The 250,448-nt window shown below is 42.0% G+C and overlaps 8 protein-coding genes across 26 annotated transcripts; 4 read left to right on the top strand and 4 right to left on the bottom strand.

Moving 5' to 3' along the window:
* Positions 1 to 11,345: 11,345 nt before the first annotated feature.
* Positions 11,346 to 100,492, top strand: STAB2 (stabilin 2). 2 transcript variants are annotated; one of them, XM_075075020.1, is made up of 69 exons: positions 11,346 to 11,853; positions 15,438 to 15,571; positions 16,389 to 16,504; positions 20,479 to 20,564; positions 21,421 to 21,490; positions 23,862 to 23,957; positions 24,250 to 24,375; positions 26,350 to 26,546; positions 27,517 to 27,650; positions 32,130 to 32,263; positions 34,095 to 34,177; positions 34,829 to 34,978; positions 36,274 to 36,417; positions 37,773 to 37,835; positions 37,928 to 38,047; positions 38,551 to 38,604; positions 39,770 to 39,850; positions 40,815 to 40,967; positions 43,941 to 44,003; positions 44,797 to 44,880; positions 46,042 to 46,128; positions 46,661 to 46,772; positions 49,583 to 49,763; positions 50,786 to 50,879; positions 51,103 to 51,261; positions 51,654 to 51,749; positions 53,095 to 53,190; positions 54,183 to 54,230; positions 56,627 to 56,763; positions 57,108 to 57,222; positions 58,167 to 58,244; positions 58,420 to 58,512; positions 58,624 to 58,731; positions 61,507 to 61,638; positions 62,726 to 62,851; positions 64,254 to 64,310; positions 65,491 to 65,586; positions 65,944 to 66,139; positions 66,683 to 66,778; positions 67,766 to 67,811; positions 69,305 to 69,381; positions 70,543 to 70,668; positions 71,212 to 71,285; positions 73,058 to 73,129; positions 75,862 to 75,981; positions 76,422 to 76,469; positions 77,621 to 77,704; positions 77,804 to 77,950; positions 78,348 to 78,473; positions 78,813 to 78,872; positions 79,413 to 79,589; positions 79,671 to 79,760; positions 80,509 to 80,655; positions 81,887 to 81,943; positions 82,407 to 82,530; positions 83,570 to 83,719; positions 85,577 to 85,681; positions 86,067 to 86,174; positions 86,838 to 87,031; positions 88,024 to 88,165; positions 88,515 to 88,648; positions 89,772 to 89,937; positions 90,176 to 90,282; positions 90,895 to 91,014; positions 91,771 to 91,929; positions 94,120 to 94,227; positions 96,922 to 97,050; positions 98,156 to 98,275; positions 98,942 to 100,492. In XM_075075020.1, the coding sequence occupies exons 1-69, from the start codon at positions 11,770 to 11,772 to the stop codon at positions 98,990 to 98,992; spliced, it is 7,647 nt and encodes a 2,548-aa protein (XP_074931121.1). In that variant the 5' UTR covers positions 11,346 to 11,769; the 3' UTR covers positions 98,993 to 100,492. The 2 variants fall into 2 exon arrangements, with proteins under 2 accessions (XP_074931121.1, XP_074931130.1); XM_075075029.1 differs by lacking the exon at positions 24,250 to 24,375.
* NT5DC3 (5'-nucleotidase domain containing 3) lies at positions 100,391 to 146,544 on the bottom strand. Of its 6 annotated transcripts, XM_075075090.1 has the most exons (19): positions 146,341 to 146,544; positions 140,254 to 140,494; positions 135,729 to 135,802; positions 133,352 to 133,483; positions 130,921 to 131,006; positions 127,349 to 127,465; positions 120,015 to 120,199; positions 116,375 to 116,449; positions 115,778 to 115,833; positions 112,017 to 112,107; positions 110,181 to 110,318; positions 108,599 to 108,659; positions 108,260 to 108,362; positions 108,017 to 108,118; positions 107,005 to 107,086; positions 106,568 to 106,654; positions 105,238 to 105,378; positions 104,807 to 104,871; positions 100,391 to 103,572 (listed from the first exon to the last, which is right to left on the bottom strand). In XM_075075090.1, the coding sequence occupies exons 7-19, from the start codon at positions 120,180 to 120,182 to the stop codon at positions 103,311 to 103,313; spliced, it is 1,431 nt and encodes a 476-aa protein (XP_074931191.1). In that variant the 5' UTR covers positions 120,183 to 120,199; positions 127,349 to 127,465; positions 130,921 to 131,006; positions 133,352 to 133,483; positions 135,729 to 135,802; positions 140,254 to 140,494; positions 146,341 to 146,544; the 3' UTR covers positions 100,391 to 103,310. The 6 variants fall into 6 exon arrangements, with proteins under 6 accessions (XP_074931191.1, XP_074931201.1, XP_074931184.1 ...); XM_075075100.1 differs by lacking the exon at positions 135,729 to 135,802 and having other exon boundaries at positions 130,941 to 131,006; positions 133,352 to 133,486; XM_075075083.1 differs by lacking the exon at positions 135,729 to 135,802 and having other exon boundaries at positions 133,352 to 133,486.
* A 288-nt stretch (positions 146,545 to 146,832) lies between these two features.
* On the top strand, positions 146,833 to 156,834 carry HSP90B1 (heat shock protein 90 beta family member 1). Its single transcript, XM_075075060.1, has 18 exons — positions 146,833 to 146,995; positions 147,524 to 147,623; positions 148,272 to 148,413; positions 148,493 to 148,609; positions 148,981 to 149,312; positions 149,977 to 150,088; positions 150,773 to 150,892; positions 151,471 to 151,587; positions 152,304 to 152,441; positions 152,541 to 152,618; positions 152,704 to 152,769; positions 153,027 to 153,296; positions 153,516 to 153,761; positions 154,045 to 154,181; positions 154,559 to 154,637; positions 154,737 to 154,892; positions 155,257 to 155,355; positions 156,574 to 156,834. The coding sequence occupies exons 1-18, from the start codon at positions 146,947 to 146,949 to the stop codon at positions 156,601 to 156,603; spliced, it is 2,388 nt and encodes a 795-aa protein (XP_074931161.1). The 5' UTR covers positions 146,833 to 146,946; the 3' UTR covers positions 156,604 to 156,834.
* Positions 156,835 to 160,075: 3,241 nt separating this feature from the next.
* On the bottom strand, positions 160,076 to 161,674 carry UQCC6 (ubiquinol-cytochrome c reductase complex assembly factor 6). The gene is made up of 2 exons (XM_075075185.1): positions 161,540 to 161,674; positions 160,076 to 160,421 (listed from the first exon to the last, which is right to left on the bottom strand). The coding sequence occupies exons 1-2, from the start codon at positions 161,645 to 161,647 to the stop codon at positions 160,326 to 160,328; spliced, it is 204 nt and encodes a 67-aa protein (XP_074931286.1). The 5' UTR covers positions 161,648 to 161,674; the 3' UTR covers positions 160,076 to 160,325.
* A 247-nt stretch (positions 161,675 to 161,921) lies between these two features.
* TDG (thymine DNA glycosylase) lies at positions 161,922 to 175,984 on the top strand. 4 transcript variants are annotated; one of them, XM_075075148.1, is made up of 10 exons: positions 161,922 to 162,088; positions 164,570 to 164,718; positions 167,336 to 167,565; positions 168,082 to 168,151; positions 169,501 to 169,636; positions 169,718 to 169,800; positions 169,883 to 169,977; positions 171,573 to 171,744; positions 172,030 to 172,158; positions 173,753 to 175,984. In XM_075075148.1, the coding sequence occupies exons 1-10, from the start codon at positions 161,922 to 161,924 to the stop codon at positions 173,890 to 173,892; spliced, it is 1,371 nt and encodes a 456-aa protein (XP_074931249.1). In that variant the 3' UTR covers positions 173,893 to 175,984. The 4 variants fall into 4 exon arrangements, with proteins under 4 accessions (XP_074931249.1, XP_074931229.1, XP_074931234.1 ...); XM_075075128.1 differs by having other exon boundaries at positions 173,756 to 175,984; XM_075075133.1 differs by lacking the exon at positions 161,922 to 162,088 and adding an exon at positions 162,095 to 162,204.
* Positions 175,985 to 176,409: 425 nt separating this feature from the next.
* On the bottom strand, positions 176,410 to 194,179 carry GLT8D2 (glycosyltransferase 8 domain containing 2). 2 transcript variants are annotated; one of them, XM_075075163.1, is made up of 10 exons: positions 192,307 to 194,179; positions 190,311 to 190,354; positions 188,768 to 188,863; positions 187,388 to 187,556; positions 185,698 to 185,815; positions 183,555 to 183,639; positions 180,035 to 180,147; positions 179,210 to 179,376; positions 177,519 to 177,631; positions 176,410 to 176,706 (listed from the first exon to the last, which is right to left on the bottom strand). In XM_075075163.1, the coding sequence occupies exons 2-10, from the start codon at positions 190,327 to 190,329 to the stop codon at positions 176,534 to 176,536; spliced, it is 1,053 nt and encodes a 350-aa protein (XP_074931264.1). In that variant the 5' UTR covers positions 190,330 to 190,354; positions 192,307 to 194,179; the 3' UTR covers positions 176,410 to 176,533. The 2 variants fall into 2 exon arrangements, with proteins under 2 accessions (XP_074931264.1, XP_074931273.1); XM_075075172.1 differs by lacking the exons at positions 188,768 to 188,863; positions 190,311 to 190,354; positions 192,307 to 194,179 and adding an exon at positions 187,685 to 187,861.
* Positions 194,180 to 194,317: 138 nt separating this feature from the next.
* HCFC2 (host cell factor C2) lies at positions 194,318 to 214,796 on the top strand. 2 transcript variants are annotated; one of them, XM_075075049.1, is made up of 16 exons: positions 194,318 to 194,512; positions 196,977 to 197,125; positions 197,494 to 197,654; positions 198,716 to 198,924; positions 199,423 to 199,507; positions 200,589 to 200,692; positions 201,270 to 201,458; positions 202,671 to 202,856; positions 203,219 to 203,322; positions 204,298 to 204,457; positions 205,459 to 205,659; positions 206,902 to 206,972; positions 208,297 to 208,434; positions 209,773 to 209,958; positions 210,442 to 210,727; positions 211,822 to 214,796. In XM_075075049.1, the coding sequence occupies exons 1-16, from the start codon at positions 194,347 to 194,349 to the stop codon at positions 211,845 to 211,847; spliced, it is 2,421 nt and encodes an 806-aa protein (XP_074931150.1). In that variant the 5' UTR covers positions 194,318 to 194,346; the 3' UTR covers positions 211,848 to 214,796. The 2 variants fall into 2 exon arrangements, with proteins under 2 accessions (XP_074931150.1, XP_074931142.1); XM_075075041.1 differs by having other exon boundaries at positions 194,326 to 194,512; positions 210,442 to 214,796.
* An 8,115-nt stretch (positions 214,797 to 222,911) lies between these two features.
* NFYB (nuclear transcription factor Y subunit beta) lies at positions 222,912 to 240,828 on the bottom strand. Of its 8 annotated transcripts, none has more exons than XM_075075286.1 (7): positions 240,654 to 240,828; positions 231,059 to 231,152; positions 230,441 to 230,571; positions 228,398 to 228,595; positions 226,150 to 226,231; positions 223,563 to 223,642; positions 222,912 to 223,351 (listed from the first exon to the last, which is right to left on the bottom strand). In XM_075075286.1, exons 2-7 carry the CDS (start codon positions 231,150 to 231,152, stop codon positions 223,319 to 223,321), a joined length of 618 nt encoding a protein of 205 aa, XP_074931387.1. In that variant the 5' UTR covers positions 240,654 to 240,828; the 3' UTR covers positions 222,912 to 223,318. The 8 variants fall into 8 exon arrangements, with proteins under 8 accessions (XP_074931387.1, XP_074931411.1, XP_074931394.1 ...); XM_075075310.1 differs by having other exon boundaries at positions 240,682 to 240,822; XM_075075293.1 differs by having other exon boundaries at positions 240,622 to 240,710.
* Between the last annotated feature and the right edge of the window lie 9,620 nt (positions 240,829 to 250,448).

The following is a 250,448-nucleotide window of genomic DNA, read 5'->3' on the forward strand; positions in this document are numbered from 1 at the left end:
TGGTGTTGCTATGCTCTTGTATTTTCATATACATTAAGGGTTAAATTCAGAATAATGTCTTCACTCAGGAGTTATGCCAAGAATACAAATTTGGGCATTTTGCCTCTTAAGCGCTGTGACAGGAATTAGTTAAATCCAACTTTGTAACAGGCACAGTCCGTAAAACCTTCATTGCTGTCCTCATTGCTGCTGTCCTTGGGTGCAAGGCTGTCATCAGCACAGTCTCTTTTCCCGTTAGTCTTTGGTCTTGAGGTATTACACTAACTGAAGTATTCTCCCTCACTCTCCTACCATATTCCTCTTGTTACTTTTCAGCAATCTGGAAACTTTGCTCAATAATAGTATTCAAGTTTTAACATGATAGATCCACCAATGGGAAAAGACTGCATTGCATTGGTCCTAAATTAACAACAGTACACCCAAGTGCAACCTCTAGGTGTTCTGCTGTTCTATTTTTGTGGAAACTGTATTTAAAACAGCTCAAATGCTGAGAACTTGTAAAGGCAAACCATATACAGGGAACACGAAAATTTAAGGTTGATAATATACATCACTTTGTGGTAAGAATTTCCAGACTCAGCTTTTACAACCAGATTCAGATGTTATTTACTCACCTAAATAATTATTAGGAGGTTTTCAAAGGAGCTCAGCCCTCAGTGTGCTGAAATCTTTTGAAAACCTGGTCATAATAGTCACAATGGGAACTGAGCTCTTTTGAAAAGCTAGTCACAGCTGAGAGTGCCAAGCCAGCAAGAGCTGGATCTCAGACAGAAAACTTGCATCATAACATCTCTTGAAATACTCAGCAGTGGTTGATGGGAACAGATGAGTATCTACTATACCCTCTGACTGCAGCCTGCACCAGATGAACACACAGTTGTGATTTTTCCACTATATTGATTTCCCAACAGGAAACCTGGGTTCCAAAAAACTTTTCTGAGAGAAGATACTGATTTTGAGGCATCAGTTTGATTTTCCCTCAGAACATCACTTCCATGCTCTGCAGGTTCCAGGACCTCCAGGAAGCCTATGCTTCCCAGCTTGCGGATACACAGAAGCCAGACTAATGAGGAAGAAGGAAATCTGTGTCTTTAAAATTGTAATTCTGGAGAATTTCGCATAATGGGAACTTGGAAAGAAGAGAGCCCTGGTGGTTGTCCTAGGGCCAGCCCTCAGCATTCCCATAAACTCTGCAGGTCTCATGCTTTCAGATTTCTAGTTCCTTGGAGTCCTTATGCCCATAGGGTGTGCTTCAGTCACCTGGGACTGTTTCAGATGCCTCATGGTATGCCACATGGCTGCCCAGTGCTACTCCAGAAGATCACAGCACTCACTAGTCCTGAACATCCAAAGGCATCTAAGAGGCACTAGATGCCTATGTTTAGGCACCTGAATTGCTCTGAGCCTTTCTGCACCTCAGCAGAGTTTGAGACAAGCTACTACATCTCTGAGGAGCCCAGTGTGCCAGGCAGCTGATTTACCCAGCGAGCAAGGTAGAAAAAGGTGAACATTTTCATTTTTTTCTGCAGTAAAATTTCTTCAACTCAGCCAGTGAAGACTTACATTCTGAGTTGGAACAAAACAAAGTTATTTAAAATCAAAATATTTTCACAAGAAATAAAAGTTTGCGTCTTACAGGTTCTAGCTAAATGCTGCATAGGAAGTCTGTGAAACAGTTTTCTGCCTGGTTCCTCTCAACCACAAACTTCTACAAGATATGAAGGCTTACCTACCTACACTTACACAATAGGAAAATAAGATGTTTTGCTAGCAGAAATGACTAAAAATTTTTTAACATAATTTACGAAGAAATAACTTTCTTTTGTTCTTTTTAAAGGTAATTATTTCAAACATTCTCTTATTGTAGAATTGCAATAACGGTAAACTTAAGAATTTCCCATTTACCCTGTCTACATACTGCATAATACCTCTATTCATTTTATATCTTTTTAGTCTTCTATCTACTCCACACAGGTGTTTATCACTACCTATTTTTCTAATCATTGCCATTTTCATTCTCCAGATCCTTCCAAATCCTTCTATATCCTTCGTGGGATGGGAAGATCAGAACTGGACACCACAGTCAGAAGAAGGCCAAAGAGAATTTCTGTCACTAAAATATTCAGGCCACGTCTTTAATTATTGAATCCATCTTCTCCTAGGAAGCAGAGGCCTTGCCCCCCAGGAGGTCAAACCAGAAGCTAACATTTAGTTCACCTTAACATATTAATGCTACTGAACAAGGTGAGGTTCATGAGGTTATGCCACAGTATTCTTCTTCAATAATGTTATTTCCCCTACTGATACCTAATTTCACATCTCCAGGTCAAAATTTAAAAACAAACAAAAAATGTTGAACTTTGAATTCCATTGTCCTACGCTGCTATTCCTTGTCCCCAGATAACTACACATAGCCCGTCAGCATTTGTTATGTAGGTACACTCACACGGTACAATTCATTGGGGCTGCAGAGACTTTTGGATTCTGGCTGGTCTAACATCATTGATGATGCACAAGTAAAAGATGCTAAAGAGGAGGTCGATGTGGATGAATCTGTCTTCACACTGATAGAACATTGCTTATGCTAAATGATATTAAAATACATTCTGCAATCACAGTGACAAAGATGTAGTGCTGGGTGAGAGTCTTGGAGGACTCTCTGGCAGGGCCAGGGAAAGGCAAGTGACATTACTCGGGCCAAAGAATTAACATTATTTCTGCTTAGAGTTTCACACCATCAGGCCTTGTTTCTGTTGCTTATAACCTCAGTGCATTTGAAATAACTACATTAAAGCTCCATTGACAGATGGGTTTGTCTTTTTTTTTAACGTAAAGTAGTTGATTACATCTCCAAAACTTAAGACATAAAAAACCCAACACAACAACCAACATTTCAATTTTTAAAATTTTGAAATAAGTCAAGCACTCAAAATCTAGAAAGCTTCTAATTTATAACTCCTATGTAACGCAGTTTTTCCTCTCTTCAAGTGAATACTTCATGTTACTGCTTCTAATTGCTAAACTGAATAATCTTCTTGGAGAGGGCAATTAATTTGGGTCTCTTCATACTTCTGAAAACTTGACTTCACCATCAAAACTTTCAAAATGGTAGCACTTTTTTTTTATTGGACATATCCGAAACTTATCTACATTTGTAGATGTGGACTTTGCACAATTCATCACAAGTGCCTTCTGTACAGAGCCTTGCTACACATATGTGAGCCCTTGAAGAGGTTTTTCCGCATTGGCGTGCTCAGCCTAGTCTCATTGCTAGTTACACTAACTTCATATTTTTATGCTTATTTAGACTTTCCAGTGTCTTTAACACAAAGTATAGTCTTTTCACTGTACCTTTAGTATAATTGGAAAGAATCCTTGTACATTTATCTCATCACAGTAAGAAAACAGTAAGCTTTCTAACGAAGTTTAGCCTTCAAAGTACAAGGTACAAAGCAGACTCTTTTAGATGGAACTTCAGTAGGTGCTCCTGTGTATTTGAAAACACTAAAATTTTTCATTCACAGAGTATATACAACTCAGCAGGAGTCAGGGGAAAGGGAATAGTTCCCTGGGTGCTCAGTTTTTGAGGTGCAGTATATGTTTGTGCACGTCTCTGGATGTATTCTCCCCCCTCTACCTCCTGTCACAGAATCACAGAATGGCAGGGGTTGGAAGGGACCTCTGGAGATCATCTCGTCCAACCCCCCTGCTTGACCAGGCACACCTAGAGCAGGGGGCACAGGAATGCATCCAGGCGGGTTATGAATGTCTCCAGAGAAGGAGACTCCACAACCTCCCTGGGCAGCCTCTTCCACTGCTCTGTCACCCTCACAGGAAAGAAGTTTCTTCTCATATTGAGGTGGAACTTCATGTGTTCCAGCTTGTGCCCATTACCCTTTGTCTTGGCACTGGGCACCACTGAAAAGAGTCTGATCCCATCGTCCTGACACCCACCCTTTAGATATTTATAGGTATTTATTAGATCTCCCCTCAGTCTTCTCTTCCCCAGGCTGAACAAACCCAGGTCTCTCAGCCTTTCCTCATAAGGGAGATGCTCCAGTCCCCTGATCATGTTGGTAGCTCTCCGCTGGGCTTGCTCAAGCAGTTCCCTGTCCTACTTGAACTGGGGTGGCCAAAACTGGACACAGTCCAGTGTACTCTCACAGTCCTATGTACTTCTGCAACTCAATGAATGCTTCCAAACTTCTCTATCCTACAAAAACCACACATCACTTTAATATTGACATAATCACATTGTATATGGATCTTATATAAATTTTATATTTTTATAACTTTATTTTACTATATATTTTATATATTTATTTACAACCACATGCTTTCAGACTATTTTTAGGAAATTGGTACACCTCAGCCACGTAAGCATGTTCACACTTTCCCAGCCCGGCGCGTCTCCTCTGGGTTGCAGTGGGGTTACCCACGCAGGGAGCCGCCTCCCACACGGCTCTCGCAGGGGGTCGGTGGGGATCGAGGAGCCCCTTCTAGGTGCTGCTGCCTGCGGGGTTGGGGGCGGGTTGAAGCCGTGGCTTGGGCTCTGCTGCCCCCCGGTGGTCCCGCGAGGAGGGTCCGGGGCTCGGAGGCGGGGGGTCCCCGCTCCCTCCCGGGACACCCGCCGGCCCCTTCCTCCGAGCCCGCTGCAAAACCGCCCCCGAACAGGGCAAGCCCGACCCCGGAGATGCCAGGTAGTAAGCCGACCCTTGGATGTCCCCTCGCCAGGAGGTTGCGGCAGGAAAGATTGAAGGAAAAAAAAAATGCATGCACTGGACGGAAGAGGGATGGAGGATGCAGCTGGAGAAACTGCGTTTTATTCTTGTACTTGAGCCAGACTCGCCCCGGCTGTCACTTTTGGAGGGGCTGACACACAGCCATAGTGGAAGGCAGGCTATAGAAAGGCAGAAAGGTGAGAAGATGTAGCCAAGACAGAAGGGAGAGCGGCTTGTCCGCATCTTTAAGCAACGGAGCCAAAAACACAGCCTGAGCTTCCTTACCCGAAGTCCAGCTCTATTTCTTAGGGCAGCGGTTTGCCACCTTTGCTGGCCTGCAGCCAGCTAACACACGCCCAGCAGCACCGCACTTAGCTCTTCCCAGCAATATCAGGTGTCTGCATGAGCAACTTGTTGCCCTTGGGTCATGGTTTAGGGATTACCATGCGGCATACCCACACTGTGTTGCCCATCTATCACAGCACGTAACAGGTCCCTGTAGCCTGATGCAAACCACAGCAAGTTTATATATCATAATAAAGACAATGAAAGATAACATTGTGCTATCCTATTTGTGGAAATTACGCCAGCTTGTCTTCTACATGATTTTCTTTCTCAAACAAATTTTGAGATGGCTGTTCCTAGACGAGATAATTGGTTGAAATCAATTCGCTACAGCTATAAACACGCACATTTGGATAATGTTATAAAGGTTGCATTTAAAAGAAAGAAAAAAAAAAAACTGAGCAAAGGTTGATTGCCCCACATCATTATCTGCAACTCAGTTCTATTACTAGTAAATTATTAACTATATTAAGCTAACTTTGTTTAAGTCTGACTAGTCAAAACAAAAGCATTACTGTGAAAACATACAAGCTCTACATAGATGAAAATTACAGCAAACTCTCTACATTGTATAGCGCAAGGAAGGAAATCAGCAGGTAATAGCACTGCAGCACAGCCTTTGCTGCTTTCCCCAACTCCACAAGCTCCCTTACCTTACAGTGCCTGGGATTTCCAGATGTCCCCAGATCTACCACGGCCAACTGCTAAGATCTGAAATGTGTGTGCTTCTCTCTGTCCTGCTTCTCTACCATGGGATTGGAGAAACCAATGTAACATTTACAGCACCAGCAATCCATGCTCCACATCCCTCTGTCCATCCCAAATACTGGAATCTCAGGATTTTCTTGGTATTTTGGCCTTACATTCTGCAACCTTAGCAGAACTGCAGAAGTACAAGACACACATACAAACAACCCCAGTCTCCTTCCTGCTGGATGTTTATAAACTGCAAAATAGGTTTGCTTGAGAATTGCCATCAAGATCCATTTCAGCCACCTTCTCATCTTGTGGAAGCCCATTATTCATCCCTAGTTTCTGATATCCTTTGATTGCATCTTAAAACTGAAGCTTCTTACATATTGATGTTACACAAACAGGAAGATGTTAATTCAAACTACAAATTTATTTTGGTGTATTTATCCAGCAGCTCATAACCATGATTCATTTTATTCCAAATCTGTGCAAGGAATATATGTTACATTTGTACTCCATTAAATATGAGATTTAATGATTCTGAAGAGTGCTATATTGCCAGGAAGAGCCACAGTGTTCAAAAAAGGTCAAGATTTTGTACCAGGGCAGTACCTTCTGCACTTACCGTGCCATTAGCTGGCAGCAACATTGCATAGACTCTGATCTATCAAGAACTGCAATGCAGGAGATGCAGAGAAGACAGAGGGACACAAAGATGGCTTTAATATTGTTCTACACCACCAGCACTTCCAGGCCTGAGTTACTAACTCCTTCCCTTCACCCCCACGGCATTGCTATCCTGTAGCTTTATCCCCCTGTACATCTTGGCCTGAATGTCACACAGCTGAACATGGGGAATGCTTCCCACAAGTCAGAGACTTTTAAGTAAGTCCTGTATCCTGCTGGACCTACAAGGCATGGGGCCTTACCTATGGCTAGAGCATGATTTTCATTTTTTTAAGCAACATTTTATTACAGCATGAAAGTATAGCAGAGGTACCCATGAGCAGACCCTAGTTTTGTGGTCACTCCCTTTTGAGCACGGTGCTGATTATAAGCTTAGCCTTACAGCTCACCCACCTAACGCCTCCTTAAAATTCGTAGTAAATAACATTGTCCAAGTTAGCACTGCGTACGCTACTTTCCTCATGTCTCCTTCGCAAAGCCCTCTCCGCCACGGCCTCAGCTAGAATGCCTTTTGTTTACAATTTCACCAGCTGAAAGACTCTTTTGAGAACAAAAAAAAAGAGGGGAAAGAAAGAAAGCTGAAGAGGCCACTATGAGGATCTAATCTATGGCTAAGACCACCCCTTGACTGGCAGTCTGCATTGCCATCAGCTGTATGCATCATGAACACATTCTGGTTTAGATCAGCTGTCTGTGCCTTCTCCCTCATTAACATTGATAAAAGCGATGGCCGCTGCCGGGCACGCGGCATTCCTCAGCATACCAGCTGCAGCTCTATCTTAAATGCATCCTATGGGCTTGGAGAATTAATTAGTTCTGATAGTCACCGTGTTTCAAAATGATGGCTGTCATAACCCCACAGATAAAATTATACACCCCTAAAATTTTCCACATTGCCCATTCAGACTCTCCGTAGGCCACCGTTGGCTTCCTCAGATGTATGGCACTGGAAAGATTTAACTTGCCAAACCTTTTTTTTAATCTCTTTGTTATGTTCCAATTAAGTCTGTGTTAATCAAAGGCAGTATTTCCCAAATATTCCCCCTCCCTTTCCCCAAGCCTCCTCCTAGGCAACTTGATGGTTTGTGCCCCCCTTTCTCCCACCTACAATTAGCATTCAGACGTTTCTCTTGGCAGAGCCAAAGCCTCCCTCCCCCTAGGAAGCTTTCTTCTTCTGAGCACATTTTATCTTTTCCTACCCTCTGCAAGGTGCTTTAGCCAGTTTCTAAACAAAGAGCAAAGTGACTTTTCTCAGACATGTGGAGCCTCAAACTGTATTCAAACAACCCTGGGACAGTTTTCCTGCTGTGACCGGCTCTAAAACAGAAGCCGCATACAGTAAGAAACAGTAATTCATTGATTTTCTGCTGCTTACTTTCAAACTACTAAGTAAAAATATTAAATGTAGCTCAAGACTGCCCTCACCCTTGACACTCTCTAAGATCTCACTAACAAGGCTGCTCCCCTGGGAGAAGAGCTGAGCAGAAAGTAGGGTGGGACGTACCAGAAAAGCAGTACCAGCTTTTATTATACAGAGCTCCTGAACATTCAGGCTGCAATGACTGCTCTGCTTCAGAATGGCCATATTTCTTTTTTATTTCTTTGTCTAAAATGGTGCTTTTGTCATATGATTGTTTGTGAAATGGCTGAGCTTTGTATGAGTCTCTGAGAGCTCATCATACGCTGTTCAGCCACCTCTGGTTGAGAGAGTTTCACTTTCAGAAAGCTCAGGGGAACAATATACAATGCGAGTCAATAATCAATTACAAATTTTTAAAAATGCAGGAAAATCATGTGGTTATCAAAACTGTGTAGGGGAAGGTGAGTGCTGCAACCATCATGCCCGTATCTCCACTGGTTTTTATTCACTTTCAAACTGACCTCACACCCAGATCCCTGGCTCTGAGAAAGAACAACCAGCTCATTTGAACACTGAAATAAGTTGCAGCACAAAACATTGTTTTCAAAAACACCTACATAAATGAACCATCGCATTTTCTCTGGTTGGTTGACATTTTCAGCACAGAAATAGAAGGAGCAACTTGGAGAGAGGCAGTAGGTGGATGAAGAAAGTAAAAAGGCAAGCAGCTCACATCTACTTAAAGTAGGAGCATCCAGTCCAGGAGTGCAACAGCAGAGCGGAGGAAGGCTGTGACATACACGAGTGTATGCCACAGCACATGGTATTTGCAATATTACAGCACACACAATGACTTTTACAGCGGGCTGCTTGCAACCTGAAAGCTTTCAGCAGCTGAGACAGGGCGTATCTGTATGGTTGAGATATCCCCAGGGAGGTTTGGCTAGGCTTCTCCATGTCAGATTCATCCCAGCTTTCAGATGCATCTGTGCCCATTGTCACTGTCACTCCCACATTCCTTGCTCTCACTTCCCTCACGTTTATCAACATTATTTAAAAAAAAAAATAAATCCAAGGTGACTAACTCTACAGACACATTTGTATTTTGATATTTGTTGTCTAAGGCTTCCAAAATTTTCATCTTCTTGTAGGAACCAAAAATATCCAAGACCTCTCCACCGCTCTGGCTGGACACAGAAAGATGGACAGCACAAAGCTAAAATAAAATATGCTGCCAAAGGCAGGAAAAAGTACGGGTAGGAAATGGAAGAGCATGAAAGCCTCAGCTGAGCTGTATGAGCAGTGAGATAATGAGGATGTGATAGCTTGCCACCACAACTCTGGAGGACAATAGCCCCAGAAACACAGGGGCTGGACGGTCAGGACAGGATACGAACACATCAAGGGCAGGAGCCGGAGGAGGGCCAAGACAAAAGGTCATGCAGACACAGCGATGTGCAAGGTAACACACTGATGGGTGAAACCCCCACTGGGGATCCCAGAGGTGTGCAGACCCCTTGGCAGTCTCTGGCCCTGGCACCAGCAGGGGAAAGGGCGGAAGGATGCAGGTGCCAGCCTGCAGAGACCATCACCACCACCATGTTTCTAAAAGCATAGGGTGAAACCCAGCAGACAGAGCTTCCCACCCACGCTGACAGCATGCCAGCACCCAACACCAGCATGGACAGCAGCGCTGCAGCTGGCAGCTACCCAGTACCTCAGGCACTGGCCAGCCACCAAGGCAGCCTCCTCCCATGCAAGGCAGTACGCCGTCTCCCCAGCCTGCTGGGAGGTACGCTGCCTTCAGCAGTGGTGCCACATTGCACAGGCTGTTTTGAGTGTCAGAATGCTGCCGTCCCCCTGCCTCCAAGTACCCTGGGAGCCCCATCCTGTGTGCCAGGTGATGTATTAGCCTGTATTTCTGCTCAGAGCAGGGCAGGAGCTGGCAAGGCAGAGTTACAGTCAGAGCCCAGCACAGTCTGTATTTAACCCTACAAACAAGGAAAATCCCCATCGCCAACACGAGGAAAGGGTGGCCAGTCCCTCTGGAGCAGGGAAAGCGGTCATCACGGGGGTTAGCAGGGAGACTACACTCTGACATGAAGGGAGAGGAAGGAAAGGGGAAAAAGGTTTACTTTACACAAATGCCTATACGGGAGGTAAGAGCAGATAACAAGAGAGCTGATGTGTGTTGCTTTTTATCTCAATCTACAGGACAGGAAAGGGACGTGCTTGATTTACAGCTCCTTTCACCACTGCTCTGTCTGAAGTGGCAACAGGCAAGAAAGCCTGCTGACCTCAGGCTGCTGCAGACACTGTCAGCTCCTGCCATGACACATGCAGGGACCAGGCAAACGTGTTTTGCCCAGGTAGTGCAGACCCTGTCCAGACAGCCACCCTGCCCACGCTCCAACAGCTGCAGAAGGAAGGTAAGTTTTACTCCCAAACATCCCACAGAGGATGGGATGCAGCTGTGGGCTATCATCACAGGGGAGAGAAGATCCTTCACTATTCTGCTTTTTTGGAGAAAAACCTAAACCATTCTTTCTGCCTGGCCAGATTGTACATTTTATGCAAAACCAAAGTAACATGAAATGCCTTGACCTCAGAAAAGAGAAACAGCACTTCTCAGGGCCATACACACTGTCAGCATGTACATCATGACCCCTGGCTGCTATCTTGTCTGCATAAACAAGAAATGATTTACTTTCCTCATTGTATATCAGAAAGGAACAGGATCTGATGAGCACACAGGAAACATCTTGCCCTACCATCTTCTACTGCAATTTTTCAGTATTTACTTAGAGCATATAACAAAAGTAGATGAATTTGTACATTATATATGTATCACCACACTGAGTTCTTTAGGAAAACAATACGGAGTTCAAGATAATAGGTTACAACTGCATCAGGTATTACATTTGTGGTCTAAAGGTGAATGTGGCATCTAGGCATGACTGCAAAGAGGAATTTGGAAGAAAGCACTATGTTTACAGCACTGTACTTCTGTGGATTCTTCGGTCAAATGTGTCTAACAGTTTTAAAATACAATTTTGTATTAGGTGTGCTTACGGATTGCCTTCAAATGATTGAAAAATTATGTCAGGGGCCCAAAGCAAAGCTGGCAGACTGGAGGCAGCCAAATTATTAGCTATTTAAGAAATGGGGGAGGCTGCCCTTACAAGACTGACCAGAGCAGCAGCAACTAGCAGCACTGGAAAAGAGCTGAAGAACTTCAAGAAGAAAGAGAAACAATTCTGATTTGAGCGACTCAAAATGTCTGTCTGTCTACTCATCCCTCCTAACCATATGCATGTTACAAGGCTGAGTTCCAGGAAATCATTTAAAATTATTTAACAACAACAAAAAAAAATCCCCTTTTTTATCTAGCTAACCAAAGCTGGAAGGTGTTCTTTTGGCCTCCTGAGATAAAGTTGGCAGTATTTCTCCCAGAACCACATTCAGGGGACCCACCCTTACATTACTAGGTGTGATAAGCCAACTTCCAGAGATCCTTTGCTCTGCCTTAGATCAGTTGAACAAAAGTAACGATAACAGCCCCAGCAGTTACTCCAGCCCCCTGTCCATGCCCACCTAAAAGAAGAAAACATCTTCTATCATAACAGTTCAGTGTCCTTGGTTTTGTGCTGTCTACAGCTTCAGAGAGAGGGATAAATGAACAGAGCCCCATCAGGATATCCTGTCATTCAGTTAGGAAGGGTTTATTCAGCTTTGCAGTGAAAACTTTCAGCAAATACCCTGAGTTTTGGAATTTTTCCTGCCTGCAGGCAAGCTTCGCATGCCATGTCCTTCACTCATTTTCCTTCAGGAAGACAAGAGTCCTGTTAAACTATTTGCCTAGAATGCAGAAGGAATAGCACCTCTAACAAGTGATCACTTTATGTCAGAATTCTAATTCTCATGACTGGAGGGCTCTGAAGGAAAAAAGTCAAACTCTTCACAATGAAAAAAAATCCAGTTATTTTATTCATTTTGGCTTTTTTGGCTGCCGTGAATCTGTGTTTGACATCACAAGTCCCAGATGAGGTAAGAAGCAGCTTTTTATTTAAATAATGAACTATTATATGTCTGGATTACACTATAGGGGTGGGGGTTGTTTCACTGTTATAGAGAGAATAGTTATCACTGTGTCTTATACAAGAAAACCCCACTTTAGCAGTCGCTGATGCCTATGACACTGAATTATAAACTAAGAGTTCTGTAATTCAGTCCTCTGAAATAAGAGAAATGTATCTGTTTATTTCACATGAGAATTTGGCTGAAACGATATGTCATGAGTAAACTGAAAAGTGTCTAAGAAATGGCAAATGTGGCAAAAGTCTGTAGCTGACACATTCATCAAAAACAACAGAAGAAAACGTTTCGAATTTCTGGTAAGTGAGAAGATGAAAGTGGAAATTTTTCCAAAGTGCTAGTTATCCACTCTACTAACCACAGGGAGGAAAAGCTGTTTCAGATAAGTGGAGAAAAAATTCTAAGGAATTGAGCTATTAGAATTCATTGTACAAAGTTATACATTTAAGTAAAAGATCTGTAGACTTTTGGGGAAGTGGGGCATTTGTTATTACAAATCCTATGGATCTGTGGAATTTCACAAAAATCTCTTTTCACCACCCTCATAAAGAGGCAGAAAGTGTTGGGTTACAAATCTGAACCAGGAGTTCAACAGAGAGACATTCACTCATTTAAACTACTTCTCAACATGAGGCTTTAAATGACTGTGTTCTGGAATAAAAACACTTATAGAAGAGGAAACAAAAGGACAGGGAGAAATTGGGGGGGGGGAATCCACTCAGGTTGGGTGTTTTGTTGTTTGTTTGGGTTTTTTAAATGGAAATATACTTTGTAAAATACAAAGAAGTACTGGGAAATGTGTTAAACTTATTCCGTCTCTAAAAACCTAGCTACTAACAAATCACCTTTCTTCCATTTTCCCTAATAGCAAAAAGGGAAAATTAGTAAATGGGAGAAAGTAGAAATAGCCCCACCATTCTAAAATAAAGAGTTTTTTATAAGTGGTGGTAGGGAAAAGATATAACCTATTTTTATTTAGATTTTACCTTTTCAAAATCTCTTTGAATTTTCTCATTCCAAAAATGAAATTTTGTGAGGTGCCTTTTTGATTACTTCTGCAGTGACATCATTTCAGCTACTCTTACCAACAGCTTTTTCACTTCTGAACCTTAATATCCTACAAGCCCAGCAATTTATCCAGGCTCATAATGGCTTACCCCAAGCACCTGCAAGGAGCAGGGCTTAAGTAGCATACTTGGTTAAAGACTCAAAAATCAGCCAACACTCTGAGTTTATGATTCTTCAGCATTAACAGTATTGATGTGACTCAATGGAAATGCTCATAGGAGTTAAGTTGACCAGCCTGCACGTTTGTGCTGTGTTGGGTCCTGCTCTGGTGCATGCAGAGTCTCTCGTTAAGGATGGGCTGTTAAGGTGGCTGCACCAGTGCTGAGCATCAGGATTTTGAAAGGCTTGAAGCATTCAAGCTCCCTCATGTTGGTGCCTCATGAGGTGATTTTTGGATAGGGGGCAAGGTGCAGAGATGATCTGGATTGAGTTTGTGGGAGCCAGCTTAGACCTGAAGCCCAAAGATATGGGTCAGTCCAGTGCCCCACAGCACCAGGCTCTGCCGAGAGGGCAGGGAGGTTGCTCCGTCCTCCTAGCACGGCACTGCTCACCGCTGCTTTGCCAAGTGTCTGACTGAGCATATCCATATTATACCCACACCTGGAAGGTCTCATTTTTATTTCAAAGGCACTGAAATGCATCTAGACAACAGTAAGAGGTTTCACCACCCAGATACTTGAATGTTACCCAAATCAGATTTCAACAGTACATTTATAAAGACTAAACTTTGACAACTAAATAGATGTTGAAATGTACTTATAACTGGGTGGTGACTATCAAGTGGAGTCACTCAAAGCTCATGCAACTTAATCTCCTTATCAGTGTCTGTGATACAACCTCACAATATTCACTACTGAAACATGCTGCTATCACAAACATTGAAGGAAGGATAACTAACAAGGAGGGAAACCACTGGGGCGAGGGCTTCATCCAGGACTACCGGGCTGTGACACGTGTAGAAATCCTGCCCAAGGTGCCAGTGTACCTGCCCAGACCAACCATCAGCTTCTGCAAAGAGGCTGCAGCTTCCCATGTGTGTCCAGAAATACTGGAGGATATCCACTGAGCAACACATAACAGCACTGTGATAGGCTCCATCCTTGGAAGTGGTGGCTTGGAATATATCCTGCATAGCAAATGACCTGAAGCTCCTGCTGTGATGCTGCTGCACAAAGGGTTAATTTGTGAATTTGCAAAGGCAGGGGACAGAGAAGATGTTGCAGGTGGAGTGTGCAGGTCCCATTCATGCACACAGGAATTGTCCAGACGGGTGGGTCTGACTCTCCCTACCCAGGAGGGCTACTGGCAAACTAGGCAGGAGAGAGAGAGCATGGCCCAAGAATTAGGAAACAGGAGTCATAGCAGGGAATTCATGAAATGTTATTTATTTAGGTGCACAAAGACAATGTACTTTGATCTCAGACTGTAAGTATTTGTAGGAAGGGAATAGTAAACTCTCTCACGGAACAGATTCCTACATGTCATGCAAGCTACTGAAGAGCAATGGCTGGAGACTGAAGCAAAATCATGCCAGACAAATTATGACAAAAGCAACATACCGTTGTTTGTTTCTCCACAACTGACCATTTTCAGATCAAATTAATGCTTTCTGAAAGATCTTCTTGTTCAAACTAATTTTCATGGAAGAAGCTCCATTACTTTTTATTATGATCCTCTGGTATGATTGTTCTTCTAGCTTTATAAACAACTTAAAACATCCACAGACAACTATTAACATATATAAATATTTTCAAATGGATGATGCTACTAGAACAGTCCCTTACATACATACACACATGTACGCATGCACACACACAGTGGGCAGGTACAGTTTTTCAAGATATACATTAAGCATTGCCTCACATTGGCCTGGCAATGGTTCAGACGTTGCCTTAATTGACTACTCGACTGCTTAATTGAAATCCCATTCAGAGAACTCATTTCAATTCTATTGTGTCAGATGGGAAGTCTCTCATGGTCAATATTGCTTGAGTGAGTTAAGACCACCTAAATGAGTCCATACGTAGACAACAGCAGATATTTGTCATATGCAGCTCCACACCTTGTTTAGCTTCTTTCTTTCTCCATCCTGCTTTGGGTTTGCGAGGGAAATTCAGAACTAACGCTCTGTAGGCTGATGCTGTCTTGGTAACCTGGCTTTTAAGTCTGCTGAACTTAGCATTTGTTGATAAAGCATTCTTAGGGGAAATATGACACTTAGAAGGATTTATCCCGCAGTGGTTGGACATATTTTGTGCAGTCGAGACTGCTGTAAAGACCCAATATGCGGTCTATTCCCTAGTTCAGCTCCAGAGCAGGGAGCTCCTGCTGAACAGGACAGATCTTGTGTCTGTGAGTGAGAACAAAGCTGAGTTAAATTTGTCATTTTTCAGCAATGCCACTGGGGGCAGAGTTAAACCAACTCAGAGGAGTTTTCCTTCTTTTTAATTAATTTTCTTCTGTTACAGATGAGGAAGCAATGTGATCAAAAGCTGCTCATTCGAATGAAAACCGAATGTGTACCTTGTTCTTTAAACCTTGAAACACAGTGCCCTGCTGGTTACACCAAGATTACCAATGGGACTGGGATACCAGATTGCAGGTATCTCTTCTGTCAGAGCTTTTCACCATGAATATTGTTCTGCATGAATTAGGAAATGTTAATTCATATTACAAATGCTCTATTCTATGCAGGTTTTATGCTTTGCCAACACCAGAATTCAAGTTTCACTCAAAGCACTTTAAGCCTAAAGTTAATTAACAAATTATATAAGAGGAAAATAAATATTGCTCTTGATGGCCTACCAGATTTTCTTTTGAGTGATATCATAAAATCACTTCCTTGTTTATTCTGCATAACTGAAATTAATGATATATGAATACCATATGACAAATATATGTTATCATATAAGTGTTATCTATTTATCATTCATATTATATGTTATCCTATAAATAACAGATTTTTCAAACTGCCAGACTGGGGAGGTGTGGGGATGAAGGGCAGGAAATGTGAAACAAATCTGAAGTCTTGCCTTTCAGATTAGAAGACAAGAAAAGCACTATTTTAGGGAAAATGTAACTATTTTGAGCTTACTTAGCAGTTAAAGAAGCTTGATATAAAATAATTCTTAAAATTGTATTTCAAATCAAAACTTAGAGAAAACTGCTGTGTTTGGGTTGCAGAAATTAACAAAAAAAAAAAAAGATAAATATACTATGCAAAAGAAACAGCTCCAAGGACCTTTTTAGACCTTGATGTGCAATGTATGTTTTAATGAAGAAAAAAAGCTGGATCAATACAACTAAGCTTGAAAGTGCTCTTGTCTGACACTGAAAGGAGAAGAAGAGGCTAAGAATTTCATTTTTCCCCAGAGGAGGCTTTTAAGTACTTTAAAGTATCTCCAACTTCTTTTCCTCAGATATTATCTAGAATTTAAGACACACACACTTTCTCTTCTGGGATGTCAGCATCATTGTACGAAAGAATTTGAACAGCCTGAGTGCTGCCAGGGACGCTGGGGCCCAGACTGCCTGGGTAAGTGTTTTGTTGTGTTTTCTTTTTTAAATAGAATTTGAGTATCAGAAAAAGAGTGATTTTTCTTCTTTTCAGGAACTATTGCCATGAGAAGATTGCTCCTCAGAGCTTAATATAAGAATATAAATAAACTGTAGTTTTTAGCCAAAACTTGAGGATTTGGAGAAAAACACATATTCAAAGCTTCATTTATAAAGAAAAATTCATAGAAAAAGTAAAAATTCTCAGGGAACCCCCTTGGTTTTGAGATTTTCAAAACAAATCATCTCAGTCAATACTTGCAAAATGACTTTTTCATTTGGGACAATCCCCACAACAGATTTTAAAAAATTTCAAATCCCAAGTTTAAATGTTCATCTTAGGTCAAAAATACCCTCACCTGAGTCTTTCCAAATCTCTTTAATTCTTTACTTTATGATGCAAGGAGGGTCTTTTTTTTCAGCTCAACTTGAAACAGTTTTTCCCTCCAAGTTTTTTGAACCTCCAGCAAATGCTAAAGGTCATTATTGAAGCAGCAGTAATCAAAAGTGCCCCTCCTGCTGCTGCCCCTTCCTCAGGAAAAGCCTTTCAGCATCTCCACAAGTGCATCAAACCTCAGGCTACTGAGGTGGGCATCAAGACATGCAGAGGAAGTTTCCCTGCCCAGGCAGAGCATTTCCTCCTTTAGTTAGTGGTTTAGATAATGGAGTAAATGTCTGGTTCAACATCTGTGAAGTCCTTTTGTCCACAAAATAGATTAAAAAATTATTTTTTCATGGCCCAAGCTGTGATTTAAATACCAGTCATTTATCTCCTAAAGTAAAATAGTCAAACCCCAATTTGCAGCGACTTCTGTAGAAGACAGCCAAACAGCTGAGTACGTAGTGTGGTCCCGCCTTCTAAAGACATCACTTGTGTGGTGATTTACCATTTTTCTACCAAATGCAGCCTAAGCGCCTGGTAGGAGGAAGGCAATGCTACACATGATTGTCATCTCATACTTCAGGGTGCTCTGGGAGGCCACACAAGGGGCATGGGTGAGGGGCAGAGAGGGACAGAGAAGGGCAGAGGTTGCTGCCCCGAGCTGGAGCCCTGCCTGCACTGCTGCGGGCAGGAGGCTGCAGAGGCAAGGAAGCCCTCTCTTCCTTCGGACAAACTTCCTGGCCCCACAAAGCAAAGAATCAAGGTCTCAGCATTGTTTCTGCTGTCATTTGGAGGAAGAAAATAGCTCTTTGCATTATCGCAATCTCTCTAAGAACACACGGCATGCCTTGAAATGTTTGGAGGAAAGCCTGTCCTTCCTGAGGCCAGAGAAAAATCCCTGATTAGTGGTTTACTTTGCATTTAGCATCTAATGGCAATGACAAAAATAAGTCTTAAATAGCATTCTGACTTCCTTAAATGATAGCACGTGCTGAAACACACGGTGTGAATGAAAGACGTTTTGTCCCCTTCCCTCCCCACAAAGCACCCTGAGCCAACAAGCCACATGCCCATCCCTCTGTAAAAAGGCATCAAGGAAAAGGGAAAAGTACAGGGTGGAAAAGGTCCAGGGGAGAAGAGCACAGCCTTTTAGCAGTGCCAGTATCATCCAACCACAGACGCCAAAGCCAGTGGAGCTCAGATGTCCCACACATGTAACTGGTGGGCTTCAGTGGGAGCTACTCCCTGCACCAGCTCAGGTTCCCACTCTGAGCAAATATTTGAATGGCTCCAAAGAAGAGCCTGGGTACCAAATGAAAGGTGTGTGGCATGAGCAACTGAATAGAAAGCACTGTAAGAATAAAGAAAAAAAAAAGTGAAAGGAAATAAAAAGGCCAAAGGAAAAGATATTAAAACATAATTCTATCAAATTATATGTCCAAAGCACGCCTTCTTTCCAAGTTCTACCCACTGCTTCAGCCTGCGGGGTCATCCAAGAAGAGGCTGCATTTGAAAACACTTGGGAAGTGCTGAATTAAACTCTATGAGGCAAAAAACCTGATTGATTTAAGGTCTTTGGGCCTAGGTGTAAAAATTAGGCCTTCAGTCTGACAGCTGTAAGAGCTAAGCAGAAACATCTCTTTCTTACTACTTTTCAAAAAACATCCTCAACAGAAGCGAAGGTCTCGCTCCTCCCTGGTACCAGGGTGGCAGCAGGTGACCGTGCCAGCATCACTCCAGTGTCCTGGCACTGCCTCCTGCGGCCCCACCAGCTGGGGGAAGCCCTGTGTCTGCCCAACCAAACTCATACAAGAATATGGTAATTTACTAAACTTCTGATATAGCTGTCCTTTGGTGGTGGTATCAAAACAAGAGACAAGAGGTAGTGAAGACAACGGGAAGTGTAATGAATATCAGCTGAAAAAACCTGTTTTGTCAGCAATTTTAAAGTATGCTGTCCTAGAATTTATACCATAAACTGAGTTTTCTTGTGTTTTCTCTATGCACATTCAATAAAAGCATCAGCGCAGTTAAAATTGTTTCCATTCAGAGCAAATAGTAAAGTGTTTGCGCCTGAGTCAGGCCTAAACATGAGATTTAGCTATCACACAGTAGCCAGAAAACAAGACTCACTAAAAGCCACTTTAAAGATTAAAGTATATGTATTTATTACTTTACCTCATTTCTGGTTATTTCATCTCAACTCTTAATAAATCTTTTTCTTTCAGCACATATTAAATAAACTGCACATAAATTTTCATCTTTAAATTTCTCAGTTTTTTCACGAGAAGCTTACTTAGATCAACAGATGTCACAGACTCATCATTAAGGAATAAATGGATAAATATTGACAAATTTATATAAAGCCAAAGGCTCCACTAAAATTAGGTGTATACATATACACATCCACTTATTTGTTCATCAGTCTGCCCAAATCAAATTCATTTTCATGAAAATTTCCCTATCACTTAAACACTCTAAAACAGGATTAAGTTACTCAGTGGGAGCATAAATCCCGTGCTGCCAGTCTCAACCCACAGAGAACAGAGACTCTGTAAGCAATAAATCTATCAGTAAGGGACAGCAGAGAACCTGTGAAGGCAGTTTGAGTTTGCTACATTTAAATACCACCTGCATCAGGATTACAGTTCCTAATGGCAATTCTAATTACAGGAAGAAAGGGCTTATGGAAGGGAGTTAATAAATCATTTCCATGGAGGGGCTGCACAACTATAAAAAATAAGGGTATCTCTACAGTGGGGAAAAACGACAGAACAATCTGACTAAAAATATGCATTTCCTATAGGCAGCCTTTCAGAAAAATTTGAATATTAAAAATTTCAGCCCATTTTGATTTGGAAATGCAGTTACTGTTTCTGGGGTTTTAGGTCAGGCTCTGCCTCACCTGGTGTACCACTGCCTGTAATCATGGTTTTAGCACCAGAGGATCTGAAGAGCATAACACATCATTAGCACACAAGTTTTACTAGTGACCACAGTCCACTGGACAGAACTGGGTTATGAGATACCCAAATTTCAATTTCTAAGATCATTTGAATCAAATGTCACAGACATATGGGAGGGAGTGGGGAAAATGAAAAACTTTGCACATAAAGCAAATGCAATTTGTGGGGAAAATAAAAAGACATTTAAACTCTAATTTAGCATCAAATATAATTCTGAAAGCAAATTTTCAGTCAGAGTTACATCAGCCAACATTGGTCAGGCAAACTCCGCTCGTATCAAAAAAGTTAACAGTTTAGAGTGTCTGCAGATAGAGGTGGATCAGCAGGCACCAAATCAATATGGTACTTCAGAATACAAAAACTATTTTTTGTGCAATCTATTGGTTACGGTCACTGGCTTAAGTTCCCATACTAGAGAGTGTGATGATCTCTACTGAAGCCAATATTCTAGGGAAGAAATTTGGGCAACTGCAAAATAGCAGCAGTCACTCGAGGTCCCTGCCTGTCCCAAAACCCTGCAGCCTCTGAGGTCGTCACCTCTAACGTGCAAGGGAGGCATAAGGGTCAGAGCGAGCTGACTGATGGCTTTAACGTTGTCATTTCTAGCCTGTCCGGGAGGAGCTGCGTCACCATGCAACAGGAGAGGACGCTGTTCCCAGGGTATGAATGGGGATGGAACATGCACTTGCCAGGTACGTCCCTTCTTTTAAATGAAAAAATACAACAATAAAAAAATAACAGAAGAAAAAAAAGAAAACAAAAAAAGTAATGCATATTGTGTGGCATAAATACAATAAAGGGAAGTATTTCAGAAATAGCGGAGATGATCTGCTTGGAGTTCATTTTTTGCTTGGTTAGCACTAATCTTCACACTATTATTTCTATGGACTTGAGCATGTTTGGGTGATATTATTAAAGAGGTGTTCCATCTTGCCTTCCTGAAACAGGTGGTTTGAGGTCCTCTGTTTTTAAGAGAGTGCTACTACTTGTGACTTTTTGCGCTAATTAGAAAGGACCTATACTTGGGACTAATATTCTCAACGTAATGTTCCTTTGCTGAGAGTGCAATGTGAAGTGGTTAATAACTCCAGCCAAAGAGATTTTTTTTAAAAAAACAACTCGAATCTTTTCTATCTCCCCCGCTACTGGTTAATCTTTCCATTACATCACAAGGCATCTTCTGGGGACATGTGAAAAAGAGGCAGAGTGAGAAGTAGTCAGAAAATACAACCTAACAATTGTAACAACGATTTGAGCATTAGGCTTGATCACTGTTCTTTATTGTTAACTTGATATTCAGAACATCTCATTTGATTTGAAGTGTAAGAGCTAAAAATTTAAAATTAAAAAAAAGGATAGAGAAAAAAATGTTTGAAAGACAATGTTTTCTAGATTGCACTAGTCACCTCTGATTTTCTGAATGAACCTTTCATGCTATTTTCTTCTGGCAGCTAAAAGTCCATTTTCAGGCTGCTAAGCGTATAACTGTCTATAAAGAGAGAGAGAGATGAGAAACTTAAGTTTTGATTTCCATTCTGTAATTCTCAGAAAGGCTTTGGTGGAACAGCCTGTGAAAAATGTGCTGAAGATAATTTATTTGGTCCTGACTGCACATCAGGTAGGTTTGAGATTTCTTTACTGAAGTGGGGAAAAGAAGGTGAGTGAAAGCTGTATTCAGACACTATGAGATCCCAGTGAAATGGGTAGGGGGTCTAAGGGTTTCCCATCAAAAGCTGATGCCTGCTTCTGGGAACACAACAGGGAAAGAAAATAGGCAGCTACTCCATTCCTCATTCACAGTGGGGTGGATATAGCTCAGGACTGTACAGACAACACACTGAGTACAGCACTACCAAAAAAAAAATCTTATCTTTAATATCTTTGTTATAGCCAACAGTCAAATAAATTAGGGATTAGAATCATCTGTGTGCTCCTGCAGGTATGCCTCCCTGTCAGCCAGTCATCATGTTATCCATTTTCAACCCTAAATTATGGGTTTGCGTTTATTTAATCTAAATACAGGAGGTTGTTATCGTACTTAAAATGTTGGGTGGGAGCATACCAAATGCATAATTTATAGTGGCTTACAGTGTTTTGGCATGTTTTTGAAATACATCTAGAGACTGGAGCATCTGTATTAAGGCACGTGGTATTGAAACCAGTATATCTTACTCAAAAAAGGCCATTTTGAATCCATCCAAAAGTCATTCTAGCCTAGCATCCCATATTGGAGGCCAATAGTTGATATCTAGGGAAAGAGTACAAGCAGCCAGAGATTGCATTCAAATTGTAGTGCTTAAAGGTTCCTGCTGGATCTATCCTCCATAAATTATCTCCCTTGCCTCTGAGTCCAATTCTGCTTTTGCTTTCCACAATATTCTGTGCCAAGGAGCTCCATAATTTAGTCCAAAGTGTGACAAAGGATGAATTTTATTTAGTTTTGGATTTTGGCCGGTAGATCATTCCATTGCTTGGCCATACTTCTATTAGAAGTGAGACACTGAGGGAGGGATCAGAGCTATGTGCACTATTTAAAATGTATATGTATCACAAGTGTATATATTTGTATAATATTTTCCAGTTTTGCCTGTTAATGATTTCTAGTCTCTTATTTACCTTCTTGACCCCTGCTGAGCATCAAACAGACACATCAGGAAACTGCCTGAGAGAAAATATTAAGAAACATCTCTTTCTTAAGTGGTAATAGTTGTTTTTCTCTAAGTAAAACTCTTTTTGTTCCCTCAAGATCTACATAAAGTTACTTCTAAAAAAAGTCACGAACAGCCTCACTTTAAACAATCTGTGTTGGCTACACTCATTTTACACCACTGCTGACCCAAAGGCCCTTTTTCTACCAGCTGTCCACTGGATGCCAGTGTTGGTACACAGAAATGTAACTGAGCCAACATTTTCATGCAGATAGGGTACTTGAATGAATTCAATATCATAAATGTAATTATTTTCCAAGAAGCTAGTGGAGGACTCAACTGCATATTAATCTAAGCAACATTTTAGACTTCAGCTTTCAGATATTTGAGCTCCTCCAGATTTTCTAAGCACCCATAAATACTGTGCATTTGTGACTAACTGATTTTCAGCAATACCTTAGATATTCCTGGGTTTTATATTAGGACTACTGGCAGAGGTAGAATGTTACTAACTAATTAGTCTAGGTGATTTGCATGAACACAGGATATGGTTGCAAAGGGAAGAGGCTACGCTACGTCATTGCAGCTTGAACACGAAGTCACCAATACAACTCTGTACCTCTTAGAGGCTTTGCAAGTGTAACTGTAAAGGGCCTTTTTAAAAAGCATTACCATAATCGAAACAGTTATAACTATAAAGCTTCTTCAGTATATTTAAGGCTTCAAAAACCACTTATAAAAGGGTCTCGTAGTTGCCTGGACTCTGAATCTTGTGTGCATATTGTCATAGGGTTTATAACCAGAAATGACAGAATATGGGAACATGACCAGAAAAAAAACCTGAGACCTACGCATTGATTCGTTATCCTTTCAACTAAACAAATTCTGTTTAGAGGAAAGAACCAGCCACAAAAGTAATCTTTTCAGGAGTGTTTGAGAAAGGCAAACAGAATTGAAGCAAAAACGAGCAATTTGTTAACAGTTATAAAAAATGGTCTCTGTTACAAGTTATATTCCATTTTGGCTCAAGACTGTATGTTACATTTTACAAGTTTTATGGTATTAGCATCTAGTCATCTTTGGTGTTCCTAGCATGTGTCCTGAAGATTTTCAGGCCCCGTGTTATTAAGAGTCTGCAAAAGTCAGGATGTTATTTACTGATGTATGCAACTATGAGTATTGATCTTCTCATTAATGGAAGCCTATAAATTCAGGAACTCAGGTCAAGGCTTGGTTTAGCCAAAGCTATTGGCCAGGACACTGTTTACTATGGGTAAACGCTAATGATGTCTTTCAGAACACCATTATTATTCAGTAAAGCAAATCCATCTCTCCGTATAGTTTGCAACTGCATTCATGGAGTATGTAACAGTGGAATTACAGGGGATGGAAGATGCACTTGCTTGTCTGGATACAAGGGGCCCAGCTGTGATCAGCGTAAGTAGATTCTTTTCTATATAAGATACATTCAACAGCTCTGATACAGTTAGAATAGGCAAAGGTGAACGTAAAATTAGTCTCAGGTTAGTCACTCTAGAGCAACCAAACACACCCTGAATCTCAAATCCTGTGTGTGAGCTGCCATAACCATCATTGCCAGAAAAATGATGACAGCAATGGGATCAGTGGTCCCTAGACGAGGCATACTTTGAACTAGCATACTGCAGAATGTAATGTCTCCTGGCACAGTGTGCAGACACAGCTTAACCTGTCGCACTCTGTCCCTCAGCAATAGCCGAATGCGAGGCCTTGCGGTGCCCTGCAAACTCCAGATGCACTGCCTCAGGCAGGGATGGAAGACAACTGCAATGCACATGTCTGCCCAACTACCATGGGGATGGTACACAATGCGAACGTGAGTAATTTTCATGTCCACCAAGTTCTTTGTATACAACATCATTGGTATTATAGTTCAGATATCAAGTGCGCTTTTGAACCAAATCTCACCATCTAATAGTTCTTGGCTTCATATCCCAAAGCAGTCTCACTTGCACAAACTAGGTTCCTTCAGGATTAAAAGAAACCCTAAATTGTGCTTCAGAAGCATATCAGTCCAATTGCTAACAAGCTTTGGTCCATGCAACCAGACTAAAGCTAGTAAATCCCTTTGAAACACGTAGTGTGGATACTGGGTCATCAGTGCTTACATATCCATTCCTATCAAATCCCTCTACTTGTTAAAGTTCAACCTTATAGTTTGCTCCCATAAAAATCAACAACAGCAACCAAGGGCTTAAATTTATTGAATAGCCATCATGTGGCTTCATCACTAAGCATAAACTCTACAGACAAGTAAAATTCATTTTAGCTTTCCTGTTTTTCATGAAAAAAAGCTAATAGTATCTCAGCTAGAGGTAAAAGTCTACCTTAAAGTTGTCTTTATAGGCTTCTCAACTTGTCTCTGAATGCTCATATAAAATTACAAGAGTCCAGATTTTCTTTCTTCTACTTACATTATGTCTTATAGCACTAGCTTTTCCTTCTAGACCAATTGCAATGAAGAAAATGGTTGTATCAGATGCTGGAAGCACTATTTAGTAAATGTTGGCTTGTATCAGGCCACAAATAATATACTTCTTATCCTGTCTGGGAATATTTACATTCAGTCCTCTTGGTCCTAACCATGGTGTCATCCTCTCTGAATAGGCTTGAGCCAAGAGCAAGCCATCACAAAGTCACTGCTCGGGGAATATGACGTTCTTCTAGTAGACAGCACTGACAAGTGAGAGACAAAGAAATTGCAGCAACCAGCAGAAAAGGATGCTAGCACCCTTACCTCTCTTGGGTTTGGGGTATTGATGCAGTCTGTGTGGACGTTGCTTCTCTGTCCCAATGCCTTTAGCTACTGTGGTCATCTCTGGCTTAAGCCAGTGTCTTTTACATTTGTCTGGCTGGGAAGCAGAGGACAGGCAGCTCCAGCACAGCTAAGTGAGCATAGCAGTGTGTGCCTGAGACTCTGCTTGGAGGTGGCATTGCTTATGGTCATTTGAGCATGCGAATATGTGTGTACATGCATGATTTCTCACCAGAACAGAAGATAAGGCTTGAAAGAGTGAAGCTGAGCATTGCCAACTCTCTCAGTCCCAGCTGAGGGAGAAGAAAGGGAGGAGGAGAGTGGAAGACAGTGAGCTGCTTTTAGGTGAATCTAGAGCCTGCCACCTTCCAGCTACTATGTGTGCTTGACTGTGTCTTAAACTGGACACAAAGGTGTGAGAAGGTGTTCTCCAAGCACTGCTGGACAATGAACAAGGACAAACAATGCCATTTCCTTGAAAAAAAGTCTCATGGAAATAACTAGTGGGATTCCAGTCCAGTTCTGAAACTACAGCAGTGTGGAAGACTTGACTAAAGCACTTGCTGGCCAGTTTTCCATATAGCTGAACGGATGACATTATGGTGTTTAATTACCGGAAAGAAAACAGCGAAGGCCTATTGTATTGAGAAATATTTTCCAACGGATCCAGCACGCGCTTAAAGCTTGTACAGACCTCATATCACCTACCTGACCTTCTCTGGTTAAAATCCACCAGAGAACAGGGAAATAGTTGTGATATTTTAATGAGCACATTACATATTTTAATCTGTTTATAACTCAATTTGCCAAGTTAAGAGATCATTTCAGTTCAAAAGCAAACAGTTGGTTGCTACGTTAGTATAAACACATTCCTCCCTTCTGTCTTCGTGCCACCACAATACTTTGGACTTGGCTGTTATGAGAAGTTTAGTCTACCCAGGCTTTGTTTGGCATGGAAGTCCTCTGGCAAATCCTCATCTTTAATTTCAGAACTGTGGACAATAATTCATTTACTTCACTGTTTTTTTCCACAAGCTATCAACCCATGCTCCAAAAAGGTCTGTGATCCTAATGCTGACTGCATTTATCTTGGACCAAATCAGCACAAATGTACCTGTCGAGAAGGTTACAGAGGGGATGGACAAGTCTGCTTACCCATAGATCCCTGCCAAGCAACATATGGGAATTGCCCGGCACAGTCTACCATTTGCATATATGATGGTCCAGGAAAGGTTAGTGTTAACAGGTACCCCAGACTTTTCCTAAGTGAACTGCCTAGGAAGGAGTAAGGCTTTTTCTCCAAAAAGAAGCCATGAGGGTACAGGAACAGGCTTCAGGGAGGCTAGCTTTGGCATAACCCCTGCTGGTGACCAGGAGTGAGTCCCTTTTCCCTCTCTGTGTATCTCTGTGGTGCTTTCCCCTCTGAAAATGGGAATGGGAATAGTGTTCTTCTTCCTATAATATTTTGGTTCAGATTTGTCTCCCCAAAACGAAAGCACTGAAATTAAGTTTCTCCCAGTTAAATCTCTCCTGGACCACAGCGGGCTTGTAGGACCAGTAGGCTCCTTACACAGGTACTGCAGATAAATGCCTACAGTGAATGTATTTAGGAAAGAAGTAATCTGGCTTTTTGAGGACTACCAATGAAAGGCACCATATAAAGGCTGCATATTATTCATGCTGTCAGGAACTGGCTCACGTTTCTGTGTGTAAAACCCCTGCTATCAAGAAAGTGAGACTTCAGAAGACCATGCCTGTTTTGCATGGACACCCTGAAGAGCCAAAAGGGAGTCAGTCATCCAGGGTCATCCTATAGTTCACTTTCATATAAGTGCTGATACACCTCATTCATTAATAATATGCATTGGCACTCATTTTGGAGGCAGAGGGCTGTGGGAACAGAGGTAAAAAATCTGACCTACCCACGCTGATTTTAAAAGTTCTCTGGTCACAGAAATGAATCTAAAGGGCTTTATCTGCAGGACATTTATCTGAGAGTCAGTTGTTTTCTGAAGCAGATAAAACCTAGAAGGGATATGTATAAATATGGATAAGCTTTACAATTGCATCTGAACGCACCAGGTGATTAACTAAGGCTTTGCAAGTTCACTGTCTTTAGACCCTGGTTCCAGCTAGTATGCTGAAATCCACAACTTGTGAATGTCTAATTTTCTTCTCCCCTCTCCCACCCTTCTGATTTAGTCCCACTGTGAATGCAAGGAACATTACACAAACTTTCTACCTGGGAAAGGATGCAGCATGACAGACATCTGTGAAACAAACAACACCTGCCATAAAAAAGCTAAATGCTCAATGGTTACACCAGGACAGATTACGTAAGTCTTGATTACTAAAGCTTTCACCCAGTTTCTCCCTCCTTCCCCTAGTAAACAGGCTGCTAAAACAAATCCAGTGGATGAACACCTCCTGAAGTTACCATTAATGTTTCTTTATCAAGGAAAAATTACAAGATTTAATGGCGTTAGGGTCAACCAATTAGTTTAGTGTTCAGTCTCATCAGTCCAGTTGCTAATACCTATTAAATTTTATTTTTATAGCACTCAGAGGTCATTTCTATGCTAGTAAATAAAAAGGACCAAGACCTCTTTTTTGTTCCTCAGGGCAAGAAGCATGGCCTGGCTCACAGCTGAAGTCTCTTCTTCCTCCAAAACAGAGTAACTGCCCCTTGGCAGAGGTCCCTGGCACACGCTATCCCTTCAACCGTGCTTGGGCACTCCCTGGGAAAATGTTACTTGGTGTGGGCCAGAAACATGTCAGGGAGCATGCTAAAAATTAATCAGCATTAATTATCATGGGACAGTGCTGGAACCCTGGCTCTTTTTAGTATGCTAACACTAGGGAACCTGACCCCCATGCTGTGAAAGAAACACCAACCTCAGTAGCTTCCTCAAAGCTTTGAGACAAGCAAGTGGGAAACTGCAAAACCTCTGGCAGAGTTTGTTATCCTGTACAGAAATTTGCTACACAGATGTTAGGAGGAAAGTCAGTTTTAACACTAAACCTAACAAAGCTATCTTAAACCAAAGCTTTTGGATTACCTGTTTCCATAGCCCAGTGATGGCTAGTACTGGGTTTAAAGAGGTGTCCCTGACAGTTTTCAGGAGCTGAGAGTTTGAATGTGAAAGACAAGACAGGCATTAATTATAAGTTGGGAACAAATTATTTATCCTATAGATCTCTATAGACAGAAAGCAAAAATTTGAAACTATACTGAATAGCTTCCAACTAAGGAAAAACCATTTATGAGAGAAGAATTTTGCAAAGAAAAACATTGATTGGTAAATGTGGGCAGAGTAAATTGTTTCTGATAAGTGACAGACACTGTATTTCAGCTGCATCCTATATTTTAAATGTATTTGGGAGAGCTGTTTTGTTAGGGTTTTTTACTTCTTTGAAAACGCAAAGCAGTAACAGAGGCCACAAACCTGAGTGGCTTCCTTGCTTTTGCTTTTGGTTTTGTTTTTATTAAAGACAGCTGTGTTGTTAGCTTCCCCCATATAGCATCACGTCTACTTTCTCCAGAATCAAATGATTTGTACAGGAATAAATCTATTATACAGACAAAGACGTAGAAAAGACAAACATTTAGTTTGTGAACATAACAACCTCCAGGAAAATCAAGATTGTCTCTTTTTCCATTCCCATATAGATCTTTCTTGAGTGATTGCTGACACTTTCTATGGCATTGCTTCAGCACAGTAATTATATTCAGCCTTGCCTAGAAGCTATGAAGCTTCAGTTGGTGCAGAATTACATTGCATATTAGACCATAACCTCTTGGGTTTATGAGCAGAACTAGCTCTCCCTCAGCTAAACTAAAGTATTTTCTTTTTAAATCTCACTCTTATTTTTATTCTATGTCTCCAGTGTAGAAATTAGTGGCTTCATAAACCAAAACTCTATTATACAAGTTTCAGGTAAAATGGAGACAGCAAGCTGAGCCCTCCTTTTCTAGAGAGAAACAATTCTCTTCCTCCTCCTGGGTAAGCTGAAATAGTGACAATTCCCATCTTTTTCAGTCCTGCCTATATTGTCCATACAGCATATCATGAAAACATTAAACAAGTAAGTTTAAATAGTCCAGCAGGGTTTGTTGTAAAGTTTTGTAAAGAGTGTTTCTCTTTAGAGGCACCCAGCCCGTACAGGGCACAGTCTATTCAAAGCAAAATCTATAAAGCCATATGCAGTTGAGTTGCAAACCAGATCCTTCAGACAAAGCTAAAACAAATCTAATCTAGTCAGTTACCCAGCCGATCCTTCCTCAGCCAGGCCACACAGAGTAAATTACTCCATCAGAAGGGGTGAGGGACAGACAGTCTGAGATTCAAACCCATGCAATAGGTGCTAATCCTTAATTGCTAAATGCTTTCCTTTGACAGTCAAATCCAAATCATGTTACTAGATACCCACTTAGTTATAAGCAATATTTTCCTCAGAAAAAAAATCTCAAACTAGGTAGGTATTTCTGCAGTTCACTGTGCTCCTGGAAACAATAACCAAACAAATTACTATGTTTAAGCACCTGCTTTTTTATGACCATTTGCTGAAAAAGAGAGATTTATTCTGAAACCTGGATCTGATTTGTGCAATATTTCACAGGTAGTTTCTTTTTTTCTACTAAACTATTCCCTAGCTCCTTTGAAGCCTCAGTGTTTTTCTTCTTTGTTGAGAAGTGAAGGGGGCTATGTACATCAACAAAACAATATTTACACCATCAGAGGGAAGGGGTCAGTTCCCAAGGAGGAGCTGTTTCTCTCTCCCAGCCCTAAATCCTTCATCCAGGCTCCACAGTCATACCCTCTGCCCAAGAGATCCCACTAAAAAGAAGAGGGCTCACCATCAGAATCATATCCTAAAAATTTAAGATGCTTTTAGACTGCTATTTAACCCAGAACGAGTCAAAGCTTAAGCCTCTTGGCACCACTCTGAGTCTATACGCAGCCCCCCAGACTGCAGAAACTGTGGGGATTTTCAAATATTGTTATCACCAGAGAAACAGTAGAGACTGTACGTGGGAAACAGGAGATGATTTGGCATCAGGTTGATGCTACTGTGGGGTGTGAGTGACAGACGTATGTTTGTAACAACCAGCACATGCAAATGATTAGGTCATTTGTTACATAAACTAATGACCTCTAGACCATATAAACTAAAAGATCTCTTTTGCTTGCGTGGAGTAATGTTCCTTCTCTAATTATGCCTTCAGAAAAAAATATGCAGAGAAATGAATCATTATGGATAGGGCTTATATGAATACTGAACATGCTGGAGACTTAATTAGAAACAGCACTATTAAAAGCCAACGTTTGGCAACAAATACCATATAGTTGTTTAGCCTCCTAAATATAGTTAGGGTTTCTTTCTGTACGCACTACATGTTGACGAGCACCTGTTTTAATTTTAGCACTAAAGATGACTAAATGACTGAGCTGACACCATCAGTCTCCCAGGAGCAGCCAAGCAGGGGCTGATTTTCCAAAGACTGCGAAAGAAAGAGCTGAGATTGGCAAAGCCAGTGGGCATCAAAGGCCCCTCACATTCAGGAGGGCTTAAGGAATCCAAATTTTTTAGGAAGTACTAACCACCTCTCCCAGTGAATAGTCAGGCCAAGGCACACAGCAAGTCCTAGTTGCTCTTTGAAACTCACAACCGTTTGTACTTGTCAGCACCTAATAGCAAGCACATGTCAATCATGTTGACAACCAACAATTTCTTCCCCACCTCTCTTGCAATGCTGAGGTCTTTCATGGCCATAAGATTCATTTTTCATGAGGCGTGTTCCCTCCCTCACAGGACAGAAAATGTTAGACTGGCACTTGGGGTTATTCTTCTATAAATTTCCTTTAGATTTTGCCTTGGCTGCAACATGCTACTTCAAATGCAGCCCATCCCAAGGCACTGAGGACATTAAGCCCATCCTGAGGCACTGACCATCACTTTCATGGGCACCATGATCTGAGCCTACTTTGGACATACATAGGACTGGGTCAGCTGTATATCACTGACACCTCTCACAGGCTGGTGTCCCCAAGGGACAGCCAGGGTGTTACAGACAAGATGCTATTTCCAGCGCAGAGGCAGCAGCAGCATAAAGAATACATCCGAAAAAGCATGAGATTTCATGCTTCAGCGGCTTCAGAAAAAAAAGATAATGTTAAAGTACAAGTACCATTGCCCAAAATGGTTATGTTACTTAAAGGGCAGGGTAACAAACAACCACTTTGCTTTGTTGAAAGGACTGACACCCCTGCCTGCCTTTTCCTACCAGTCCCATAACGCTATCACAAGGATTGATAAGCTGCCATCACCCCTTTCATACGTAACTACCATTAATTCCACCGAGTCCCACATACAAGTGGGGGCTTCACACAACCTCCTCCCTGACACAATGGTGGCATCCCACATATTTACGCTGTAGCCCCTCCTTGCCCACAGGCAGGCAGGCTCAGTGGCTTTCTGGGCTCCGGCAGCCACAACATTAGGGGACCAGAGGCACGGTTAGGGGAGCCAGGGGCATCACACAGCCCCCATTCAGAGAGGCCCTGCAAGACAGAGACCGCTGCCTCCGGGTCTGGATGACAGAAGGACATCACATCAGGCAAGCAGCCACGAGGCTGCCCTACACACTAACATACTTTACAGCATACAGAAGCAAAAGTTAAACTAAAATGCATTGGTGCTTCCTGAAAATGCCTTCAGAGAGGCAATAAAGTAACCCCTGGAGCAGGTTTAGCTAGAGCCTCACTGACACCACAAGGCATCAGCCCACAGCTAAAGTAACAATCCCTTCACAGGTGTACATGCCAGGGGGGGTCCGTGGGGAACGGGTTTGTGTGCTATGGAAACATCATGGAGCGCCTCCGGGACCTGGATGCCGAAGTGGGAGGACGGTGGCAAGGCAAGCTGACATCCGCCTTATCGCTCATGGGTAAGTGACCACACACAAGTAGCATCAGCGCCTGCTGGGTGGGCTGATCTTGCCCTGCCTTCCCGCAATGCTCCCTGCTGCAGGAAGGTGCCACTAATGGCATGACACAGCATACATGCTACTCACCACAGACTCCCTCTGACCTTCTAAAGCTGCCTTTTCTCACCATGCCATGTAATCTGCAAGAAAATCCAAGCAGAAGCACTAAACACATTCCCACAACCCCGTACACATCATTTGGTATCATCAGTAAGTTTTGCCCCATAGTGGGATAAGTGGGATCATCCCACTTCCTCTCCCTTCCTGCCCCCATTGATTTGGGTAATTGAGATTTTATCTAGAACAACACACAGAAGTCCACCAAAAACATCAGGATTCCCAGCTGGGTCCCTCTTCCCCAGTCCTCAGCCATCAGCAGTGGCATTGCTTTCACCAGGAGAGAGGATAGAGTCAAGGGGAAAAGACTGATCCCATCCATGGCCACCATCACCCTCAGGATACCCCCACCAGAGCACCTCGGCCACAGCTGGGGGGTCTCCAGGTTTCCAAATCTTCTGCAGAGGTGAGGTGGAGACCCTGTCAAGGCTCACAGCTCCCAGCCTTTCACAGTTATTGCACACACCCCATGAAGAGTACAGCATAACTGTCTGTCATCTTCTGTTGCATGGCCACAAATGTGAGCTATGAACAAACACTGCTAGAATCGAGCTCGATCTTCAAGTTAAATTTGTAAATACAAAATTTTCCTCCTGTTTAATATAGTTTGCTCTGTCCTTTTCACTGAGCCCAGCAATTAAAATAAAGATCCTGAATTCCTGACCAGAATGGAATAAGAAACCCCCATAACTGGCCAAGGACAAAGCCTGGCAGTGACCTTCACATTCAGCACTCCACTGAAATCCATTGCCTCAGCACTGAGAGCTCATTTGCAGTTTCTCTGTGTGTTTCTCCTTATGTGTCTGAAAAGTGCCTGACGTGCTGGGTGCCACCATTTGTTAACAACAATCCAGATTTTATGTTCTTTGGTTAGGTTTTGGACATAAATGTGCCATTTGATTTACTAGCCAGAAGCTACAAAGACACATTAACCACACAGGTTATTTTAAAATACATTCACTCCACATTAATGTCTTTCAAAAACTAAGAATATACAGCAGAACAGTCCACATCATTTTTTAAGACAGCATATTAATTTTGAGGTATATTCTGTGTTACAACATACCTATAACAACTGCAAAGATGGTTTTAGTTCTGAATTTAAACCTCTGGGAAAAGAGATGAATATTAGAAATATTTAATGCCTTCAGTTACAGAATCAGTGGTCTCATACTGCTGTCTTGGAAACAGAAATACCATCTGGGTAGCAAATAAACTTTAATTAACTTTCAGAGCATCAGCTTTTATTACCAGCTATGTGTTTGCTGATATTTGTGCTACCAGCATCTTATCAGCAGCATATCCCTCATCCCGTAAAGACTGACCTGATTTAAAGCAGGAGGCCATTTTCCTGTAAAGACACATCTCCAAAGAAAAGCTGTTTTCACATCTATCACCCTGGTCTGCATGCCATGGAATCTGGGGTACCAGAAGCATTCTGAATGTTTTGCCTCATCCTGTGTGAAATACGCAGCAGTACCTGAATTTCACATCCCATCTGTCTCTCGTCTTTCAATGACTTGGATTTTAGTATCTTAAATTAACATTTAATAATCACAGATAGTGTTCTTTCTTGTTCTGCCCTTGCATACCTGGTACAGATTATACAGTCCTTTCCTCCAATGAGCTTTTCAATACTCGTTTAAACTTTTTCTTTCCCCTCTCTCCTTATAAGAAAATGTCTATGAATGGCAGCTGAGTACCCTGGGACCATTTACTGTGCTTGTGCCAACAAACAAGGGGCTCAAAGGTACAAATGTAAGTAAACAACAGAGAGGGTTGTAAATTGGGGGGGATTTAGCTCCTTTAGAAATCTCATTTGTGTTAGAAGTGGTTTGATGTGACAGATTCAGAAGAACTTTTTGCCTGAGTATGATTCTGGATACGTTTAAATCTAGGGGGACCAGACATTGTCTTTCTCCTACTTGAAAGAAAAACATCATAATTTGGCAAGTCAGGGTAGAATGCAGTCATGCTTCAAGTAAGTTTTGGATTGTCTTACATGGCTATGCTCAAGGTTTTTTCACTTGGTTGAGATGGAGTCTGAACTGAGATCTGAATTTTCAGTAGGGAGGCCTACAGGTCACCTTTTATGTAATGGTGATTAAAAAAAATAGTGGCTTTAGTTAAAAAAAAAAAAAAAAAAAAAGTGGTCTGATATGCAAGTAGTCAGCATCCAGTACCTTCCCCTGAAGTCAGGATGACTCTGGGGCACTTACTGCTCATGCAGGGTGTAATCTGACCTGAACTGAAACCGAGAAGCCTCAATTTGGTTCAGACCTTATCACCTCACTTCAGAACAACACGTGTCATTTCAGAATGTAACAGCTGGAGGGAAAAAAGCATTCACCATGAGATTCTTTTTAGACGAAGCCTGTATTGAAATAAACCTCTGTTCTGCTCTTCTAGATAAAGGATCTTCTAAATAATAAACAGAAAGCACAGTACTTCGTGAAACTCCATGTAATTGCTGGTCAGATGAATACCAGTAGCTTGAATAATACTAACGTAATATATACTTTGACTGGCAAGTCAGGAGAGATATCAAAGGGAGAAAAGGTAAGTGGCCTTCCAGCCTACCTCAACAAGAATACTACTCTCTGTTCACTCAGCAAGGAGTATGACAGGTCTTTCTGCAGTGAGACATCAGGTCGCAGACAGCTGCTAGATTATGAAAAACCACAGCTGTGGTCATATGTTACAAGGAGATCAAGTGAAACCTGAAACCTCACCGGCATCAAAGTTCCCATTGAAATCAGTGAAAACAAAAATTACCTTTAGAGATGCATCACCGCTGCACGACATACCAGTCTAACACAGACCTCTCTAAAAATGTTTGCTAAAATTGTCATCTTAAATCTGCAGGCATCACCAACAGAGCTGGGGCGGGCATTAAGAGTGCCTAGGTGAAGTAAGAGGGGGCGTGGGGAGGGAAAAGCCCAGAGCTTATGTTGGAAACCTGAACCTACTGCTCACACAGGGCAAGCACTGACTGCACTGCAGATCCCACCCCACTGAGCATCAGCCCGCACATCCTTTGAATGATGCAGCACATAGAAGTCTTCAAGATAAATAAAATACATGTGGCAATTTATTGTGAAAAACATGGAGTAAAGTTCATCACTAGCCCAGCTTATTTGATGACAGAAAACGTCAGGGTAGTCTGATCCCACAGTTTAAAATAATTGTTCTCTACAGCTGATATACTAGATTTTATAATATAGAAACATTGCTCTTGGTCCATTAAATGTCTCTTAATGACTTGAGCCTATGCAAAGGCTAAAAACAAGTACTTCTCATGTTTTTTAGTAGATCAGTAGCATCTGAGATGAGACATCTATTTAATTTCTTTAATGAGTACACACTCCATTTTTAACAGGAAAATATCATTGCTGTCTGAGGCCTGTTTCCTGCAAGCTTCAGTACAGTGCAGAATCAGCAACATTTTGTTGTTTTAAATATACATATAATATAAGGAAATGGGTTGTAGTCCCTTCAGATTACGGGAGTTGACCCTTTCAGTACAATCACATTTTAAATCATTTCCTGGCAGACTTTTATTACTAGCAGTCATCAGAGCCCTTTTAGGTACACTGCTCTCCCAACAGGGCCTGTCTCTGCTTCTCTTCTGAACTTTGCTGTCCTGGAACAAAAAAAAAACACGGTCCTGATCCAAAGTCAAAGGAATTTTTTCCATTTCCTTGATAAGCATTGGAAGCAACCTTTAGCCTCCCCAGGTTTAAATGGCCCGCGTTGGCAATGGAAGGGGGTGTTACATTTTATTCAACACTTGTACTCTCTCTATTGTCATTCCATAATACAGAGCTCACTATCCGTTGTCTGGCTTCTTTCAGGATAATCAATTAAGAATTAGACTCCAAGGAGGGAGAAGAAAAGGAAAACTTTTGCAGGGAAATATTATTGCTTCCAATGGGATTTTGCACATTATTGACAAAGCCATGGACAACATGGAGCCAACATTTGAAAGCAGCAAAGAGGTGAGCTATAAACTACATATGTGCAACATCAGACTTTCTTCTAAATAGTTTCACATTAATTGAGTGCAAAGGAGGATCACAGATAGAAGCTAGACAAAATCTACTGAGCCATTTTGTGTCAAATCAGAGAAGCAACATTCAAAGCAAAATGTAACGATGCAGTTTCCCCAGCAAAAAGACATTTGCTGTTCTGCCAAGCTGGTCCGTGGAGGACTTGGCTGTACTTACTGCATTTGAGCAGTTCCTTGGGAAATTGGCAGTCATGACCAATGCATCTCACCGAATTCCATAACAACATACTAAAAGGAGGAACATCTGGACAGATATCAGGCAAGACTTGTATTCAAAGCAGCAATCCCTCCCCGCAAAAGGCTAATATTATAAACACTGATAATTTTGGATGTTTTGGGATTTTTGGTGCCCTGCTTAGTGTACATCCTACAAGAGTTCAATTCTTTATATGGTGTTTTGGCAAATATTTTATCTCTCCGCCCTTTCTCACTGGGAATGAGGAGATAACAACACTTCCCCGATACACACACTCTTTGTATGTCCTGTGACTGTCATGGTTTTAGCTGGGATAGAGTTAATTTTCTTCACTCTAGCTGGCATAGTGCTGTGCTTTGAATTTAGCATGAAAACAATGTTGAGATAACACACAGATGTTTTTGCTGTTACTGGGTAGTGCTTGTACTAGTCAAGGATTTTTCTACCTTCCTGTGTCTGCCGGGTGCACAAGAAGCCGGGAGGGGAGGGGGCACAGCTAAGAGAGCAGATTCAAACTGACCAAAGGGATATTCCATATCATGTAATGTCATGCCCAGTATGTTACCTGGGAGGGGCTGGCTGGGGGAAGGAGGCAGCAATCGCGGCTCGGGGACGGGCAGCGTCTGTCAGAGGGTGGTGAGCGGCTGTATCGTTTGTGTTTTCTGGTTTTTTTTCCTTTTCCATTTTATTATATTGTCATTATTATTATAATCATTATTATAATTATTATTTTATTGTAATTATTAAACTGTGCTCATCTCAACCCACAAGTTCTTTTGCTCTTCCAATTATCTTCCCCATCCCACAGGGGTGGGGGGAGTGAGCGAGCGGCTGTGTGGTGTTTAGTTGCCAACTGAGGCTGAACCACAACAGTGATTACACAGTATTTCAGGACAGTGACAAACTCTATAATCCAGTACAGCACCAGCACAAGAGTGCTACCACCTCAGCCATTCCAGATACCAACAGTCACCCAAACAATAAGGAAACCCAAATGTATTCAATAGTAATTCAAAAACTGTCTTATAAGAGTTGGTATTTATTCCATGTTCCCAGCTAGAATAAATCTTGCTTTCATCTTATTTTAGGAAACCATAATGTCAGTACTTCAAGATAATGGAAGATACAGCCAATTTACAACTTTGATAGAGGTAAGGATCCAGAAAAGCAACTCCATAAAGGTATTTTCAGATGTTATTCAATATTAATATGTAATTTCACTTTTATTTTTAAACCAAAACAGAAAACTGGCCTGGGAATGGATTTACAGCAGGACAACAGACCTTACACAGTCTTTGTTCCAAGTAATGAGGCTCTGAGTAGTATGAAAGCAGAGGCTTTGGATTACCTGCTTTCTGCAGAGGTATAGTCTTTCTATAATGCAAAATTTCTTAGATAGTGGATATCTATGTGTATACATATAGTGATGCATACATACATCATTTTCCCATGTTCATCTAGTTTGGTGTTCATCTAAACTAAGCTCCTGTGATCAAGGCTTCAGCCATCTCTAACAATTAAAGATCAAGGTAACACTTAGAGCGGAATGGCATTTGGGATCTCCCACCCACCAATAGCCCACACCAGGCCCTCTCTTACCTGCTTTTGCCCTGCCGGCACAGCCCAGACAGCTACATGGCAAAGCTCCAAACCCTCCCCTGGGAGCTGTCACCCTTGTCAGGGACAGACAGAGGGAGCAGATGCCACAGGGTAGGTTGCATGCCATGAGCTGAGAACCACCACTGACCCAGAGGTTTCTAGTGTACCAGCCAGTGATGCTGTACTCATTCCCATGTCCTCTCACAGGCCAGGCTGGGTTTGTGTGACTCATTTTGGGCTCAAACAGCCTCTTTTCTGCTTTGGCAGGGTTCATGGAAGCTGCTAGAACTGGTCCGACACCACATCGTTTCCAACACTGAGGTGAGCATGGCTGCTTTACTGGCCTGGAGTGTTAAGAGCATTTTCAAACCGTTTGCCACTCTGAATGCAGAGATTTTCCAAGAACAGCTTACACTCAGTATTGCACAGCAAGGCTGCAAAGGACAGCTATGCCTCTGCCTTTACTAAGGGTAGTCACAAAAAAGTCACTAACGGAGAACACAAACCTTTCACCTCAGTGTCACTAATCACAATAAAACCCTGCTCGGAAGCATGGGGTTGTCCTTGAATCATGACAAATTAAAACTGTGTTGTGTCACACTAATGTGTTACATGCAAGTAACTATTTCCACTTTAAACTACACCTTTTGGTAATGGGGACTTAGCCTGAGTAGGGGAAAAAAATATACATAGATATCCTGAACCTGAAACCTGCTACCTTAGCCTGCTGTGGAGCAAGAACTGCTGGCAGGGGGTACTGTCACCTTGGCAGGGCTGCAGGAAGGAATAGCAGGAAGAGTACTTGTTGCTATCAAAATCAAGCTCTCTATGAGCCAGTTCTGCTAAGATTAGTCTTTTGTTTATCAGAAAGAGGTGGTTTTGTCATCCTCTAAGTAAGCCCCCTGTTTTTCCCTTCTTTTAGTACTGGAAACAAAGAGCAGAACCCAGCAACACTCCCAGCAACTAAGGCTAGAGGAGACTGAAGCCCATCCCCACACCAACCCCTGCTGCGGGGAAGGAAGGATGCGTTCATATCCTTAGCAAAAGGCCCCACTCACAGTGTCCAAGGCAGAGGTCACTCCCAGCACAGAGCAGGATCACAGGGAGCAGAAGGATGATATCCACATGTCCCTTCATGGGATATCAGCACTGCCATTTCCACAATGATCTAAGGATGCAAACAAGGCTATTTTTAGGGAGAGGTGATAACTTAGACTGGTTTTTATAATTAGTAGAAAAGTTAATATCCTTTTGGGCAACAAGCTTTTCACATGCAGAAACCAGCAAGCTCAGTCAAAATTGAATCACTCTTAACTTTGTTATACAAGCAGGTTAGTCAATGCAAAGCTGCCCACGTAGCTAGAGAAAAGCTGATAGGGTCTTTTGCTCACCCTAAAGAAAAAGGTGATCTTTCTCGTGAAATTCATCTGGATTTGAAAAGAATAATGATATTACATTTCTTTCAACCAATTTATGTTCATTTCAGCTAGAGGTTGCCAGCCTTGTCTCAATAGAGCACGTCAGAAGCATGGCGAAGCAGTTCATTTACTTTAACAAGACCAGCACCGTAAGTCAAAGGCAGCTTTCACCTGCAACAGCTCTCTCTGATCTAGGCAACAGTTTGTATGCAGGGGGACTAAAAAATGGAGGAGGTGGGACATTAGCTGAGGAATTTCTTGCTATAATGAGGCAGAAATTTTCAACTTTCCATTCCCACCTACTGTTAGAAATTAGTATTATAAAGGATGCAGAGCGGATGACTGGTATATAAGGACAGCCTGCAGTTTCTTTTTTCTTATGATTAGCCCCAGTCCATGAACGATCCTCATTTATGCTCTGCCTAGTTTTAAAAAAAATTATTTAAAACATTTTAAATCATTCTGTTACATATTTTGGTTATTCTAAACACTTCTCGGTGCACACATAGATATTCTTTTATTCTCTTTAATATTATAGTTTCTGGTCATGATGAACCTAGTAGACAAATTTTTAAAGGTATTAATTTGTCAGTACTTTTGCAAAACCAAAATTATCTGTTACCTCCCTCCTGTTCTTTGCATATTTTAACCAAATATGAATGTTCTGGAGAGGAGATGCATCTATGAAATTCTTGCAAAGGCAGAGCAGTTGCATGAATAAATGTAGAAAGAATGTGTTTCTTTTTTCTCCTGTGAATTTGAATAGATCCCAGATTCTCTCTCACTTTCCCCACTCTTTGTCAGAGAGAGGTCCAAAGCTGGTTTATGTCCACTGAAATCACTGACATCATCAGTAATCTCATTTTGGCCAGTGTTCTAGTCACCAGTTCCACAGGCTAACAGTGCAAATTAACAGGAAAACTTTAGAAAATGCTGTTGTAGACCAATATTCAAGAAAATGTGCAACACATGCATGCTTCTTGCATAAAACAAGTATAATAAGAAATAGATAGCCAACTAAAAAAAATATGACTAGAAATTCTTGTAGTTAAATTATCTGAAATTGAGAAGCTATGAAAAATTTATTATTAATAATAATTTATTTTTTCACAGGGACAAGTCTTGGTCAGTGGAGAAGAAATGGAAGAAACAGATATCATTGCAAAAAATGGTCACATTTATACTCTTGCGGGAGTTCTTATCCCACCCACAATTGTTCCAATTCTACCACACCGGTGTGATGAGACAAGAAGTCAAGTCACAATGGTAAGAGAACCACAACAAATCACTGCTCCACATAATGTGCTCCAGCTTCCTCTTTATTGCTTTCTCTGCTATTGTCCATAAAAATGGGGTAATGTCTGGAAATTAGCATATCAAAGACACAGACACCTGGCTGGCAGTACGGCACAAATACAAATACTGTGAAAATAGAGAACTCATATGAGCACATCCTATACCACTTTAACTCATCTAGTTCTTGTAGTAGCCCTTTTAAATATGTTGTCTCTCTGGTCAAACTTTTTCCTCCAATTCCTGGATCCCACCTGTGCTTATAAGTACAAGGTAAGTAGCGTCACACTCCCAAGAAAACTATTTGGGATCAGTATTTTCATTTCTACTAAATATGCAGGGGAAGGAGCCAGAAAGTTAAAACGTTAATGTAATAATTTGATATTAATATATTGGAAATATGTTATTTTCAGAAGCCACAATTTGCCCTAGCCCTGCTTTCTTCCAGTTTTCTTCAAATTAGGAATTACAAAAGTGTTCCATATTTCAAAGGGTGGATTTTGACATACCTTGTTCAGTTTGGTAACACAGTACAGGCCTTTACACTTGGTAACATTCAGGTACTATTTCTGGTAAGAAGACTGAGCTTTTAGTTTGCAGTAAGCATGGCTCCAATGAGCTGTTACTGGACCATGTTCAAGTATGTATCTGGGCCAGTAACAGTTCCGGTACAGTAACACAAAATATTTACTATTTAATTTACAAAGTCCAGAACCACAGCCTTGAAAGAGGTTCCCAACAGAGCTGGACAGCATCAAAATGTAATGAAGAAAACACAAGAGCTTGCACTAAAGAACTATTACCTCTGGCAGTAACTACAAAGTGCTGTATGTGCAATATAATCATAAACCAGGCAGAGCACCAAGCCACAATCTCCAATACAAAAAGTGATCAACACCTTACAAATTCAAATTACACTCCATTAATTTGAATTTCCTACCAGGAACCGACCTACAAACTATGTCTGACATCAATCAATCCTAAAGCAACACTACAAAACATTATTTAAAGACAGAACAAATAGCATCTGTCAAAAATTGTTCCCCAAACTGAAGTCAGGAACTTTTGCCAGCTTTGAAAGCTTCTTGCATAGTTTGAAATATAGTTCAGTATCCAAGGCTTTAAGCAGAGCACTGCTACTAAGGAGAATACCAGAGGGAGCAGTGGCTTTGCTGTTCTTACCTGCCATCATGCATCTTCATCACTCTCAGAGAACAACAACAATGCCATCTTGTAAATACTAATTGTGGTACCAGTGAAAAGCAACCGACCTTGCAGGAACTGGCAGTTGTACACACCTACAAAAACTGTACATCCTTAAAGATGAAACCATTATGCTAACACATACATACCTATGTAACTGTACCTGAATGCTGGTAATAACCACAGGAATCAATATCTTGCTCCACACCCTCCCAGAGGCCATCACTCCCACAGCAGACTTGGTGGAAGGGAACATATGCCTGTGCTTCAGACACTTCAGTGCAAAGACAGTATCTTTATCTACTGCTGAAAATGGGCAGATTGGACCTTGCATGGCAGTGCAGACACATTTCCCTGTCCTTGCTCTGTGGTGTAGCAGAGGGGAGAGACAGGATTGCCATCCTGAGGAAAAGGAGGGAGCAGGTGCATGTCAATGGCTGGGACCACCCCAAGTGGAAAAAGGGAGCAAACAGGTGACACTGAGTGGCACTGAGCAGCAGGGAGAGCAACACCAACAGTGGGAAACACTTTCCACAGCCATCAGCAGATTTTTTAAGTTCTAAAGCAGCAAAAAGGAAATTGCAGGGATTTTCAGAAACACAAAGAAAGCTAAAAGCCTAACTCAACTTCAGCCATGACTGCACAGCTTACCAAAGAGCTTTTATAACATCCAAATGTATTTGCCAAAATACGTCTGACCCACAGACCCTTAAAGCATAGTAGTGGTATCGGTACCTCAGCTATATGACACCCAAATGCTTTTGTAAGTCTTCTCCTTTAGTCCTCTAAGTGCTGTACAACATGAGGAACTACTAAATCCAAACCAGTATCTGATTCTTTTCCCACACCTCCAGTGATAAATCTGTGAAGCAAATGCCATTATTTAGGTTCGTGGTCACTCGTCCTCTGATTATGAAACACGTTGAAGTAACACATCTGATGCCAGCTCTAGGATTTATTCTAACTTGGTTGAAATGCAAGACATTAGCAGTCACAAGCAACACAGCTTTGACAGACTCCATACCCACAGCCTCTCTGAAGTTATTGCATGTTGAGCCTGTCAGAGGACTCTCCTTTAAAACTGCCACTGGAGTTTATCTCCCCAGTGCCGTAATTGCCTGTCTCTGTCACCACCACATGGTGATAAATTAGTTAGTGAGGAAAGGCAACTGAAAGGTGAAAGACATAAAAATAGTTACACGCTGCTGGATCATAGCGCGAGTACAGGATCTATGCATGGAAGCAAATAATGTTTTTCTCTCCACCATCTATACACAAGACAGATTTCTGTTCAGACTGTCTATATACGAGACTTAATTAATTTGTGGTCTTCCTAGGAAGAAATTAAAAATTTCTCATAGAAGTTCAGTATACGGACTGCACCAGACCCTCAGACAATATTAGTTAATACATTATACCAGGATGAGAAAAGACTCCAGACCAGTGCATTCATGCCCATGCTTATTTTCTGTTTAGGAAGCTGCTAGTTCTTCAAAAGAAAGGAGTGGGGGAAGGACAAATGAAGATAAAAGGGGGAAGGTGGAAATGAACAACCACTCAGCAAAAATCAGAGCCAGTTGATATAGCCCTGGTGCTGCCTTTGGGTTCCAGATCCATACTGTGACAGTTAAAAGTCATAGAACAGAACTGCTTAAAGTTTACAGGGTATATCATCCATAAGTATGCATCTCAGTAGCTGGTATAATGCCTTTTTAACTGACTATCCTTACTGTTTCCATCCAGGGTGTCTGTACAAGTTGTTTATCGCATAAATTGGCTCCTTGTCCTCAGGATTCAAAGCCCATTGTAAGTGACATTTCCTGACAGATTCCGCAGTTCTACAAAATGCATGGAGGGAAGGGGTGCCCATATGTTGATTACTGCTCTCCCAATATACTGAGCAAAAGAACCACATATGAATACAGGCGACTGCATAAAAATACAAGCACAGATGGTACTTCATCTCTTTTTGGCAATGATTGAAGCATCAAGTAGTTTCAGCATTATCTTGTTAGCTGTTGCAAGATCCCTTGTAGACTTCATAGAAGCTCTGGCTCTTTTCTCAGGTAAAGTAAGATCTGTTTAGGATAGGCTCCGGCAGAAGAGAGAGCTGAGGATAAGAATTGCTCTGATTTTGCTTTGAGAGCTAGTAAATGAAAAACAGAGGAGGGATAAATTTAAAATAGACCTTATGTCTGTTAAAAACTTCCTTTTGATTAAGCACCCTCCCAGAAGTAACTGTCTGCAGAAGTAGCTTCAGAAATTATTGCAAGTCTTCCATCTGCTTTGCATCTGAGAGATGCAAATCTGGCTGCATGTTTCTCTGCATACAAAACTCAAGTCTAGCTATCACAGTGTTCCCTATTTTATAAAAATTCACTGGTAGGTAGTCCTATATACCATATTCAGTAATAGCCTATATGCCATTATTCATCAATAATGAAAACACATATTCTGAAAAAATACATAATTTAATAAATTTTTTAAATGCAACACTATAGCAAGGTGCTTTCTGTTCTCCAGTTAAATTATGTTGCGATATTAAGTTTGTACCATGTTGTTTAGAAATACTAATGCTTCCATTCTGTGCATGTTCCAGCCTTTCTCAAAACGGAGATGCATTATTGAAGGCCCAACCTTTCAAAAAACCGGCTGTGCTAGATCCTGCAATATAACGATAAAGGTACAGAGTTACAGTTTCTTAAGGTGAAACATATATAGAATTTTTCCAAAATATTGTCTTTTGCATTGTGAACTTTCCTTTTGGAGTTGAGATATGTTTGGAGATGTCTGTGTAGTTTCCATACCCAGAGGGCTGAGAGGAGCTACTGTAAATCTTACAGCAAAATACTAGGCAAATTCCAGTGAAGTTTTTTAGCTGCCATATGTCATACTCTAACTCAGGAGTTTTCACATAGGACTCCAAACCCAAATGTTGTCATTGACCCATACAGCTTCACCCACCAAGAACAGGACAGCTTGTTCACCCCGACCCCATCCTCTCCTGTCCCAGGACTTTGCAAAATATTGGGTAACAATGAGCAGGAAACACCCCCAGGAACCACTCCACTTGCTCTGTTTGGCAAGCCTAGCCTTCACAGAAGTCATTAGCCCCTGAGAAGTACTTGCACCTTTCTGGCTCCTGGAGCTTCTAAATAGGCTTCTGCATTTCATGACCACCATTAAGTAACAGACAGAGAAGTCTACAAATCTGTAAGGTTTGAGAGCCTTTTGCTAATTCCTATTTCCCTTGAATCACATGTGTAAATGAAGTTTTGTTCTAATACACTTTCTGTGCTCTTGAAAAATAAATTATAAATAAATGGATCAAGCAGCCAATTCATGGTTAAAACAAAAGATGCAACCAAGAAGTAGCTAAATCGCTTACCGGTGCAGAGGGGAAGAAGGAAGATTAAAGCAGCGTGTCTAGCTTTCACAGCATCTCCCTGAGGTAGAAGGTACCTTCGAGTTCCTGATCTCAGATGAAAAGGAGACTGTCTGCCTCTGAATTGCACTGCACTCCCACAAGCAACAATGAGGGTCCACCCAATATGAGCAGACACACAGAGGCACATTCATAACTGGGGATTTCTAACACTGATGAGTCTGATAAGAACAAGGGAAGGATCTGGTGGCCTGTGCATCCCCTTCTTGGGCTGCCAATACCCCGTCCTGGTTTTAACAAAGCCATTGCAGAGGTGGTTCTGGGGCAACACAAGCCGTTCAAGCGCCAGCTACCCCTACAGGCCTTTGCCAGAGAGCCAAAACAAGATGGACAGTTGTCTTTTGTGCACTGCCTCCACACTAAGGCACTGGAAAAGACGGTGTTTGCTTTATTTCACAGGAACCAAAGTGTTGCAAAGGCTTCTTTGGCCCTGACTGCAGGCCATGTCCAGGAGGTTTCTTGAAACCCTGCTCAGGAAACGGGCAGGTAAGCAGAGAATCCAGCAGCACCCTGCACTCCCATGAGGGGAAGGACAGGCTGTGTCCCAAAATTCACTGAAGCAATTCTGCACAACAGGAATGTTAGGGTCCCCAAAGCTGCACCCTCCATTTATGTCCATTGATGGCCATGAATTTCAGGTTCAGTTATATGAAGGAAGGAAAATGAATTGGTCTTCTCTCACATGTCCAAACTGCAGGTTTATCTGGTTCCAACACACAGCACACAGGCATGGCTGGGGCTGGGTTTCCTACTCTGACACTTTTACTTTGCCCAGCACAGGGTAATGACCCAGCTCACTATTCTCACTTTAAAATGGCAAAGGAACATGGAATACACAGCAGCAAAGTACAAGCACAAGGAAAGCTTCTGCTTTGAAACACCTTTTTCATCAAAGCTGAGGTTCTTCCTGGTAGTCTGTCACAGTCATAATATGGACAGGCATATAGTCTCTTCTGTGGGGAAGGATAAATATTTCTTTCAATTTATATATAGAAATCACCTCTTTTCCATATCACAGTGCATGGATGGTCTGGGTGGTAATGGGACCTGCGTTTGTGCTGAGGCATTTCAAGGCTCACGGTGTCAGTTCTGCTCAGACCCTGGCAAATATGGACCTCAGTGTGACAAAGGTAAGTACAGCCCTACTTACTCAGCCCAAGAGCATGGTCTATTTCTTTTGGACCCTAGTGACATTGGGATAGGAGTTGACTGCTCGCTAAACAGTTGCTACAGAGGATGAGCAAGATCTCTTGGGGTACTTTGATTTCTTACTTCAAAGGGATACACCATAAGGCCAGAGTCAATGAAAATCTTCTCACTGACTTAATTGGGCTTTCTGCAGGGGCCATAGCTTGCTTCATATTAATTTATTGTTCTTTTCATTTCTGTCTCCCTCACATAAGTAACTGAGAAATTCTTTGCTATTCCATTCCTTTCTGGTATTGCCCACAGCAGAACAGATTCTGCCTACAATGAAAAACATGTAATCTAAGAAGAACTAGATCTATAAACAGATTGTGTTTAGGGCCACTTCATAATCATCTTTACTGAATAATTTCTGATCTATTGAATAGCTTATAGTTCTAGCAATCATCTTCTATATACTGACAGATTTAATTCTGTTACGTCAAACCATATTACATTGGAGAGTCTAAAGAATATACCACATCAAAATAGATATATTCCCCATCTACAAAATAATATTTGCACTAGCTGGATCCCTATATGTTGATGGGGCCTGATGAGATTCATCCAAGGGTACTTAAAGAGCTGGTTGATGTCATAGCAAGACCTCTCTCTTGGGACTCTGGAGAGGTCCCTGTTGACTGGAAGCTGACATTATCCCAATCTTCAAGAAGGGCAACAGGGATGACCCTGGTAACTACAGGCCTGTCAGTCTCATTTCTGTGCCTGGCAAAATTGTGGAGAAGATTATTCTGGGAGTTATTGAAAAACACATGAAAGACAATGCAGTCCTTGGTGCCAGCCAGCACGGGTTCACAAGGGGAAATTCCTGCTTAAAAAACACAATTTTTTTCTATGACAAGGTTGCCCACATAGTGGACCAAGGGAAGTCAGTCAGTGTGATCTTTTCAGATTTCAGTAAAGCTTTTGATACTGTCTCTTAAAGTATCATCCTGAACAAAATGTCCAGCGTACAGCAGGATAAACATGTTAATGCAATGGGTGAGCAACTGGCTGATGGGTCCGGCTCAAAGGGTCATAGTAATTGGGATTACATTGGGCTGGCAGCCAGTCACTAGTGGGGTTCCGCAGGGATCCATCTTGGGGCCAGTACTCTTAAATCTCATCTTAAATTACTTGGATGCAGGCCTTGAAAGAATACCAATTAAGTTTGCTGATGACACAAAATTGGGAGGAGCTGTTGACACTCACAAGGGCAGAGAGGCCCTGCAGAGGGATCTGGACAGACTGGAGAGCTGGGCAATCGCTAACCCTATGGAGTTTAACAAGGGCAACTGCCAGATTTTGCACCTGGGTCACAGCAACCCTGGGTGTACATACAGACTGGGGAATGAGTTGCTGGAGAGCAGCTCTGCAGAGAGGGACCTGGGGGTTCTGGTCAACAGCAAGATGAACATAAGCCAACGGTGTGCCCTGGCAGCCAAAAGGGCCAACCGAGTCCTGGGGTGCATCAAGCACTGCATTGCAGCCAGTCAAGGGAGGTGATTGTCCTGCTCTGCTCTGCACTGGAGAGGCCTCACCTTGAGTACTGTGTGTAGTTTTGGGCGCCACAGTATATTAGGAATACAAAGCTACTAGAGGGTACACAGAGGAGGGCCATGAAGCTGGTGAAGGGTTTAGAGGGGCAGTCGTATGAGGAGCAGCTGAAGTCGCTTGGTTTGTTCAGCCTGGAGACTGAGGGGAGACCTCATCATGGCCTGCAGCTTCCTCACAAGGGGAGGAGGAGGGGCAGTCACTGATCTCTTCTCTCTGGTGACCAACGACAGGACCCGAGGGAATGGCAGGAAGATGTGCCAGGGGAGGTTTAGGTTGGATATTAGGAAAAGGTTCTTCACCCAGAGGGTGGTGGAGCCCTGGGACAGGCTCCTCAGGCAGGCAGTCACGGTGCCAAGCCTGACGCTATTCAAGAAGCACTTGGACTATGCCCTCAGACACATGATGTGAATTCTGGGGCTGTTCTGTGCTGGGACAGGAGCTGGACTTGATGATCCTCATGGGTCCCTTCCAACTCAGGACATTCTATGATTCTCTGATTTTTAGTCTTTTTTGACATGAAACTGCCTGTCACTCATGAAGCACAACTCACTCAAAGGTTCAGAGGTGCGTGAACAAAAACCAAAAGACAAATTCCATAAGAAAGGGTGGTATTGCCTAAGCTCCAGTCCTGCCAAAGCAGTATGTGTTGGCTTAAAAAGTCACCACTAGCACTTCCTGGGTTTGCAAAAGGCTTACCTATTGCAACTTTTGGGCCCACTACTGTGCCTCCCAGCAGCACTAATCACCCCAGCCCCAGCAAAATGCTTGTAGGTCTGTGCTGCTGCTCTGTGCACTAGCCCAGCACTGTGCAATTTGTAGGACTGTGGACTCAATATTAAAAGGTTTCCCATATCACTGAGAGTACGCCGAAAGTACGCCAAAAGTTGTGCATTGAAATAACTCTAGTTTTAATAGCCTGGGACAACATTTTGTTCCTACTTCTCTGAAGCAATTTTACTTTCATTGATAGATAAGTGCACTATAAAGACAAATAGATTTTAAATTGTTATCCATAAAACACACCTGAAAAGACCTGGATATGTTAAAAAAAAATAAGCCCCCCAACAATGTGAGGCTTTAAAAAATACAAAAGTTTAGATTCTAGAAAAAAGGGACAACCCAATTCATAAGAAATGCTGTGTAAGGATAGATGACTTTTACCACTGTGGGATTGCACATTGTCATTTATCTCTGGTAGAGTGCCTCTGCATCTATGGAAAGTGCGATAACCGAATAGACAGCGATGGGATCTGTCTTCCTGGATCATGCAGAAGTGGATACACGGGGAAATTCTGCGACAAGCAGTTTGTTCCCTGCGAGCCCTCCCTACAGCTCTGCCATGCACATGCAGACTGTCAGCTTAGCGGTGACACAGTGAGGTAAGTCAGTAACTTGGATCTAATTAATATTTACTATGATGCAGCTCTTTCCTATTTGCTTGATCAAAACAGCACCTTGTGGCAATACACAAACATCAGCCACTGAAACACTGCTATGTGGCAAATAAGCATAAACATGCACTGTATAGACCTTGAGTTGCAAGATGGTAGTTAAGAGTTCTCGATGCCCTGTCCTGTACCTTATATTTAATGGTGATATGATAGCTGCATACAGATCTGATCCTTGTTCAGAAGACTGCCTTCCTATCAACATCTACAAAGGCTCTTAGGAACCTTTTATTTCTAACCATCCCTTAGTGAATTAGGAGCCTGAGCCTTTTTAAAAAACAAACTCCCAAGCAGTTTGGGGACAGATAGCTCACTCTGGTCAGCTCAGGTAATATTTGCATGCCACAACACTATGGACTTCAGCACAGGCTCTCCAGTCCTGGCAGGACTGGTCACAAAACTCTGCTGCTGCTACAGCTGCCTTGCGCTTGCCTCACACTCACCTTCACATGCAGCGACTTTGCCTCTTGCTGCAGTGTATTCATAATGAGTTATCACAGAAAATAGAATGTGGGATGCTGCGTAACTTCAGAGATTAAGAGATTCCATCCGATATGGGCTAATCTTGGAGGGAACCAGGGACAGAGGGGGTCTCATTGTCTTGCATACATTTCAGGGAAAGAGCTATCTTCTGTGTCACTGAAAGAAAGAGCAACCCTAACTCATAATTAATTTGGAGCTATTGGCTCACCTTTGCAAAGGTCACATCAACACAGAATTAATTTCACTCCCCATCTCATACCCAGAGAATGGATCCCTGATTTGATTTAATTAACCCAGTCAATATTTTGGGGAAAAAATTATAATGCATACACTTAAGCTATTTGCATCATGAATCCAAGGTTACCAATTTTAAGATGCCTATAAATAGTATGTTACAGTGGAAAAAAATCACTTCACTTTACAGCTGTGCTATCATGTTTAATGCCTTCATCCTCCTCTTGTCTCTATAGATGTGTTTGCAAACCTGGCTATGAGGGAGATGGCATGAGCTGCAGCAAAGTTGATCCCTGTGCTGCTCTAAACCCAGGTGGCTGTAATATCAATGTAAGTATGTGGTTTTCCCACAGACCCTGACACCATACAGAAGTAGGCAGTAAGGAAGGTTTGGCAAGAAACTTTTGCAGAAGGAAGGTCACAGTTTTCACTGCAGTTTCAAGCTTTCCCCCGATAGCAGCATCACTACTGCTTAGACCAGCCCTACACGCCTTACGCTTAAAGCCAAATGCCACCTAACTGTCTTGTATGGACACCTCTGTCTCCCTTCCAGGCCGAGTGCATTCAGACAGGCCTGGGAGAGCACACATGCATTTGCCAGGCAGGATGGACAGGCAATGGAAGGGACTGCTCAGCCATCAACAACTGCCTGCTGCCCACCGCGGCAGGGTGCCATGAAAATGCCACCTGCATATACGTTGGGCCAGGTCAGGTACGTCCTTTCACATTCATTGACACCTTCAACACTAGTCCTCACCTCTTTTGCTCTGCTGGTACTTCCTACCCTGTTTTCTTCCCCAAATTCTCCTTTCCCTACCAGCCACAAGACTATTTCCACATGGCACTCTCTACCCAAAGCAGTCTCTTCAGTTCCTATCCCAGTGCGCCCTCCCTCCTACGTGGTGGTGTTCTGGCAGCAAATACTTTTTAGTAAGTGCATTAGTTGATGTCAGGTGTAAAGGTCTTCTGAAGATATTAATCAGTGTTATTCCACTGAAGTCAATGGAGCTACGCAGAAACATGGAGAGACTAATTCACCACGTATAGAATACGCAGACTATTTTAATCATTTTAAGGAATTGCTGTGTTTTATTGAAATGACAGAATGACTGCAAGTGTAAGGATGGATTTCGGGGGAACGGAATTGAATGTACACCCATAAACTCATGCATGGAACAAAATGGAAAATGCCATTATCTGGTGAGTAATTAATCATTCCCTGAACAAAGGGTTCAGATGCTTATCACACCTTGCCTCCTGTGCACACCATAGAGTTTGCTTGCCATTTCAAGCTGCAGTTTCTGTCTGAGTTGGAACAAAGCTTTCCAAGCAGTGCTACAAGTACCAAAATGTTATGTGAACCACGTCAGTATGTCAAATGCTGACAGAGGACAGTATGCTCACAGTACGCTACATGAGGGCAGACAGCAACGGCTGCTCCCAATTCTGCCTGTACAGAAGGAGTGTCTCAAGCCTGGAGTAAATAAATGCTGCTTCTCTACCAGCAATTACAATTCAGATGCAATAGATGGGTCTGCCATACTCAGGTGAAGAGACAGGGCCCAGTTTATATAGGGAGGAAGTAAGAAAGGATGGAGCAAAGGTTTAGACTCCTAGACCTAGTGCATGGTGGGCAGTTGGTGGAGTTTGTCCTACCCCATGCAACGCTACAGGCTCGGGGAGGAGTGGCTGGAGAGCTGCCTGGTGGAAAAGGATCTGGGGGTGTTGGTTGACAGCCGGCTGAACATGAGCCAGGAGTGTGCTCAGGCGGCCAAGAAGGCCAACGGCATCCTGGCTTGTATCAGGAATAGTGTGGCCAGCAGGAGCAGGGAGGTGATTGTGCCCCTGTACTCGGCACTGGTGAGGCCGCACCTCAAATACGGTGTTCAGTTTTGGGCCCCTCACTACAAGAAGGACATGAAGGTGCAGGAGTGTGTCCAAAGAAGGGCAACAAAGTTGGTGAAGGCTCTAGAGAACAAGTCTTATGATGAGTGGCTGAGGGAGTTGGGGTTGTTTAGTGTGGAGAAGAGGAGGCTGAGGGGAGACCTTATTGCTCTCTACAACTACCTGAAAGGAGGTTGTAGTAAGGTGGGGGTCAGACTCTTCTCCCTAGTGACAAGCAATAGGACAAGAGGAAACGGCCTCAAGCTGTGCCAGGGGAAGTGTAGGTTGGATATTAGAAAAAACTTCTTCACCGAAAGGGTTGTCATACACTGGAACAGGCTACCCAGGGAAGTGGTTAAGTCTCCATCCCTGGAGGTATTTAAAAGAAGGGTAGATATGTTGCTTGAGAATATGCTTTAGTGGTGGACTTGGCAGTGATAGGTTAGCGGTTGGACTCGATGATCTTAAGGGTCTTTCCAGCCTTAACGATTCTATGATTCTATGATTCTATAGGAGGGTCAAGACATCCATGGAAGATGGTATGAAGAGCATTTGTTAAGGTTATGTCCGTATATGACTGTGTATATGGAAGAGAGTTTACAGGCCATCCTTGCTCTTGACAAGTTGAGTATTTGACAAGTTCTCTCTTTCTGGTTTAAAGGCAACTTGCCAGTTTGAGCCTTCACGCGGCTGGAAGTGTGTGTGCCCAAATGGCTACGAAGGAGATGGTAGAATATGCTATGGAAATGCTGCAGATGTAAGTAAGAGGGTCATCTATCTGAGCACAGGACTTACGGCAAAGTTCTCACATGGATTCTTAACCAGAGAGATAGCAAAGCCATTGTAAACAGTTAGAAAAATGTGATGCCCACCAGTGCTATCTGCAGACACTGTTCCTGCTGGAGGCTCTTGCCTGGAACAAAAATGATCTGTTGTATTTAAAAACATAGCTTGGAAAAGGGCCTAAGGGATCCAAGAATATTTCTTGAAGACAAATTGAAAAATGCCAGCCCTGGAGGCCTAATGTGCAGAAGTGCTAAGCACTCACCTCCCAGCTGGGAGCAGTGAGCACCCAGCTCTTACAAAGTTCTGCCTTGAGGTCTCTCTCAGTGGAAATGGTCAATTTATCATGTTAAAACAAACCATGCTGACCAGCAGGCAAATAAATCCAGAACAAGTAAATTGGTTAAATGAATGCACATTTAACATTGTATGAAAAATGAAAGTCAGCTGTCCCAGCCATTGGCAATAATCTTACATGGCTCTTAGCACTATCTGCTGTCCCTGCTCATACCATCATCCATCTCTGTTCAAAGTACTGTGGCAGAATAAAGGTTCTCCACTTGCAGGATGATATGTAAGATGCAGTACAAATACTAAGCAATACAACATACCTTTTTTCAACTAATTTTGCACTGAAGAAGAAATTTAGGTTTACATTCCCAGAAAATTAACACTTAGCCTGAGGTCAGTACACATTACGTACCGAGGTCAGGCACACCCAATACACCTAAGCAATAGATGGCCTGATTTTCAAAGAGTTGGTAACTCACAATTCCCATTACCAGAAAGTATCAGTACTAGAAAAACATTAATGTCCTCCCTTTTCACAGACACTGAAAAACTCCTCCTCCATGACACATCTGCCAGACCAGACACAGCAAGTTACACACAGGCTACAGCACAAGTACTTTGGGACACCTAATTATAGCCTGTATACTCATTCTCTCTCTTTCTCTTTCTAATCAGGAGTTATCTACTCTGTCAGAAGCAGCTGCATTTAACCAATGGGTTAATGTAAGTAGCCTTCATGGTTGATTTTTTTAGAATGTTCAAGTTTGCAGAAATACATGAGCCTTTTAGCCTTTAGAAATAGAACCTTACAGCAATATTCCCATCACACAGCAGAGCCCCACGCTCTGGAGAGGCATCAGAGTACCTCTCCCACTGGTCACGGTGAGGCTGATCATCTGGTTCCCTATTTCTGCCTGAAAACCAAATTCTGATCCCAAATTCAAGCAAATGAGGAAGCTTCACAAGCAGAAGAGAAGGTTACAAGCCCATTCTCTGAGGCAGGGGGCTACATAAGCCATGACTCACCCTGTGCATAAATACCCCATGATCCAGATGACCAGCCACAGGGTACAAGCGGAGCCTGAATACGTGCCCAAGTGGCTCCTTCCAACTTCCCTCATGCAATAAAATTACAAGTAAGTGAAGAGGGAGGACAATGCCTTACCCTTCCCATTTTCACTGAGCCCTATGCGAGGAAAATGCAGCCGTATGGCAAGTCAGCGAGCTGCTGCCACAGCAAGCAAGGAGGGAAAAACTCAGTCTGTGTGGGCTTTACTGAGGTGCAGGAAATGAAGGGAAATTAGCTTGTTTGGCTTCAGATTAGGGAGGAAACACCAATTTAGATGGAAAAAAACTTCTAGATAGATTGATTGTCACTGTCTACTTTTTATTTTCACAAGTATCATCTATTACTAGAGCAGCAGTAACATTAGAGGTCCTACCCCACTGTGGTTGGTTGGCACTGTGTGAATAAAGATCAAAACAAGTTTCTCCCATAAAGAGCTTAAAACCTAAATATAAGAAGTGTATAGCAAATACATGGCAAACAGAAAGGAAAAGGGATATGTTAATGAATAGCATCAGAAGCAGAAGTCGCAGCATATTAGCTGCTTTCATGTTTTTCAAAGTTAGACAGCTCGGGGATCATTCAAGCATGCAACTGCAGCAGGGACTTCAGAGAGCCGCTTAAAAGAGGCCAGTGTGGCTAATTTAAATCAGTTATCTGCCTGGCCCTGGGCTTAGACTACAGCACTGGACACTGTAAAGAGAAACTAATGAAGTTAAAGAAATGAGCACAATAGGAAAGGCTGTTCACCTGCTAATATGCTCTTTAGATAATGAAGCAGGGGCGGGGGGATGGAATCAGGGAGCAAGTTCTGTATAATCTACTGAAACAGCAATGTGGAAATTTCTGCTATTCTTCAGAGAAATTGTATCCCTTAAATTAAATAATGGTAGCTACAAATTTGAGCAAAGTAGGGAAGTATATCCATCCGTGGGGTTTTAAACTTCATACTTGAGCAGGAATGTGATGTTAACCACTTTCCATAACCAAATATTTTTCTTGCTGGGCAGGAAGGGTGTGAAAGGGAAGTGTGTTGCTATTTCTGTGTTTAAATATTTGGAACATGACAGTGATGATGGCTAGAAAGAAAGATGATCTTAACAGAGACAAAATTCCCAGCTATTTAAGGGAGACAATTCCCTTCTTGTCTTAAAACCCAGTATGGGTATTGAAGGACTATCCAAAACAAGCCAGCTTCCAGGCAGCATACAAGGTGCAAAAAGGTAGAAACCAAGCTCATATTGCTCCCTCAAGTTTTGCAGTATCAAAAATGGCAAGTTGTAGAACCTGTAAAAAGTTTGGAGAACCACATCTTCAGCAAGATCAAATTCAAATCTTTAGCTCTCCTTTTTCTACCCCACAAAAAAATCCATGCAACTGGAAGAACCCTCTCCAGTAAAGGCTCTCTCCACCCTTAAGGCAGATATAAACATATGGAAGACGTCCATGCATACTACAGAGCCCACATCCCCTGTCTAAAATTAGAGCTGTCAGCAGCCAGCCCCACTGCAGTGCTAGTGGGCACAGATATCCCTTGGACATCTTGAAAAATCCCAGCTATGTTAAATAGCCTTATGCCAAATGGGAACATTGTGTCATGTGGGTTTCTTATTTCATGGTTCATTATCCTTCTATTAAATAGCATGGAATGCTCTGTAAGAGCAGGTTACCTGAAGTTATCAGTAACCAGTAGTATTTATCGCCATGATTTTTTTTGGTTTTTTCACATTCATGTGCATAGAACAGAATCCATGAGACAGACTAACTTTTGTGGGAGGTAACTTATGTGTTTCATAACACAAAACAACTCTGACCTAAACATTCCTTCTGCCCTTTAAATGCTGGCAATCTATTCTGCAAAAAATAGACACTCATTAACCATTTTTGTACAGCTCTAAATACTTTTGTCCAAGTCATTGCTTGGTATAATAGGTTTTCCTCTCCAGGCTGGTCACAAAGCACGTCACATGCTCCATCTTGCTAAAAAGTCACTGACTGCTATTTATAGATCATCCTCAGGATGAATCATTTTATGCTTTTTACTTTCATGCAGGAGGCTGAGATAAACTCAGTGTTGTCCACCACCTCCAACCTAACTGTCCTTGTGCCTTCTCTTCAAGCAATTGAAAACATGGATGAAGATGAGAAAGCCTTTTGGATATCAAAGAGTAACATCCCAACTCTACTGAAGTACGTTAACAGTTTGGCGTTTGGGGGTTTTTTAATGAATTGCTTTCCATTCCAAACAAGACTTTGGTCTGAAGCCTCTAAAGCAAGACAGCTCTTAGGTTTTTAAGGGAAGGACATAGGATTCCCCTTTTAGTTACGTTGGTACAAATCTCTGTAGCAACTCCACTGAAAACAAAGACGTGATTTGTATTACATCAGAAATGTTTAAAGGCCAAGCTAAGATCAGAACTAGGTATTGTACAAAAAATTCCTGCTTTAAACCACAGTTTTAGACACACTAACCATATTTATCTGAAAAAAAATTAGAAAATACAAAATCTTCAAATCCAGTTAATTTCCTTTAGGTATCATGTATTGACAGGAGCTTACAGCTTTGCTGATTTCCAGAATTTATCGTCCTCTGACATGCTGCCAACATCCCTACAGAGCAACTTCCTACGCTTGTCCAAAGAAAATGGGGTGAGATGAGCTGCAAACCTCTGTTGTATCATACACCAAACCCTGACCATCACTGCCACTGGCTTTCTTGTCTTGCAAAAACCACACAGATATTATGTACCTATATTTAAAAAAAAAAAGACTGTGTCATAAAATTAAAGGAATAGATCAATTATATTGGGCCCTCTGGGAGAAGCATTAACTTGATTTTCTCCACCACTTTACCTAGCTGAAATTTGTCAACAATATTATTTATTCCTAATGTCCCAGTAGCTGCTGCAAATGCTGGACAGTCTCATAGCCAAACGGAAGGCAGTCCCTGAACTAATTTAAGATGAAGAGCATCAAGGAAACCCAATGACTTATTTTAGGGACCTGGGAAGGTATGAGGAAGCAGTGATACTACGCACATGTATGCATGTGCAACCTGATAGTCCCAAACCACCCAATGGTATTTTTAATGGTAAATAACTCCAACTGAGAGCCCTTCCGCCTCAGCTTTTTTTTTACTACTCCATGTTCTGAGGAGGATTTTCTGGAAATCCATATGGCACATTTAACCTCTTCGTCCCCATTAAGGGATGGAAAAGTTCCCTTTGCCTCCCTTCCCCAAGGAAAAAATGATTAATGGGGTCCTTCAAAGCTGCACAGACACAGGAGGGCGTGAATCAGCACAGGAGCTCATCCTGCCATGGGGTGGAGGTGAGCACACCTACCCTGAGTAAATACCCCAGTGTGAGCGACCCCATGGATTTGCTGGTCTGCATGTGGTGAGCACCACTGAGTCCCAAAGTCACCTATCCTGCACACAGTTCCCTGAGGGTGGGTGCACACTGGCATGAGTGGGGCTGTGGTGGAGCCCCAGGCAAGGTTTTGGGAAGGTGTGGAAATCCACAGCACGAACTGCCAGGAACACACTGCCACTGCGATGCAAAAGCAAACCCTTTCTCCTTTCCTTCTTTCAGAACCTCACCCTTGAGGGTGCTCACATCGTGGCTGGCGACATCGCATCCACAAACGGGATCATACATGTCATTGATAAGGTATACGGCCACATAGGGAGGATTTGTTCCTCTGCACCACGAGCAGTGGAAAATAATTAGCAACTCTTGGAAAAAGGTTTCTCACAGAACAGCATTTCATCCTGCATCTGATCCTTTCAGCTGCTACCACAGCACGTGCACATGCGCTGACACGGGATATCTGCTCTCTTTTCAGGTTCTGACCCCCCTCCGCAGCACCGTCATGCCGAGGCTGCTGGCCCGCCTAGAGCAAATGCCTGATTACTCCATTTTCAGGGGCTACATTATTGTAAGCTTTCACATCCTTTTAAGAATAGAAGCGGTTCTCTGTTTTGTTTGCATTTGGACTGGTATCAGACTATTAGTGGTCATTCTGATTTGTCTTTGTGTTTCACAACAGCAATACAGCCTGGCAAATGAAATAGAAGCTGCAAACACCTACACAGTCTTTGCCCCCAACAATGATGCCATAGAAAATTACCTGAGGGATAAAAAGTCTGTTAATCTGGTACGTATTACTCACAAGACTTGCCTTAACAGCTCAGTATAGTATCTCATCTCAGTTTCAAGTGGATGGATTGAGAGGACACAGAAATAGGAAGAGGGATTTTTTTTTTCTAGAAATCCATTAAGTTTGGGTTTGTTTTTAGCACCAGAAGAGGCAAGGAGGGATGGATCCAGCTTTCCAGCTTTATTTTCCTGGCTTGCTAGAACCACCTAGCTATTTGGTCTGGGTTTTGTCCTTCTGTAGGTTAAAACCATGCTGATAATATCCAAGACATTTCATCAGTAGACTTTTTTTTTTTTGCAAAGAACATCAGTACAGGAATGACCAGGAATAACACTGAAATGCATTTCCTATGTGAACAAGCCTAGTCCCCTGTCATCACTGGCAACCCCATCATCAATAATCCCACAAAATATTTTGACTTTTCCTTAAAACTACCCAGATGCTTGCCCTGCCACTCCTGCAGGAATGCTATTGCCCAGCTACTTTCCACAGACCATTTATAACCCCAGTCTACAAGCGCTGCTGGCCAGTCCTAGGGCTAAGAAAAAAATTCTGGAATTTTCCTGTCTAGAAAAATTTCCTCAGGCAAACCCCATTGCTGCTGCCTACTCCCAGGAGCCCCACACCAGGCTCATGCCTGACCTGGCCTCCAGCTCCTCCCACCAGCATGGACACGTCCTTCCCACCTCCCCTGCCAACCTCAGTCCTTAGGCCCAGAACTAGTCTATATTATTTTGACAACACACCTCTGGCCAGTTTAGATCCCTTTATTCTTACTCCAGGAATATGCTTTAGCTGAAACAACTTTCTCTCTCTGGCATTTGTGCCCTGATATATTTACAAGGCCAAACAGCCTTCTCAATCCCGTCAGTCTCCTCCCAAGATAAACTATCAATTTTTTGCGTCATCTCAGCCCCTTTCTTTGCATTTGCTCCAGTTTGAAACAGCTTTATCAAACGCACATATGAAGAGCCACACCTTGCAGACGAAGTTTCACCCATGACTTGCTCAATAACATTATACTTCCCTGCCTCTTCCATAAATATTTACCCTGCTGCACTCTGTCCTTACTTCCATGGTCTCCATTTACAGGCAGGAAGCTGAGGAGCACAGGGTTCAAATGACTTGTCCCAAAACATTTACCACCAACCAGCAGATGCAGGACAGCAAAAGTCCTGGCGGCTGCCTCACTGGAAGAATTCACACATGATCAAGCTATGTCTGCTCAAATGATTTTTGAACACTATTTTAGTTAGTTTCATACACGACATCATCATTTCCGCATGACTGTAAGAGGCATTTATAGCAAACTTGGAGAGACACATAGGTAGCTTTAAGAGATCGATCCCGTTATATTCAGGTTACGCACACACAGAAATCCTTTTCACTTTCAATACTTACCAATGTTTCTTCTGTCTTTCTTCCATCCTCCCAACCTTACCTCATATGGCAATCTGACAAAGAAAATTGGAAAACAACCATGAGGTTAAGCCTGCCTAAGCCTTATCCTCTTCATGAAACACCTTGGGAGAACTCTGCTGCAAAGAAGAGAGCTTGGCATAGAGAAGAGACCCCATTTCTTGGCCTTGCTGGAAGCAAGGTTTTGTTCTCACTCTGCTGGTGATTAAAGGCAGAAATGGAGGTGCATGAGAGTTAACTTTTCCTCCAAAGCATCCAACTCAGGAAGATTAAATAGGGTTGGACTTTGATGGAGGCCTATACCTTAGTAGATTAGCTCTATCTTAATTCCCACCTTCTTGTCTGCAAATAATTAGTTGTCAAATTTGTGGAAAACAAAGCAGAATGAGTCCCACCCTGTAAGATGTAAAGACCATTACTTCACTATGTGGGCAAAGCCAGGCAACATCACAAATCTTGCAACATGGGGTTGTTTCATTCTTTCACACACTTTTGACGGAGCTGAAGAGCGGGGAGCAGTGTGGATGTTCAGAACAAAGGAACAGCAGGCAATGGGATTTCCCACAAGCACCTTTTATTGCAAAGACATACAGCTGCAGAAGCACTACACATGTTGGCCAGGCAGCTCCTAAACCCTCTAAATGCCCCAGCTTCTCTCACATCTGCAAATCTCTCACAAATACATCCCTCCTCCAAGTCAGGGAGTCCCCTGCTTCAGAACAAGATGCAGAAGCCTTGGGAAGCCCTCACAAAATTTTGATGTACAGAGAATAATTTTACCACATCAATAAAAAAATTAATACGCTCTCTCAATAATGCATAGAAAACTTTCCAATTAACAGGTATGGGTCTAGCACTTTATTGACTGAAGATGACCTTAAAGATTTTTAAAAAAACCCAAACCTATAAATTGCTGTAAATATTAATCTATAGATTATTCAGGCATTCCCAAAGGAGGAAGGAACATGTATGGGGAAGATTTTAAAAGTATTCGTGAACATGCAACTTTTGATGTCAAAGAAACTCATGAAGTTCAGAGTCCTAAAAAATCATTGGACTAACTTTTCCCTGAATCTGTCAGCCAGCCCTATACACAGAAGGAGACACTACCAAGCACAAGAAAACCTTTGTCCTGCCAGGTCAATAGCCTTCCATCCCCCATGTCAATAAAAGTTTCATTGTGACAGGAATGTAGACACTCCACAGTAAGATATATGAAATAACCTGCCACCTGGAGAAGACTCTCCTTAAATTCAGGCAATTTATATTTGGCTTATACCCTGTGGGAGGAGCTAGCCCAAAGAATTTTCCATGCTTTGTTACGTAACTCTGAATGTAATCATGTGTTTGCAGGATGAAGGCCAAATCCGCTATCACATTGTGCTGGATGAGAAGCTCCTGAAGAACAACATGCACAATGGCATGCACAGGGAGACCATGCTGGGGTTCTCCTACCAAGTTGGTTTCTTCCTCCACAATGGCCAGGTACTGCTGTCTGCACTTGCTCGGAGAAACCTGTTTCCTGCTTTTTACAAATCCAGCTTCAACTTTAAAACTAACATGTGGTCGAAAAGAGCTGCGCACCCCACATTAGTTTCTGGGACTTCATAGCACAAAATATGTCACTCCAACGCAATGTCTCTCTCAGACCTGCTTAATTCAAAGTCATCCTTGAAGGGATCTTTGATTGAATTTGATTTCAGTTACCCTGTTCTCATTTAGCATTGCATTTTAGAAACTGCTGTGGTGGATGTGCATCTCAAGCAGCTATAAGCCGACATCACAAAGCAGTCATTAATGTGAATTCCAAGAGCTATTAGAATCCTGCCTTGAATTATAAAACATTAATTCTACTTTCTGTGGATTTACTCCACTTTCAATCCTGAGAGCTTGAAGCACTTGGCAATAAATATGAATTGCCTTTCATCGCCACTCATGGGAAAATCGGGCACAGCAAGGTTAGGCACCACACCCAATTCTGTGGCACAGCTGGGAAGGGAACTTGGGCCTCCTCCTCCTCTGTCGCAGAGCTCCCTCTGGGCATAGGCAAGGGAGGGCAGAAAGCTTCTCGCCAAAGCAGTTTCAGCCCTGCTGTTTGCTCTGCCCACAGCAGAGCCTTGGAAGAAACATCTGCTTGTGGGTCTGCTGTTGGTGAGGGCACAACAGGATTGTGGGGTAGCAGTGAGACGATGAAAGTCCTCCTTGAAACAAAAGATGTTGGGAGGACTTCCCTGAAGGCCATCATCCCCCACAGACAGAAAATTCAGCTCTTGGTTTGCTTTAGGGTCCTTCTTCAACACCTTTACACCCCTCAGTGGAAAAAGCTGCTCTGCCAAATCCTATTGCTAAGAAACTTCACCAGGCTGCATGTCATCTCATGCCCTCCAGTCTGGTGAAGCTCTTAAATGCAGCAAAACTGGGTTGTGAGCAAGTGCTTGACGTTAACAACGTTCTTTGGTTTTCCTGAAGAGAGGCTTTTACATTGCTCCTTCTTTCACCCACTGTTGCTACAGTTACCATAAAACTACCAAATAGCTCTGCTGCTTTCTAACGGATTGCATTTCTTTTTTAGCTGTTCATAAATGATGCACCTATAAGCTATACAAATGTTGCAACAGACAAAGGAATTATTCATGGTTTGGGAAAAGTCCTGGAAATCCAGAAGAATAGATGTGATATCAATAATACCGTGATCACTGTAAGTGGTTCTGTTCACATAGATGTTTAAAGGCCCATCAGAGAGATCTATAGCCAAACACAGCTAAAATGTACAGGACATGTGACTTTGTATATCCCAGTAAGGAATGCATGCATTTTCCAGAAAAGAAATTCCTACCAGAGTTTTAGCATCTATTAAGACTGCTTTGATCCTGCAATTAGTGAACTGACAATCTAGATAAAATATAATTAGAGTAGCACAGGAATACGACATTCCTAAGCTTTAATTTTCAGAAAATAACAGTAATGCATTATTCTAATGCATCTTCATAGCCAGGGCACTTGTTTATAAAGTAAACAAGTGAAAAAAAGACCCTGGAAAATAAAATGTTGTTAGAAAGGAAAAATGTTTCTTGTAATTCCAGGTGCAGATTAGTCCTGCACATACACGTGAATTCCTCCTGCCCTCCGAGTAAAGCATTCTCCCTCTTTTGTTCCTTCCACATATGAAATACAAATGAGTTTGCATTCCTTTAAATAGGATGTGGTTTCCTCAATCTGGCAGAGAAAGGTTCCCTTTGTCTTTTCTACCACTAAGTCAAAAAGGACAGCAAACAGACGGGTACCTCCCTTTTTTATGGAGCATGCAATGAACCAGACAAGGAAGACAAAGTGAGATTTGTCCTTCAGTTAAAGCAAACTTAACAGGCATGAACTTTGCAGCTTAATTCTTTTCCTTGGGATACAGTCCCATATCTGAGTGTATATCACTCAAGGCTTTCCCCCAGCTTTGCTCTGTCAGGTACTAACCAGGCTTCGCACATAGTCTTTGGTTTTCCAATGGAAAATTATTTTCCCTGCTATGTTCAAATGCAGCAACATACATAAATATCCATTTAAGCCTTACTAAAACTTAGCACATACTTAGCTAGACAGGAATAATATTAAACATTGCATATGAGGTACAACATGTACCTAAGCATTTTGCAGAAAACGACCTTACATGTGCAAATGAGTCACACACATATCGCATAGGATGTATACACCATATGAGTTTTCCATTTCCAAGCTGCTATTGCCCCTGTGCCACAGGCAAACTATGTCCAAGCTCAGGATTTGCCTTTTATTGTGCTTTCAATGGGGAGGCCTTTGAGAAGCGTTGCTTTAGAAGAGCAAAACAAAATATCCAGATCTTTCCTTCTCCTTCCCCTTGGGAGAAGGCTTCCCATGGGGTGTCCCTACAGACACACTCGTAGGGATGTTATTCCCTGCAGAGCAGTTCTTCCTTGCTACCCTAGCCACCTTTGCCACAGGGATTGTCCTGACTATGTACCCTCAGAGCTAGTTTTAGAAATATAGCTGGAAATCATGCATTTTCTATTAAATAACCTGCCTGCAGCTCTATACAGTCTGTTAACTACCTCCCATTTGTGTTGCTTAAGGAAAAGTGCAGAATTTGTTCACAGCCATCAAGTTGTCCCCCAGGAACAAGAGAAATAGTAAGTATTTTTTCATTAATGTTAATTTATTTTTTTAATCAAAACTGAGCATAGATGCATTCAATCCTGTTTTTAATATAATGGCCTCAGCTTCAGCAAAAGTTACTGTAGTTACTTCAGCCTTCTACACACATTGCTTACAGTCAATAGATTCCATCCACCCTGGGATCAAGGTAACAGTTTAAAGATAGTTTTATCTTGAAAGAACAGTTTCTAATATGCATTAGGACAACTGAAGCCTCCTCAAACTGCAAAGGTTACCTCTACCATGCAAAACTGAGCGAGTTGAACATGGTCTGGAGTATGCTTGCTACAGGAGGAATTAAAGAAGCAGCTTTTAGCCCTTCAAGTCAGAGCAAAATCAACCTGTCCCCAGCAATATGCTGTGAGTTATAGTCACAAGGAGACTTGGAGACTATAAAGACTTTGGGTGCCCAGGTCCAATGCATGAGAACTGCACATATTTAGCAGGTCCCTGTCAACCACAATAAGGCCTAGAGTTTCTTGGCATCTAAATTCCTCTGGGAAAGCCCCTCTGTTGCGATTATATAAGCATATTTTCCTTTATACTTTTTACATTTTTAATTAATTATGCCAGTAATAAGATTCCAAAGCAGATCAAGTCCCATCCACCCCATTAAAGTAATTGGCTGAAGTGTCCATGAGTAAAACTCAAAAACAATATTTCTTGGAATGAGCAGCTGCATGGAGGCTTACCTCAATCTCCTAGCAAGTGTAGAAAGAGACCAGCAAGTCTTCTTCTGCAAACAATCTTTCCCAACTGTATCCAGATCTTCAAGATAAAGTTTCAACAACTGTTTTTGTAGAACTTTGTCTCTCAGTTTTCCAAGAGGAATTAGGAAGAACAGGAAATGTGTCAGAAAAAAAAATAAATGTTTGTCAGACTTCAGAAAAAAATTCCGTTCAATTCTGAGCAAAGGCAGTATTAGACACATCTTTAAAATGCCACAGGGCACTGAGTTAAATTGATCATATGTTCGCTAGCAAAAAGCATTTAGCTAATGCATTTTTATTTCTAAAAGTATCTCCTTCACTTTCATTGTGAATGTGTGAGTCAGTGCACAGCATGCATAAAGTTAATGTCCCATTTTTTAAAACATTTGAAAGTCAGTGATCAATATTACTCAGAAGTGGAGCCATTTCTCCAATATTTGTTCAGGCAGGGGAGAAGAAATACTGCATCCTCTCAGAAAACAACATGAGAATGTACACTATCCAGATTGGGTGCCAGCCAAAGTGTGCTAAAACCATCATTGTAAGTATACAGTTTCTGCTATGGTAAAAGCCAGGAACCCCCATCCCTGAACTTCACCCTCCTTGTAACCTCCACTAAACACAAGCAGCATGTCAAGGCTAGCAATCCTGTCCACATTTCCCCAGGGTGGTGGAGGGCCCTTGGGTCCCACCAAGGACTTGGGGCAGCAGCCTGAGCCCCGGCACAGTAAGTAGTGTGGCCAGAGACCAGCAGAGCTGAAACGCTGCTAAAAATCCAGATCTATAGTTCACCTCCACCCAGCAGCAGTCCCAAGAGATGATACCCACTGGCCACACGCTTGCTGCCATGCTTGCTACCCTGATCCTGACCCTCAGCATAGCATTTCTTGGTTTCCAGACCAGGGAGTGCTGCGCAGGTTTCTTCGGGCAGCAGTGCCAGCCCTGCCCAGGGAAAGCAGGGAGCGCCTGCTTCGGAAACGGCATCTGCCTGGATGGCATCAATGGCACAGGCACCTGCGAGTGCGGAGAGGGGTTTGTTGGCACAGCCTGCGAAAGCTGCATCGAAGGCAAATACGGCCGCAACTGTGATCAAGGTACTGAGCATCCCTGAACCACACAGGCACCTTTGCTAGTCTTCTCAGATGATAAAACCTTCCCCTTAGATCTTCTAACCATGTCCATTCTAGACCCGGGAAAGGTACATCACTTTCAGGGTAACAGGCCAGTCTTAGAAACATCATTAACCCCTTTTCTTTCCCCATTATGGTATTTTCTCTCCAATCCCTTGTTTGGAGACAGTGCCTCCTGCTCCAGAACACTACAGGTTTAGAACAGTATCCGGCGAGAATAATCCTCTTTAGCACTGCTTTTTCACCAATGCTTTCTCCTTAAAATACAGTTTCAGCCCCTTTATTTGGGAACAGAGGAAAGATGAGCATATTATGAATTTAGATTTATTCTGCAGGAAGAAGCCAATAGGCACAAGCCAAAGCATTTCTCGAAATAGCCTAGAGCATAAGGTTCCATCAGCAGAAGCTATCTGGGCCATCTTCTTGCCCTTCCTTCCCCTCGCTGCCTTGCTGCGCACGCTGGTACCCTGCCCAGGGACAGTGGTTTCCTCCTATCTCTCCCTGCAGTATGTGCTTGTGTCCACGGGAAATGCAGCAGCGGGATCAATGGGGACGGCTCCTGTGAATGCGACGTTGGCTGGAGAGGAGTGATGTGTGAGACCGGTGAGTGTCCCCTCCATTTTTTTCTGGGGAGAGAAGTGAGCATTTCATGAAATGCCAGAACTACAGCTGTGATCAGATCCCAGTGCAGGAGGTCCAAGCGCACTATCAGATACCCAGCAGCTTCCCACATACAGTGAAATACAGGTGATACTCATGTGCTATGGCAATTAATTACCATATTAATAGAGAGCCAACTGAGATACTGCTCATGAGACTTAAATGCCTTACTTAGCTAATTCTCTAACTGTATCACCCTGTATCTGTCCCAAAAGAATATCCCATTTGTTAAGGCTATATATTTTGCAGAGTTACCTAGCACAATTTGATCCTCTGATCAAAAGCCCCTAAGGTGCTCCAATAAGTTGATTTCACTACACAACACTGGATATTAAATTATGTTCTTGCTAATACAATAAAAATTAATTAGCAAATAAATCATTTTGTGTTGCTTTAATACAGCTTCTCTATCCAATAAAATTATATTTGTTAGACATAATTAAAATATATTACATAACTATTTCAGAACTCTACATATAATAGCATAAAATAAAAAAATAAGCACATTAATAATAGCATTCAATATCTTTTTAAAATTTGCTTAGGGAAAAAAATAGTAATGAAATTATCTTTATAGTTAAAGACTTGCTCCTGTTGCTGTATCTGACCAAATTTCAGTTCCTTTGGAACACCTACACTTATATAATTTAACTAATAATGTGCAAAACTCACCAAATACAAATAAATTACAATGGGTGAAATGCTTTCCTGACTTACGTTAACATGCCTCTTCCTCACAACTAAATTGAAGTGGAACCCATTGATCTATACAGATGGAGTCTCTATATAGACTAAGAGAGTGGTTGTCTGGTGCAGAACTCATAACAGACTCCAGCTCTGCATGGCGGAGCAAAAGACTGGGAAACTAGAAGGATGTTGAACCAAAAAGTTCTGATCCCTGATTCTTTTAGTTTTTTTTTTCTCTTGCAGAAATCAAAGATGATGCATGTGACGCCTCGTGCCATACCAGTGCTAAGTATGCATGAAATCCACTTATTTGGGGGAGCGGGGATAAATTGAGGATCTCTTGCAAGCAAAAAGCATAGTCCACCTTGTTCTTTACAAAGACTTCTCAGCAGCATAGATAACACTCATGTTTTCCACCACAGAGATAAAGGGTGATGTTAATGTAATGTATTCAGTGATTAGGCCAAAAAGTTTAAAATGTGCATGTTAAAAAGGGAAATAAATGAGATTTGTGGGGAGGAAAAAAACCCACCCTTGAGACATCCTACCATGCAGTATACAAAGAAATGGAGCCTGCAGCACTAAAGAGAACAAGAGGGCAGGGCAAGGCTGATCATAAAGGTGGATTTCTGAGGAGGACTTTATCTGTCCCTCTTATTTCCCCATCTGCCACCACACATATAACTGAGATACGGCATTGGCACTAGGGACTTCACAAGAGAGAGCTGTATTTGAGAAGAAATAGCTCTCCTCTTCACATCAAAGCAAAAAAAGAAAAAAAGTGCTTTTGGTGGTCCAGCACCAGTATCGGGACACTAACCAGTTTTCAAAGGAGCCAGTCACCCCCACTAAGCCATTTACTAAAGTCCACCCACCCGCCATGACTGACCCGACAGCAAGATTTACATTACCCAAGACATTTAAAGAATGAGAAAAGGTGGCTGGAAAGACTCCTCATTTTCAGACACGGGTCTTCTGTGGGAGCAGAGAAACCAGAGGGTTAATACCCCTTTTACCCAAATGCAGATCATTCTCTGTGAACTGCAGCTCACAGCAGTGATGTTTTACCAGGCTTTATTGGCAAAACTCTGCTCTCAGATTTGCTATGGGGGATCCCACACATGCTGGCATCAAAACTGTGTTTCTGACAGGAGAAGCAGGCTGTTCTTCACTTGAGCCTTATTCATCCACTACCGTACCCCTGTAGGTACAAGGGTAGGTGCAGGCATGGCAGGAGTAGGGGGGAAGGATGGGATTGTGCGGACTGTTTTGTGACGTTGTCCCTGGGTGACACCAGGGAGCAATCATTGTATTATATAGATCTCATGGGGCAGTAAACCCACACTTGTATACAGAAGGCCAGATTGTCCAAAAAAAACCAGACTTGAACCCAGGGGACTCAGACACCTTGCTCCCACCCCTGTGCATTAGTTCTGTTGCATCCCTCAATAAACTGCGTGCACACAAAAATTTGTACACAGTTTTTTGGTCAGCAGGCATGCAACTTCTGGAGTTTTAAGAGAAAATAGGACACTTGGTGACCAAAGCATGCATTTTCAATAGTTAAAATAATGCATCCAACATACACTTGGAAAGCTTGGTCTGACTAGGTTCATTTTTATGGTTGTAACCACATCATACCACATGGTTAAATGCCTTGTTATTTCTATGTGAAGTTACCTTCAGAACAATGCACAGAAACAAGGGCTGTACAGAAGACCTGAATACTTTTTTCCTTTTTTTTTTTTTATGTATGTCATCTCCCTCCTTTTACTTCTTCAGCTGCCTTCTCCTGTCAAATGGCACAGCCTATTGCAAGTGTGCAGCTGGGTTTGAGGGGAATGGGACGTTCTGCACAGGCAAGTGGACTTTGTTTCTTCCCTTTTGAAAAAAAAATATGTTTGAAGCACTCTCTGGTCATGGTGGAGCTGCTGAGAGATGAGCACTTCCCTATGCACCAGTTAGAAAATAGGAATCGCTGCCAGTTTGCTCAAAACAAATAAGAGCCCAACAGGTGCAGATTCATAGCAAACAAAGGGCTCAAAGTCTCCAAGTTGCGAGGCATTGTGCTGAGGGAGACCAGAGAAAAGGGAACATGCCATGCACAACCCAGGCCCCATTGTTTGCAGAGCAATGAAACCTGGATTATGACTTTTACTCCTTTTCCCAACAAAGCCCGGCAAAGAGAGGCCAGTTCAGGGTACAATAGCACTTCCAGCTATTGGAAGCTGTAAAACCCTACCATTTCCTCAGCTTTCTGGACTTGCACAGATTTCTGGGATGGTAAAATCAACTTCTTTAGACCAGAGAGATCTTAGAGACACGCAGAAAGGGGCCACAGCAACTTATCCTAGATGTCCCTCCAAAGAGCCTGGGATGTTCAGACTTATAAAATAGACTGCTTCTGGCTACAGTAATTGTAATTAATTTTACAGCTGTTTTATTTAACCTTGAACTGGTTAAAGTACTAATTCCCTTGGGAACAGAAGTATATTTATCTACTTACAATGGCTGGCAGGGTCCTAATCCAGGACTTTAGCACTTGTACTCTGACTGCTTTCATTTTCTCTTCTGGCACAAATCAACTAAACCCATTTTAATCTACTGGTGGGAAAATCCCCATGTGCAGAAAGAGCTGGGTGACAGAGTGGCTCTGCATTCACCCTTATTCCCCTGTACAGGATTCCCAGGCAAAACCAGTTACAGGACAAGTCATCTCCCCAGTCTGGCTGTTACAGCTTGGGTGGAATGGGCAGGATCAGAAGATAGGAAGTTACTGAAAGTCAGTCCTGGATGAATTCTTATCATTCAGACTAGAAGCATCTTCTCAGCTTTCCCTTTTGTAATCAACAAGATTTATTAAATATCTGGCACTATTGAAATCTACGGCCTCTTAAATCAGAAAGGTTATGTGTTCAGAAAATGTTAGCAATTCCCTTTAAAATATAGAGACAACTCAACCTGAAAAGCAAAAAGCCATTAAGCACATTGTTCTAATCTGGGTTGTTGTCACTGTTCAGCTATTGATGCTTGCAAGATCAGCAATGGTGGCTGTTCTGCCAAAGCAGAGTGCAGAAGAACGACACCTGGCAATAGAGTGTGCGTCTGCAATGCTGGGTACACCGGAGATGGAGTAGTCTGCATTGGTAAGCATTTGCAATGTCTCATATATCACAAGGAGGAAAATGACAGGAGTGAGTTTTCTTGTAGATGGAAGATCCTTTTTCAACTATGACGCAGTAGTGCAGTTTCCTGATGCTATAGACCCTGATGTCAAAGGCATCTCTACGTGCCATGTGGTTGATGCTACTTGATAAACCATGCAACTACAGCAGTGTGGTCTGACACCAAAGCTTATTTTAAAAGATCTACCTCTCAACAAGAACAGCCCCATCTTCTGCATCTTGATAGACTCGCACTTCTCTGACCATTGCAAACTTAAAGACTTTTAGACACTGCTGTACCATACCTCCCCAGGTACGGTTTTAGAAATGCTAATGGCAGGGTTTTAGCCTTCATCAAGACAACTCTAAGACCTAGACTGAGGTATTAAGTATCTAAGGGAATGAGTTTCATTGATTCATAGTTGTCATAAATCTGCATTCCTAGTATGCTTTACTTCAAATTCTCCCTTCTTGGGTTTCAGAAGTCACTCTCTTTTTTTATTACACGGTTTCTGTCTTATAAAGAAATCAACCCTTGTCTGGAGAACAATGGTGGATGTGATAGAAATGCAGAATGCACACAGACTGGACCCAATCAAGTGAGTAGTTTTTCTACACTGACAAGTAAGACTAGCCAACTGTTCACATTTGGGTAAAGAAAGATTTCCCCATCTCAACTTTGTTTTTAATTGGAAAAGTGGATTTCATAACAAAAATCCTGAAAAGTATATGCTTCCCTCAAAAAGGTATTTGAGGGGGAGTGTGAACAAACATGAAAAAATTAATTTCAGTAAAAGAAATCCAAAACAGCAGAAGAAAGCAGTATTTTACTGTTTCAAGTGGTTGTTTTTCTCCTTTGAGAGGTTTATATGTGAAAACATGTCAGTTTGAAAGTATTGCCAGATAATCTTTCTTTTATTGTTATAGAAACTGTCCATAGGAAAAAAATTCATTTCAGACTAGCCCTTCTCCCAGCATAGCTCAAATGTATTCACAAGGAAACAAAACAGGCCAAATCACAGTTCTCATATAGGGGTTACAGCATACCAGCATCCACTCACTCCTCTGCTGTTCTGCATCTCCCATGCAGAAGTACCACATACTTCCCTTAGAAAAAGTATAAAAGGACAAGGGAGGAAAGGAGAAACAAACTGTCCCAGGCAATCAAGTGACACAAATTAGTGTTTCTATTTTTATAACTGTATGCAGCACTTTGTATCATCCCCCTATAGTTTCATATTGGCAGGACTGTAAACCTCCAGCAAGCACTGCACAACAGTGCTTCTTCAGGAGCAATGCAGGAAACAGTGGCCAGGAGTCAGAGGCCACCTCCTGCCTTCCAGTTGTCCAGGGACAGGAGGGACAATAAACCCATCAGCCCTTTTTGCCAGTACCAATCAATTAACTCCTTGCCTTGACTGTCGTTTGCAAGTCATGACATTTCTGGTGAGAGCATAGAGCCACTTAAATACTTTTCCATCCCTCTAGACAAGACAGGTGATGGCTATTTTCTTCCATAAATCCTCATTGTGGATAGAAGTAGTAGCTACAACGTGATTATTTATACTTCCTTACCTATGGGAGTATAGTTAACATCGGAGCAATAATAATCTCCACTACAAAATCCCATTGCAGCAGAACTGAATTTATAGGACAGAAATGAGTCTGCTTTCTGTAGGGCTTTCAGTTATGCAGATACAGAAAACACTGCTATTACACTGCCTATCAGTTTTATTTCTGCTGCCAACACCTCCTTGAATTTTCTATCTCCTACATGCTAAATGTGAATCCTAAATTGAAAACCATTAAGCAGTGAATTGGAGGGGAAGACAAGTAATTTCTCTGCAGCCATGTTAATTTTTCATCATAGTGATAACTGCAAGTGCAAAACAGAGTAATCATGATGTAAGTGTCAAATGCATTACCACTGCATGGGAAGCTGTCAGTAACATCAGGACAAGTGCTTTTTGAAGATATGTTTAATCACTTAAATTAAAAAAAAACCAACCACAGGGGAAGGGAAGACAAGAGAGGGGAACACCAGCCTATGCAAATAAAATGAGGGAAACAAATTAGTGGTTTAGCCCATTTTCCCAGCAAGATGAATGTGTGCAGGTGTCATAGGGGTCATTACAAATGACCAGGACAGCAGAGGAGAGACAAGAGATGGATAGGCAGAGAAGGGGCAGATAGAGCCTCTTGGAAATTGTTATTCCTCAGTCTATGGTTGCTCATGCTGGCTAAGAAACTGCTGCAGGAGAGATGATGTACAGCATATCACTATGAAATCTGGAAAAAAAGTAAATTAATGTAAGTGTGCGGAAAAAAGGCAAACATCTTTCCATGTATGTTTTCTGTTTTTGCTTTGCAGGCAGTATGTAATTGCTTGAAGGGATACTCTGGAGATGGTAAAAGATGCACATACATCACTCTGTGTTCACAAGTAAGTGTCTATTTAAGGAAAGTAAGGTCTTGTTCTAATGGTTACACTTTTGGGCTTTGTATGCATTCAAAGCTAAGTCAGGTGGGTAGATCTGGGACCTTCTAGGCCCAGAATCCACTTATGTTAACTAATTTTTAAACGTGCTTAGTTCAGTACACTCTTTAGTGCTGTCACTGATTTAGAAACTACACATGCATTCAGGGCTCTTCCCGGACATAACACAAGTGAGGTCCTGAGCTCATCACTGAGTCTTAAAAACAAAAAAAAACCCCACAGAACACTTCAGATCTAGAGACACAGTCTAGAAACAGACTATCAGAAACTAGTCTGTAGTGGTAAAATGCAAGTTGTCTTCTCAGCAGTTTTTTTTTGTCATTGCTAGAATTCATATAAAAAGCTACCATCTAAATTTGTGTTTGGGACCCAGAGGATTTGACAACATTTCAGTTACTATGGGAAAAAAATACAGCTTCTAAGCAAGACAGTTAAAGAGCTTGGTTCATTATTATGTGTGATAGTATCATTGGACATTATACCATGATAAAAGGGACAAGTGTCACCTATTGCATATTACCTGTAATTTAAAAAAAAAAAAATCAGAGGTTCAGGTTGTTGATGCTCAGGGGACAGTTCTAGCTGTTCTAGGAGCCAGGTGATTGGGAAACAAAGAGAATAGCCTACAGTAGATCAAACCCCCTATTTATTTTCAATATTATCCTGTCATTAATGCCTCTGGTGTGATTTGGAATCAAATCTGTGCAGCCTGAACATGAGAAGTGATCGAGTGTCAGCATACACATCCTCTTCTCAGTCTGAAATTTTTATAGCCAAATCAAAGTATCAAGTCCTCACACTGCTGGCTCATTGCCAGTGAAGTCCATGTTGGGGCAATCCAGGCTCAGGGGCCTGGGTGTGCCTGGGCTCCCTGGCATAGACGTTTCCAGCGGAGGTCCCAGCCTGCAGGCTTACCCAGGGCACAGCTCCCATGGGGCAAAGAACAGAGCCCTGCAGCCCCTACGGCCACATGTAGGCTGCATTCCAAGTGCATCCCTGTGGATGCATCATACAGGATAGGAATGCTGCAGACTGCAGTAGAGGCAGGTTAGTGAACAGTGAAACAGGAGATGGGGGAGAAGAATGGAAACCTCTCTTGATGGGGAGGTTAAAAGAAAAAAAATGAAACAAAAAGAAATAAAAAGCATTTTCCACAGAAATCATTTCCCTCTACAACACAAAACACAGGGTTTCCCGTGGCATTCCTCATCTGTCTGTCACTTATCACTGCAGGCTGAGAATTAGCCACGTTCTTTTCGCACGAACTAGCTCACACACTGCAAGCCACGTGTTTGCAAGCAACATGGTATTCTGCACCAGCCGCATTGCTCTGCTTCTTGGCAAGCTGCAGCAGGGACATATCCACTCTCCCATGCACGTTAATCCTTTGTGCTCCACACACAGTGACAATAATTCTCACCCTCCCAGCCTGGCCTATCAGCAGAGTTTCTCTGACCTTGAAAGGCTGCAGAGATGAAAGAGCAAGGGCAAAACAGAAGCTGGAGGAAGGGAGCTCAAAGTTATAAGCCACTGCTTTCTATATTTTGGATGCTTTTGCTTTTTCCTATGCCTTGTTCCAGCAACTCTGCTTCCACTTGACTAATTATGCCAGGCTAATTATATATTAAAAAAAGATAGTCTTGAGAAGCATCAAGGTCAGACCAGAGGTTAATCTGGCTTCACCATGGCCAAACTTCTCTGCAACACCGCTTCACAGGAAGCTATGATAAATCCAAGATTGCCAACAGTTCACCTAAAGCTAGCCAAATAAATAGCAAGTGCACCCAAACCCACTACTTACAGCCAGTACTCACTATGGCCTGTCAAGTCAGGCCCCACTGGTAGATCCCAAAGGAGCTTATGCTCCCACTCATGGCCCATGGGAAAGGATCCCCAAGATGACCAGCAGGGGAAAGGACACCATGAAACAAGCACAAGGAAAGACAAATAAGATGGCTTCTCAGTTTTTCCTGATTTGTTCTCAAGTCCAAGATAGAAATGTATTTGCAAACTGAGGCGATAACTGGGCAGAGCTCTGGACCCCAGCATACTGCTTCTGGATGAGGAACATCTTCCCTTAGCACAGAGAGCTTCCTGGAGCAGGTGGCCAGGTGAGGTGCATCTACTGCTCCAAGCCGTAGGTCACACTGGTGGTGCACCCATGGGCGGACAAGACACGTTTTAGAGGAGAGCACATGTGGCAGATCCCCAGTGCGTCTGGCCTGGGCCATCAGACAAAGAACAATAGACAGTCCTATGCTGATGCTTCTCTAGAAGTCCAGGCTCCTGGCACCATAAAACTGATTTCAGCTGTAAATATTTCCCTTCACTGTACTTCAGTGCTGCCTTGGCAGAGCAGCTAAGACTCATCCCTGAGCTCCAGAACGAAACCTACCTGGAAATCTTTTGGATCCTTATAGCACCAGAACTGCAGACATAAGGAAGGAATCGAAACTACATCCTCTGCATAAAAGAGTTATTTCTTATGAACCTTAAATGCTCTTTATTGTTTGGAAGAAAGTATATACCATCAGAAGTTCCAGCAAGATCTGGTTTCAAAAAGCTGTCGGGTTTAAGTCTTTCTAAGCTATATACATGGGGGAAAAAAGTTATAAACTAGAATAGTTTTGTACACCTGACAATGAAGGAATTAAATATTTCAATTTTGATCTTACAAGAATAATGGAGGCTGCAGTGAATTTGCCATCTGTAATGACACTGAGCTGACAGAAAGGACCTGCACCTGCAAACATAACTACATTGGGGATGGATTTAAGTGTCGAGGCAATATCTTCCAGGTAAAGTGCTGCATGTGTTTGCTGCCCCTTATATTTCTTCAGATAGTTATTTAATACAATGGTTCTCTCTTGAAACAAGCCAATTTTTCTCTTGGACAAATTGGTAAATCTACTCCAGAATTTGAAATAATCCCAGTCCAAGAATCCAGGAATAGGAACAGGATATTGCAAGATAACCTTACCTGCCTAAAAAAAACCAAAACAACAGATGGACAATTGCTATGACTGCAGTACTAGGGAGTTAATACTGGTATTTTTAGGTTTCAGAGAAGCCTGCTCTTTGATAGAGCAAGGTAAGAACAGAACAGGAGCAGTTTAGGCGGGCAGCATTTTTTCCAAACCAGAAGTTCCCTGTCTTGTCTGAGTGCTCCATTTGTTTGCACTCCACAGATGTCGCTTGCATTTGCACCACTGTTACAAAGTCTTGTTCTTGATTGCAGGAACTTCTCAGGGACTCCAATACATCTAGATTTTATTTCCACTTAGAGGTAAGAAAAGGTTGAGTGGGTTTTCTCAGGGGGTTTTCCTCTCTCTTTTTTTTTTTTCTTCAAGTGTGTAGAGAGGTTGGGAGCAGGCAAGAGGCTGGCATGTACCAACATCTTTCAGCTTAATTGGGACTGGATTTGGATCACCAGTCACTAATATCAGAGATGCTCTGATTTAAAATACCAACTGCCATTAAAACCTCTAGAGAATTAATGATCAAGACCAAGATCCCAGGGAAACATAGGGCCTCCAGACCAGGCATAAAACTGGAGCTTTCACACATTCACAGTCTGAGATCTTCCAGCACGTCTTTCATGAAGCCTGATGTAAGCAAATACCACTGTTCTACTACCCGTGCTGCATTTCCAAACTGCAATGCTGTTTCCAGTTGCCCCTCTGAAATATCTCAGGATGCTGCCGTGTGTTGCAAGACAGTCAATGTGCACCACAAGTTCTCACTGCTTTTTGGAGACTGGCAGTAGTAATTCTCATTTTACCTCAAGCCTCAGGGCAGCACAAATCTGTATACTGGCCTGCTAGTCCAAAGACTCATATTCTAGCTTTGATTCTGCTACTGTAGACGAATGGTTTCCTTTCATTTTAGCAGAGCTCTTTTCTTATTTAAGTTTGTCAGTGGTCATTACAGAGTGCCTGCAATACCCCAGGTCCATTTCTCCCTCTAACAGTAATTAATCTGCTCCTAGGTACAAGCAGCCATGTATCAGCTAAATGTATGTGCAAACGCATACATATATCCACTCTTGACTGTCTCAAGATGAAAGGGTTTATTCATCCTCCCTTGCCCAGGACGGCATAGCCCTCTCCACCCTCCCTACTCTTAGTGTTTGCTGCAAGTTTTCCCTCTTCTTCTTCTCATTACTGCAGAGGAAATGGAGACTTGGCTATAAGCCAAAATGGCAGAGAGAAAAATCTTCCATTTTATACCCATGGGCAGAGGTGACAGGGCTGGGAAGGAAAGTCCACACCTTACAAGAGAGTTTCCCTCACCCCTGCGTTGCAGGGAAGGAAACGCAACACGCAGCAGCAACGGGGGTGTGGTCACTGCCTCCCACTCAGCAGGGCTGTCCCCATCGCTGCATGATGTTACGTGCATTAATGACTCATTACTGCTTTGTCCTCTTAAATTTGGCAGGCCTTGTCCATCAGAGATATTGCAGGCCCTGGCCCTTTCACTCTGTTTGTACCTCGCACAGACGTACTAAACAGAGACCCACGAGTAAGTAAGAAGGCCAGAAGTTTTTGGTGAGCTGGATATGAGTTTTTAGATTCAGGTGCCTTCTCAACTGCTTCTTAACTCCTCCACTTTCTGCTGCAGGTCAAGGACTGGATTGCCAAAGGAGTGATGGCTCAAGTCCTTCGGTACCATATGGTGGGTTGTGCCAGTCTGTTGTACAATGACCTGACAACTATGACCAACATCACCTCTCTCCACGGGGACCCAATACACATCAGCTACTCTCAGGTAACAAAGCATGAAGAGACAAGGGACAGAATAATGAAAAAGTCTGCTCTCATCCAGCTTTTTTTAAAAACCTGAATGGTTCCCTTTCCTCCTCTGATGCACAAAAATAAATAACATTAAAAGAAGATTGCCGATTCAGCTGAAGCGTTCAGCACTTATCTGCTATGCAAAAAGTGGAGTTGTACAACCCTTGCTTTGACGTAAGTTATTTTATCCTCAGACTCTGGCTTTATGAGCATGATGAGAGTTTGAAAAACCAAAGGGCAATTTGTTAAAAATGAAGCTACTCTTTGCTGCAAAGAAAGGATGATCTGAAGTCACCATATCAAAGGAATTTGGCATCAGCCTCATCCTCCTACAAGGTCCCACAGAAAACATGTTTTTGTTGCTTTTCCAGAACTCACTGGTTTTGAACAACAAAGCTGAAATTATACTCAGCGATGCTGTTGGCACGAATGGTGTGATCCACGTCATAAACCAAATTCTGGTCCCATCACATATGCAGGATTTCCCCCTTAAGAAGGTATGTGCAGCTCATTGCCATTCTCAGTGCGAGGGCTTTTTCACAGTTACTGTTAGATATATAAATCATGTAAGTCACAAAAAAACCCCGTGACACTAAAAAGACTTTATACGAACATCATTTGACACTGCTGAAAAAGTTAAATATTGTATTTAACATCCATTCATGACTTACAGTTATACTAAGAACAGTATAAGAGGACTTCTGCACTGGGCTTTTACAGTGGCATTGATTTCATAACAAAAAGTGACTTACAGGGGAAAGCAAGTTAATATCTGTTTTTAAAATATTGATATAATGTATTTATTAGATAAATTACTGAAATTCCTTTCTTTGTAGGAAAGTCTTAAAATGGTTGCAGCCAAACATGGATACATCCTGTTCAGCAGTTTGCTAGAGGTAAGGACAAAAGAGACAATAGCCATTAGGCAAAGGTTTTAAACACCTTTTTTTAAAGGCAAAAGCACAGACGTGGCACATGGTATTACTGGCAGGATGGTGCTCGGTGGAGCCAAAGAGCTCACAACAGTACACGACAGCCCTGGTCACCACGTGGTCCCTGTCCCACAGAGATGGGGGCATGTCAGGCAGACCTGCAGCCACCTTTCCCCTCCCCACTCAGCTCTGTCCTACCATATGTCAAATTCCATGGCCAAGGTTTGACCCAAGTATGACTGCTTGAGCCCAAAGTTGAGCTGTCAGCCTGGTTCTCAGGGGGCAGCCCTGGGTGATGAAGCACTTCTGAGAATTCAGTCACGTAACTCAACTTGGGCAGCTCAACTCAGGTATCTGGTTTCTAAAATCAGGGTGTTTGTGGGCTGGTGACCAAGGCAGCCCACAGGCCAATTCATCCCAGTTATACTAGACATTGACCCTATGGAGTGAATGTCATTTTAGATGGAGCATTAATCCTCTGCCCCAATTTTTGGTATGTTGCAGAAGAACAACCTTCTTGGGCTGATCAACGATCCTATTCACAAACCCGTCACGCTCTTCTGGCCCACAGATGCAGCTATCCGTGGGCTGCCACAGGAGCAGCAGGACTTCCTCTTCAAGAAGTCCAACACTGACAAACTGGTGCAGTACCTCAAATTCCACATTGTCCGTGACGCTGCGGTAAGCCCTTGCTTTTTAGGAGCACTGCCGAGGCCAAGACATGCAAGCCCGACACATACAGTTCCCCTGTTTCCTTCCCAGGTGTTGGCCTACCAGCTCCCAAGCTCCACCTCACTGAAGACCCTGCAGGGCTCCAACCTGAGTGTTAGCTGTGGGGATAACAGGGAGATTGTAAGTGTTCACTCCACCAGCACACTTACCCCTTGCCCCGCTGCAGGATCCACTCGTGCAGACTCCACTGTGCCTGTCCTAGCCCCCAGAAAGGGACAACAGCACTGAAACTCAGCTGGACTTCACCAGTTCATGCCAACAGCCACAAAACTGGGGCAGCCACCCCAGCAAATTCAGCAAACTAAATGGTTTGCAAGACTCTTTGGAGCTGTCATTTTCTCTGTTGTAAGATGCTCTTTGTTCAAAACAGTTCTCAGTTACCTCAAAACTGAAATACAAGCACATTTTAACTTCTTCTACAATGAAATACATGATGGAAAACTATTTAGGTGAACATGGCTTTGGCATAAACCTCGTGCAGCATCTGCATGCAAACCTGGGTTTGTAAGCACTTACAACCTAAGACTGCAGGCATGCATGCAGCCTGTTAAACCAGAACAATGGCACTTTTTTCTTTGGAAATGTGTCAGATCACCCCTGGCAAGCATCTGCCTCTGAATACGTGACTAAGCCTCATCGTGCCTAAGGTAAAGCTGTGGACATAGGGCTGGCATACTCTGTCCCCTTCAGGAAAGGGAAAAGATCTGACCATTTGTGATGTTATTACGTTCAGCTGTAGGTCCCCAGACTGGTTTAGAGCAGAGGGAGGATTATCACTAACACCCATGCAGGACCTGGATTCAGCCTGGCCCCCAGGAAGACTGGCTCGTGACTTGTCATGCCCCTCTCTCCTCAAATCCTCTCTCAGGGCGCCCTTTTCCTGAACGACAGACAGTGCAAGATAGTGCAGCGGCAGCTGGAGTTCGACGGGGGCATCGCCTACGGCATTGACTGCCTGCTGACAGACCCCAGCCTAGGGGGACGCTGCGACAGCTTCTTCACTGTGGATTTCATGGTCAGTCCCCGTTTTTGGTACTCCACCCTGGCAAAGACACAGCCTGAGGGTCAAACCTTGTCCTCACAGAGACCAGGGCAACACTCACAGCAGTTCTGGCACTACTGAGATTAAGTCCTACCACTTCAGGCTGGCTTCATCTGCTGCACTGGTTAGAGCTAAGGTTAAGAAGTGCAGCACAACACCTGAAAGGTACACAACAGAAATCCGGCATCCACACTAAGCAACTACAGGACATGTGGCTTCAGTTAAGACCAGCTTAGCGAGCCCTGGTCTGTTTTCAATAAGAACAGTACCTTACAAATGCAAGCATAAATTTGAGCACGGACAGGTCTTCCTACCATGCTTTTAAATTAATACACATTCACTTTATTAATTTGATCATACAGATTGCATTTACAAAGTTCCCAATTTCAAACGATCAATGCTGCTGTCCTGGCTGCACAGGGTAATAAGGTCACAAAATGGAGAACTGCCTAGTCTGTTAGCCAGGCTCTCGGGCTCTCACGTTTCTTGCTTTCACAGAAATATCCATTAACCACCTGAACAGGCACCATTAGCATGGAGGAAGTTTTCTCCATGAACTTTGACGGGTCCCACAAACAGGAATTTTTGAAACCCATTTTGAAATGGTTTCAAGACCAAATTTACTTCAGTTTAATTCAAAGGTATGAAAATATTACCTAGAAGCAAAAAAGAATTTAATGCAGTTGCCCTTAAAAAAGCTTATTTGAATTTATATTTCAGTTATAAAACCAACACGCTTATGTATCCCATCTGTTCGAGTAACCTTTTTTTTCATTATTTTGTTAAATGAAATAGATATAATTTCCTTAGCTCTGGTTAGCAATTCCTGACAATTAACCATTTACCTCTACTGTGAATTAGACATCCAGATCTGATGCAGTCCATGTCAATATTTGTTTGAAGAATATCCACCATCTTTTCACTCCTTGTTTAAAGCCAGAGCAAAGTTTCTTCTTCCAGAACTTATATTCTGGCATCAAAACTAATTTCTTGCATTTCATGACACTAAATTAATGCAACTATTTTGTTGTCATTCTCTCTTCTCTCTCCAGAGTTCTTATAATCTGTTTCAAGCATCATAAGCCTACATTCTTCTCTGCTCATATTTGCTGCTCTCATAAAACAGACTTTTTGTCCATTTTAAATAGCCTTTTGTTGCCATTATTTTAATATACTTTTTTTTCTTTTCCATTTTGTGCAACAGGGCCATTGTGTTAGCTGTTTCAGTAATTCTAAATGCCCGCCAGGGACAAAACCAAAGGTAATATATTAGAATCTTGCATTTAAGCAGTCTAGCCTGCTCTTCTTTGCACTATACACAAGGAGACTAGAATAAGTGGCTTTGAAAAACTAAAAAGAGAACCCTCAACAGTGAGACCCCACTGCTAAGAGATGCCATAAAGCCTCTGGGACAAAGCTGTCCCTGGGCAAACATCCAGACACTGGGGTGGGGGGATGCTTGTTATCTCACACAGCAGCCACCGTAGCAAGTGCTTTGGTTGACTTCAGAGCAGCCCCTCCATCCTCATTAACGGTGCTTAGCAAATTGGGAATCAAAGTGAAGGTGGGGGCCCCACACCTGCACGCTTCTCACATCACATTCTGATTCAATGTACATGAGAAACTGTGATTTAAAGAGGAAAAAACTCCAAACCTCGACATAGCATTCATCTTCCTGTGTTTCCCCCCTACCCCCACCCCGTGCTGGCACATGCGATGCCTAGGAAGGGATCCACTGGTGCACGTACGAATCCTATGGGATGTGGAGGGATGGCTGCCGTAGGAACTGCTTCATGGTCATCCACACGGCCAAGTGCTGCAAGGGATACTTTGGGCCAGACTGCCAAGGTAGGACACCCCTCGCACCCCCTCCCGGCCGCCGGCCCGTGGCCTCCCCAAGCACAGCTGCATTGTGCCCAGCAGGCTGAGCTGTGAGACCTGGGGTAGGGGGCATGAGGAGAGACCAGCTGCAAGATGGGGGAACTCTGTTGCAAGAGTTGAATTAAACAGAAAGTATTATTGCTTTTCCATTCCAAATAATCTCTTTTTCACACTTACATCAGGTTTTAAACTCGATGTTAGTGGCAACTAGTGAATGCTATGGAGAGTACAGACTGCTCTGCTGTAACCAAACCTAGTGAGTCTTAATCAGTCACCAGCTGAAGGTCCTTCCAACACAAAAACAGGCAACAGGTTTGTGGCAGTAATACCAGAACACACCAGAGACAGTGTATGATTCCTCAGACACCTACAAGCACGCACACCACTGGTGTCAGGTCAGGTGTGGGACAGTTTGGGAAGCTTTATCTCCAGCTGTTTGCTAGCCAACACTAACAGACTGTGCGCTCCTTCACCTGCCATCGCCACAGGGGAGAGTTACTGAGGTTCTCACCAGGGCATGTAGGGTCAGGATCTGGGTTAGGATCTCTGCTGGCAGACATATCCAGAGACATGTAACCCTGCCAGCTCACCCTGTCTGAATTTTGCAAACAGACACATGGGGGTCCTGAGGAATTTTGGGCAGCCCAGCCTGAGCTGCCCTTTGGGCTCACCGGCACATGGAGGTGTACAAGCAAGTCTGGATTTGGGCAGCGGCTGGGTTGTGCCATTCACCAATGGGTCTGAACGAACAAGCACACAGGTAACAGCATCCAGACCCAGGGCTGGAAGAGTCCACAACTTTCTGATGAGAGCTGTAAAAGTACATGAAGGAATTCAGAGCAGGAGGCTTACAGTCAGCTGCTTTTACACACCCCAACAGAGATGCATTTACAGGCTTTTCCCTTGTTCAAGGATTTTTACAGAACAATAAATAACAAACTGTGACAATGAATAAACATGCACTTGAGCTAAACAGCCACTTTTTTTTTTTTTTAAAACCTTTCAGCTTGCCCAGGGGGCCCAGAGACCCCATGCAATAACCACGGCTTCTGCAACGATGGGTACACCGGGACAGGAGAGTGCCACTGTGACAGTGGCTTCAATGGGACCTCGTGCGAGCTCTGTTTGCCAGGCAGATATGGCTCCAGCTGCAGGCGTATGTTTAAGTTACTATTCCAAATCATTGCTCATGTCAAGCCTAAACTATTTTGTCAGTGATGAGTTTTTCAGTAAATGAGGAAATGCTTTCCACTTTCAGCACCAACAATTTCCCCAAGTTCCTTATCACATGGAGGGATGCCACAAGCTCTTAGAAGGGAGAAGGAGAAGGCAATGGAGGCAGAGGCTTATGCAGCTTTCTCTGCAGGGCTCCTCCTACTGTTGTAGGGTGCATAAGTAACAGGGAATAGAGATAGAACCTCCATTAACAAGTGTTTTCAATTACAGCACAGCCTTCTCCCCCATCCCCATAAGAGGCAAGACAGCATTTTAGCAACGTGGTTCCTTGAGGATTGCAGGAGGCCAAGGTCATGCACTGCTTTTGCAGAAGAGAAGAAAAAGGTCAGAGATAAAGGCAGCTTGCGAAGAGGGACAGCAGCCAAGAAACTGCTAATATAATCCACTTTACTGTGGTTTTAAGTGTGAACTAGGTGGAACCAGGATCGATATCGCCCTTTAAACTTATGTGCTTTCCCAACATAAAGCCTTCAGATGGGAAGCTACAATATTAACTCTTCTATCTTAACCATGTGCACCTGTAATGCTCATGAGGCACATACGATGGAGGGCTATAGACTAGATACCCCTGCAGTGTAGGCAAGACAGCAGACTTGGACACCAATGCTCAGGATTAGGCTTACCTACAGTTTATCCGTTTTATAGCACACTATAGCATAAACTGCATGAGCTGTTAGTCTGCAACTCAAGTTGTGGTATCTAACCTGAAAGTTTTATAGCCCTTTCTTTTTAATAGGTATTTATATCAGCCAAAAATTATGTAACCAGGCTAAATGAAATAAAGTCAGAGGATGACAACTCCTTTTCAGCAGGACCAGGTTTTCAGAGAATCCATTCCCCCAATCCCACATTATTTTCCTTTTTAAACAACACTATTTCAGGAAGAGGGATAAAGCAAGAAAGGATGCTACTTCATTACATTATAAAACAGGGAGACGTCAGTAATTCCTTAAGAAGGACTCAGCACGTAAGTTATTGCAGAGCCCAAGGACTGGGGAAAAAACATCACCTATAGATTGAATCAGCCCTTCATGCTTCAGCTTGCAGGGCACAAGGAGTAACACCCTACCCAAGGAACAAGAAGAATCCAGAAGCTTTTAGTCATAAAAACACCTAAAACCTAAAAAACACATGACAGGTAACTTGCCCATGTTTTACAGCCAAGTTCACTAACCATGAGGTTAGCTTCCTTACTCAAACAGTCCTTCTCCCAGGCAGCAATAAAACGCTCTCTGTACACCTTGCGTCTCTCTGGCTAAAAGGCTTCCTCACAGCTCGCAGCTACTACACATTAGGACAGGATCAGGCTGGGTCTTCAGCTCAGCGATTAACTCCTTCCCACCACAGTCCTTTGTGAAATTTGCTACTCTACCACAATGCAGATCAATACCCATTTTCATTTCAGGCACACTGAAGTAATGCCACTTATAAAATCACAGGTCCACAGGATAATTCAGGTTGGAAGGGGCCTCAGGAGATCCCCAGTCCACCCCCCTGCTCAGAGCAGGGTCAGTCCTGGGCTCAAGCCAGGTTGTTCAGGATTTATCCTGCTGGGGCTTACAAACGTCCCAAGATGGAGACTGCCCAACCACTCTGGGAAGTCTGGTCCACTGCTTGACTGGCCTCATGGTGAAAAACAATGAGGTTAGATTTATCTGAATAATTGCTAAATATTACTCTATCTAAATTGACAGTATAGGTGATGTTTCTGCAGGGAAAGATTTTTCCCTTTCCCAGCGGCAGCTCTGTAAACGATCCCTCTGCGTTCCTTTTGCAGCCTGCGAATGCAAGACCAATGGGCAGTGTGACGAAGGATATTCAGGAACGGGACGATGCTTCTGTGAAACAGGATGGACTGGCCGGCTGTGTGAAACCAAGCTAGGTCTCTGCCTCCTCTCACTGGAGTCTGTCACGTGGAGCCATGGGTTGAAAGCACTTGCAATTCAAGTGCATAGAGAAGAGAGAAAAATGGTTAATTACATCAGAAGCCCTCAAAAGAGAAGGGACACTGTTCTGGACTGAGAACAAGTCCCTTCACCCTCCCTGTCTCCTCCTTTGTGACATGGGAATATGAGTGCCTACCTCCCCTGTGGAGGGGCTTTGGGCTTCTTGGGGGAAGGTATCACCCAAGAGCCAAGTAATCAAAAAAGTATTCCTAGAGGTTTTCCAGTTAGCAAGCCTGTTATGAGGGTTTCTTTTTCTGCATGAAACAAGAGCATTGCAATATAAATAGCACTTTCATCCCAGCTGTTCTGCCTTCCCCACAGCTCTGCGACCAGTGTGTTCCCCGAGCTGCTCCGCCAACGCCGTCTGCATGGAGAACAACACGTGTCAGTGCAAGCCGTTTTACGACGGGGATGGGATCACGTGCACAGGTGAGCTCCCTCTCCCATTCACAGCCTGCTGCAAGAAAGCAGGCCATCCCCTCTTGCACGTGCACTTGCATACAGTTACTGTCTGGTATGAAACGTTGGCTATCAAACGTAACAGCTTCCACAGTGCAGTAAGTGAAACAAATTTAGGATATATACAGATCAGGTTCCTTTCTGAAGCAAGAGGCTGTCTTCACCAGGTTTTACCAAGAAGGAATATGAGGAAGAAGCACTTCAGTCAGGTTTTGGAGACAGCAGGGTTTTCATTATTGTTTCACTTACAGGATTTTCTTTGATGACCTTAGGCAAGGCAGCTCCCCAGTAACATCACTGCAGAAACAGTCGTTCTGGGGAGAGGAAACATCCTCCGAAGTCACCCTGGCCAGAGCAGAGTCCCTGAAATAGCAGCTCTCTTAGGCCTCCAAAAGGAAAAGCAGAACATCTGGTGGGTGGTGCCATGTCTCTTAAATTGAGGACATCCTGACAAGGGCTTCAGAGCCTTTGCACAAGTTCAGGAATGGCTCAGGAAACTCAAGCAGTCTTTTCCCCAGACAAGTTTTCTAGTATTTTTAGTGTGCCTTAAAAATCTGGAGGTGGTTTGTCTTTGTGAAGAACATCCTCTTTAAAAGTAGACTTCACTCACCTGTCTTCTTTTCCCCCATGCAGCTGCAGACCTTTGCAAACAAAACAACGGCGGGTGCCATAAGGCAGCCGAATGCACACAGCTCGGGGTGAAAGTCTTCTGTAACTGCAAGAAAGGATACAAAGGCGACGGCTTTACATGCCTTCCAATAAATCCTTGTGCTGATGGGTTCAACGGAGGCTGCCACGAGCATGCCATTTGCACTGTCGTAGGACCTGTAAGTTGAATGATTTCAGTCACCATGAGGGAAGTCCGAGGCATTTCGTCCTCGTGCCAGCAGAAGTCTTTTCTCTGGCTGGATCACACTTCGTACCTCTCAAAATCCCTGTTTTCCAAAACATTTACATAGCTCCAACCTACTTTCCACAGCAATTTGGTATCCTTTCAGCTGAGGGGTGAGAAACAGTTTGACATCTTTGCTCTAGGGGAAGGGGTACTACAGCAGATGGGATATTTTTCATGTGTAATTTTTCTGTCCCCTTCTTAGCTCTCCCTAACTAGATATTCATATTTGCAATGGGAGTTTGTTGCATTGAAATAGAATATATTTTTGTACCTAAACATAGGGCCAGACTCATCTTAAAAAGCTCTGCAGCCACATGATACAAATTCCTTGGCCCACACGGTCAATGTTGTTGAGGAAAACTTGTGCCGGTGACTTGATCCAGCATTTGTCCTGGTGCTTTCGGGATCACCTGTCCGTTCCATTTTGGTGGATTGCCTGATGTGTCTTCCAGGAACCATGTAGAAAAGCCTTGCTGCTAATCCATTCCAGCTGCCAGCCATCACAATGCCTGGGTGTCACCAACTCCTGCTGGGTTTATAGTTCTCAATTTATTAATATCAATGGACTGCTAAATTCCTTTCGTGCCCTGTCATTTAAGTATCATTTTGATTGGCTTGCCATCCATTTTTGTTAATTACGTGTGATATAATTCTCCAATTAATGTTATTAGCTTTGTGGATGGAATTATGCTTTGGTATGAATTCAGCAAAGCACCCAAGCACACACACGTTTTGCTTAGAAAAATAAATGTCAGCATCAGAGTTTGCGGTCTGTTGAATCACATGTTAGTAGCAACTTTCCTGTTTGTCCATTCCTGGCTATATCAAGTAAAATTTTTCCAACAGTTAAGAACGTTGCTTGAAAAAACACTTTTATGTCAGCTAAGTACTTGGCTTGGCCTTTTTTATTCTATCTCTGACCAGGACAAACGCAAGTGCGAATGTAAAAATAACTACATTGGTGATGGGCTGAACTGCTCAGTGATGCAGCTTCCTCTTGACCGCTGTTTGCAAGACAACGGGCAGTGCCACCCCGATGCTGACTGTGCCGATCTCCACTTCCAAGGTGAGGATGGCACACCGTGCATGTCATGGCACGGGGACATCCTTGTCTCTGTGCCACTGCAGTGAAGCCGGGTTCCTTGTGTCTGTATGCTCACCCAGTGGTCTACCTATATCCCCTTGAAAAAATGAGATTTAAGCATGATCAAAGTTAGAACGTGTGCTTAAATACTTTGCAATACCAGATTTATGAAGCAACAGGTGAGGGCATTCCAGGTAAGAAAATTACCCATAGGGGATCAACCTGTCCTAACTACATTTCACAAAACTCACAGGTATTTGTATGGCACAGTTGACTGCATGCAGACACAGAAACCCCCTCAGGAGGAGCTGGTTCTTCTCTCTCTTTGCAGATACCACAGTTGGGGTTTTCCATCTACGATCCCCACAAGGGCAGTACAAAATGACTTACGAGAAGGCGAAGGAGGCCTGTGCCAATGAGTCAGCCACCGTCGCTACGTATAACCAGCTGCTGTATGCGCAGAAGGTGAGGTAGCCTCACTGTGGGAGGAGATCCCCAGAGCGGACCTAGCCACAGCGTATATGGGAAGGAAGAGCAAGGGGCTGCTCTGTGCTAAGCCGCTTCATTTTCCCTCCTTTCCTTCCCTTGTGCCCCAGGGAGCAGTTTTCAGACTGTTTATTGGTTTCACGCCTGCTCATGCAGCACTGAAACCAGTTGCCAAGTTCTTGTTTCCAGTGATCCTGGGGTGAGACGGTAAAGTCACTTACAGAGTGTTTTCATGGGAGTTTTAATTATTAACACTTCTTAAAGCAATGTATGCTTCAGAATTATACTTAGATTAATTTTTTTTTTAATGTAAGGCTCCAGGAATTTTTTCCCCAAAGGCTGTTACCTTAGCAGAGCCATTTCCATATTCTTTTCCTTGAGTGTGTATATAGGCAACAGATGGCTGACATTAGTGGGATGAGCATCACATCTTGGGTTTGTAAAACTTGTTTTAGAAGAGTGGGTCAGACTGACTGCGCCTTTCTGGCTCCTTCCCATCTGTGGAAGGAAGAAAGATGCTCACTGTTTAGAGACATCTTTAGCAAAATGTGAGGCTGAACCACAGCCAGCACGTAAACCTCCTTCTGCTGCCCAAGGAGATTCAGATTGCAGCCGGAGCCACATGTTCCCTGCACCCCATAGCCTAAATATTTCCCTCAAAGCAGCAAAGTCAGCAGTGGGTCTGGCTCCAGTGCTCCCAGGGATTTATTTTCTGTGTTGAGCTGGTTTGCCAGCCCTTCCCACACTGACAAAAGATGAGCTTGTACACAATGGGATTGCACTTCCCCTTTGACTTTCACACCCACCTTTGATCCTGCCCAGCTTTGGGGTCAGGGAAGCTTTTCCCAGGAAAGGCTCTCTTGGCCCATATGGGGAGCCACTGACTTTCGGGAGGGCCCCCTCTCTGCATCCCCCTGGCCCAGAGCTCAGCACAGGGCAGGCTGCAGGACTGATGGACAGAGCCCACTCAGACCCTCAGCCTGGCAGGTTGAGTGCTGGCTGAGGGTCCCAGGGGTGGATTGGCCATTTCCTCTGCAGCACCCCAGCCCCATCACCCAGCTCTTCCCCCAATGGTTTTTCTTTACGGCCGTGCCGGCTGCAGGCAAGGTACCACCTGTGCGCTGCTGGCTGGCTAGATGGTGAAAGAGTGGGCTACCCGACTGCCTACTCCTCCCCAAACTGCGGCTCCGGGTACGTCGGCATTGTGGACTATGGGAGAAGAGTCAACCTGAGTGAAACCTGGGATGTCTTCTGCTACAGGGAGAAAGGTAAGACGGTCCTTTGCTGCATCCCTCTGCACAAAGGGGAGCAGCAGCCCAGATTTCAGTTCCTTTGGTCAGCCACAGGCTGCTAGATACCAGTGCAAGAGACCCTACTTCTTTTTAACTTTAAAAAAAAAAAAAACAAAACCTGTTGCCTACAAGCTGTTTTTCAGGCACAGGACAACCTAAAGCCTTCTAGCAAAGGGCATTTGCCTACGCAGCTGTCTGTGTTTGTCCCTTCCAGAGGTGAACTGCACCTGCAAGCCAGGCTACGTGGGAGACGGCTTCTCCTGCAGCGGGAACTTGCTGCAAGTGCTGACGTCCTTCCCAACGCTGACAAACTTCTTGTCGGTATGGCCAACAGCTGGCACGCTGCTTGGTTGGGTGAGCAGAGCAAAGCAGGCTCTGCCACCAGGTTGTATCTCAGTGTTTGCTTTACTAGCAGGTAACAAGACCACACGAGCAAAGCTGGGTGGAGCAGTCTACATCTGCACCGTCAGAATCGGAACTTACTGAGTTTTTTAATTACTTGTTCCAAAGAAGATTTGGGTTTCTAAAACTTATTTGGAAATTAAACGCTACCACAGCTTAGCTTAAAGAGGACTGTGTGGACAACTGCCCCTCACTTTCTCAGCATCGCAAGGAGTAGAGTTTTGTAATTTTATTGAATTGTTGATGGAAGGGTCCTTTTCTTGCCACTACTCAGAAAGGCACTATATGTATAGGTAGCCTCGCAGACAACAAGGGCCCAACTCCTGCAAGTCAGTTTAAGATGCACTCATCAAATCAGGAGCTAAAACTGGGTTTTGAATACAAACTTCCTTTGTAATGTCACTCCAGAGCTGCTTCATGGCTAATAACATAAAGCTTCTTTGTCATTATTTATCCAGTCTCATCTTTTCAGCTCCCTGTGCAGGAGCACACAACTGCTCTTTAGTAAAGCTGGATTTTGTTTCTGCCTAGGACATCATGGCTTACTCCAGCAGCTCTAGGAAGGGGAGAGAGTTCCTGCGGTACCTCACAGACCTGTCAGTGCATGCCACTCTCTTTGCTCCAAACGATAGCGGGTTAAGGGAAAATGAGGTCAGTATTTTGTTTTCTTTTTTCCTTCCTCATTTCAATAACGTTTATGGGTTTCTGTATCCTGGTGAAATTTAAGTCTTAAAAAAAAAATAGCCTTAATATGACATGACTTCTGTGTAACCCCACATAGCTTAAACTGTGCTTCTGCAAGAAGTACATTCATAATTTCCATTTATTTTCTGTAGTTAGGAGTGTAAGGTTATCAAGCGTTCAAGTTACTACAGAGACTTTTCCATCAGGGATTTTAGTTACCCAGTTGTAAAGGAGTCTGCCTGAGATGAAGCCTTCTCTGGTTTATTAACCTCAAGCACAGTTATTTGAAGAAAGCAAAGCACAGCTTCGGTATTTCCTACAAATACATTAAAGACATTTGTTCCTAGCTTTATTTCTGTGCTTATCCCTCCCTCCCTTCCAACACTGTCTCAAACAATTCACATGGGTTTATGCCCTGGCTTGCATCTTCAAGCTGTTTGGAATATCTCTGAGGTTTATCACTTCAGGTCATCATACTGAAGAGAAAAATCCTTTGTCCCACCAGCATCAAGGTACTGCCTGCTGCAGGCAGCCGTCAGAGACCAGCAGGGACAGAACGTCCCACTGTTCGTATCCACTTTGTCCAATAGCCTCTACACCATATTGTACTTGCTGCAGCATTAATAGCAAAGAGGGATAAGGTCACAGGCACTTAGCCTACCGGTAAATCCAGAGGATTAAGGAGATCAGTTAATGTTCCTTCTATTTTCCTCTCGTTTGCAGACGCTTTCCGGGCGAGACATCGAGTATCATTTATCTAATGCCAGCATAATGTTTTATGAGGATTTGACCAATGGAACCACTCTTCTAACTCGTCTAGGGGAAAAACTCCTCATTACAAACACCAGGGGCCAGGAACATCAAGCCCCCACTGCTGAACAGGTACCCTTTTGATAAATCTCCTATCTTCGTGCTTATGCTACACCCTATAATCGGGTGACACACTGATCTGGAGAGCAATTTGGCAAGGTTATAGGGGGCAGCAATGAGAGGCTGGCTTCAGAAGGCTCCTTCCTGCCCAGAGACAGCAGGATAGCAGCTGGCAAACTTCAGATTTACAAGTTTGCAAATGGCCAAGCTCTGACGTGCAGAACTTGAAGGAAGCTGTTTAGGTGGCCTGCAGGAATAGCAGGGTGGGGATACAGGCTTGATTCAACCCTTCTCTCAGCCTGGTAGGATTATGGGAGATGGCAGTGCGACAGGAGGAGAGATGAGAGCAACAGCTTGTCATTAAAGAAAGATGTTGGCCTTTGCAAGGTTTCTTGGTAACTTTCTGGGAGAGGCAGAAGACAACAGCACAGCCTTGCTGAGAGCTAAAGCAGGCAAAACAGTGGGTTGCATTTTCATTATTATTTCACTGTATTTTAAATGCAAAAAATTATGTCCTTTTTGCAAATGGAAAGTATCCTTTGACATTTTAGGGGAACACATCCTTTGAAAACAACACCCAACTTCTCATTTTTAATTAAGAAAATACTCACTGCCCAAGCATCTCAAATGACTTCTGTGAGAGCAACCCCTCGAGACCAAGGTTGGGACTCTGTTGTGGGTGATGCAGTATAGCTGAAAATGAAAATAAGAAACCATGCACCTGTGGCCTTGCAGTTAAAATGTGCTCTAGAAAATGACACTGGACCCAAGGAAAGTTGAGTGCCCAATATGCCACTGGGATGGGGGGTGGGATTTTCACAGACACCAACAAGAAGGAAATAGATGCTACAGGAAGAGGTGCACAAATGACCCACCTGTTGCCTTTGCTTCCTCCCTCCTTCCCCTTTCAGGAGAAACTCCTTTGGCATGAGAACTGCCATTTACATTTTTAAAACCACCCTATACTGCAAACCCAGTAACTGCATTAATAAAGCATACCCTCAAGAGAGATAAGGTGCACCAGCACGAGGCTTACCTGAATCACTCATTAGCATGCCAGGAGCTCTTTTGGATCACTTTGACCTGATATTTGAGTTAGAAGAGATTCTCCTTTAAAAAAATCCTCCTTTCTTTAAAAGCTGCCAAGGGGACACTCTGAGCCCATTAACACAAATCTTGCTCCTGCCCCTCAAAGCTGGTTGGAAATTTGTAGCTTTTCTTCCTCCCTGGAAGACCTGAGCATGCCCCCCAAGTCTCCCTGCTGCGGTAAAGCTCAGTGGGGTGCCAGTGTGGGAAGGAGAGGTGGCAGCCACTTTCCTCACGTGCTCCAGGCAGCCAAGCACCCATCACGTCCCAGCACACCAGCTCAGAGCCCACAAGCTTTCCCCAGGACCCTGGCAGGGCAGCGCAGGGGTGAGCGAGAGGGAGGAGGACATGGTGGGACTCCCACACCGCTCCGCAGTGCCATCACAGCTAAGACCCTTCTTTTCTGGGCACAGAAAGTTGATGTGTGCTCCAGCAGCAGCAGCATACCACCTCGTGCCAGCAGCAAGAGCAGGCAGCAGCTCCCGGTTCTGCTCACCAAGGAGAAACCATTTTGCCAGGATGCAATTTAAAGCGAAGTTTGCAATAGCACAGACACCCATGAACCCATGACTCCCATTATCAGCAGAGTCTAGAGAAGTGCTGGGGTGGCAATGACTGATCCCATCCCTCTCCCTTCTCATATCCTGATGAGCTGCCAAATGGGACCACTTCCAGCTCCCTGATGCTAGGCCACCAAATAATCTGCGGGCAGAAGCTCCTTATCAGTACAGGCCCAGTTCTCTCAAGCCAGCAAACCCAGTGCAAGTGGCATCCTCAGCACAGAAAGCAGCTGCAATGGAGGCAGGCTGCAGCGATAACAACACTCCTAGGCAGAGCTTGGCAATTACACAAACATCACAAAAAAAACTTACTTTAAAAAAAAAAAAAAATGCCTGAAGGCAATATGCAGGTAATGATGATGGCTACTTCATGCACAGGATAGCCATGACCAGCCTGGGACCATCCCAGGCTGATGTCCAGGGAGGCAGCGGTGTAAGTCACCATGTGATTTTCCTGTGTGTCAGTAACTGAGGTGGGGAAATAGTCTCAAGGTTTATTTCAGTCCCAAAGGGAGGAATGTTAAAGCTCAGCTTTCATTCCTCTTTCTCCTGGCAGAGCGAGATCAGATACGTGGACAGAAGTGCTATTGTTGAGTGGGATATAATCGCTTCCAATGGGATAATCCATGTCATTTCAGAGCCTTTAAAGGCTCCACCAGCACATGTAAGTACATAGTGATTATTTTTTTTTGGGTGGTGGGAGGTGGCTGTGGCTTATATCATCCCAAACTCATTGCCGACATTCATATATTCCCAGTTTCCCCTCCCATATATGCAGTTTTGCCTTAAAAGATTACTTTAAAAGAAAATTAGAAATTGAGAACAAGGTGCCAGTGAAGCTTTTTCAAAATGTTTCTGTCTGAACAAGTTCTTCCCACAGTTATTTTATACAAATAAAATAAAATCTCCATTTTATAATGGAGCTTGTTTTTATAATGGAGGTTTGATAAAGCTCCGTTTCAGTTCTTAAAAAAATATCTTTCAAGCTTCTAAGGGAAATTTTTTACTCTTGGCTTTGCATTCATTCCTATCCAAAGCAACAAGGTGTTCTGAAAATATTTTTTGCCTGCATGAATCCCTGCAATGGTCCCAGTTATCCAATTTTCTCTCACATTAGAAAGGCCAAAGTAAACAGTGCATGGCAGAAGAGCACTGTTCAGAAAGGAGTGCCGTCCTCTCCATGGAGGCAAGTTGAGTTAGCAGCTGCGCTGCTTCAAGCGGGAATTAAAATGGTACAAGGCCCAGCAGCAGGGAGGCAGGAACATTGTTCTATATATTTCCCACCGGTAAAGTTTACTGCTTTGTACGAAAGGGAGGAAAAAACATTTTGTTCACCCGCAGCGCAACTGGGATGTTTCACAGAAGTGATCCCAGCTGCCCCTGGGAGAGGTGCACAGCAAGCACCTTTTTTTCCAGTACAAAAGGTCTTCCTTAACAAAGTAAGTGTTCAGATGTGCAATGTTAACGCTCCCCAGCTCTGTTCCGCGCAGGGCACTCTGTGGCAGCCCAACATAGGCTCAAGCTGACCGGGTAAGAAGACCCACCACTGACTTAATCTGAAGACCTTCCCTTCCATCAGCATAACTCATTCTGATCCTTCTCTCCATGTGCTGGAGGGGCCTCACTTATATTTACAGCCCATCCACCCCAGCTCTGATTTTGGAAGTGGCTAGCCAGCTACTTTCTTGGTCCACAAGATTAATCCTATCGATACCCTATTTCTCACCTTCATTTTGTTCTAAGCAACCCTTTCTCCTTTACAAAACAGCCCTCTTGTTCCTAGAAGCTCAGTAACATGCCTGCACAATCTCTGTTCACAAAAATGCCTTGCAGCCTACAATCCTCACAAGTAGAAAATTACACACTTGGGTAAAAGTGTAAATTACTGCCTGAAAATTATTCAAAATAATAGGCAATTTCTGCCAGTCTGCAGCAGCATGATATCATAGTCTTTATACCTTTCACATGCTAGAGGGCAACTAAATATATTCTAACGTTTAGCTATCCAGCTGCACCATGTAAATTACTTTGTTTTCTAAAAATTAATTGAAGAGAACATATCTATTAAGACAACAATGTGATTATTTTTGCCAGGGTAAGCTTAATGATTTGTTTTCTAGGCAGGAGGCCATGGAGCTAGGGCATCACATGGAAAAGCTAGAGTAAGAGCATATGCGTTTCCAGACTCCTCCTCACCTCCCGGATTGCCAGCAAAGAGCACAGTGCTTTTGGGAGACTGCAGCCTCAGTGGCTGTATGCCCTGGGATCCCTCAAACTTATCACCCCAAAACTGCCAGTCACCTTCATGATATCAGTCTATCAGGCCACAGAGCTGCAGAAAGCAAACCTAAGGCAGAGCCTGGAGGCATTCCTCCCCTTTAGATTAAATCCAGATCACGATATAATATTTTTCAGTCCTTCATGTTTAATAAAATATTTGTAAGCTGTTACATACAGGTACTTGGACTGGCACTTTACCTGCTCGACTGAAGGATGATTTCAGGTTAAAGGCACTGCAATGTTTTGGGACAATAGAGGAAAATTTTTCACAGTGAGGACAGTCACCATTGGAATAATCTCCCCAGGGAAGTGGTTGACTCGGCCATGTTGGACACCTTCAAGAGTCGTCTGGACAGGGTGCTGGGCCATCTTGTCTAGGCTGTGCTCTTCCTAGAAAGGTTGGACTAGATGATCCCTGAGGTCCTTTCCAACCTGGGATTCTGTGACCTACAGAAGGCAGGTGTTGGGCCGCTGCAGAGCCGAGCCCTGCACACGCTCTGCACAGGCCTGCGCTCCCTCTAACCAGCAATGAGATGGGCCTCGTCTCAGGTGCGGTTTGGTTTGAGCCCTGGTAAGCAGGGCTCAGAGGATGGTATGGCTGCCAATAGCTGGCAATAACCAAAACCTCCCCAGCGTACAAAGCAGCAGGGAATAACCTTGAACCCATGCAGAGCTCTCTGGGGTTTGTGGCACAGGTTTCCAAAGCTGTTTGAGAGAATAGGTACTCACTCCTCCTCAGGCCAGTGAGGTTTCAGCCTCATCCAGCCTCTGCCGCTACTTTGAAAAACCTGACCAGAAAAGATCCCTTAGGCGTACTCTAACTTCAAGGACATAAGGAAGATAAAACTGTACTACAGCCAGTATCCAGCGGCCAGCACCCTGAAAAAAATTAATTTGTAATTACTATCAAAAGGTCATATTTAACCATCTCTAGGGATCATGTACCAGGAAACTCGAGCACAACAGCAGTTCATGTTCAGGACTAGGGCATATCTTAAAGGGACACTGCATATGCTTGGGTGCTGGAAGGCAACTAGTGCCCACACTGTAGCTCGCTCACTCTCTCTTTTGCTTCCAGGCTCCTCTCCATGCTAGTACTGGGACAGGAATATTCTTCGGCATCTGCCTGGTTACTGGCATTGTGGCTTTTATCGGATATTCTTACCTCAGGTTCAGGAAGAGAAACACAGGCTTCCAGCACTTCAAGGTAGGCAGCAGACGGGAACACAAAGCAGAGAGGGGCAGCACTACCCCAGACCCACCGCACCTCCCAAACTCACAGCCTCCAATTTCTCCCTGCATTTTATTAAGCTAGAAACATTCCTGATCGCTTCCCACTTGAATCATTCAGACTAAAACATGGAGAAAGTGGGGAAGGCTCACACACTTGTCTGGGGCACAAGCTTACATTTGCCTACTGCTCCCCCACACCTCTCCCTCCAGGGTGCCCAATGGGCTCCTGCTCTCACAGACACTTCCAACACCATGAACTGGCCAAAAGCTTATTTAACTACACAGCACCCATGTAGAAGTCTTTGTCTCACTAGAAAGCTCACCCTTAGGGAAGCAGGTAATTACAACCACTGAAAGGGCACCTGTTCCCTTCCCCTTCCTCTGTGGCATTCCTAATAATTCTGCTGCTCTGGAGGTTGTAATGTTTGATAGGAGAAAGGACAGATTCAAAAGTCAAGCAAATTGAAATGATTGTCAGGATTGAAAAGTGTAAATTTTTATACTGATGGGCTCTCATGCTTGCTTTCTCTTAACTAACTTTGCCAGCCTCATGTAGTATCATGATGATGCGAAACCAGCCAGCAACGACCGAGCTACTCAGAGACAAGGGATAACAAAAAAAGTGTTCCAAAATACACAAAAATCAGTCTAAAAGAGTCTACCTAGAAGTAACCAGAAACCCCTTCCTATTCTAGACCCTGCATAACATGAATTGTCTTCTAGAAACAAAATCAGGAGCCATGAGACGGGGGAAATGCTTGTATTTGTATATAGTTGCAATGACAGTGCTCAGGATCAACCAGGTACATTTTGTTGCCGGCACAATGCCAGAGTAACACCCTCTCCCATTCTTTGCTGAGGCTTTAAAATAATAAGGGAGAGAAGAAAGGTACAAGTGTTAAGTGACCAGAGATAACAGAAGGGCCTGGGACACAATCCATGCCCAGAGACACTGACTTAGATGACAAAGCCAGTTCAGTCACAACACTGCACCAGTCGGTAGTGACGCTTAAGTGCCCCACTTAATGCGCTGTTAGGAGGAGGATGGATTTTAAGCACGTTTGTGTGATTTTATGTAGTCAAAAGATGACACTGACGTAACATCACTGGACAAGTCACAGCCTTCAAACATCACCAACCCCTCATACGAAAGTTCTTCTGCGCTGACCCCGCCTGAACCTACTTACGATCTTTTCTCAGTAAGTGTTCATTTTGATTTGAGATTGAGACACAACTAAAATCATGGTAAGAGGGAATGACTTTACAAAAGGAAAATGTCTAGTTGGAAAAAAAGAAAAAGTAATTTGGGAAAACACCATTCAAGTTCCTGGCTTTCCTGTCTCACCGCTGCTAGAAATTGGGTAGCCCCACTTGTACCAAGACTAAGGCTGTGGTCTACAGCTGTGTCTCAAGTAATGACTAGTGAGGCTGCAGTCTACCTTCAAAGAGAGCTGAATTAAATTGGCCTTCAAATGCTGCTGGATGCCAGTGACATGTCTATACAAACTTAAAAAGCCCTCCAATTTTATCTTCCTTTCTCTTTACTGCAAATACATTTGAGTGCCATGCCAGCACTCTGCAAAGAATTGGAAATGCAATGGGAAGGGCGCTGGGAAACAAGGGAAGGAAGGATTAAGTAAAGCTACAATACCGGAGTAGCCTCAATGGTCCAATTTAGCAAGACCCTCATGTACATGCGGCGTCTAAAATCAAAATAAACCTTTTTGCATCCAATAAAATGACTTGTCTGGTACAAAAGCGTCAGGTACAAACTCTGCCATCTGTATGGACAAATTTGCCAAAAAGTGACTTTCGTTTCTTAATGCAATGTTCAAGTCCGATTTTCATTTTTTTCTATTTTACAGGATTCAGATGACCAGCAGCTTGTGATGAGCGGTCCTCATGATCAGAATTAAAGACTGAATTTGGCATTAGTCAATTAAAACACATGTTTCTATTTACACTTACTGTGAAAAAACAGCACCTACACATTTCAGGGAATAAAATCACATTACATATTAAAAACTAAAAGAGCACAGCTTTAAAGTGCAGCCTATAGCGTTCCCAGAGTTACTAACCTCAGAAGCGGTGGCTGTATCTGAGCATTATCAACTGAGAGTGCCAAATGCAAAATGTACTTTCAGAGAACCCACCCAGAAGTAAACACACTTCTCGGTGAAAAGTGCAAGATTTTCACACTAGCCTGCTATTTAACTGCTTTTGTTGTTCTTCACAGACTTTAAAGTGGCCTCAAAGACACTGCTAAATTGGCAAATATCCTAATTTTGCTAGTACTCCCAGCTCTACGCTTTCATTTTGGCTCAGTTACAACTACGACTGGCAAGTGTGAAACAGAACATGTGTTAAACCTGTATTTTTAAACTGAGAGGATTTTTTGCTAGTATACTTTCTTGCAAGAATTTCAGCAGCAGGAAACACAACCACTCTGCCCACCCTGATTGCCCGCTCTAGCTTTTCTCTCCTTCCCCTAACTTGACTGTGTTTTGTTTACATCTCACCTCACTGTACAAAGGGAAATAGCAACTGTAGCAGCTTTAGCAAGAAATATAGCTGATATGAGGGTATTTGAATAGTAACCAATTTTTACTCAATCTATTTTTGTGGAAAGTGCACAAAGAAAATGATGTACTTGCCATCTCATGTCCACACTCAGATTTTTGGGTCTGTGGGGACCACAAGTTACCTGCTTGTTTGCATGCCGTAATTTTACCAAGCACGTTAACATTACCTTTCAACCAACGCACAGCAATAACAGCTGCAATTTTCACCACACTATTAGAAGTGAATCAAACTTGAGTTTAAATCGCTCTTTCCTTCCCTCAAAACATTAATCATAGCAAATCGAGAGAACACTGTAGAAACCACAAAACAGCAAGACAAGGAAGATTTCTTGCTGGCAGCAGTAACATTCCCCTGTGATACGCTTCCTGGCATCTACCATGCGTGGGGAGCAGGAGGGAAGGTGTTGCTGCAGAAAAGCATTAGTTACCTCCGCGAGCAACCCCAGGATACCTCCTGTCAGAACAAGGTATGCAGGCAAATCCAGGGTTGTGGACACAAGCACAACCAGGGGAATCTAGTGTGTAAACATGCCTGGATGAGAGAGAGACTGAAGTCATTTCCATAGCTCCTCTCCTCGCCCCCTTATACATGCCTGTTTTTACCTGTAAGATATTAAAATATTTAGAACACAAACATACATATTTAGGGTGTTTTCCCCACAGAGTTTTGTGATTAATACTACTCATGTTCCTTCCTTCTCCCCAGTCACCCAAAATATTAAGGCTCATAGAGACCAGAAGATGAAGTCCAAGCATTTATTTTTGTAACAATCATTAAATATTTTTATCACAAAAAAAGTTTCCACAGTTCATTAAACTCTTCTTTTACTGACAGACTATTCTCTTCAGAGTTTCTGATAGAACAGAAAGAAAATTTCTTCTTGCTTTGGTGATCAAATAAACTGTACTCCGAAAATGAACATAAAGAGACACTGCCCTTTAGACATGCTCAAACAGCTCTTTAAAGTCAGTAACGTAACAAGGTTAAAATAAGTATTGCAGAGCGTGCTGAGGTGTACAGCTCAAGTTCTCTGAAATCATTATAAAAATGCAAGACATTTTTAAAATTTGAAGAGGAGCGCTCTACCATTGAAAAATAAATAATACACTTTAAAATTCTTGCTTAATTTCATATTATATATAGTTGGGTTGTTTTAAAGGAACATAACCCTCCTGTAATGATTTTTTTTCATGCAATGTTGTTTATTTCAAGAAGTCATGCAACATAAACAAGGTTTTACTTCAGCTGGCTTTTGTAACACGGCGTTCTACAGAAGTTTGATTTTTAAGTTAAGCAAAGGGGACAGGAGGAAATAATCTTGAAACAAAATGTGTATTATGTGGATAATATCATCCAACCCAATCAAACTGTTCCTGTTTAGCACAGGAAAATTAGGCAAACTGACTCCTAGCCAGCTTTAAAAGAAATGTCACAGAGCTATAGCCAACATTATCGAATTCAGTAATGCAGAACTGAGTAACACAATACTACTATTTGCTGGTATTAAGATGAAGAATGTACAGTGGTTTGGGGTTTGGTTTTTGTTTCTTTTTTAAACAGGGCATTGAAATCTCTGGAGCATGAGAGGTGCTACACACATGTAACACCAAGTCCAGTTCTAGCTGAGCATCAGGACAAAGAGCTAGAGGCAAATTGGGGATATTTCCATCCTGACATTTCATTATCAAGTTATGCTAAATATTTCTCGCACAGCCCCACCAACAAGTCTCCTGATAAAGCCAAACTAACTTTCTGCAAAACTTTCTCTTTTTCTTCCAGCAAAACAGCAGGACTGTCAGATGAATTTACTCAAGTATATTCATCTGTTTAAATACACACACACACACACACACACTTCAGCAGTGTTGCACATCAAGTTTGAAACAGGAGCACAAGAAAACCACAAACAAAATCTATAATCGCCTCCGAGGACTTCAGACTGATTTCAAGCATACAGGAAAACTGCTTATGAAATTGTGCAGGCTAGATTAGAATACATTCTTTACTTTGCAAACATGCTTTTAAAAATATGATACTGCATATGAAATTCAATATAGGTACTTGCACATAATACAGACAGGTTAAAAAAAGAAAACAAGAAAACTTTTGGTCACCAAAAGTTTGTTTACCTGGGAATCACGGTAGGAAGCAAATGATATCCCAAAATGAAGAATACCAAATGCTGTATATTTTGTTAATTATACGCTTTTAAAATCAGAACCTTTACTAACTAAAATTTGAAAAATATTAATCATATTATGCCTTCTAAAATGGCTGCGGTGGGAAGCACCAGTTAAAAAAAAAAAACGTTTCCTTTGGATGCAGAGAAAGGAAAGCATCCTTATCCAAGAACAACTATACAGCAGTTCTGTAAAGTGCCTGTTTGAGGAAACACATCAACAGATGTCTTCCTTGTGCAAAATAGACATTTTTCAGCTCAAATCTTTGGAACATATTATGTTACCCAGAGATGGTGTTCATGCATTACCTGTAATTTCAGTAATTCAATAAAACTTCTAATCTGCACCGCCAGAATTATTTTGATTAATTCAAACTGTCCAGCACCCCCAATTCAGCTTTGAGGGCTTGAGCTAAAAAAAAAAAATAAATGTCAGACAACTCTGGGTTTTGTTTTCTCATTTCTTAGTTTTTCTTTTAAATCATTTGCCCATTGTGCATGTTTACTTTTGACTGTAAAAGTCCATTAGTGAAGGCCGTATGAAATACATTCTCTCCTAGGGAACAGCAAAACCACATTGCATACTACTGTAAGACACTTAAAATTTTAAAAAGCAGCATTTAGGATCAATCTAAAGCCTGACAGAGATCTGTCTCCACTCTGAAATGCAAAATGCAAGACCTCTTGAAATGGCTTCATTATGAGAGAGGGGATATTTGAAGTATTTTGAAATTTAAAAAGAAAGATGCCTAAGAGTTATCAAAAAGGAAGCTGAAGCACCCAAGTTACTGCCACGTTCAGTTTTTAGGCTCAGGTCCACCTACAGCCAAGCACAGGCATTACAAGAACAGAAACAGCACAGGCAGAAGAAAAAGGCCCCATCAGCCTGAGCCCACCTGAGCTGTACCCACTGCGATGCAGCAGAGCCACACCAACACTACACAGCAGTTAGTTCAGCTACAGGTAAGGCTCTAGCTATGGCAGCAAGGAAAATTAAAATGGGTACACCATCCTTCTCAGTCTCACCATAAACTGGCTACTAACTGCATATCACTGAATTACTAATACTGGGTTTAAGCTTTTCAGTGCCAAGCTCCATTACAGGCTCCAGCTGGAGTTCTGATCAGGGCCAGAACAGAGAGTATAGGTACTTCTTTGTAAACCACAAGGCTGCAGATCGAAATTTCCAATGAACCACCAAACAAAAACAACCACCCCAGAACACCACCAGTGCTTTCCCTCAGATTAGCACTCCCTCCCAGCCCACTATGATTTTGGCAGTCCATCATGTCTTCTGTGCGTAAGAGGAGTTTTCACATCTCCGAGCAGGAGTGTGGAAAATGGGTACAATGCTTATGAGAACAAGTATTAATTAAATCTAAATCAAGATAACAGATTTTAAGTTACTTAAATAAAATACATGTACATTTAAAAAAAAAAATTGCCCGTTTTAGAGAGAACAAGCCAAATGCTTATTTGACCTGAACTGTCTCTTGTAGGAAGGGTACTCTGAATGTACCAGTGCACAGCTGGTCTGACCAGCTCGGAAGTTCATGCTGCAAAGGAGTCCTTCTGGGGTAAAATGTGTAATCAGGCTCATAGTTCAAGAGACAACTCAATGATGCCATGTAGATATCTGCAAATCTAGAGAGACGTCTTAGGAAATAAGTTGGATTCTCATCAGTTCTGAATAAGCTTCCAAACTGTGCGTTGAAGAAATTCCTGTTCATCTCCCTGTTCCCCAAAAAAAAAAAACAAAACAAAGAGAACAAAGTGAACACAACAGCACACATCTCTCTACCAGCTAGCATCGGGAACCTGAAACATCCAGTTCCTATCGTGTTCTACACATTCTTGTCATTGCACTTCAAACCACTTAAATGCACCACAACAGAACTTTCTGCACCTCTTGCACATATGTAGCCCAGACTGAGCAGTCACAGTAGCGAAAAGCTTCACACCTCTCCCGCTAAAACCAGTCATAAGTTGCTTCCGACTTCAGAAACATGACATCTCAAGCCTTCCTTTCTAGAGATTGTGAGAGACGACTTTTGCCTTCATCTAAATCCTAATGACATCCCTTTGTCCCAAAGATAAAAGACCTTTTCAAAAAGCAAAGATTTGGCTTAATGTACACAAAAAGCCTGAACACATCTTGGAATTAACTTCTGCTATTATCATTCCCATTTCATTTACTTCCACATTTCTGGGGAAGGCTGCTGGTGCTACAGCTGCTGGCCTTGCCAACTGTGCACTTCACACACCCTGCAGTTATGGATTACTGTGTCATGATAGTAGATTTTTAGGAGTTTTAGCCCTATTACCTATATCTGTGATGAGTCCACTGCTAAATCCAGTCTAGTGCAGAGCCCAGTTTCTGCATATTCTAAGATGTATTGTATGTAATCTGAAGAAATCACCTAAAAAAACTGAAGAAGGGGTTTATTTAAAAAGAAGGGTAAATGTGGTGCTTAAGGATATGGTTTAGTGGTGGACTTGGCAGTGATAGGTTAGCGGTTGGACACTATGATCTTAAGGGCCTTTTCCAGCCTTAACGATTCTATGATTCTAAGCGACCTAAGCCTTGATACAGAAACACATTTTTAAATCATGCAGAAGTCAAGCTGTGTAATCAATATCAATGGTGACAGCTGAACAGAGAGGGACAGTAGCACTAAGATGAGAAGAAAAAGTATTTGATCTGATGCTACCCTTTCAGGCAGACAAGTAACATCTGTTCCAAAGAAGGGGAACAGAGAGAAGGGGTTCATATGCACAAAGGGTGAGAGGAGAGAAGAGCTGCAGGGATAGAATACTGCTTTACACAGATAACTTTAGAAGGTCTGTAACTACCAGGGTATACAAATCAGGGACGGATAGAAATTCTGAAGAAGCCTGTGGAAGATAACACACAGAACACTTGGCTACCATGAAGCATATTGCAAATTCATCATCTCCCATGTCTTACCTCATTTCCTTCCTTTCCTTCTTCCATTCTTCTAAAATTATTTGTGAATCAGGATCACGGTGAACCTGGAATGTAAAGTATGGATGACAGGTAACTAAGGATGCCCTTGTAAATGAGCTTTTCCATTAATAAACCCCCATCAGCTAACAGGACAAGAGCAGTACTTCAGAGACCACTGTATAGAAGTTACCACATGCACTCTAAACAACTGAAAGCAAGAATCAATCCAGGCTGACAAGTGGTGGAAGAGAACAAGATTTTGGTAAAACTCTTATTAAATGCAATTATTTGTGCGTCTAGTTATTTATCTACAGTCAGACTGGTGAACTTGAATGAGACAGAAAGCACTTGCAACATCAATGTCCAGCATTTAGAAACTCTGCTGGATCCCTTCTGCTATACAGAGCCGATTACACACACACACAACAAACCTGCATGTGTTCCAGTAATCCTGTCAAGGTTTGCAGCCAGGTCATGGTTTGAATGTACTTCTCTGTGTTCATGATTTTAATCTCTGATCGTAACTCTGGAATAATCGCACCAGTGCGCCAGCCATGCTTCAGGGTCAAATCCTATTTACCAAGAATTACAAAGTACGAGTATTAGTCTTAAAAAGAACTACTTAGGAAAACTGAAGAATTTGACCATTGTTTATCCCAAAGGGGCACTAATTTAATTGCTTCTTATGCATAAGCAGAAATATTAAACAGCGGGACTTAACTGTGCCAACAAGCAATAGATTTCAATTTCAGAGTAAGCTTCGAACCCCACATTTTTAAGAAGAGAGACAAAGAACACATACGCACTTGCAAGTAAGCACTAATTCATTAGGTTTAAACAAACAGTAGGAAATTCCTCTAGTAGATGAGGCCTCTGCTGCTGTCAGATGTATCTGGAGGAAACTGTGTGTTAGGTTCATGGTATTTACCCATAGGCTTAGCTGACAGAAGGATCCTAGCAGAACCCCCAGCTATTCAAGCTCTTCCTGAAAAGTACAGGATGAGGGAGCTGCCACCTGTGCTCTCTCCTCCATCGTGCCAGAGAAGAGAGATGCATCCTCCATCCTTTGGCGCTCAGCTTTCTAAAGCACCCAAACTTACTTTTCTTTTTAAAAGCAGATTGGGTCAAAAATGTTAACCTCTGCTGCTGCTGAAACATGTTACTGCAGCTTGGCACTGGAAAGTCATATCCAGGCATTCACACACAACCAATTACAAAAGAGTTAAGCAGTGATCATTTACATTAAAGTAACAGTTAACAGTATATTTGTTCATAAGGTAGTAAGAAAATGCCTGGATAGTGGGGCTACAAAACATAGCAAGATCTCAGGAAGAAAGGAAGTTTACCATTAGTGACAGGAAGATTGCTTCCTGCATTCAAACCAGAAGTTCATTCAGCTCTTATTACACTTGGTAGTAAATGTCATCTGGATCAGACACATCCCGTACATGTGGGTATCTGTACTCTGTTACATTTGACACAATCAGTATCTGGGGGTCAGGAATACAGACTCACACATTCCTGAGTGGCGTTTGTAAACAAGTTAAATACTACAAGTCAGGTGGGAAATATGGTTGGCCTTTTACAGCACCAATTTTCTTCACTGCAAGAAAAGTAATATGGCTTAACTACGAACTCAAACTTTGTCGTATTTAGAAATCTCAAATGAAAGTGTGTTATGTTGAATCACTAGGGAGGAAGAGATGAAAACTAACAAAAAGCCTCATCTTTTACCCTATTTTGTGAAAGTAAACTACTTACTGCCAAATCACTGTAAATGTGATCACCAAAGTAGAGAACCTTAGAGCCTCTCCAGCCAGTAAGCTTCAGAAATTCATACAAGTTACCCTGCGGAAACAGTGACACGTACATTGTAGCAGCACGCGACTTGCACCTTCACAGGCACAAAAAGGGAATTTAGTACACCCCTAAAAGTATTTTTACATCAAGAACCTTGTCGTCAGTTTATATATTATGAAACCCAAATTTTACAGGCAATTGCAGAAATACTATCACTTCAAGAGGCAAGGAAATTGCAGACCCACAATACCAAAAATTAATTTTTACCACTTCAATCATGAAAATAATGCTCTTAAAAAGCACATCTACTTTTCAGAAGCTTTATGATATCTAAAGAAGTTGGGGATTTTAAAAAATAGGTATTAAATTTGAACTGAAAGGGTTTACTGAAAGCATACCTGTTTGTAGATCTGACCTTTCTGCAGCTTGTGGATTTTGTCCCAAAGCAACACTCCCCTTTCATTCACTTTCCGAAATGGCCTAGAATAGAATTATATACAATTGTTACACTGCTGTGGATATTCTGTTGCCTTTTAGGATGAGAGTAAAATTTTAATATTAAAAATATTCATCTTTCAAAACAAAAACACACTTCTACCATCTGAATATTTTGTAATACATGGAAAAAGCAAAGCTCCAAAACTTTGGCTTTAGCCAGCGAAATGCAATGTATAAATGAGTTTGAGAACAGCTGTTGAGAACTAAGGCAGGGATCCCAAACAAAGGGGAAGACACAGGTGTGAATTGCCTGCCATTAAGAAGGACAGAAGAGAACGCAAAAGAAGTAAAGATGAGTAAAAATCTTGCCCAATACCTCATTTTGCACAACTGAACTGAAGAAGGGGCAAGATGTACAAAGTTCTTTTTGAAATTAAACAAAAAAAGGGGGGGGAAAAATCCCACCTCGCTCTATCTCACTTTCGAATCACAAGTACGCATAAAGGAATAGGTCTTTTTCAAGAGTAGTGCATACGCATTAAAAATGCATTAGTTCAAATACTCCAGTCTGTCAGCCAGTCTGCCCTTTAAGTATCATGTATGACTAAACAAAAACAGAAGCAATGAAAGACACTTCCAGATAAGGGGCTAATTCTGAAAAGTATCAAAATTTCCAGGTTTATTAGGAAAAGAACACCACCAACTTACACGCTAAGATGTTAAAAACTGCTGCTGTGATCCTAACTCAGTCCAGTAGACCTGTAATAGCTACTGGAACTTTCTTGGGTAAGAAATGTTAAATATTTGGACTTCAGAATGGGGTGTTACTGCATTCTGTAGTGACCTGGAACAGGATTTCATCGAATATGACTTCATTTTACATTGCATCCAAATTAAAATACTTTGTATCGCACTCTGTAGTCTTATATGAAACAAGCTTCTTAAATCATTCTTTACTGACTAAATACCCACCTTCGCTTATCATTGAAAAAGTTTGGCTTATCAGCCTGTACAATGACCACATCAAAGAGGTCCCTCCAGTCCTTGCCAACTATGAACTTCATGCCTTTGTCCCTAAAAAGGACAGAGGGATATTAACAGTGAAGAGTAACAGAAGTGCAGTTATCTGTGCAATATAATGAATTACGTTCGGGAACCTCATCCTCCCCATCCTTTAAAAACATACAGTTGAACAGCAAACAACTGTTCCCTTACACAAAGCTGCTGGGACTGTTTGTGATGAGAAACATCTTCTTGCCATGATCAGCCAGCTTAGCTAACACCGCACGAGTTTGTTCAGCATAGCATATGTATTTCTCTGTGAGGATTGAGGAAAATACAATATTAATTGAAAAAGGTTTTCACAAGAATTTTCTCTGCATTCAACCAAGGGTTCAGAAAATGAGGTTATACTTAACAAAGGCACATTAGACAAGTAGAAATAACTCTTTCAAGCTTTAAACTTTAGAATTTGTAATCCTAAATAAGGAAGCCAGAAAGATCATTATACTAGCAGTGAAAAAAGCTGTGACAGATGATCTCATTAGTACTTACCAATATCTGCTTCAATTGCTCTGTACATTATTCCTTTGATGTGGACATCCCTGATTGAATCCTGTGAGGAAAGCAACAGAGCACTAAAGAACTGAAAATTTTTCAGTTACAAAACCCATGCTTACTGCTATGCAGTAGTAATTTGTTTTTAAACAATTCCTTTCTCTGAATTACACTTTTAACTTTACAGAAATGCCATGTGATGTTCATTTTTTAATATATACGTGTGTATATATATATCACCACTAGACAAAAAGTAAGCCTGTCCTCCAAGAAAATAACTTCACACTTTTGGGAAGCACAAAACTGTACAGCACGGGCTGTTTTACGTAACAGCTGTGAAAGGGTGCTCAGAAGGGTGAAATGGGGTGAAAGCCCTCTGCAGAAGCAGATTCACCACAGACTGCCCATGACCTTTGGAGCAGAACACATTCATTTCCTCTTGCACCAAAAAAAAAAAAAAGAGAAAAAAAAGCTTTTAGTCAGATAGATTTTAGATTGCGATCCCTCACAAAAGCCCTACTTATTTAAAAAAGAAATTTATGAGCAGATGAGAGAAGCTAAATGCTTAAGCAAAGTACCCATAAGGTGTTCTGAAGCTATTTGGCAGCTCTCCTGAGCCAACTCTGCACCAGACCACTTTGTTTAGGACAGTGGTACCATCAATTTGGTACTTACATGGAATATGTTCTAAGGGTCCTCAAAAATGCCACTATAGGGCTTCCAAAGTGTTGGTAATGTTGAGCAGTACAGAAGTTTCTACAAGCACTTCAGCAGAAACCACAAGAACTAGTCTTCTGGCTCTATGTAACCATAGGCAGAAGGTAAAATCACTCTGCAGGTCAAATATTTCTTAAAATCCATCTGATCTACTTCGGAAACTGCGACATTCAACATTCAGATGCATCACATATGCTGAACAACTACAAAAGTTTAATACATGTCAACAAAGGGCTAGGAGAAAGTTTTGGATGGAAAGCTTGTACAGACAAATACCATCAACTTGGGCATGACCTCTTCTGTTCTTAAATACCCATGACACAAAATTACCTCCTCTGCAGGATACGTCCTGAACAATCAAGAGGGTCAAATTACTCTAGTCGTTATTACTAGACTTTTTTGGAAGAGGAATAGAGGAAAAGAGGTGAAATAGATATGCCAAAAGCAAGAGAGCAAATGACATACAGAGGCAGTACAACTGAAAGCTCCAAACTGGAATTCCCTACAGCCTCTTACAATTCCTGCTAGTGAGAGAAGTATACCTTTAATAACAATCAAAAGAAGCTTTATCAGCATACAAGATCTTCTTTACTTTCTCCCTATTCACACCTCAAACCTACAAAAAGAGCAACAGTCCTAGAATGTCAGATTTGAAACAAATTTCAAATTATTCTTTATTTCTTTTCCAAGGTCTACCTTCATTTTACCTATGTTTTTATGGTTGTATAGCAATAATTACTCTTTACAAAACCTAAAGTTGAAGTATTTCACTGAGGCTGGTGCAACAGGTTGAAGCTTCCGGAAGTGCTCACAGAAAAGACACACAAATGTAGAAGTTTACCTAAATCTTCAAAGCTAATACCTTGACATCTTTGTACAGATGAACAGGCTCATAGTCTATGTTGTTTTTCAGAAAATATTCATTCACACAAGAAAGGAGTGTCATTTCTGGCAAGGAAAATATATCCATGAATTGCTTCATTGTATTTCCTTGTGAGCTCTACAGGGGTGGGGGGGTGAAGAAAAGAAGAAAAAAGGGTCAGGCATTTCTCAAATTAGAACACTTTCATTCCTTCAGTATAAACACTTCATCTTCATCACAGATATTCAGCTTTTGCCATCACTGTTTGGACTACTTTAGGTTCTTTTTGAACTAACAGACTCTCAATAAAATAACTCAATAAAAGTGTTGGCTTTATTTGAAGAATTAATCATGACTCATTACTCTTAAGAGCATTATTTTAATTCATAAAAACATAAAAGACAGCACTCAGCTAAAACTCAAGAGACGGACTTAGAGGCCTTCACTGGAAGTCTGCACTTCTATAAATAAGAGGCACTGGGTATTATGATAAGGGGGTGGAGGTTTTGTTGTTTGTTGGGGTTTTTCTTTTTTAATAAGTGGAACACTGATTAGGACTGCAAAACGATTTACCTCCTTGAAGAGTGATAATAAAAAGCTGTAAGAATCTACAATGACTAATGGCATAACAGAGGGAAAGATTTCTAGTTTGCAAAAGCTGTAACTATAGTTAAGTTTCACAAAAGTAGAGAATCTCATTATACAAGAGCAAATACAAACCAAGTACTTCTCAAGAAGGAGAGGTAAAGCAGCCAGCTCAGCACTGCACACTGGTCAAGATCATGAAACACAGAATGGTTGAGGTTGCAAGGGACCTCTGGAGGTCAACTTGTCCAACCCCTGTGCTCAAGCGTGGCTAGCTAGAGACAGCTGCCCAGGATCTGTCCAGATGGCTTCTGAATCTCTGAGGATGGAGACTCCACAACCCTCCTGGACAATCAACCCATGCCAGTGCTCGGTTACCCTCACAGTAAAGAAAGTGTTTCCTGATGTTCAGAGGAAACCTCCTGTGTTTAAGTGTGTGCCCATAGCCTCTTGTCCTGTCACTGTCCTTTCCAAGATCAAAGAAAGCGTAGACCTGCAAAGACCAAGGCATCCCACAGAGAATGCCAGGGCAATATTCAGAACTGCTACAGAGACCAGATTTGGGAATTCTAAGTTCAGCTCCTTAAAATAAGAACAAGTGCGAGAACAACAAAATGCTCCACAGTACAAAGGGCCTTTCATGTCAACATAACATTAACTTCCATAAGTAAAAGGGGTAAAATAAACTTAGTTTTTACTAAAAAGACAGCACCGTTCTTTGGGAAAGAAGGCACCTACCAGTAACAAGATCAACTTTCTCAACAAAGTCAAATCCTAAACTTAAAAGTTTTATCTTCTATCATTCATCTTTTGTCAAATCCTCTTACTGTCACTCTGCCAAGCTTATATGCAGGAGATGACTCTATACATTTACTTGCTACTACATCAGCTAAGCCATTAGACCACCGGGAAAAGTACATAGCCGGGGTTAGGCACCAGATATGGTTCATTTCCCAGACTTTACCAGATTTGCTGTGCAACACTGAGCAAGTCACTTGATTTTCCTACATCCACTTTTTTGTCTGTATGACTGGGCAAGGGAACAGTGAAAGAAGAAACTACAGTGAGTGGGAGAAACAAAAATATATTTGTCACTTTAGAGGGCAAACTTCACATCAAGCACTATAAGTCAATCATGTATTGCGAAAACATAACTGCTAGTAAGAACAAGAACAAAGTGCAAACACAGCTACTCCCACCCCCACCACCCCAAAAAAAAAAAATAATTTAAAGAGCAGTTTGTGGTTTTACCTTTCCATAAAAGTCACTCATTTGTTCTAAAGGGACATGGGAACCTTCATACATTGCAATGACTTCTTCGTCTGGGACGACACTGAGGCCTCTGGAAAACAACATTAGCTTTAGTTCTAAAGCAGTCAGATTAAAATTTTCAAGTAATTACCGAGTGAAGGTCTGACAGATTAACGTTTAGATTTGGAGCTTATTAAAATAGTAATAATGTCATAGGAACACTAGTCTGTAAATTAAAACAGCATCTTTCCTTACAGAACAAGTAACATTTTAACAGGCTGACGCACATGGAACACATTCCAATTTTAAGTCCTTTTTACTTTCTTACGGGAAAAGAGGTAATTAGCCTCCGCTGAAACTATGCCTCAAGGCTTTGTAAGAAGTAGTTAGAGCTTCCAGTTTCTTAACAGAAAGTAATTCCTCACTCTGCCTTTGTTTCATACAGCACTGATGATGTGATAGTGTTTAAACCAGATTATTCTGCAGCATGACCTTGAAGATTCAAGGGAAAGAAAAACATATACAACCTTTAACTAAACAAGAATTTCTTTTAAACTGTGTCAACAGTTCAGTTTCCAAAATTTAAGATTACTTGAAGGATTGTTGACAAGTAATTAAAATATTAAAATATAACATCAAATGGGGAAGAAGGAGACATCATGTCTCCCCAGAATTTCTTTATCAACTCTTAAGAGATTAGAGGCTTTGTTTTCATTTGGTTTTGAATGTTTGCAGTATCAAGTGTCTTGCACTAAAGCACCTAAAACGCTGCAGGCATGCAAACATCCTCACCAGAGGACACAGAAGTGTTGGGGTTTTGCTTAAGATTAAAGAACACAAATGAAAACCAGATCATCTTGTCCCTTCTTTCCAAGCCTACTTATGGTGTTTCACAGCCTTGTAAGACAGTTATTTCAGTGCCTCCCTTTCTTGTCTGACCCTGAAGTGTTGTGAGGCATTAAAACATAAATTAATTAATTAATAAGCCTAGTACATTCAGTGTTTGGTGTCCACACCAGCTTTGGAAGGGCATGATACATGAACTTCATCGGGGCTGCTATGGCAGCATAGTCCCATGACAACTAGCTCCTTTACTGCACTTCTCAATGCTATATCGACTTACACATAGCTCTGTGCTACTGCTGGTAGGACTCCAGTATTCAAGAGAGTATTGGGCACCAACAGGGCAGATAATAATTTGGCTCTGTAACCTACAGAGTTCAGCATCACCCACTTCACAGCAGGAAACACAAAGAAATGCAACCAAAATGTTAAACACATACCAAGTAATACAATCAGAATTAAGGAGGACTGACTCATCTTCAAGTCTGCAGACAGCTATGCCAAGCGGTATCTTAATAGTGCTAAAGAAAACACTTGTAGATCAGGAGCTACTTAAGCACAAACCAACAGAGGACATTAGACATACACGAAATCCAGAGAAGAGAGACAACTGTGTAAGCAAAGCTGTAGATTATTTTTACCAGAAAACCCATAGTCTTGACACAGCTCACAGTCCAGCTGTATAACTACAATGTGTATTTCATTCCACTCACAGCATGGACAGACACTACTAAAAGCATCACAGTTCACCTACAGCAGCGCTCCCATTGCTGGTCTTGGAGACGTGCATTGTTAGAAGGACACCAGAACTGCTTAAATCTCTCAGTTGAAATGCGGCTGTGCAAGTCCTGCTACTTTCAGCAGTGTAATTGTCCTACACATGTACAGAGCACATGGAAGGTTAAAACTAAGAACTACAGATATGCAGCAACTGACAGTAAAGCTCAGCGTTGGTATAGAAGTGAAAGGTGACCGTATTTTAAACAAAATAAAGAGAAAGTATTGAGCAAAATGGTAGCTTTCACTCTTTCCCTCACACACATTCACAAGTACCAAGACACACAGCCTAGCAGTCTGTCCAGAACTGCTCTGGGCAAACAAGGAGAATGAGGGACACCAGCTCTTCAACAAATCTCAACACCTCTCTAGAGTTTTCCTGATCAGTCGTCATGTGCTGGCTTCAGATGTGCCTTTTGTACTAGAGGCTGACAGCAACTGTGATGATCTGCCTCTTCATTCCGTCCCACTCTGAGTCATAAGGCAACTCTGCTGACAGACTCACCACCCCTTCGTCTTCTCATCTAGGTCACTATGCAGTTCCAGTCATAACAATGTTCTTCCTGACATCTTCCCTCAAAGTCTTCAGCCTCTTTTTTGCTCCCTCCACCCCCATACAGGTGTTTGGAAAAACAGCATGCAGATGTGACGGTATCTCGATGACCAGCTGATCCAGATACCACCAACACATGCCACCCTTTTGTCCTTTCTATCAACATTTCTTCTGGTGTTCTCACACATACACATTTCCATTCATACTTCATTCATACCAACCTTAATATTTCTACTGTATACCTCCACAGATAAATGTATCTTTGATTACTTCACCTAGCCTTTAATCTAGCAAACAAGCATGTTTCATAGTGAAAAACGTAAAAATGTGACAGCCTTTTTAAATTAATCTTACAACTAGCGACCTTCACTCTGAGTTCTCTGGTTCCCTCCCAGCCCTGCAAAAATGACCCCTTCAAAAACCACAGGAACAGGTTTTGTAAGTTGAAATATACAATAATCATTCTATATCAGCATGTATTCAACACTCAGGTAAATGGTATGACAGTTCACATGGGCTCTGATGATATATACAGAACACACATTATTTTGGCAGCTTTAGACAGACACTGTGTTGATAGTATGAGCCTAATGCTGGACCTGGGCCACCTTGCTTCCTCTTTCACTTTCCTTCCCTTCCTCCCCCCTCTCCCAAAGGGCATCTCAGACTAAGTCATAGAAGAACTGATCAATGACTAAGGCTGAATCATCTACCTATCTGCCCACCTGGCAAACAAAAAGTAGTAATGAGTGCATTATCATCATTTCATGCTACCACACACAATTCCGTGCTAGCCCCCATAGTAAATCACCTCAAGGTTGCATTATCTTTTGGCCCCAAAAGAAAATTTTTTGTCCAATGACATTAAGAAAGGTGCTCAGGCGTGTTCTTTAATTTAAGATACAGTAGCAAGTGTGGTGTTCATATCAAACGTGTACTGCTTCACCACAGCAAACTGAACCATACTAAAAACTCTCCTGTCAAAGATGACATGCACTAAGCCTACACCATGTAGCAAAGCACAGCACAGAGATCACCAATTTTACATCAATTCAGACAACTGAAGAAGCGTCAGGCTGTGCAGACACAAAGCTGTTGTGCTCCAACCATGTCGTACTTGCAGAATGATATGTCCAAACTTAAAAGGTTTGTGCAAATACAGTTAAGACCTCTCAAGTGTCTCTGCAACCACACCGAAGTCATGCTAACAGGCACTCTGTGACAATTATTTACATAGAAAGCAACAGCAGAGAAGTCATCAGCATATTTTTAGATGTCTTTCAGCACAATTTAACAGCCGGAAACAAAGTGAGTCAGCACTATGTGACCAACCAGCTTGCCAATTTCCCCAGCTCTGAACTGGGGATCAGCTGTACTGCATCAGTCAGTAAATGTGCGCATAGCTGTGTGTACACTCAGAGGTGCAAAGAAACCCCCTTCCAGTAAGACTGCAATATTCATTCATGTCTGTGCTTTTTCAGTGCACTGCTCCTCATACGAACCTAAGATGTACACTAATAAATGCAATTAAGAGATTCAAAAACAGGAGTATACTTTTTTATTATAAATATGAAATAATTTTACCTACCTGTAAACTGTTCCCAGCTGAATATAATGAAAAGCGTCGATCTTCATTAATAATGCCTTGCAGGGGGGAGGGAGGGGGAAAAAAAAAAAATCAGGTTTTATCACATCAATTATTTGACATGAAATCTTTTTAAAAAAAAAAAGATCAAAGCAACTTTATCTATACTCTTTCCATCTCAAGAACACCTGAGCACTTTCACCTCAACTTCCTTCATAGCTTCCAAAATACTTTATCAATGGCTTTTACCTAGGGCTTGCCAAATCGCCAAGGAAACACTGTCCAGTGACCTGAGCTAGGCCATAAAGAAATATCTCTTCCTATTAGCAGACGCCTGCTTAGGTTTATTCTGTTACACCCTAAGCTGTCTTTCTCCCTCCCCCCACCCACCATGAGAGCAAAACACCCAAAAAACTTTATACTTAAAAGCCATATTAAAAAAAAAAAAAAATCAATGTTTCATTGAAAGAGAAAAAATATAAAACAAAATCCTTACGCATTAACGCAGAGTAAAAAGCTGGTAGACTTAAAAGCCAGCTTTATTTTCTTTGGCTAGGCTTTCAGCACTACGTAACTCATCACAAAGTTATTTATACATACCCGGTGCACATCATAATGAAGTCCTCTGATTGCAAAATTGGGATCATAATCATATTTCCTTATTTCTGCAGGATACTAAGAAAAGATGGCAATGATTTGATTTTAGATCCAAAACAAAAACAAATAAATTGTTTCTGCAGAATTTTTAAAGCCTAAGTTTTCTATGCTTGTAATTGTCACTAGTCATTAAACAAGGCTTTTGCATAGGTTGGTGAGATTTTCAGGAACATATGTACCGTGCAAGACAAGACAAACATTTTAAATCTAAGTCAAGCATGGTACCTAGCGTTGGACATCCAGGTACTCTGTAGTGATCACCTCTGAACATTAGCCTCTTGTTCAAAAAGTTATTTTAATATACACACCCATAAAAACAAACTAAATTATATTTACTTCCTAAAATTTAATAGCTGAGTTACCTCGCATTGTGAAGTGTCACCAGACTATACAAACACAGTTTCCAGCTCAACCTTCTCGCTAGAAACTTAAGAACGTGGCCTGATTTACAGAGATATCTGAACTTTACTGCTCACTTCTATTGAAAGAAAAATCAATACAATAGCATCAATATTAACAAGAGAAAAAAAAAAATCTCTGGCATTTTCAAGAAAGAAGCACAGCTATCTGTTTTGACTCCTTAAGTGTGGATCATACTCCTGATCTTAGCTTTTTGTTTGAGATGTAGACCCCAAAGGTGTTTAAAGATATGGTACACTGTAGATAAACACCAATGGGAAGGAAGGATGAGAATTTACAACAGCTAACGTTACTTGGAGAAGCCAGACTCGGCCAACAGGTGCTTTCCCCAAGGTACAGTGTGTCACAAAGATCAGATTCTGAAAGCAAGTTGGGCATTAAACACCATCAGGCTCAGTCACTTCAGGAGAACACCACAGTCACCCAACTGTATTTACCCTGGACAGAATTTGTAACACCTTGCTGTTTAGACATGCATGTGAATTGAATGTCTGTGTCCTGTAACCTATCCTCAGGTCATTCACAGGTAGCATAGGTAGCTCACATCACCTGTTACAGAGTTTGCTAACATTTTTCAGTACAAGCCCATTTTCATTCGACTGTAGTTTTGTCCTGCTTTAACCATAGTTTAGCTGTGAAAGAACATGTTAGATGTGTGACTTGGGTTAAGGATCTTGTTCATTTGTTTTTAAAAGGTAAAATGCTTCAGTCATTTCTGACAAGGCCTGAGAAAACTATAATTTCTTTGATTAACTCAAGGTGATCCTTCATTTTCCTCCCACAGGCTACAGCAGTCTTAGAGCTTGACAAATGAACCTCAGCCACATTCTCCACCTTCTCAACACCAGCCTCCATACATACATGGCTAATTTACAAGCCTTCAGGGGAAAAAAAGTAAATTACGCAGCTCCAACAGAGGCTCTAGCTACTCTTACCAAAAAAAATTTAAAAAAAAAAATAATCACAATTTCTCCACAAAGTTTTTATCTATGCTGAAGAGGACTTGCTCCACAACTGCTGTGGATTGTGCCGGTACTGAGCACAGGCATCTGCAGTTAAAGAAAACAATCCTTTCTCCTAAATTCTGAACTATCATCCCTAGCACCACTTCCAGAAAACATGGGGGAGGCTAGTAATCCGAATGAAGAACATCATCAAAAGCCTATAGATGTGTTGGGATGATGTATAGATTTGGCCTCAGAACATGAAGCAGAAAAGGAGACAAGTGAAAACATATGGGGATGATACAGAATGCTATTAATTAAAAACTACAGTGTACTGCGTATGCCTCAAAGCAGCCACATGAAGCATGAACAAAGAAATTTATTTCTGATTTCTTCAAATTTCTGCATGCTTGACTTTCTTACTTTAATTTATTCTACTAGAAGGCTGTCTTTTTGCACGCATGCCAGTACATATGAGAAAAAGATTGACCCTATTTTGGCACACAAATCAAAGCCTCCTTACAAACCAAACAAAATAATGATAAAAACCTGTTTGCTTACCCCATGCTCAGTAGGGATAGATCTATCTGGACTGAAACAGCAGTCCAGATAAGGTGGCACAAGGCCCGTACATTAGGAAAGACATAAACCCAAGAGCAAGAGTTTACATTCAACACCTGCTGCCATCAAGATTAGCATTAAATTGATGTTTATTCTCTTGGACGCGCTTCAAAATTCCTTGCTTCCTACACTGTTTTTTGCAATTTCTGATTAATTACCTCACACTGCCATGACCAAAATTGGCCATCTTTTAGGTTGACTATGACAGTCATAATGGGCAATGCTAGCATTAGAAAAAGCTTCTAGGTAAAGGCAAGAAAAACATTAACAGCATAAGTGTTACAGAGATAGCATGAGTAAAAACTGCTGTCCCCCAATAAATTCCAACAGGAGATGATATATTGTAATTAGTTGTCTCAAAAAGTAATTACAGCTTCATTTTCTAGAACTCAAGATATTTTAATTGAGACAAAGTGGAAATTTATTAATGCCTGACTTCAGTAAAACAGTAAAGACCGAGTACCATTTTAACTACCATCTGCGAGAATTAATCTTGACTCCTATGGTAATGCTGATTTTTGCAAGACCCAGGTAGCTTTAAAGTGTATTTACACATTCTACAGAAATTGCTACAAAGGCATGCCAAAATCTTAGGGGGATCAAGTTGTGTGTGCTTGTAGCACCCATGAAGTTTTGCTTGTTCTTCCAGGGATATTTATAGATGCTTATATATAGCTCCTAACCTTTAGATTCAAATATGAAAGTAGAATAACACCACACATTCAGATTTAGGTTGCATAAAATACACAAGCAGTTTTATTTGTAAAGTTACTCTATGGACTTTTTGTCCTTTATTTTCCTGCAAGTCCTACAGTTCAATAAACTTTGCCTCTTTCAGTCCCTATTGCTTTCAATCTTTTTCCCTGCGATACCTTCAGTTCCCCAAGTCACCTATCTCCCCTGCACTTTCTGACACACAGTAAGTCCTCCCATCCCCAAACTACACAACAACCAGCTCCAAGGCACTTGGCTGTCAATTGGTCACCCATGCAAACACGCTGCTTGGTGAGGCAACAGGGCCAGGGCAGTGCTCCCTCTTAGGGGACCACGGAACTCAACAATTACTTGGGTCTCTCTTGTACCCAGCCTCTGATTACAGTGTCACTGCACACGCTGCTCCTCCAGCTAACTCAGCTGAAACCCTGGGCGCATACTGAGCACCTCACAAGCACACAGTGCAATCAAAGACCTCATAAGAAGTCAGGCTAAAAATATTCCATATGTAAATTAATCACTGCGCTCACAGCAATGCAGAAAACAGAGTAAGGGTCATTTTTAAGCTTCTTATTTATCAGGGTGACTCCAATAATTGACAATCAGGAGAAAACAAAAAAGCCCCCTCCCCCACCCCCCCAAATTAAAAAAAAGAAAACAAATAAAACTCTATTCCTTAAAAGCTGTCAGACTGTGCTCTGCTCAAAACTGCAGCTGAGACTAAACCTGGACTTCTGTGGTTCATATGTGGCTGTTGCGCAAAATGTGTTGTAAGGGAGCCAAACTAGGACTGAGGCATGAAAAAGTTATGCCCCTCTCTGTTAGAAATTATTTATTATGCTCTTTATCTGTAAGTTTAATGATATTGCATTAATTTTACTTACACGATGCTCATTAATAAGAAGATCTCGAGCAGCATTGAAGATCAGCGTGTGTAGATGTTTAGAGTAAAAGACCAACGTATAGTCATAATCAAAACCATAGATTTCAATGTCTGACAGGCTCATTTCATTGTTTGAAAAAATAGCATCCGGATTCAGCATGTTATTCATAATTGAAGGAACCAACTCTGGGAACAGAGGAGATAAAAAGAAAAAGTTATGCCAGCCTTGTAGCTTTATTTAAATAAATACATAGAAATCCATTAACAATTTCTAAATATAGATAAGTGATGATGGAAACTGTAAAATTAATTCACAGTAACAAGCTAATCCTTAACAATACGATGCTATTGAAAATGCTGTCCCTAACTTGTCATGGTGACCTATAGTTTCTATCTGAAGCACATTCTTCTCTGTACAGTTCCAATAGGAGAGAAGATGCATTTAAGCATCTCACTCATAGAACCCCAGGCTCTCTATATATAATTTTTTTGCTAACTCATTAACACACTTATTACCACTTTTGAAAATTAACTTTGGAGTTGAAGGAAGATATTATTCTTACTATTATAGTCTTGCCTTTACCTCCCATTACTTGGTCCAGCTTCTGCCCCAGAAGCAGGACTGACATTGTTTTAATTTGATATTGCTTTAATTTCTTTTGCTTCACCATTTCAAAGTTACCACATTACTCAATTTCAACCCAAAAAAGTAAACTTTAAGTGATTGCCATACTTTCCAAGCAACAGTTACATACACATTGCTATGCTGCTTAACCTTCTAGCAAGCCAGAAAACCAAAAATATTCTGCTTATTCTCTACACACATGTACCTAGTGTGTGTAAATCACTTCTATTTTCAAGGGTATATTTCTCTTGATGTTTGTTTGACAAGTATACTGAAAAGTTAAGACCACTTACGTAGAGCCATAACATATTAAGTAACTTTAGTACCAACACCAACATCAGGATTAAGGATGTTTGTATTTCTTCTTTAGAAAACTTGGAAAAGCAACATCAGGGGGCTAAATGCTATCCTCCTGGAAGCATAAAGCATGAGCACATTTTGCTTCCCATATACTATCTTTATAATCCAGCTTTCTCTACTAGTAGAAAAAAGGGGAGCATTCATCTTAAATTGTGCTTAGAAGGGTGAGTTTAAAGGGAATATGCTTTATTTGGTTACATTCTACATAAAAGTCTAGAAGGAATCGGTCAAGCTTATCTCAACACCTTCAGTTCTGAGGACAGATACACTACGTGCTCCATTACAGGAGGAAACCATCTCAGCCAGGCAGGTAGGTGTGGGGAATCCAGATCTGTTAGGAAGACAGTGCTCTATTTTGAAAACTCTGGCCAACTCATAGAAAGGGAAATAACATTTCTTTCGTAAAAGCAATGCCTTAGACTGCTGCACAGTTGACAGGCAGATACACTATGAAACTTACACAGATGCCCAATAACAGATGGTAATCTGAAACCATTCAACTCTATCAGATGCATATATCCAAGCCTTTTAATTTTTGAGTAAAAGGCAGAACAGCAGTTTCACCAAGTTTAATTCCAAGTCTCAAATAAAGTCCAGCACCTCTTTCACCAAAAAAGATCCCAGGAGTTCCCCATGCTTAAGCTGACATGAAAAAGCTGTATCTTTTGTTTCAGGGGATTTAACAAAATAAGCCTCAACCAAAACATTAGCTCCTACTATCTCCAGTCACTGCTTATAGTGATACAGGAGATAAACGTTACGCTCAGTTGAGGACACCAAACAATCAAATGCAATTTGACACACTACTAGTAAGGTAAATACTCTTAATCTATAAAAAGGGCCATGAATCACTTAACTTGAAGTCATAACCGTAGCTGCGAGTGAACGTCCAAAATCATGTTACAACACACATTTCTGTATTGAAACATTTTTTCATATGTCAATTGTGCACCCTGGTGAGTCAACATTTGCTTTAAAAATAAAGATATATAAATATCTATATATAAAGATATTTCAGATTAAAAAAGCTTGACTAGCGCCTGCTTGAAAGCAGACAGTATAAACACTTTGTTGCTATTAGACATTCTGGCTGGCAGACAGCATCCCAAGTGCTATAAACCTTGGGTCAAAAATGAGGACAGCTTTGTCTTAACACTGTAACTAAGTGCAACATCACAAACTTGAAGCCATCGGGTGACTTAGGCTGTAATAAAATATTCTGAATTATTCTAGAAGCACTCACCTCATCTTTTGCCAACTCACACCCACTTATTTTCTCTTAACACTACGCTACTCTCTAACCTCAGCTCTGAAGTTTTATTTGGGTGTGGTTTCAAGTAAGAAGAAGTTTTCCGAAAACAGGAAAAGAAAAACAGAAGGAAAATCAAAGGCATTTAATAAAGAGCCACTCTCTTCTTCCTATCCCTTACCCCACTCTCCAAAGTCCATAAGATTCTTCTGAGACCTCTAACATGACTTCTTATTTCCCTTATGAAATGCTGCTGCTATCTTTTGTTTGCAAATGGTATCTTTGCACCCAGCAGAGTGAAGCCCCAGTTCACACTCAGGACTCTTAAGTGTAGAATAAGACCACACTTACTCTTTTTTCAGAGGAGCAAAAAATGCAAGACCAAAGCATTATCCATCGCCACTACAGGATAAGCTTTCCCACTTGACGTTGTGGAACACACTGCCTCTTTCTTTTTTGACTCTCTAAAAACATCACATATTCAAGCACCTTGGTAATACTCTTCCCATCAGAGCAAGGGCAGAAGCAAGCAAGCTTCAAGCAAGTAATCGGCCCTTAAATTTTTGCCTAGCTGGGCTGAAGAACAGGGCTTCCCAGAGTCATGCATGCATCATTACCATTTTATCCTGGCTTCAACGCTTCAGGGTATTTTAATGGAAACATAGGCAAAATGGAAAAGAGTCATCCAAAACTTCACAGCATTTTAACTTTTTGGAAGAGCAGCCTATTGCAGAAAGCCCCTCAAACAGACGACCAGCCTCTTCCTTTTTTCACATTTGCTTTTCTCCGCACAACGCATCCCCAACGCCAGCCACTTTGCCCGGCCGAAGCTGCACTGCACGGAAGGCTCCGAAGGGCGACAGCCCCAGTGGCTCAGGTGGCCAGTGGTCCCAAGGGCTCAGAGCCCTGCGTGTCCCCCGGGGGCCCGGCCCTCGGCACCCGCCGCGGTGACCGCGCTACACCGGGAGCCGCGGTGGCTCCGGGACGGACCCGCGGCTGCTCACGACGGCCCCCCACGAGGAGAAGCCCACACCCCCAACCCTTCCCGCTGCCGCAAGGGCTCCCGCTCGGTTCGCCGTCCCTCGGCTCCCCGCCGCCAACACGCACGGATTTGCTCCGAGACCGGCGGCAGGCGGAGGGCCCCGCCGCTCACCCTTGGTGACTCTCTTGGCCTCCTTATAGCGCGACCACAGGTAGCTCTTCATGTCGGGCGGCGGCTGCCGCCGCTGCTGCGGGGCCACGGTGCAGTGGGGGGCGGCCCCCGCGGCGGGCAGGGCCCGGTGGCACCGCCGCCCGCCCGCCCGCCCCGCCGCCAGCAAGGACCGCGCCGCCGCCGCTGCCATGCTCCGCGCCGCTCCGCCGCTCAGCCCCGCCGCTCCGCCGCCGGCTGAAGTCACTTCCTCGGGCCCCGCCCCGGGGCTGCGCCGCGGCGGGAGGCGGGGCCCGGCCCGCGGCGGCAGGTAGGGCCGTCCCGCCGCTCCCCCGGTGCCGGGGCCGGCCCCACCGCTGCCGTGCCTGGGCTTCGCAGCGCTGGGCTGCGGCGGGCCGGGCCGGGCGTTTGGTTCACCGGGAAGCGGGTGTCCCCCGAGCGCACCCCAGCAGGCGTGCCCCGGGGGTGCGAACCCGGGGCCGCCACCCCTGCGAGGGGAGGCAACCTCCCACCCGCCCGTAACCCCCAGCGGCGTTTTATCAGCAGCTGCTGCAGGTTCATCCCTGGGTTCAAGGTCAAGGGGAGCTGCAGGGAGAACGTACCCCTACTTCCCACGTCCGCCGCTCCTCTGGTCGCCCACCTTGTGAGGAGCTGCCTGGGATTCTTTCACAACACACACCACATCAACATCAAAATACTCACTTTTCCAGCCAGTGTGCACTTGAGAAGTGCTCTATATACCTGCTAACATGATCAGTGAACAAAATCAGCTCAAAACATAACCTGGATATAAAATGTATCATACAAAGAATACCATGAAATCCACAGAAGTCCTAGTGCTGTTTTGAGGCCCCCATCTCCTTTTGAAACACTCGCCACCAATAGCTGTAGACCCTGGCAGTCTGAGAACTTGAATCAGATCTATTAATACTTGTTAAAAAAAGAAAAAATTAGATGATGTGTGCATGAAGAACAAAGACCAGAGCACAGCAGAAAGGTTACAGCTCCACATGCTGAATTCCTGATGTGCTCAGAAACTTCCTTTACAACAAAAGGAAAGTATTCTTTTTCCAATACACTAAACATCAAACACAGCTTGTTCTTACACCAAGGACCTCCACGTAACCCATTGTCAGTTTGTCTGGGAGTTACTCAGCCATTCTTCCCCATACATCTCCAAAGCAGCAGTCCTATACAAATCTGAAGGATTTCAGACTAAATACTACTCTGAGCATTCTCTTTTTTATAAAGAATGATGCCCACCTTATTTTTACAGGCAAAACCACAACAAACTGAAAGAAAAACCATCAACCTTGGATTTCAAAGTGTCTGTCAGTGGGTAGCTGCATGCTCTATCCTTCCCACCAAGGCAGAGTGCTTGACTGACATTACAGTTGTGATTGCCAGAAGTCTGACACCCTACGGACTTCCCAGACTTCATTACTTGTGGACACCAGACACAGCTTTCATTAAGAGTTCCTATGTTATAATTTACACAACACTGTAATTTTGTTATTGCATTATGTAATTCTGGTATACATTACTATGAATCTGGCATGATAAATACTGGGAACAAGGAGAGACCAAGACGGTCAATATTCAGAAAACGGACAAGGTGAGAGGGAAGACAACTTCACAGAGAATTTCTAATTTGGTATTTGCTTTCTCTGATCTTTCTAGTCAGAGAGATTTTTACAGAACTGTTTTGCTACAACACCCTGGGGCAGAGAAAATGAGAACTCCCGTTTACCTTTCAACATTAGGCTTTCCATGTACAACTAGGAAAAATAAAAACCTAAGTCACCTATGAAATTAGGAGACTCTGTGAAAGTCATTCTGAATTCATGGCAAAATTCTAGGGTATTGTAGGTTTCTTTCACCCCAACTCCTAATTAATCAATCACCTTCAACAAAGCAAAAATGCATTAATCCCACATGCAGTTCAATTGAAATTAACAGGAAAAGGCACATTGTTCTTCTCCTGAACACAGCCTAGCCTGGTCTCCAAGTCCCAAGACTATAAATATTGTGAACAATAACCACGTTGGTAGGTGAGGCATTCTCAAGGAAGAGTTACAAGAACTGCTCTGAATAATACAAGAGGGAGCAGTAACAGAAAAACCATTTCCAGCAGTCAACCAGCATTAAGGTTAGAAAACTTAGAAACCTCGAACAGAAGTCTGGAAAAAGGCAATACAGTCCTTTATAGCACTGTCACTCACCCCTTGACACCTGAAAGCTTTGAACTTTCACATTCATTTATTTTGTTAATACTGTTAAAGGTTCAGGACATAGATGCCACGTGATCTCCATATGTGCATACATAAAACACCTTTGAGAACCTGTTAAGTGTTTCACATAAAGTATGTATGACAAATTAGACCTATAATTACACCACTATCTAATTTCTTTGCTTTTCATAGTTTTGTTCACACAGGGGAAACACGCAAATCTCCCTGCAGCCTGCTCAGCCCTGTCAGCTCCTTCTCACATTGTGATTACTGAGAGCACTCAACACCTGAGAAACCACTCAGCTAATAAAGACACTCCCGCACTTCAGCGACTGCAGGATGGATTTCTAATCAGCTAGTACAGCCTTCAAGTAAAGCCGAAGATTGGGATAACAGATACTACAATTCATTAAAATCTCATTGAATGAAATTAAAATGCAACACTAGGAAAGCTGATAATGTCTTACTGCAGCTTCTACGGTACAATGTTCCAAATGCAACAGCTCGGTAAGCAATAAAACCATTTGACAGATTGTATCAGACAGTTATTACAGAGGTGAATGACCTTGGACTAACAGAGAACGGGCAAACGCCAACACAGAAAGAGTCTCTTGTGAAAAAAATCAGAAGTCTTTCTTTCTGCCTTAAAAGATTCTGAGGAATTATATTTTCTTCACCTTTAATATATTGCCTGCTTACATAAATCTTCCTACACGTGTTTGTAAAAATCATTTTGCTTTAAAGGCCACAGAACCATCAGATGCTGGTAACAGTTTGAAGCCATACCCTGTTACAGTCCCTTTAGCCAGCCACTACCTCTCCCACCAACAAATGTTTCTGTATGGAAAATTCTTAAGTACATTAAATTCTTATGCTTTTTTCACTTTGGTATTGGTATTTAAAAATAAGTGCAGCCGTGTTTATTTGCAACTATTTGGGAAAAGCATCTTTAACTCTATAGAGAAACATCTTTTTTCCAAGCTATGAATTTGCTTCCTTTCCTTCTGTTGCTGTAATACTGACATCATTTGAAATTAATTTGCCACATCCAATGTGGAAAAGAAAATAAGCACAGGCTTCCTACGCATATTAATATATGATTAAAACAAGAGTAGAAAAAGAAAGCAACTGAAATCAGAAACATCAGACTCTGTGCTGTTCCTCACAAACTCCAATATAAACCAGAGCTGAATACTTTAAATATTACACTACCATAGTGGAGCTGGGTAGAGAAGATTCTGGCTATTTAGTTCTGCCTGGTGAGCATTTGTCAGCTGTCCCTCCTCCCAAAATAAAATATTTAATCCAAACAAGTTATGAGATTTCCTGGTAACCCAAGTGGCACAATTTTACCATCCAGGCACCTTGCCACATGAATTCTTGTACATTATTCCAACCATTACGTCAGACATCCTAAACACTTGCCAAAACTCTAAATATGTTTTATTACAATTCAAAGTGGCACAGGAAATTTATGCTTATGGGTACAGCCTTAAAAACAAAGCAAAACCCAAACCACCCTCCCCCCCCAAAAAAAAAATATCCAGTAACATCAAGCAAACCTAATCAGGGATGCTACTTTTGTAACTGCTTTTGCCCAATTTCCTAGATTTGCAGTCTAACCTTGTATTGAGGAGAAGACTAAATGGCAATAAAAAACAAAAAATGAACCTTGCTTTTTACATGAAATACATTTTGAACTATATATCTACAAACTCACCAAAGGAGTTAGAAGCCCATCATTTTTCTCTGTCGATGCCGTCCAGCATAGTACACGCTACCTGTTAAGTGACAGGTGGATACTTAACCGGCATCTGGTCCAAAAGGAAGTCCGAGCCTGCAAGGTAAAAAATAAGCAACCTTGAATTATTTTATACAAGATCTCAAAAGAATAATGCTGGCAAAGCAGACACAGCCAAGTGTGTCTCTACCTAAATTCACAGTGGATGGGAAATGCAAAGAAATACAGTACAGTGACAGCCAAACTGTCTGGAAGGAAGATGGGTCACATCCTAGACATCTCTGCCTGGCACTGTGCTCAACCACTCCCACTAGCTCTTGCACAAGCTTGTTTAACCCTCATAAAAAATATCCAGAACTAATACAAGTCCACTGGGCTCTGTTCTACCCCATTAAACTACATCTAGTTCAATTTTGCACTTTAAACATGTCATAAACACCTGGCCAAAGTAGTGTAGATATACCTTTGATTTGGCCAGGGCCATCCCAAAACGCAGGTATTGCTCCTGTAAGAATCAGGACATGATTTCATCATGCCTTATGCCAGGACAGAGGATTTCCTATCCCCACTTTCAGCACATGCCTGACGATTCATCCCCAACATTGCAGAAGGGAAAAAAACCTACTGAATTCAGCACTTCCACCAGGTCACAACATAACGCAGGCATTTTTTTCCGCCTCCAGCAGGAGTTGCTGGAGAGACATCTTTCTGGTTCTGTCACATAATAATGCCAGGGAGCAAGCTCTGGTCAACTGACATTCAACAACAAGCAAGGCCCACATATATCTAGAAAAAAAAATTGGTTGCCCTGGTCTCTAGTGCATGGACTGCTTCCAAGTCATCTGAAAACTAATCCAGCTGTAGCACCCCAGAGTTCCCGTGGGATAATTTATTCCACTCCTAGCTAATAATTCAAAGTATTGCCTCTGGGCAGAGTAAATTAGCCTGTACAGAACCTGGTGCTGTCACATCAAACTGCTTCCGGTCCTGGCAGAAATACTGGAAAGGTAGCTCAGGCAGCTCTATATTATACCAATGCAAATTAGAATAGCTTAAAGAGCAAATATCTCTGGACTGCACAGGCAAGCAGGCATGGGCCCGAGTGTCCTCCAAGTTACACCAGCTGATTCTGCCCTTTCATTCTCAAGAAGGGACCACCAAGGAGTTCCAAGCGCAGGAGCTCAGAAATTCATTCCCCAAGGCATGCCTCACCTTTGGGCTGCAGAAAAAGATGATGTCATAGTATTTGCAGTCTTGGTTCTCCATCACTAGAACCACACCCCACACACACACCCCCAAGACTGACTTGATTGCCAGCATAACATGTCACATCATGTCATGAGACTAAGCAGGACTGGGTTGTTTTTTTTTTTCCCCCCCCACAATACCCAACCAGAGCTCAGTAAACACGCATTATGATCTTATTTTCAATGAGTTTATGAGCAGGCAAGAAACAAGAGGCTGTAAGCCATCAGCTGGCAGGATTCCCTCCATACCTGGGGAAATGGGTTGTTTTCACTCACCCAGCTAGGCAGAGGTAACAGTGACAATGAAAATTAAGAGCTTGGTGAAAATGGTGAACAGCTGTCAAACTTTAAAGAGACTAATGAAACTTTAATAGGGTTTCGAATTCCTAACATATCACAAAACATTATTTCCTTTACAGACAAATTTAGGTGAGTTAATCGTATAATTATGCCACTAATTGCTCAGCACTTTATATATAGCCCTGACTTTTTACTGTTCCTGAGATGACTTGAAAACTCTGCCAGCTGTCCTTGACTTCCAACTAAAAGATTAATCTTGCCATGCAAAGTGTAACTTGCATAGAAGCAAAAAGGGAAATATCCTTCAGCCCCAAAAAATCTCAAGCCAAAAAAACCCTAGTAATAAACCCCCATGCACACCACAGAACTGAATTACTAAAATCACGTTTTCCCTGAACACAAGCAATCAAAAGGAAATGTTGGTTCTAAAAAAAGGATTATTTCTGATGGACGGTTTGTTTGCCTGAATAAACTTAACTGATCAAATAAAGTTACATTGAAACGTGATACAAATACAAGCTTTGTATGAACGTCATACCATAGCCCAACTGGGCTCGCTGTGGCTTCGCACAGTGGCACCCTCAGGGAGGGTTTAGGCAAGTCCCCGTTGAGCACATGCAAACTTAAATCCTGCAGACTTGAAACTTAGCCACAGTCTAGCAAATTTTCAGAGGGACATCCGTAGCACATAGGACACAGCCTCCCATTTCCAGTCCCTGTTCTAAACCAGAATAGTTTAATTAACAATTTATACTTTTTTCCTAGACAATCCCTTCTTGAAATTTCAAAACAAGGAAAAGAAGGCTGTTTTAACAGCCTTCAAGTCCACATACTGAAACTTCGCCAAAGTCAAAACCAACTGAAAACAACTTTATTAAGATTGTGTGATGTTTCCTGTTACTAGAGGCAGGGTCTACAATTCAAAAAAGCCTTAAGAAGAGGTGGGTTTACCTTCTTTTAAACACCATTAACGTCTCAAAGCCAAGCGAATGTAAAGCTGCCCAGTATTGCTTCAAACTCAAGGGATCGCACATATATTGTACAAATGCAACCTCTCTTCACAGAGGTTTCCTTGAAAACAGGTACTTTATTTGGAGAAAATAAATTGTAAAATTTACTTTCTAACACCAGACCTATTAGATTTGTCTCCAACCACACAATCCTATTACTTTGTCTGGTCTTGTGCATCTCCAGAGTTTTGATTCTTATCAGGAGAGACTGGTCAACGTTTCTATCTCCATTGGCCTTTCAAGAATGGAAAGAAGGAAGCAAAACAAACAAACTTAAACACCTTTTAACATATTTTATCACAAATTAAGTTGGAAGCCTCAGTCCTGCAACCAGGCCAAATGGTGAACCCTTCTCTCCTCACAAAATGGTGCTAACATGAGTTGTGCTTCACGCTGGTAAAGGAGTCTGTTCACTGAGCACAAGGCTGAGGCAGACACCCATGCCATTGTTTAACTGTCGGATTTGTAACAGAAATAAATACTCCTGACCAGTATCCATCTCTGGGTTAATACATAGTTCTCCTTAGTAAAACTAAGGAGTTCAACAACAGCACACTGAGAGATGTATCTCTGTTTTGAAGATACATGTAGTAGAAGAGAAATAGATATGATACGTACATACCATATCAAACATATAGAAATATTTTCTTCATGCTTCTGGAGGCTTTGGAAAGCTATGATATAGATCAGTAACACTTTTTTCCCCTCCAGTTTCTGCCAGCCTCCTCCAGCATCCATTGCTCTTGCTTTGGTAAATCCATAAATTGCCATCCAGTTGCACAACCACTTGCCTGAAAAGCACAACTACTCTCACACTCTAATGCTAACTAGGCAGGAAGGAAAGTATGTTTTAATGTAATTAGCATAAACAAGATTTAAATAATAAAAAAGAGGAAAAATTCTGCAAGGAAAAGCAATGACATCTCATACCATTGGATTAGATTAAATAGGCTTTAAAGCAAGCATAAATTGTACTTTACACATTTCAACTTACACCCTGTTAGAGAAACATACAGGTGATCTTGAGCCTCATTTACTCGGAAAAATTGCTCTGGTTTAACTTCATCCAGTTGTCAGGTGCTGTAATTAAAGCCATATAAAGTTATTATGTTGGTTTAAGAATATTTTATTGCAATTTACCGTATATCAAGAGGCTTTCTTTTCTGTCCTAAAGCAAAATGTGAACTCATATCAAAATGAGTGTCCACACTGCTTAGATACACCCTGCGCAACTTTTTCATAGCCTTAGCACAAATGCAAATGAGAATGTACTCATCACACTGCTGACTCTTCTCTGATCCTTGTAACACACATCTCATTTGATTACAATAACTAGATTTTGTTCTACCCAAATCAAATTAACTACTTGCAATATCTTCTGCATAGGAAACTTTTGCGCTAACATTACTCTAATTTGACTATGTCTGAAACAAGTAACCTTCCACACAGTTAGGGAGAAGAGGCATTTAAAAAACACCACCACCACCACCCAGCTCAGTGCTCCATATCTGATAGTGCAGTATGGCTGCATTCTTTTTATAGTTGCCGTAAGTTTGATGTAGTAACGTGGCAGTGAGTTGTTTTGGGTTTTTTTTTAAACATGGTCTACTACTTTTGCCCAAAATCAAATCAATAACAAATAACGACAGCTGTGTCCACACATATTACTTTAAAAATGTGGCCTAAGACAGAACAATCCTTAATTCAATTAGTTTAAAACCCCATGCATTTCGACATAAAGGCTTTTGTTGCTACAAATGAAAAATACTCCTGTACCAATTTTAGAAAAAAAAAAATTACAATTATGACCCCACCATTAAAATATACAGTTCTTGGGATACATCTTCAACTCTGCAAATATTATTTTAGCTATAAGAATGATGCATGCTCACTGAAGACAACAGAAGTCAAGAGCAGCCATATCTGTTCTGCAATCTGTGACGACTTTCAAAAAATTGAATCAAACCGATCTGACCCTCCACATCTTGGCTAGACAAGACTAGCTCCTAAGAGTTAGCCAATCCATTAATCATATTTTTTTCCTGAAATGTAGCCTATAAATCTTTCATTTAGCCCACATTTTCCAGAGAACAATCAGCTATATGTGAATATTTTAATTTATCTTTCTCCTAAAAATCAGAATAACCTCCCTTCAGGACACTACTTTCTTTTATTTCTGGAGATTCTACCAGTCTCCTGTAGTCTTTCAAGGATTCCCTCCTCACAACATGTTACAGCACTACGACTTGGCAAAAACAGGATGCCAGTATTCACTGGTTGAAAGACTTTTTTTTGTTGTTGTTTTCTTTCGAGCCTTGATTTGAGAACATGTGCACGGAATTAAACTTTTTAGTCCATTTCTATTACAGTTTTCTGTTGATAAACAGATATTTTTGAATATGTTACCACCTACAATCGTAAGAATATGTGAGCACAAATGTTAAGTGAGGTGAAGATATATGCATCATATTCTTAATGTTTCTTAAATGTCACCTGTCTCCCCCTGCATGGCTCTCTCTTATGGGGCAAACCTGTGCATCCTCTTCACAAAATCCATTATGTTACATTGCACTGCAGTTATACTGCACTTGTGACTAACTTTAGCATAACTAACAGGTTCCATGTCTGGAACCTGCAAAGATTTATGGATACATTTGACTTAGCAGTCTCCTTGAAGCTTTAACTACTCCTTGCACAAAATTATTCGCTTAGGTAAGTCTTCACAGGCACAAGTTCAAGGAACACAGGATGTAGAAACTATGTCTTGCCAGGGCATAATGCTAAAATAATGATACGCAAGTAGTGAATGACATTCAAACAGAGAAGTTGGTGAAAGTATGTATATGTTAGAAAGTATGACTCCTTCCTCATGACTTTGTCCAGAACATTACTAAGCAACATGAATTTGCAGGCACTCTATTGCTGCAATTACAGTGATATCTCAGATAAAATTGGTACGGCTTCAGTCTGCAATCTAAGTCATTTCTGAAACCTATAATCAGTTTTATTGGAAGAAGGGCTCTGACTATTTCATTTCACAAAGAGTAAATAGTTCATTTACAGTGTTTTTCATATTCTCTGCATTTTCTAATACGAAATTAAATACGTTTGCCTTTGTCCTCTGTTTTCTGATACATTAAGCAGCAGATGCCCAGCCAAGAAATCTCAATATCCTAAAGAACGGAACCAGTTTACTAAATGGTTCAGCTTAGCCCATGTGTTTTATTCTTTTCTCATCTGATCCAAGTACTGACGAAGCCTCTGCCAAGTGTTACATTCCTATGCAAGGTGATCTTACTGTTAAACTCATTGTCATACTGATAATGTAACAGAACAGACTATTCCAGTCGGAAGGGACCTACAATAATCATCTAGTCCAGCTGCCTGACCAATTCATATTTTGAACCAGATTTTGTAGAACTTACTGCACAATTGCTGGGTTAACGACAACAGTCTCACAGGAGCGCAGTAGCAACACCATCAGTGATGGCCACCACCAGCAGGTCATTCTGGAGTCAGGGAGGATGTGGACTCTGCAGTATGATGTCCAAATGCATCTGCTGACCAAGCATAGCAAGGTGAGTTATATACTGTCATCAGCATAAAGGAAGAGCACCATACAGCCAATAGGCCTGTTTATTCTGGGAACTTCTTACTGATAAGAATGTTAAATGGAAGAAATATGACATTACAGCCATCCATTGTGTCACCGTGCCATCTGGCAAGCTCATGGTGTATACCTTGCATGAATTAAAGACTACAAATATTTTTCTTACCAGCCTGCCAGCAAACACCATCACTCTTTAAATCAATGACAATTCACCCTACCTGAAGGGCCTTACTTTCTAGTCTCCCCTTAGGTTCTGGTGTGTAGAATTCAAGAATTTCTCATGGGAATCCATTTTTGGCAAATAACTGAAGGTATCTTCATGTCTACTCTAGATCAACCTTACAAAAATTGGAAGAGGTACAAAACTTCTTGTGCATTTCAGAGTTCAGGAAAATTCAGTATCAATATTATAACACTTACAGAATAACACATTAAACTATGACAGATCTCTGTTATTGCAGTGTAATATATATCTTTGAGTACAAAATTATGAAAAAAGACCTTAGAGGCTTGATCATGTATATCTGACATCAACAGGCGTTTTGCCTTCTTTTCAGTGGGGACGAGCCATGAGTTAACTTCTACAGGCAGTGTTTCCGGAACTGTTAAATGCTTAGCAGCTCTCACTTCACATCAACAATAATAAGGAATTGCTGAGCGCAGATTGAAGTCTGGCTTAAGATTTGCCTCTCGTGTGCTATTGACCACTGATATCTTTTGAAAGTCTGGATGCCTATTGATAGATCTAAATTCACACAATGGGTCCCTTTGAAATTCTGCTCCAAGATGTACACTAAAATCTATTACAGTCTAATAACACCATTCTTAAAACACAAGTTAGTCAGAAAAATCTAAAGCCATAGACAGACACATTCGCTCTTAAAAAAATCTACTGCCAATCATTTTAGAGAGTTTATTAGTTTAAGATTGATAACTTCAGCACATCATCCACCGGATTCTGCTGCTTCTTTAAAACAATGGTATATTTAGCATTGCTATTAATAAAAACTCACAGCAAGAAGCATTCACTTCTTTGAAAGTGTCTAGGTCTTGTAGCTGGTGAACTTCTAAATCATTTGGCACAAAACTATTACAACGCATTACAGCATGTCTCTTTTGACTGTTCCTGTCTTTTGGGAGAATGAAGAAGATTCACTCCTCCCCCTCCATAGCTTTAATGAGCCTAACTCAGGCATGACAGCATTTTGTCTTACACAGCATCTTGTCAGATCTAAAGTCTATTTTCTACCCTAAATTTTGTTACTGACTGCTTTCGTTACATAATCATTCCCACAGGTTTTTTTCACAACCTGTTAGATATAAGCAGAATGAATGGGAGGGGGAAAAAATTCATTATTATATAAAACTCTCAAAATGATTTCCTTACATTCAACCCTCAAAATCTACATCATAGCTCTGGATAAATAACACAGTATCAGATTGCTGACAATTACCTGTGAGTCAAAGAAAACCTGCACGGTTTTTCCATCTGTCATAGAAGTTCTTATACACTCTAAAAGTAATTTTGCTTTCAGAAGTACTGAGAGTTACAACTGCATACTGACTTGCTACCTTTTAGACAGAAATGAACAGGATAGCTTACAAAAAAAAAAAATCCCTTGCAAACCTTTTTTACAACTTTTTTTCAACATATAGCTATAGTCTAAGCAGCATTGTATCCTATAGCTAGGTCTGCGCAGCCAACTCATCACCTAGCTAAGATACTCTCATTTTACCAACACCATTTATCTTAGGAGATGCACCCTTTCTCCTATTAAATATCCCATCCTACTTCATACACAATATCCAGGAGATAGACAATCCTGGATTAGATCTGCAGAAGGACTCATATGATGGCAACAAAACAATTTTCAACAGCCTTGCCACCAAATGAAACAAACATTTTTTACAAAGGCTGAAAAATACTCCTAATACATAAAGATAATGAGGCAGCTATGGATGAAACACTCATACACCAAGAGATGGAACACAGAGCCAAATAAGTTAGCGCTTACAGTGACTGAAAAATGCCAGGCTAAAAGCACATCAGAAAAGTAGCTGGGCATATAATCCTGGGTATTCAAACAATATATACTCTCAGTCACCCCTGTTAAAGCTGTCCCCCTTTGCATGCAATAATTAAATCAGTTTGCCCAGAAATTGAAAGAATAGTCTAACAGTATAGAAAAGACCTGAAAAGGAGCCTTGTGACTAGCGTGCTCCAGAACCAGGAAACCAAGTCCAGCGTAGAAGACAGTAACGCACCCTAGAAGAAAACAAAAAAAGCTTTGTCCTAATCAATACTTCATTTCTTTTTCATTCTGTTATCCTGTAGCTCACTTCCCAAGCTGCTCATGCTATCTGGCACTTTTACAGTGATAAAAGTACAAGGGGTCACTGGAGTTCCTTAAATTCACACCATCGTAGCAGTAAGAAGAGAGAGATTTCACACTTGTCTGCACAGCTAGAACATCTAAAAGCCAGGGTGTCTTATTAGCTCCTAACTCAAAGCAGGAAATGCCATTTCAGAATCAAAACCATAGCCATACAAAGAGGCTCTACCTACCTTGAAAAGCCTGCAACTGTTCTTCTCTACAAGATACTTGTTATCTTCATCCATCCACCCCCCCAGACTTCAGCTGCCAGTATTCAAGCTATGCTCTGATGTGACACAGCTGCATAACCTGGACCAGGGCCCTGTAAGAACAGCTGTGAGAAGCTTTATCTGTGCCTCCCACACATACCTTACACCCTTTGGCTCCCAAGCTACATTTAAGCTCAGGCCTGTGTCTTAGTCATTATATGAACTGTGCTCTAGGTACACCCAGCTTGACTAAGGTAGCTTCCTGGCTAGACTCAGGTCTACCTGGTCAATGTGGGCTATCACCACTCAAAGTCTAGTATGGACAAAATTGTGGTCTCATCCTTAAAATACATTTTGCAGTCCCGATGTAAGGATCTTCCTTCTTTTTTAAGTATATTTGAACATCTAATGAGTACAAAGTTTTTACAATGATATAAACCTGGATTTCACAAAATCAATTACAAAAGACAATATTTTGCCTTACCCTGAGAAAGCTCAAAGATTTTTTCTAATTAACATTCTTTTACTCTCTATTTTCCAGGTACATTATGTTTGACCTAACATAAGAAATAAAAGCCAGAGATAACAAATAAATTATACCTCCAGCTATTGACTGAGATCCTGACACTCGTTTCTGTACAATCAACAGGCCTAGAGTTTGCAGGCTATGGCAGTTTACTTACAATGTCTCTGACTGGAGGACTAGGGACCATTTCTCCTGACATGAATGTTGCTGAAAGGTTGTCTATTAACCTTCTCTGGCAGTACTGTAAAGCACCTCTTTCCAGGACACAAGAAGAGAGAAGTCATGACACATTTGCAAGGGGGTAGTAATTTGTATAACTACAAGAAAAATATTTTCCCTATTGAAAAGTTAAAGAAATACTTATTTTAAATACATGCATACACACGTATGTGCAAAGAATAGTTGAAATAGTTGAGAAATGGCTCTTTCCAGTCTTAATGTCTCTTTATGGGAATGAACATATAAAGAGAATATTATGATAAAATATTTCTTAACAGTAGCACGAACAGCAAATGTAACACAGCTGTTTGCAAGTAAAGACCAGACAGGGTGATCTCTTGAAAGGACAAGCTCCCTACAGGCCGCCAGGGCGAGCTCTCGCCCAGCAAATCCAGTCCTGGCCCTGCAGCTCCAGTGCTTCGGGTCCTTCCCTCCTCACGCGCTTTCAGGCGGGGGGGGGGGGGGCGGCGAGGATGGTTATTGAAAGCTTAATGCCTTCTCTTCAAAGCTTTTTGTATCTTCCTGCCTCGGTTCTTGAGCAAAACATGAGCACCAGTGGGCAGAAATGGTGTTTCCCAAGGATATGTTCAGATCTAGACAGTCAACTTCGTAGACATGGGCTCTACTCTGAAAACTTTGACACCCACTTGAGTGATAAGAAAGCTGGCTAAGCTCGCAGAAACAAGCTGGAGGCTATATGACATGTCCGGGTGACGCTATGCAAATACTCTGCGCTGCCACAGCTGCTCTAAGGTCCCTGAGTGCAGCTTAGCCCTGGTGACCTGCACCAGCCAAAGGTCTGACATCTTATCAGCTGTGCTTCTGCTGCCAGGGCTCCCCACTTACCATCCTCTGGGCGGAAGCAGAAATGATACTCTCTACACCACGGATTTGCTGGGCCCATTCTGCTGCAGGTGTCGACAAGTTCCTCTTCACTTAACAGAGACATGCCCTCTTGCACAAACAGAATATTTGACCATTTTAGCTTTCTCTCCTTCTCTATACTAACGCTTCAGCCCAGCATAGCATGGAAGCATGTGCTTAACTTCAAAGATGTGAACGGTTTCCTTGATTTTTAACTGAAATGCGTGCTCTGCCTGTGTTGACGCCCTAAATCCAATCATGTGCCACAAGGCAGAAGCTGCTGTGAAACCAAAGGGAGCTTGTAGCAGATGCCACTGCTTGTGCACTCGCTGTGGCCAGCTATTTCAAGCTAATACTTACTTTGGCCATGGAGAACAGTAATTACAGATCAGAATAAGGCTTAACTCTTTTAAGAAGAGCGATATTCCCTGTGATATGTTTTTTATTCTTAGCCACAGAAATATGTCGCTGCAGGTGCAGATCTCCAGTCATACTGAAACTTACAGAGGTTTTAGTATTTGAAGAGTCAGGGACATTTTTATAATGATCAAAACATTGTTATTTTATCTGTACAAAGATTCTTCTAGATACAATTCTTCACCTTAACAGATTTTGCCCTCTATGCTAGGCTCCTTAAAACCCACTCCCTTCTGTCAATCCCTCTATTATGAGAATGCCAAGCATTAAACTTGACAGGACACCTTGCAGACTGCAAAAATACTTGGCAGGGGAAACCCCACGGATTACTGACTTTTCACTCACAGTGCCAGCCACAGTGTGATCATCAGTCTCAGGAGGAATGGGATAAAGCCAACTAAAGGCCAAAAAATACCTGAAGAACAAACACTTTCTTCCAAACTTAGAGTGGAGCAGAAATAAAAACTAAAAACAGTGGAAGTATGTCGCTCACGTTTAAGTCAGTATTGAACATTTTTTAAAAAGGTTATTACAAATATAAAACAGCAAAAGATACAGATGAAGGGATTTTCCTAATGTGATTTTGATGGTTTTGTATACAACAGTCTTAATGTTGAAAGAAACACTTATACCAAAAGTGCTTGCTGAACGAACAACGTAGACCCCAGTCCATTAGACGCTTAAACACCAACTCTGACCATGTGTGTGGTGTGCCTAACACCACTGAATCTTTCATAAGATCCTAGAACTTGCACATCAGTACGAGTACTATGTCTCCTGCAAGTGTAGTGTCTGAAAAGTTAGGCATTTCAGACCAAGTTCCTACAAGATGCTTTGGACCTCCTGAAAATTCCTGAACCTTAAATTCACAGAAAGTTATAAGTCACCTCTAGTTCCCTCTTCAGACATATGGGTCTGTCAGGGACTAGAAACTTGTTTCAACATTGTTGGCAGGCAAGTTTCTCTAACAAAGCCTGATCACTACAGCAGCTGAGCAAAACAGTTTAATCACCAAGGCCGACCTGACAGAAATGTATGCCCCCTTATCTCAGAGTACATGTCCTCTGCCCACGTGCCCGGGAGGCTCGGATCCTCCAGAACTTTCAAGCACCCTCTAGTGACGGTACTGGGCATGTGCCCCACCGCCGAGTTGGAGGCAGGGGTGTGCAGAAGAGTTACTGACTATGCAAGAGAGCAACCCTATAAAAGGGGAAACCAGCGGAGATGACTGGAGGCCCATTCTGGAACACATACCCCCTCCACTGGCTTCAAAGATGCATCGGACGCCCGGACTCCGCCCCGCCCGGACTGGACGGACTGCCACAGATCCGCAGTGATAGATATTGCAACAGTCCACTCTCCCTCTCATTCCCTTTTCACCTTTTTTTCTCTCCCATACCTATTTCTGGCCAAATAAAGTGACTTGGCATTTGACTCCGTTTTGACTCTTAATTCTGTTTCCGAGAATGTAAAAGGAACCTAGTCACTATAATACATTGGAGTTAATCAGAAGTTAAGCCCAGCCGCCCCCAACCTCACAGAATTATCTGAGGTTGGTTGGAAAGCAAGGGGGTTTAACCTCTGCCAAACTGTTCAACCCAAGAGTGGATCATGACAAAGTCAAAGACTGCTGTCTCCAAAATGCTTCTCCAGCAGTTACCTAGCCATGCAACCACCTAAGCTCTGTCAGCATCTCAGTTTTCATTCTGAAGTTTCCCAAGCACTGAAGTCTTTCTTCTGGTACTACAAATGCTTATTGTGTCAAGTAGTGACAAACCTAGCACATTTCTGACCTTCATAAAACATACTTCCCTCCATCTTTCATTCCAGAGTGATTTTCGTCCAGAAAGGAAGCTCAGAGCATACCTAGTACAAGTTTCAAGAAAAAAAGTAGAGATGGCTGCTTTCCTTCAAAAACCAGCTGGTATTCATAGCATTTCTGTCCAGTGACTCAGTGATTCAAATATTAGTCCAAGCTGAGAAAAACTTCCATTCAATTCATTCTCTACTTTAGGGTATTCACCCTCATACCTCTCACCACCCTGAATGGTTATCTAAAAATGGTGGGGAAAAGGAAGAAAAGGTTGAAAACATGCAGGTAACTTACAACACGTTTCACTGCAGTTGTTCCACTTTTTGTGATGAATGATGAAGGATTGATTTGAGTGAACATTATAGTGCTCAAGGCTCCCTGTGGTTCTGGTTCTGACTATGTTCTACAGCCACCGCATTCAGGCCCCTCGGCATTCCAGTTATGCAAGCTGATGAAGCTCGTATAAAACACACAGTCCCTACGAATGGCCATTAGTCCAGTAGCTTGTCTCCAGCAGTAGCCAACTGTGGATGCCCTGGCAAGAAGAGAGAACAAGAAGAAAACAAATCAGTAAAAGCTCAGACTGTTCCTGCTCGTGTTGCTTAGCTCACTATTATCTATTGACTTAATTGGCTTTTTCATAAGTAAACAAAGAGAATTTTTCTCAATATTGAGATGAAAAAATGTTAAAAATTAAAATAAACCAAAGGGTTTCTCAAGTCTTTAAATAAAATTAATGATGTTGTGTCATACTAGAACTCCGCAGGATCTGGTTTCAGGGGATACCAATGCTACTTCATATACTTTGTTATTTTTTCTCCCTATTGTTTCTCAGGAAACTAGAAGTAAAATAAATTGAGAGCACTGATACTACTGTAACAATTAAAAAACAACATTCCAATTTAATGCCATTGTTAAAGAGTGATCTGCGCGTTGACAAGCAAGTTTTGGTAGTCAAAGAATACCCTGCCAGGCTCAGAGGTTACCAAAGAATGCAGGTCTATTCATGTGTGTGTGTGTATATATATATATGAATGACACCTAATAGTATTACAAACACTGTATCATAATTGTTACAGTTGCACGTTGCTTCTGCCTAAAGGATTTTACCCAGCTAGTGATCAGCGGTGAATTCCCACTACCATAATCTCCAGTTAGTAACAGGATAAACTTGCCTGTTGCTCCAATCTTTAATCTAAAAATTGATGCAATAAGGAATCCATCTCAACAAGTTTCTGTGCAAGCGGATATTTTCATAGTTACTCTATCTTGTAGTCAGTCTTGTTGTACCTTGTAAAATCTTCCCTTCTGCTCCACATCTGACTGTGCCATCTTCAAAGGCATCTGTCATATCTATTGACTATTTTAGTTGAGGTCAGAAAGTCCAGGAGGGATTTAGAGGAAGGGGAGCTAGAAAGCAGGCTCATGCCTGGATCCAGGACCCCTACACCCTGCTGCAGCCCAGTGAGCGGCTCTTTAGGCAGCAGCCCACCATCATCGTCCGTTCCCAGAGCTCAAAGAAGATGTTGCTTCTCCCAAAACTGTTCCTGTTGCCTATGATGGGGTCACAGATACATACGGTAATGGCTTTACAGTGTAAGGAAGGTGCTTACTACAGCTCATGGTCTGTGGACCCATGACCAAGTTTGTTTCATACCACTCTCTGATGTCCATTACTCTCTGGAAAGCGGGTTTACACATTTGCTAGCATCATCACATCAAAAAAACAATGCATCAGACCCTGGCCATCTAGAATTGTCCACACTACTGATACGCTGTGGGAAGTGTCAGATTCACAGCCCCATAGTAAGATTCGCTCTATGGATCCTGGGCAGCTTTCTGGTGAGATTTACTGATACACAGCTGCCCAAACTGCTAAATTTCAGCAACTCAGGAAAACAGGAGCAAAAGTAAGAGGTGAAACTACTGTTGCTAACAGAAATCTACTAAACAGCTCTTTAGTAGATTCAGCAGGGAAGCTGATGGGCCTACATTTATTGCAAAAAAAAAGTGAAGAAGTCTTCTGTGTGAGCATCAGTCAGACACAAACACTCTGGGCTTACTGTTTTCTTTCACACATGTGTAATTCAACATACCTCAAGTCTTAAATCCTACTTCAGCTACCTTCCTCATACAGCACTCTGCTGGGTGCTGGAAACACTGCATGTACCTCTACCTAGCAAGTTACGTTAATTACAACTGGAAAAAAACCAATTTTTCATAAAACATGCCATGTTATAGTTTCTTTGCAAAGAATAAGATACAACGAAGCAGGTCTAAAGATGCACATGAAGCTGTAGAATATTTGGCTGCGTAGCTTTTGACAGTACAGGAATGAAAAAGTTAATCTTTTAATGAAGATTCTCAACTCTTAAAACTAGAGTACAGCTGGAATGGATGTTAATAGTTTTGAGACTAAGTAGTTAGGTAGTGGATACAGGATGTATTTCTCATAACTGGAAAAAGGTTGAAGTCAAAACATAGTATTTTGATCAATAGAAGTTCTTGCTAAAAAGAGAGCAGGTAAGAATAATTCATAGCATAGACATTTAGTAAAGCTGTCACTGTTTATAAACAACAGTATTTTAATCTTGCTTTTATGTAGTTACTGTTATAATTTTCTAATATTTGGATAATCAGCTTGAAAAGCTTACTCATTAAAGCATTTTTTTGTTTCATATTCACACTCAGTCATCTTAAATACATGGATATGTCTTCAGTTTGTGCTGTATGTACAATATTTAGTCCCTGCGGCAGACATTGCAGAGGAAGGGAATATTAACTCTCAATGTATTGTTCTATAAAGCTACAAATGAAGTTCAAATTACAAAGAATGCATATAAGCAGTTCTTAATTTTTCCAATGCATTATCATGTAAGAAAGACAGGACTCAATTTGGTGGTACAAACTTCAGACTGCATTAATTATTCTCAAATAAAATCACTTACACTCCTTTATCAAAAACCGTATGACAGTAAATGGCTAGTTAGCAGTGACAAAAATTATAGCATTTTTATTAACCATGAACAAAAATGGAATTTGCATTAGTTGCAGATTTCAATTTAACTGTGTATTAAAAGAGGCAATATTCTGACAATGCAAACTCATTGTTTAGTTTTATGGCTTCCCTACACTTGCACCTATGTACAATGTCTTTGTCCTATGTAATTTACATCCCAGGCTCAGCCCACCACCATCAAAACCAGGATATCACCTTCTCCTAGCCATTAACTCCTGCTTTTTACCATGCTCTAGTCTGGTACATCCTGGACCTGATATAAGCTGATTTAAATACAGAGTATTTTGCTGGGCTGGAGAGTTAAATCAGCTCAGGAAAGAGTCTGGCATACGCCAAAGCTAGTACAGTGAAAAGAGGCCTGTCTCTCTATTGCAGACAGGGCCTAGGCAGATTAGCTGGCTAATTTAGCTGGTTAAGTCAAAAATCCACAGCCAGGTCATATGAACTCCTTTCAGTTTATCTCTACAGCTATTTCTGGCAAGGTAATGCTTCTTGCTAGTTACAAGTTGGGGTTGGAATCATGTGGCATGCTTCAGTGAGCTGGCTTCCCCAGGGACACATGGATGAGCTGATAAAGTTGCATTCAGAGTACCGGAGAGGGGCTTGCTCTGCTGTTTGCATGGAAGACGACACTACCCGTATTCTGTTTCTCTTGTCACCACATGCCCCTGAATTTTTAGTTAACAGAGCAAATAGAGCACTTAAATACACTATTTCAATCATTATGCACGTAATCATCGAAGTATATCTAATTGCTTTGGTATTAAATCCTGAAAGGTAATACTCAGGCTTCTTTTGAATGGCAGTAGTAGTCAGTGCAACTAAGACCTTAAAAACTCCCTTAATTTTTTAAAGTGGAAATTAAGCTGAAATTAATGAATTCTCAGTGGAAATTCTACTCAGATTTGCTTAAAGCATTGACAATGGTACTTGACAATACATTCACTGTCTTAAAATAGATAAAAGAAAGTATTTTTAGAAGTTTAATATTCAAAGAAGATTTTTTTTTTTCAATTGCCAACCTCCTTGTAAAGAGATCAAACTTTCTTTGTGAGAGCATAAGTACTCAGCTGCCTCATTCTCGCCTATCAGTTTTGGCCTGGGTAATCCAGCTGGGCTTTCATGAAAGCAAACAGTATAATCTATATAAAGCAAGCAATGCCGCTACCCACATTACACTTCTTACTAGTCTGACCTCTAAATTCAAAGCACAAAACACACATTTATCAGGTTTCATATCTCCTTCAAAAGCAACATACTACTTTGTATAATCATAAAAGCAAAGTCACCAATAAAATCTGGATTCCACCAAACAATCTAAAATCTCTGCTGGTTTAGCATAATCAATAACAGATTTGGTTTGCATTCCTACAATTACAGTTACCAAAGTTCAAAAAGATTGTCATGAAGCATTACATTTGCCTGCTGCCAGCAAAATGATTGCTGGAAAGACCTCTTAATGCAAGAGTTCTACAAGACGGAGATAAATTTACCCTGTGAATCCCTATGTCCCTCAAATGTTTGTTCACAGTCATAGAGGATCATATCTCACTCTGGGAATCTGAGAGATAACTGGGAAATCAAATGCTGAAACAGCTTGCAGGTGAGTTTTAGAAAAAGACAAACGTTCTCTGCTTAGACTCCTGAATAATTAAATTGTATTTTAAATTAAGTAAGACTACTCTTTGGAAAATAATTCTCCAGGTTCACTCAGGTCTCCACAAAAACCTGACAGACAAAAAACCGTCTGTCAACCACTTACAACTCTGACACTCACCTCTCATACTGATTTTTCACAGTCGGTCTCACATACGTTTTGGGAGGGTAACTTTCCTTCTTATTTCTCATATAATTTGTGATCAGTGAAGCCACATATTCTGAAGAACAGCTATTGAAATGGCAAATCATATAGAAAAGCTTCATGATTATTTTTAAATAGGTCACAATCGAATCTTGGCTTCATTAAGAAGAACCCAAAGATAACCATTATCTACTGTAATGCAGAGGCTCCTTTCCAATTCTATAAACTGTAATTATCAGTAGGACAAAAAGGTACAACACTGAGTTTTGAGGCAAAAAAAAAATCTGGCCCATTTTATAACTCAAGATGATACACTTATTTTTGCCAAGACTTTTAGCTATTGATAGACTAACTTCAGTGTTTGTGACGTTGTAAACACAGTGAGGATTTTATTTTGTATTGAACATCTCAGATCAATAGCTTTCAAATACATTCCTTTCCAAGCACAGAGTTCATTAAATCATTGCTTGTCAGGTACTTTTCTTTCCCCAGTCTAATGTTCAACATGTGTAAGACAAAACAGGTGACTGGCACATGAAAGCCAGGGCAGACTTTTTCAGGGAAGTGGGGGCATAAGATATTTAAAGTAGCTTATTAACATTCAAAATAAGTATATTATCTTTAATTACTTGTCGGCTTTCATGACTGAAAAACCTGAAATTGTTAACAGCGATGCACTGCAGAATTTGCATGCGGGGTGTTTCGTTTCACAAACTGCAGTCCTTGAAAGGGACTATGAAAAATGATGCATACATCCTGTCACCTCCTGAGCATCGGGACTACCTTTTACTCTTCCACAGATCCTAGTTCCCTTTCCCGCTGGCCTTCCCTGGCCGGGGCACTGGAAGAGCACCTTACGTGCACACTCCCAGGTCCCCTCGCAGCAGGGGCACATGGAGGGAGCTGAGGTGGCTGCTGGAGCCCCCACTCCACGGGGCGGGAAGGAAGGGCCGCTAATGGATAAACAATGACCCCAAGGGTAGCCTAAGCACTGCTAACAAGCTCACTGGAGAACAGTCGCCCTGATGAGCACTGGAAAGCTGGAGAACATGGAGACCTGCTAAACACCCAGTTTGCTTTATCCTTCCTCAGCTCCGCCAGGCCCCCCAGACGAGGCGGCGGGGAGGGCGGGCTGACGCCAACCAGCGTCTGTCACGGCCGTGTGAGGCACTGGAAGCGCTGGAGGGGAGTGCAGAGCCCAGGCCTGGGCAACGGGGACGGGGGAAGCGCGACCTCGGGCCGCAGCACCTGCAGAGGGGAAGGCCCCTTCATGGCGCCCGCCCTTGTCTTGCGCACCTTCCCCGCCGCGGCGACAGGGGGCGCCCTCTGCCTCGCCGGCGCGGACTACAGCTCCCGGCATGCAACGCGGCAACGTGGCGCACGTGCCAGCCTCCGGACTCGCGCCCCCCGCCCGCCGTAGGGGGTGGCGGGGAGGGGGAGGGGGAGGGGGAGGGGGAGGGACCCCCCCAACCAGCGGAGCAGTAGGGGAAGGACCCGTCAGCGCCGCCCCGAGCCTTGGGCTGCTCACGCCGCTCGGCCGCGCTGTTTATGGTCGCCCTACCGTAACTTTTGGCTTCTCTTTGGTACTCTGGGCTGCAGCGGGGCGCCACGACCGGAAACGCCCGTTGCCATAGCAACCGTCTCCCCGGTAAACATGCCGGGTGCCCCCGGAAGCGGTCGGAGCCAGCGTCCCATGTGGAGCTTGTCCTTATCGCTCCTGGACGCGGCTGCAGCGGCTGCGGCCCACGTGGCTGCGGCGTTAAATGTTAAGGGTTTATTCTTTAAAATTTAACGAGAGGCCGTGCCGGTTAAACCCGTCCGCGGAAACGATTGGCTGAGCGCTCCTCCACTCGGCCAATCGGCGCCGGCCACGCTCCGTCCGCAGGAAACCGCACATGGAAAGCCACGATTGGCGGCGACATCCGCGGGCCCCTCCCTTCCATGCTTCCCATTGGCTGTTTATTTGGCGTGGTACGCTGCAATTGGTCGGCGGCGGAGCGGCTCCCCCCGCCCCCCGTCGGCCCGGATTGATAAGGCGGAGGGGGAGGGCTGCGGCCGCTCCAGCAGGCTCGGCGGTGGGGCGGGGACTGCGGCCGGCGGCGGGCTCGGGAGCGCGGGGCAGGGGCGCTGGGTGCCGTTCTCTTGTGCGACCACAGCCCACGTCGCCATGAAGTCGCTGTGGGGGCTCGCTCTGGCGTGCACGCTGCTGTTGGCCGGTGAGTGCCCGCGGGCTTCTAGAAGCTTCTTGGCGGGGGGGTGCCGGGGTCTCGGCCAACAACACCCCACCCCCGCGCCTTCCCCCTCCCCCCCTTTTTTGCCAGGATAAGGGGGGCAGAGGCTGGCGGGAAGCGAGGTAGCGCCCTTGGCGTTTGGGAGGTGGGGAGAGGAGGGAACGGCCCACCACTCTCCCCCGTCTCCACTTCTCTCGGTGCGGGTCTGCCGGAGAGAGGCAGGGGGGAGCGGGGCCCAGCCCCCTGCCCCGCGGCTCCCGGCCTGCTACCGGCCTCGCTCCCCGAGGAGCGGAATGGGGGGCGGCGCCTTTAACGCGGCTCATGCGCCGTCCGGGCCGGGGGGAGGGTGGGTCCGGCCCCTTCCTCCATCTCTGATGTCTTCGGTTGGGATGAACTTTCCTGGGGGTGGGGGGGACAGAAGTGGGCCTAAAGCCGTGGGGACGGGTAAGCGGAGAACTCGGGTAGCGTTTAGAGGGGCTCAGGCTCAGCTCGTCGTTTTTCTTGTTTTCCCAGTGACGGTTAGAGCTGATGAGGTGGATGTGGATGGAACCGTGGAAGATGACTTGGGTAAAAGCAGGGAAGGGTCTCGAACAGATGATGAAGTTGTTCAGAGGTTAGTAGCTGGGGTTCTGGGTAAGTCACTTTTGAAACGTTAGGGTTTTATTTTGCTTTTGAATGCTCAGAGCATCAGTAACACCTAAAACCTCAGAAGTAGGGGGGAATGCAGTTAAGAAGGGACATCTGGTCAGTGGAGAGAATTAAAATATTTCTGGGAAAGGCTGCTTCCTTCTAAATAGAAGCGATTCAGAAACATTCAACTTGGTTTTGTCTCATATCAGTAGTGGCATAAAATCCACTGAATTAATAGGGGTTTACTCCTGCACATGGTAAATGGTGTCATTTTAGTGCCTACTGATGAAATAGCTCTATGCCTATGAACTGCCTCATCTCCTGTGAAGTGTAGCACATGCTGAGGATTACAGTGGTTTTAATGTACCTGTACTCTTCCCTGAATTTCTTTTTAGGGAAAAAAGCCTTACTTGCAGCCATGGATTGTCACTCAAGATTTAGATTAAGACTGTACAGCTGAGGATAGCGGCTCTAGCATATACTTAATTTGATCGTGTAACATCCAGGTTGTGCCAGTGATTAAGAATATGACTATTGTTGTAACTAGATTATTACAGCTGTTGCTAGACAACAAAATTAGTGATACTACATGCGGACAAGACTACTTGACAGGTTTTCATTATCCTAACAGAGAGGAAGAAGCTATCCAGCTAGATGGCCTAAATGCATCTCAGATCAAAGAAATCAGAGAAAAATCTGAGAAGTTTGCATTTCAAGCAGAAGTGAACAGGATGATGAAACTTATCATCAACTCTTTGTATAAAAATAAAGAGGTTAGTGCCTTTATCAGTAGAACATATTAGAACTGTTTGCATGTGTTCTGGAGTTCCTGACTACTGTTTTCTATTTCAGATTTTCCTGAGGGAGCTTATTTCAAATGCTTCAGATGCTTTAGATAAGATACGGTTAATATCCTTAACAGATGAAAATGCTCTTGCTGGTAATGAGGAACTTACAGTCAAAATCAAGGTAAGGAGCATTAGGTACAGGCACCTCTTACGGAGGAGGGGTTGGAGGAGCGCAAAACAAAAAAGATAGTGCAGCATTTTAACTTTTTTTTTGGCTTTATAGTGATGCAAACACAAAAAGGCCACATAAGGACCCTCACAATTAACGTTATTTCAATGGTGAAAATATATTTCTAAATCTATAAAGAATAACTGAAGTACTGAAATACTTTGAAAGTAGGTCTTCGTTACTCCTGTAGTTTCTGCAAATTTGATTTATTGTAGCCAGGCATGTTTGAATTTGAATAGCTGCTACTTTGCTTAGCACTTTTCTGTGGCATTAGGATTATTAAGATTCAAAATGAAGTCAAACTGCATCTTTCTTTCTTTCAGTGTGATAAAGAGAAGAACATGCTTCACGTTACAGACACGGGTATTGGCATGACAAAAGAGGAGTTGGTTAAAAACCTGGGTACCATTGCGAAGTCTGGTACAAGTGAATTCTTAAACAAGATGACCGAAATGCAGGATGATAGCCAGTCAACATCTGAGTTAATTGGCCAGTTTGGCGTTGGCTTTTATTCTGCTTTCTTAGTAGCAGACAGAGTTATTGTCACATCAAAACACAACAATGATACTCAGCATATCTGGGAGTCAGATTCAAATGAATTTTCTGTGATTAATGACCCAAGAGGAAACACTTTAGGACGTGGCACAACCATAACGTAAGCATTAAGTTCCTTTGGATTTAAAAGAAAAGTTGTGTGGGTACACTTTGCTCATTGGAATATGCGGATGACTTTAGCTTTGACTCGTGTTTGTTTGGTTCTTGTAATGCAGTTTTTCTCAGTTTAATAGAAACACACAAACTATTAACTGCATCCAGAATAAATGTGGAGTGATAATGTACGTTGCTTACATGCCATTAGGTGAACTAAGTTGTCAAGATGCTGCAGTTTTCTATCTGCTGGCAAGTAATTCCAGACAGTTCAGCTGCCTGCAAACTCATTCGGTTTCTCAACACAGTTGTGGCCCATAAAAACCTATACAGGGCTGCAGAGTTTCCTCTTGGAAACTGGTTGCTGTTCATATACCAGTGAAACTGGTCTGATGCAAATCACACAGCTATTTTCACCGCTTTCATGAGCAGATAAATTATTTAATCTGGGTTTAGAGGACTTCTTCCTGAAGAAGGCACTCTGAGAAGGTTCATCTCAGTACTTCGAATAGAGCTTTTTGAGAGGTTTGCAGCTGAACTAATAAGCTTACTTGTGTAAATTCAAATTGCTATAGTTGCAACAGTAGGAAAATGAATCTTCTGTAAAACTATTTTAAAATACTTGTCAAGTGCTTTGATTTGAAGGTTTTCTGTTCTTTGTTTGGTTTTAGCCTTGTCTTGAAGGAGGAAGCATCTGATTATCTTGAGCTGGATACTGTTAAAAATCTAGTAAAGAAATACTCACAGTTCATAAACTTCCCCATATATGTGTGGAGCAGCAAGGTAAGTATATTTAACTGAGTACTGCACAGTACGAGCTTCAGTTGTGAAAACTGTCTGGCCAGATCTTTCCGGAAGGATGAAGGCATACTATAGAACTTATACTTGTTTAACTTCTAAAATTCTTCCATTCCTGACTCTTAGTATATTACTAGTTAACTTGCTCTCCAAAAGTTAGTGTGGTGTTAGAGTCATAAAATTTTAAGGAACTTGGTTTTATTCTGACTGAGCCTTACCAGAGGAGCAAGACTGCGCTAATTACTGAGAAAGCTCTTTCTTCCATTGGCTTTGTTTAGTAGCTGGAGGCTTTGGTAGGCTCTCAAGCAGAGCCGTGGTTAGATGCCCTTTGAAGACAGGGCAGCATCTTAACTTCTAGGCCTGTTCTGATGTTTTCTTGGTGTTGTGCTATCTTAAATTCACCTAAGTCTCTGGTTAGCATTTTGTGTAAAACCATGGAAAAACTTAAGTTTGGTTAGTGACCTCCCAGTGTATTGAAAGAAAGCAGCATGTATTAATGAAAAATGCAACTTAAAAACCCATAGCTATCTATAGAGAAATGCTTGCAATAAGCAAGTAATGGAAATTCAACTAGTGCTTTGAGAGATTAAGCCATTGGAGAAGAATACTAGAGGATAACCTGGGAGGAAGCCAAGTAGTGCAAGTCCCCACTTTCAATTGTCTCTTTAGACAGAGACTGTTGAAGAGCCCATTGAAGAGGAGGAGGAAGCAAAGGAGAAAGAAGAAACAGATGATGATGAAGCTGCAGTTGAAGAAGAGGAGGAAGAAAAGAAACCAAAAACTAAGAAGGTAAGCTTTGTCAGACTTGGAGTTTTGTAACTCATGCCAGATAGTTAGCAATTTTTCGGGTAGTTGTCTAGCAGTGCACTTTGGTAGGGTGTGTGTGCTTTCAAACAGCAATCCTCTTTAAGTAAGACATCTTACTGGGTAAGAAGGCTGTAAACTAACCCACTTGGTTGAAATGGGCAAATGACCGACAGTAGCCTTGTGAGGCAGTGGTCCCAGAACTAATAAATATTTGAGTGAACTGCTTGAGATGGTAGTGGACTTCAGTGGTCTGACATTGTTGGGTAGTTTAAATTCAGTATTCTCTGCTGGAAGGCTTTTTTCAGAATGGCAGTAGAACAGGAGTAAATGTACACAGGGCACACTGTAGTGTACCCTTACATTTTTTTGCCATGTGTTACACGGATTCGTGTACCTGAATGAGACTATCCAAGCCATTGCATAATTTATTTTGTAAAGTAGAACAAGCATGTATTTTTCATGTGCTACTTCATGACTTAGCCTCAGTGGAGTGTCTTTTAACTGACTTAACCTGAAGTAAAGAATGAGTCTTTATTATACTATGGTGTTTACATGCCTAGGTTGAAAAGACTGTCTGGGATTGGGAGCTCATGAATGACATAAAACCAATCTGGCAGAGACCGTCTAAAGAGGTTGAAGAAGATGAATACAAAGCTTTTTACAAAACCTTTTCCAAGGTAAGCTCTGAGCCTCAAGGTTGTTCCAAAGCAAGAAGCTTGCTATGGTATCTCTTGCTTTGTAAATAAAACTGAGTGTTTATAGGATGGGTTATTTCTGAAGAATTAATTGCTGTCAGTAGATAGACTAAATTGCGGAGAGCCTAGGTGGTATGGCATCTCAGTCAGAAGGTAATCTTTTTTTTTTTCCAGAGAGAAGGTACTGCTACCCAACTGTTGAGTGGCCTGGGTTTGAGAAGTGATATGTTCTAGCTCATATGGAGCTTACTGATGCGTTTAAATGTTGTCAGGGAAATTTTTATTTAGTCTGAGAGTGGTGGTGCTTGTGCTGTACATGGTGTAGGAAAGAGAAAGATCCAGCTTTCTGGAAACAACATTGTCTTCATGTGTAATACAGCATGATGTGTTATTTGGGAGTCTCTTTGCTGTGATGATACTGTATTGATTACTGTTCTGTTGGTAACTTTTTGGTGGTTGGCTTTAAAAAAAGTTTAAAACCACCAACAACAAAACTAGTAGATATCAAGGAAGGTTACTTTTGTGGGAGTAACTCAGCTGAATCTGGGACTTTTGTCTCCATAATAAATTCTTACAAAACGTGGTTAGGCAGTTTAATTGTAAAATAATTGTACTTGTTTGGCGAACTCATGTTATTGGAAATATATTAACTCACCAATATTTCCTCCATGTCAATTAAAAGAGTTCTCTCTCCACAGGAACATGATGACCCAATGGCTTACATCCACTTCACTGCTGAAGGAGAAGTAACTTTCAAATCTATCTTATTTGTTCCTAACTCTGCTCCACGTGGCCTGTTTGATGAATATGGATCCAAAAAAAGTGATTTCATTAAGGTAGGACAAGCAAGTGTATGGGTATGGTTTCAGTATCTTAAAAAAAAAAAAAAAAAAAAACCAAATATAACCTGGCTGCTGTTTCCGCATGTAATTCAGCTGTATGTTCGAAGAGTGTTCATCACTGATGACTTCCATGACATGATGCCCAAATATCTTAACTTCGTTAAGGGTGTTGTAAGTATTTTAAGCCTTACTTGCATTTGATTTTAATCTTCAAATACTGTTAGCTAGTTACTTAAGAAGTTTCTTTCTCGATTAGGTGGATTCTGATGATCTTCCTTTGAATGTATCTCGTGAAACACTTCAGCAGCATAAATTGTTAAAGGTAAGCTAATCTTAAATTCCTTCATTGTAAACACTTGACAGTAGCAAGATACAGAATTAAAACAGCTTGATTAATTTTACCTTGTGTAAGGAGTGTGAAATTAGTGTAGGAAGACCATGCATTGCTGTTTTCATACTACCTGCCTTCACTTCAAACCAGGGACACTAAAGAGTCCTGAATCTGTCCTTTGCACTGGGGTTGAATTGAGGGTTCTTCAAAGTGCTTATTGTTATAACTTGGTATTGCTGCTTTTTTAGGTGATCAGAAAGAAACTTGTTCGCAAAACTCTTGATATGATCAAGAAAATTGCAGAAGAAAAATACAATGACACATTCTGGAAAGAGTTTGGTACTAATGTAAAGCTTGGAGTTATTGAGGATCACTCCAATCGTACACGCCTGGCTAAACTTCTTCGCTTCCAGTCTTCTCATCATGAAAGTAACCTTACAAGCCTTGACCAGTACGTTGAAAGAATGAAAGAGAAGCAAGACAAAATTTATTTCATGGCAGGTGCCAGCAGAAAGGAGGTATGTGAGCGTGAAGGGAAGAGTCAAAATACTACAGCTCCTAGTTATAGTACCATAAACATTGTGAACTGTTTGCTGTAAATGTGGAGAGTCCATGCTTATGTTACTACTGCAGTTCAGTTTCCATAGTCCCAGCGCTTTTGTCAAATAGTTGTACAGGTTTCAGTAGCTGCTGGTACCAACGCAATTAAACTGGCATCTCATCTTTTGTCATCTTAGGCTGAGTCCTCACCATTTGTTGAGCGCCTTCTGAAAAAGGGCTATGAAGTGATCTATCTGACTGAACCTGTAGACGAATACTGTATTCAGGCTCTGCCAGAGTTTGATGGCAAGAGATTTCAGAATGTAGCAAAAGAAGGAGTTAAGTTTGAAGAAAGTGAAAAGTCTAAGGAGAGTCGGGAAGCCCTGGAAAAGGAATTCGAACCACTCTTAAACTGGATGAAAGACAAAGCTCTAAAAGACAAGGTAAAAGGTTGTGCTATATGTAATGCTTATTTGTAAATGCTGTTGTACTTGCTGCAACACACCCTGAAGATGTTTGCACGTAGATTTGACATAGCCTCTCTGTCTTTATATGGACAAATAAACATGTTGTTTAATGCCTTTATTTCAGCAAGATGATGAGTTAGAATTTCATCTTGGAGCCTTCAGAAAATATTGAAGTAACAGGAAATATCAGTGTTATTTACTTTAGTCCCTGTATAAGGTATTAGCTCTGTGAACTAACATTAAGGCTTTTTTTCTGCAGATTGAAAAAGCTGTGCTATCTCAACGTTTAACGCAGTCTCCATGTGCTCTTGTGGCTAGTCAGTATGGATGGTCTGGTAACATGGAAAGAATCATGAAGGCTCAAGCTTACCAAACTGGGAAGGATATATCCACAAAGTAAGCTTTCAGTTATGTAGCAGCAGACACAAAATTGATTGATGTGGGCACACCAAGCTTCCATCTGGTTCAGATGATCCTTCAAATTTAAGGTCATTTATAACCAAGTTGCAGTCTTAATTGTTATTTCAAAGCCCAGTATGTAAAAGTGTCTGGTGAGCAAGACTTACCATGGCATTTACTACCTGACATTTGGTGACAAGAGAAGATGAACTGCCTTACTAACTTGAACGCTCTTTAGAGTTAAGCTAGTAGTAAAGTGGGGCTGGGGGAGGACTATGCTTGTTACTGTGGCTGTAATCAATATTCATGAGTTTTAAAGATACAGCTGGGTCCTATACTTCAAAACTTAGTGATGTAACTTCCATTCTTTTCAGTTACTATGCTAGCCAAAAGAAGACATTTGAAATTAACCCCAGGCATCCACTGATCAAGGACATGCTGAGACGAGTCAAGGTAAAACAAATAACAGTAGTGAAATATTGACTACTTGGCTGCATGCAACCTAGTTAACAATTATGTGTTTGTGGTTTTTTTAACGCTCCTCCACATCAGGAAAATGAAGATGACAAAACAGTTTCAGATCTTGCGGTGGTGTTGTTTGAAACTGCAACTTTGAGATCAGGATACATGTTACCAGACACTAAGGAATATGGAGACAGAATAGAAAGAATGCTTCGTTTAAGTTTAAACATTGACCTGGATGCAAAGGTTAGTTTGCCTTTGACTTGGGGCTGATAATTGACTTACTCATGACACATTTTAGAAAGCAGATACTTGATAGTCTCGCATAAAATGAAATATGTCCAGCTTTCTACGCTTCGGTGGGTCACCAGGACCCAATTCAAGTACCTGGGTGGGAAACTGATGAGTCTGTACATCACACTCACGTCCTCCCTTCCGCTCTTCTTTCCATTGTGTGTCAATGCTAAACAGAACTTGGCTTTCTCCTTCAGGTAGCTTGGGGCACATGTTAAGAACTGATGGTGAATACTTCCATAGCCTGTATTTAGCTAGTCCACAATTGGTAAATATCCTAAGTAAATAACGCAAATTGCTTGTGACCTTCCTGCAGGTGGAGGAGGAACCTGAAGAGCCTGAAGATGCAGCTGAAGAGGCAGAGCAAGATGAAGAGGAGGTGGATGCTGATGCTGAAGACAGTGAAACACAAAAGGTAAGGTCTCAAGTTTGATTCTTTTCTTACCAATATTTACGTGCAGTTTTGTCTGTGGTGCTTCCCGGCAACAAACTCGTTTGTTTTTGCCTTTCACGGCACTAGTTTTTAGTGTGAGGTTTTTCAAGCTTTTCTTGGAGGGGGAAAAAACTGCAGCACAAATTACATTTGATTGCTTATCAAACTATATGGTAAGAAGGCAATACTTAGATATGTTCCAAGTTGGAGCTAAATTAAGCTTAAGAGATTATAATAGAGTGCCCTGTGGTGGGAAAACAGCAGCAAATCCTCTATGGTTGACTTACCTGTTGGATTTCCACAGCTTGTGGGCAATAACATCAACAAATTGGCAAGAGTATGGTTTTAAACACTTAAAATACAGAATTGCAACACTACTACCTCTAAACTGCTACCTCTACACTGCTACCTCTAAACAGTTCAGCTGTTGTGTGAAGCCAGCCTTCACTTGGCTAATTCTGCACGTTTAATGATGTTTTGATGGATAATGCTGAACTCTCCCAATACCACAGTTTCTTGATAACATTGGCTTTCAAAATTATCATAAGGTCCCAACTGGACCTGCTGTCTCAGGTTACATTTGGAAGAGTCCTGCAAGATGGTATCTTGTGAGTAGCACAAATGCATAGCTCTTGGATGTACTTGCCTACTGTTAAATGTCAGATCACCCAAGAAGAAATCTGAGGAACAATGCTTATTGTACTATAGAGCTACTTAATTTTGATAGCATTACTACTGCATTTACACCGCAGTATAACCTACGATGACAGTAATGTATTACGAAGGAGGAAAGTGATGTGCTGTTTGCTGGATTCGCACACCTGCAGATTGTGGTTTCTGACTACTGACTAGAAAAGTGATGTGCTTCCTAGCTCTGCAGTCAGGTAGAGTAGGGCTATTGATGGCACTAATACTGTGCCTGAAAGATAGCTTGGAGAGTACTGAAGATGAAGTCGTGCACCAGATCTGCTGATAACATTTGAGCAGACTGAATTTTTTTTTTTTACTCTTAATAGCAAAGGCTTAACATGCCATCATTTGAAAAGAAGTTTGACTTCAATACCTATTTTAAAAAGTTGTATTACTTCTGTTGATACTTTCCAAAGCACTAACAGTACTTGGGTTCAGTTCTTCTGGGGCAGCTCTTGTGACCTTTTGTACTTTCAAAAAGCAAGATTGTGATTCTCTCTGTCTCCACAGGAATCCACAGATGTGAAAGATGAACTGTAAGCTGCACTCAACTACCATCCTGCATTGGGGGGTTAAGAGGGAATGTGAATTAGACTGTTTGTTACTTTCACTGTAAAATGTTGAGGGATGGTATGGGGTTTAAGGGTAAAGGAGGATTTTTTTTTAAGTTCACTTTTTCTAAAAACATTCCTCATGAATGTAAATTTGTATTATTTAACTGACTTGGTGTAAAATCTTGTCATGTACAAAATAAAATGTTCCCAAACACCACTAACTCTAAATTTTACATAGCAAACTTTCCTCATGGGCTAGCACAAAGAAACAAAGGGATTGTCTTGAGTGTTCAGGTCCTTTGTACAACAGGTGCTTTGCAGTCCTCATGCCTTTCTATGCTGGTACAGCCACACTTAACTGTGTGTAGCCTATGGCTGGATTATGTGTTAACAAACCTATTGTGCTGTTGAGCCGACATGTGCTCAGTGTCCGAGTGCTGTGCTGAACTTGCTAGTTTAAGTAAGTATTTGAGGAGTTGCGTATCAACTGGCATCTTAGGAAAGATGAGACGGGGTATTTAAAAAGGGAATTGAAGCTGAAATCCTGCCAGCTTGCACTGGGCTCTGAGGCTTACCTTTGCTGCAGAGTAGGCAGTGGGTGGCTTTTACAGGTGAGGTGGGGGGCAGGGGGCAGGAAACTGCATTCCACTAAAGTTAGGAACACCAGCCACCAGAAGTGGCTTACTGCCTGTGACTATATCATCTTCCATGGTATTCAGTAACCCTGCCTTTAACTTGTGTAGCTACAGCAGTCCTCCTTTCCACAGGTTGTTTTGTTTTTTGTTGTTTTTTTTTTTAAAAGGTGGAAGTTCATGTGTGCTACAAGTTATTCCTTAATACTGCTGTTCCTAAACTTTTCAATCTTGTTCTATGTCTCTTGAGGATGGCAAAGCACTGTAAATACTTAATCTAACTCAAGATAAATCTGACACCAAATTGTAATGGGGACAGGTTGAACTGGAGGCACCACTTGCTCTTCTGTTCATTATGCTAGTTTTGTGTGGTGGTTGGATGAAGCACTGCCTCTTCTCCCTTGTGCCTCTACTTTGAAACATTTTCATGGGGTTGGTAGAAAGCATTCACGCTGAAAGTGGGTTTTTTTGCCTTTGTCTGTGGAAAAAGTACATAGGAGTAGTACTTCCATAGAGTGACTACTTAAGAACTGTTCCTCTGATTCATTAACAGACTTTTGTGAAGTTTTTTTTGCAATCTGAAGTGAAACAAACTTTCTAATTAGATGAGGGCACTAAACACTGATCTGAAGAACTTGCTTTCCATTTACTTTTACTAGTCTTTCTATATTGCCCACACACTGTTCCCATGCAATAAATGCAAGCACCATGTATCAGTGTGGTTACTGAGTTAGGGTTTATACAGATTTGGGGTTTATTGAAGTAGGCTGTGTGAGACTTCAAGGAATGGGAGCTTAGTTTTGATTTTTTTGACAGGTTGGGGGGGGTTGGTTTTTTGCTGACTGTAGTAGTATCTGAGATGCACCATAAGAGAATTTCATTACTGGAATGTGCTGAATGGTCTAACCCTAGAGTGCAGTTCAGCAACTAGCAATATCAGCTTTCATAGATGTCCTTTGTGAGCCAGTTATTGAGCAGGGCAGATGCACCTCTTCTTAGGGCATGGTCCTCTTACTGTGGCAGTGCAACTTTTGTCTTTTGTGCTCTGTAACAGCTCTGCTGCCAAGGTCTTGATTTCATACTTACTAAAATATCACTTCTAGTGATACACCTCTGAGAATATCACCAATACATGCCCCTCTATATGCCTAACCAGCAAACATGGCTCAGGCCTGCTGTACAGTGGAGAGTGCTTCTGCAGGTAACAAGCCAAAGAGGGGTATTGGAAGCATAGGGTTGCTTGCCTTGGTATTCTTAATCTGGTAATTACTTGTAGACTTAAGCAACCTTTGCTGTATTACACTGCTGGAGTTCTCAACGCCTCTGTTAGTTTTTAGGATGGCATATCTGATTTGAGAAATAAAGGGCACACTTGAGAGTCATGCTTTGTGCTTCTTCACCTTCCTCGGCTGAGAATATCACGTGCAATGTGGTCCAGCTGCTTCCTCTACTGTGGAGTGACAAGTGTTGCTATTAATAAGCACAAAAAGCAGTTGTAGGCTTGTATTACTTTTTGTCAGCTCTCTGAAGTAAAAGCGTCAATGCTGGAAGAAGTGTCTCCCAGTTGTATTGAGGCTACTTCTTCATGTGCTGCAGTGGCCCTGATTCTGGGGGTGTCACCTCTGCTGTTAAAACCTGGTGTATTTTCAGCTTTGCTGCTCCTAGATGGGCACTAATGAGAACAATCCCCTCAGTGCTAGAAAAGGCTGGTGTAAAACAGGTGTTCCCTGTTCCTCTTTCCATTAGTAGCAGGAGACATTTAGAAATGCAATCCAAATCAGTACTGACTTCCCTCTCCAGCCTTTAGATCTGAAGAGCCTTTAGAAAATACGGAGAAATTAATCAACGTAAGGGCAGAGGTGGTGAAGGTGTCAGAGAGAGTGAACCTGTCATCCACCAATACCAAGTACAGGCTGCAGCCAGAACATCCGTGTGGGCACACGTGAGTAGGAGAGGGACCTCGCCCCACAGCTGCTTTTCTAGATCTGCTGATAGTTGCAAAACTGAGATCATTTCTGGATCCCTCTGCTATTACAAGAGCTCCAAGTACTTCCCCAGCAGGAATTGGGGAGCTTTTTTGTTTCCTTAACGGGTAATCTGTCAGATTGGGGTATTCTTTCCCAAGTTAAACCTGAGTAAGAATTGAGATTGAAGCCTATGCCTTGTTTTAGTACTTTCTCAAGGGAAAGCAATCCCCAACCTTCACAAGGTCTATTGCATACCATTCAAAAACAGGCTGTTGTACCTCTTCTGTAGGATGGTGACTTTGTACATCATCTCGAGTTTTGTGGTGAGCCTGTTTCAGGACACAAAGGTCAACCTGCACTTGTTGTTTAAGAGTTTTATATATTTACAGCTATCAAAATCAGCTGTAAACAGAAGATTATGCCCAAATGGAGTACAAATAAACATAACTTCAGTGTCATCTGTATGTATTTGCCCCATTTTAACTAACACAACAAATTTGTAAGATCCTCCCCAGCATTACAGTGAGCCAAAGTAGATTTCCTGTCAGAAATACAGGCAGAAAGCCAATGTAACTGACATACAGCAGTGAACTGGCATTAGGAGGACTCTGGTGCAGGAAGTGCTGCAGTGAGGAATCCTTGTACATGCCCTCGCTTATTGTATTGCTTTCTGAGTAATTCTGAGTTAAAGTTTAAAAACAGGAAAAATACCAAGGGGTAAGCACGGTTCTACTACAGATGAACAGGTAAGCTTATTAAGGCAAACGAGTGGCCATAAAAGCATGGCTTTTCAATATGCTAAACTTCCTATACTTGTTAATCAGCTTAAAAGCTTCAAATTCTATCAGACTCGGCAATGTGAGTTTGCATCTTTTATTCTAAGGGATGCTTACACTGCAAGCAAGATTAAGAAATTGTGAGCATTTCAGCACGCAACCGATTGGATTTTAACCACAGTATTTGTTGTACATTTATTTTTAATGCTGCCTGTAACTCTCCTTAAAAGAAAAAAAGGATTAAGGGAGTGCAGTACATGTGGATTTCTGCAGTTGAGACAGTTGAACAAATATTTTATCAGTTCTAGTTTTCACAATGTAAGTAAATTCTGGTCACTCTTGTGAAGTTTGAGCTTTACTTGATCTTGCTTTAAGACCCAACAGTTCTGTTTTCAGTTCTCCAGGCTTAGGAGGTATTTCAGGTATACTCTGTTAAAAACGGAAAGAGATGTCAGTGTTGTGGCAGAAGAAAAACTAGACTCACAGAACAATAAGCCAGCATTATAGCTAATTTGTGATTATACCGCCCTCTTTTCTGAGGGGAGTGTAATTCCCACATGCATGACATCTTAAAAATTAGCCTATTACATCTTTGTAATTTGACTTTTATTTCACAGTAGCAAAATATTATTTGGAAAAAAAAAAAAAAGGAGGAAAAAGGAAGACTGGGCAGTTTGCTTCAAAGCAGCAAAGCTTCTTTTGCCATTTGATACAGTAAGTTTGGGTGAGACGTCTAGCACAGCTGAAGTTTCCACGCATAGTCCTTCCCTTGGTGACAGAATAAGTTTCGCTGCTTCTACCTTTCCAGTTTAGAAATAAAGCACTGAACCTGGAGCTGAAATTTAAAAAAGGAAGAGATACCAGGTGGCATGACATTTCAAGAACCGTAACCTCCTCAAAATTCATGCTAGTTTAAAGAGGTGTAGATCATTGGGTCATTCAGAACAAATGTGCCTATTTGGCTGCAATGAAGGCTACAGTAGAGGCTATTAAAATACATAAATTCTTATGCATCTATCAATGATTTAAGCCTCATAGCTTAAATTTTGACATGACAGCTCAAGCACGGTGGTTTTTTTAAAACCTATTTCTAGTACAGTGTTTAAAAAAAAATCAAAAATTATACAAGAGCTGGAGGATGAGGTAAGGCTTACAGGCTAGGAGGTCTCCAAGAGCCCAGATCAACCGCTGCCATCCCTGGTGGACGGTCTCGGTCGGAGCTTAGTGCTCTGTGACCGGGATTTTGACAGTCGCGACTCTCAGCCTGTCACCGTTTCTGACGTAAACTTTTGGTCACCTTCATTTCCGTTACCGGGAGGGGGGAAGAAGCCTGTTCAATCTAACACGGCGCCTCCTCGCCGCTTCTGCCCGCTCAGAGCCCGTTTCGTGGCGTTCCTATTGCCGGTATCGGGCCGCCAAGACACGGCGCGGCCGCCGCTCCCTCAGCAGCCGATCGCGGGCCGGGGCCGGGGCCAGGCCCTCTTGACACCGACCCCCTACAGCGGCCCCCCGCCGCGGAGCCGCCCCCGCCGCCGCACCGCACTTACCAGGTCAGGCCCGTAGTACCTATGCACGACCTCGGCGCCGGCGAACATGGCCAGCATGGCGGCCGCCAGCGCCCGCAGGTAGGTGGGCCACGGCACGCCGGCGGGCATGGCCGCGGGGAGCGCCTGACGGGGCCCGGCGCCTCCGCACGGCGGGCGGGCCTCGCACCGGGCAGCCCAGGGGCGGGGAACCGAGCACGGGCCCACGCCGGCAGCTGGAGACAGACACACTGACACGCGTACCGCGCCGGACGTGCGTCATCCCCCCCGCGTCCCGGGTGGGGGTAGAGACCCGCCCCTCGCGGAGGAGCGGACCCCCCTCCGCGGGACAAGGCGCGCCGTGGGCCCCGAAACCGTCCGGCAGCGGGGGGCGGGAGGTGTGTGTATGTGCGTGCGAGCTCGTGGCGGCCCCGCTGCCCGCCCGCCCGACGCAGCTGGGCCGCGCGCCCCGAGCCGCGCCTCCCGTCCGGGCCTTTCCCTTGTCGGGCCGGCCGGCAGGCCGCGTCCTCCCATTGGCTGCCGCCGCTCACGTGACGCGGGGCTGCCCGGCAGGTCGGTCGGGGCGCTGAGGCACGGGGGGGAGGGGGCGGCGGGGGGCGGCCGGCGACAATAGCCCCGGCGGCGGCGGGAGGCTCCGCGCCCGGCATGGAGGCCCGGGAGTTGGGCAGGTACCGGTGCAGGCCCGTAGCGGCCCCGCTGGGGCCTCGCGTTGGGGATCGCCGTTGTCCTTCTCCTCCTTCCCCTCTCGCGGCCCGGGGGGGCCGGGGCCGGGCTGAGGCGGCCCCCCCTCGCCCCGGGTGGGCACAAAGCGGGAGGGGAAGGAGGCGCTGCCGCGTGGGGTGTGGGGGGGGGGGTGCTGCGGGACGGGCCCAGGGTCGTGGGGCGGCCCGCGGGGAGAGTGGGGAGAGGGGGGGCTCCGAGGGGCGTGGGGCGCCGTGCCGTGTTTGTGTATCCCGGGTGGGCGCCGGGGGAGGCGCCTCGAGCGGCAGCCCTGCGTGCGTGGGAGGGGGTGCGGGATTGGCGGGGATTCGCGGGGGTTGCTGTGGGTACCCTGGGACTGACGTGCGGCGGGGACCTCCGGGGGGGGTGGGGGGTGCGTGGGCTTGTTAGGGGGTGGGAAGGGGGAGGAAAGCCGGTGTGCACTGGCGGGGATGGGGTTTGCGTGGGGGCGGTGGGGCTGTTTGGGTGGGGGAGGCAGCCCTGCGTGCGGGGGCCGCCGTGCCCGGGGACGCGGGGGGGCCGCAGCGGGCGTTCGGAAGCCCACGCGTGTGCGTGCGTGCGTGCGTGCGGGGGAGGCCTGCTTGTGTAGGGGCGGACCTGTAAGTAATTTAACATTTGGTTCCGTTCCCGTGGACGTAGCTTTTCCTCCTCTCCGTCTTGCCTTCGTTTTTAGCGTGAACTGAAGGGGGGGTTAGATCACTGCCTTCTCCTCACGGAACTGAAAATATTTATTTAAATGTCCCGTAATATATGTATCAATAACAAAACATTGTGTTTCTGAAGCCCTGCAAGAAAAATTATTAAAAAAAAATATGAGGGTTAGAGGTGGGTGTAAAAGCTCTTTTTCATCTCATTACCGTGTGGTCAGAGGACTTGTCCATAAGATGGTGCGAATTTTCCTTTGTTTAAAGGGAATTTTATTCCCTCTATAAGAAGGAGACTTTATATACACTTAAAATAAGAAGATATGTGTTATAGGAAGATTTCTTGTCAGAGGCTGTTCTTGGGTTAGATGCTTTCACATCGTTCCTACCCACTCTGTTCTGCTCTGTGTAATCAAGCATTTATTACATGATGAACTGGATTAAGTTGTGTTTCCTAATACAAATCCGAGGATCAGTTTTGTTCTGTTCAGCAACTGCAGAAGTATTTTATATAGAACAGAACTCTTCCAGCAGGGGGGGTTGCAGCATTTACTATAGTCTGAAAATCTCCCGTGACTTTGTTAGGCAGCTTCCTCAGGAATCTGACAGAGCTACGTTCAGATTTATTCTCCTCGATTCAGGGCAGGTATGTGGTTCAAAATCAGTGGGCCTGATCACAAGACTGTAGGCTGTTCTGGCATAAATCAGATTTACAGTGGGATTCCTAAATATTCTTAAATACCCATTGTGTAACAGAATGGTCCCTTCTTTTGTAATATTTCTACATATCTAAAAGCTATTTGGTGTTTTTATGAATAGCTTTTAGGTGATAAAATTATTTCCTGAAAATTTACAGTTCACAAATTCTTCTCCATGTATTTGTATGGCAGTAGAATCCATGGACAAGAAGGCGGCTGCATAGGTAGAAGGGAATGACAGTGTGAAGCTTGTGTTGGGGTGTGAGGGCTGTATGTGGCTAATAAATGCGTGGGGCAAAAGAGCTGTGTATGGAAAAATGTCTTTGTGCATGGAAGGAGACTGGATCTGTGCATGTATGAACACTTCCATGTGGAATAAGTGCAATATTTGTGTCGGGATCCAGTGTGCAATAACTGGACATCTGTCACATAGTTTGTTAAAAGCTGTTTAATAATCTGCATAGTAACTAATACTGTGTGAATTCATAATGCTTTGTAGCCCAGAGTGATTCAACTATTCTGTGTCATATCAGACAAAGGAACTGATGTAACATTAAGAGAATCTAAAACTTGGGAAACTTGAGTTAAAACAAGAGTTTTAACTCGTGTTGTAAATTGTCAGTGTGTTCGATAGACAGTCTGCCTTGATAATGTGTGCTACGGAGTGGTTTTTTAGGGAAAAAAGGGAAAAGCTCTATGCTTCACTTACAAATGTGGTGATTCTTCCACGTTATAGTAATAATGAGAGAACTGTACTGTTAAAGTTGGGTTTAACATCCCCTGATACAAGCTAAGCACTTGGACTGCTTAGTGGATTTGGATAATGTGCTGCTGCCTTAGTAGAGTCGTTGGGGAACGTAGTGGAGTACGTGCCAGCCTTGATAAAGACTGATGTTTACAGTCTATTTGGTATATCACTAAACTTCTAAATTGTTGGTAAATTATGTCTCTCTTTTTTCTCCCTTTCTAAGATACTACGCGTATCTTCAGCAAGCTCAAGCTTTTTACACGTTTCCGTTCCATCAAATGATGACTGCAGCACCTAACATGGAAATCACGACTGAGCAGCTGACTCTAGAGGGCATTCCAGAGCCAAACATTGCTCAGGAGCCTCCAAAAGGTAGTTTGACTGGGCTGTGCTGAATGAGCTAAAACATTAGTAATCGATTGGGGAAAAAATTATTGGTCTTAAACTGCTTCTTTGGACCTATTGGATTTCCTTTTCTTGATGCTCTCTGAGGAAGTATTGATTAATTGTATTCTTTAAGTAACATTTTTTTACCAGACAATTAAAAAGATACGGATTAAACCCAGGAGATAGCATTCACGTTGTTCAGTCTCTCAGAATTATCTTGTTGCAGGAAAAGCAGATCCTTGTTTCAATAGATAAACATATCATTTTTAGCTGATCTCATGGCTTTTAATATTACATTAGAGAATTTTTCTTTTTTCAGTCTATTTTTTTTACTTCTGCAAGAGAAGTACAGTATAATATTCAAGTATTTTTGTTTAAATGGTGTTTTAGTGTGTTGCAGCAATCACAAATAGTTAACTGCTTATATACACTAAGGGTTGTTTGGTTTTAATGAGGCTATTTAAACAAATATACACAATGCTGGAAAGTATTGTCACCTTAGAGGTGACACAAGTTTTATACTGTATGCGCTTGTACATTGCCTTTCTTTTCTCCCACTAGGATTTTGTACACTTAGGGTTTACGCTAAAAGAAAAGATCCCTTGTTCTGTTACTCTTATGCTTGCTTGCTCTTTACCACATAAAAAGGCAGTGATCTCTACTGTGCTTAAATCCTGATTCTATAGCAAATATTCACACACTGAGTTTCATCTTGCTTTTAATATATAGAGATATAGGTCAGAGCTCTCTATACCAAGGTAATCTATCAGCTAGTTCATGCAGTGACATTGCTTGTTTAAGTGCATCCTTTTATAAGCTTAAATTTTTCTTCTTTAGTTGTAATGCTTGGCCAGATGAAATCATAGGAAGAAAACCTCCAGTTCAAAACAGTTGCGACTGCTCTATTCATTCACTGTATTATTCACTACAGTTATATGGCACTTAAGGCGCATCCTGGTTAGGCTTTTTTTGCAGCTTTATTATTGGATAACATGATGTCACCATGAGCGTGCTGTTTGACTGCACTTTCAGGTACTTACAGACAACCGCAATCTTCTGTTACGAAGCTGTTCCCTAGTATTTTTGCAAGAATTGAAAGCTGAGTAAGGCTTTCAAAGGCAAGGCTTGAAGACTTATCCAATGTGTGTGAAATTTACCTGAGCATGTATGAAAAGCAAAGATTTGGAGTCCAGCTACCTGCTGTGATGAAAAAAGTAAAATTTTTAGGATTACTGTCTGAAAGGCTGCCCTGGCATTGTTTATGTTTCATGACAGTGTCTGGTTGGTAGGTGCCTGATCAGCCTGAAGGTTAGCCCTGCTTCATTTGAAACACATCTGACTCAGAGCAGTTGGAGTATCTGTGGTGTTTTGCTATCACGTGAAAAACCTGCTAGTTCTTGAAGGGGTAGGAAAGAAAAGCTGCTTATGTGCCTCACCAAGTCTGTGCCTTTCTAGCCTCTTCACCGCTATAACTAGACTATAGCTTGAGTGCTGTTACTTACAGCTTTCCTAAGCAGTTCCTCCAATGACCCGGTGGGAATTTCACATGACACCTGTCCTTCTTGTAAGAAAGCTGAGCGCAAGCAAAAACAGCCCCAAAAAAAGTTTGCAGGGTTAGGGTAGTGCCCTTGTATCCACCGTATTTGTTCCTTTACTGAGGGAGAGTTTCATCTAGAAATGTTGAAAATAAGATGAAGTCTCATTTTTAAAGTAATAGATTACCTTGGCACTTTGCTGATTGCTGCTAAATATGTTTTCCTACTTTTGAAGTTGTGTTCCACATCTCAGCGTTACTAATGAACAAGGACAGAGAGCGATCTCTGGGTGGTCGTGTCATGACCAGTACCTGTGCTGATTGAATCTGTTGAGTTTTAGAGGCCACAAGATGAGGAAGTTTCAGATGAGTGAACAGTGACTACTTTATGTGTACATTTTGTAAATAAAAATTAGTGTTTGGTGTGACTCATTCAAATTGAGATCCTGAAGCTCTCATGCATTACCTTTTTATATGATGCACCGGACAGTATCTTTTCCGTAAATAACAAATTGTAAGTAGCTTATGCAGCGTTCAGCCGATGTGTTTGTTTCTGACAAGCTTATACCTTACAATGTAGGTAATCCTTGAGACCTTTTGCTTTTGACACGCTGTTCAGTTTCTTTAATATGTTATGTAATTTGTAACAATCAACTTTCATATGTAGAAGCTGAAGTGTGAGTAATAGACCTAAACTGTGGCATTCCTTGGAACCTAAGCGTTGATGTTCTGGCATAACCTCCGAAAGAAATTAAACTGTTTCCAAAGGATTATTGCATACAGCATGTAAACAATATAACCTAGTCATGAGGTTACTCTTGGTTTGCATCCTAAGTGAGCATGGTTTCCTGTGAGTAGTACGTGTGTCTGTGGTACAGAGACACCCAAGCTAGCTCTATGCTGAGCCTGCCGAACTGAGATCCATCTGATGATTGTTTAAATTAATGAATTTTGAAGGTAAATTTATCTGCCTGTTCTTTTTGCATCCATACATTTAGCTCAGTCTTTCTGAATATCCACACTGCAATATTGGAAAGGTACAAAAAAGATATTTGCTGTGTGTTTCAGAAGTTAAAAAAGGGGGAAGGAAAAGAAAAGCCAAAGCAACTGAGCCAAAGCAACCCAAAAAGCCTGCTGCTAAAAAAGAAAAATCAGCCAAGTCAAAAGGCAAACAAGAAAAGATCACAGATACTTTTAAAGTCAAAAGAAAAGTGGACCGTTTTAATGGTGTGTCTGAAGCCGAACTTCTGACCAAGACTTTACCTGATATTTTGACCTTTGATCTGGACATTGTAATAGTAAGTAACTCACCAGTTACAAGGTCAGGTAGAAAAGTGAATAGTCTGTACTCATTGGTTATGATTTACATTCCATCTGCTTACTTATCTATATTGCTTATATGACAAGATCTTGCAAGATAAAGTATGTAAACTGTTTCCTGTGTGTCACGCTGCTTTGCATTTTCTGTTAAAATTCATAGTAACGTAGCTCTAACTTCTGAGAAGCCTAAGGCTTACTTATAATACCTAGTCATGAGAGACTGTTACTTGACACTGATTTACTGGAAGGGCTACACCACTGGCTGTAAAACACAAAACACACTGTGAGCTGCTCTTTTGACATTGCACATCTGAATGAGGCACTGCTATAGAATTGTCAATTTTGTTAAATAAGGGTGGAAGGTGCTGTTAGCACGGTTTTGTTTACTGACAGTAACTTCCAGTAAGGATGCTTATTCAATTCTCTTTAACTTGACTAAATTCCTGACTAGTAAGCCATGTTCTTATCATTAAAATGGACTGGTATCTTTGCAGATTGGCATAAACCCTGGCTTGATGGCAGCTTACAAAGGACATCATTACCCTGGACCTGGAAACCATTTCTGTACGTTTTTGTTTTCCTATCCTCTTACAGAATTTGCAGAACTTTCTTAGAACTTGTGGCATTTTAATTAAACTGGTTTGGGTTATGTTTTTTGCAGGGGGAAGGGGTGCAGAGAACTAATTCTTTTGAATACCATACATAAAAAGGAATGAAAGAGGAATAATCAGTGACTTTCAGTGCAGGTTTAGAATTGTCATGTAAACACAGTTTACCAGATTGTATTACCAAATAACCTCTTGGCCTGTTACTGTGCAATATAAGGAATAAAAATCAAATCACTAGCACTTCAGTTATCAAGAGTAAGTCAATAGGCATCAGTCTCTGATACAAAATAAAATTACCTGCATTTTTCCAAAAATGCATCTCAGCAAGCCCTCTTCTGTTTGCATTTATTCACCTCTGCTGAACAAGCTTTCTAACTGATGAAAAAGCAAAAACCATTGCCCTGATCCAGCAGGCATATGCATCTAGCATACCTGATTCTCCAGACAGGCTTTTTTTTTCTGCTTTTTTGTCCATTTAAATAATATTTTTTGCAGCATGATCCCATAAAGAAAGATCATATCTGAACACTGTTGAAATGCTCTGTTTTGTATACTGGGAGTCGTTCCAGCTGTGGTAATAGGGAGCTCCACATGGGCTAATTTGCAGCCCTGTGACCCTCCAGCCAAAATTCTTCCAGTGTCCAGCAGACTTGTAAATCAGGCTGGGGTGTTTCTCCAGTGTTCTGCAGACTAGCCAGGCTAATAGCCTCCTTTGCCAAGAAGCAGACCAGGTATATGTGCTCTGACAAATCCAGGTGTTTCCAAGCTTCCCGGATCATTAGGAGCTAGCTGTGGTTAATTTGTGCTTAAGAGATTGGCAGTGCGTGTCACCCAAATATACTTTTATACACTAAATATGAATGTAAGATGTCAACAGGCTCTGTCAGAGAGGCCCAGTGCAAGGAGAAGCAACGGTAAGGTTGTAAAAGAAAACTGACGCTTGCTGTATTTGCTGCGTTCTTTCCCACAAAAATCCATACTGATCACATTCACACCCTGCTTAAGTGACTCAAACTCTAAAGCTCTTTCTGAACTTTTAGAATAAAAGTCTGGTTTCCATCCCTAGAATGGTAGTGAGGAATTCCTGTTGCTCACTAGGGATTTTCTATCCTTTTGCAGTAGGTAAAGTAATTTCAGCTATTTTAAACGTTTCTGGATAGGGCAGTAGTCTTCCCAAATTAACTGGTGCTCTGTTAACGTAGATTCTTCCTGTAGCATTCTGCCACGCTGATAGTCGAGGGCGGTTTTTTGGGTTTATTTTCTTTTCCTTAGAAAAAGGCAAATGCGTATCTCCCTGCTTCACAGGGAAGTGTCTTTTCATGTCTGGTCTGAGTAATGAACAGCTGAACCATATGGATGACCACACCTTGCCCCATAAATACGGGATTGGATTTACAAACATGGTTGAAAGGACGACACCTGGAAGCAAAGACCTCTCCAGGTAGGATAACACAGGGGGGAATATTGCGCTTGTTAATGAATTAATAGTTGTGATTATAATTTTGAGCACTTTCTCTTTTAGCAAAGAGTTTCGGGAAGGAGGGCGAATTCTGATGCAGAAGTTACAAAAGTATAAACCTCGTATAGCAGCTTTCAATGGAAAATGTGAGAACCTTGACTTTAAATAAATTTGTTGTCAGTAGCTTTTTTTCCTTTGTCCACTTATCCTATCTTCTTTTCATTTCAGGTATTTATGAGATTTTTAGTAAGGAAGTTTTTGGAATAAAAGTTAAGAACTTGGAATTTGGGCTGCAGCCACACAAGGTGCCAGATACAGAAACTGTAAGTATTGATACTGAGAAACAAAGCCAGGGCACTCCCATTTCAGTTATTTCAAAACTAACGAAGTCTCAGGACTTGCACACGCTTACGAGAACATCAAAGTTTGCCCAGAGTAGAAGGGATGTGAAGGGCTTTCACTATCCCTCTTTCACTTTTTAAGTACAATTTTCAGGCACATCTTTAATGCAGCTTCCTCAGACTTGCAAACTTTATTTGGGAAACAGTGTATTATGGTTAGCAGGTTAGTGCACTCTCTGAGGAATATCTAAAATATGAATAAAATATACATGTTTTTAAGATAACTGTCATCTGCTTTCATCTGATCCTCTGTGTCCAATACCCCGTATGTTTGTATTACTAAATTTTGATACCGAACGTATGACCATGGTGCTAGTAGTGCCGTGGTGGGGGAGAAAGAGTAGTGAGTCCATCGTTGTGCTGTTACACACTACAGCTGCAGCATTACTGAGTCTGAGCATGCCCAGGCACTTCCATCACTTGTCTTAAGCCGATCTGCAGCTTGAAATTAAATGAGACACTTAAGATAAAACAAACAGTTTGATGAAGAGTGCATTAGTCATAGACATCTAGTGCTGGAAGATATCTTGGGACCAGCTGTGCATCATCACAGATAGGTTTGTTTAACCTGTTCTTATAAACAGGTTAAGGCAAAGGCAATTTACACTACCTGCCAAGGTAGCTTATTCCAAAGCATCGCTGCCTTGTCAGTTCAAAAGTTTGGGTCAGTTTTATTTCTATCCCAAATTACTTGGGCTGCAAGTTTAAGCTCGGTTTAAGCTATTCTTCTCTAAAGGTGAAGTGTTGCCCTCAGAGCCTGAAGAACTGTTGGTGATAAAGTGCTTGCTGCTTAAGTAGTTCTTAAAGACTTCCGCAGTAGATGTATTTGTAAGAAAGATAAATAATCCTCTTTAGTAGTATTTGTTCATAAATACTGCATGGTAATAGAAGTATTGTACAGGGTTTTTTTTCAGTTTTACAGTTCAGGGTACAGTTTTTTTCTCCGTGAACTAACTTTATGTCTTTAGTTGGGGCTCTTGGCCAAGATAGAGACGCTTAAGTTGTCTTCAGGCACGCTAACTCCAGAGTTGCACACCCTGGCAAGTGTGATGCAGACACGCTTGGCCAAAAAGCCAAGCTAATTAACATGTGGTGCCACCCTCAGTAGTTTGGGGTGTTTGCATGCTACTGCGTACTCCTCTGGGGACACTCTGGCTCAGAGCTCTGCTTGCTCACAGAGCTCTGGAGTGTGCCCTGCTCTCTGGCATGCACTTGTAAACTGTACTTTTTGTAGCACGTGCCAGTACTGCTTCTCCTGCAGCGCATAAACAACTGGTGAAAACTGTCCTCACTTCCACAGCTGATAATCGGCTCCTCTCTTCAGGGCAAGACATCTAGCTGGCCAAGAAAAATGAAAGGGTCCTTTTATCCTCTCCCGCAACCACCCATGGCATTAGTTGAAGTTGGTAGAAAGGGTTAAAACAATGAGCTTAACTGTTAAGTTTTTCTTGATGCACTAAATATTAGCTCATAGTTCAGGGAGCGGTAACGCAATTTTTCTTGCTCTTTGACTCAAGCTCTGCTACGTTATGCCATCATCCAGCGCGAGATGTGCTCAGTTTCCTCGCGCGCAAGATAAAGTTCATTATTACATAAAGCTGAAAGACTTAAGGGATCAACTGAAAGGCATCACGCCAAACACAGACGTGCAGGAGGTGCAGTACACGTTTGACTTGCAGCTTGCACAAGGTATAGTGATTATTTTGTTGGTCCTTTACAGCATAACTAGCAGTTTCCCAAGTAAAAAGAAAAAAAGAATTTAAGGGGAGGGAAGAGAGGTGCCATCTTTTCTACACCCTGTGGCGTAGAATTTCACATTCCACTCTGTCCTTTTAGCACAATCTTAATTATCTAAGGGGAGCAAGTTTTATCTGGTAAAACGCGTGGTGGTTTTTGAAAGTGTTCTCTGATTAAAAACACCCTTTGATCCTTTTTATTCTGAATATTAATACTTGAGGTCTTTTATTTCGGCAGAGGACGCTAAAAAGATGGCTGTCAAAGAAGAAAAATACGATCCAGGTTATGAAGCAGCATATGGAGGAGCTTACTGTGATCGTGCACTATATGGAAATGATGAGTGCAATTTCTCTTCAAATGGAACCGGTAAGGTGCAGTGCTTGGGGCATCCAGTCTGTAAACCGTTGCTTATGAACAAATACTTAATTTTCTACCCTTGCAGCAACACACACAATTCCTACAATATATTTGAAGTATAGTAGCAATTAAACTTTTACGTAACTGAGGGAACATACGGGTTTTGTGAGGGGGAAATAAAGAGAAGTCATTTACTTTATTTAAAACCAGTTGTCTGCAACTTCAAAATGTTTTCCCAAACTCTGACTGGCTCCCAAGATCTGACAGATGGACACAACTAGTGACTTACACAGTAAACCTCTTCAACTACAATGACTTGTATAATTGCATCATGCTTTTCAGAGCAAAAGAGAGGGTTGGTGGTACTTTTTTCATTCCTAAGGAAAGCAAAGCCAGAGAATGGTGGAACAGATAAAATACCAGGTGGTTCCATCGCTGGTGGGCCGGGTGAAGGAGCAGCATTGGAAGTGATGTCGTGAAAAGCCGAAATCAGGACTCAATAATCCGAAGGACTGTTAAGTAGCTATTGTTGATTGCAGCGCTGGACACACAGGGGATCGCTCCTCCTAATGTGCGTGCCGCACAGGGTTAATTGCAAAACTTATTCAAGCTTTACATACGTATTCATTGTTTTCTGAGAAAAGATACACATATTCATTAATTTTCCAAGAACTGATCATCATATCATGCGCATGCCTGTTGGTGTCTCCAGGTGGTCATCAGGGGTCTCTGGATGAAGGATATACTCTTCCTCACTGTGTCCGCTAGTTAGCTTCTGCTTTCATGCAAGCTCAGTTCTGAGATCATGTAAATACAGTCCTTGAGGTTCCTTGTCCTTGTCTGTTCTGGTTTAGTGTCTGCTCTGTAGTTCCTTATCTTTATGGTTCTGTATATCTGCTTTTCTACGGTCAAATGTCGTCATTGTAAATTTGTTGAGGAGCTTCTTGTCTTGAAGCCTTTCTGATTCCCCCAAAGCAATAAGTTTTAGTCACAGCAGTTCTAACTCTATCAGAAGGATGAGTCTAGTAACCGAGCTGTAATTAAGAAGCTGAGAATTTTACTTCCCAAAATATCACCAACTGTAGTGAAGGAAAAAAAAAAAAAAAAAAAAGAAAGAAGAACAATGGCAGAAGCAGTAACTCTGGAGTAACCACCTTCCTCTGAAGTCTTGAATTTCCAGTCCTAATCTCACTTGTGAATTGACATTTGCATTCTGCCTCCCCTACTTTGTCAGAGAGTGTCCCTTTGAGAAGAAAAAATTTATTCTTAGGAAACACCGTGAAGTATTCTTTTAATTACATTTATGCAGTCAGTCTTCACAGATCTTGAAGAAATTATCATTTGAGGAAATGATCTGGATCTACAAAAGTAGATGCTCAAAAGAAATATCTGAGCTGCAGCCTGAGTAGGTGATTGAAAAACAGAAGGGAAAGATGGAAACTGCAAATATCTGTTTTAATTTTTTTTAGGGGTTGGGGTTGGTTTTGTGCTTTTAGGGTTTTTTGCTAGTGGCGTCATCTGTATTTTATGAGTTTAGCTTTAGTTAGTGGAATCAACTGCATTCCTTAAACTGTATTTTATTAATTTTTGTTGTTTGCTTTAGCAGGGAGCGATCCACAGTACTGCGAGGGGTCGTCCTTCGGGGAAGTTCCTAATGGACAATGGATGACACAGTCCTTTGCAGACCAGATTCCGGAGTTTGGTGCTGGCATGACACGGGAGGAAGAGGGAAACAGTGCGTAAGGGCTGCTTCTTCTCAGCTATGCATACGTGCTGCAGTTTTAATGCAGTGATCAAGATTGGTACCTCGGTTCTCCAACTGAAGCATTTTAATAGTATTTTATCTCCTCTAGTTATTTTATTATAGTCCAAAGTAAGTGTGTGGTAGGCTCAAATCGATGAACTAGATAATTTTAAGGAACTGTCCAAACTTTTTAAAAAAAAAAGTTAGCCCTTTTTTGTATATGAGTTTTATATTTAACGTATACCATTTCTTGCAGTTTTTGACAAATTGCTTTCTCTTTTGTGAAGATTTCTTTGGGATGTTAATTTTATTCCATAAACCATAATGTAGTAGTAACAACAGCAGCAGTAGACTTTCTACTGATGCCTCAGTATTTGGATATCTCATAATCCTTTTATATCCAGAGGGGAAAATGGGAAGTGTACCCTTATCTTACATGAAGTGGTGTTTTTAATCATGCACATTTAATTAAGCAAATGGTGCTTTTGAAGTCTGCCCTTTACCTTCTTAAAAAGAGCAGAATGTTGTGTTCTGCGGCTGTGAGTACTGAGTATTTCCTGGGTGGGAAGAGAGCGCTCTGTCTGTTCAGTGATTGGACCGTATTCAGGATTAAGGGAGCAGAGACATCGTCTTGAGTCACAACGTCGGGGAGGAAAATTTGTGTCACACTGGACAGGGCCTAAATATCGTAGCTGAGCTGTCTTAGGGTAAGGTGTCCCTACCACTCCACCTCTTCCCCCTTAAATTCCAATGTAATGGAACTGGCATTCCTTGGCAGGGACATGAGGGGGAAACAACCCAACAAGGATCGTTCTTGAATTCTGTGGCATTTAAACTCTCAGTCATTTCTGTGTGATTAGGCTCTTCACCCAACCTTTACCAGGAGAAGGAGACGAGCCCTTTGAACAGATGACATCATTGCAGGGAATGGAAAGACCACATTCCCTGTAAAAACCAGGTGTAGCTACGTTGTTTACATCAGGCACAGTTAGCACAGGGTGAGAGAGGTTTGCGATTTAGCAGTTCTTAACATTCCAATCTCTTCCATCTGTAAGACCTTAAAGGGTGTTCTTCTTATTCCTCTTACAAGTGAAAAATACTAAGGTAAATGTAAGGGCAGCTGTTCCTTAAGTAAGAAGTCAGCTGTAGAAACTGCAGCTCTCTTCTGAGGAACTTGCTTAAACAATACACATTTTTGGCCAATATTAGTGACTGAGAAAGAAATGAGATTCCATGCTTGTGCCTAACCATCATCTTCTTTCCCTCTTTTATCATGTGAGGAAGAGATGAAGTAAAAGCAATAAGCTGATCAAAACATTAAAGTTTTGATGATCTCATGACAGTAGGTGCTTCACATACTTGAAAAACAGATACAAACAGTATCTCCACAGTCCATGCTGGTCAGAGCTTCCTGTACCAGTGTGGTTTATCCCTTCCTCGCTGCCAGTGCCAGCTGTCATGCACTGAGCGTAACGAGTTAGCATAGATTCTAATCCTGCTGTAACAGCTCTCACTGAGGTCGCACACTGTTGACCTGTTGTGAGGCAGGCATGATGTTTACAGTTTTCTTCCCAAATCATGTGGCTTAATTCTGAGCGTCTTAAATCAAGTAAGTGTGCATTATGATTATGACTGTGTTTATTAGCTTCAGCATAAAGCTGTTTGGTATATTGTCAAAAAGGTATAGGATTTGTCTTGTCTGTTATTTAAAGTGTACTGTATCATGTATTGCTGTTTACATGGACGTTTTCCTGCAGGTGCTCAAAGTATCTTGCATCAGGGATTTGTTGCAATTCAGTTTTATTTTTCAACAAAACTAGAAGCGTGTAACTAGCACTGCTGGGTAGCACAGTAGAATATAACTACTGTAAGGCTGTCCCGTTTGATTGGAAGGGAAGGGTCTCTTCTTCAGCAGTCACCTACCAGGGTATTGAGGTATAAAATACAGTAAAGCGTACAACGCCCATTTCACTAAATATTGCAAACTTATGTGTACTCCCTCAGAACTGGTGCTCTTTTCGTTACAGTAATACAAAATTTCTTAATCTGCCCTAAATCTATCAATGTTTCACAATAAAATCAGGAATTGTACTGCAGTGTGTTAGAACGTGCTTTTGCATCCTGCTCGCCGGGCTTTAACTGCGCTACAGGACAGGTAACACACAGAACCACTGCAAAACAGAGTCACCACGCACAATCCTGCTCACTGAAATGCTGCATAGGTTTTCATTTCAGGCTATGTAACGTGGGCTGACAACTAAAGACACCTTCTATGTAATACTGCAGGTAGCGCCTGTGTAGATTTTTCTACCAGCAGCAGACATTGGAGTTTTATTTATAAAGACTTTACTTTAAAACACAGTCTGGCACTGAATTCCACCTCTAAAAACATTTAAGGAAAATCCTTCATTGTCAAGTAAACTTGTTCCCTCACCTCACATGAAAGTCAAGATAATCTGAGCTGTATAACTGTCAGTCCAGCCTCCTTCTCCAGCCATAGGCACACAAAACCAATGGTCATTTATTCATATATTTAACAAATACTTAGTTTTCTAAAATCTGTTAGTTATACAACATGTGACATCAAACTATTACATACTGCAAAACATAGTGTATGAATGCATTTAAGTGGTTTCAGTATCAGCTCTCGGGACGAGTTAATTTGAACTTCCCTGAAGGGTCAGGAATAAACCAGGTTTCCCAGAGATCGGTGTGAACGCTGGGATAGTTCCAAGGTTTGTATCTCCCATTCCAATGAAGTAATTTAGCTTCTTGAAGAAAATGCTCTGAGTAACGGGTATCAGGACTCCAACCTGCATGGGGACATAAAAAAAAAAATACAGTTTTTTAATAATGGAAGACACTATGGAGTGAGGTAAAATCAGGTTTGGTTTTGGTTTTTTTTTTTACAAGTCTGATTAGTTTCACCTGTCAATAGACAGTGAGTTGTATGATAGACTAGCTTTTTTCAACTTCATGCCTCTCTGATGCAGAATTAGGAAGAAAAATATCAGCAAGCTTCCTCTCTCTCAACACTTCTAAGGTTTTGGCAGAGCTGGGGTTTTAAAAAATTTTTAAAAATCCTTTTACAATACCAGCTAAGCCATTTTCTTTTTCCCAGGGTAATTCACCACTCCCGGGTGAAAGGTAACTACGTCCTCCAGAACGCTGACTACCCAACCACTGCCAGGCTTCCCATCCTCTTCCACTGCACCTGCTACTTAAAAGAATGTCTGTTTTTTTAAAGTCTCTCACTATATTCAGATCTTTCATATATTCTTCCCCTAGTTCAATACAACATAGATAGCCGGTCAACCATGTGACCATCTGTCCTCAGTATTTATTATTTTCCTTTTTTAATCCAATTTAATGACTGTTAGGGCTTGAGTTTTTTTGCAGGGCTGCAACTATTTGGTTTTCTTGACCTGTTACGGTATTTGCACAATGACATCAGTAGGGAACCCCAACATTCTGCCCTACCCTGAAGGAAGCAGGGATTACATACTGTGTATCTGAGGTAGAAAGTATTGCGCTGAGGTAAAGTAACCCATGGTCCTATACTGGAGTCTTACAAACCGCTCACTTTATTTAGTTGCAGCTGCAACTAGTGGGAAGTTAAACTTACCAAGATGCCTTATGTGCCACATAGGATTAATAGCAGAATACTTCCCATGAAATACAATGAGCATTGGAGAGGTTGCCACACCTCCCCCAAGGGTGCTGCTGTAGAGGTTTTCCCTGCAAAAAGGGGGGGGAAGAACATGTAGAAAATGTTCAAAACCTCAATCAAAGAGTCTGTAGTACAAAAGTCAGAAGATTAAAAAAATATTCTGGCAAAATTCAAAATAATTTTGAACCTATTAGTTCTCAGCACACTCCTTCCTAATGCTGTTAGTTGCTTATATTTGCAGCTCCCAATTCCTCCTGAGTGAATAGTTGCTACCAAGCAAGATGGGAGACAGATCCAACATGAAGCAAATTACTTCTACAGACTGCCTACAGTCTACGAGACTGACAAAGCTTACTGTAGGAAAAAAGCTGTTAAAGTAAAGGAACCAAACATAATTTAGCCTGGTTTCATAAGAAAGCTTACATGTTTCCATGTGTTTCATTCCCTCTTTCCCCCCCACAGCTTTCAGACCCATAAATTAACTGCAAATCAGATTTGTTAGTATCAGTCAGTGTAAACTGACATCTAAAAAGCTATCCTTTTCCTGAGAATTTTGTGATAAATCCAGGGCTAGGTAAAGCCAAATCACCGTCAGGTGAGGCGTTAGGAGGTAGCGGCCAGACATCTGGCCACAGATGGCCTGGCCAGCCAGCACATGAGCAAAGCCACCCCACCTCTGGGACACTGTGCCACCCGCCTGCCCAACAAGGAGGAAACCTGGGAAGCGCCAAGAGATGCTCAGAGGCTACAGAACAGGGAAAAATAAAATCATAACCTCCCTTCAAATCCAGGTTTCAACTGCTAAACAGTTTATTTCATTGTCATTTCAAAATCCAGTTAAGAGGAACGTGAATGTGTTATTGAGGCATAAAATCATCTTTGTAGATGAAATTTTCATGGAATGTTTTCAAACTCTTAGGAAGCACAGCAGTAGCTTGTCAGGAAATGTTACATAAGCAGAGCAAGATATTCGGCTTCTCATTCCTTCACATGCTTATAATTTGTGCCTCTTCTCTGTTCATTTCTGAACCTAAAAAGTAATGGGCACAGCCCAGTAGCACAAGCTATTCAGTTTCAATTTAGCCTTATTAAATTTAACCCTTCGCAGAGAAAGAAAGTAAATGTCAAGTTTGCAAATGCAGGTTAACAGTGAACTAACATAAAAAATGAGCAGTGATTGAGATACCTCTCACGTCAAATTTCACTCATCTATAGAAGAAGCGCTTTCTATTGGTACTTAAGAAATACAATTGCCAATTACAGTTTGGTTGACATTACAGTCGGGGAGGCCCCACACAAACAAGGAAACATTCCTCCTCCTTTAAGCCAGCTTCCAGAAGGGAGGATTGCAGGTGCTTGATCCCAAGTGAGGCTGGCCACCCAAAACAAGAAACATGGTCTCAGTGTCCCTCAGGATTAAGCCTGGCTCGTGATCAAACACAAGACTAAAATTCCAGGTGGCTTTTTCCTGTCACGTGATTGGGCAGATTTAAGCAGATGGAAATGCTGGACCGTGAGTTAACTTCGCCTGATGAAAACTCAAAGGGAGATTTTGGCTTTACAAACTTCTATGAGCTTATAAACAGAAAATTAGACACTAAACTGAGTATTAAAAGTAAAGTGCAAAGTGATATTTCTACACATACTCTACGTTTCTTTGCATCCACTTTTCCAACTGCTTTGTAATCCGTTGATGTTTCCATTCAGTCATGTTAGCAACAATTACTCCAGGGTTAAAGGAGCAGGTGCTGGGGCTGATGCCAAGATCTCTAATCGCTTGCTTTCTGTAGTCCAGGAATCCCATGTACGTGTTCTAAGAAATTTAAAAAAAAAAAGTATGTTTATCCCCTAAGAATCTCTGTAGAGGTAAGTGCAAATGCATCTCTCTACCACCCACATCAAGACTAAGTATGCACTCCTGGAGCTCAGTTTCTAGATGATGGTTACCCTTCTTCATTTCCAGCTACCGAAATTCTTTTTCCACAGTATTTTTCCATGTGAGTTTGATAAGGCTCTTCCCCATAGCACATGTTTGTCTTTCTGTAGCTTACTCTAAGTCATGTAGCATCAGGCTTCTAGAGCTGTAATGCTGGAGGGACTCACTGACAATCCTGGGGAACTCGGCTCAGGAATTAGCCTTTAAACCTGTTTTCCTGAGTTTCATTCCAAATTTGACTAATACAAGTATCATATATTCTGTCTTCATTAGATGTACCGTAAGTGCTCACAATCTACCGATAGCAAAATACCAAATGTAATTTAGAAGAATCTAAAGAACAATAGAGGTTTAAATTATTAGAGGAAACAACTCTGCATAGCACTAGAGAGTTGCTACAAAAAGTTGTTTCTTATTACTTGTAAAAGTACTACAAAACTACAAAAAAATATAAAACTTTGCAGAAAATGTATAAAATCATCTTACCTTTGAGGGTAAATACATTCATTATTAGAATTCCAAACTGGCATCTTACCTGCATCCCTACACTTCTAACCATTTCATGTGTAGAAGGCAGATCACAATCATCTGAAAAAGCTGCAGCATGTCCAGGAGCTAACTTAGTATCGTAGAGTTCCTGGATGTCACCTGATTATGGAAAGGTCAAAAGCGTAAGAAGAAACCTCCTTCACTGCTACAGAGTTAATAGGACAACTTCTGTTTCATCAATGTTACTTACGAACGCACCAATTTTAAGGGACAGCCCAGGTATTAACGAAGGCTGAATTTTGTAATACTGGACAATTTTCAAATTTGAGTCCTGTACCTGGGGGTGTCTAAGGTCTATCTTTAGATATTATCATCAGTATTCAATACATCCATATTCTGGTCTGAATGTTCAAAATCAGCGACAGCAGAAGCCAATTCCACTGTTAAGAAGCCTGATTACAAAGTTATGCATTTATAGAGCTTGCCTTTGGAGAAGGAGGGCACAGGCAATTTTTTCTGAGCCTCTTCAAGTTCCCACAGAAGTGCCACTTCAGTCTTTTGCACAGATCGGGTTGTTCCTAATGTTATTGTGTTTATACCTCCAAATAAGATACCTGGATTCCCAGCACTGGCCAGTTGAAATGCACCTGCCATATTTGACCATCCCTGCTGGCTTCACAGACCACCCAACTCCTTCCTGGTGGAGGGAAATAATGTAACCCATGGCATCTCACTTGTCCTCTGATGAGCAGGTGCCCATGATGTGCCACAACAGTTTAAGGGCAGGCAGGAAGCACACTGCAATTAAATGAGTCTGCATCCAAACCCCGCTACGGCTACCAGCTTTGATGCTGGGCACGGGTCAGTCACAGCTAAGATGAGTTATCTTGAAAGGCCACAGACAGCGCAGTAGCCTGAGGTGAGCTTATTAGAAGACTAGTAACCAAAAACATTCCTCATACTGCGAACAGTGGAACTACTATCTCTGAAATAAGCAGATTATTTGTCTGAGCTGGCTGGAAAACTTGGGTTAGGAATCACGCCCCACCAAGAAACAGAATTTGAATTAATGGGATGGTTAACTGAAGATCAACGTGCCTTACTATGTATTTTCTTCTGATTCTGAACAGCTTCTACTTTTCAAGAGAAAAGGAGAAAAATGAGGGAAAAAAAGCCAAACAACTCTGGGCTGACACCCCGTTTCATTCTTACTGCTTTGCAGAAAGCAACAACCTACAAATAAATGATCCCAAAATTAAGCCCTGAAAACCCCGTCACTCCTTACCCTGTCAGAAGTCTCAGTCACTCCCATTCCGGAGACATCTGACAGGGAGCACAGTCTCACCCTGCAGCCACAACATGGGGAGCAGCTGCCAGAGCAGGCTCCCTCCCTCCCTCCCGCTGCCTCACTCCCACGTGTCCATCTCTATTCCCCTCTTCTGGGCCCTCTGACTGCGTGGCCCAAGGGTAAGGAAGTTAGGCTGGCTGAAGCAAAGAAACAAAAAAGAAAGGAAAAAAAAAAAGTTTGGGTTTTTATTTTGTACTGCTAGTCTTCTGCCAGGTCAGCCAGCTGAATCTGCTTATTCTGCTGCTGCACAACTTTAGATACGACACAAGTGACAGGAGCTGCCTGGGGACAGGAGAGGCAGCAGCCTACCATCAGTTGTAATGTGAAACTGCACCTTTATCCTGCAGCTCCAGAAACACAATCAGCTGGCATAAGCTGACACCCATAATGAAAGAGAAAGCCCTACCTCCCCCTCTTCTCCTAGCTACCCTGCCTTGACTCCTACCAGGGAACTAATTCAGGCTGAAAGTAATCGCACCTCTGTGCAGGTGCATGGACGGATGCAGGGGACATGGTTGGCTCTGCTTAAAGTGCTCATGAGTCTGAGGTCTGAATGAAGACTTTAAGAACCTTTCAGAGAGTTGAACATCGATGACAGAATAACACCACAAACAAGCAGAGATAACCACTGGAAACACATGTGGGGAAGACGCTGTGATATGAAGTCTATTGTAAATTAAAATGAGACAGGAAGAGCAGATTAACCATATTTTAGAAAGCAGGTAAGTGGCCCCTGTAAGGGCAGATGTTCTGAAATCTGCCACTGAAGAGACAAAACTATCGACAGGTACAGAGAGCAGTGGAGAATAAAATTATACTTTTGTCACGTGTAAATTCACTGATCTTAATGTTCTTACGTCAAAGGTTAATTAGGGCAAGAAGTTTATCATAGTTACACTCATTCCTTCCCAAAGGAAATTTTCACTGGAACATCCCTTTAATGTTTAACAAGGATAACTAAAATGGTTTTGCTGTCCCTGTGTCCTGCCTGGCTAGGATAGAGCTAATTTTTGTCAGAGCTGCTCATATAGTGCTGTGTTTTAGACCAAAATCGTACTGACAGCACACTAACATTCTAGCTTTTGCTGAACGGTGGTTGCACAGCATCGAGGCCACCTCTGTTTCTCACTCTGCCCGCCCAGTGACGTGATCAGGGGTGTGCAATAGGCTGGGAGGGGACTCAACCAGGCAGACAACCCGAAGTGACCAAACAGATATCCCATGCCATAGAATGTCATGCTCAGCAATAAAAGGGAATCCCTTGCAGGGATCAGGGAGAGTTAGCCAGCTCTTGCTCGGGAACTGGCTTCTCTCTTCTTCCAGCCATCCTTCATTTATTAAACAGTTATTTGTTTATCTCTACCCTCAGGTTTTCTCTCTTTTATTCCTCTTTTCCTCCTCCCCCATCCTGCGGGGGGTGGGGGCGGTGGGGAAGTGAGTGAGCAGCTGTGCAGTGCTTAGCTGCCCACCAGGGTTAAACCACAACACTCTGATTAAAAAATGTTGTAAAATAACAAGAAAACAATACGACAAAATGAAGGAGGACAACAACTCTACAGAGGAAAAAAAATATACTGAGAAACAGGAGCCAAAAACCACAAATTAATCTTTAAAAACAACTGTTCCTCTAATTAGATTTCTTTGTATTAAAAAAAAAAAGATTTTTCAGGATTTGAATGTCTAACTGCTCCCATTTGTGTAGGAACTCTGAAATCTTTGATCATGATTCTGCAAATTGTTACAGATTCTGAGCTGCAGATGCTCAAAATCACATTTTGAGTGGAATTTTAACCCTCTTATTTGAGTAAATTCCTCTTGCTCTCAGGAACAGCAATTCTGGATAAAGAACTGGCAGCATTTGTGGGAATTCAAATACCAGCAGGAAATGCAGCTCACACACTTAATAAATATTGCACCACCTAAGTGAAAACCATGATACCTTTCAGCAATTGACCAGATTCAATTAAAATGAAACCCATACATACAACTTTGATCAAAATCAACTCTTCAAAAGGTATATGGAAAGAAGGTCTTCTCCAAACTTTATTTTAAATAATCAGATTATTTGCAGTTTTTCTGAGTGCAACTCTCCTAGCAGCTGCCTCAGTTTCCATTATTTCCATTATGAGTATCCATCTCATATTTCCAAATGACTGTAAAAGCAGCAGTAACTTTGATTTTAATTCTGCTATAAACTGCTTTTTGGATGACAGCTTACCTTGAACAATGACATCATCATCCAAATATATTACTTTCTCATGTTTCTGGATAAGCAAAGGAAGATAAAATCGAACGAAGTTCAGCTATTAAACAGAAAAAAGGTAAAGGTTAAATGGTAAAACTGTTCAATGTAGTAGTCTCATGCTTCTGTCTCTATTAAAAATCACTTTTAATTTATCTCTTCATTTAGCACTAGCCAACAATCATACTACCTCTCTGCCAGGTAGTATCTTTACTAATATCTTGAACCCATTATTAGTATAATTTATCCCTATTTTATTTACTACGGCACTAACCAAACAGCCCAAAACAGTAGCTTCTTAACAGAACTGCAGAATCATTTAGGTTGGAAGGGGCCTTTTGAGATCATCTTGCCCAAGCCCTCTTCTCAAGCAGGGTCCACTTGAGTAGGGTACCTGGGACTGTGCCTGGTAGGGTTTTGAATACCTCCACAGATGGAGACTCAACAGCCCCTCTGGGCAACTAGCTCCAGTGTTTGACCACCCTCATTAAAAAAAAAAAGTTTTACTTGTGTCCAGAGGGAATTTCATATATTTTCATTTGTGCCCATTGCCTCTTGTCCTGTCAGTGGGCATCACTGAGAAAAGCTTGGCTCCCTTGTCTTCATCCCTCCCGTCAGTATTTATACACACTGGTAAGATCCTCCTGACCCTTCTCCAGGCTGAATGGCCCCAACTCTCTCCACTTCTCCTCATGTAGAAGATGCTCCAGTCCCTTAATCATCTTTGCAGCCCTGTGTTGGACTCGCCCCAGTAAGTCTCTATCTTTCGTGTACTGGGGAGCTCAGAACTGGACAGAGCACACCAGATGCAGCCTCACAAGTGCTGAGTAAAGAGGAAGGATCACCTTCCTGGACCTGCTAGCAATGCTCCTCCTAATACATTTTTACAGCATACATCATACAAAACACTTCAAATGTAACAGTGTCATCATTCCACTCGATAGGAGTGACTCGACTGGTGGCACAGACACAGGATAACTTCTACAGTGGCAACGAAGAACACAGCAGAGAAAGGGGACTGAGAACGTAAGAACAACATATTGATTCAGATCATTTTATCCCACACCTACCTTCAGAGTGGTCCTAAGCAGATGCTCAGTGAAAAACAAGAGTAAAGCAAGCATACAGAAAAGTTGCTTCAAGTATTCTCCTCACTTTCATCTATTTTTAGCTCAAAGGATTTCCTGAACCAGATGTCAACTGTCTAAATATGAACTTCAAGTCTCCACTGAATGCCTCTACATTTTTGAATTCACAAGAGCTTTCAAGCAAGGAATTCTAGAGGCTCAGTATTCATTGCATGAAAAATGTGTAACATTTCTTGTTGTTCTGACTATGACTCCTACTAATTTAACGTAACAGCCATTAGTTCTTGCATTGGAACAGACAGAACAACCATCTCCCATCCAGTCTTCCATGCCACTCAGTTCTGTAAACCTCCACTGTTTTCACAGTAGAAGTCACATTTCCAGGATGAACAGTTCTAACCCAATGATTCCTTGCATGAAATCTTTTATATATATTAGGAATGTCAAAGATTCAGAGAAGAATAAACATTCTGAACAGACCTGAACATTTTCCGATAGGGCTACATCTTTTTCACATAGGGGGTAAAGAGAGCACATAGTATTTAGGGTGAGGGAAAACTATGGATTTGTATTGTGGCATAATGACATTCTCTGTTTTGCTCATTACTCTTTCCTAAAATTTCTAACATCTGTTTTGCCTTTTCTGACAGCCAGTAATATTTAGATTTGTCAGTATCCTCTGAGTTAACCCTGGACATGAGCAGAATGCAGCCAATTCAGCATCATGGAGTCACAAAGAAAACTGTTAGCTCTTCCCTCTAATAAACTGTGAATATATTCCTAAAGATACAACACATTCAAATTGCCAAGTTTATGCCACCAAGTAACAAGGTCCCAGCAAGACAGACAAGTTGCACGGAGCTTGTTATAGTGCACTTTTCCTTCTTGAGTGATGGCTTAGCACTTGGACCTGATGTGGCTTCTCTGGCTTATGCCCCTCCGTGTAACGGAACAGAGATCTAGGACATTTTGAAGCCTGTAATAAGCGTTAAAAACACTGCAAATTTGTTACGCGGTGTTCGTGTACTCACAGGCTGCAGTAGCTCAGGACGCGATGCATCTTGTCTGATTTTTCCTTTTAGTACCATTGGGTTGAATTCCACAACCCTAAATTTTATTTCTTTCAGTTTTGAATTTTCAATCCATTTTCTGCGATAAAAAAGAAGTGATAAAAGTAACACTGAGTGTGTGGCAAGTACTTCCAGTATTAAATTCACAGACTTATCGGCAGATAAGAGACCTTGAAAGTTCACTCAATCTATTCTATTCCAAGACAGAATCACTTATATCTACAGCTATTGCACTCAGGCATTTGTTTAACCTGTTCTTATTAAAAAAAAAAACAAACACAAACCCACCACCCAAAAACCCAACACAGCAAACACTCCACACCACTGCCAGAAACATAGACTCCACATGTTGCCCAAACAACACAGCTTTCACCATCACTAGCCTTAAATGCTATTTTTCTAGGTTTTCATGCTATGGTTGAAGTCCTTTTTTCTTATCTGCTGTGCTTTTAAAGCAGGGGTTAGTTTTCTCCCTGTTATAGTTTTACATCCTTCAAGATGACTGCCACGTCACCTCCTAACCATATTTTCTTTAGACTAATCTTTTTCATTATTTTGTCAGATTCCTTGACACCATTGCTTATTTTCCCCTCTGACCTCTCCTCTAAACCACTCCTGAAGCCACCTAAAACTAAACACCATGCTTTCTCTGATGTGTTACTAATGTCTGCAAGATCAGAAAATATTTCCTCACATCTCCTGTGCTCATATGTCAATATGCATATCCATTATGATGCACTTTTTTTTTCATCAGTGTGGTCAGTTATCATAGCTCTGTAGTTTTCCAAATGAGCGCTACCGAACTCCTGCTTCACCCTGAGCCAATACAATCAGCTATTCCCACCTATATTACCTTGTCATTACCTCTACTGAATTTCATCACATTTAACAGTTCATTTTTCCAATTCATTGTGACTAGTTTGTTTTCAGCTCCTGTCCTCAATATACCTGCTGTCTCATTTCCAGCTTCATGCCAACTGCAGATTTGTAAAGAACATTCTCCACTCTATTATCTAGGTTACTGATGAACTGGATGGGAAAAACTCCCTGTGGAACACCACTCATTTTATCGTTTCACTTTGACACAAATTGTGTGTACGTAAGCTACAGAAGTGCAGTAGCCAGAGGTGAGAACTGCTAACAAATCTGCTTTAATGTTGGTTCACACCTTCCTCCTTCCTCTTTTAGATAATGTTTGCAAAGTTTAATACCCAAACACGCTTTCATTACAAGCTTCTTTGGGCCTATATTTACCACCTTTAATACACCCTCTTAGCTGAAATTAGCTTTAAACAGCAAGTTTTTCTGCTCTGAAGCTTAAGACACAGTGCCAGATGAGAGGCAAGCACAGCGCTGCAAAGCTGGACTGTGACTACAGACTCTTCTGCAGGTGATCTACAAAAGGCAGAGAGGCACAGGTATGGGCATGGTCTGGCTATTTGACACCCCTTTACACCAGTCAGTGGCTTGCATAGGGAAAAAAGGTCGTTTTTCCTACACATAGAGAATCCTGGGGATTGCTACCAATAGCACTACTTAAATAAAAGAGAGAAACATTTCCCTGAAAGTCCTCCAAAGTCTATGCCCATGCAAAGGAGAACAACAACCTGTTCCTAACTACAGCATGAAACAACATAAGGCTGGTATATACCGAATATGTGGGATGGTAGTCTTCAGCCCAACTACGTAGAACAAAACATTAGCCTCTGTGTTGCTGTAGATGCTACTGATTGCTGCTATAGTTGCACCCATTCTGCCCGCAGCAGCACAGATGACAACTGGGATTTCTTCTTCCATTTCCTCAGGACTCTCCAAATCAACTACAAGAAACAAAACTACGCATTATAATAGAAAATTAAGAATCTTTTTGTATCAGATCTGGGTCATAGGAATGATTATGTAGTTCCATAAGCAGTGGAATCATATCACAATCACCCCATTTCCTTACCACATCCTATACACATCCGCATCTGGCAAGGCACACAGCATGAGCTGTCACTAATCCAGAACTACATGCAGGTTGACTGGACTGTTGGATGCCTCCAAACAGAATATAAACAGAGTTCTCAGCATCTTCTACTCAGCAGGGGCACAATTCAGCCTGTCCTCCATGTAGCTGCTTACTCACATGAAACCTGAAGAAGTTCGAATACCTTTGAGACTTCTACTTCTCAGTTATATTTAGTACAAATTGTACAATAGGTTCCAAAATTATCAAAGGAAAGAGGTAAGTTGAAGAGATGGTGCAATTGCACGAGCTTCACTTCTTTGGGAAGCAGACTAGAAAGGAATAGTGCAAGATTTTGTACCAGCACGAAGCTGGTAACAATAAAAGGGAAAAAACCTAAACAATACTGAATCAGTTCACATTACTCCTAAGGAAGATTCTTATGCACAGCACTGATTAACTTACAGAACTTACATGGATATATTTATACTGGTTAAAATGCAACCATTAAACTCGTAACAGCCTCAACAAAAACATACGGAAAAAAAATGGTTTATACCAAGACAGTTTGTTTATCCTGGGAACAGTGAACAAGCTGTTAGTATAAACATTTAATACCAGTCCAACCATATCAACCCCAGCATGTTTCTGTCACTATAATTTACAGCAGAATATTTTGCTGGAATTCTTATGTCAAGATTTGATGATCTATCTGACGTGAATAGGTAGGCCAGGAACATTCCCAAAGGGACAAGCTGTGATCAAAGTTTATTACTACTTGACAACTCCAATACTGTTCAGCACAAATAAGGATATGCTCCAACTTCCAACTACATCAGTGACATCTGGATAAAAATTTGAATCAGAATGACAATTCTTAGTCATTACTATCGATCTCCTACTATTTTATTCAAGTAATTCAGAAGCAAAAAAATTCCCCATCCCAGACCATATGCAACAGTGTAAGGAGCTCGCCTACTGCAGGGCAAACAGGATTCAGTAAGACAAAAAAGCACTGTTCAAATGAAGAGGTAAGTAATATAAAACAGGAACATTAATGAAACATGAGTACAAGTCATTTACCTGTTTCATTCTTTAATGTCGATGGCACTTGGTGAACTTTATTATACAGAATGGCACACACAGTTAAGACAAGAAGTAACAATAAGATCTGGTTAACTGAAACAAATGGGAGAATTTGTTAACAACCAGCATAATAGCTAATTCCCAAGTACCTTTAAAAAAAAAATCCAATTTGCAACAAGTACATATCATAACCTGTACTTGCTGTGTTTATCAAATTCTCCTTTCTCGTTAGTTGATCAAGCTAAAAATTTTATGTTAAAAACATAATAGTATCTCTCCCCCATTACAAGAGTTTCCAACTATCTGATTTTCACAGATAATTTGCTCACTAAATCATTAAGCTCCCAATATGGTTATCCATACTAGGAAATACACTTGTTTCTGAATTTTATCAGGTGCCTGGAACTTCCTTTTCTTGGCTAGTCTGTCGTCTGTTTAACAACACAAGACTTCATGAGTTACTTATTTTTACTCATCCCCTTCCTTCTCTCACACAGCCCTGATAAAACTTCAAACGCAGGAGAAATTTTTTTTCTATTTCACTGTTCAGATCATCAGGGTATATCTGAGCACCTAAAACTTAGGTGCACCTGAGCATCTAAAAATACTAGAAGAACAAACCCAGCATGCTACTGAAACCAGAAATGTTCCAAAATATTTGAAAATACATAAACATTTTGACACAGTTATTTTAATCAGTAAAAGCAAAACAAAGCATGCAACAGCAAAGACCTTACTGTATACTCTGATTTGTAGTTTGTACCAGACTGTCTTGTACAAGTTTAAGTTATTCAGCATAAACCAACCATGAGCAGGTACCAGGAGAGGGAAGGAATACATTGCCATCATCAACAGCGACTTTGATGACGAGAGTTCTTTGTTTCAGAATACTTTGTTACTTTTGCAACACCATAAAAGGTATTTAAGGTGTACAAAAGAGCAAAGGGAACAAAGTTTTGAACCATTTCAAGCAAAAGGGCCAATTGTCCAGAATGGGGCATGAGAATAAAGTGAAATTGGGGAACATAATCACCAAACCTTCACTAATTTAAACCAGCTGAGGAAAGAGCCCATTGACTTCAGACAAATTTTGGGTGTATAACTAAAGGCACGCACCAGTCCATTTTCAGTCACTGACCCTGACAGCTGATGAGAACCCCAAATTTCTTGGGGCCACACCTCAGTTGTGAGTATGAACAGCATTAACATGCAGAGTTATGTAAAAAAGCCCAGTTCAGTGCTCTAGGCACAACCCACGTGAAAGCAGCAGCTACCTGCACTTCTAGGGGGAAATTCCAGACCTCCCAGTCTCATGCAGTAAAGCAGTGAGTAAATTTAAATTAAAGGGATTTATGGCTGTACTTATCTGATTTAGTTCACAGGAAAAGCCTTCTTTGTGTACTTAAAGTTAAACATAATTTAGCACAACTAGAAATATATATTTACCTGCAACTGTGAGAACAGTTGCATGAGAAATAGCATTTGACATTTCTGTCCTCTTTTAAAAATATGTATTTTGAATGTTTTTAATCTCTCTTACTTTTCTTTAAAAGAGCCATGTGTCCTGTTGGATGCAACTGTGATCTGTGGTAAAGTAAAAATTAGAAAAAAAAAAAAAAGAGAGAGAGAGAAAATCATTAACACCAGCAGTGGATACTAGTTAGTTATTTCAGGGATAAGGTTTTGCATCACCAAATTTTGCCATTGACCTGGTAAAAGTAAAATTGAGCTCTATCTTTGTAAATAACATTTTTGGAACAAATAACTAATATTCTGGGCTAGAACTATTACATATTTTAATTTAAGCTACTAATAGGTTGAAAAGAACAGCATTTTAATAAATTCCATCCGATCACCTACACCAGTAATAACTAAGACTTTTTATCACATTTTAAAGTACAAAGAAGTATTAAAACACCTACTGAGGCAATTTGTAAATATATTTACATTTCTATCTGATTTCACCTAAAACATAATAACAATACTAATCTCTTGCTGGAGTAGGTGCCCAAACATATGGGAATCTTATACTGGAGCAATGTCTTTCAGACTCTCAAAAAATTGCAGAGCCATATTGACAACTTTTTCTAACAGTAGTGTCCTTCCACTAACAGTAAGGGGGTAGTTTGTGCAATGTGGCTTGCATTTAAGCACATTATTTGTGATGCCGAAGAAAATGAGGTAGCCTTCCCTAAAATTGTACTTCTAAATCAGGCCCAAGAGCAGCCATGACTTTATGCCTGAGAGGACAGAACATAATCCCTAAAATACAGGATCATGGGAAATACAACATTCACTTGAATTCTGGACTCAAAACTACTGTTTATGGAAAAAAAACAACCCCTAAAAAACCAACAGTAAAAAACAGCACTACAAGTGGGGGGTGGGGGTGGGGCAGGGGCAGGGAGAGGAGAAAATACAACTATGTGATCTAACCTTTATGCTGTGGTAGCTGTATATAGGACAGAAACCAATTTTTCCCTGTTCCCATAAATACAAATATGGACAGATTACAGCATAGATAAGGATATGTGACAGTTTCTATACACACATAAAAATTAATTTTATTCAGACTCCTTGAGAAGGCAGACAGAACAGCAAGAATTCTTGAAACCTGAGTCACAAAACTGACCGCCTCTCATTGGTTAATGCTCAAGTTCAGGCGGCATCCTAAATTAGTCTCTGCTTCAACTAGCAAGTTAAATGACAATAAAAATATTTAAAAAGCGAAGATGTGGCTTTGTTTACAAACCACTTATATTTGCATGTATTTAGGTCCCAAGAGATTACTAAACTGTAGTAAGAGAGGAGTATTTCTGAAAGTCCTTCTGCATCCGCAGTACTTATGTACACTCCAGCAGCCCATTCTCTTCGTGTGGCATTAATTTACACAGAGAGGAAATCACGCTTATCGGTCAAAGAAACCCCACTGCTGAGAAAGCCCTTTTCTCACACATCACGCACAAGTATTGCCTTCTTATTCATTAAAAAAGTTTACTTGTTGAGATAAGGAAAGAGTCAACAAAACCCCCTATGCTCTTGGAGTAACTTTCTAACCCCACTTTAGCTAACAGCAATCTTTCACTGACTTTCATAGAGCTAACTACTATTTTTTAATTAAGATTTGTAATGATAGTCACAAACAATACTGACGATCACTGCAAGATTAAAGTTGGATAGCCACAGCCTCATGAAATCTTCAGAAATTATTAAATCAACATAAACTGAGTCACATTTTAAACTTTAAAATCCAAACTCAGACAGACTCTCATACAAGTTTGAGTTCTAAAACTACAGCATTCCTAAGCCTCAGAAACTCAAACTGATTTCCCCCTCATTTTTAAGGAAAGAGAGGAATATTTGTTCCCCTGCAAATATTTACTCAGTTTTTCCTGACTGTAGGCATTAGTTCCTGGAACCTGGCAGTCCCTAACTCAGCTGCCAAGTCCTGTAACAAAATGAGGGGCTGCAGAAGGGAAAGCTCAGAAAGAGTGACATTACTGCTCAGATATTTCCTGCTTAATTAGTCTTTTTACCTCTTCAAAGCAGCACAGTATTCGAGACTCCTCTCTCCTGAAGAGCTGTAGAGCTATTTACTTGGATCCTAGATAACCCACAGCTGTAAGCACTCTTGCCAAAGCTTCCTCGACCATCATCCTCCTTTGAAGTCCCCCACGCAAGGGCCTTACAGGGCACAGTAACAGTTTTAAGATTCAATTCCCTTTTCAAACTCTTCAAAGTTTACTTTGGAGTTGTGCTGGTTTTCTTTTCTTTCTCTGCTGCTGAGGAATAGCACAGAGTCCAGACGCTGCACTGGAGGAATGAGAGCCCATAAACCACTTCCAGATGTGCGGAATGATGATGCAGCCCCAGATCTGGCAAACTTGCCTCAGAGCTTCAGCTAGCAGATTGCAGACAAATCCCATAAGACAAAAAGTCTTAAGGGGGTGGGGGAAAGAGAAAGAAACAAACCCTTTCAGAAGTTGCTTCAGCAGTCCGGTTGCAGGTTATGTTTCTAGTCATTATTTACTGTAAATGTGAACAGATAACTAGTGTGCAAGAGCCAAACAACAACATGCCAAAGTCAAACTGAAAGCCGAAGTTTTTCCAATGTCTGTTTGCAGAGTTCTTGCAAGTCAAAAGCTAAGGGAAACTTGCTTTCAACTCCGAACATGTATTTTGACTTTAATAATCTCATTTCCCAAATCTTTGTGAAGAGACCCTGAATCCACAGGTTTGGTTTAGATTCAAATGGACCTAACATCAAGGTAACCAGCACACGCTGATACTCTGCCTCCTGAGCTCTCCCGGAACGCTTTTGCAGTTTTATTTCTACATCACTTTTATTCAAATTCCCTCCCTTCTAGAAGCCTCCCTTCCGTGTGATAAAAGTGTTTTATCACAAGACTTTAATGAGTACTGCTGAAAGGAGTAATAATAATCTGAACTATTTTTTCTATTTTAGCATGAGGCAGTGCAAAACTTCAGAGGAATGTTCAGCCAAGGCTTTTTTTTTAAAAAAAAAAATAAAAACTTAAGTGTTTTAACTGAAGATTGTTGTTCCATTTGCAGGAACTGAAAATGTCAGTTTTCAGCTGTATGTCTCAAACATGCCAAAACTGTATTATCTATGTCTGATTTTGTACAGAAATCCATCTTTTGCAGAGCTGCTTGAAGGAAAAATACATTAAGACCTATATGTACAGTCACGTGTTTTTTTTATCTCCCTCCCATTTCTGTGCGCATCCTGAACAGATGCAAGCAGCCGACAGCTGCGTGAGGCTGCAGCCTTGGGACCACCTGCTTCACCTGGCAGCAGCCCCTGGATTACCGGCAAACCAGCAGCCCCTTCTCCGGATTTCCCTCAGCCTCACGTGTCCGTATCCTCACTTAACACCCCCCCTCACACAGGCAAGAGAGCAGCTTCTGTCCTGCAGAGCGAGATCTTCGGGTTTACTCAGTTCATCCGCTGTCAACCATAGAACTGAAACCCTGGGTTTCTAATCTCAACCTTCAGTGTTTGAGCAGCAGCTCATTTCTTTCCCAGATGCCCGTCTCGCCTACTGTTAGCAAGTTAGAAGAAATAAACACCTGCTGCACATCCCCGAGGGTCTGCAGGCAGGGCCGGCGCCCTGGGCCGAGCAGCACATACCGCGGTGACCCGAGCACCGGGGAGGTGGGGTGGAGTGGAGGAGCAGCCAGCTGCCCCCCCGCCCCCCGGGGCGCGGTACGGCCGGACTTACCGCCGGTCTGCCGCTCCTGACGGGACTCCCGCCAGAGCAAGGCCGAGACCGGGGACTGCCGACGGGAGGAGGGAGGCGGGCAGAGGGACACCTGCGGGCCTACTGAGTCCCCACCCTGGCCGCGGACAAGACGCAGCTTCCCGCCGCCCCCCCCCCCCCGCGATGGCCGCCCGGAGGGGAGGCCAGTTTCCCCTCAGCACCGGGGATAACCGACACGGCGCCGCCCGGGCCCGCCCCGCCGCCACCACGTGACCCGCGGCGGCGCCCCCGCCGCTGCCCCTTCCCCCGCCGGCCTGCCCCGGCCGCGCGGTGCATTGTGGGAGTGGCGGTAAGATGGCGGCGGCCGCCGCTGGACTGAGCTGGAGACGGGTGTCTTCCTTTACGGGGCCGGTGCCTCGCTCCCGCCACGGGCATCGTGCTGTCGCCATCCGCGAGCTGGTCATTATCTTCGGGGGTGGCAACGAGGGCATCGCCGATGAGCTGCACGTCTACAACACGGGTGCGCGGGGCGGGGCGGGGCGGCGGGCGCGGCCCGCCGCGGGCGGGGGTGGGGCGCGGCGCGGGGCGGGGCGGGGGCGCCCGGGGCTGCGAGGCGGGGGGGCGGGCACACAGTGCGGGGCTGTCACGTCTCTACCCGCCGGTGGCCCCGGCCTCCTCACGGCGAGGGGGATCGCGGGGCTCCTGCCCTGTCCCGGGGCTGCCCGCGGGCTGTCCCCCGGCTAAAAAGCCGAAACTGGGTGGGGGGGCATAAGCCTGATGGAGGGCTCTTCCCGGGGCTGTGCTGCGCCCTGGCCGGTGTCGGGGGGTTAAAGCTCTTTTCCGGGGAAGAGGAACCTGGAAAATCTCCTTACGCGCCTCTCCTGCTTTGCCAGCCCCTCGTCCTGGGGTGCGCAGTCTCCCCTTGCAGGTCTCGGCCGGATGGCTGCAGGCTGGATTAGCCCCCTCGAGTGTCCAGACCCCGCTTCTTCCCTCTGGTGGCGGCTCACGAGAACCTGAACCCGCTGAAATAGAAATCTTGGTTAGAAAAGTGACCGTGTTGGCATTGGGAGCCTTTCCAAACAGGAAGCTGCCCAAGAACGATTTTATTCGTGAAATATCGGATGCCTAAATAGTTGCTGTAGGGGATGCTGTATGAGGCTGGAAAACTTCTGTGCCATTTCAAGCTTGGGCTGAGACGGGAGAGTTAGGTGGCTGATCCGTGCTTCTCAGTCAGCCAGCGCTGCCTGCTTCTGCAGCACACCAAAAGCATGGAAGTCAGAGCATGTTAACTAGCCTTTTAACTTGCCAACTTTTAAGAATCATTCAAAAATTATTCTTAGGATATCCTGCCCTCCCCCCCCCCCCCAAAAAAAAAAAAAAGGTGATATTTTTGCTGAGTGTTTTTGAGGTAAAATCTGGGAGCACAAATGTGTTTTGGAGGTTTTTGGAGTTTATTAAGAGGAAAATGCTTACTGTTAGAGGTTTTCCAAGCAGAGTTTTTCCATGGTAGCTGAAAGATCTGCTGTACTCAATGACATTTTTTGGGGAAAAAAAATTATATTTCTTAACGTTTCTGTTTTGATGAGTAATCTAAAGAAAACTTTTAGATAGTACAGTTATACTATCTTTCAGAACAGAGATTCTGATGGGTGCCTTTTGAGTGAGTCTTAACATTGCTTTTTTTAGTTTTCTGCCCAGATTTTCTGCTAAAGGTGTTTACCCTTTGCAGCAGCGAAAGGATCATGACTCAGTTGTTCCAGTTCCCAGATGGGTGTTTGTTGGCCCAAACTGACCTTTTTGTTTTATTTTATTTTATTTCCTGCGGGCTAAGATGCAGGGTTGTGACCTGAGTTTGGGATGTCAGCCATTGCTCTTGCTATGAGCGTGATAACGTCTAAGGAGCTCACGCACAGCAAGGGCATCTTGAATCCCCTGCAGCAACATTCACTGGAAGCTTCTAATTTCACGCTGTCCCTCTTCGTGCTCCTGAAGAAAAGCTTAGGAGAAAGGAGACAATATCTCCTGTAATTCTTAAGTTTCAGAACAGTTTAAACACCAATATGCTGCTGCTGGATCAGGCAGTCTCAGTTGCTCTTTCTTGCCTGAGTGCCTCTCCTCTCCCATGTATCAGTGCAGTGCTCTGTTGATATTAGCGTTGGTCCCAGAACAGTGTAATTAGTTTTTCAGTAGGGCTATTAAGTCCCGGCACACTGCCATGCTGCTGTAGCTCTAATAATTCTGTTTCTGGGGCTAGCTCCCTCTGAGTTAGCACCGCTTTCTCTTTTGTGTGGAGCTGCACTTGAGCTACAAAGGTGATGGGGACTGGAGCATCTCTCTTACGAGGAAAGGCTGAGACACCTGGGTTTGTTCAGCCTGAAGAAGAGAAGACTGAGGGGAGATCTTGTAAATGCTTATAAATATCTGAAGGGTGGGTGTCAAGAGGATGGGGCCAGGCTCTTTTCAGAGGTGCTCAAGGACAGGACAAGGGGCAAATGGGCACAAGTTGGAACACAGGAATATGGGGAAAAACTTCATTACTGTGAGGGTGACAGAGCAGTGGAAGAGGCTGCCCAGAGAGGTTGGAGATTCTCCTTCTCTGGAAATACTCAAAACCCACCTGGACGCAGTCCTGTGCCCCCTGCTTTAGGTGTACCTGCTCAAGCAGGGGGGGTTGGACGAGGTGACCTCCAGAGGTCCCTTCCAACCCCTGCCATTCTGTGATTCTGTTCCTCATTAGCCTCTCTCTTTTTTTTTTTTGGCAATTCTGTTAAATTGCTGAGTGGCCCTTGGTAACTGACTTAGTTACAGCAACCTCATGTGCTCATTCATATATCAAGTGACATTTGTTTGATCAGCCCATTCACAGTTATCTACTGGTAAAAGGTAATTCTTTAGAAAGCAGAGGTGTTTAAAAATACTCTTTACTTCTCAGCATTTGAAATATCTCCCCTTTTTTTTTTTCTCCCCCTTTTTTTTAACTATAGCTACAAATCAGTGGTTTCTTCCTGCTGTAAGGGGAGATATTCCTCCAGGCTGCGCAGCACATGGATTTGTTTGTGACGGTACCAGAATACTAGTCTTTGGAGGAATGGTTGAATATGGAAGATACAGTAATGATTTATATGAGTTACAGGTAGGAAATGTATGAAGATGTTTCAGTCTGAGGACTACTTTATTTATCTATGAACAAACACATTTTATATTGCCAACTGCAGCGGAAAGTTAAATGAGCTTTGCTCTGCTCCTGGAAGAATAAACTCTTTAAATAGATTCTGAAGATGGAGAAAATCTAAATAGCTTTGATAAGGAGACTTCCATCTAGTCTAAATAAAGTATAAAATATTTAATGTTTTATGAAGGTTATGTGTCCATTTTAATGCATATCCTAAGAAAAGCCCAGCATTCCCTTAAAAATAATTCAGAAAATATCTGAGTGAATTCTATTGACTATGAATTACTATAAATTAAGATATTTCTGAATATATATTTCTCATCTTTAAGGCAAGTCGATGGCTCTGGAAAAAAGTAAAAGCTCAAGCTCCCTCTACTGGATCACCACCTTGCCCTCGACTTGGCCACAGCTTTTCTTTATATGGTAACAAGTGCTATTTGTTTGGTGGCCTGGCAAATGAAAGTGAGGATTCAAATAATAATGTTCCCAGGTATGCTGATTTGGTTTGAATTCAATGTCTTCAAAGTTGTCATATCTAATAATTCATTTTTAAAGAGGAACATTCTAGGGAGGCTGTCCTGTGTACCAAATACTCACATTCGGATTATTTGAGCAGTGGAGGGCTTACATGCTAAGAAGCTTAAATATTTCTTCTGCTAATGCCACAATATGTAACACTGACTGACAGCTCTAACACTTTTGAAGAGAAACCTGAGTAGACTTTGGTATTTTTCCTAGTATTTTGGGTGATGTTTCTAAGAATGGCTTGTTTGTTGGATTTACTTTAATCAGCAAAGTCTCATGAGTCATCAGGGAATTCACAATGGAAGTTTCCGCTATAATGCAGCGGAAAACAGTTATTAATTCATCTGGAGATTTTTTTTTTTAAGTAACAGCTGAAGTTGCCTTTATTAGCAGTGAACAGTGCTATAACACTGAAGTTTTATATCCACGTTCACATGCAGTTCAAAGCACTTATATCCATGCACAAGCTATAAACTGGCTATAAATTTTAAGCTCAGTAAAGAAGAGGTATCTGGTGTGAATGCCAAGATTCAAAGACTGTTATCTAAAAATAGCTTGTCAATAGATTCAGCAACAAATGACTAATTGTCTGTTGGCCAGCCTGAAGACATCAGAAAAGAAACCACTTCTTTTCACCTTTGTTGCCTTAGAGTTGCAGAAATTCACCTCTGATGTCCCACATCACCATGTATTTCTCACAACTTTGCAGTTCATTCCAAGTTTGTCCATATGTAGTAATTTCTGCTAAGAATGTTGTTTACCAGTTTCGAACGTGTCCTTCATGTGATGTAGTGTAACAAGTATGATAAGAAAGCATGTTTCCTTAGAGGCAACAAGTTATAATTTTTTGTTTTAAATCGATTTCGTTTTGGTACTGTACACAATGCCATCAAATGTTTGGAGGTTTTAAAATTCTATGCACTTCCAAGACAGAAGTCTGTAATACTCTGAAGTGGTCAGGGTTTGAAGCTCACTTGTAATCTTGCTTATAAGAGAATTTTTCATACTTTGTCAATAATACCCTAGATATTTAAATGATTTCTACGAACTGGAGCTGCAACATGGTTCTGGAGTTGTCGGCTGGAGTATTCCTGTGACCAAAGGGATCTTGCCATCTCCTCGAGAATCTCACACAGCCATCGTATACTGCAGAAAAGATTTGGGAAGTCCAAAGATGTATATTTTTGGAGGGATGTGTGGCTGTCGGCTTAATGATCTCTGGGAACTTGACATAGGTGAGTTGATTTGCCAGTAGAAGTCAGGGCAGGGGCTTCACTGGCTAAGAGGAAAAATGGCAGTATGTAATAATTAATGGAATGATGTGGTGCAGATATTATTGGGACTCACATCATAGTGTTAACCTTTTGTAATTTTTGGAATTAAATCAGTGCAGCATTGTTTGTGTATGTTATCCTTACTGATTTTGGTAACACTGTGAGATTGTTTCCTTAGAGTGCTTTGAAGACTGTCACTATGATAACCAAGTTGAGTAACCATAATGAAGCCATAATATATCTTTTTGATAAACTGATAAACAATTAGTTTTAAAATTCACAGGAAATGATGATAAAGAAGCTTTAAGTGCTTTTTTTGAGCCTTCTTTCTAAAAGAGGTCATCTTAAAAAGGTGAAATTTTGTTTTGTTGAATGTTAGAGGTATGTTCCTTCCTAAAATCCAGGTAGTAAAATACACAGTGATGAGTTGCTTGAGAGTTTTTATTCTTTTTCTTTTAGAAACCATGACCTGGTCAAGACCAGAAACTAAAGGGACAGTACCACTTCCTCGCAGTCTCCATACGGCCAATGTAATAGGAAACAAGTATGTCTGTTGTTAAAAGCTCAACTCTAGAAAGGTACACCTAGTAGGAGAATGATGATGCTTATCCACTACTGCTCAGTGTAAACCATCAGCCCTGTAGAGTACTTTCCTGCTTCTATTATCCTACTTCAGTGGAGATTAAAAAGTAGCATTGTTAATTTAAGGGTATGAAACTGTCAGTGTTTCCATCCAGCAGGACAACCTGCCCAACCCACAAGCAGCTTTCCAGGCTTCTCAATGTACCTTTGTGCATTCGGGGGCGGTTTCAGCTGGACCTGAGCTGCCTCTGGCGGGAGCCAACTGGAGTGCCTCTGTGTCTGTGACACAATGAACTAGCTACGCAAAGAAGCTGTCCAAAGACTAGAACTAGTTCTAGGCAAAAAACCATTCGACATTTTTGTGGCCCAGTTTTTCTGCAGTCCGTTGCTCACTACTTTGCTTCTTGCCAGTATGATTTGTTTTGGCAGATAGCACTGATAAAACGGACTTTTAAGTATGGGTTTCAGTCCATTTTATCTCAGTTTGCAAGCTGGCATGAGGAGAGAGAGACAAGGAGGGAAAAAAGTATGAAAGCTTTGTATCTTACGATGTAAGAGGTTAGGGTTTTATTATTTACATAAAATGTAATTAGTTTGTAGCTTGCATTAAGTTTTTAAATTTTGCTATCTGACTTAAGATACCAGTTTTCTAATTTTAGAACGGTTTATTGAGAGGTCTGAAGTACAGGGTTGCAGAAATTCTGTGTAAATGTATGATTTTTGGAGAGTATTAGCAGTTTGGTGGTTTGTAAAAAGATACATTATTAACTTCTGTTCCTGGGAAGTTGTTTGAGGAGTTTGGGGGGTTTTTTGTTTGATTTGGTTTTTTGATCAGTTAACTTACTAAAAAATCTCAGAAGGTAGATGACTACAACGATACTTTCTAAAGAGATTAGACACAAATAAAATCTGCTGTAAACCAGAACTGTAAAGCACTGGAAATTTTCTGTTTTGTCCTAGTTTGAGAGAGCACATGCAGCAGATCTGGATGTTAATCGGCTTTTCTTTTCTTTTTCCCTCTTCCTTCTTTTCCTGTATTTCAGAATGTATGTTTTTGGTGGATGGGTTCCACAGTCAGCAGGAGGTGAAATTTCTGCTCATGATGGTGAATGGAAATGTACCGGTTCATTTTCTTATCTTAATTTGGGTCAGTCAGTGTTTCTGCCTTTATGGGAGTGGGCATTTTGAATTAATACTTTCCTAACAGAGTAGAATAATTATTTTGAAGACCCTGAGAAAAGTTGCAGGATACACAGCTGTAATCCTAGCTGACTAAAGAAGAGGCCAGTTTTTTACATCTTAAGTAATTTTTTTAATTATTACTACTTTTCTTTGAACATGCAGCAAGTTTGCTGATTCAAATCTTTGTCCATACAATTTAAAGATAAGTAATATAGATACTCCTTCTTCATTTATAATAGAACACAAGAGACAGATCCTGAAATTAGTTTTTTTCTAAATGTGACAGTACTATCCCTGAATCTTGTATTTGCCTGAGAGAAACAACCAGAGGTCAGAAAAATCATCCTGTAATAATTGATCATATCTTGCAAACTAACTGGTAGGCTACCTTCTCTTTGTAATATTGCAAATTTAAATGCAATTGTCTATAAAGCCAGAGGTGATTTATTTTCATTTTCTCTGAGCAGTTAAGTGTATTAACATCTGTATTGCTTGTTTTGGAAAAAATCTAGAAACTAAATTTTTTGAGTTTCGTTTACTAGATACCACAGAATGGATAGGTCTGATCTCAGATTGCCAGGAGGACAAAAGTAACTTGTTACCAGGGCCAAGAGCAGGACACTGTGCTGTAGCCGTTGGCACTCGTCTGTATATCTGGAGTGGTAGAGATGGTTACAGAAAAGCTTGGAACAATCAAGTTTGCTGCAAAGATCTTTGGTACCTTGATACTGGTGAGTCAGAAATAAGAGACCTGTACTATGTTCCATATTTTATTAACATATGAGAAGCTGGCATTGTTGGTGATCAGAACTTCTAAAGCTATAGCAAACTCAAAGCTTATTTACATTTTAAAGCTTATAAGTTAAACGGAAAAAATTAGGAAGGCTTTTTTAAAGCCTCTGAAAGAACTTTGTGGCTAGATTCTGCATTGCATGCCATAGTCAATAGATACAAGGTGCTAAAGGGTGTTTTACCTAAACTCAGGGCTCCTGGCCTCGCTTCTTAGTGATCTGTTCTGCTGCTCCTTACTCTTTTTTACCAAACCCCTTCTCTTGGGATCATTGCTGCTGCTGCTTCCTCATCTCTTGGACTGCAAAAAGATGCTGTCGAATATGAGAAAAGACCAAATTGTTCCTGCGGCCGAAGGGAATTCCAGAGTGCCAATCACTCATTAGTAGCTGGCTTGGTGCAGGACACTGAGATGGTATTGGGAGAGAGGGAACTAGAATAGTACTTTTGGGAGGCAGTTCTTGCCTGCTCAGGCAGAAATGTGAGAATGGTTACTGCAGATTGTGAAACAATTAGAAACATTTAGGAGGACATTGTGTTTTCTTTTTTGTTTGTTTGGTGTCGTCCCCCCCCCCCTTCAGGAAGGTCAGAAGACAAAAAAAAGAGTAGCAAGGGAGGGATGTGCTTGAGAGTGCAGCCTAGTCAGGTATCAAGGCAAGTGAGAGGAGCAGGTTATTGGCTTTGAATCGTGCCTAGGCTTCAGCGTCTGCAGAAGTGGTGTGAGGGAAGGCTCACTTTAGCTACAGAGAGCAAGCAAAAAGGCAGCACAGTCTCCTGTGAACTCTTTCCAGGAATACGTAAAGCTTTAGGAGCCAAAGAGCTGCATGCAGCCTTTTAGGAAAGGAAGATCTCTTATCTCTGTAATCCCCATAATGATGTATATACAACCCAAAGACTTACTGGCAGCCAGGATATCCATTAAAAAACAAAGAAAGCATCAAAACTTCCACATTTTTGAACACTCTAGAATGACACTTCATAATTCTCTGACATGACTTGCCACCTTTGACAACTGTTTCTTGTTGAATCTGGTATATATTGTGCATAGCTGAAAAAGGAGCTATTGATGTTGTTTACATAATATAAATGATTCTTGAACTGATAAAGGAGGGCGATTTCAAACATGCCATGTATGTTTTATTGGTTTCTTGTAGAGAAACCTCCAGCACCATCACAGGTACAGCTGATTAGAGCTACAACCAACTCTTTTCAAGTGAAATGGGATGAAGTACCTACAGTTGAAGGATATCTTCTTCAATTACATGCTGACTCACCAGTGCCATCAGTGGCTGGAATACCTGGTACTGGGGTCCCTGAGACATCAGTGCTGAGTTCACAAGGTAGTAGTCAGATCACATTACACTTACGTTTATGCAAAGGTAGAGGATTCCATAAGTAATTTATTATGAGTTTGGTGGTTTTTTTAAAACAAAATAATCATGAGAGAGAGACCCTATGCCCTTGGTTATTCACAAAATGTGTGCATCATAATTATGGAAAACTCAGTTTTAACTTGTCTCTGTCACTTTTGGCCAGCTATCTGAATATGAAGGTATTTGTACAGTGCTGGGCACGACTTCAGAAAGGAAACAGCGAGGAAGGGATTTTATCTGACTTTTGCTTGCTTGCTGGAATAGATTTCAACCAACATAATACTAAGTTTTATGTAACTGATTGGAATTTGCTTTTGTTTACCTAAAAGGTGGCTCTTCTCTACATCACAGTCCACAATCATTGCCTAGTGTCCCTTATCCAGAAGTGAAGGTGGATCATCCCAGCCAAACAAATAATGTCATTCCTAATAACGTAAGTGTAAACGGAAAAACGCCTAAGTGACAAAGTAGTGTGTGAAGTGAGGGAACTGCCAAAACACTTTCTCAGTTTTAAAAGTCCCTGCATACTTTTTAGGCCTTAGAAAAAAACCCACATCAAAAGAAAGAAAAAAGAAAATCCACACCTGCTGAAGTAGTAGTGTCTTTAAAGTCTTCTTCCTGGTAATGCAGAAAGGAAACTGCAACTGTATTGACTTCCAGAATGTCAGAATGTTACCTGGGAGCCTGATACCAGTAGAAATGCTATTCATCCTCAAAATGTTGGTGAAATTAATGTTAGCACATTAATACGTGGGAGGCAAAAAGGATAAGGCATATTTCTTCTTTGTTAGTGTTTTTATGCTAGTCTGCTTATTTGTAGGTTCCTATTACTGTATAAACCCAGTTTTTGTCTAGTCTGGTTGTATAGTTGTACGTGTTCCACTTTTGCCAATTTAAAAGAAAGAGGAAAGAAAAACTCTGGTTAAAGGATCACACTTTTAGAAATTTAGACCTTTTCTTAATAGTGTAAGGCTTCAGGTCTGTATGGGATCCACAGTATATTCTTGCAGAAAACACATGTAGGAGTACTGTGAATTTTACTAACAGTAGAAATATCTTGGGTTGAAAACCTCCGTAATGGTGATTTTTCCTATCCCCTCAAGTCCCCCAATAGACTAAATGTATGCGTCAATGAACTTTGAGGTAATAACATAAGAATGTGAGCTCATCTCGGGTAGAATTAATATGTGTCAGGGACACTTCCAAGTCAACTTAGAGTCTGTGTCTTTGTTTTATAATGGCTAAAATAAGGTGGATTGTGAGGTTGGTTTCTTGTTTTGATTTAAAGTGCTAGGGGGATTTGTTGGAGGATTTTTGTTGTTTTCGAGCGAGCTTTTTCATGCCGTGTTTGCAATTGAAATTTCTGAGCTTTGCAGTTAAACATTAACAAATTTATTGTTTTGGTTAGGTCCAAGTTTCCCTTTCATCCAACTCATTAAAAGTAGAGGGAAAGGAAAAGGTTGCCGCACCTGAAAACAAGATTACACAGGAGGCTATGAAAAACCATGCAGATGCTACAGGATTCAAAGAATCAAATGCCCCTTCTCTTTTGCCTGTTTGTACTTCAAGTAAGATGCTATAGAATAAAAAATAATTAAAAAGCGAGAGTTAAAATTAACCTCAAACATAAAAGATTATTTCTGTCTTGCAATTTAAAATTATTTAGAGGCCTTTGCAGTTTAAAAACAACCTTGTGCTATTTATTACAGTACATATTTTTAGAAGATATACGGAAAAATGAAATCTGAAGTTGTTTGAAGTGTTGCAAGGGACATGAAATTCTCAGTATGTTAATTATTATGGTTGCAAATGTGTCTCTAAACATAAACAGCCCTTGTTAATGTGAAAGAACAACTGACAGGACCAGATTCGTTTTACAACATTAAGGTGATAGTAACGCCAGGCTTTCTTTGACATTACTTCTGTCTGTTAAAAGTGAAAATCTAGTAGTCGATGTAAAATTTTAGGTAACAGAGAGGAGCGTATTTCTTTCTGACTGTAGACGAAACAGATGTCTGGGCACTGATTTAGGCATTTCACTGAAGTGCCTTAAGTTCGGTGTGGTGAATCCGGGCTCAATCACCTATCTGTTTATATTTGACTTTCATGTCATTTATAGGTTGTTGGATTTTCATTTTCTTCACAGTGTAATTTAAATATTGTGTGGAAACGTTGGATCTCAGTGCTAAGTGAGAAACAGACTTCCACAGTGGTTAATCTTAAGTGGATTGTTATAAATCTGATACTGATTTGTGTAGATACTTTATATTAGGATTTTTTTCCAAATGAATCTTTTTTGTAACCAAATGGATATAGAATAGCAAGCATAAAACAAATGAAATCGCTGTTTTAACGTAACCATTTACATATATCTATTTATGACTATGCAGATAGACTGTTAAGTTGTATACCTAAAGAAAGCGTTAGCAATTAGTACAATCAGATTGATTCTAACCTAAATCTGAGCTAAACTCTGGTTTAGTTATATGAAACTAAAGCCATTATATCAAGCTGAGATTTGTCAGGTGTTATCAATATTGAATTCTGGTTAATATTTTCTTTTTTTAAGGTTCTCAGACTTCAGCAAATGTAGGTGAATTACATGACTTGGACAAACGAACTGTAAATCCTGATGCTTCTGTATCCAGTACTGTCTCCAGCACACAAACTATGGTAACCCAGCAGGCTGTTAAAACTGAATCATCAAGTACAAATGGGGCAGTTGTTAAAGATGAAACTTCACTAACAACATTCAATTCAAAAGCTGAAGGTTTGAAATGTGTTTCACATACTGTATTTTGAGCCATATATATCTAAGGCCATCAGAGTTCCTCTAGTGTGGTGGGAATTCCCATCTTGAGTAGGACCTGGGATTGAGATAGGGCTTTGGGCATTGAGGACCTTGGGCAGCCTGGATGATCTCTGCTATGATTTAAGCATCTTTTAAAATCGGGATATTTCTTTTATACGTTTGTAAACCACTTTGTTTCCTGTAAGTGAAAAGTCCTTTAAATCTTCATTTATGCAGAAGTCCATTTTCCAAACAGCAGTGGCAGCCAGTTTTGGTGTCCATAGTGCATTTGCTTTCATTCAGTGATTGTCTATTTAGTCAGCAAAAGACTACAAATAGTAACCTTAGATGGTTTTGATTTTAAACAGTCGACTTCTGTAACCGTTATGGCCAGTTCATGTGGCTAGCCTACCGCTAGTCAGATGTGGTGACCTCTTCAGTCTGCTTGAAATAGCTGAAATAAGCAGCAACGCAGAAGCCAAACATATTGCCAGTTTTTCAAGTTTTGGTTTTTGTGAATATCATCAGGCTGTGCTTGCTATTGTTTTGAGTGTTAGCTAAAGAACTGTAGTCCTGTTGTGACACTGCTTGAGTAGTTATTTTTCTTACCAAACAGTATTGTATTTTGAAAGAAAAATGCAGAAACACAAGATAGGATACTAATACTCCCTTGCGTTGCTCATGTGCTTAGTGTTTATGTGCGTTAATTTATCTTTTTTTTTTTTCCAAGATTCCATTTAAAATGCAATAAATGTTCTTTTCCCATTTGTTAGGATTGTTTAAAGATTAACTGCTCATGTTCAGACTTCAGACTCTATTAATGTCAGAAACAATGCATTCAAATTAAGATTTCATGCTTAGACTATTCATATAATGTCATCAGTATGTGCCTCAATCTGGTATTTAGATTATTTGTTCACAAATATTTCATACTGACTTTGTAATTCTGTCACTTTTTAGGATTTTTTAAGTCCTGCCTTCCATCTGTATTATCTGTAGCAGCCTGCAATGCCAGGCTCTTACAGTTGTTCTGTGAATATGACACAAGCTGAAATTAGTTGTTCATGTTATAAATAGAACTGCATGCAAAAGAAGTCCGAGACATACTTTTGCAACAAATACTTGTAAATGGCTATTGAGGTCAACTTTCATATTCTGTGGACTTTTTGTTTAAATTTTTTGTATCACTTAAGCTTTTAAAATATAACTTTTTGTTTCTAGCTGCTGAAACTGCTTATATCATGCCTTCGACAAGGGTCAATACCGGACAGACAAATGATTCACACTCCTCTGTAAGTCTGAAAAAGTGTAATCAAATTGCTGTATTGTTCTGTGGATAAGTTGCAAGGGCTCTTCTGTTTTCCGTTAATTATGTCTCTGAAAGAAAAGCAATGTATATTTAGGGCTTGAAGTGCATAATACAGGGGTAAACGTTTCTGTTGTAAAACTAATTGCATTGTGTGGGTTTGATTTGAGCCTAAGTAGCAGTTGTGTAGTTGGGAGGAGATCCAAGTATGTGCTTCAACTGTTGAATCATTTTTATTGACTGGCACAGTGGAATGGTCTCTCTGCTGCATGATGTGCAAATGTGAAGTGTTTTTCTGTATGCACAACTGAATTTAAAATGAAGTATGTATTACATCAGACTAGTGTTAGCTGCTGATCTATAGGTTTGAAACATAACTAAACTGACATCTTGATGTTTTTCCCTAGAGGAGATGGGGACTGGCTATGCAAGCTGTAAATACTGCCTGAAAAAGTAAATGCTTCCTATTTCACCTGCTTACAACTTAATACATAAAACCAAGGTGCCACTGTTGCCACCAACAGGGAGGAGCTGAGGATGGGAAGAAGCAGCTGCTGCTGAAGGGTTGGGGTGCTTTTGCCAATAGCAGCTGCCACTCCTGCCCCTTTTCCATGCTGGCAGGACCACGGCCTGTCTGTGCTGGGCGTGCTGACCATGCAAGTGCCCTCCCTGGTGCCTGGAGGCAAGCAAGAAAGACGGTTTGTCTTTCTGGGTCAGTCAGGAGCAGTTCCCATGCCCTCCACCACCATCGCCCCATGCCACAGCGGAGGCCCTGTTCTCAGCTCTAAGCGAGTTCAGCAGCAGCTTGAAAGAGAATATGTTTGGGGCTGAGGTATAGCTGAATCCCAGGTAGAGGTACTGGTGTTGGACCCTGTTGTGAAACTTCTTGACGTCTGAGTGAAATGAACTCACAACTACATGCTGCTACAGACACCTAGTTCTACAGCTTTAAACTTCTTCCCCTCCCTGTTTAAACTAGAATGTCAGAGGTGACATCCCAGCTGGTTTGGGGTTTTTTTTGTTTGGTTGGGTTGGTTTTTTTTGTTTGGTTGGGGGTTTTGGGGTTTTTTTTTTTGTTTGCTTGTTTGTTTTTTTTTTTTGAAAAAAGATAAATTTTGCCTAAATCAATGTATAAGGACCAGTTGGTTTTCAACAGCGTTTAATAATACATTGATACTCCTTGGAAGTATAAGAAAGTAACACTGGTATGAAAGGGGGTTCTTTTATGTGTACTAGGGTCTTAACATTTTTTTTTTTTTGCATTACATTGAAGTATGGGTAGTCTACATAACATGTTCTTCAAACACTAGAAAACTCCACAAAGACAAACGGCACCAGTGAAAACACGAGACCGGCAGTGGTATGATGTTGGAATTTTTAAGAACAACAGCGCTGTGGTGAGCCAGTTTTACTTGCTGCCAGAGGAAACGCTGAGCGTCTCTAATAAGGTAGCTGCTAATTCTGCTCTGACATACTTGTACATACGTATTTTGGAACCTGTTGTTAATATGGGTGACAACAAAACATGGGATTTTCTGATGCTGCAGCAGTATCTGGTGCTTATAGGAGTTTTGTATTTTGTGACCATGCAGTTCCTTCTGTATTTTGCTCACCTCTTTTTACTATTTCCTGAACCAGACTAATTTTCTTTTGTTGTTCTTGTATGATAATATGGAATGTCTTACAGTGCTGTTGCTAATTCTTTCTGTATTTCTATTTCTAGCCTTAGGAAAGAATTTTAAACTTAGTGAACTTTCAAACCAGTAAAAATTCTTACAAAATAAAAGAATGCTGACTTCTGATATGTTATTTCAGTACAGCATTGAAATGTTTCGATCGAAGTGTCTTCTCTCTTCCCAGAATCTGTACTTACAAATCGTGAACAGCCTAGCCTGTATCTTATTAGTATACTTTTTAAAAAGACTAGATATGGAACTGTAGTGGGTTTTGTAGTAGTTTTCGCTAACTTAATGTTGTGACACATGTAAGATTATGTATGAAAATGCTGTATGTGTGAAACTTGCAAAAATGTTGCAGTTTTGATGGTGAAAGTGTAAATTAATGACGTCCTAGCAAATTAATAGAAATGATGGGTATATGTTTTCTTGAGGCAAAAACAAAAGAACAGAGTGCTTTCAATGAAAGCACTTCACTATAAATCTTGCACATTTTAGTTTTAAAGAGCGTGGCTAATTTTACAGTATTTACATTGATTGTGATTTCTTATATATTATTCAGAAGGAAAATAGTTCCGTTGGAAGTTTCAAGGATGCATCAATGAATATTTTAAACATGGAAGTACAGTAGCACATGATGTTTCAGTTGTTACTCCCTCACAGTGCTATTCTCTGAAAACATTTTGATCACCTATGCATCAAACTGCAACCCCTAACTCTAGCAATAACTGGTTTTGAAGGAAAAATATTTTTTTAGGGCAGAAATGTACACTAATTAAAGCATCAGCTATGCAGTTGGAAGTGCTATTTTGCTTTTACTTTCCTGAGTAAAAATGACCAAGAGGTGCAGTTCAATTTAAATGACTGAAAAACGGGGTGGGGGCTGTGGTTAGAGACGTAGTCTCATATTGCTTCTTAGATCAGCTGTTTTGAGGTGAGCTGGTGCCTCGGTCAGAACCTTTTGTAATTCTGATTTGAGTACAAAAGTGTTAGATGGCTTTTCAGTTTCAGTTAAACTTATTAATCTCAGTTTATCGCTACCCACCTTAATTTTTTTAGGCTGTGTTCACAATATTCTAAAAATTAACACAAACGCTGCTTTATTTTCAGATGGAAAGTGCGGATGTACCAGACTACAGATTACTTAAGAAACAGGATCTTTTTCCAGGCACAGTGTACAGGTTCAGAGTTGCTGCAATTAATGGCTGTGGTGTTGGGCCTTTCAGTAAAGTCAGTGAATTCAAGACTTGCATTCCGGGTTTTCCTGGAGCTCCTTCAACAGTCAAAATTACCAAGGTAAGGAATATAGCTAATTCTAGTTCTGACGTGTAAAAGTCTGGTCACAAGCTTAACGTCAGAACTCTTTTATTTTAGTTGGTTTGCTCTTGGGTTTTTTTCCCAAATTAAAGTTGTCATGTAAAATAGTGTCAAATGCTTAATTGGTTAATTCTGCTCAATGTAATATTCTTTAAGAAATTTGCTACAAAGAATTATTTTAAGCCTTAATGATCGCGTTACCAGATACATGTCTTAATCATCTGATAGTTTCCCCACGATTTTCTCTTTCTGCATCCTTGAGCCTGTAAGGGTTTACCATGCTTTTAAAAAGAAAAAAAGTCAAAAGGCACGTCTTTACCTCCGAAGAGTGATGATGTTAGGTTAGAATTTTCATATGATCTTTAGAGGGGTTTTTTTGTGTTTTTATGTTTTTTAATATACATATTTTGGAGTGTCTAATGGTTACCTACATACTATCAGATTTTCTCCCTTTTTCTTCAGAGTGTAGACTGTATTCATCTTTCTTGGGAGCCTCCTGCTTCACCCTCTGGAAATATTTTAGAATATTCTGCCTACTTAGCAATCCGTTCCACACAGTTACAGGAAAATCCAAGTCAGCTTGTATTTATGAGAATATACTGTGGTCTGAAAACATCGTGTATAGTGACTGCTGCCCAGCTTTCAAATGCTCATGTTGATTACACTTCCCGACCTGCAATAGTGTTCAGAATTTCTGCAAAGAATGAGAGAGGATATGGACCAGCCACGCAAGTTCGATGGCTTCAAGGTAAAGTCAGTGTCAGTTGCAGCATTTCAGTGGGCTGTAGCTGTGGAGGAGGAAACGGTGTGTTGAGTCTCTAGAACCAACACTTCTCTCAGCAGTGCATGGCATGTGAAGTTCTTGAAATGTCATTTTGTTCCTTACAGAAGTTTTAAGAAAATTTAGTGGTGAATTTGGCATAACATTTTAAAAAATGTTTTATATTTGCTCCCAAGCAAAGACAAGGAAGTACTGAAATGTTGCTTATTGAGTCTTATGCAGTCCCTCAAATAATAAAAGCTTAGTAAGCTTCTGAATTACCTGGGCTTAACTTCAGCTCAAAAGTTTTTCATTGTAATAAGTAACCCAGTTACATGCATGGGTGTAATCAGGTTTTTTTCAATCTTTTCCCCCTCCTTATCAGAACAATTTCTCATAAGGTGATGTAAGGTGCATTTTTGTGATGTATACACTTTAAAGTCTGTGTTACAGCCAGAAGAGGTTTTGTCATCTTATCCCTGCGCTTGAATTTGTACAGATTCATGATGAGTTGGGGATGGGAATGGATCCTCTGAAAATAAAGATAAGTTTTCAGCCTGATCAGTTCTGGCTCACCTTTTAAGTCAGCCAGCCCAGAGGCTCAGAACAAGAAGTTTTGCTGGCTTCTCCTCTCATCCCAGTCCTCCTCCTTTCCGGCTTAGCTTTCTGCTAGCTGGGAGCTGGCTTTACTCAGCAAGAGGTCCTGTGAGCTCAGGGGAAGGTCAGGAACAGCAGAGTGAGGGGAGCGTCCCCACTGCCTCGGGGAGCAACGAGCTGTTGTATGGGTTTAGCTGACCTCAGTTTGTGGGCTGTGATCCACAGGGTGTGACTGAAAAGCAAGCTGTTGAATAGACCCACTGCTTGATTTTTAACATGTGCCCTCCTAAGATGGAGAGCGACAGTGAAGAAGTTGTCTTCCGTCCTGTTTAGCATTCCGATGCTGTTTTAACCCTTCAATTAGCAACGGTTTTGACCATGGTCTGTGTCCTAGAGCTCTGAAATGGTAGTTGTTTGAAAGTGTTTGACCACGTACGCGATGTGAAATTATGAAATGTTTAACAATGTCTCCTTTATTTTTGCAGATCTGAAAACATCAAGCTCAAAGTAGAAGCGACATAATAAATCTCAAGTTTCGAATGTAGTGTTTAATGTAACTCTTGTACGATTTGTAAATGCTACAAATATTTTATTTTTGCATTGTTTTTATCTTAAAAATATATAACCTTTTTTACGTTTGAAACATCAGCGTTACACAGCCTTGCTCAGGTATGAGTACCATATAGAAACTATATCGAAGACGGTGGGGTGGAGGACCATACTCTATCCAGTAGCTCTTTTTGGTAGTGATAGGTAAAAGGTAAAAAATATACAAAGTATCAAACTAAAAATAAAGAAAGAATTGGTCCATGCAGTAGTATTTGAGGTAGGGTTGCCACGACCGCTACAGATCTCTCATAGATAATTGGTAAGATTTGGTATATGAGCAAATTCTGTTTGGTTTCAGTTCCTTATACCGCATTCTTCATTGTAGTGCCTGAGTATGAGGCAAAAACTTCCAGTTATTATATAGTAACTTAAAATGTATAAATATTTTAATATATACTTTTTTGTAAAGAAATGATTTTTCTACTATTTGTAACAAATATCTTAATCTTGAAAGATATCCCCTGAAGATTTAAAAGGAAAAAGATAAACTTAGTCATTTCTCTTATTACAAAAAAAAAAAAAAGTAAATTCATTGTAAATGCACTACTAATATTTAGAATTGTCCTTTTGTAGTTGTACAAATCTTAAACTTGTAAATACCAATGTTTACAAGAGACCTTTTTGGTCTTGTATGAAAACTTCCATGAGATTCATTCTCTTTTTTTTTTTTTTTTTTTTTTTAAAAAATCCATATGCTTTGCTTTTAGCATATGCTTGCTTTTTGCACTAATAATAACTTACCTCATTCCTGTGTTTGTAATCACTTGTGTTGCTTCCATAATGTTTCTGTAAAACTTCAATCTGAAACTTTTAACCAAAGTTTAGGATACATGGTAAGCAATTTTGCACATATTATAAGGCAACTTTTGACATATTTATTCCAGTTAATCTTCTTAAGTGCTTGTTTGCTTTACCAGTATATTCTACCAATCAAGTTCAGTATCTCCCTTTTACTATGCATCATTTTTACATTAACTAGCTAGCTGATAAATTCAACAAGCATTACTTCTAGGAATAGGTTGATCCGTTCCTACGCTAAAAGAAAAAATTTGTTCACGGTAGTGAAAGAAAGGTAAACAGTTTAAATGCTATTTATGTATCTATATATAAACCTATGTTTACCAAAGTGTAGAGGAAAATGGCTGAGTTGGACAAGGTCACTAGGTGAATAGATTGAGGCACCTAAATAAGATTTATTTTAAAAGGAAATCTAAATTATTTACTGTGCAATGAAGTTTATACTTTGCACTTTAATTTTGCCCCGAATGCCAAAAGACTGTACATCAAGGTAGAATTTCTTGCCTCTGCCAGTTAAATTTGTCTTAAGAGCGTTTGTAAATATATAAACTAAAAGAAATGATGTGCCTGGTTTGGTGGGAAGAAGTATCACTAAAACATTAGAGATCTAACAGCTCAAGTATTCCGGAGCAGATTTAATAGCCAAGTTTTAGGTACCCTGAAAATCAGGGTTGTAATGGGAAGTGCTGATGCAGCCTTAATTATCGCAACACATCACATGCTATAATAGCATATAAAAAGTGCTGGGGACCATAAATCGCAGCAATAGTGTTAATTGCGGCGCAGGAGTGACACGTGTGGTTTGACTCCAGAGGAAAATCCTGTGTTTATGACAATGACAGATATCCCAGATTCACTTTAAACGGTGTTTATAGTATGAATGTATAGGACTCTTCCTGAAGTTAACTGGCTTTAAAATATTTGTGTTACAACGGTCCATTTCATCAGGTATGATCTCACTGCCGATACTGTCTGATAACTAACGCGCCGTACACGCGAGCGGTTAACTAGAAGAATAGAACTCGGTTTTTCTTATTAGTACTGTGAAAGAAGCCTTTAGAGAAAACACTTGTGGCTTTGATTTTGTTGATTGATAGCTGTGATTGTAGAGTTGTTATTTAAGAATAAAGTCTGTTGGGTATGTCTGGGTGGAGTTTTTTTGCACTTGGTTTCACATGCTTTGCACAATTTCTTTTTCAGTGGGTATGTCACAACTACCAAAGGGTAAAACTGTGGCGTTTTCAATGAAAGTATAATTTCCTTGTAAGTGTGCTTTCTTCAGCTGACTTGACATAAGATGTCACTTTCTCTTCCTTGTCCAAGCTGGGTGATGTTGAATAGTGATCATATGCAAATCTTCAGTTCCTCACGGTTTTACTTAAAATGAAATTGTGGTACATGCTGTAAAATACACTTTGTGGTCTGTTTTTAGAACTGTGTTCATAACGTCTAAATCCCACCTCTTTGCCTATCAACTAGATACCAGACAACTATTGATTGTTTGATTTTGAACTCGTTTGGAAGACTGTTGACATTGGCTCTTCGGGAATCTGTGTTATCCATTGATCTCATATATCACTGAAGGACATGTAACAGAAGCTGAAGCCTATCAGGTGACAGTATCCATATTGTAGAAATGTCTAGGTTTACTAAACTCCTGAGGGAAGTTGTGACTGCGTGAGTATAGGCGGGTCGTGCCGGTTACGGCAGGCGCTCCTGCAGCTTCACCTGAAGAATGTTCTTGTGAAAATGAAAATGAAGTGAACAATAACCTACACTTTGTGTTTTCAAAGTAATGATAGCAATATCTTTTGAATGTAGTTTGGAGTAGAGCACACGATCATGCCATAATCTCTGAAGATATAATAAGTATTACTGTTGTTATCTGATATTTCAGGATAGCGAATTTGACGTGAACTTAGTCTTACAGCCTGTTACTTAATGACCTCTACAAGGAAACTGACATTTTGTACAATTCAAGTTGATCAGTCTTATTTTGAAGCATTGTTTGTTCTTTGTAATAAAGTGGTTGTCCTATCAAATGCATTGTAAACACTGAAGTGTACGTCTCTTTTTTTCAAAGGTGTATGCGTACAAACTTCAAATTTCTGCCCTTCTTCAGAAAAGGGGATGATTTGGAGAAGAGCGCGAGTATATTTGTTGGGGTGGGGAGAGGAGGGGTGTTTAATGATAAGCAAGTTACTTCTTGGTTACCTTGGAGTTTGTTTTCGTAGTTGAGGTTCCCCGGTTTCCCCCACACACACCTTCTCCTGCTGTTGCTGTGCTCTCACCGCTGCTCTGCCCCTCCCGAGCCTTTGGGCCGTGCAGCTCGCTGGCTGTGGCCTCTCAAATGACATTTTGAAATGTTCAAACTGAGCGGCAAAGCATTTGTATTGCTTCATTACAGTTTGTTAACAGGGTGGGATGTGAGCGAGTGCTTACTGTGCTTGGGCGGCTCCTAGTAACGCCGTGAACTGTGCGCCTGTCCAGCTCTGCGCAAAATGTCACAGTCCTATGGCAAGTTGCTCAACTTTTATGGCAGCTGACAATGGGGAACTCCTGCGGGAATAAGTAATATGTGTTTCTCCAAGTAGGGGAGCGGAGAGGAGCGAGTGAACTGAAAGGTCTTACAGAATTGTTTCTAGACCTCTTTAAGAGACTTCACATAAGCAACTGCTGAAAGCTGTCTGCTCCAAACTGATTCCTTCCTCGTGTTCCTAGCTGTTAAAATGGACTAACTGATGTTGTCTTATTTTAAATTATTTGCGATCCTTGCATTAGTGGAAAACAAATGGGAAAACCTAAACAATCAGTAAAGGATTCCCTCATTGTGCTTTTTTCTCAAGAGTCTCAAAGTGGGAGTTATTTCCTCTTTAAGGCAGACTTGAATTTGCTGTATGAAGTTATTTTAAAACCCACTCAGAATTTTTCTTTTCTTTGTAGCATTAGCTGGTTCCTGGTGTATTTTTGCAACATTTTCTAGCGAGCTAAAGGCCAGGGCTCTTATTCTGTGGCTTCCAGTTCTGACACTGAAGTATTTCCAGACTCCTGAGGCAGGGGTATAGCAGTAGCTGCAGGCATTGTCTTAGCAGTTAATGTGGTGTTCCTCCTCTTAGTAGTTGTGAAAAACTTCATGTTGCTGCATTTTCCATTGATCTGAAGCTAAGTGGAGATCCCTTTTATTAGAATTTCTAGAAGCTAGTTGAAAATAGCAGGAAGATGAGCTTAAAATGGATCCTCTTGCTCCTTGAATGAGGCTTTTGGATACCGCTCCTCGAGAGAGAGGAAATCCCCATGGCGTGCTGTGGGGCAGGTGGTGGCAGGCTGGGCACACAGCTGGATCCCAGCGTGAATGGATGGTGTCGGGTCTCAGCCAGAGAATTTCTCTCCTGCATCTGCAGACCCCTGCTGGGGCCTTACCCAGGCCTGGTTTGGGAAATACCACTACCATAAAAATCACAAACCAAGCCCAGGCGTGTCGCCGGGCCCCGAGGACAAGTGATAGGGCAGGGTCTGTGAGGCTGAATCCTCCCATCTTCGCCAAACCAAGGGAGGTGGTTGAATCCACTTAGAAACAGTCTCTGGCAAACGCCAGCCCTGGGTCTGGGGGGAGCCCTGGCTGTGAGGAGCACGAGTGCCCAGGGCTGCAGGGCTCAGTGCTGGAGACACAGCCCCTCCGTCCCCTTCCCCCTCGCTCCCCTCGCCCACACACCCCCCCAGTCAAGCACAACAGCCGCCGTCCGGCCATGCTGCTGTCGACAGTAGCGGGAATTTCTGCCCAGAGAAGAATGGGTAACAGGAGACCCATGCCTGGAAGGCACAAGACAGCAGGATGCTGATGTGTTTTAGGCACCCAGTTTAATCTGAAATTACACAAGCCAGTATGAGTTTGCTCTGCTGGGCTCATCAGCTCAGCAGAGGCAGAAGCAGCCGAGCAAAATAAAGGGAGGGGCTGGGCTGCATGGGTGGGAGAGGGGGAAGGAAGAGGAGGGCTGGGATGGGAAGAAGGCCCAAGAGGTCTCTGTGAGATACTGGGTCTGTCTAACGCCATCCCTATGTGCCTAACGTTAGGTTGTGAAAATCTGCCATCTAAAAAGGACTCAGTAAGTGGCTCCTTGGTCTGTTCCTGAAATCCTTCAAAAAATTAAAAAAAAAAAAAAAATTACCAAATTGGGTCTGGGTTTGGTTTGCTGTCATTGTTTTATTGAGGAGGATCTTGCCTCTTGGAAGCATCTGCTTTTAATATGTGACATAACTGCTAAGTTGGTACAGCAGCGCCTTAAAATGAAAATTAAGGCTCAGATATGGTATCTTCAAAGAGAAAAAGAGACAAAGCATTTCAGCATAACCCAAATGGTAAGCAGTGTTCAGAGAGTTATTTCTGTATCTGATGAAATTATAAAATACTGTTATCTACACATGGACGTTATCAATAGACAATTATTTTCCAAGTGATGCTTAAAAGAGGCATGCTGGGTATGTGCTGTCTTAGGAGGGTCAAAGCCACCAGTTCCTTGTTTTTGTTTGCATCCTCTTTTTTTTTGTTTGTTTGCATTCTCTCATTTAAACAATTTTTGCCAGAGACTCCTACCTGCCTTCTGGGATAACCACCTCTCTCATATGCAGTGCTGACAATTCTCCTTTAATAAAAAGTTATTAGGTACAAGTAGTAGCTCGTATGTTTGACCAGCATCAAGAAGTACCTCAAATTTTTCCCTTTAGTAGCAACCAACTGCAACCAACTTGCTCATTCACTTCCTGAAAATACATCTGCAGAAGTAATAGTACAACACTTCGTTTGATCTCTCTCTGAAACCTTTCACCTAATAAAGTTGGCAAGGTACTGTAGTGCTGGTAAAAAAAATGTGGTCCGAGAAAATACTTGCCTAATTTATATTAGTAGCAGTACAAGCACTGTGGAGACATTATTTTTGTTTCAAAACTGATACGTGTTCTCACCTTTCTGTTTGTAAGTACTTAAAGTTTTGGGTTGGCTCTAAGCTACTTTTAGAGTGACCATTCCTGCTGTATCCCATCTGCTTCTACAAAACTGCTGTCTGTCTTTAGATCTCTGAAGGTTTGTTTTGAACTAACATAACCCCAAATTGAGCCTGAGCTTGAGACAGCTGTGGCAGCCTATGCTAAAATGTGGAGGAAGGCTTCTTGAAACAGCAGTGATGTTCAAAAACCTTTTTCCAAGCACAGTGACTTTTTTCTTAGGTGTCTTTCCACGACACAAGCAGATTTTACTACATTAATTTTTAAAAATTAATTTCTGTGTGACTTGATCCTTCTCATCATTCTTTATACAGTGCTCGTGGTGTCTTTAGAAAGCACAGAAACACTGATATCTCCAGTCAAAAGGCATTTATAGGAAAAGCTAATTTAGATGGCGTTCTTACACATCCTATTTTCATTACAGGCTTAGTGGGAGCTGAGGCTCTGCCTTTACCAGTCTTGCTCATGTACATATGCATCTTTACTGTTTTATTTATTCCTCTGTTCTGATCTCTACTGAACACTAAAATACGTGGCTGGATGGTGTAGCCAGAACACAGAGGGAGTCTTAGCATGAGGCCATACATCCTCAATATCTACGGAGCCGTGCTTACCTGCCCGTAGCTGAAAATCAGTATGAATTACGTGGACTATACTTCAAATAGCCATCTTGAACTGTACCCCAGAGACACTGTGAATCATGTCAGATTAGTAGATGGTCCCTATTGCAGTCTCAGGATGATGCTCATTAACATGTTGTAAGCATATGTAGGTGATTCCTCGCTTGCCTTTGGCAGGAGAGGAAGCATATGCACACACACAGGAGATTCCTCAATGCAAAGCAACACGGAGAGCCACGGGCTAGTATTTTCCCCAGCACCTTGCTATCCTGATAAAAGCTGGCAGCAGCCTTCCTTATAGCTATAAAATTCTTCATTTTGCAGAGCTCTGAATGTGATTCATGTTAGGTCACGTAGAGTCGCTGCTTCAGTTATATTTAAAGTGGTAAGACAACGTGCTTTTAAGTCACTGCATTCCCAAATGGTGCAGGCTAGACTTTTTTCCAGTTTTGATTTGTACCAAGTAAAGTACAAGGAAGTCTTTCACTTAAATTTGAAGTGAATTTTTTTATGTTTGCAGATTAAAAAAAAACCAAAAACCTTTATGTAGATTCTGAGATGAATAATGCTCTAAGGAAACTATAATTTATATAGGGCCCAAGCAGTCCTATAGGAAGAAATTAAATATTGATAATGCAGACAAGGGTTACTCTCATATGCCCCTTTCAAATTGGCTTGGTGAAAAGAATGGCGATGGAAGGATGCCTTTTCACAATGGCACCTACTTGAAAACAGAGACCACTTTCTCTTTGAAAATAAAAGATGTTGTTCTGGCATAATCGTTCACACTTCCACCCTTTAAAAGGCTAAAAAAATTATACTTAAGCAACCAAATATTGATCTGTTTACCTATTGATTTGTGAAATTGGCATGATAATGGACTGCAACGTCACCTCTGACCCTCAGTATGTAAAAATTTAATGGAAAGCTCTCTAAAAACTCGGTGCCAGTTCAGCTTGCGCTGACATCCAAGGCCCAATGCTCTTGGGAGCGAGGGAAGTTTGCTCCTATGCACAATAGTTTCCAAATCGGTGCCAGCTGCACCATGTTTATTGAATTGCAGTCTCCAAGTATGACTGTGGAGGCAGTGAGAGAGGCGACGCAGCACACAGCAGCTCAGAGGGAAATGGCTACACTGGTTTAGGAAATCTTCCAGGCAAGTTGGCCAGGGCTAGTTCCTGTTCCTGGAATATCTTATTGCAGGAGACTGGGCCAGAGGATCCATTTATCAGGAGCAACGGCACCTGATTTCTTTCACACAGAAGCAAAATGATAGAGGGTTTAAATCTGCTGGGCAGAGGAGCATCCTTCAGGCTACTCATCTAGTCTCTGTGTGCCTAATGCTTAATCTGGCCCAGCCCATACAGCACCAGTCGGCAGCTGAGTTTAAGACAGAGCTGCCTGAAAGGGTTTGGTTTCTGGCTACCAAACAACAGTAATAGGTGGCCCAGTGCTCACCCCCAGAAGGCACATCAACAACGATGTGTTGCAAAGGAGGTTTTAGCAGCAATTTATTCCTGGTCAGAATTGGCTCAGGTTTGTTCAGGTGCAGGACCGCTCTCCTCCAGAAATCACTGGGTGCAGCGTGACTCTGCCCCTGCTACCGGGGTAACAGTGACTAAAGCACTTTCCTGCTGCTCCTGTGCATCTTCTCTGTGCACAGTAACAAAACAAAACAGGGTTGTTTCTGGCTTGAAGGGTTCCCTGCCCTGCCTTAATACACACCTCTCCCCAAACAGAGGGTAGAGCATGGACCTAGCCACTGGCTGTTGCTTGCCCAGTGACAACTACAGCAGAAAACTAATTTATTAGCTGTATTTGCTTCAGGTATGTCTTTAACATGACAGAAACAAGAGAGGCAAAATTATAGAAGACTTTTTTAAATCAACAAAATAATTCAGTAAATAAGGGCAGGGAATCTGTCTGAAATGACAAGACTGCAATGACAAGAGTATGTCCCCCCCAAAAGGACACAGGAAAAGGAAATAAAAGCTACTTCCAACAGCACACCTAAGACTCAGTTCAGATATAAACGCTGTGTCACTTGAAATACAACTGCAGCTAAAACATAGTCACCATTCTATGCAACCGCAAATTAGGAGGAGTATACGCTATTTTTTACTCCTCTCTGCACCCCGCATGAAGACAAACATTTGGCCCCAATCAGAGCTTATGTCGCATCACTGGCAAGATGAGGCTGGCACAGCTACAGGGCTCCAGGACGCACAGGATTGTTTCTGCAGCACCCAGCTCCTCAGCCCCAACCACAAACCCCAAACCCACCCAGATGCCCGAGTTCCCTGTGTAATATAACACCACCAGGAGACGCGACCTCGTGAGCAGGAAGCGGCCTGGAGCCAGCTGGTAGGAAGAGCTAGGCACTGGGGGAGAAGGGGGAAGGTCCGACTTATCACCTCTAGCCAGCTGGAAAGCATTTCCACTTTGGGTTGGGAACTCAGAGACTGTGGGACTCGTCCATCAGAGGACGAGTTCACTCTTCCTCTATTCAAAACCAGCAGCAACAGCCACATCTTATAAGCCAAGCAGCTGAAACTCGTCCAAAGTGTCTTGAGTGAGTGAGTTCTGTACCCGCCAGAAGAAATATTGACAGTAACTGGCAATTTTGTGTTGTCTGGCTTGACAGCTCCGGTGTCGCTTCAGATGGCTCAGCAGCACCTTTCTACAGCAACTTCATCTTCCTAACCCTCTAATAGCAGCACAAATACAACAAACAGTTCTCAGTAATTAATCTTTGAATAATAACTACATAAATAGTCTGCATTTATACCAAAATATTTATGCTGTAACATAAATAAGTGAAACCTCCAACTGCTAAATTGAAATTTTTTTTTTCCAAGAGTCACTTCAGAGAGTTGCTCCCAGGCTCTGAACATTCTCCTTCCGTAGCAGACAGCACACAAAGTCAACCTATAAAATCTTCTCCCTACTCAGGCAAAGTGCAATGAAGAAATAATACAAAGTTGGTTGCGGTTGGTTGCAAAAAGAAAAGAGAAAAAAAAAGCAAGGCACTATCAGCTCCTTTGCTCACACGATGGTGTGTAAACCACAAACGCAAACACTTTAACCGAAACTCACAGAAGAGATGGCAGACTGAAAAATGTAGCTGGTTTCAAGCAAATGTGACAGATGACCTCAGCCCCCATTCTGCACATCCAGCTGCCAAACCTCTCCTAGCTTCCCCTTAGCTGAAATCACAGCTTTTTCCACTGCAAATCTGGGAACATCAAGAACAGGGTATGACGGCCTGAAATAAATGGGATACAAACAGAAGGGGCTCGTGTAGTGATTGAGTTATTCATTTGTACATTTAATGGAAAACTCCAGTTCAGTCATAGCTGCTGAAGATTGACAGACTGCCACACAACCCAGAACATCTGGCCAGATCACCACACTGCACACTGGGTTGCCTCCAGAGGCTCTGCCAGCATGATGCCGATTTCTAAGAAACACTGTTCAAATCAGCACACATATAAAATTTGTTTAGCAAAGAGCTGGCTATTTCAGGCTTCCGGGATGTCTCAGTTTAAACTATTTTCCCAATATTAAACTTTTTTTAAAAAAAAGACAAAGCCAGCAATAAAATATACGGCAACAGATTCAAGGTGTGGTTTGCTTAAATTAGTGACAGGTATGTGGAAAGATAATTATTATATTACATTTCAGTCCACTGCAAACAGTAAAAATATCAAAGGTCCCAAAATTCAGTTTGAATAAGATATATTACTAAAACCACCGCCCCTATCCTAACAGGCTAAGACATTGCATCTAATGAAACTACCCACCCCATTATTTAGAGAAACAGCAATGTTACTAAGAACAGCCCACTAAATATACAGAACTACATTATCTAGGTAGAGTTTATTGCAAAACCAGGAAAGAGACAGCAAACTAGAAGTCTGGCTTCCATTTCAGATTTGTATCACTTGTTCAGCTTTCAGTCACTCACATACACACACACGCGCGCGCAGCCTGTACACAGAAAGTCACTAACACAGTTGAGTTCCCACAGTCTCACAAGAAACCTTAAAACATTTCAGTAAAAAGTTAAAATGAGATCTTTTACCACAAGGACTATAAAATCCCCCCCCTAACTATCCTTGAATTTCTAAGTTTTGGATTCTAAAAACCATACATAAAAAGGAAGAGTTATTTCAGTAGCACAAGACTACTTCAAATATATCAAATTAAGTCTAAGGAGAGTTAATACAACTGAAAAAAAAAAAAAGTAAATGAAGACCTCCATCACACATAGTCAGTGTTTTCATCAACACTGTTGATAAGCTCTAAATATCTAAATCTAGTAGAGGACTGGTTGTTTTTGATTAACTTTTAATTCTGAAGTTACATTTGAAAAAAAAAAAACCAGTTGTAGCAATTCTTTTGAGCTGCTAGCTTCATGAGGAAAAAGTCCCTTTCAAAATTTCAATAAATATGCTGACATGTAAAGTTAGTTGAGGTTGTCATGCAAGACAAGTTACATAACCAAGACCAACTCAATCTTTATAATAAAGGCAACTTGCATTCAAAAATGAACTTTACCCTTACAATTTTATTCAAAGGGTAAACATGAATTAACCCAGCTGTTTACCTGAATTACAAAAGTAATGTGATTCAATATGAAAATAAGAAACTGTCTACAAATCTCTGACAGTAATAAATTGCAATATACAATGCATACAGGAGTTATACAGAGCAACAAACTCTTGTACAAAACAAAAATACTTTAATACCTTTAAAATCCAATTTTTTTTTAAATCATCATGAAAAAAGATTGGAGTCGGAACTCACACCTTAATTAGTCAAGCTTCAGGTAGCTACATTACAGCTATTTAATATACAAAGAGATAAATCTCTTCAGCAGTCATTAAAACTGCCTCTTCGTTAGAGTTCCACAGCTTTTCCGTCTTGTGTTCCCAGATTCAAAGTTTTCTTGAAATCATGAGAACTGAATTTGTTGAACGCCGGAGATCTAGAGAAAGAAAATGCAAGCTTACATTCAAATGCGCTTTTTCTGAAGTGGCATCGCAGCTAGCAGCCTTGAATTGTCACAGTGTTGGAATGTCATGACAGCCACCACCAAAGGACTAAATCAAATTCATTCACATCTTTCAGAACAGGGCAGCTGAATTAGCATTTGAATTTTAGCAGCAGAAGGGAGAGCTGGGGACGGGATACAGTACCTGTTGGTACGATGTTGTGTAGACCATAACATTCTGCTGCTGGCCGTCTGCAGTTATTAAGCCAGCTGGCAACTGGTTAGCTGAAAGAAAGAGCATTTTAAGAAAGTTAGACGGAACTGCAGGATACATAGAGCCTTGTTTGATGTGTCCATCACCATTGACCATTTAACTGTGGGCCACTCCAGGACTATTGAGCCATTCCTCTCCCAACAGCTACCATCTTGCACTGTGTACAGATACACTTGTTACTCAGTGTTACAAGTCAACAAGTTTATTCCCATTATGAAGAAACACTTAAGAAAAAATTCAACTTCATTTTGCATCAGATGATCTAAGACTGCACCTTGTTCTTCCCCTGTACATATCTGAAGCAGAACATACACAGCTGTACACTGGCAAATGGAGTGGAGTTTGCCGTCCTGACTACTGAAAAAGCAATCTCCAGCATTCAATATCCCGAGAAACCTGGAGAATTCAGTTAGTTTTGCTTAGACCTAAGGTTAGCAGTTGAGCATACACATGTGGGAGGAACTCAATGAAATCACTGCGCTTCTTTATAAAACAGGATCCATCAGGGACTCTGTAATGAGGAAGCCCTATGGAAGGCAGCGCAGGTGAACAGAGACGGGCAACGACAAAAAAAAGGCACTGCTAGAGCCTGACATCATACTGGTTGACCTCAGCATGCCCTTCAGGGTACGCACAAGAGCTCCGAATTTCAGAGGAGTGAGGAGGCTGATGAATGGAGTAAAAACTACTGCTGATACTCAGAGAGAAAACACAGGGAGTGATGCTCTAAGTAAACCTTTACAGTAACATATACGTTGAGTTCTGTGACATTCAGAGTAGGTGTGTTAAAACTGCTACTTGGAAGCAAAGCAGCAAAACTCTTAAGTTGTAAGTTAAGTCACTGTGGCATAACATTCTCTGCTAGGAGACAAATAACAGGGCTTTCTTCTTTCTGAAGTATGGCTGTTACTATGAATAACCCATTTAAAAAATCTGAAAATGCTGTGTAATTCTAACAGCTTTCATTTGAAAGCTGATGCTTGGGGGGTTTTAAATTGGGGTTTTGGTAGGGTTTGGGTTTTTTCCCCCCCTTACCTTCACTGTACTAATTTTCAAATACTTAAGTTGCAAGTTGAGAGATGCATTAAGATCATAGTGAGAAGCGGCTCTGGCAGGTCCAAAATTTTACTGCCCTTCAATAGACATGATCCACATCCACCACAGTTTAATGCCAAGCCCCTGACCCAGCCCTGGCATTAGGCTAAGACAAAGAGCTAAGAGTGACACCACAGTAGCACAGCTATTACAGATACTCCTGCAGCGAGACCATCGTTCTGAATAGATCTATAGCTGCCCCTATGGAGCAAAATACCTGCAGCACTTGACATGATCAGTTATTTTACAGAATTTTTTTTTCCTCCTTCTACTACTGCAACATCTCCTTTGCATCTCACCAAGACTTAATATTTGATTCCACAGTTGCTCTTTTCAAATCACAGCAAATTAAGGCTTATTTCATAAAGCACACTGAGGCTCCCAGGCCTGAGATATCTGAACAAGTGACTGGGAGCCAATCTTCAGCCTTCTGCCGTTCAACACAGCCCATGCCAAATTTGGGAAGAGGACAGAGGATCCACAGATGTAAGGGGATTCCTTTCTTCTGGTTTCCAGCATCTTCCAAGCTATTACAGACCCAAAGAGTCTGTACTCTTTTATGTAGCCAAACTCATCATACTGGGATCAAAGTGTGTTTCAGACCCTGAATGTATGATTCAGTCCTCAAGCTTTGAATTTTTGCTAGTTCTGTTTAATATCACTGGTAAACTACTGAAGATTTATCAGATACTTGAAAAACTAGAGCTGCACCTCCTAATTCTTCTTTTATCAGCTTCAAGATCACCAGCCCTTAACACTTAAAAGCCCAGGTGAAGACTACATGCAGGAATCCAGCATCAACAAAACCAAGTCCCAACAAGTGTCAGGTTTTAATTCACAGCAAAGGAAGAAAAACTTCAGTGGATGCATATGATGCTCCTTGCCCTACACCTTTTAGTTGCCAATCTGTGCATTCTTCTGAATGTAAGAAATATTAAGTGGTTTAGAGTTATATGAAGATTATGTTCTTCTCTGGCTCATTTCTCAAAGACAAGCTCCTCAAGTCATCAAAAGGAGTTTATTTTACTTTTCCCCCCCCAACAGTCTTGCAAGTAGAACGAACGTGCCGTAAATATGTAGCTAGGAGGGGGTAGAAAAAAAAACTCTGCACATTTCATTACAACCTGCGTTTAAATGTAGAGAAAAAATACTGGCACTAATGTATGCACTTAAAAATCTTCCACAGCTGACATTAGCTATTACTAAAGTGTCACCATTTATCACTATACTACTTCATTCTAACCATAAATTCTACTGACTGGGAGGAGTTCATATGAGCACAGGTTATCCTCCAGACATCTCAAATGAAAATCTCAATGGATCACAGTGTAACATGATCAAGTAAAAATTCTGATGTCTAAAGGAAATGATGTTTTTAGAAAACCCCCAGTAATAATACAATAAATTAAAAATTATTACTTACTAAATGCTTCCTCTGTGAGCTCCTCACTTAGACCATCTCCAGCTGTAACTGTTCCCCCAATTCCCTTTTCTCCTTTCATTGCCTGGGGGGGGGGGGTGGGGTGGGGAGGGGAGAAAGGAAAAAGAAAGAGAAAGAAATGTATTAGAGTTCAGTTGGCTTGAGATTGTTTCAAAACCCCAGGAGTTCTAGCCAAGGTTTGGAACTTGCAGAAGAGTCACTGTGCAGCAGCTGGAGTTTGAAATCCAAGACCTGTAAAACTCTATTGGATTTAAGAGCACACATAGTACAAGAATATATGAAGGGTATTTTTCATCTTAGCCACACTTCTAAGAAAAAAAACCTCTACAAACTAGGATTGTGTATTTCTAAGAAAGGCCTTCCCCTTCTGCAGGAATTTGAAGATCTGCAGTAATCCAGAAGGAGCAGTTAAAAGCATTTACAAGAAATCACAGAATCTCGGAACTACCGAGAATGTGCAACATTTGCTTACCAACCACATGCAAGCGGCATCATCATACAACTAAGAGCTGACATTTAAAACCAAGATATTGGATTTCTTTTTCCACAGCAAGGACTACAGCCAGAAAGGATATCAGCACAGAAAGCCAAGGCTCCCAGTCATCTGCATGCAGTTTTACAAGTGTGAAGTTTGATGCTCTGTGCTATTACATAAGAACTTATGAGAAAATAATGTAGGTATAAAAAGTATTATCTGCAACTGTTTAACGTAGACTAAATACTAAGCTACAAGACAGAAATATTTCACTATATACAGTACCCTGAAGACAGAATTAGCTGGAATACAGGTTTAAAACTGAAGAGCAAAACCATCTAATCCACCACCAAAACCCAATCACACTACTCTGCTAACACAGCTTATAGATCTGCCAAAAACGGTCACTTCAGATTGAAAGTAGCATAGACCCACTTCGGACTTCTCCAGAAGTACTGAAACTAGCAAGGCACTGCTTGCATTTTCAATTAAAACACATATAGCACTTTGACAGCACATGAAACTGCTACACGGAACTGGAAAAAGATAGAACACAGCAGTACTTCAACTTTTAGATTACCCCTCCTGTTACTCAGTTATCGCAGCAAATGACCTTCTGGGAAGGGGAAGCTTCAAGTGCTATCAGCAAATTAAATATCATTAGCAAGTCTGACCCCACTAATTAAAAAACTTAGGTTTACATAACAAAGGAAGTCTGAAGAGCACCTCTATCTACAGCACTGCCAGTTTAGACATTCTCCTTCACTTATGCCAGTGAAACCAAGCAGCTGTACCAACAGAGGAATCCACATAAAACACAAACAAAAAACCCAACCAAAAAAACCACCCAACCAAAAAACCCCAAACAACAAACAAAAAAACCAAACAACAAACAAAAAAACCCCACCAAGTAATTTGCTTTGAGTTTTTTTCCCGAGGATTATTTTAACCCTGAACAATTTCTTCATTCAGGACTATGAGGAAGAGAGGTCACTGGATAAAAATACCTTTGATTTGTTTGGTTAAATCTGATATTCTGATGTGAAAGAACACCAAAGTAAAGAAGCAAGCAAGCATAACTCTCTTCAGCCTCCAGACAGGAGGCAGGGGGATAGGGGACCAGAACAAAAAACCTAAACAGAAGCAACTCCTTTTTGAAAAAGTTTAAATTGCTGCAAGGAAATAAAACAAGTCACTTTCTGCTAGAGAAGCGATAAATTAAACTGCTTGGATCACATACCTAGCATGTACTATGTACCAAAAGCAAACTGAATGACAGGCTAAAAAACATTAAAAAACCAACATTGAAGCAGATAGCCTTCCATGTGAATCATTATTCCAACACAAGAAAACCAACATTTTCTTTTGCAAATCTGAAGCTCAGACAAACAACAGGCATTAGCCTAGTTCCTCAGACGAGGCAGTCTAGTACAGTTTTATTGATTGAATCAAAAAATCGAATTAAGTATTCTTAATACGCACCTTTAAAGAACAGAGTGATTTACTACCAGCAATATATTAGAAAATTTATTCAGTTGAAAGCTTTAACTACTTTGAATCAGAAAGTCTAATCAAAATGCTTACTTACTCCTTTTTGTCTTGATATCCTCTGGAATGCTTTTAAACATTACCTTAGTCCCTGACAATAGCTGTGAGATACTGTGCAAGTTGGCTATTATACAATTGCAGTGACAGGAGCTAAGGATAAATACAACCAGGTTAAATAAATTAGGAAATACTGAAGTATATACCAACCTCTCTGAATTTCTGGAGGTATAACTTCAGAGGTTCAACATAGCTATCAAACCCCAAGGTAGACATGGCAAACAGAATATCCTCTCCATTGATGGTTTTTCTTTTCTCTTGGTGACACCTCTCACTTGCTTCTGACGTTATAAAGCTGATGAATTCACTTACACACTCTTGCACGCATTCCTTTGCATCCTTAGCAATCTAGTAAGGAAAAAGTGTAATAAAATTGTTAACGGAGATGCAAGAAGATTAAAAAACCCCACACCAAAACAACAACAACAAAACCAACAACAAAAGAATATACTACATGATAACAGAAACATTCCAAAACCTGATGATAATACCCATTTAGGCAACACCTGTGTGTGAGGAAACCACTGGATGTCATCACTGCTCTAAGTAAGCACAGCTGCAACATGATTTTAACCTAAGTTTTACTATTTCAAGCAGCAGAGACAGCTGCCAGGATCTCCTGAATTCATAACTATGGTCTGTGCAAGCTTTTACATATAGATGCACCTCCGTATTGATTGCTTTGCTTACCTACATCTTCTCTTTAAACTTGTTCATTACAATGTCATAGCCCACTTCCATCTCCCTTTTAATAGACCCAACAGTTCCAACTCCATGGCAGTACATTCCCACAAATTTACCAATGACAAGTATTTTTATCCTGACCAGATTCAGTGACTAGAATATATGCCTAGCCTCTCTAATATAGCAAGCCTCTCTAATGCTTTAATATTCTGGTATAAATTTTCCAAATGACAATTCAAATGAAGAAACATATGCCCCTGGCAAGAATGAAATAAGTAAATTTGATTATGGTTTTCAGCTGGACGAAAGTAATTTACTTGACTTAAAATAACAGCAAGCATTACTCATGATTATTTGGGAAGCTGACAGGAGGCAACTAAAAGATTATAAAGATTCTTATTCTTCACATGAGAAGAACCTATTTGTATTTAAAAAAAAAAAGAAGCAGTAACTGTATGTAGGACCTTCACTAGTTCCTCTGATATTTTCAGACACAGAGGGCGAGATTTTCAGAAGTACTCATCAACCAGCAGCTTCCCCTGCAGTTTTTCACGAAAACCTCCCTGATTTTTCAAGATAGCTTGACATCCCATATGCTAAATTCTTGCGAAAAATCTCATCTTGATCACTAAAAATTTATGACAATATGGACTAGTGAAGAGATTTTCGCAACAAAGATATAAATGTAACACCCAGATCTCCAGAAAGCCCTGAATACTATGAAGTACAAGCAGATGCAAGAAAATTATGTCTTGCTTCTATTTACAGTGATCTCAAAAAAAAAAAAAAAATCAGCTTTAGCTAGAGGAAATGTTACTGGGGCAGGAATTGTAGCGGAATACAACAGAAAACCAGGCAGTAATAGGAGCCCTGCAAAGGTTTAAGACAAATAGGTAGAACAGTCAAACACTTACACAGTCACCAGCTCAGCAGAATGGATTAAAGTCTATTCTTAGAAATAAGAAATAAAATAAGTCTGCCAATATCTGGTCTTTTCTACATGGTATACAGCAGACTTAGGTAATTTCGGCATTTGGACGTGTAAAGATTCACGCAATGGAAGACTAACAGAATCAGGAATGGGTTTTCATTTAATCCAAAATGGTTCACTTATTCAAAATTTTATACACATCAATAAAAGCAGATTAAATTTCTAAGAGAGAATTGCATAGAAAATATTCTTACTAATAGCGGATTGTACGAAGTCTGACCAGTTATGACAATTTCAGAACAGATCTTAGAAAGTTCTTGAAAGACCTATGAAAAACACTATTGTGGATACCCTCATTATGGCAGTTACTACAAGCTTTCAGAAACCTAGGAAAACTGGACTTGGTCTCAAACAGCTGCTGCTCAGGTTTTTTGGGGTGGTTTGGGGTTGTTTTTTAAAGGCTTTTCTCCAATAAACCAGGATCATTTGGAAAAATGTATTGTTCTACCAGCTCAAGTTCACTCAGAGAAAGGAATAAAGCTCACTGATAGGCATTTTTTGCCAGACAAGGGTATTACCTTTCCTGTTTGGGGTATGGCATTTTTCATTATCCTTGCCACATTTGCAATTGGAAGATAGATATCTTGCTCTCTAAAACTCTCTTTTGAGCCATTTGTGTCTTCATGATCATTCATGCCATCCTCTGTGTCTAATAAAATAAGAAAAGTTAACAGAAATTGTATTTGATAGACAGCAGGCAATAATTATGTCAAGTTTAAAATCTTACACTGAAGGATGAAGAACTTCTGAAAGCCCAGAGTATTAACATTGTAGAAATAGTTAAAAAAATAGATGTAACACCACAGTAGCTTTATGGGTGTTCAATATTACTTTATATTATGCACAGAAATGCATGTGGCTGCTGAACAGCAAGCATTCTTAGTGTCATGTCAAAATACAAATTGTTTCCTAGACCATCAATTTTTTTGCCGTCACCCCAAAGGACTCAGTGTCAACATTGAAAAATCCAACTCCCACCTTCAGACTGCAGAAAAAACGCTTTATACAGTGAGACATCATGAATACAAACAATACGAAAATAGTTTGAGAGAAGCTAGCAGAGAACTATACAAGAACTGGAAGGAAACAGATAGATACATACACACAGGAAAAGTATTTACTGTAACATTTCTTACCATCATGAGGTGGTATCACATAGTGAGTGCTACCAATGTAATCTCCAGCAATTCCTAACTGAGAAGCATCTGTTGTGGAGCTGTCACCATCCATCTATAACCAGATGAAGGAAACCTTTCAGGTATGTTTGTTAGACAGTTAAGTGCAGCTACTGCTGAAAAACAGCACTTTAATCAACTTGGAACTATGAGATTAATTTATGCAAAGTATAAATATTCTGTCATTTAGAACAGTATCCCCTCTTTACTGAGCTTTGCTGATGGTAGAAATAGTGAAACTTGTTTTGCGAAGCATCCCCAAAAGCTCAGCCGGAGGCAAGGGCTGTGCACAGAAACACTTGGTTCATGCAGCACAAACAGCAACCTTGTGTCATTCCCATGAGAGTCTGACCAGAACAGGTTAAGGCATCTGAACAACCCTCAAAACCCAACACCAGCCCAATGCTCACCGAATGCTTCACCTACAATTATTACACACGGTGCATCCTTCAGTCACCATTACCCTCCACCCAAACAGCTTTTGTCAAACCCACTGACAAACTTCTCCTAGCCAGACCTTAGGACCAGCTCTGCATCCTCAACCTCCCTGAGGCACCAGTCACTCCTAGGTGCCTTCTGAGTTGTGTTTTCCTTTGCTTTCCCTGGCCCTACCCTGCCTTGCTCCTCTGGGCATCCTTCAGTGCTCTTCTCACAATGTTCTTATGTGGTGGCCAAAAGAAGTCTTCTTGGGTCTTTACGGATGGGATGGCAGCGTAACAGGTAATTTTAATGCCAGCAGAAAGAGAGAAACAAAAAGAGCCAGCACTTTCCTCCCGTGCTAGGAACCTTTGTCCTGGGAGGCACCAACCACGTTTCAGCTGGAGGGTCTGAGCGAAGCCTGCCCTTCCAGCCCTCCCTCTTCCAACGGGGGCAAAACTACTGAGATCAGCAGCAGCATTTGCTGGCAAGTCTCAACGTTTGCTAGAAAATCTACTTTGTCAACGAGTAAATAGGTCTCACAGTGCTGCTGCAAACAGAGGCTGTGGCCCAGAGACTCCTCAGCAGGCTGCTGTCTCACCACTCGGAGACATCGCACGTATTGCACTTCCTCCTTCTGCAGGGGTGAAGGAGGTGAAGATGCCTCCTAAATGCCTGGGAAATTCACACCTCTGTAGTGAGGACTTGCCACAACAGCAACCCGACTCATCACTGCCTTTTGCACTCACACTTGCCACCATGCACAACACGCAGATATACGTTCATTCGTGCAACAGCAAATGCTCCACCCCATGTAACCTGTTACTGTATTATATTTTGCCTTTTTACAGGGATCATGAATTTCCTTAAACACTATCACCAGGTGCTCAGTATAAAGCTCAGACCTATAGAATCACAGCAAACAGTTTCACTTCCAAAAGGGCTATTTTAGCAGTGCCAAACCTATGTCTGAATTCAAGTCCCCAGCTTTTTAAAACTTCTGGATAATCTTGACTTTTTTCCAGTTGCAGGTGTCTTGAAAATTAGTATAGCAAAAATAAACTTTTGCAGACATTTAGCTCCCATGCTTCCAAAATATCCTGTTCTCTCCCTCCCCCATAAGGTTGTATTTTTGCAGTCATGCACTTTAATAATGCTTCTTTTGCAGAGAGGAAACTGCAAAAATTAGGGAGGGACAAGGGGTTCCAAGCACATGCAAACTCCTTCACCACTGGCACACAAATCCAAAGATTTTTTTTTTAACACTTTTAGATGCACAGTGCCAGCATCTCCTTTGCCCCAAGCTTTCTTGGCTATGTTTAACATCAAACAACTCTGTTAGCATTTGCTTATTTACCTGTTTGCTAGAAAATGAGCTTTTCCATTCCCATTCTACACTTCATGCAGTTCCTTCTCTGGACTGGCACTCCCCATCCTTCCCCCCTCAGACCCCAGCTGTTTCTGACCCAAGCAGCCGGCCTTACTGATGAGATACACAAACAGCCCCACGGGAGGCAGAACCCAGCTCAATTCACTCACTGACCTACACCAGCTGTGCAGGTAGGCTGGTGTCTTTGGAAAACAGCCTCTGTCCCAGAGGGTCGCATGGTCATTGCCAGTGAGACCATGCAGCTCACTTCTTTCCAGAACCATTAGCCTAAAGAGGGAGAGGGAGGGAGAGGTAATCTTGTGCTATTTTTATACCTACCCAGAAATATGAGCAATTTAACCTCTGTCTAATCTGCACTTTGCCTGTGGCCACAGGGCCGGGTTTTGCTTTCAAACACATCCGGTGCTACGCCTGGCCACAGATACACACATAACCCGAGCGCTGCTCACATTCAAGGCAATACTACAAACAACTGGATGTAGCCTTAGGAGCCATTTAAGAGAAGAAAAACCCCTCTTCCACCTCTTCTTCATTGTACAGAAGACTACACACACGCTCTGCTTTTTTAAAAAAAATTCCGGTCCCTTTTGATGGGCTTTTGTAAAACAGTTCCACTTCTTGCACAGCAGCTCTGCCCAAATGAAGGGTAGCCTTTTAAGCATCAGCCTTCCCCATGTGCCAACTTTCACATAAATTCGCCTTGTCTGCATTTTACAGACTCTTTGTTGAGAGATTTAACTTTGCTTTTCAATCTTCCAATGGGTCTGCAGTTTGCTTACTCAGCTCACTGTAATGACAATGCAAGGTTATCAATCCTGCATGTCAAGTCACCAAAACTGACATCACCCATCATTAAGAGATTCTTTCTTTTCCTTCTGCAATTTGAAGCAATTAATGTTCTGCAGTCTGGTAAATCCCAAAAGCTACCTCCAAAATTAAGTTAGGATTTTCTGGCAGTTTTGTTCTCAGTTTCAGCTCTCTGATCTCTACTAGAATTTAACTCAGACTTAAAGGTGTCTACAGGCTTTAAGCGTTAAGTTTACTCAGCCCCAGTACTATTTCAAATGCCTTGATGTTTCTTTCCATCTCCCTTTTCAGTCTTCTATGAAACATATCCTCTAAAATGTTTCCTTCTTTCAGGATTGCAATATTCTTCACGTTTCTGCAGTGGTGCAACAATTCACTTGTTTCTGCTCACGTGCCTTGCAGGCTACCCCTTTGTTGCCAAGACACAGCAATATTATTTAAGAAACCATCTTGCTTTCATTAGCCCAGCTCACCTTCAAAAGACAATTCCTGCTTGAATTTCTTTTAAACCCCAGCTGCATCTGTAGACAGTTTTGGCCATACTAGATTAAGGCATCCTCCAGGTACTATCTTTACTTTTATTCTTTCCTGCGTGCACATTTCCGTATCTACTTACAGTATGTATTATTTCACAATTAGTGAGAATTTGAGTGGATGCTTATCAACATGAATCTAAAAGAGCGATTAGCAAAACTGACAGGAAAAGGTTGCAGAAGAAAAAGGCATATCTGTCTCAGATAAAGAAAACAGGCACTGACAGCTTAACATCAACTGAAATTACTTCTGAGGATACTACTTCAAGAAAGATTTTTAGCTGCCAGAACAACCTCAGGACAGGGGATTATGGACAGCGTAACACCCTTCTGCATAACGCTTAACATAACCAGGTCCTAATCCACTACCACAGGATAATTCAGGTTGGAAGGGACCTCAGGAGGTCTCTAGTCCAACCCCTGCACAAAGCAGGGTCAGCTCCAAGCTCAGAGCAGGTCGCTCAAGGCTTTATACAGCCACGTCCCAAAGACCTCCACAGACGGAGCCTGCCCAGCCACCCTGCAAGCCTCCTCCGCTGCTTGGCTGGCCTCACAGTGAGAAAAGGAGTGGCATCTCTACACACCAATCCAAGTAAGTTTGATGGAAGAATTTCAGTCAGATTTAATTTTGTCATTTAATTCAAGTGAAGATCTAGGCATCTGAATATAGCAACTGTAATTAATATACCATCTCATCACTCCACTAGTATTTCTTTCAGCCTGATGGATGACACAAACAGTCCTGCTGAAAACATGGCCACTGCTATGCTAATCATCTCATAACGAAGAGTTACATGTTCAAGTATTACAGTTTTAATTTCAGGTGTTCAAAACTAAAGTCAATCATGTCATATTTGATTGTCAGCTCAGCACAAGGTCTGTAATGCATAAACCACAATACAATGCTCCGAAAATGAAAAACACAGCTCAAACACTGTTGCTAATTAATACCCCCTTTAAACAAAAAAAAAAACCCAAAACCAAACAAAACCCCACAAATATGAAACAAACTAAACATTCAGTGTCCCTGAAGTTACTCTAAAAAGGCAGCAGTCCAATGTAGTACAGAAGCAACACCCTGCATACAGTAACTGCAGTCACTGGGAGACTAAAAGGACAACAGTTCTTACGCTGGCAAGTTTAGTAGAAAGAGCTATTTCTATGGAATTTAGCAACTACTTCCATCCGAAAACAGGCAGAACCCTGGAAGATTTAATCCTAAAAGGTCCAGACGGGCAAAACCCCTCTCCTCTCAGATTTTGCTTTAGCCCCTGGAGCTATTATATCTGTCTTTAAAGAAAAGTACCTATTTCCAGATTATATATTCCATTTGCATGACAGTTTCAGCATGCAGACATTGCCATGGCTCTTAATACGAGACAGTTTCTCCTGCTCCTGTACAGCTACTGAACTACACGAGGGAGGAGGGCTTCCAACACATTGGTCTAGTAGCACGTATTGCACTCATCTGCAAGAAGCACTTACTGCATCTTGTACATTACCCTTAGCCTTTAGCACTAAGAAAACAGTCAAGCTCCTCCATGCATAAACATATTGATTGAACCAAGACTAAGAGCTAAGCATATCAGAAGCGACAACACGTCAGTCTCTAAAGTGACTATGCCACCATCTGATTTTTATCAACAAGGGAAAGAAACCAAGCAAGTACAAGACACTCAACCCAAATATTCCATAATACACTGCAAAAAGCATCTGAATACAGAGAAGCAGCACAAAGTTCTTTGGTGGTGGTTTTCCATTTGTTTGGCTTTTTTAACGGTAATGAAATTGAGTATTAGTAGGAATGTACAAATTAACAGATACAGGGAAATTAACCTGAGAAGTATGTTCAATGGGAAACATTCCAGATCAATGGCATCAAAGAAAACAATGATAAACTGCAAGTGAATGAACATACAGGTTTACACTGACATCTGGTAGAAGATTTTTCTGGAGGATGCTTAAAAAGAAGATACTTCTGTCAGCTGCCCACAACTCAGACTGTTCCTAGAAAACATCTATACTGCATTAATGAAACCCCAGTATCTCAAAGTAAATCTTGCATCCTGTTTAATCTTAAGAGCTCTCTTTGGAGAGCAGTATCAGTGGCTCAGCTAAATGACAACTGAAGAAGAACACAAGCCCAGACCCATTAGCAGTGAAGAGAGGAAGGGTCTAAAACTTACATCAGTATAAAAGGAAAAAATAAAATCAAAGAAACAAGATTTTTGTCTTCAGAATGGGAAAACTATCTGGCAATGATTTACAAAACTGGTATCTTGAGGGGAAACCAAAAGCCTCTTGTGTTTTAAGTACTTCATGTGGCATTTATCCACCCTGACTCCCAAAATTATTACCTTACAAGAGGGACAGCAGAACATGATATGCAATGAACTGAACCACTTGGTACGCTTTCCATACGGTTGTCCCTGCCACAGAAGCAGGACAGAAATGATAACTACAGCTGTAGGTAGTAACCGCCTCAGGCATCGTAGATTATTTTTGTCACCACACCTTATCACAAAGAGATGTAAAGCTGTAAAGCAGTCCATAACAGCAGAGACGACAAGATTTTATTTAAGCACCCTCACTTGCTGCTCCTAAACAGAAATACAGAAAAAATTTAAATTGAAAACACAATTTTAATTTCCTTTTGTTTTTCAATGGCTTCTGGACAACCTAATTTCCCACTGAATTCTCACCCAGCAGCAAAGCAGTGTCTCCTGCGGCAAGAAACACTGACTGGTAAATGCATTCACAGGACATCATTCCAGCAGACCCACAAAAAATGTAAATTTAAAACCCCTCAGCATGTGCCTAGAACACAAACAGATGCTGTGCCCCTTCTCGCCATCTCAGGCTCCTCTAATCTCTCACGTTCTGTGTTTTCCCCACGGCAGAATAACATTAGGAAAAGCAGACTGATGCTGAGAGGACCCAACAGCATCACTAAGGCTCATCAGCATATAGGCTGTACCAGGCTCCTTTCCCTGTACCACAGGAAAGAAACCTTTCCCTTACGAAATCCAAACAGGGCCTTTTCACCCTTTCACCTTCCCCCTCCACGTACCAGTATTATCAACTTTATGGAGCATCTTACAAGCCCTGACGTCACTGGCCATAAGTTCCCTCCACGTGGTTCCAGCTGTGCTGCAGTGTGTGGCGGCTCCTTACTAGGCTGGCTAACTGTTCACGAGCATGATGAGCTGCAATATATATGGGTGGACCACCGGTGCATACATTTTCACATCAAGTAGGAGTGGCTCAGTGATAGAGCAAGGAGGAGAAACTGAGTTTCCATCCGTTCTCTTTTTTAGCAGTAAAAGAGAGCAGCTGGAGGGAAAACAACAAGATGAACACAGGAACGGGGGCAGTTTTGTTCTTTTGCAGAAGCTGGAAGAGGGCAGCAGTGCTGAACAGACTGCACCAGCACCTCCTTCCTCCTGCAACACTGACTGAAAGCCCCATAGTATCTTTCTATATTAAGTTTTTTATACTTTTCTAGCGTTTTGGGGTTTTTTTCTGTGAAAAAACAAGCTTATTTATTAATCTGGCAATCCATAATTCCTACCTTTTTCTCACGTAAGTTTGATAACATTTTTAAGTTGGTTACATTCTTCCTTCATTGCGGCAGTATGTCAAGCGTGCCAAGCAGCTTACTCCTCTCAAGCAATAGGACAAACAAGAGATTTACAAAGCTAGTATTTTCAGTCAAAATTATAAAATTTGCTGAAACTTCCTATCATTCCATGGATGCTATTTTACACATTTTGTTTAGCACGTGTATATATAGTCATGTTTGCACTTTTTACAAGCACCCTGCCACTAAAACATCAATTTCCAAATACTGTTTCTCTAGAGTAGCATTGCAAAATTCAGTACTGAAAAGTCAAGTTTCTTTCTAAGCAAAATTTTAAAGGTGAAGTGACATCAGAGGTTTGCATTTGAAAGGACTAAAGGAAGAGCCTTGCAAGCCTTTTTAAAGTGTTGACAAAACAAGATATCTGACTTTAAAAGTTTCATAGTATTTCGTGTTCCATATCTTTATAGTATCCGAACAATCCTTTTTAATCAATTTCTGTAACTGCCTCCCTTCATTTAACTATTATCACAAATAAGAGGTTATCCATTAAACTGCTGATTGTCAAATAGTAGAGTAATATCCAGTATTCTTGACTTCTTTCAAATGTAATTTCATAGCTGTAGATGCTAACAGTCAAGACCATATATAATCACCTGCTCAATGCAGAGCACAAGCAACTCATGCAGACCTTGTAAATTTATGATTCAGATTAAACCACTGTGGGTCTCCCAGAGAATTAGACAGATCCTCCCTTAAAGTTATAACTGTCATGCCATAAGCCACATAAGCAAAGGGAAAAAAAAAAAGGCAATCACTAAGCTTATTGTTTAGGAATGCTATGATAATGATTATGCATAAACACCATTTCTCTATTCCTGAAAGCCAATTACAGTCAGACGGCAAATAATGCCCAAAGCGGCTCCTTCCATTTTGCTTTTTGCTACTATTTTGCCTGAGCTTCCTTTGAGAAAGCTGCAACTTTTTTTGTTTTTAATCGACAATAACTCCCATCTATCAGCAAGACAGGCACAGGTTACTACACCTAAGAGACCCCATTCAAGGGTGGGAATCCAGATTTCTACACCCCTTGCTACCGAGGAACATTCAGGTCACTGTTATCAATCATTTTGCCCTCCCAAAAACAACCCAAGCACACTAGGTAGCTTTTACATTACAGTTCTCTGCAGAACAAAGCCTTTTTGGTTAAGCCTCAAAGAGGGCGGTAAAGCTGTAAGTTGACTGAATTTCTATTGCTGCTGTATCACAGCAGGACCTAGGAAGGTTTCTTTAACCAGTGTACCTTAATAGTTGCAGAAACATTACTAGAACATGAGGTTTGGGTTGTTGTTTTTTAATTTTTTTCCAATATGATTGTCTGTGAATAACCTGCACAAAACTCTTCAGGATCACCAACTCTGTATTTTCTGGACAGGGCAGTGGCTGGCAGGCACAGGTCTGCCCAAGAACACCTGCCGAACACACACCAGTTGTGCGGACGTCGAGGATGAGAGAGTCCTGCCTTTCTCCTACCTGCCACGTGTGTTACGGGGTAAGCTGTCGGTGCCACTCGGCTGTGCCAGCCGATCGATCTCACTTCCCGATTTCATGCCCTTCAATGATGCAAGAGCCGCCAGCACGGAGTCACGGCGGGGAAACCTTCCTACTTACAGAAAGAACCTCAAAGCCTTCCCGGCACCTAGCTCGTCACCGGTCCAGCAGATACCTCATCTGTCACCATTCCTTGTTTTCAAACTGAACAGGACAATGCGTCCCCACCTATTTAACAACTTTATTGCTCACCACCTTGGCTGCGATCTCTTCTGCAAAGGGCGGCAGCTCCCCCCGCACCGGAGGGGACGGGAGGCCGCCCGCCCCTGCCCGCTAGCTCTTTGCCGGAGCCCACCTGCAGACCCTCCCCGGACATCCCACCCTCACCCGCGTACTCCCACCACATCCCGGGGCCTCACCCTACACGACTTATCCCCGAAAAACACCGCCGGACCTCGAAGGAAATCTCGGTCTCAGCAACGAGGGCGGCGGGGGCCGCGCCGCCCCCGTCCCGCTGCCCGGCTGCCGGCGAGGCGAGGGACCGTGGGCGTGGTGGGGGCCCGCCAGAAGGGCGGCGGAGCCCTGGCCCCTCGCCCCCGCGGCGAGGGGAGGGGGCTCGGCGGGCCGCGGCGCTAGCCGGGCGAAAACAAAAGACAGCGGAGCCCCCCCGACCGCCATGCCGCCGCAGGAAGAGGGGCCCTGGGACAGCCCGAGCGCGGCCGGCGGGCCGGCAGGGAGGTCCCGCCGAGGGGTGGCGGCGGCCGGCGGGAGACCATGCGCCCCGCGGGTGCCTCGGCGGGACCACGGCGGGCGGTGAGGGGTGCTGGGCGCCCCGTCTGCCCACGCTCCGGCGGACACAACCCGCGGCGGACACGGCCGCGGGGCAACGGCGCTGCCGTCCCCGCCTCCTAACCCCCTCCCCGCCGCCTAGGCCACAAAATGGAGCCGAGGCGGAGCGGACGGGGGGGGGCACCTCCTCACGCCCGGCCCCGCCGAGAGAGGGGGACACCGGCGGGGGCAGCCGCCCCACCACCCCTGGCAAGACCCCCCCCGCCGCCGCCGCCTGCCTCCCTCCCTCCCTCCCCACCCGCCCTGCTCCGCTCCCCCGGCCGCGCGGCCCCCGCGCCTCCGGTCGCACAAAGAGGCAACCGGCCGGCGGCGGGGCCCGGGGGCTGCCGCCCCCCACTTCCTGGTCCCCGCGGCGGCGGCGCGGCGGCAGCGCCGGGGCCCGGGGAGGGAGACGGACATTTCATTCGAGCCTGCAGTGGAACCGGTTACCAATCATTGGCCGGAGCCAGGCACAAACCTCCAGTGCGGCCCTGGTTGGCTCCCTCCGCAAATCGGCTGTTTGGTTGGACAGAAAATGGCTGCGAAGGAACCAGTCCCAGCGCGGAGCCCCGCTTCCCGCAGCCCGGCTGCCCTCCCTCCGCGCCGCCTCCCCGCCACCACCGCCGGCTCTTCCCCTCAGCGCGCTCCCTCCCGCCGCCGGCTCCGCTCGGCCCTGCCCGCCCCCTTTATGCGGGCTGAGGGGGCCGCCGGGGCCGCCTGCCCCGAGCCGAGGGGCAACGGGGGCCCCGCGGCTGGGCTGAGGGGAAGCAGCTTGTCGGGGTGCGTCTGCAGGCGGCCGGGCTGCCAGGGAGGGCTGCCCCCCGCAAAAGGGCTCTCTCCCGCGGGGTGCGGGGGTCGCTGACCGGGCGCAGCTCTTCCTCGGGGCTGTGGTAAAGGAGACCCTGGGAGGTGGTGAACGGGGAGTGAGTGGCCTGCCCGGCTGTGTCCCGCTGGCCGTGCCCCCCTCCTCTCCCCCGGCCACTTCAGCAGCGGGGGTCTGCTGTAGTAGGGCGGGCGCCGTTTTTATAGAGGGTCAGGAGGTTCCTCAGCTCTACTTAGAGCTGTCCTACACCTCCGTCTAGGTTCATCCGTTGAGAGGGAAACACGTTACACCCCCCAGTGACTTTGTAGGTCTCTTATAGACAGAGAAAGACGAGGCTGGTGAAGAAGAGGAGGTTGATGAAGGAGGAGGATGGCCCCTGGGACCTAGGTCCCAACCGACCATTTGGTAGAACAAAACCTTGGGTGAGAGGATCTGCGGTTCTGTGTCGACCCTTCCCTCTGCAGAGATAAAATCTCGCTGCAAACCTGCAAGGATCGTTTCCCCCCTGGTGGTACGGGGCCTAAAAAGCACATTTTCCTTCCACTTCTAGGCTTTGTTCTGAAGAAATATGGGCTGCTGGGTGAAGATGATAGTTGGGCTGACTTCTCCATGGAGATTTATAAACCTCTCTTATGAAACCTTTAGATGAAACACTTTATAATCCACCAATCCTGCCATTCACTAGAATCGGGGAGAGGGATTTTTCTTCTAGGTGAAGGCAGCCAAAGACATTTCACACATCTGCCGTCAATGCATGTGTATGTGCAATCTCCACATTGGAGGTAACAAGAATAATTTTGTTCTTAACAACCTATAGTCATTCTTCACTACTTGAGGGTCTTAAGTGTTTTACCTTAACTGGTATGCAACTCATGTTTCACAATGCCCTCTGCTAGCATTCTTCTTACAGTTAATGCCTGGTAAGTACAGTACATTTCTCTCCTAGCTTTCTTCTGGCATTTGGATTTAAACAAAGCACAACTCAATAAATGTTACACATTTCCACTTGGAAATATGAAACAACTTTGGAAATATGAAACAACATTAGTTCCTATGTTTTGATATATCATAAAGATTCAGATTCACACAAAATGTCCATGTATTCAGATTGTTTTGAGTTTAAACTGGAACATCAAATGAGACAAATTTTTCATGGCCTCAGTTTTACTGCAAATGCTATATGCAACTTGATTCTGCCTCCTGGGTACTGTGAGCAGTAATTAGTTAATTTTTTTTTGAATGCTCGGAAGATGTAATGCAAGAACATTCACTAACTTACGGAATGCATTTTCCCCTTTATCTATTTTATATCTTGTGTTCACTAAATACAATACCATGACAACCTTGCTGTGCAGTTTTAAGATGTTTGGATGGATTCTCTCATCTCAGCCCAGAATTTCACAGGTGGGTAGAAAGATGAATGCTGACCAGTGTGCAGGTTCTTCAGGGCACGGAGCAGACAATGCCCTTTTTTTGAGCAGCTGGTCGATATTCTGAATCTTTCCTTGAAAGCACGGCCCTCAAATCTTTCCACAGCGTATTTTTCAAACTTGAACCAAAACCATTAGTCGTTTCTCCTGTGGCGTTTTTGCTGGCATTTATCAGTGTTGTATTGATGGAAAAACTATTTATCCACTTATTTTACTCAACGCTTTTCTTTAGGATAGCATTGTGGGAACAAGTGGTCACTGATACTGGCGACAGAGCAGCACTCAGTGGTTAAACTTCTCAGCCAACTGAAGCCAGGGGAATCCAGCATTCCCCTTTACATTTATTTTATCTTTTATTCCTCCGTTAGTAACAATGTCTGTCACACATTTGTCATGCAGTCTTTAATTGGTTCCTTATTTTAGCCATATGTTGAGTACATTCTCAAGCTCCATATAGTTGCAGCACTATGTGTTTGGTTCATATGGTATATCTTGAAAAGGTGTATTTCAACATGTCTGATCTCTATCTCCTCTCTGTACAATATCAGGGGTGTCTTGTGTGAATGTTGATAAATCATCTAGTATAATGCTTGTTGCTTTGTTTCCTAGCTGCTTAGCAGTTACAGCCTCAAATTCCCTGTCATTTAGATTTTATATTTTCCAGGTTTGTATAACATTTCTCCAGTCTGCAGTGTGTTCCTTGTATTCTGTACCCAATATACCTCTCCTTGTAGATCAGCTCCAATTCTGTCTATAGGAAAAGAGGGGAAGAATGTTCAAGAGCAGGTGGAGTTAATGGCAGTAAGATATAAGAGTTTTGTGAGGTTGTGATCTATTTGGTGAGGTTGTCATTTTTTGTCTGAAATTTTCAGTAAGGAAATCAAAATCTTCGGATATCTCCTTGTCATGGTTTTAGCTGGGATAGAGTTAATTTTCTTCACTGTAGCTGGCATAGTGCTGTGCTTTGGACTTAGTATGAGAACAATGTTGAAAATACACTGATGTTTTAGTTGTTGCTAGGTAGTGCTTCTACTAGTCAAGGACTTTTCTAGCTTCCCATCCTCTGCCAGGTGCACAAGAAGCCGGGAGGAGGGGGCACAACTAAGAGAGCAGATTCAAACTGGCCAAAGGAATATTCCGTATCATGTAACGTCGTGCCCAGTATGTTACTGGGAGCAGCTGGCTGGGGGAGGGAAGCAGCAATCATGGCTCAGGGATGGTCAGCGTCTGTCAGTGGGTGGTGAGCGGTTGTATCGTTTGTGTTTCTGGGTTTTTTTCCCTTTTTATTATATTATCATTATTGTTATTACCATAATAATAATAATAATAATAATAATAATAATTATCATATTTTAATTATTAAACTGTTCTTATCTCAACCCACAAGTTGTGGGTTTTTTTGCTTTTGCTTTTCCAATTCTCTCCCCCATCCCAGAGGTGTGGGGGGAGCGAGTGAGCGGCTGCGTGGTGTTTAGTTGCTGACTGGGGCTGAACCACGACACTCCTGTTGTACTTAGTAGGTATTAGCTAAGAAAGCTGTCAAAGGTGAGCAAGTATCCTTCTTTAACCAGAACAGATATATCAGTCTGCTCAAAAATGTGCTTTACTTGTGGTCTGGACTCTGCCATTTGGAAAAGGATGTGTTTGAAATAAGAAATTGCTGTTTTTGTAGAAATAGCACTGGATGTGCTGGTTTCATGGCTGGGGGTGTTCTTACCCGCCATTTAAGCAACCCGCTTACCCATGGGAGGTTCATCTAACATTCCTCAGAGTTCTCATTACTGTGAAATTCTGAGTGTAAGAGACTGGAAATAGGTCTGTTGTCAAACTACGAGTTCCATGGTGCTTCAGGAATTTATTTTCATTCTTAACAGTGGTCTTTCTAATGCTCATTATCTCTTTTTTTTATTTTAGATTATTCTTATTTGTATTAGACAATCCTAATTAAAAGATACTTGAAGATGCTACAGATCCGGGCAATGCTATGTGAAAAAAGATTGAATGCTGAAATCCAGAAAAAATTATCTACGGGTAATTAACCAAGTCACAGTAGGATGAGATCAGATGGAATTAACTGAAGTTCAGGACATTTTTCATTTTCCCAAGCATCAGCAGCTCTCACTTGTGTTGAGAAATTCTTTAGCTACCCAAGCGTACCTAGCTTTTAGATAGCATTGCCCCTTTAACAGTAAAATTTCTGCTACACTTGGAAGGAACTAGGTGCTCAGGTGACCTTCATGCTGTGTGGTCCCACAGCCCTGAAAGGGAATGACATATAGGGTCTGTACTGTGACAGAACGCCTGAGAGGCAGAGCTATAATAGTAGCCAGCTTTGACATCCACACCAGGAGGACCAAAGGATGTCTTTATTCACAGCAGACCGGTGTCCCGCCGAAGACAGGGCTGGGCAGTGTGTGGTTCTGGAATTTCTACAGCTTATTTGGGAAGTATGATCCAAAGAGCAACGTGCAAGCTTGGATTCAGTTCCCAGGTCTCCCGCACACTTCTCCTATGATCTTGGGCAAATTACTGTAAATCCAGGCCATCAGATTTCAATTGAGAGGCACGCAAATACCTTTGAAAGTCTGAATTTTAATCATAATGTGCCTCAATTCCCCATCTACTGAATCAGTAACAACATTACTTTCCTACTTTGAGATGAACTGTGAAATGCTTAGATACTAGGAGAACAGGAGAGGTGCGAGTACCACAGGTAACAAATGACAAGTGAAGCCATTTGCTGAGGACTTACTGAGGCTGAGCTCCTGTGTGCAGTCTCTACTAAGAGCTGAACTCATTTTGGAGCTTCTTCCTTGCCACTGCTCGACTGCCTTTCTTTCACAAGACGTACAGAAGTTGAAATGTATTCCACTAAATAAATTTGATTAAACTTGGCCAACGTTTCAAAAGTTATTGGGGGAGCTAAGACAGATAGGCAGTGCATGAATGCCTAAGTCTTGTTCCTTTAGACAGAAGAAAAATCAACTTAACTGTTTTCACCAGTGGAACAGGTAGTCAGGCAAGTAGATCCAAAGATACTTCTTGAAGTTTTGATGTGCTAGTTAATCTCAGCCAGGTGGGGTTAAATGTGGCTAGCAGCAATCCCTTTGAAAGGTACCTGGAGCAGAACTGACTTGTAATCAGGTAATGTATATGTTAAAACATGTCTGAAACATCATGTATAAACATTCCACAAGAACAGCAAAGAAGTTCAAAGTACACGTGCAAGATGATGGTCCAGACAGAAACATTTGAAGGATTAGAGGAGATCTTGGCAAAAGCCTCTAACTTGTCCATGAATAATACAGCAACAGTTGGAGGTGAAATTATAACAATATCTCCTCTGATTTGTTTTCAACAAAGCAATGCCACAGTTTTGAGATGCAATCTGACAGGAGCCTTGCTTTGCAATTGTGCCGTTACAGCCTCCTGGATAAAAACATTTGCACGGTTTTGGCTCTTTTCGAAACACGGGAAAAAATCAATGCTCATTTGAAATAGAAAAGGATGAAATAATTTAGCTTTTTCAAACCTTATGACATGTAATGCAAAGTATAAAATGAAAAACCTAAGTAGCTTTAGTGACATTTTAAATTAATTTTTTTTTAGCTAAATTTATGACGTTTGCAAGTGTCATTGACATGGGTTTATTTGTTATCATCTGCATTGAGCTGCATTCTGTGGTTATGCATTTTGGGTTTTCTATTATCAGCTACACGTGGGATTGAAATTTCTCAGTAGCATAACTATGGTGAAAGACATCTTATTTAATTCTACTGTGCAAGAGGACAAGCAGCTTCTTAATGGCTATGCAGTGAAACCCTACATCTCCCATGGGTGGGGAAGCTGGCCTCCATTACAGCTCAGTTTGGGGCACTGCAGAGGGAGCACAGAAGGCAGGTCAGATGAAGATGGGAAGGGAGGAAGTGTGGACTGTTGCCCAGGTTGGTTCTGATTACAGAGTTATGAAAGCCTGAGGCTGTCAGTGCCAATGTACTGGAGTTACGGAGTAGAGGCTCTGAAGGACAACAGAACTAAGTTTTGCCCTGTATCATGAAAATTTTTTGTAAAGCCTGTGTTCTCGCATTCTGTCCATATGGCTGAATTGCACAATGGTAATAGATTTGATTGCTTAGTTTTGCTTGGCGTAACTGGAGGAATTCAGGGCTTTCCTGGCAGTATCAGAGGATTCCAGAGGCTGTGGCACTTGTCTGTATTTGCAGTTTCCTTCCTGCAGAGGTGATTATATGGGACTCCAAACTGCACTGATTCAAAGGGCTGTATACATGACCATTGTGTCAGCGGCATCACTAAAACAAAATTGTTCTCTTAGAATCTGTTGCACTGGGTGGATCTTAACTGTGCCCCTTAACTGCCACTAAGAGACACTGGCACATTTGCAGTGTAGGCAGAGACATAGATTTCTTCTATCAATTTAAACATGAAGGCTGGAATTCTTCTCACTTGGATTTGTCCAAACTAAGGCCTAGGGATAGGCTCGCTCCTTAGAAGTGCCCATCTTTGGAAGGATGAATTACAGAATCACAGAATCACAGAATGGTAGGGGTTGGAAGGGACCTCTGGAGATCATCTTGTCCAACCCCCTTGCTTGAGCAGGGACACCTACAGCAGGGGGCACAGGAACGCATCCAGGTGGGTTTTGAATGTCTCCAGGGAAGGAGACTCCACAACCTCCCTGGGCAGCCTCTTCCACTGCTCTGTCACCCTCACAGGAAAGTTTTTTCTCATACTGAGGTGGAACTTCCTGTGTTTCAACTTGTGCCCATTGTCCCTTGTACTGTCGTTGGGCACTATCAAAAAGAGTCCAGTCCCATCATCCTGATACCCACCCTTTATATATTTATAGGTATTTATGAAATCCCCCCTCAGTCTTCTCTTCTCCAGGCTGAACAAACCCAGGTCTCTCAGCCTTTCCTCATAAGGGAGATGTTCCAGTCCCCTGATCATCTTGATAGCTCTTTGCTAGACTTGCTCAAGCAGTTCCTTGTCCTTGAACTCGAGGGCCCAAAACTGGACACAGTACTCCAAATGTGGTCTCACTACGGCAGAGTAGAGGGGGAGGATAACCTCCCTGGACCTGCTGGCCACACTCCTTTTAATGCAGCCCAGGATACCGTTGGCTTACTTGGCCACAAGGGCACAGTGCTGGCTCATGGTCAGCCTGCTGTCCACCAGCACTCCCAGGCCCTTCTCAGCAGAGCTGCTTTGCAGTAGTTCAGCCCCCAGCCTGTACCAGTGCATGGGGTTGTTCCTCCCCAGGTGCAGGACCTTACACTTACCATCTGGACATGCCTGTCTTTCTCTGTTGGCTACAGAAGGAGCTCAGATCAAAAGCTTAAAACGAGAGGCCAAACTTTTAGGCAGCTGATGTAAGGTAAGATGAATCTAAGCTTGCAAAAATGACTGGTGGTATTTCAATGACATTAATGTTCTGAAAATGCAAGGACTGTGTCAGCTTTAATAAGCTCAGGTTAGGTGATTTTTCATTCAGCCCCAAGAATTCTGTACTTTGTAAGAAGGTGGCACTGTGGGCTCTTAATTTACTGAGACAACCTTCCTCCCAGTTTATATGGAGAAGGATTATATAGAAATCTTTGTGGGAACAGAAATTCTAATATTGTTTTAATGATCACTCTTATAATAGCCACAGGGAACTGGGAATTAATTATCTCAGAAACAACTGAGGGACTGGTCCCATGGATGCACTGTTTGGATTATCGCAGCTGTGTTACAGGGTTTTTCAGCAGCAATCACACACCGAACCTGTTTGCTATAAAACAGCAAACTCTGTTTCAAGACAGAGTTAAACACCTTAATATTTCATCTTTATAAAGAAAGTTATCAGTTAATATCTTAATGCAATTACTATTTTCTATTAATAATTCAAGTATTTTATAGACTTTATCACAGCGGATCTCTTAATCGCAACACTGGTAGTTTATACAGTCTACGCCTTCTAACAGTCCGATATTGAAAACAGGGTGCAATGTGACAGATTTTCAAGACTTTCCTTTGTTGTACAGCTATCTCTAATGAGAAAGTCTTTGCCGTCCTGCTTCTTAACACAGCGCTTCTGAAGATCTGCACTAAATTTTCATGTAGATGGAACTAACAGACAAACCCAAAGCATATTTAAATCTTTGGAATCAGACTGAAATAGGCTTTCAGTGTCCCGGTGACTTCAGTACGCAGACTTATCTCTGACTCCAACAGGGGTTTAAGTTGGTGTCTTGGAGATATTGTGTCTCCTTGTGTCAAGGAGATTCTAGAGGATCCAGGGTGTCCCTCAACTTTATGATCCTGAAGACTGCTCTCCTGTGTGTGTCCTTCCTACTGGAAAAGGACAGTGTGAAGACTATTTATGAGGAGGACAGCAGTAGAAATCAAAATGTCAAGAGTTTTCTAAACACAGAACAAGATAAAGTATCTCTCCCAAAGAGTCTAAAGAGCGAGAGAAAGCCAAAGACTGACAAAAAAAGTATGACATGTATGTCATATGCAGATGACACCAAATTCGGTGGGAGTGCTGATCTGCTTGAGGGTAGAAAGGCTCCGCAGAGGGATCTGGACAGGTTGGATTGTTGGGCTGAGGCCAATTTATGAAGTTTAACAAGGGCAAGTGCTGGGTCCTGCACTTGGGTCACAACCACCCCATCCAACGCTACAGGCTTGGGGAAGAGTGGCTGGAGAGCTGCCCAGCAGAGAAGGACCTGAGGGTGCTGGTCGAAAGCTGGCTGAATGTGAGCCAGCAGAGTGCCCAGGTGGCCAAGAAGGCCAATGGCATCCTGGCTTGTATCAGGAATAGTGTGGCCAGCAGGAGCAGGGAGGTGATAGTGCCCCTGTACTCAGCACTGGTGAGGCTGCACCTCAAATACTGTGTTCAGTTTTGGGCCCCTCAGTACAAGGAGGACATTGAATTGCTGGAGTGTGTCCAGAGAAGGGCAATGAAGTTGGTGAAGGGTCTGGAGAGCAGGTCTGATGAGGAGTGGCTGAGGGGACGGGGGTTGTTTAGTGTGGAGAAGAGGAGGCTGAGGGGAGACCTTATCACTCTCTACAACTACCTGAAAGAAGGTCGTAGTGAGGTGGGTGTTAGTCTCTTCTCCCAAGACACTAGTGATAGGACAAGAGGAAATGGCCTCAAGATGTGTTGAGGTTTAGGTTGGATAGTAGGAAAATTTCTTTACTGAAAGAGTGGTCAGGTGTTGGAACAGGCTGCCCGGAGAGGTGGTGGAGTCACCATCCCCGGAGGTGTTAAAAAAATGTGTAGATGTGGCACTTTGGGACATGGTTTAGGAGGCACGGTGGTGTTGCGTTGACGGTTGGACTTGATGGTCCTAGAGATCTTTTCCAACCTCGACAATTCTGTGATTCAACATAGAGACAATGCATCAGAAGATCACATTAGTAATAACTCAAATATACTGCATTTTTCTTCCATCCTCTGCTTCCCATTCTTCTTGCCATCATACTCTCCCTCCATTTCAGTGGTCCAACACTGGATCTCACGTATATGTGCAGTTCAGTCAGCTAAGAATAAATTATAAGATAAACAGATGTACCTGGCTTTTCATAAGCCTCATAAAAAGTGTAATTTCTAGGCAAAATTTAAATAAAGAGAGGGCAGATGCTTTTTGGATCTGCCCAGAAAACAGGTTTAACATGGGAACACTGTAAGACCAAACAGAAGACCTCTACGGAGAAGCACGCCAACAAGGTAGAGAAGTAGGTAAAACTGGAGAGAGGATGATCTGGCAAGATAATACAAGTAAATCAGCCAAAAGAAGAGAGTTCGATAAACCTTGGAGTTGATTGGAACTTGTGACTCAGGAGAAAGCATGAAGCCTGTGGAAAAATGGGAAAGGAGTTATCTTTTAAGAGGCCAAGATCAGAAGCAGGCAGAGTGAAATAAGAGTTAAGGAATGTAAGTTCTTGGGCTGTACTTTGAGTGGCTTGAGGACAGTATTCGTGAGG

The sequence above is a fragment of the Phalacrocorax aristotelis genome, chromosome 1, assembly GCF_949628215.1.
Source record: "Phalacrocorax aristotelis chromosome 1, bGulAri2.1, whole genome shotgun sequence".
NCBI classification, from domain to species: domain Eukaryota; kingdom Metazoa; phylum Chordata; class Aves; order Suliformes; family Phalacrocoracidae; genus Phalacrocorax; species Phalacrocorax aristotelis.

Excerpts from the sequence above, each read along its gene's own strand:
- STAB2 (XM_075075020.1), top strand. The coding sequence starts at position 11,770 with ATGAAAAAAAATCCAGTTATTTTATTCATTTTGGCTTTTTTGGCTGCC. Across the intron at positions 11,854-15,437 it reads CATCACAAGTCCCAGATGAG|ATGAGGAAGCAATGTGATCA; the intron begins GTAAGAAGCAGC and ends CTTCTGTTACAG. Across the intron at positions 83,720-85,576 it reads ATATGGCTCCAGCTGCAGGC|CCTGCGAATGCAAGACCAAT; the intron begins GTATGTTTAAGT and ends TTCCTTTTGCAG.
- NT5DC3 (XM_075075075.1), bottom strand. The coding sequence starts at position 123,590 with ATGGCAGCGGCGGCGGCGCGGTCCTTGCTGGCGGCGGGGCGGGCGGGC. Across the intron at positions 108,660-110,180 it reads ATCTGTACAAAGATGTCAAG|GATTCAATCAGGGATGTCCA; the intron begins GTATTAGCTTTG and ends CTTTCCTCACAG. Across the intron at positions 105,379-106,567 it reads ACATTTACAGTGATTTGGCA|GATTTGACCCTGAAGCATGG; the intron begins GTAAGTAGTTTA and ends CTTGGTAAATAG.
- HSP90B1 (XM_075075060.1), top strand. The coding sequence starts at position 146,947 with ATGAAGTCGCTGTGGGGGCTCGCTCTGGCGTGCACGCTGCTGTTGGCC. Across the intron at positions 152,619-152,703 it reads TTAACTTCGTTAAGGGTGTT|GTGGATTCTGATGATCTTCC; the intron begins GTAAGTATTTTA and ends TTTCTCGATTAG. Across the intron at positions 152,770-153,026 it reads AGCAGCATAAATTGTTAAAG|GTGATCAGAAAGAAACTTGT; the intron begins GTAAGCTAATCT and ends CTGCTTTTTTAG.
- UQCC6 (XM_075075185.1), bottom strand. The coding sequence starts at position 161,647 with ATGCCCGCCGGCGTGCCGTGGCCCACCTACCTGCGGGCGCTGGCGGCC. Across the intron at positions 160,422-161,539 it reads GGTACTACGGGCCTGACCTG|AGTATACCTGAAATACCTCC; the intron begins GTAAGTGCGGTG and ends CGTTTTTAACAG.
- TDG (XM_075075148.1), top strand. The coding sequence starts at position 161,922 with ATGTGCGTGCGAGCTCGTGGCGGCCCCGCTGCCCGCCCGCCCGACGCA. Across the intron at positions 167,566-168,081 it reads TTGATCTGGACATTGTAATA|ATTGGCATAAACCCTGGCTT; the intron begins GTAAGTAACTCA and ends GTATCTTTGCAG. Across the intron at positions 172,159-173,752 it reads TTTCTCTTCAAATGGAACCG|CAGGGAGCGATCCACAGTAC; the intron begins GTAAGGTGCAGT and ends TGTTTGCTTTAG.
- GLT8D2 (XM_075075163.1), bottom strand. Across the intron at positions 187,557-188,767 it reads GACATTAAAGAATGAAACAG|TTGATTTGGAGAGTCCTGAG; the intron begins GTAAATGACTTG and ends TGTTTCTTGTAG. Across the intron at positions 180,148-183,554 it reads TGATGATGTCATTGTTCAAG|GTGACATCCAGGAACTCTAC; the intron begins GTAAGCTGTCAT and ends TTCCATAATCAG.
- HCFC2 (XM_075075041.1), top strand. The coding sequence starts at position 194,347 with ATGGCGGCGGCCGCCGCTGGACTGAGCTGGAGACGGGTGTCTTCCTTT. Across the intron at positions 197,126-197,493 it reads ATGATTTATATGAGTTACAG|GCAAGTCGATGGCTCTGGAA; the intron begins GTAGGAAATGTA and ends CTCATCTTTAAG. Across the intron at positions 209,959-210,441 it reads CAACAGTCAAAATTACCAAG|AGTGTAGACTGTATTCATCT; the intron begins GTAAGGAATATA and ends CTTTTTCTTCAG.
- NFYB (XM_075075256.1), bottom strand. The coding sequence starts at position 234,232 with ATGCAGCTGGGGTTTAAAAGAAATTCAAGCAGGAATTGTCTTTTGAAG. Across the intron at positions 230,572-231,058 it reads TGTGATACCACCTCATGATG|ACACAGAGGATGGCATGAAT; the intron begins GTAAGAAATGTT and ends TTATTTTATTAG. Across the intron at positions 223,352-223,562 it reads ACACAACATCGTACCAACAG|ATCTCCGGCGTTCAACAAAT; the intron begins GTACTGTATCCC and ends TTCTTTCTCTAG.